Below are 288358 nucleotides of genomic sequence, written 5' to 3'. Positions count from 1 at the left end.
AATGACAGTTAATAATAGGAATAAAATGTCGACAGTAACTATATATATACTTTATAAGCTGTGACATCAAATATGTTTTGGGGGTCCAGACAAATTTTATTTGGTGGAAGCGGGAACAAAATGGCTCTTTTGATTGTAAAGGTTACAGACCCCTGTTATACACCAATTTAAAAGCGTTAGAAAAATCATGTCTTGCCTCGTACACCTACATTCAGGCTATTTTTAGCATGATTCATGCAGTGTGAGGACGTGTGTGTGTGTGTGTGTGTGTGTGTGTGTGTGTGTGTGTGTGTGTGTGTGTGTGTGTGTGTGTGTGTGTGTGTGTGTGTGTGTGTGTGCGTGTGTGCGTGTGTGCGTGTGTGTGTGTGTGTGTGTGTGTGTGAGCCTGCTAGCTATAGGAGGAGGGTCTGGCAGTCAGCTGCCTGGTGGAGAAGCAGAGACAGAGGCACACCAACAGAGCCAAAGCTAACTGATGCGGACGATTCTGCACATTGAATAATTCAGCATGCAGCCTGACTGTGGAGCTCTGGAGGGTGGGGTCATGCTGCTGATTGACTGGTTGTTTGGGGTGTTGTGGTCTGTGTGTGGAAATATTTTGGCTTTTGTCACGCAGGACGTGCTGAGCCACTGTTTTGGCCTGTAGAGTGTGTTGTGTATAGTATTATTGATGGCAGCATAATGAATGTGCTATAGTGTGTAATTAACATCAAGGGCTGGAGGAAGAGTCTGGCTGTGGTATTTTTGCATTTATATCACTTTATTATATCCCTAAAAGGCAAGTAGGGCACATCACAAAGCCCAAAATGCAACCAAATGTCTGTTTTGCTGGAAAGTTCACATATTGAAATAGAAATACAGTACACAAAAGTTATTAGTTCAGTTATCTGTAGTCTGTAAAGCAACAGAGCTGAGGATTGTGTTTCTGAAAAGTCTAAAATGATTTTAGTTACTTTATGTAATTTTACGTTGTTGTAACTTACTGCGGATGCTGTTTAGAATGCTATCGTTATGCCAAAACAGTGATATAAATGCTTTTCAATTTAACTATAAGTGCCAGTTTAGGTAAGACTGACTTGTATCAGTTCAACATATTCTCATTAACGGGCTTTTGATGATATCAAAAATCTTTTAAAAAATGACTCTCTATTTAACTCTATTTTTATAAAACACCGGTCCCCCAGGTGAAAGTCCTGGGACCTGTTTTGGGACCTGTCCACCACCCTGACCTCCTCCCTATGTGGATTGTATTACTCTTATACTCACCTAATTTCCTTCTTTGCTCCAGGCGTAATTTATACAGAAATAAATATGTGTATCACATACGAATTAAATGCATGGCGTTTCATAGCTATATGTATAAACAGTGAATGAGGATAGTCTGTTCAGATACATGAAGGCCTCAGTTGTGCACACTGCAGGCTTGAAAATACAACAGACTGGTGAATAGCACAGGACCTTGTACTTTAAAGCATATTAACTGGGATCACTCACTCTTCATCCTGCAGCCTCTCCTCATCCTCCTGGTTGTGTGACTGGTTGCGTATGGGCGCCAGGCCCTCTGTCTTGGTGTTGTAGTTGTGGAAGCAAACATTGAGCTTCTCGTCAAACTCGTTCACCAGGTCCTCCATCGACTTGAAGCTCATCATCTCAGAGAAGTTCTCCAGCTCAGAGAAGTCCTCACGGGTCATGGAGGCCAAGGGGATGGTGGTGGTGGTGGTGGTAGTGGTTGAGTAAGAGGAGTGATTGAGAGCGTGGTGGTCCATCTCATCTATGCGACAGGGCCGAAGGTCCTCAAACTCCTCATCCAGACACACAAGAGGGGCTTCCATGGTGTCCCCTGTCTGTTGATCTCTGAGCCCTGCACAAACAGACAGGGGGGTCATATAATGTTTAATGCATTGGCTTGATCAGCACGGCTGATTAAACGGAAGTTTCATCAGCATGCCTTTAAAGTGTAATTCCAGCGTGAAATCATCCCAGGGTCTTTTTCAGCAATTGCACTCATCAAATAAGCCAATGAGACAATTTTTTGTGTAAAAACTATTAACGGAGATATTCTGGGGAGTCGCTAACAGTCAAACGTGGCTAACAGTGATTAGCTTGGGGCAGTATGGTGAAGGCATTAAAACAGCTTTTTTAACCACTAATACTGCTCAAAATAACAGCAAACCTCTGCAGGAGCATGAGAAGAGTGAGTGCAGCAACTCTCCAGGATATCTCTGTTAATAGTTCATACACGTTCATACACATAGTTTGTCTCAATGGCTTATTTGATGAGTGTATTTGCCCAAAAAGACCCTGGGATGATTTTATGCTGGAATTTCACTTTAAAGAGGCAGGGCCACTGCTGCATCACATGTAGGAAAGACAAAGCATAAACGTCTGTATCTGTCCTCATCTGTTACATTTACCAATATCTCAGAAGGACTTATCTGGCATCTTCATAATCCTGCCTGTCTCACCTCATGTGGAGTGGCACCATGTTGTCTACACAAAGAGGAGATGGAGGTAGATGTGCCAGAAGGGGACCAGGTCCCAAGGGAACCCAACCAGTTGGCTTTACTGGTAAACCACAGTTAATTAAGTGCATCATCTGGGATTGAACTGATGAGGTTTCCAATATTCTGGGACCTGAAAGTTTAGGAACTGTCACAGTATTTCATGTATTACAGTAAGGTTGGCAGTAAGGGTTACTATAAGGAGTTTCATTGAAATTCTATCCTAATTATTTTCTATATTTATGTACTTCTATAAATTGAGTCAGATTATGATAATACTGATTTAGAGAGATGGACTCATCTACCAATTCCATCAGTATCAGTTATTAGTGATACCCCTCACACTTCTTTGGGGGTTCTAGGACAAACTTCAGAAAATGCCTTCAAAATACATTTGGAAAGGTAAGGAACCTAAATATAGCACCTTACAAAGAGACAAGGAATCAGGAACTCCACGTTGCTTTCAATTTAAGTTTGATAAAACCTTTGTGTATTTGGTTTAACCTGTCAAATAATGCAGATAATACAAACATTGGCACTTAAAATGTGGTACATAAGAATGTTGTTCTGTTCAATAATTACAGTTAAGTAGCTGGTGGGATGCCTTTTTCTTTCCCACAGTGGAGTGAAAAGGAGTTCATACACTCTCAGATAGGTACAGAGATGACCCGGTTATTATTTCTTGTTAAACACAGAGTTTGGAAAAAGATAAATGAGTTGACAGAGTATATTCTTCTCCTCTGATTTTATAACATTGCACCTCCACAGTGTGAGTTATGCTCCAATGGTTCTACTGGGGCATATTATATTATTACTAAGTATGCCAAGAAGACCCATATGGTCAGTAAGAGTATTTTTGTCTTGTTTCTATTCCTACATGCTGATTTGCTTTGCTTCTTCTTCCTTTTGGAATTAATCCAATAACCATTCAAATTCACAGAATGCATTACACTAAGAGAGAACAGTAACTGTATAAAATTACAGTAATAAAATAATGCCTCAGACACTTTCATGGAGCTCCTAAAGGTCTTTTAGTCATTTGGAAAACAGAATCAAAAAACAGTAGACATGAATGGGTTGAAACCAAAAAGAAGCAGGAGTCATTCTTCATGCTACAGTCTTAAAGACTTTTAATTAAAATAGTACGTCGGTCAGGTTCTTTGGTGCAGTGTAATTACAGAAGTGAAGCCTAAATTTCCTCCTTCTAAATTTCTGTACTTTGCTGGACCGTGGCCTGGCCTAAGTGGGTGAGCACAGAGGAGCCCATTTAAAAACAAGCTTGTGCAAGCCACCTCCTCCTCATCACAGCGCTCAAAGTGCTGCTTTGTCAACAACCGGATGGAGAATGTGTTTCAGGATCTTGTGCTATCTCTTTACAGCTCGCTCCTGTCTATGGTGTTTCTTTTTAACCTGCATCTGTTTATGCTTCGTCTTAACATTTCTTTCTAATTCCTCTGCTGAGAAAATGACATCATGTTGAATGAACCCTTGCAGCAGAGAAAAGAATCATCCCTTTGTGTGACAGTGACTGACAACTTGTGTCCGTCAATAGATCCAATTAAGGTGATGTGGTCTGTTCTCATCAGAAGCATTAGGGACTCTTTGCAGGAGGCACTGATGCACTGTTGCTTGAACCTTTTGGCAGGGTGAAAAATCACAAATTGAATTTCCTAACAGCACTTTCCAGTCATGCTGTAGCCTTGCTATTTGCTGCCAGCTCAGTTGACTCTGGAAGAGCAAAAGAGGGGCATGCAATCCCAGCATCCATATTCAAGATGGCAGCAGCATGGATGGTGTGGAGGTGTTTGAGATGTGCAGGTATTGAAAGTCAGCATGGTGTATGTTTAGGATGTGTGTCAGCCTTTTTTCCCCCTTTAGATGTGACCTTCACAGAGAGTGGTGATGGTGGTCTCAGGTGTGTCCGTGCTCCACTAACATGCAGGTGTGGAAAGAGCCAATCACAGGAGCTCGTCAGAGGTCATTTAATGCAATGGAGCCAAATCACTCACCCTTTTACTGTGGGAGGGATGAGCACAACTATGTGAGCAAACAACACCTATTCCACTGCAGATTCTGAATGCTCTGATGACACATCACGCTTCACACGCTTTCATTAATGTCCGATGAGGATATTTTATATACACTAAGAGCAATGCCAACACATGACTAGTGCTGCTTTAATCAATTCGCGTGAGCCCGCTGTGTATCAGGAATATCACACGATTGCTCACATCTATTATGACCCTTTGCCAAAACAAGATATGGCTTCAAGCAGGAACGTAATCATATTTGTAGTGAAAATCATTTGTAAATGTGAATGAAATGGATTCCACTTCAAATCAATATTCAGGCAGCCGTAGCAGAAATGGAAATCAAGCAAGTGCATGTCATCAGCTCATCAGAGGGAGAAAAAAGGAGGAGAGTGGGGGAGGGAGAGAAGAGCGGCGATGAGAGAGAAGAAGGAGAGATGGAGGAAACCATGGTTACAGGGCAGGGATGGAGGGAAGATGATGCACAATGAGGACCTGAGAGAGGTCAGGAGTGGAAGAATGAACAGCGGGACGATAGGTAGAGTAGGAAGACTGATTACCTGCAGTGGACACTGCTGTTGTTACGGCTCGGTGTGTAGGCAGGATCTTCTCACACACGGAGGATCTGTGGCTAAGCCTCCCTCTGCTGAAAAACCAACAGATGAGCAGCAGCAGTTATACTCATTCCAGGGTGAGAGAGAGAAACACAATCAGGGAGGTAAAGATGGCAGCGTGCTCTGCGCTTTGCTCCGTATCCCTTCCGTCACCCGTCAGCCCACAGCCACCCTTATCTGTCCTCCCACAGCCCGTTGTTTTCCAATCAATAGGCAGCCAGCCCAGCTCACACTGAGCCTGCGTACCGCCAGACCTCTGACGACATCAGCTCGCCCCCTCCCTTTCTTCCCTTTCTTCCCTCGCTATCCTCTCTTTCTGCCTTTGTCCCTGCCTCCTCCCTTCACACATTAATTCCCCAATATTCATGAGGACAGGAGGAGGCGGAGCAGGAGGAGGTTTGGGGGAAGGAGATGTTTCTTTAGCAAGGTAGCACATTGTTTATGTGTCTACCTTGTACATTAAATCCTGTTCGTATCACCAGCTCTCCTCCTATTGTCTGCTCCATCGTTCTGCCACACATCAAAGTGTGTTATTTTGAACCTGTAAAACATATGGTGACAAAATGAATGACATCACACTTTACAGTGTCAAAGGCCAGCAAGAAAAATGTATGAATTATTAATTCATTTATTCATTATTTATTTAACATTTTAATATGAAATCAAGCTTGTACAGTGGTATTTGCACCCAATGCCGTTGTTATTTAATTTTCTTTTTTATTGTCAGAAAATGAGTCGACTAACCTTGATCTTAAAACAAAAACATATGAATATAAACAAACAAAAATATATATACATATTTAATACGTATTTATATATACATATATTATATGTATATATATATATATATAAACACAGGTATATATATATATATATATATGTATATATACATACATATATATATATGTGTGTATATATATATATATATATATATATATATATATATATATATATATATATATATATATATATATATATACACACAATCATAAAACATATTTAGCAACAGCAGACATGACCAAAAGTGAATTGCCAAGTCGTTTTTTCAATCATCATATTGCTTTTATTATTACTAGTAACATGCAATGTTTTAATGATCTTATTTTGAGTCATGTTATTTATCTTTGATCTAGTGGTTGTTTTGGCATAATACAAAACTTTTATATTGATAGTATTGAATTTTCTGCCACTTTTATGATACAGAGTTTAGTTCAAATAAATCCTCATTTGTAGGAATATGAAAGAATATTCAAAGGATTATTGTCAATAATAAATATGAATATGAGTCTATACATAAAAATAGATGCTAATGAAAAATGTCAAATGATCATGATCTTGATCATCATGACCCCTCCCTTCTTTACAGCCTTACTTCAAAATCTGCATAATCCCTAGTTACAATCTGGCCTGGGTTTAGACCGCCTGTCTGAAAGCCTCGGCTGTGAGTGTAAACACACACACACACACACACACACACACACGTTATTAACACACTCACACTGGGAAATATTATAATATGGCTGTCTCTGAGGTCTGGAACATCCAGCTCTCACATATGAGCAGATTTGACAGATTACGCTTTTCACAGCCTGATGGGTCTGAGAGAATTTAGAAAATAAGATGTGTGTGTGTGTGTGTGTGTGTGTGTGTGTGTGTGTGTGTGTGTGTGTGTGTGTGTGTGTGTTTGCTTGTGTTAGTGTGTGTGTGTGTGTGTGTGTGTGTGTATTTGCGTGTGTACGTGTGTGTGTGTGTGTGTGTGTGTACGTGTGTACGTGTGTGTGTGTGTGTGTGTGTGTGTGTGTGTGTGTGTGTGTGTGTGTGTGTGTACGTGTGTGTGTGTGTGTGTGTGTGTGTGTGAGGTCTTGTTCATGATGCACACATTTCTTATCAGATTTTAAACAGAGATGGTATCATATATTTTTTCTATTTCTCTGTTTTATTATAATCAGTACTATATGTATGTATTTATATACAGTATGTATACATATAAACAATTTTTATTGTATTTATTTCTTTCTCTATTTTCTATTTTCATTTCTTGAGAACTTGACAGACCTAAGTTCAGGCAGCGATGGGGATTCTAAACGATGGGGACCCCGGAGCCAGGGCTGAGCCAGGAGCTTAAATCTGACTTTACAACCTTTCAAAATACGATTTACTGGTCCAAACACTCAGAACAACAAACAAACAAACAAAACAGACAACAAGGGCTGAACCTGTGAACATTTAAGATCACCAACGATAGGAAAACTGTAAAATAACAATTGCGTTGTTATTTTTTACTCAGATCAGCACTGGAAAACACCACTGTGACAGTTTAGAAATAGGAAGCTTGGACCAGTTTGGGCCAGGACCCGTACAAATTAGAGATGCACCAGTTTTTTTCCAATCAGATACCTGTGCTGAGCGTATGGCTGATACCTGACACCGATCCGATCCTACTGTTGAATGAATGAAGCGTGAACCTGTCCATGTGAGTGAAGGCATCAGGCTTGACATAAACATTTAGCATTGTTAAAATAAAGGGAACTAATTAACACAGATATAAACGCACTTAATACTATTTATTAACAAATTTTCATTTCTAAAATTTATAGAATATTAATACATATGTTACATGATATTTTTACTAATGTATGCACTTTACTTCTATTAATATTTCATACATGTACACATTTTATTCTATGTTGTGCCCCATCTGTGAAGTTCTGACACTTGTTTTTAATGTTACTATTCTTTCTATTATCTGAGGTGTCATCTATTTTTTTTATCCTATTGCTGTTTTTATTTTTTTACTGTATTATTTCAAGATTGCATTGAAGAGGGCGAATTGTAATGACAACACCATGGTGCTTTTACACTGCCCCAAAAGTAATAAAAAGATTATTTTAAAAATCAACACAGATGGGGGATTAGGACATGACTGAAAAAAACGTCGGTGAAAAAAGTGTTTTTGTCCCGACACCATAATCTTATAAATAGTCAAGGAGATAGACCGGGCGAGAAGCTCAAACTGATCGAGTGAACACAGCACGTCAGCACACAGGAGGAGCTCTGCCTACCTGCTCAGTTACACTATAACAAACTCCATCTTACATCACACTAAACTACATACCACAGTATGCTGGAGCACACAGTAAGCAGTACAGGCCATGTGTAAACAACAGTTTTAGAGGCATCGTGACGGAGCAGCCCACAAACACCAATTTCATTAGTCTCTGTGAGCATCTGCTTCTTCCCCACACAAGAGAAAGAAAAGGAGAGAAAGGAGATCTGGCCTGTCAGGGGCCCCCATTACTACGGCAACATACACTCACACAGCCCGGCATTGCAGCGACGCTGGTTGCCATGGTTATAGCGTAATTGCACTGGCAAAGGAATTATTTCACAAGCAACCGGAATAAGTGGCCCTTTGGAACTAGAGAAAACACCACCAGAGTTAGCTGTAAATGTACCTGTTTTATCTGAGGAGGTGGGATTCAGGACATGGCCTGAGTTTTAGGGTTTTGACTTATTGAGAGCAATTAAACATACAGTAAGTTTCATATTTTGATGTTTTGATACTTGAGCTTAGTATTAGGGTTAAATTGGTTGTTGGCATCTATCCAGTATGCACACAAATCATGATGTGGGAGTGCACACCATTAATGGTGTGCACTTCAGCAGCTGATGTCACTGATCTTCAATAAGCCTTAAATAATAATAATAAAAATTACTTTTATTGGAAGGTCAATGGCACAATAAATACAAACATTTAACAATTAATATATATATAATTTATAAAGATAAACGTAAAGATAAAAAGGTAAAAGATGAGTGTCAGTGTCTCCACAGTCAGAAGAGAACTTGACAGATACCTGTGCTGAGCGTATCGGCTGATACCTGACACCGATCCCTGACACCGATCCCTGACACCGATCCGATCCTACTGTTGAATAAATGAAGCGTGAACCTGTCCATATGAGTGAAGGCATCAGGCTTGACATAAACATTTAGCATTGTTAAAATAAAGGGAACTAATTAACACAGATATAAACGCACTTAATACTATTTATTAACAAATAACAGAGTTTACATTAGCAGCAAGAATAAATAAATCACACTTCCATGTAAAGTGCACTGCAAACAGATATTTTCAAATGTGTATGGCATTAATAAAACAGAAATGACTGGATGGGAACGCTGTATCGACCTCATTCATCCGATATCTGATCCGGGTTTCGGATCGGTGCATCTCTAGTACAAAGAAGCTAATTAGTCACCAATCAAAGATGGCGGTGCTTTGGGGGAATTACAAATGCACAGTCAAATCTGGTCTGCAATTGCCATGAGTCGTTTCCTGCCACATGCAATCTCACTGTACAATAACTGTTCTGAACAATACAGTCTCCAAGCACCTTACATAATCCGTTCACTGCAACTTATATTTTATGTTCACTTTGCACTAATTAGACCGCTTATTTATATAAGAATGTATACATTTTCTATGTATCTTTTTATATTGCATTTTATATTACTCTTTTGATGTGTCTGTGTGTTGTTACTCAGAACAATAAAGTATATCTATCCATCTGTCTATGCTCAGTAGGTGGCACACTATCATAGAAAGAGAACAGCACAGCTCCAGTCCCACTGCACGTGTCATACCCCCCCAAAGCCATATGTGATTGGTGTCCATGCCTCCTTCCATAGCCTTGGTTTGGGCCTGGAAATTGTTTTTGAAAGGGATTTACATCACTACTTAACCGCTGGATTGGACTGACACTGGCATCAGTTTGTGTGTCGTACAGTAACTTGTCAAAGGGAGACAAAGAGAACTAAAACTATAGACACTAAAAAGCTTCATAGCAGAGAACTGCTCGCCTGATATCATAAAGAATGGTCCTCTACACTGTGTCAGCTCAGTGGAGTTGGTGAATTCAAAGGTGTGCACTGAGGCAAACACACTGCAGCTGTCAGGAGACATCACCGGGAATTACAGTGAGTTAACTGCACCGGTCAGCATCAGCCGAAGGAAACATTGGTAATAATTAGATTCTGCTGCTCATGTTAATCATTCAATTGTTTTTTCTATGCTGAAAACATAATAAAATATATTGGTGTACTTGATACTTTTGGATAACAAATATCTTTTTATGCATGTTTGTCAGAAATATGCCAGGAGACGGAACGTATTTTTGTCAGGTCTCGTCTGTCTTTATTTTGCTGACATCTAGTGGTGATTACAGGGACATCACGTCAATAACCTTCTCAAGAGGTAATAATAAAAATAATAATATCTCATTTGATATAATATGATGTAATTATCAGAAGGGGCAGGATATAAAGCACTAACGCTTGACCCCTGGGTGCTCGCTTCCACATTGGAACTGTTTCATCTGTTTCTTAAACCTACTGAGACATGAATGTGATCGTAGTCCTAATTTTTGAACAAAGCAAAACAATGAACAAAGGTCATCATTGAGTCAGAGAAGTGCTGGTTTCTGGATCTGGATGTCTAGGTTTTATGAGTTCTAAAGTTACAACATGTGACATTTTGATAAAAATTCTGGTTTGATAAATTCTGGAGTTTAATTCTCTTCTGCTTAGCTACCTTTTGAAACAAAATCTGTACGGGGGCGGCAGTAGCCCAGTCCATAGATAACTCAGCTGGGAACCGGAGGGTTGTCGGTTCGGGTCCCTGTGTTGATCATGAATGGAGCGTGGACTGGTGGCTGAAGAGGTGCCAGTTCATCTCCTGGACACTGCCGAGGTGCTGTTGAGCAAGGCACCGAACCCCCAACTGCTTGAATTTGAATTTCCCATTGCGGGATTAATAAAGTAATTGTTCTTCTTCTTCTACACATCAGACATAACAAAGCCACAACACCTTTCCGGGTTTACATTGTTTCTTTATTGAATCTTCTTAAAGTGCTTTACAAGTCAATCAAAACAAAGACAATGACAAACTTTACATAGGGAGACAACTAAAAACACATAATTGACAGACCTGTCCAACCAGACATGCAAAGGAGGAAGGTTTGACTGAGGGACAACAACAAGCTGTGGGCAGTTGACCCTGTGGTCTGAATTTTAGTGTTTAGGGTCAAATCGAATGAATGGAACCTTTGGACTGCTGTTCTTAGAGAAGGACCATTCAACAAACAACAGATCACACCTACCAGTGGTTAGAGTCACGGTGTCTTTACTCTTTCAGCAGGCTTGCAGCACTTGACTGAGTCAGTATGTGCTTCCTATGATGGCTGCACTCATTTGAGAAAAAAAAAAAAAAATATATATATATATATATATATATATATATATATATATATATATATATATATATATATATATATATATATATATATATATATATATGACCCTGCATTTCGAAAGCCATGTGGAATTTGTTGGGTGGGCTTAGAATTGTTATGGTTAAACTGTATTTCCTGCAGCTGGATGTGTATTTTTACGACTGAAGGATGGCACTGTTTAAAAGATGCCCTTCCAAAGTTCTAAAGCAGTTTAGACCTCGAGGAAAAGGAAGGCTACTTTTCATGAAAGTGATTGATCGGCCCATCCCCCATTTAGAGCCAACCACATGCTTCAGATAATTATTTCTACATTATGTTTGTGTTTGTGTGTCAACTTATTAACTCTTCAATTCAATTTTATTTATAGTGTCGAATCATAACAGAAGTGATCTCAGGACACTTTTCATATAGAGCAGCTTTAGAGGACACTCTTTAATAAACATGATTTAATGGAAGGTTTGCTGTTTCCTTCTTTCTTTGCCTTTCATGTGAGGTAAAGTTACTGTAGTCTACTCAGGATGAGATGAGAGAAAGGGTGAATGACTGATGTCATACTCCAATCTCAAATTGTTCAGAGCTAGAAACAACATAATAGGGGCTTGATGTGGTGCCCAAGATTTACACATTGATTGAAAATATCTCTTAGAAAATTATTTGGTAAAGACTGAAGGCTGAGAGCTGAATGCCAAAAGAGAATTAGCATGGTTAAAATACCACTATTAAAGTCATTATTCAACAGATAATCTACATTGTTATTCAGAAAGGGTGATTAATGGTAAAATGGTTTGAAAACATGTACCTTGATAATGTTAGGTTGAATGACATGATGATTCATTCAAATGATATAGAAGATGTGAGATGCTTCTAACATATTCCCTTCTAAAGGCCATTATCTTCTCACAGGGTTGTCGATCCTGAAGCCTCCTCCAGTGAAGTGAGCTTTACTGCTCAGCTGGGGCAGGACTTCCAGCTGCTCCACCTTGGTCTTGGTCCTCTGCTCACTGGTGAGACACACAGAGCTCCAGGACATCAGAGACTGAACAACACTAGCACTAAATAGTACATTTCCCCTGCTTTCTTGAATTTGGAAAAAATCAATAATACTCTGTGTGCAAATGTCTGGCTAAGCTTGCTGAGATGTAAAACAAAGATCAAGCTCACCTGTAAAGCTTTTTCTGGCTGAGGTACTTCTTCTTAAGGTTTGCTAGCTCATTGGCTAATCTTTGATTCTCACTTTTGTACTCATTCATCTTTGAGTCGAGCATTCTCAGCTCTGCTATCAATGCCTGGAATCAGAGAAAAAACAGCATTTTGTCTCAGAACGTAGAGAAGCAAACAGGTCTTTACTGGACTCAGGTCCTCATGTGTGTAATTTATGAAGTACAAGTTTTAGACAGTATCAACTCGTAGGTCTGTATATCAAAGTACACTCAGATCTGATGAAGCGTGTCACATGTTGTATTCAAGCAGCTTGTTTTAAATATTTAAAATCCTTCCATGAAAAGCCTTCATCAGATCAGAAACATGTAGAGGCTTACATTTTGAAGGAGGCCTTCTCGAACAAAATTTGAAGACGAGACACGACGGGAAAAAACATTTGTTTTGGGGCACCGGTCAACATGGGAAAGAACAACCCTTTATTTGACTACACTTTGTCTGTTTGCATCTGTAAATTTCACCAAACGTTAGCATTAGATATTGCTTCATTTCAATCAGTCAACTTCATTTATATCTATATGATATATTCATATTATATATTATTATTGTCATTATTATTATATTACATATTTATTACTCGTACTTTTGCATATTTCAACATAACATTGTAAACTTGAAATACTAAAAATAAAAGTAATCAGCTAGGGAAGTTTCATGGTGATATATATTCGTTAACATATTTTACCCTATTCACCTGTAATGCCTCAAAATGTACGGATTAAAAAATCCATATCTTAAACGGCTGTTTTCTCAAAATGAGTTTCTCTCACTCTGAGAAAGAAATCTCCATTTTCAGCAGTACTGACCCACTTAAAGAGGACTGAGATTGGCTTGTTTATATATATATATATATATATATATATATATACACATGCAATTATAATAATGATACATAATAATTCATTGTTTTAAATATGATTTTACAGGGTAATTACCGGCATAATTATTAAATGAAATTGAATATCTTGTTTATTGTATATCTTGTGTTAATATCTTCCCCTTTAAACAAGCCAATATATATATAATAATATACATATATATATATATATATGACAAATGTGTTCCACCTTGTACTAGCTGCAACATTAAAGGGTTGAACACATTTATGCATCAATTATTATAATGCAATACTATTCTGAAATGGGCCGGTCTGCATAATGAATCCTTTTACTTTGGTTACATACTTAGTATATATATATATCTGATACGGTTGTACTTTTACATGTCGAATGCAGGTCTTTTAACTACAACAGAGTGTTTATTACACAGTAGTATTGACACTTTTACTGATGTAAAAGATCTGAGTAGCCTGCTTCTTCCACCACTGGTTACTACTGTTGTTATTGATGTATTCTCCACTGCTGTGGGACAATTAACTGATGACGGTCACATCTGTGCTACAGTAGACTAGATGAGTTATGGATTCACAGTGTACAGAAAAATGAACATTTATAACACAGACACCAGTCTTTGTGTACTTACTTATTATAACTAGAGCTAGTTGGCACTCTATTAATGTGATGAATATGGTTTCATCAGTGTTTATCATCGTGCATTAGTGAACCAGTGGCCAACACATATTCTAACTGAAGGACTGGTAGATGATTCTCTGATACGGTGATCATTGTAAAAACCCTGTGTGTAAAGTTTTCCTCCTCAGACCAAACTACTCCTCACCCACTAGTCCTAGAGCGGACGGTTCTGTCTATTTCATTTTTCGAGCGCTCGTCTACGGCAAGCCTAGAGGGCTGAAAGACAACGGTGAAGGGCTGAGTGAACCTGCAGCGCTGTGTGTGAGCACGGTTTGCTTCAGAGGGGTCTGAGATCGTTTGGAGGATTCACACATGTGCAAAAAATGCTGACTCATCCATCCGAGATCGTTTAGAGGGCTGAAAGGGATCAAGTGTGAAAACAACCTTAAAGAGGACTGAATTTGGTTTGTTTAAAGAGGACTATATGTGAAAACACCCTAATATGTCAACCAAATGAAACAAGAATTTTGAATCTGGTTTTATCCAATGTTCACATTTCTGTTCTGGAAATGTATTCCGAAATTTCATATATATCTATACTATATATATATATATATATATTGTTTTTCTAATATATGTTGTCTGTATAATATTTGTTGTTTGTATATCTGGAGTTTTGTAATGAAATTAATGTCCCTCTGGGATTATTAAAGTATTTCTGATTCGGATTCTGATGTATGCAAATTAGTTAATATTTCACAAGATAATACCTCACTTACTAACATTTTAGTAAACTTGTAATCCAAAAAAATCTCTTAAAGTAAGTAATCAACTGGCCAAGTTTCATAGTGATATTAGTTAAAAATGTTACCCTGTTCTTCTGCAGTGTCTCCCCTGGAATGATTATGAGCTAGTGGAACAAGTAAATACTGTACATTTATATAGTGAGTAATTATTTGTCAACACTGTCACGTTTTTAATGAGCACAGAGGATTGTGAGGGAACACATGAAGGGGTGGGATACAACAAGAAACAGAAAATAAAGCGGATGACCTTAAGTTTTTTAGTTCTCTCTCTGATGGTCCACTGGCACTGCTGGAGCTGCTCAGCTGCCTCTGGACCCGGCTGCCGGACTAGGATGTGCTTCAGCTCGACATACAGCTTCTCCTTTTCCTTGATGGGGAAATAGACGGAGAGAAAACTCAACAGGTGAGAGAGAGGCAATGAGTAAGTGAATGAGTGAGTGAGTGAAAGAGTGAGTGAGTGAGCGAGCCTACATGCCATTGTTAGGGTCACCAGGACCGGGTGGGAAATGTGGAGGGGTGTGCATTGTATATGTGCTTTATGTCACAGTGACTTTTTTAATACTACCATCAAACATTGTCAAATCCTACACTTAGTGGCTTTAAATAAGAGAATTACTGCAATACCAAAAAGCAGCCTTCAAAGTTTTTATGAGATCTAAACAGAATAGGACATTTTGATTCAATATTTCTCACCTTGTTGACAGAATTAAAGTATAACTTTGATGATACATTTTCTTACTGTAAACAAACCCCATGTAAAGACCAAAATAAAATAAAAAAACAATTAATGGAGCTGTTATAGTAATACTATTGTACGAAAGGGACGTAGGCCCTTATTGATACTCTGGGCGCGTGATGGGGATCAGAGGTGGATACGCATGGCGCATCAGGAGCGAGTGCATGCAAGCCTGAAGACGGCAGAAAGTGCAGAGAGAAGAGAGAGGAGGCTGCCAGTCAGACACTTATCGTTTCATCTTAATTGTGTGTGTGCGTCCATGAGACCTAACCAGTCACACAAAGCTATGCCCATGTTCTCTACTGTTGCTTGAGCTTATTAAACAGTCAAACCAAGAGAAGTTTTCAGCATCAGTGTTTAGACGAACACAGCTGGAGCGATGCTAGAGATCAGGATCAGCCAAATTATAATTTATACAGTCCTTTATTACCACTCACAGTAACAACTATACCATAGAGCTCCACTGACAGTGAGTCACACTGTCCCCGACATTCTCCCAACATTTCCTCCTGTTTAAGGAAATGACCGAGACTTTTTTCAAGAAAGTACAGATGAATGTTACTTTAGGGGCATGAGCCATTTGCTTGCACTGTTGTATTTATTGTATTGTTACTGTATTGTGGCACAGCATTTTTGTGTGTACTTTGTGATCCATCTTGGTTTTGGTCTTTTCATGGGATTTGTTATCCTTTAAGCACTAATGACAAAATTGATCATATATGGACATAAGAAGACGTGATGATGTTCAAATAACACTTGACTGATGCAATAGCTATGTAAGGAATCAAATCACTCAAACTCCATATTGTTAACAACATAAATCATTTTGTCTAAATAAGTTGATGATAATAATCTATTATTGTTATTAACTTATTGTTCTACAAGAAATGTTTGAGGGTCTGCCTATCGTCTCAAAGTGTTAGTATCTAAGCAGTTGGCTGTTATAGTGCAATAATTACTTTCCCACCTGAATTCAGTGACAAAGAGGTGAGGTAATGGTTTACAAACCAGCTCCTTGTGATTCACATCACTCCCTCACGAGGATAAGACTAGTGTGTACAGTGAGTGTGTGTGCTAGTGTCTACACACTGAGAAGAGAGTGTCAACCTGTAATAGGAGTTCATGTTCCTCCAGCTCTTGGGTCTTGGCGATCAGTCGTTTTTGTAGGGACTGAATCTTCTGGATGAGTTCATATTTGCCTGGGTCACTGCCCTGCAGGGATAGTCATTTAGAAAATGTTAATGGCATCATCTTTTTCTCTTTGAATGTGTGGCATGTGAGGCAAAGAAAAACAAATAGGTCTGTACTGGCTTTAGGCCAATCCACACAGACACTATTAAACATGTTCTTCACCTCCAGCCGCCTCCATCGGTGAAGATTTATGGGCTTCAGCTGCTCCTCGAGGATGCTGTTTCTCATCCTCTCTCTAAGCAGCTCCTTCTGCAGGTGGAACAGCTCTCGCCTGCAACACAATAACTCAATGGTATTTCACACAGTTCTCACATACATTGTCTTAACAATTAAAGCTTTGGTCTACATTCTGAAAATCAGTTGACCCCCCGGCCAAAAAAAAACCAACCAACCTACCCTCAGTGTCCCATGACCCCCCCCCCCCCCCCCCCCCCCCCCCCCCCCGGAGTTATATCCCTTCCCTCGCCTCCTAACGACACGCCCCCTCTGGCAGAGCAAGAAGCGGACGGCTAAAAACACATGGCTAACGAATGCTTACGTGTTGACATGGCCGTTTATCAAACCGGCAACGTTCACAGTCATAAGCCAGTGTTGGCACAGACTAATGAGGGCTATTTACGTAACGTAATCTTCCTGGATGGATGGCTCCCATTGGTTAATTTCTATGCAGGCCTAGGGCTCTTTTTGCTATCCATATTGTGTAGATCAGACTACAGGACCATAATCGCTGTATAAGCAATGTTAATAATAATTAACCAATATTCTAAATCGTAGACCGTAGCTTTAATACACAAAATTTCCCTGGAAGGCAATTCTGGTCAGATGTGAAAAACAGACACATAAGATAATAATAATAAAATCAAGGTAATGAAGGAGTGAAGTGAGAACAGATTGACTGGAATCATAAAGGTATTGCTTAAAGCTTTATGACAGATATAATTGAAAAGAGCTTACTATGGTTTTGGAATCTAGAAGTTAAAAGTAAATCCTTCCTACCTCTGACTCTGGATCTCTCCTTGAATGGTACACTTCTAGTCTGAACAATGCTCTTTGTAGGCCACATTCTTTCTTCATCCTGTCCTCCTTCTCTCCTCCAACTCTTCTCTTAGAGCAATTCAAGCTGGCTTTGTTCAAACTCCTTCATTTTATTTTTATCCTGCTCAGACCCGCCTCTCACTTACCTCAGGTCCTCTGTGTTGGGTACAGTCTTGTCCAGGATGCTCTTCTTGCGCCGGAGCCTCTTGATCTCCAGCTTGAGCAGGCAGATGTCGTCCATCCGCTGGTTGTAGTGGAAGTCCCCCTTACTCAGGATTGATTGCTGGATCCTAATCTTCTCATAGAGCAGAGCACGCTCATCGTTGCGGTGTAGCAACTGTTTGCCCAGGATGTCACGCTCTCTGATCACCTTAAGATAAGTTTTGCCAACAAATAATCAGATACAAGTCTCTGTCATTTTATTTCTCTACATCTTCTTGTATACCTCCTTCTCTTTACCTGTTCCAGTTGTTTCTTTTGTTGGACCTGCTCAACATCAGTGTCGGCTATAATCTTCTGTAGTTTTTGCTGTTCTGCTTTCTGACTGTCAATGCGCTGCTTTGTTTCTTCAAGCTTGACTTTCATCGACTGCAGCTCCCCCTGTAGCAGGACATAGCGATGGGTGCACACATGCATACCAATTAAGCTAAGTTCATGCTGTTGTGGCGGTGAGAAATTACAGGTATGTCACCAAGTTGCTTGTGTCCAGCAAGTAGGCTCCAAAAGGTGTTGCGGCGCTTAGGCATGCCCTGTGCATTTCATTTCAACATTGACAGCTGAGAAGACTGGCCGAGCCTGTACAAACATCTGAATGATTCTTCATGATTCTTCATGTAGAAACCAGGGACAGTGTAATGGTCTTAAATACGTGGTAAGAGAAAAACACCACACTGGGGAAGAAAAGAGACATTTTGCTAGAGATTGCTTCGATTTAATTCCTACTTGAAATTAAGCAACAGTTATGGTAATAATTACAGTAGCCTACACAATTATATTGCAATATTTGGCAAAATCCAACATGGCTGCTCCAAGCACCACCAGTAGTTAAAGCTGTTGTGATATACTGTTCATTAGCACTTCTGTCTTATTTGTGTCTCATTAAAACATACACACAGTCCTGTCCATCTTCTATCCGTGGACATTTTGTTACATTGTTTGTATGTCCACAATACCACATTATGCTTTGTTATCTGAACAGTGGCTAACATGGCTAATCCTTGGACTAGCGAGTCCCCCGTCCTTTAAATAAGCCAATAAAGACAATTTTTTTCGTGTATGAATGATTAACGGAGAAATCTGGTAGAGTCGCTAACACTAATTAGCTCGAGGCAGCCCGGTGAAGGCAATAAAATGGCTTTTTTTAATCACTGATACTGATCCAAATAACACCAAACCTCTGCAGTAGCATGATAAGAGGTTACACATTAACCTAAGCACCAACAACGTAGTTAGTGAACCCAGAGTTTATTAAAAGAGTGTTTTGAAAAACTTACCTGCTGGCCAGTACCAGCTCGTCTCGAAATAAAGTCCATTCAGATCGATTATCAAAGTCAATCCAAAAGGAAGGAGCCCATTGGTTCTTCGTTTTATGTGTAAGGATTCCCATCATGCTACTGAAGAGATTTGGTGTTATTTTGAGCAGTATTAGTGGTTAAAAAAGATGTTTGAATGCCTTCAACGTACTGCCCCGAGCTAATCAGTGTTAGCCACGTTCGGCTGTTAGCGACTCTCCAGGATATCTCCGTTAATAGTTGTTAAACAGAAAAATTTGTCTCAATGGCTTATCTGATGAGTGTATATGCCGAAAAATGGGATGATTTCATGTCGTAATCTCACTTTAATGAGGCAGGGCCACTGCTGCATGACATGTAGGAAAGACAAAGCATAAACGTCTGTATCTGTCCTCATCTGATACATTTACCAATATCTCAGAAGGAGTTATCTGTCGACTTAAGTTTAACTTCTAGCTTTCTTACAGTGCATACACTTTTCTCTCTGCTCTCGTCTCTGCTTACAATTCTTGCTGATATTCTTGCTCAGGCATGAAAAAGGTCAGGGGTGTGTGGGTGTGGTGTGTGTGTGTGTGTGTGGGGGGGGGGGGGGGGGGTGCAATATTATTTAAAAGCATCAATCTCATGCATTTTGAGAGACAGATTAATTAGTATGCGTATGTATTAGAGTCGGAGGGGCCGGAAAAATATGAGCATCACATTAATGGATATTGTTAAACACTACAGCGACAGAGAAGTGCATATATTGACAACAACAACAGAGCGGAGCTTGGCGAGCTGCTGCCAAAAGGTGAAGGAAACCCACGAAGCAGAATGTAGCGGGAGTGTGCAGAGCGTTGTGGCTGCGCGCCTACAGGGTGAACGTGGAGATAAATGGACAATATGTATATGTTTTTTTAAACTACTCTGCCAATAACCCAAAACACTGAAAGGGAGCAGGCTAACAAAAAGCTAACTAGCCCCACCAAGACGCGGCAGGAGCCAAGTGTAAATGGAAGTAAATCAAACAGTCCTCCCTGGAACTCTCCAGCAGAACCCTGCACTCAGAGACTCATCATGACACCGAGTGGCCTGAACTACCATCACAGGAATGTCTCTTCAACCCCAATACCATGGAGAAAGCAGCCACGGACCGAGGCTACAACAAAAACTAAGAGCAAACTGCCCCAAGACACAGGGATTCTACTATAGAACAGATTTGCTCCACTTTCACAAGACCAACAGTTTGGCGAGGAGGTAAGAGATTCAGCAGGCTGATGTGTGTGTGTGTGTGTGTGTGTGTGTGTGTGTGTGTGTGTGTGTGTGTGTGTGTGTGTGTGTGTGTGTGTGTGTGTGTGTGTGTGTGTGTGTGTGTGTGTGTGTGACAATTTCAACATTTTATGTGAATGGGGAGTCTCCCCAAGCCCAAACAGGAGACTCCCAACCTTATGAAAACAGAATGCAGGAAATCAGAGCGTAAATGGGGAAATCTAAACTTGCCATTCATCATGACCTCTACAAATAAAGTCTTTGCAATTTTAACCATGGGTTATTCAAGGCTAGACAGCAACACTTTCAGCTGAACGGAATGGTTCAGGTCCTACTTGGAGGATTGGAGTTATTTTGTGACCGTTGGTAGTTATCAATGATGATCCGAGTGATCCCAGTAGCTATGACATGTGGAGTTCCTCAGGGGTCAGCCCTTGGACCACTTCTGTTCAACTTATATATGCTACTTTTGGTTCAAAGGTTTCTAATGTCTACTATTATAGGAATGCAGATAACACACAGATATATCTTGCACGGCCTCCAGATGACTGCAGTCCAATAGAGTCATTATGTCACTGTTTAGAGCAAGTCAAAAATCGGATGAACCAAAATTTCCTTCAGTTCAATGGGCAAAAAACTGAGATCATTGTTTTTGTCAATAAAGAGAACAGAGTTGCTGTCAGTAAACACCTTGAGTCACTGTCTTTAGAAACTTAAGACCAAGTCCGAAACCTTAGTGTGCTGATAGATTCAATCAGCCTTTTATCAACTTCAGAACATCTCCAGAATTAAGGATTAAGGACTATAGCGGTATTCTGACAGGACACCACCAAAAAGGTATCAAACAGCTCATTCTGAACGCTGCAGCTCTAGTTTGAACCAGAACAAAGCGATCAGATCACATCAGCCCAGTTCTTAAGACCTTACATTGGCTCTCAGTCATCTACAGAATAGATTTTAAAGACATGCTACTGGTTTACAAATCACTGAATGGTTTTGGTCCAGAATACATGAATGACATGTTAGTAGAGTATAAACCCAGTAGATCTCTGAGATCTACAGACTCAGGTCAGATAGTGGAGCACAGAGTTCAAAATATACATGGTGAAGCAGCAATTAGCTGTTACACTGAACACAACTGGAACAAACTACCAGCAGATCTGAAATCAGGCCCCACTGTGAGCACTTTTAAATCCAGGTTAAAAACAGTTCTCTTTCCATGTGCTTACAGCTGAGCTCTTTTTTAATAACTTTAAACTTTCTATTTTTTCTATTTTTATTTATATTACTTTTTTATTCTTCTTTGGTCCTGCTTTTAACTGTGTTTTTTGTTTTAATGCTGTTTTAAAAAAATGTTTTGTCTTTATGTAAAGCACATTGAGTTGCCCTGATATGAAATGCGCTATATAAATAAAGATTATTTGCCTTGCCTTTCATAATCCTGCCTGTCTCACCTCATGTGGAATGGCACCATGTTGTCTAGACAAAGGGGAGATGGAAGTAGATGTGCCAGAAGGGGAACAGGTCCCAAGGGAACCCAACCAGTTGGCTTTACTGGTAAACCATAGTTAATTAATCTTAGCCACATCCGGCTGTTAGCTACCCTGCCGGATTTCTCTGTTATCATTTATACATGAAAGAAAATTGTCTCGATGGCTTATTTGATGACCAAATTTGCCGAAAAAGACCCTGGGATGATTTTAGACCGGAATTACGCTTTAAAACATGCTGCAATACCTTGAGGGTCTCATTATCCTTCTCCAAACGCTTGTGTTCCTGCTGATCCTTGGCAAGGGCAAGCTCCTTCCCTGTGATCTCATCTCTCAGTCGGGTGACCTGGTTGTTCATGGTCTTCATCTTCCTCTTCATCTCAGCAATCTCCTCCTGAGGCAGAGAGACAGACAGTCGAAGGAGAGGAAGGGAAAAATGAAAAAAAGGTGATAATATGCCGTATACAGTAGTATACAGTAGTACAAACAACTGCAACCAGTGGCCAAAAAGTCAACAGACGTGAGAAAGTTGTAAACGTGTGTAAATATACACTGGAGATCAAAATTAGAGAACAAGTTCTTAATACTTGATTCATTCTGCAATACTGTTATTTTTTAGTGTTCATATTTTGATAGAATATCCTCTGTGGCTATACCACAAATGTACTAGCATGACTTGACATAATAACCAAGGCACTGCAGTGAGCAAAAAATAGAGAACACTTTCAGATCCATCCCAGTTATTGGTGTTAATTTGGTGACAACTGACTTAATTGTTGGACACACCCTATTTTTCTGGCAGCTCTCCTGGTTAAGATGGCGAGCTGCTCTAAGGAGACTGAAACCCTGAGACAGCAGGTTGTCCAGATGAAGGCCAAAGGGATGACCCTCTCAGCCATCAAAGACAGGTTGAGCGTTCCAAGTCAGTGATTTCAAGAAAAGGGAAACTTTATAAGGACACAGATTCCTTTAAGTCCTTCAAAAAGGCCGGCCGTCCACGTAAAACAAGTGCACGAGAGGACAGTATTATGTAAAGACTCTCAATGGGGAATCAGTTCAACACTGCAGCTGGAGTTGGTCTCCAGTTCAGTGCTGAACAGGACAAGGATCTGTCTCTGCACACAGTGTCTCATTGTTTAAGACTTTCTGGACTGAAAGCCCATTCTGCAGTGACCAAACCTCTCATCAGCAGAAAGAATAAAAAGGCTAGACGCGCCTTTGCTGAGGAGCTTGTTGTGTGGACAGAGGAGAACTAGTCCAGAGTGACTTCGGTGAGGAGAGGACGTTCACTTTATTTGGCTCTGATGGAAACATTATGTCGGGCGTAGGACTGGGGAAAGACTGAACCCGAAGTGTGTAAAGAAGTCAGTTACATTTGGAGGAGGAGGTGTCATGGTTTGGGGATGTTTTCTGCAGCAGGAGTTGGGCCTCTTGTACGGCTACATGACAGGGTGAATGCAAATGTTTATGTGAACCTCCTTCAGCAACATGCAACACCTTCACTGCAATTGAATCCTGAATGTTCCTCGTGCTGCACGTGGGTGTGTGAATGTGGTGTGAATGTTTAGATTAGATTAGATGGTATGTAGATGTCCACTGCCATCAGTGCAAATGGGTGAATGTGACAAGTAGTGTGAATGCGCCTTGAGTAGTCAGAAGACTAGAAAGGGGCTATATAAGAACAAGTCCACTCAACATTTACCATAACAATAATAATATAAAATAACAATATTTCAGAATAATTAAAGTATTAATAATTTGTTCTCTAATATTATCACCAGTGTAGCATTAACTATATTTTCACCACAATACGGAATGTAAATATAAGGAAATTAAGTTTAGCGAAAGTCCAATCAGGAAGACCCTCTCTACACTCTTATTTATTCACAACCTCTCTCATTCACGCTCTGTGGCTTCTACTCCATCAGCTGACTGTGGGCGTTCACTCAAGTTAAACCAAACAGACTTTTCCACGGCCTCGATATTTAATATATATCATATCATATAATTGCTGCCAAACATTACATCTGTTCTCCTCTCTGCTGTTCTCAGTTGTCATTTCAGTACGATGCAACCCACCTCCACCCCATTTACCTCCAGTCTCCATCACATCCAGTGCCCAGTCATTAATGTACTGCATCACGAAGGCTTTCATCCCCAAAGACTCTTTAGAATTATTTTTATTGTGCACCATGTCATTTTTATTATTCATTTATTCTTCACTCTAAATGAGTCTGTCCTGACTGAATTACAGTTGAATAAAAAATGTTATTGTTAATCCAAGTCTTTAGTGCAATATGTTATTTCAATTAATAAAATAATCTCACAGTCATAACTTTTAAATTTCTTGGAAACTATTGGTGTAATGAAGACTGGCTGTCTGCAGCTGACTCACTGGCTAGCTCAGTCCTTAACTGGAGAGTTAACTAACAAATTAAAGAAAGTCAATGGATTGCACTTCTTTAGTAAAATGACTGCATAATTGTCTACCTTAGCAAACAAACCCCTTTACAATAGGCCTCTCATACACGCATACACATACACTGTTGGGGAACATCTTGGTGTCAGTGTCTTTCCCAAGGACACTTTGACATGTGGACAGGAGGAATCCTGTGATTAGTGGACAACCTGCTCCTGTAAACAGCTGGGCATTCTTACCTGAGCCTCAATGAGGTTCTTGCTGTAGAGGTTCCTTTCAGACACAACAGACTCCAACAAGTTCTCTTGTTGTTTGAGCTTGCACTCTGCCTCAGTGACCTTCTTCTTCCAATCAAATATCTCCATCTCTCTTACTTCTACATCATTCATTTTTTGTTGCACCTATGAAACAGAGCAAAGTTCCCCTCAGACAAACCGAGGTTAATAACAGGTTTCCCAACACTATGATAATAAAAAGCTTAAAATCATTGTGGGATATTAAAATGAATCCAAAAATGAAATGTTAGAAGCTGTATAACCTGCCTTCTGCATGAGGTTGCTGGTCTCGTTGATGTAGCGGTCACGTTCTCTCTCAAGCTGCTGGATGATCTTGCGCTGCTTTTGGGCCTCCAGGCGGTAGCCACTGATCTCATGTTCCAAGGTCTTCTTGTCCTGCTCCAGGAGCTTCACAAGGTTCTGCTGGTTCTCAGTTGAAAGTGCAGCTTTGATCATGTTCTATTAAATGGGATCATACACACAAATACAGGAGCATGAGTAAATGATAAGGAAAACTGTAGATAACAGGATAAATACCCTGTGGGTCACTGCTTTCCTCTTCTTCCTCCAATGTCCACAACGAACAATTTAAAGGACATACTATGTCAGCATGCAGTACATCACACAACAATACATACCTTATTTAAGATGTCTCTCTCTCGGATAAGCTCCTCTATGGCTTTCCTGTCAGTTTCAACTTGCTTTTGGGAAGATTCAAGATCTGCGGAGGGAGAAAGATTGGGACAGTTTGTATTGATAACGTTGGATATTTTCATGTTGACTAGTTCTCTTTCATGAGGACGTCATTTTAAGTAATTTAGCAGGTCAGTGAAGTCTGAATAAATCTTACACTGCAAAGAAGAAGACTGTTTTTGATGTATGAATAAAAATGATTGCAGTTCAGTATAGTATTGCAATTGCTCTAAGACTGCAAGGGAAGCTCAGCTTCCCCTAAAATGTCACCAAAAAAAAAAAAAGTGGTGAAATACTGTATGTACTGCTGTGTGTACATTTCCTTGACTAAATACGCGCTAGAAAGCCTTCATCTTTTGTTCAGAATCAGCTCCTTATCACAGGTAACCGGAGCAACTTCCTTCTCATTCATCCACACAGCTCCACAGCGCTTTACACAGTCGGACGCTCAGCTTCTACTGACTTCAATGAGGAAGCGTAGAGCAGGTTGTTCCACTGCAGCCAAACTAGACACTCATTGGATAAATGCTGGGCTTTGTCCTGCCCATTGAACGCTCCGTGTCTCTGGGGGTCTATGGGACAGTGGGCTGGCCTAGACGCTCGGCTTCTGCATGATGATTGGATGAGATGTCTGAGGCGGGATCCTTTTTTGATTGACAGCTAAATGAGCGAATCAGCGATCTTGAAGAATAAACATCCAGCGGAGCATTTTCCAAGTTTTTCATTCCGTTGTTCTGAACTGATCCGGAGACTTTACTTTGTCTTTGTTAAAAACGACTAGCGTTGTGTTTGGCAACTCTGTTCTGTCACTCTGCGGTTTCTTTCCCCAACGAACAGCAGCAGCTGCGGAGCTTCTCCCCCGTCAGGATCACTCACACTCACAGGCGGTCACACTTCACAGTAGCCTGGTGCAGCAGCTCCAGCTTGGCCAAGGCCATTTAAGCAGACCTGCTGCCATTGAGAGGACACTGGTCAAGTCCCTGGAAAAGACGCCTTGTTGGTACGACAAGGTCACAGATCATTTTCTTAAAAATGAACGAAGGGTAGAATTTACATATAAATAAACAAACACATTTATGATGTAGGCCATAAAAATGAGCTTCCCCTCCTTTTAAAGACCAGCAGCCGCCACTGAGTTATATATAGTACATAATGAAGTACATACAAGAATTGCTGGGTTCGACAGTAACATTTGCCATGTGGCTATTGGCAACCATTTTAAGAAATGTTTGAATGTGGTGTGAAAAGTTTGATTAACTCGACAACATCACAAATTAATGTGCAATTGATTCAACTGAAAGAGAACGCGATGAAGCTGAACCAAAAACAAAAAGGATATGTGTACTTTTTATGGTCTTTTAGGTCGTATTTTTATTATCAGGCTGATGTATAACTGCATAGTATGTTAATTTCTTGATATGTGAGGTGACTTAAAACTGCAAAGATATTTTCAGTTTCTGCAACCAGAAGATGGTGCCTGATTGCCAGCCTGGCAACTACATTTAAAAGGTGGTTTTGAGCCCTGAAGTGGAATAAAAGGAAAAACAAGAAAATGCTGAGAAATATCAGAGACTATAGAACTAAAGTATGACGCGCTATAAATACAAGAAAATCTGAAAAACCGTGGCCGTGTGAAGTGAAGTGAAGCCACATAGACCTTTATTTCAGGCCTCTCAGAAAATGTAAATTATGACCAATGACAATATTAATACATTGAATATATTTTTACATTGTGTTAGGTAAATCAGGTGTAAGTTATTTCGGCTTTCATTTGTCATTTTTAATTTTAAATTGATTTTTTTCCAGTTAGGGACCATTCACTATATGACTTTAATATTGTACACCAAGAGGAGATTTATCATGCCAGGTTGTAGCGGTTTGCTATTTTCCACCCATATTAACAGAAAACCGATTCTACCACCTTTAAAACCATATCTTTTCTAAAACCATTTACCCTAGTGGCAGTGGAGTGGCTGAAGTTCCTTTGCAACTTAGGAGAAATATGGTGAGAGAAAATGCTTTATGAATGGTAAGGGCAGTGTTTTCGTTTTCCAAAGACAAAAAAATACATGTTTTGGAGATTTGGAGGATTTTGTATCAGAAATCTGGTCACCTTGAGTAAAGTCAAAAGTGAAGATCTAAATGTGGCAGTGGTTGGGACAGACTTCTGGGGGCGAGAAGAGGAAAGAGGCAGGGGATGAGGATATCGACAGAGAAACAAAGAACAGAAAATGTAACGGGTCTGACAGGTTGTGGATGGCTTGTGATCGATCACAAATATGTTGTCATGTTTGTCAGGATTGCTGCATGTACGCAAAAGAAAAAACAAAACAAAATGAACAATTTGGTGGTGGGTGCATTCAGTAGTTTCTTTTATTTTCACTGGAAAAAATTGAGCTCGTGGAAATTCTGATTTCAAAAAAGTTCATTTAGAACCCTGATCATGTCTACTGGGATAGGCCCTGATATCACTTTATAATACTGATAATATACTAAAACAAGGTTAATCAAATAGTTATTTTTTTTTTAAGTGAGGTTGCATGTACTACTTTTTCTCAATATGTTCCTACGCATTAGCGCAGCTTTGCAGCACACTGTATTAAAGTGCAAATCAGCTGATTTGGTCAGACTTTTCTCGGTTTATAGAATAAACAAATGTAAGATAATAAAAATTGACAGCATTGACAGTGATTGTTTTTGTGTTATTAGATTGGATTAATATTTAGGTTTCATTATGTCATGACCAAGACAGCACTGAGGGAGAGAAAGACTGGAACATAGAGAGGATGATGTGTGGCCCCCCCACCTTTCTCTAGACCAGCGATCTGAGCTTTCAGTGTCTCTCTCTGCACGTCCACATCAGCTTTCTGATCCTCCATCTGGTGGAACTTCTTCTGGATGGCTTCTCTCATCTTTGTTTGTTTAGCAATCTCCTGCCGCATCTGATTCACCTCCTCTTCTCTCATCTGACAGGTGGGAGGGGAGGGGTTGTATGGAGCATAACAAAGTAGCAAAGAGGGGGGAGGATTTTTAAAAATCAGAGTAAAGAACAGATGTGTGCTAAGTTATAAGTCAAATCTGACCACAGCCGTCATTTAACTGTTTCAAAGTACAAAACATTATTTTTGCTGTCTTTGCTTTCTAGGGGGAGGATACAGTTCAAAACACAGTAGACCTGTTACTTGCTCATTACATGATGTACTTTTGGAACAGTGCCTCCTTGTGGTTCAACAGGACACAATCATATTATTTATTACCAGATATCCACCACTACTGTATATCTGTGACAAAACTGAGAACACTGCTGGTCCCATGACTTACATTTAGAGATAACAAATCAGAGAAAAAATGAAAGGCAGCGAGTAATGCCTTCACAGCTTTACCTCTACTCTGATCGTGTCACTGTATGCTGCTATTAAATAATAACCCTTTTAGGAATGGCCAACTTCATCATTATCCCCACAGTGCAGTCAGCACTGCAGTTTGGTCTACATCTACGAGTTAACATTCTGGTATAAGAGTAAAAATGCTCTAGGTGTCTTTAAACCAATCACAATGGTTTTGGGTGGTGCTGAGCCTCAAATGCAGCAACACTGTCCTTGCAAAACAGAGAGTGGAGATGGAAGGGGCCTGGCATCAAGCTTTATACCTGGACTGTATTGTAAGAGAGACTAAATTCAGGTATACACCATATGTAGCCGATGTAAAATCAACGAGGAGAGGTCAAATTGAGGTTTTTACTAATCACAAATGATAATCTTTGTCATGCTTGGCATGTATGGCATCATAGTAAGAAATATGCGTGTAGTAAAAACTCAGAATTCCAAACTGTAACCACCGTACAAGGTCTTTCAAAAGAAAAGTATCATAACGAAAAAAATATATAAATATTACTGTAACATTTTTTTCTAATAAGGTTTCCCAAGCTGCCTAAGGATGAATGGATCAGTGGAGAAGAAGCTCTGAAATGTTACACTCATATAGCTGTATACTGTATGAGTTACAGTACCAATCTGGGTTTTAGGTACTTCTGTTCTGTTCTGTTTCATTCACATTCAAAATCATGTATGCTCAGGCAATCAGGCATTTACTGCATATTGTATGTATTGTGTGTTAACTTGAGAGGCACAGGTCTGTTGCTTGTGTGTGTGTGTGTGTGTGTGTGTGTGTGTGTGTGTGTGTGTGTGTGTGTGTGTGTGTGTGTCCGTGTCTGTGTGTGCGAGTGTGTGTTTCAATGTGTACCTTGAGCTCATTTCCGTTCTGCTGATTTTCCAGGGAGAGGTGTTCTTTAACTGATGAGAGCTGCTCACACTCCTGCAGCAGCTTGTTGTTCTTCACCTGCATCTGCTCCAGCTCCTTGGTGGATCGCTCATTCAAGATCTGACACAGTCAGGGAAGATAAATGATGTTTATTAAACAATGCAGTACAGTAACAGCATGTTATTAACCACACAAATACAGGTCCATGGTTTAATAATATTATGGTTAACCATCCTGAATAACAAAAGTTTTATATACAAGTTTCATGATGTACCTTTGGTTGTGTTTAATACATATTCTCCCCCTCAACCTTTACATATTTTGTTTGAAGAAAACATTTCATAGCAAAACTATAGATATCCAATAATCATTTCAACTAAGATCATAAATATGAACATAACAGTATAAAAGCATACTGTAAATAGTTTGCGTCCCACTCCATTGCTCACCTTTAGCTCTTTGAGCTGCTGCTCCAGTCTCTGCTGCTCATCTTTGGTCCTTTGGCCCTGCAGATTCAGAGCTTTGATTTCCCCCATCTTGGCCTCCATGTCAACATGTCGCTGTTTCACCTCCTTATCCAGCTTTTCCTTCAACCTCATCTCCCGTGAAATCTCATTCTGTTGTACTTGGAGCTCCTGCTGGAGCTGGGTTTAGACGCACAGAGCAGCAACACGTTGGCATCAGATGATTTTCATTGTATATTCCTTCCCATGAATAAAAGCCTCATGAGATCATTTTGCAGCCAAGGGCAGAGTCCTGAGTCACAGGAATGTCTTGTATCTCTACCACTGATTTGAAAATCTAACATATTCAGTACATGAGAGGTCAGTCGACTTAGCACTTAAGCACTTACCTGAGAAATATTTTCAGAGGCCCTATCTCGTTGGGCCTCTATCTCCTGCTGGGTTACTATGGCTTTGTTTAGTTTTTCTCTCAGACCCTCCACGGTTTTCAACAGGTCATCCCTGTCCTTAGTCAGTTCCTCATTTAATTTTAGTAGATCACTAAAAAAATAGATTACAGTTGGTTCTGTAACAGTGTTAACACAATAAATGATGAGCACAGGGAGGGAGTTAAATGACTCACCTCTGCTCCTGGCCCATGGAGAAACCGCTTTGTTGTTCAGCCACTTCCATTAGGTTGGCAACTTCTTCTTTTAAATTCCTGATGGTCTCTTTGTCCCTCTTCTCTTTATCATGAGCAGCATCAACCATTTTCCAAGCTTTGTCCAGTTCCTAAAGTATAAGCAAAAGAACATTTAGCAGTTGAATGAATCTGAGGAGTACAGAGGGGTAAATGATTCAACTTTCTATACCAAAGACAAACACCACCATCAATTTACATTTCATTTCATAACACATTTCATTACACGATTTGTGTGACATGTGCATAAACAATTGATTTAACTGGGGATCACACTTGAAAAACACTCACAATAACTTAATAGTTGTGAATTTCAATTGTCAGGAGAAGAGTGAATATCCTCAGTGTGACTTGACCAGCAGTTGGACTGCCCTTTAGGTCATTCTTTCCTCCAAACAGTAACATTCAAATAAAAGTTTTACAAAAAAATCAATTTAATGTAGCCTATTTAAATAAGAACTAAGTGAAAGTGTTACATGTACAATTAACATCAATGTGCATTATTTATCAACTAAAACAACACAAATGTAAGTTTGATCATTTGACTTGATTTGACTCTTCTCTGTGAATTCTCTCTCTTTATGATTTTCTATGACATGACTATACTAACTTGTTTATGACATTTTAATAAGGGCGACCTTATTTATGACTGTTTGATTGTTTTTCACAAAAGGCGTGAGTTGCAACCATATTTTGATAATAATCAGGATAATATCCTGAATCTCAATTATTTGGCTGGGATAGTCGTAAAATTGAATCATTCAATTTTCATATAACCCCATGCATACCACCATGTTTAAAATGATGTCAAATCTGGATTATAAACAAACAAAAACTAAGTTGCACATGCCATACTATAACATCTCATGTTCTGCAAATAATATACCCTCTTTAGTGAAGTAATTGTCGTCTCATCTTCCTGGGACAGTTTCAGTGCAGCTGCGACTTTAGTTGAGGTGGACACAACTTCTGCATTCAGCTCCCTGCATTTGGACATCAGCCTCTTCTCATTCTCTCTGGACTTCTTCAGTGCATGGATGAGCTTCTCGTACTCCACCCGGACCTTGTCCATAGTCTTGTCCCCAACCAGCTCATTGAGGACCATGTGAAACTCTTCCAAGGATTCAAACAAGTCCTCTCCATCTGGTCTTGTCTCCTGAAAATACAGCAGAGCCACAGTGGTAATGTGTGAAGGCTGGGAGTCAAAATAATACACTTTGCAGGCTAGACCCAGCTCCTAGTCCTGTTCTGGTGAAGAAGGGCATTCACCAGATATATAAGTTACACCTAAAGTTACTTAACCTACTTAACTCTTAATTTAATTTTCAAGTTCTGACTTTGTATTTGACCCTTAAAGTAGGTTTACGTTAATACAGACAATACAGAATCACTGGTGGACTGTAACTAAGCACAAGGACCACTTATGCTTTACTTTAGTATTTACATTGTATGCTCCTTTATTCTACATCTCAGAGGTAAATATTGTACTTTTTACTCCACTACATCTTCAGAGGACAGTTTCTCATCCTCTTCCTGTTTAGGGAAAACCATATATGTCCCGATGTGTTGATGTTGAATGTTTGTGATAAACTGAGGGATGAAGTGTTCCTTTATGTGTTGAGGAAATTCTCCTACTTCTTAAGATAAATCGTTTTTAAAAAGCCTCCTGGATCAGCTGGAAAATGCATCATCACAAAGCTGAAACCATGCAGATTTGACTTTCTAGAGAAACCTGGTTGGTTCTCACAGGACAGCCACGCTACAGACATGTGGTGCTGCACTGCTGTAGATTAAGCTTTCCAAAAGCATATAAGGTAGTTACAATGAGCACAACGTTAAACATCTATTGTTACAGCACTTAAATGCAACATACACATTACTGCAGCAGGCATAATAATCCAGACACATCAAAGGAAGACACTGACGGGCAACATTTTACTGCACTAATAACGTTACGCTACTTTGACTTTTAATACCTTTAATATTTATATACTTTTACTGAGGGTAAGGTTTTGAATACAGAAACTTTACTTGTAGGCCTAGTGGAGTGCTTCTACAGTGTGGTATTACCACTTTAACTCCAGTAAAGGATATTAATAACCTACTTCTACCCCAAAGTTGGCTAATAAGTAGTATGCTATTACTAATTACTAATAGTTAACGTTAGCAGTTAGTTAGCGGTCTAATAACGCCAGATTATTTGACAACAACTTGCCACATTTGAACCTTCTGTTAAATGTATAATGCTGAGTTTTAAGTTGCCTTGTAAACCTTTAAGACGAAACCCTAAGAAAGAGCACTTACCTCCATTATATGACCTGAAAAGTCAATATATAATTCGTGTTGATGTTAACAGAGCTGTTGGCGTCGGTTGCTGAGCAACCGCAGATCTCGCGAGAGACGGGGTTGCTGCTCCGCGGGTTTGGTTGGAGATGGTCACTGAACAACTGTTACATAGTGACAAGGTGCACCGCCACATAATCAAGTATAAATGACTACTTTCAGAGCTCTTATCCAGCTAAAATAGAATGGACTCTTTCAGCAAGGATATTGTGCAGAACATGATCCTCTCATCAATGCCTTTGGAACCACAAAATAGTTCACAGTTCACACACGTTTTGTGCCAGCCTGCGCGATCAGCATATTTCCAGAAGTCTAAAAGAATAAATGTAAAAATTAAATAAATATAAATGTGATAACGTGAATGAAATGTGTGCTCTAAAATCATGCTAAATGCAAATATATAGCCTTATTGAGGGGTATCTGGATTAGATTATCCCTATTCAGACCAAAAAAAGACATACTGTATGCCTCATGCCATTTGTACTTGGCAGGGTTTCAATACGCTCCACAAAAAGGCAGCTACAGTGCAAGTGTGCTTGGTGAGGCAGCTCATCAACGTAAAGTTGCTTACTTGGTACAGTAAGCTCCTGTCTTTGCAGTCTACAGTGGGCAGCCACATGATGCAACACTTTGTAACATTGTAGCTTACCTGCGACATAAGGACTTTTCTCCAAACAGGTTTGAACAAATGTGATGTACTACTTATCCCTAAACTGCAGAGAGATGAAATTCAGCTACAGAATTATAAAGCTGGCAGGTAACGCTCAAGGACATGGGACATAGGTGTGGACATAATGGACTAAAAGGTAGGGTAGTCAAAGGCATGTTGTCAAAGCACTTTTGCTGCATGCTATGCCATCACTTACTGTATATGTTTTAAAGAGATGCTATTCCTAAAGGCTAGAGTTTCTCCAGGTGATATGCCAGTAGGACTATGTACTCAATGGGGGAATCGTTGGGTCTATGTAAATCATAAATAAGTCATAGAGTGTGGTCTTTACCTACTCCGAAAGTGTCCTGAGATTACTTTTGTTATGATTTGGCACTATAAATAAAATTGATTTGATTTGAATCGAATAGGATTATTTTAGTGAAAGATGGGCAGCCTGGTATATGACTGACTGAACTGTACCAAAAAACGTAATAGGGTATACAATATACACTTCTGAATTATAAATATTATTATTATAAATAATATTTATAATCTTAGTTAGACCCGACCCCGGATAAGCGGATGAAGATGAGATGAGATGAGATGAGATTATTATAAAAACTGATCATGAAATGCATGCCTTTCTTCTTAACTTTTACCTTTGATACCATTCCAATACCACTACAAGATAAAAACAAGTGTTTACAGCCATGTTACTAGCTCTGAGGCTGTAGTTAGTAAGTAGTGTCACTGTTAGTAAAGTAGCTACTTTAAAAGAGACAATATTAACATGATGTTTATCAGGTTTGGCATGCTAACATTTGCTAATTAGCCCTAAACACAAAGTGCAACTAAAGTTGATAGGAACGTCAGTTTTGCTGGTATTTGGACAAATTAGAACAGCACTATAGCCAACAGTACTGACTAACCTTCGTTCTCACCTAATTTCTCACTGATCAAATGTTGATTGACATCGCTTTTAAGGACCATAGCAGTGGTTTTGCATGCTTTATCACATTTGCTATAAACCTTTCCGAAGGAAGTCAACAAGGGCCAAGGCTGTTGACTAGCAATGGAATTGCGCTGAAAAGGTCTATAAATCACATTTATCACACAACTACTTCTCAGATCTTGATTTGTGTTTTAGATACTGAGGGCCTATTTGTATTTTTCCCACTGCACACACATATCTATTGGTTTAATGTGCCATTCCAGTTGAACTTGGACTATGGAATAATAAGGAGCACTTTGCTCAATAACATGAAAAGTCATCTTGGAAAATTTAAACATTTTAATAAATAAAAACTGATGTAATATACACCATTATGAATATACAACTACAACAAGCATACCAAGACATTTGAAATACAAAAAAACTGACATTTTGCTTTAAAAGCTTCAATTTTAGGAAGAGTGAGTGAGCAGGAATTACAATAGCCATACATTCTTGTTAGTGTTAGTGCCAACAAATATAAAAAGCATCATGAGTACTGACCCCTCAGAGATGGTGAACATAAAAAAACAGAAGGTTACATATGTGGACTTAAGATTTCCAAGAAACATTTTGAGGTACTGAGTTGTCTACGCCTGTGACTAACAGTGAACACACTCACACAGTTTGTTATTTTTCAGATGGTCATAATGAACAAAAAAACATTGAAGATGAAATCTGTAACCAAATCCAGTTCTACATATCTAAGGAAGACCAAACAATTAAGAGGAGACAACTTCAATTTGTTCTTCTTCCACTTGTATTGCATTTTGTGATGAAAAACACAACATTTTCATGAAAAGAGGCTCCAAAAAGTTGAGTGTTAACAGGTTCTAAACAGCATCTTTGTAAGACAATATTTCAGTGCTTTCTCCGGTCTTCAAACATAATAACCCTACAGGTCCCTTATAAGCAAAAACCGCCATCTAGTGGTGGGTTTTGGAACAGCTCGGTTGCAGAAGAACTAGTCCTAATGACATGAAAGTGAGTAGAAACCTTGATTTCACTCCCTCCTGTCACCATCATAATGTTGCTTATACTGTACAATGAAGGGTACCTGCAGGGAGAGTTAGTATGTTTACTTGACCTGATGGAAAGACTAGAGAGGGATCTGACTGTCTAAGATGAATACCGTATCAAAAGTCATGGTGAGCATATCTGTTCACTCAGCACCAAACACAATGTGTGGATACTATTTGCAACCACCAAAACATTAGACTTTGAAGCACTGTGAAGTTCAGACAAAAACTTTAGGAAAACAGTAAAGTCGTCCCGAGAAAATCATTATGTATTCAAATGAATGTCCTTTTACATTTCCTTGTTTCAAATTTGCCCCTCAAAATGTTAGTCCTATCTGATCTGTGTATTCCCTGAAACAACAGCAGTCAAAGAAAACCATCTAAACATGCGGCCCAACCAGGTCAAATGATGACTTACTGGCCAAACAGCAACCTACAGTACAGTACAGGATTGGTAGCTACATTTTGTCTGAAGCAAGGAAATATCTAACTTAAAAAAAAAGCACCACAAATGTTTTCAAAATAGCACCAGTTGTCAGAATGTGTATGACGTGTTTTTTTGGCAATGTACAGCACTGATTTGAATGTCAAGAGTAACGTTTAGCTGCTGCTGCAATGCTCGACCTCCACTTCAGAGCAAAAGGCAACAGAACGTTCATATTAACTTGCACATGCTTCTGTTTATAACTAAACACAAACATTTGGATCCCCTTATGTCAGTTCAAAACAGCATCACGTAGCACGGTGTCCGTTACATACATACTATACTACAGTATATGCACTGTGAAACATTTCTATCTGGACAGTTTGTGGATTAGATGATATACATTTACAATTGTGTGCTCTGCTCTGCTGTAATGCAGATTGCAAGGGAGCACCATAGTAGGGGAAAACATTCTCACCATTCTGTCATGCCAAAAAATATTTTAAAAGATGTGTGACTGCAGAAGCCAGCCTGGTGGGGGAAATTAAAGGAGAATTTCATTATTCTATAACCTTAACTCTATTTCCCCATGTATTCCTTTGTAAGTGACTAATTGGCAACAACTTCTTTGAAATTGGTCAAGTATTGAGTGTGAGCGCTGCAGCCTGGCTGTTGTGAATGGGGCTGCAATGTAACCAAATGGGGCACCTGCACATTAACAATATAAAACCATTCCCCAAAGAAATTTAAGTCAAAATCAACTGGACTGGGTTATTTGTCTAGGAAGAAGTTTCACCTCTCATCCAAGAGGCTTCATCAGTTCATGTACGCAACTGACCAGGCTGGGACTGGTCCAACTAACTGGTGTGGATATCCAGGTATTTAACCTGTCACAAGGCCGATGATGTCACTGGAACCCTTTGTGCTCCAAGTGTCGTTAGAGTGACAGTTGTTGGTGGGAAGTTGGTTTTGACTTCGTTAGTGCTCTATTGGGTCTTAACGACAGTCATTGGAGTCACAGGAGGCCATTTGTGAACAGTTGTTCTTTGAGGTTAGATTGTTGAATCTCCTGGGAAGGGATGAAAGGGCAGCATTGTAAATTGGAGATAAGTGTTGTCTCAGACCTCCTGTGACTCTAACGACTGTTGGTATCTGTGGTATCAAAACTATTTTTAATACAAATAACGGTTCATAATTGCACATTTCTGAATTGTGCCAACAATATGTGGAGCTACATTTCACGCAGCTTTTATAGACTAATGTTCTGTTTTGGATAGGAAAGGCAGAAGTTGTGGCTAGTTGTGCTGCAAATGAATCCTAATAACTCTGGATACACTGCACCTAGTTTGACTGGGACACTACTGTCATACAAAGAGTAGAAGACCTCCTACCAAAGCACATTTTTATCAAGAAAAATGCTGTTCCAAGAGTGGAGACACAATGCTACTAGCTAAAGTTACTGGGTTGACCTGCATCAGTAGCTACACACCAAAGAATATCAGCATAACAGCAACATCTTTCAATAATCCAGTCAGACACTTTTCATAACAACCTGAGCCTGTGAGTGGCAAAAACTAATACTTTTAGTTGACATAAACTGTATTGTTGGTGCGCACGTGCCCTGTTTGATTACATTGCAGTCCGGTTCACAGCACTCTCTCTCAGTCCTGGACCAATTTGAAAAAAAGTTGTTCCAATTGGTCACTTAAACAGAAATACATGGAGAAATGGGGTCCAGGTAAAATAAACACAACCCACCAACATTTCCCTTTAAATCAATAATAAAGCAACCAGGAGCTAAATCACTGTCCCCAAAAGCACAAATAGAACATGTGATAAGACGGTGGCCCACAAATAATTCAACAATTACATTTGCTATTCACACCAAATTAACGTTGCTAGATTAACTAGTTTGCTGTATCCTTTTCTGAGAGTCTGTGTATTAGACAGTGAGATATACAGTACAGTGATTCTCGTTTGTTTTGTACACAACTGAAAGCCTCAGACATATTTCTCTACTTTGTGTAAGATTCTGCATTGCTACAGTAAAGAGCAACAAATGGATATAAAAATAATAGAATATAGACTTATACATTCTTGAAAATAAGTACTGTCCCCAAATATAGATACTCATATAACCATTTTGGTTCCATGACGATATATTTATATATTTTTTTATCTATATATATTTTCTGGCTCTATAATATTAAATTCTTAAACTAATTTCTAGCAATTAGAAGATTTCCATCACTCACATATAGACATTGATCTGTTACAGCATGTTATAATGTGTCACTGAAGCAGACCCTATACTACTCAGTTCCCACTCAGTCGTCAATATATTTGAGGTGCATCATATTTTCTTCTACAAAAAATATATATGACAAGGTAAGCTTATTTGAGATATTATTTACACTGTGTAACAAAATGTTTTTGTTGTTTGATCTCAAATCTGTAATGCCATTTACTACGCTCAAGTTAGGACAAACGTTTATGTATTATATCTCAATACTTTCACAATGGAAATGAGCTTGGCTATTCCTCACATTTAGTTTAGATTAAGTTCAGTGCCTCAGTGTATCCTTTCTGCCAGTAAGCGATGAGTCTTTTCAAGTGTAACGATCATGTCATTTATTCATTAATTTAACTGGCCTGTGAGCTGTTATCTCATTTGAGATAGTCATGTTTTTATTATGGATAACATTGCACTATATTATTGTATCAATAAGCAGTTTGATAATTTTGTATATCAGTTCTGACCATGACTCAAAAAGCAATATGTCTATTTATTTACATAAATATCAATTTTCTCAGTGAAATGATCAAAATCAAACAACACGCATTGCTCATTTGGACCCAAAAGTGTGCTCAATTTTCTTTTCTTTTTTTGTTGAGGAAATAATAAAAAATAATATGGTGAGCTGGATATCAAGAGCAACTAAATATGTTTATAATATAGTGGCAACAAAAATGTTGTACTTGTGCAGCATGTTAGCACCAGAGATTCTCCACTCTTTGCGTATGAAATAAAAAGCCTGTTCAACATGTCAAAAGTGTGAATATCTTTGACAACAGCCGGCGACTTGGTCTCCTCAGCTCAAGAGTGTGATACAGTAATGATGATTCTCTTTTAATGTGTGATAAAAAAAATGTCTTTAGACATCACAAAACAACTGTAAGCTTTTTGTCTTGTACAGTGTCATCAAGTGCAAATAATCACTGTTATCTCAACATGAGTAGCACTATGGGCGCTCATGACAGTGAGTTACAGTATATTTATGGGATTTAGAGTTACCCTCATCATGGTTAGCCTGGAAACCAGTAAGATCTGCCCAGCTCTTTTTATTTACTCTGGCAGGTACATCTGGCCCCTCTCCCATTCAGACAGATTTCTAGCTGGCCGGATTCTGGGGAAACCATTTATATCCCGTGGGGAGGGTTTAAGATGATGGCAGAGCAGAGCGGACAGAGCGGCATACAGTAGTTACTAACTTAATTGCTCTTAACCTCACGAAACTCAGATCAAACTGTCAAAACTAGGTGGTGCTGATCAAATATGAACTAAGATTGTGTTGCTCTACTACTTATTTTTTGACTAAATGTTTTCAGAAACGCTTTTTAGTTACGGTCTAGCTTTCATTTGAGAGTTTTTTTCCTGCTATGAAAAGGACCAAGCACCGCCTCTACCTGAATGTGTCGCTCAGCGATACGTTGTTTCATTGCTCCGATGGTTGTAGGTCATGTTTTGGTTCCTCTGATTGGTTGTAGGTCTAATTGCTAAATCCAAAGGCATTTTGCTCTGCACCATTGAGAACGCCTCTTGTGAATTGAAAATGAACACACTCATACGCAATTGTAAATGAGTCTGGTAATGCCAGGCTACATCATCGTACATAATCTGTGATCATTTTGAGCTAGAGTATTTCACAAAGACGTTTACACAGCAATTTGACAACTAGAGCATCAAAATAGACTTTCTTCTTACTCTAGACGACAGTTTGTGAGGTAATGTTCACCTAACATGTACTATAAAAAATATCAATTGATAGAGATCACAGAAGTAGTACAGAGCAAACCTACCTACCCTAGTTACCAAATCGTCTAGAAACAGTCCTCCAAATAAAAAAAAAAGCTCCAAATCCACTGGACTTATGTAACTGCATGGCATGTGCTTTTATTGCATGCCAACGCTACTGCCTTAAGGGTCAAATTTGAAAATTTGAAACATGGGGATTGAACATTAACAGTGTTTTATAGTCATTTTAAAAGCCTTACTGCTCATTTAATACTTTCATTTAAGCAGAGGTGTTTCATTGGCCTTTTCCCAATATTCGGGACTAAACAGACTACTGTTGTCATGCTTTTCTTACACATAACTACAGAATGTTTGCTCTGGTAGTGGCAATTCCCCATTTTGTCAGTAGCATTCAAATGTTTATACCATGCAAATAACAACTTTCACTATACACTATATACACAGACATTTCTCAGTGGCACATTAAGAGGTATACAGTACTTCTTTGTTGAGGCAGATCCGACCTCGGCCCTAAGCCTTATTAAGATGTCTCACCCAACCAGCTCACACTGTCCTCACATCCCATGCGTCTCATTAAAGCCCTTGGTGATGAAATGTACAGCTACAATTTCTCACCACCGGTAGTTTGAAGAGCTGGCTTGAATTTTCAGGATTTTGTTGGTGAAGTCCAGTTTTCATGATATTCAATCTCTCTAAATTCAACCAGAACATATAAAAACTAAATCATACCACTAAACTGTCCCCTATGTAGAGCAAAGTACTGTACATTTCAGTGTTTTAGCTCAGTTATTGTATTAGTTTGGATGTGGTTTCCCCAAAGCATTTGAATTTTCAGTGACATGGACCTCCACTGTGCTCAGAGAGACTGTAGCAGCTACTTAACTATTTTCATATTGGAAAAAACAGGTATATAATTCAGATTATTTCCTGTAACTGCATGCATATTATTGACCAATTTTAATAAAATATGCCACTTCTTATTTTTACATATATAGACTAATTATATCTACAAATTTCAGTGAAGAATTTTAGGTACTTTTCCACATCTGTCAGTGTTTTGGTTTCTTTAAATGTGGAGAAATAACGTGGAACAATATGTGCAGTGTTAAGTTGGCAGAGTGCATCAGTTATGATTTTGTAGATACAATATACGCAATTAATTTTAAAGTTAATTCTTCGACAGAAACAATATAGTGTATGTATATTGGGGCATTGTGTTGGTACAGTACAGTTTGTACATTAAAAGCCCTCTTATTGTTGAGACAGTTTTGTTTTAAATTTTTGATGGACTTCAGATTAAGTTTTTCAACACATATTATCTACTGATCCAATATTCATTCCATTCCAAACTGTTCTCTCATCTGCAGAACATAGTGAGTGCTTTAAAACTATTTGTTAGAATTGCTCTGGAAAAGTCAGATTCCCAAATGCCATGTCTTGCTAGTGTCTCAGGAATTTAAATATAGTCATTATAGTTTTAATTGGGGAGCTGATTGTTAATTGATGGCAATCACACTGTCCCTTTAGTGTGTTTACCTTGTCTTTACATACACAATGTTACATGCAATGGCCTCTGTCCCCTCTATCTTGCAGGCCTGGAAAGAACAATGCTAAAGTCTTTCAACAAAGTGACTTCATTCCTCCAGTGAATTCCCTCCAGAGCTCTTTGAGGACCCACATCAACACAAACATCACAGGGTCTTTAGTGAAACAGTCAATAAACCAAAATATCCTTTTGAAAGAAAACTATGGCACTCTTCTTATACTGGATAAATACCTTTCTCTTAATGGCATTAGAATGATATTCAAAAGCAACCAGCTACAATGACATATTTGTCTTGGAGAACATTGTGCCTGCAGGTTTTGAAGTATCACTGTATATATGCCATAATAAAGGCCTTTATGGAAGAAGAGGACCTTGTTTCTCTTTCAGTGTGATTTTGAATCCAACCGTCACTCCAACAAGTGCCTTCTAGTTACTCCTTCTTTTAAACATTCTCAATTCTTTATATAAAACAATCCTAAAATACAGCAACACAGCAATTACACAGTTGTGAAAATGCAAGTGGCATTTTAATCAATTATATATATACTCATAAGTACAGCATTACTTCATGGTCTGCTTAGCACCGTGGGCTGCATGGACAGCCTCTGTTTGACACCACTGCTCAAGCAATGAGAGGTTTCAGTCATTAAATTAGGTAGTGCCTTACAGAGCATGGAAGAACAATGTTGCTGTCACATGGTCTGCAGTTCTTCAAATACCAGCACATTCACAGAGGTGGGCAGTACTCCTCCTTAACAAAATGTTGCAGTTGGTTGGGGATTCATCAATGATCAATGATCTGGAACCTTTACATGCATTTTCATGCCACTTCATTCTCACTGAAATGACTCATGCTGACTTTGTTATCTTTGGAAGTAGAGATTGTGGTTTCACTTTGTTACAGATGTTAACATTAAATTGTATAAATCGTATTATAAAGTTATTTCCACAATAAGTGCATTATGTTTCTCAGATATGCAACAATTAACTGTAAGCTACCAGATGCTCCAACCTTGGAGACAATTACATCATAAAGGCACTAGCTTCTTTACTAAAATTGCTGCTTTTTAAGGATTAAAGCGGCATTTATCAACTTTATTCCAGTTTGAATATGGTCCTTAGTCAGGACATTTGTCTTTTGTTATTTGTTTTTTTTATTTTTGCTTGTCTATTTATGGATGATCAACCTGTTCTCATCTCAACTCGTTACATACAGCTGTTTTGTCAGGTCGGCACCACTTATCAACACACTGGATACTTCTGTGCATCAAACTATGGTCTCTACTAAAACTATGGTTTTGAACGCGTGGTTAGCGCTGTGAATCTTAGCAAACCTTTGCGGTTAAGTGAAGGCAACAAAACCACATGATGAGGGTTAGGAAAATATTGTGGGAGGGGTTAAAATAAGTGTGTCTGAAACATAACTACAGTAATGCACAGGACACATGGGACACAAATTGGACGAAAGTCCTGTGTTTGTTTGATCTAATTCACCACCCCGACTTCCTCCCTACACTATCCTGGAGCACTTGCTTTGAGCGTCTTATGCTGCGGAAAAGTGTGTTTTAAACAGACGCTCAAGGGTGACTTGTGTGTCCGTATCAAATACAGATGGTCTTGACAAAACGGCGGTATTTGACGCCCTGGGAATGAAAATTGGCTGGTATGATAATTGCTTTCAGGAGACGTAGTAGATCACATAGCATCTCTTCTTCACTCTTCCTGCACTTCACATATCAAATAGGAGAGAAGAGGTCAGTTGTCAGAGTTTTTCAAACCTTGACACTGCTCATATGTCAAGCATTCATTGTGGAAATATCTAAATCAAGCAACCAAATGTAGTCACTTAAATGTGGTTGATTTTAGAAGACTATGTTGGAGTTGGAGTTGTCAGAATCTGCTCAAAATCACAATAAAACAATACATGAATAAAAAAAATGCATAAAAACCACTGAACATACCTATGAGCAATGCCACTCCAGACGCTTCAGCAGAATATGGACACTGCTTTCATTTTGTATCAGGAGCACAAGATATGTTACAGTGACATCTACAAATTAATACAACTTCTGAAGTACTTGAGCACCTTTAGAGCAAAACGGAAAAAAGCAACAAAACTGTAACAGTACACACCCATGCTTTGTTGAATCTAAAATATGACTGTGCTGCAGCATGTGTGAGTGTCTAATGTTATGGCACTTCCATTACTTATCCAATAAAAATATTCTTAGCCCCATAGTGTCCACATTTCCATGTCAGTAAGACAGACAAATTTAATCAACTCAATCACTGGAATCTTTCAAAGTAAAACTGGGCAAGTGCTTATACCAGTGTAGGACACAACAAAAACTGAGAAGAAAGACGGGTACTTACACATGCACGCACACATAAAAAATGTAAATATAAATAAAAATCAGAAAAAAGTGAAGCAGGCAACCAACCAGAAGCTCCATTAAGGCCAAACAAAGTCATTGTTTTTATGCCCTCTAATATGTATCAAGAAAATACTATTATATACTATGGCACAAAATCTTATCCTCCACTATGCATGGTTGTTATTTCTTTTAAAATGTAATTTTTTTGGCATAATAGTTCTTTCTGAATAGGATTTGGAACCCTCTATACTACCTAAAGTAGAAGAACTGGACATGTAAAGAAGCAGACGCAAATCTAAGGAAATGGACAAGATTTTGCTCCAGTGCAAACAATATGAGATATGAGAAGCTAAAGACAGCAGTTAATTGAAGCAATTAAATGACTAAGAATAGAATAAATTAAAGTAATCGAATTACAACTTTTCATTGTGTTAATGGTTTGCTATAAGCGTGTAAAATGCAAATATGCAGTAAGCCTCTGTGTGATTTACTGCTGAATGACATCTATTCAATAAGAAATTAGGTATAGTGAAAGTCATTAGAATTCCTTCAGTAGTCCGGGTAAAGACCTTCAGGGTTGTGTTTCTGTTTGTCAGTCCTGATCATTTCCCACAGTGCAGAAAAGAAGAGTAGAATGTGACAGAATTATAATTTTGCAAGCTAAATAAAGTCAATTAACTCAAAGTATGCACAGCTTACAAACTAGAAGAAGTACATATACGAGATATATAACATAATATATAATAAGAAAACAAGTGGGACACAATAATGACGTGAAAAAGGCTAGTTTGTTCTGCTGGCTGATCCTGGTGGTTTTGTGGTCTCGTGTCCTGTGCTCTGAGGTATACTTGGTAGGAAGTGAGAACACCCATATTTATGAGGCGAGTTTCTCGGCAGATAAGAGACGTTGCTGGCGGAGAGGATCCGGCGGAAGGTGTTGTAAACGGAGACCCACAGGGTTTTTTTGGCTGGGGGAGGGGAGTTGGCTCAGCACAAAAACATGATCTAAGTCTAAAAAAGCCTTTCAAATTAAAATGTTAACACTGAAGTGGGTAAATGTTTACATTTTTTTCTTTTAAAATTGGGATTTGGGACCTGGTAATCATGTATTGCTTCTTTTTGAGTAAATCTTTTTGCACTGGAGTAAAACTTACAATTGTAAAAATTATGGCAGCTATCATTTTGATTTGAATTGTAAATAGTCTAAACACAATTTTTAAAGGGAATACTACTGGATTTAAGCATACACAGATCATCCTTGTGCATTTGGGCATCCCAATCAGTAGTAGCAAAGATAATCAAAACTTTTAAAGAGTGAAAGCCTCTGTGATGTCTTTCCAATATACCAATGTTGCTATGTCACCAACAATAAATTGGGACCAGCATTTCAGACACAATCATTAATCTGCACTTTGTTTGTGGGTTTTTGATCAGATTCCTCCATGCATATTTGTTGTCATCACAGATTGAACAAGGCAGAATGCTTACTAGTGTGGATTGAACTGACCAAGGGTGTAGCTACAGAAAATACGAAGTCTAAATGCAGAAATGTAGTGCTATTCCCCCTTAAAGACAATAAATTGCAAACATCTTTGCTTTTGTTGTTTATCTGGTATGTAGCTAGTGTTATTTTGGAATGAGGGCATATTGCATGGCTGTGACCTTGTCCTCAAGGGATTTCATAGGAGGGTTGCATGGTCAAGCTCTATGTTGTCCATGCTGGCCAAAATAGCCTTCTGGTCCTCCCGGGTTGGGCGGCGGTACAGTAGAGCAGAAAAGCGAGTATATGGGTCATGGAGGATGGGCCGTTTCTTCTTCTTGCGGAGGTAGAGAGCTTCTTCGGGCTGGAGTACCTGAGAGGTGTGGGCCTGCTGGGTCTGAGAGGTGGTGACACCTGGAGGAGGGGAGATGAAAGACAGGTGATAACCACCAAAACTCATGGTGGCAATCTTTACAGGCAATTCTGCACCAAGCCCCCACCACAGCGACTTCCTGGTTGATCCAATACTGAAGTGCCAAAAACTACAGTTCTCTGAGTGTCCAGTAGGAGTAGTTTTCATAATAGCGCAGCCTGTTAAAGATGACCCCCATGTTAAACAGGCCGATTTTCACAGCATAATTAAACCTATTTAGGGCTTGCTTACAAAAAAACCCATTCTAGTCTGTATGTTTAGGTCATATCTCCATGACAACACTTAGGAGGGGGATTTTTTTGTACCAGTCTAGTTTTTATTTTATTGGAGGTTAAAGTTTATGAATAATTAGGGGTGTGGTCTCTTGAGTGACAGTTACTGGCCCTCACTTCTCCTTGGAGGCTAGTTAGGATTAGCATCATTAGCATACTAACTCCGTCATCTCGACCTGGACAGGGGTCCTTCGTGTGGTGGTGTTACCATTAGTGATAAGATGGTTTGCTCTTCGATCAACTGAACCAACAGATGATTTAAGCACACACCGTGTTAACATTAGCTCTGTTATGCTAATTAAATAGTCTCACTTGCACCATGACTTGCAGCCTACTATCTATGACACATACACTAGATCATGGGTGTCAAACTGATCCAGTAAAGGGCCGTGTGGCTGCAGGTTTTCATTCCAACCAAGCAAGAACACACCTGACTCGACTTACTCAATCACCTGAACCATCTTCACACAGTTGATTTGTTGGACCAGAAGTGTTCTTGCTTGGTTGGAATGAAAACCTGCAGCCACACTGCCCTTTACTGGATCAGTTTGACACCCATGCACTAGATGCTAATCTGGAGCACCAGGAGGATTCAGGCCGTGAGGGTCTTTGTTTAACAGTCTATTGGTCTGGTACTGTGTTGAATATCAGTTTAAATCATAAATCATAAATGCTCCCTGCATGGCGGTGTAGTCACAGGAGACACAGGACTCCCACTCCTGTTTATCTAGTAACGTGTTCTGTTAGCCTAGCTCCTAGGCGGTGGAGCTAATGTGGCTCATTCCGTAAACATCAGACGTATCTCCCTCCCCCAAACGACACATCAATGCCCTTTTTTGGTCAGAGGAAATGAGGAGGAGTCAAAGTCCAACAAGATGGCCGCTCCCAGAGGCGAATATGGTTGGATCAAGTTGAGAAAACGGGCCCCGGCGGGGAGGCTATGTCCATTTTTTATATCATGTGAAATCATGAGTCTGCTCCAGTACATCATGTAGTCCACATCAATATCTATTGCCACAGAGAGAGGATTGAGGGAAAAGTTCAGTTTGTCTCTCAGGAGGTATTTTTCTAATGGGAAAATATTCTATGTGAAATATACTTGCTTGAATGCTTTGAATGAGAAAATCGTTCATGTTTGTACGCTAAATACGGGATGAATTTACAGCCAGCACAAGGTTAGTTTAGCATTATAGAGAAGAAAGAGGGGTAAACAGGCTCTGCCCAAATAAAAAAAAATCCACCTACTAGGACCTCTTAGGCTGAGTGTTCATATGGCATTTGTTTCTTAGCGGCAGCAACTTTTTTCAATTGTTCCCAATGAGAAAAGAGGGCATGCAGCCACATTTTTGAAGTCTAGTCACTGTCCCAGCCAAGCAATAGTTCCAGCACACAACTCCCCATAAAACCATGACTAAATGTAAATAATCATTCAAATTTACAGGTGCTGCTCATAGACTGTACATATAAGAGATGGACGTAACTACTGTGACGTCCCCCATTGGTTCGTTTCATTCTCTGCAGTGACACAGACAGTTAAAAATCAGTTTCCTAGCTAACATTAGCTTTGTTAGCAAGGTGAAACCGAAAGCTGAACAGGACATATTTAGGTGACTACAATATTACAATTAACTTGGATGTAGTGAAAACACACTTTAAAAGGTCAAAGTACAGAAGAGACAACACCCAAAAAACAAGTTCACGGCTATTTCAATTTACACCCGCCAATCACAATGTAGCCTACCCTGCTTCATCATCTATTTGACTCTAAATAGGACCATCATTTACACAATTAACATCCTACTGTATGGAGGAAGACTGAAACCAGTGATGGAGACCATAAACTCATTAGGAATCTATTTACATAGGTAATAAATCAATCGGGAATTAGGCTCATTTTGCCATAAACTTCTATACAATCTGACTTTATTGTAACCAGTGGAGTCACCCCCTGCTGGACATTTGAAACGATGCAGGTTTAAGGCACTTCCACATTGGCTTCATTTTTCTAAAGCTACGTTCATTTCTATTATCCATGCTTACAGTCTATATGCTACGCTAACCAAACTAATTGCCTGCTGACCGCAAATAAGAACATTTCATCAAATGTCAAACTATTGCTTTAAGCAGAGGTGAAAACCTTTTTTTTTCATACCATATTGTCACCTTAGCCCATGAAATCACTGGTCGGTGATGCACTGCGGCAACAACTCATAGCATCTGTGCGAAGTCTCGCTGACTTCCTATCTGCGAAACTGCTCACCCAGTGCTAAAGTCAAAGTAAAGAAAGAACAACATTGCTGTGTGTGTCTATGTGTCTATCTGTGCAGTCTGTTATTGTTGAATATACTGTAGATGTAGATATCGCATCCAGCTTGTGTCTGAGCTGCCGCCATTTTGGGACAGGGTTCAGACTCATTCTGACCAAAGACTTTATGTTAAGACTCAAAGACATAGCCAGAGTTTTGTTCTGCTTTTGGATGTTCTAACGAAAGAAATGCCAGAACTAAGCAACAAGGAATAACATTTCACAAATGAGATGTTGGTTTTCAATATTTTACTGTTACAAATGTACTGAATTTGATATATAACAAGGGGTCGGTCCTAATCTTTCTTTAAAGCCAACGTCAAGTGAAGTGAGTGTCCTGATACTAAATTAAGCTAAAACCAACTCATGTTTGGTATTTAGTCATGAGTAATACATCAGTAAGATGCTGAAAATTATGTTCACTGTATGTTATTAAAGCAGCAACCTCTGGGCTGAACTGCAGTTCCTCGGACGGCCACTTGAGGCGTTCTCCAAGCAAATCAATCCCCATAGACCACAATGTTAAAATGCCCAACTTTACAACAGAAATAAACATGTTTACAGCCTGATACAAAATGGTTTGGTCTCTTTAGTTTCCACTTTCATGATAACTGTACTGGGGTGCATTTACTGAACTGTCACTGTCCTGCATATTTCAGGTTTCTCTCTGCTCTAACACACCTGATTCTAATGATGTGCTCATTATCAAGCAGCTGAATCTTGTCACAGGTTTGAAAATCATTAGACGAAAGGATTCAAATCAGCAAAGTGACTTGTAATTTATATGTCAAATCCTGTGCACTGTAGCGCATTGTGTGCTTTTGTTTGGATGGTTTTAATGTAGATGTAAGTCCCAAACAAGTGGATAGGCATTAGGTATGTGTCTTTATATATAATTTATAACCTTCCATGTCTGCAACCTGCAGCGATAAAATGATTGAACATTCACTGCTTTGACAAGTCAAAGTAAGATCATGATAAACTTCGCTGCTTAGCATCTCAAAATCTTAATTACATGTTCTTATTTATTTATCATGAAATTATCTTGTGATAATTTAGGCAAGAGTTCTACATGATTAATAAATAAGAACACAATAATATGAAGCACTAAAAGCAGCAAACTTTCTTAAGACATTGAACTGATGTGGCGGTTTATGGCGGAGTTGACACTTTTGGGTCTTCATATCATAAAAGGCAATGCATACATTTTTATAACTGACATTCTTGTTGAGTTTAAAGGGCAAGTCCACCGACTTTACACGTGACGTTTAGTTTACTGGAGTGTCCTTTTAGAGGTGTAAAGACATTTTACTGTATCACATGCCAAATCACGACTGTCCCCTCTTGTTTAGTTGAATGTGCTTCTTTTAAGTCTACTGATCGACATGAAACTTTGATGTTTTACAAATTGCTTTGGAATCACAATACTAACATAAGATAACATAACATTTTAAATGGTTTGACCGGTTTAGTGTGGACAAACTGCATGCTCTCCATTGCCAAATGACTTATGAAAGGCTATCCACTTACTGTTCTGCCAAATGTTTTGTGCAAATTAATTTCAGTTTTTGTGATATACTGCTTACAGGTACACACACATACATCAGAGGAGGAAATGTAATCTCACTCTTATGGTTTTGATATTATCACAAATTAATGTGATGCATCCTTGGCAGGCAAAAAAAAATACATGAACGTATCTTTAAAAAAAAAAAAAAAGCATTTACCTTTGGTCATTATGATGTAGCAAGTTTAAAAAAAAGAAAACACTGTGTTAAAAAAAAAGACAAGACAAAAACAGGGTTCACACCTGCTTTCTTTCTGGACTTGGAGTTATTGTTGTTCATCATCATCTTCTTGGCCTTTTTTATACGTTGGTATCTCAGTGCATCAATCCTCTCAGACCCCGGAAGGGGACTAGGCGCACCTCGACGTTTTCTGGATAAAGAACAGAGAGAGGGGAAAAGGGGTAACTCCAGGCCAAACATAGTCAGTGGACTGTTTCTGCACTACGGAGTGCAGAAGAACCAGAAATCCACACAAGCTCAAAACAGCACTGCTCGTGCTAAGCAAGAGGTGCAGCACATTGCCAAAGGATCAATATGAGAAACCGAAAGAGTTGTGCTCTGAAATCCAGCAAAAGTTGTTTTGTACAGTACATCATCTGGATTTACTAACAGTAATGTTTAGGTTAATGATGATTATGTTTCACAAAATATGTTAATAAATCCAGATATAGTATATTAAATTGTGCACATTGTATTGCCCTTCAGGGACATCTAAGATGTTTTGCTCAAATTGATCCAAACAATCTTTGTCCAAAGAAAAGCAAATTATTACATGACCCCTAAAACCATCTATTTACCTCATGGTGAAGATTAAAACAGTGAGTAACATTTTTAGGAAATACAACATTTAAAAAAACTTGCACTGTTGGTTTCAGAGGGAAATTATTCAAAAATAATATTTTGAACAATATGTAAGCATTGATTTTCAATTGATATGTTTGCAGATTGTATAATTATTTAAAATATGAATACATCCCACTCTGAAAATAAAATATGCAAATGGATTCCTTGGTGTTGAGTATATATTTCTAGGCTGCTCATGACTGCAGAGACCTCCCTCCAATTCATGGAGGCACTTATGACTTGGCAGCCCACAGATTTCTGCCACAAACACACACTTGGTGCTCTCAGGGCACAGAAAACAATTAGAATTACAGAGGGGCCATCCTCCCACCGTGGCTGCAGAGAGAAACCGAAGGTCGTTAGTAGAGGAGGAGAATCACAGCTGAGCAACAAAGCATCATCAATAAATGTATTCATAGACATGGATACTGTCTACAATGGGCTTCACCATGCTGACAGGGGGAGAGATGGCGGGAGGGGAAAATGACTACTCGGGAACAGTCACATAATGAAAAATAAGCCAAAGAAAAGCGAAGCACTAGGACAACAAATGTAACAAGAATTTATCCATATAATTGTTTATTTTTTTGAACGGAGGAGCAATATTTAGCGATGGCATGCATGGCAGTTTGCACATGGAACACGACTTTAAAGGGGAATACATTCAAAAGCACTAGGGCAGTTCACTCACACATAAGGGGGTCTTCAAGCCCCCCGTGTGTCCCCCCTCTGCAAGCCCATGGCAAAATATTTGTTCCTTAGGATAAAAAGAAGTGCGTAAGCTGTTTTGGCAGGACACTTGATTCACATGATAGTGAGAACTGTTCTGCAGTCCAAACTTACAAGTGCAATTGTATACAGTAGATGGTTTGATTCATGCTCTATACAGATGCTTTATAAGCGGATTAAGGCCATGTGTCCACCAGGAAACTGCTTTTAGTTGGGCTAGTTAGTCGGGCTAGAGATGGTTGCTGGAAGTGCTGGTCATGACTGCTGCTATTGCTATGTTGCTGTTCAAAACCTGCTAAGATCCTGGTGCATTTTTTACAAAAGCTAGGATCATTTTTAGCTTCTTGAAACTACTGCGCTGAGAACTTTACACATGCTAAGCTTTCAGTAACATGCAACAACATTTCTGTTTCAATTAATGCAAAGAAGAGCTGTGAATGATGGCTCCCAGTGGACACACAGCTTAAGTTGACATCATAACCGCCAATGTTACAAAATATTTCTTGGAGATTGGGGTCCAAAATATTTTCAATTGGTGTCATATAATACAAGCATCTGTAAAATATATATGGCAGAGTGTGTCACGCTTGAGGAGAATGCTAAGAGCATTTTCAAAGGTGAACGTCCATATAGACCACCCTTATAATAAATACACAGTATGCAGCATCTTGTAATAATCTATATAGACACAGGAAACCAACATACATTGGTTATCATACCTGCTGATAAAAAAATCTGAATTACCTGGTCATGTTATGGACTTTGCCAAAGGTGCCTTTTCAGGCCTATTGTATGTAGTGCACACGGTCCACTCACAGTTGATATTAAAGACCACATATATCCTGAGAAAGTGTGGGCCTCATTGCAATCCTTGACAATCTCTTTGATAATCAGTTCGGTATTGTAGTGGCAATTGTACAGGATCAAGCAACAATTGATTCCTTCCTGCGGAAGATAGCCAAATAGGAGATGCCTTACCCCTGGGCTCAATAGGGGAAAAGTTATGAAGCATTGACTGCATTCTTGACATGTGCAATTCCTCTGTTTGATTGCCGGGCCTTGACCATGCATTTGGTAGCAGAAGCCATTGCCAAGAGATAAGCAGTAAGCAATGAGTTTAGTTTTTTCTTGGCATAGTGAATAAGGGGGACATATAACTCAGGCCTTATACTTGACGTCTTGAGCCGAGATGGGAGCGGAGCAGAACAAGAAGGTCTCATCCTTGATAATATCTTGCAAGGGTGTCGGATTGTGACAGTCATGTTTGCTTAAGAGTTATTTCTTTTTTTTTTGCATTGATTTAGTGTGAACTGAGATAAACGACCAATATTTCCACTTAATTATGGGTTTCTACTAGAGTACATTGATCAGTCTCAGGGTGCTGAGGTAGAGGCTCACTAGGAAAAAACAATTGAGAACTGAGCTTGTACGAATTATCATCAACGCCGCCAGAAAGTACACTTTCACTATCAAACATTTATTAAGTTATATGAGACCTTAAATAAAAATATTTAAATTGATTTAAGGCTGATCAAAGTATTATAGTCTTACTTATACGCGGACCTGAGATAGATTTATCTGTGAATGTGGTCAGTTAGCAAACCACTCAAGCATGAAAACATGTTGGTGATACATCTCTGACCTAATCTATTAGCTAACAGATGGTATATGCATATCAGAATGCATAATGTACTGAAGACTGCAGAACTTAAAATGCATAGCCACTTTAAGAAAAAGAAAAAGGAAAAAACTAAAAATGAACTACATGTGTTGACTGAAAGAAGGAACAAATCAAACAAAGACTCAAAGTCTTGTATTCCCCTTTAAAGGACGAGGTGATCAAAAAAATCCCACCTGCTAACCCCCCCCTTTCAGACATGGATCCAACCCTTACCTATTGTGGTGTAGAGGACCTGGTCACAACAACGCTGCCCAGATAGCTGAGATCAATCAAAAACAAAGCAGGTAAGACTCCAGGAGTCATCAAGAACCACCATACTGCCCCTAATTCATAATGATGGAGACATTGCAGTACATGAGAAGCGGACAGGCCCTGTGACACACTTTGCCCAACAACCTTTCCTTGGTAGTGGGGGTATCCTGGGGGCAATTAAAGGGGTTGGGAAGAGGAGGGTTACAGAAAGGGAAGGGGAAGTATGGTAGGAGAAAATCTGAGAGGTTGACAGGTAAGGGAGAATTGGTCATGCAGTCAGGTTACTAAGGCCGAGGATGGGCCGCAGGGCCTGCCAAGATGAGCTCTTCTTTAACCAACCCTCTGCATGATAAAGGCATCTTCAAAGGCTTGGATCTAGACATAACACTGGGTGCTTGTTTTGTCTGGGTAATCAATTGGATGAATATTATGGGATTCCTCCTGTTAGGTGAAAGCAGGGTAACGCATGATACAGATGGAAAAACAGGGATCCTATGATTTCAGCAAATTCCCAGGCTTTTAGGGGCTTGTGCCGGAACAAATTACGCAGTGCACTGGCAATATTGTTTTTCATTTGGAAGGACTGTAGCCCCAAAAGGTCTGACAAGTAATCTGTGAAGCAAATGCATTTTTTTTCAATTCAAAAAATAATTGGTTTCATAATGTATACCTTTTGGTTACACTGGAAAATGCAATGTATTTTTCAAGGTGATATTTTTGTAACAATGCTTCACAGATTCAATGGGTGAATACCTCTAACTGGATGTCTGACATGAAATGCAGCATTGACCAAACTGAAACTAAACTGAACTTCCAGAGCTGATCAAATGAATCATCACAATAAAATGGTTTACCTTCAACCACACAGTCTTCATTTTTCATTAACATTAACAAATGGAAAAAGCATCTAAAGCAACTAAACTATCAAAGTAGTTTGCCAGAGATATGATTAAAAAAAGATGGATATTAGAAAGCACTTCGGTAACCAAAATGTCAGAGCAACTTCACACATCAAAGCAATATGGGTTGGGCAGATGACTCAAATGGTATCCCTCTCTGCATGCCTAATGCACCTACCCTGAAGCTGACAACTGGGGCGGAGAAGGCTCGGATGGAAGGATTCCCTCCTCAGTCCTCCTCTGAGATGGCATCTGCCCAAATAGGTTGCTGCTTTCCATGGGGGGTGACGGGGACTGGGAAGCTGGGTAGCTGGTTGCAGAGGTGGCAAAGGCCATGTGGGAACGGTAGCTGGGACTTGCCCTCCTGCTACCCTGGCCTTGGGCAGGTGAGGAGGAGGGGGAAGATCTCCTTGAGAAGCTGGCTGTGGAAGGAGGGAGGAGGGTAATCTCAGACATCTCTGGGGGTATGTGAGGTTGGACAATGCTGGGACGTGGCCTGGGACGTACTACAATCTCTGGGGAGCCCTCATGAGAACTAAAGGGGCTTTGGGTGAGGGGTGAGAGTCGGGAGGGTTGGAGAACCACCTGATGCAAGCCAGAATCCATCCTGCGAGCCTGTCTGGGACTGAAACGAGGGGTGGTTTCAAACCATCGTGTGTCCAGGCTACTGAATGTGCTAGGAACAATATGGGCCATTGGATCGGTGTAAGGCAAAACCGGCACACCCCTACCATGGCTTGTGTGTCTTAGCTGCCCTAAATGTGCCTCTTGCATAGCTAAATGCTTGGCTGGGGAGCCATGAGGCCTGGTCTTGCTGGGAGACTTGCTTGGGCGGCTCTTTGGGGCCTCCAGGGGCAGAACAGCTGGGTAAGTAGGCATTGGAAGGGGGGAGGGCTGGAAAGCACCAAGGGGAAGTACATGAGGTGGAGGAGGATAGGGGGAGTCATGGCGAAGATGCAAAGGGCGATGCGGCGGAAAAATGAACTGGGGCCCCTCCAGACTTGCAAAGGTGAAATCCAGTCCCTGCCAAATCTCCGGTGAACGAGAGGAAGAGGTGAGTGTCAGAGGAAGAGGGAAACCAGGGACAGCATATTGTGGGAAATCACCCTCCCCTATTTCTTCAGGAATCATGGGGTGACCAAAAGGACCCTCAGCAAGGTATGGAGGGGAGGACATGACAGAACTGAGTGGGCTAGTATCAGGCATGTAAAAAGGAGGTGGGGGATCATGATCCCCAGGGTGGCCTAGATAGCCATAGAAAGCCCTGTGGTGCAGAGAACCTCTGATCTGCCCTGTGGCTTGGAGCCGACTGCTCTCCATGATGGTCATACCTTCGAAGGGCCTCTGAAAACGAGGACTGTAGGCTGGAGGTTGCAGGTAGGATTCCTGACTGGAGATTGGGGAAATCTGATGAGGCCGAAGGGGAGCCATAACTGGGGGCAGAGGCCTGGGATCGTCATTTTCTTCATCTGACTGCCGGAATTCAGGATAGAGGTCTGATTCTTCCACAAAGGGGAAGCCCTCAATTCGCCGGGGCTTAACAGACATTTCTGCATCAGTGGGATCTATGACAAAGCGTCCATCTGGGCCTCGGCTGATGAGTTCAATGGGTGTTGTTGCTTCAGCTTCATGCTTGGAGATACTGTATTTCTTGCTTGCTATTGCTCTCTTGGTCTTCTTGTATAAAGACATTTCCTCCCTCTTCCCTGGGCTTGGAGGTGGTTTCTTCCCCTGCTGGTCATGACTATCTTCAGATGTTTCTGACGGGGATGCCTTCGAACGAATGCTCTCTGGGCTCACCTTTCCTGAAGATGACCTACAGAAAAGAATACAGAAGAAGTTAATCTTTAAATATTAAAAAATACATGTTTGATTATGAGCCATTAATGAACAAATGTATCCTGCAAAATATGCTCCTTTTCAGTCAGTACAATTGAGAATAAAGAAATATTATCTAAACAACCTTGGGTTCTCATTGTCTCATTGTATTCAAAAGTTGATTTGAAAATCACAAACCTCAAATGTCTTAAATATAAACATCAAGTTACCAATGGGATAGACATTTCACCTAACACCCATGAGTTTATGCTGCTGCACCATGCAAACCTTTCATTTTACAGTCTTTTGTATACTGGCAGAGCCAAGCATGGGAAAGGACATAACGTGCCTCTATGCCTCACTGTTACGTCACCAACTTGGTCACTTAACATGGACACACTTTGCATGAACATTTAAGTTTAACAAAGCGTAGATGCAGAGTTTGGTGATACAAGATAATTATTTAATTTGTCAAGTAGTCAGGAAGGGGCAGACAAGGAAGGGATATCAAACACTGAACGATACACTCAAGTGTGAACATACAGTATATTTATTTCATGCAATTCCATTACAAAAGAGGCAATGAGAAACACAAACTGGTTTGTTGATACACACAGTGCCTTTCACTCAGGCTTTCACTCAAAAATTATTTGGACAGTTATCCATTTTAAATTGTTTTGACTCTGTACTCCAGCACATTTTATTTGAAATTAAATAATCTCGGACAAATAGTAACTGATTTTTAGCTTTAAAACCCCTGAAAAGGTAGGTTAAAATCATGTATTAGTAAGTAGTATGTTTTTCTGCTAAACATTTAAGGGATTGTTTGGCCATTTTTTAGTTGTATAAGGTACAATAGTCAGTTTATCACCAACAGGAGATGGCACAATAAAACACCACTAATTTTGAGAAGCAGACAAGAGTAGCTCAGTCCATAGGTGACTTGGCTCCTTGGCTTGGAGCATGGACTGGTGGCCATTAGTTGCATGTGTGTGTGTGTGTGTGTGTGTGTGTGTGTGCATAGTATTACACAGATCAATGTAGTAACAGCTGATCGTCAGTTGATGCAATAAACAAGAAGTAGAACGAGTGATTATGTTGGCACTGACAAAATGCTGTTCATTACGGAGAGACTAAAATATGCATTGCTTGCTGCCCCCACAGCTTCTGTATCGGTACTACTGTCTGCTTCTCCAAACTGGCGACGTGCTACTGTTGGTACTGACTATGGATAAGCACCTCTAACAACCACACTGCAAAAAGCTGAACTTTTAAATATTCATGAGTAAAATTGCAACATCAATGGGCAGAAAATAGTGTGTGGTGGTGTAGGAACCCATCACTCACAGTCAAAGCTGATGGAGAAATTTAGTGTTTAGGGACTTTAAGGGTGTTCACATTCATACACGAGTGTAAAACTTGCAGCCTATTTATACATACTGTAGTTCCCCCAACTCTTTGACAATGTATACCAATAAATGGTAAATCTGGATATAATAACCATCAATGTGCACAACTTGATGCTCTCTCTGAATGGCTCGGATGTAAATGGACTGCAGCACTATCTGGAGACAAAATGGGAGTTAAGCTTGGGAGAAACAGCTTGCTCGACCATTTCAGCTCCAAAAAGTGAATATCCATGACTGTCATAAGATGAAAGAGTTGGCCTTTGCACTAGATTTGAACAACACTGGTAATATGATTGAGGTACAGTAGTTATCAACAGCAATGTAATGCTTTGGTATAGCAGACAGGTGTAACTGACAGGTAAGGAAGGAGAGGCTTTATGTCTGTAAGTGCCTCTCCTTCAACTCTTCTGAAAAGTAACAGTATTGCCAGATTCTGATTTTGTGCCAAAATCTATCAAAACCAGGTCAAAGGTCAGTCTTATCATAAAAGCGAGTTTAGAGGGTCCAATTGCAAGAATTCTGAGTACCATCAAAGACAAGTTCAGGCAAAGACAAATATAGGTTATATTGAGTACAAAACACACTTTAAAGTACATGATATGAAACTCTTTTCCTATTTAGGCAGATATATTCTCTATGATTATAGAGCATCTCTTCATATAGGAAGAAGTAAATGGAAACCATGCTTTGTTTTGAAGCCACAATTACTTTATTTAGGGACAAATGAAACAGCCAATCCTCAAAAGAATCACTAAGGCTTGTGCTTATAATTTATATGGGCAGTTGCCAATGAAAAACATAAACGTTACATATGATAGATATTCCAGCTTTGTTTCCAGGGTGCAATGCATACTCAGATATGGTTTCTCTGAAAAAGCTTCAGCAACAAAAGAGATATCAAGTAGATTGTTGTCCAGTGATAATATACTGCACACATAATGTAACAGAAACACATACATCACAACAACTATGCCTGGCATTTCTGTGTTCACATACCTTGTAACAATCAAGTTCAAGTTCATTTAATAATTATTTTTTTATGTTTGTTTATTTGACTGTTATACCTAGTGGTTACAATATTTGAATCAGAAACTATGAAATAGTTTATACATCAAGGTTTGTTTGGTAAACTGTCTAAAATATGGTAAATTGTATAGAATAGTGACTATATATCCTACTAATACTAATATACTGTACTATATATGCTGTACATAATCATAATTTTCTCTTAAGGTGTTTAATACAGATTACAGCAAGAATTACTGCTGGTGCTCTTCAAACTGGCCGTATGTTGACAAAAAATAAATAAATAAGACAACACAGCAATTATCACCTCATTAAATAAATGGAGATTTAATGATTACTGCTGATGGCGTAAAAAAATATAGCTTCTTCAAATTTTCTTGATCATTATACAATTAGATCAAATGAGCACAGACAATGTTTTTCATAAGCTTCCAAATATTACCATAAGCAGCAGTTAGCATTGATGTTGTAAGCTTTACAAGCTAAACATTACAATCAAAACACTTGAATTTAATTTAACAAGACAAATAAACAGGCAGAAGTAAAAGTGTAACTCTGACATAATCTGGGATGAGAAAGGAATAGTGGTGAAGTCTGAAAGGGTTTCGGGATAGAGGTGAAACAGTGATTTAAAGGAGTGAGCAAGTATATCATCACATACAGAAAACAAGGATTATGTTAAAGGAATAGTTCAACATTTTGGGATACTATATAGGCTTGTTTGGAAGATTGCTACCATATCTGTTTGGTAAACATTTAAGTTTTTAGCCAGCTGCTGGTTATTTTAGCCTAGCATAAAGACTGAAGCAGGATGAAACAGCTACCCTAGCTCTGTCCAACGGAGACAGAATCAGCCCACCAGCACTCATTTAACACCTATTGAAGAATTCCTTTAACAAATACACTGAAGTGATGTGGTTGAACTCACATATAAAGAATCACGTAAATACTTTGGAACAAGGTCCCTCAAGGTTAAGACATACATTTCAGAATAGAGCAACTATATACAGTATGCCTTACATTTAAAATAGCAAGAATGTTTCTCAGGCAGGTATGGTCACCATTACAATACAGTGAAGGATGATTATACTGTATGTAGTTGACTAACAGGATCTTTGAGACTGACAGCGGTAGAGTTAGATGAGGATATTGGCACTACTCTGTCTGTGTATATGAAGCAAGGAGCAGGGGAGAGTAAGGTTTGCTTAGCATTAAAGAGATATTCTGCTGATTAAAATCCAGCTCTGTATCATGGGTGTGTGGGCAGTGTGTGCAGATGAACGGGGGTTGGCTTCCCTCTGAGCTCAGAGCATTGTCCGCCAAGATCCGTTGGATCACTGGAAATACATTGGAACTCCGCTGGTATGCTCTGCAGGGATTTTAGACCTGGACGGAAGCCAAAAAACATTAATCTGCACACTATTTAGAGGATGTATGGCGTATGGTCTAAAGTGCATATCGCAAAAGCGTTGAGGACGTGTCCAACTCCACTTTTACTAGTTAGACAGCACATAATCTGGGCACAAAGATGGACTATTTATGTATTTTTAAATCCCAAAAAATCAGGGCTGGACTTGGAATTTTGAAACATCTTCTGGTAATGAAGTTCCTTCATCAATTAAAGACACAGACCAGTATTGTTATTGCCTTGTGGGGACATTTGGTCAGACGCATGCAGCCAGGTCAAGAGTCTGAGGAGCTGGGGTTGAACCAAAGTATAAAGGGGTGTACACAGTGTGCAAGAACGGGGGACAATGGTTGGCGCACTCACTGAGGACTGGAAGGTTGGGGCTTGTACCTGCTTGCATCCAGCCCCTCCCAGTAGGGTTCAACGCTGGGAATGAGGCTAAGTGGACTCCTGTAGAAGTGGGGAGATCAGATGGTAAGTAGTGAGGAGAATATGGAGGTTAACAGGAAGCTAGTCAATAAGAGGAATGTTTGAAACAGCAACAGAAAATGAGAGATAGCTTGACATTATTAAGTGGTTTGGAAAAGAAAGACACTGGAGGAGATATTGGTAAGTCACAGAGAAGATCTGAAAAAAAGACTTGAAGACAAGAAAAAGGCTACCATGGAGCAGCAAGAGAGAGATAAAAGCAAGAGAGGACATAAACGTGAAGGATGTGACCGCACATTGAGACAGTTTTCCATTTATTGATTCAAAAGATATATGTTCAAAATTTCACGTTCTCAAAACCAGAGCACTAGTCAAGTGATTTAAATTCCTCTAGGTGTATGTCATTGATCTTGTGTTTTCCCTCCACAAACATGATAAGGTAGAAGAGGGGCAAGTAATGAGAAATCAAGGAAAAGCACATTTATGAAGTGAGGCGTGCCTTCCACAGCAGGACTTGCTGATCACAACCCCACGTTCTGTCGCATCTCGTTGCCTTGGAGTTGTGTGCCTCTGCATGTTGTCATACAACAAAAGTTGGAAAGCATCCACACAAAGGCCATCATGGGCAATCGAGCACTTTAAAATCAAGTACTTTACGCACTTTATTAATGACATTAAGCTATAGCATTTTGCCCTTTACCGGGCATTCTGCAATAATAGCCAAAGTTTGCATGCGCAATTGCCACTTTATATTAAATGTTATTTTTTATTACAGTGAGCTCTGTCATTGTTAAATTTTGTTGTTGTATTTTTTCTTTCATATTTTTACTTGTTTTGATGTCTTTCTCTTTCTTCTTTACCTGCCAATGGGACAAGGGATGCAAATTAGCTGCCTGGCTACAATCCCACACATATTTACATGTAAATGTTCATTAATATTTTATGTCCCATTTTTAAAATAAATAAAAAATAAAGACAATGTATTGTAAAGTATGGGAAAATGTTGTTTTTAGTGTTTCTTTGTCATTCAAATCTACAAATTAAAGGCTGGTTCCTACTGAAGAAGTCGATACTATATATTGTCTCTCTCTTTTTTGGAGGATGGTGTATGTTGTTTTGATTCAAAACGCCCGATGTCAGCTGGGATCGGCTCCAGCACCCCCACGACCCCGACCCCGGGATAAGCGGTTGAAGATGAATGAATGAATGAATGAATAAGCTACAGTGTGTGTTGATAGCGTAGGTGCAACCAGCATTTCGCGGATAATTGTTCATTTCTGGATTAATGTGAACGTTTTAATCAAGACAAGACGTTAGCCTGGCCAAAAGGGCAATGCCCAAAGCCTTTGTTTCTGATCCTGCGGATCAAACATAGGGAAAATGGCCAGCAGTTAGGCCATCCGCCCACACAGTTCGCACCCAGGTGAGAACTTTCCAAAGGACCCAAACTGTCAGCTACCATTGGTCAAAAGCCTGACCCTGACTGATCACATCACCATAAGGCGTGTTTCCATTAGCCCTGTAGAGTGGCCTCCCGGAAAGTTTCAGGCCACGCCCTCTCAAATGGCCATTTACTCGCCGTGTTTCCATTACAAAAAAAGGCCGGAGAGGGATCTACGAGAGGTGACGTATCACTCTGAATGGGTTTAGATCACGGGTGATCAGCTGATCAGTGATAGAGAGCTGTGCCCCACTTCCTCAAAGTGAGAAATACAGAATAGTTGTAGTTTGATTTAAGGTGGCCCGTATGATTCACAACATCAACTTATGTACAAGTAACTTGAAAGAAAACATTTCACCATAAAGATTTGATGCGCGGTGAAAGTGTTTGTTGGCAATTCAATCCGGAATCCGTGCACAGATCATTTTCTGTGCTGCGTTCTTCTACACCACTGGATAAGTGTCTACTCTACTTAACCGTGTTGTTGTGGCGTCATAAAAGATGTCCTTGCTCTTCGACAGGGCCGTTTTCTACTCGGTCAAACGGCCTCCTGACCCACCTCATTCAGGGTAGTCGACCATAGTGGAAACACAACTCATGTCTATAAAACAAGAGGAAACCTATTCTTCTTTCTCTTCCTTTCGGATTCTCTCTTGCCCTCTCATCATCCAGGGACTAGCTGCCAGCTGTCCGTAGCCTGCCTGGAGTAGGACCACAGGTCAGCCAGTACTGGTGGTTACAAGGACCACCTGAGCAGAACAAAGAGCAATCTTAGGGTGCACTCACACTGTCCTTTCGTCCCGGGCCAAAACCGTTTTTTCAGCTAAAGCCTAGTGCGTTTGAGCAGTGTGAGTGCACCCGCTCCGCGCATAACTGCGGACAGCGGGCCGGAGAGGGAGGGGGGACAAGTACCCCAAAGCCCGGGGCGCGGTGCGGAAGGACAGTGTGAGTGCACCCTTATTCTTCTATTGTTTAAGAGCACACAACCAGGACAAGGACAAACTTTCTTTAACCCGGTAAGAAGGACCTGAAATCTGGAATCACTGCAATGCAACTTCCCTTTCCCCATCCTATGGGTTGGTAACTAAACTGCAACTGGGCATTAATTACATGTTACGAGACTTTACTTGAACGGCTAAGACTATAACTTTGTTATATGACTGATGTGTTAATGATGATGATAAGGTTTTGGCATGCTTACTAACACTCTTTTAACTATAGCTGTATCTAAACAGACTACACACACAACTTGGATTTGGTGTGTGTGAGTGTGTGATTTGACACACACACACACACACACACACACACACACACACACACACACACACACACACACACACACACACACACACACACACACACACACACACACACACACACACACACACACACACACACACACACACACACACACACACACACACACACACACACACACACACACACACACACACACACACACACACACACACACCCCCCTTAGCATTAGTAAGATCTATTGTGTGTTTTGTTCACATTTATTTATTTGTTAATAAATGTTTGTGTTTACTATGTTTATTTAGCATTAAACAAAGATAAATTTGCCAACCTCTTCTGGGAAAGACCTCCCAATTCCTTTAACAGACTATGACTATTACATTAATTGGTGCATAACCCTTAATTAATAGTTTAGTATATTTCATGAGACTTGTATATTAGTTGTCACTTTCTGTACAGCCATATTTAAAATGAAATTTGTGGACGCTAGATGACGTTAGCTTATCTGTTTTGCCAGATCTTGCAATAGTTTGTTGCTGAGAAAGACGGAAAAATGCCATTTAGTGTCAGAATGTTCTGGAGATATGTGGCTTGTGAACCATGGTCCAATATTTACTTCATTGACTATGGGGATTAGGGATCCTTTATAATTTTGTGTTCATGTTCTCTTCCCTCATTGGAATCAATACACTAAGGACCTGTCGCTACTCTATAGAGGCTGTCAGTGGAGAAACATGTGACACAGATACAGGAGATGACTATGAGTCGAACACAGAACACATTTGGCTTTTATTTTTACACATTTGCAATAACTTTAACTAATTGATGTATCAGAAAATAAATAAAATATAGACTGTTAAATTAAAATAATAATAATTAATTATTTGTGAACTCTAGCAGATAAAAAAAACTGCAGTGTTTGTGGTGATTTCATCTCAAAACAGCATTCACTATGCTGAAACTTAAAGGCAGCCAGTGGAGCGAGGGCAGAGAGGGGTGTGTCCTTTCTGAAAAGACTAGGATAATCATAGACTGTATCTCACTCAGGCCTCTCCCCTTTGAGCAGAACAGACCTTTCTCATGGGGGACATTTTCACTTATCTAATACAGGTGTAACATAATGATGGATACTTCCCATTTGTCCGCCAGTGCCAGGGCTCCCGTCTGTGCATGCTGGCTCACTGGCACAGCATACTAGAGCCAGTTAATGTTATTAGTTACACCTGGGCTCTTTCTGCTATGACTTGTCAAAATGTCAGTTGTGAGAAGAGTCTATTAAGGGACCTGAGGCATTGTTCATGGTGGTGGACTGTATTGATTTCAGGGTCACACAAGGACAGAGGAATAAAATGAAAAGACATGAAATAATGGGATAAGATTTTGTCATTACACTCAAAGCAGCCTTCAGACAGACATCTCCATCCTATAGTTTCATGATGGAGGATTATTAGGGATGCACCGACCTGTGTGTGTGTGTGTGTGTGTGTGTGTGTGTGTGTGTGTGTGTGTGTGTGTGTCTGTGTGTGTGTATGTTTAAAATATAAATTTGGCTGTTAGCCGAAACCAAAGTTTTGTTTTTGCTATTCATTTCACCTTCTGTGCCAAAGAAACAAAGAAATCTTAATTATGAAAAAAGAACTGAACTGTTATAGAGTAATTCAGCCCATTACACTATCTTTGAAGGAGCACAGATCCAATCATAAAAACAACCTTTTTTATTTTTTTAATTTCTGCATTGAATTTTTGCAGACAGGCACAGAAAAGTACAACAATTGTATACTGTGTCAGAGCATCTGCTTTAAAGTGGAAAAGGAAAAGAAAAACCCCCATTATGAATCCAAGCATCCCTCCTAAAAACCCATGTCCGACATAGTCAAAGTAAATAACTAGGTAATTAACTAATATAAAACATATAAATAATTAAGGTACAATTAGACAAAATAGAGTAAAAAGCTGTAAATAATAGTAAAAGTAAATAAAGTTTTTTAAGAAAGAAGACAAAGAAAGAACAAAGAAAAAAAAGAGGGGGGGTTATCTCCTTCCAAGTAGTAGGAAACATCCTCAGCATCATCAGGAGTAACAGTAAGACTATCACTAATAAGAGCCAGCAGTGGTAGCAGCATTAATGAAGTTTATTAATGTTGCAGGCAAGTGGAAGTAGTGGCGGAAATTAGGGAGTGCTAGTCCACCTTCGGGTTTAGGGAGTTGAAGAATTTGTTTTTTGATACGGGCTGGTTTATTCTGCCAAATAAAAGTGTTAAATTGTTGGTCCAGATTAGCAAAAACAATTTATTAAGAAAACTTTGGGAAGTGTTGAAAAAAGATATAGAAACTTTGGTAAATTACCAAGTAGATCACCATCTACATTTCTGAATATTCAATTTATACCCAGATAAATGCCCAAACTGATCCAGAATTGATAAAACAGGGGGGAGGGAGGATGTGGGGTTTGAAATAAATAAGAGAAGGTCATCTGCATATAAGGAGAGTTTGTGGACCAGGCCAAAATGAGTGATGCCTTCAAACTCATTCTGGTTTCTAAGCCAGATGGCTAATGGCTCGATGGCTATGTTGAAAAACAAGGGTGAGAGCGGACAGCCCTGTCGGGTCCCACGCCTGAGAGGGAAACATGCTGAATGGACGCCGTTAGCGTTAACAGATGCAGAGGGGATTACGTACGGAAGCTGTGTGCATCTAGCACCACTATGACCTCGGGAGAGTCCGATCCATGTGAGAAAATGATGTTGAGCAGACTTCTAGTATTGAAGAATGGATGTCTGCCTAATGTGAAGCCTGTCTGGTCTAGTGAAATTATTGATGACATCACTCTTTGGAGGCGGAGGGTGAGGACCTTAGCAAGGATCTTACAATCTATGTTTAAAAGTGAGACCGGTCTGTAGCTGCCAGATGAAGTAGGATCCCTGTCTTTCTTCAAGAGCAATGAAACAGATGCCTCATAAAATGTTGCTGGCAGTCTGCCTTCAGTAAAGGAGTCATTGAACATTCTCACGAGGATGGGGGCTAATAGCATAACCCTGCTCCTGGAGAGCCACCGTCTTGCATGTTTTAGGTTTCTCCCTGCTCTAACACACGTGATTCTAATGCTTTGCTCGTTATCAAGCAGCTGAAGCTTGTCAGGGGTTTAATAATAGTTAGACTCAGGTGTAGAGGTGTCAGAGCAGGGAGAAACCTAAAAACATGCAGGACAGTGGGCCTCCAGGATCACGGGTCCCCCCCCCCCCTTCCTTAAAGAACTTGTCTGTAAAACCATCGGGACCAGGGGATTTCCTGTTTTGCAGTAATTGGGCTGCATTCAGATGTATATTGTCAAGACTCGGTTCTGTCAGTATCCTCCTCTCATCCTTTTGTGTGAGCTTTTCTCCCTCTGTCTGTGTTTCCCTGCATGTGTGTGTCCCTCTTGTTTCTGTGGTATAGGTCCGGTAGGCGTTTCCCCCAAGCTGCAGCCTGTTACACTAATAACCTGGATAACTACTTATACCCTGAGCTGACGGGCATGCAGCGCTGGGCCGTTGTATTCCTTCATTGGTAAACTATTCCCCCCGGATTGGCATTCCTTTTTTGTTTGTGGTTATCATGCTCCCCGTCGCTAAGTATATCTAATCGTGTTTGTCTTCTTCGTCTCCTTAGTTTCCCGTGTTCCTGTTTCCTCGTCCGTCTCCCTGATCTTCCGTCATCTCCTCGTTCCTGTTTTTCCCTCGACCGTCAGGTTATTTGTATTACCTGTTATAATGCGGTGTAAAAATCTGAAAAAGACTTGAAGTGAGGCAAGAGTCACATCCTGCACCAAGTTGTAGTCTCCTCCCATGATAATGCGATGACTGTCAGCGTTTGGGATTTTTAAATACAGCCTGGTAAAAAACTGTTCATCGTCCCAGATGGGCGCATAAACCGAAACTGAGACCACTGGTGTATTCTGGAGTGTGCCCGAAACTATGACATAGCGGCCGTCAGTATCTAGGATTACATTTGTTGGCTCAAACAGGACCTTGTTATGAATTATGATAGCTGCCCCTCTAACTCTATTTGTAAATTTCGAGTGGAATGGCTGGCTCATCCACGCCCTCTTAATACATGAGGTGTTTTGAGATGTGTTTCCTGCAGAAACATCACATCCCCCTTAAGGTGTTGTAACTGTGTCAAGACCTTAACGATGTTGATCGCTTTGTTCATTCCCTTAGTATTCCAGGAAATCAGACGCACTCCAGTACCTGTCTTTACAGCATTAGCCATAGGAACAATGATAATAACTCAGAATGACACTGCATGACCTTAACGTAATCTGTAGTAGTGGAGGAAGAGAGTGGGGAGGAAGGAAAAATAAATAAATACTACACCCAAAACAGAACAAAACAACAAAAAGAACCCAATAACTTCTTAGCTTACAGCTAAACTGAGCTTCCGAGGTCTCTTCCCAAACAATAACAGTATTTAACCCTTGAAGTCACAGAGGAAAAAGATCAAACAGCAAAAACCATGTGAAGTAAATTAGCCAGCTGAGGGCACCAAGACGTCTCAAGGCAAAAACAGTGCTGCTGCGTGGAGAGACACAGACCCACAGACTGAACTGTACTCTGAGCCACATGCATGGGAATTAATTAGGCCGACCACAGATTTCTCCCTTTTCCCTGATGCTCTGAATAAAGAGCAAAATTGGTCACTAGTAGCTTTTTATAAATAAATATTATAAATACAAACACAAACGCCTGTGACGGCGTTTGTGTTTGTATTATGATTCTACACAACAGCGGAGCTCCATCTCTTCTTCTCCTTGTTGGTGTATTTCTGTGGCAGTTACAGCGCCACACCCAGGCCTGGCATTTGTATTACAGCGTTTTCAGCTGGTTTCACGTGGACGCAGATATTTCTAGAGCCGAGTCCGTGTGGACGGAAAACTTTAAGAACGGAGGGGGAAAAAAAGGTTGTTTTCGATCGTGTGGCCAGGGCCTAAGACAGAGACACAGTGGCCCTCATTCATCAATCTTGCGTGAAAACGAGCGCAGATCTGAGCGCCGAATTGGTCGCATGGCAGGACCCACGTGTGATTTATGAAACATTCGTATCTGACCAATCTCAGCGTACGAATGAGCGGGCCTTGATAAATGCGGCGGCTGAATTTGATCGTCATTAACATGTTACGCCCCTAAATATTCCTGGTTCGGAGGCCTCGCCCACTGAGGTCAAACATGGAGAGAAGGAACACTGGTTAGAAAAGAAACTTTTCCGACACACAGATCGGCATCCTGACATCCAAGATGGAGCAAAATAAAGATGTGCTTTTTGGCAGTCTTAAGAGTGGAATAAAAGGGGCCCATAAAAACGCTGTATGGAAAAGAATAACGGAGGCAGTCAACCCGAAGCAGCGGTCCACTGTGACCTGTGTGCGCACTGCTGAACCTGCGCTCCTGCTCTGTAGCGGGGTTTGCCAGCGGGGTTATTAGGTATTCCGTTAGGGGATAACCTTTGTCACCTAGAAGAACCATACCAAAATGTTCATCATCTGATACCTTGTTTGATTTAATGCAATTTATCGAGGGTAGCCACGAACCGAGGAGATGACTTTGGCTCTGCAGTGCGCCTTCCTGCAGCCGTGCACCAACACAGCTGTTTTGAAGTATAAAAGAATCGTGTGTACCCCCTGGCCACCACGTTTAAAAGCGATAGCTTGGCATCACAAATCACCTGTACATTTATCGAGTGGTAGTTTTTGCGATTGATGGATGCGTAATCATTCATGGGTGGTGCCTTCAGACGCACATGAGTACAATCAATTGCTCCAACCACATTTGGAAACCCAGCAATCTCATGAAATTGCCATTTAATCACAGATTGCTGGGCATTATTGTATGGGAACCGAATGTACGTTCGGGAGAGAGACTTTATTGCAGCCAACACTGCTGGCATCGTCCTGCTGATGGTTGGCTGGGAGACCCCAGCCCTGTCCCCGTTCTCCCGCTTGAAGGTCCCGGTGGCCAAAAACCCCAGCGTGGCAAGTACCTGAACTGGAGCAGGTAAGGCATTTGACCGCCTGGTTTCCCTCCTCAAACGAGCATCTAAATTATTGCATAAATCAATAAGCACATGCCTTGGGAGCCGAAAGCGACTTATCAGCCAAGCATCACTCTCCATGAAGAGATCCCTGCGGTCTCTGACAACACGCTAACGTCTGACACGCGCGTAGTGTTCCTCCAAAACAAGCAGGTCTGCCATCGTTAAGATTTGATAACTGTTAAAGCATCTTTTTAAATAGGGGAATGAGTAAACATCTGGCCAACCACATCTGGCTAACCATCGTTCCACTGTTGAACAATGGTTATCTCAACGGGTGCTTTCAATTTTTGTTTCAGCTATTTCACACCCATCGAGAAAAAAAAACAATTACACAATTTTGCCATGAGTGAATTTGCAAACACACATTTCTGCTTGTATTAATGATCATTTTAGATTTTAATGTGTAATAATTAGTTGTCATCTTAGGCTATTAAGCCCATCATATTGTTTAACTTCTTAAAAAGTGGTATCAGTAAAAATGTGGGCATTTCAATTTTTTTTTTTTTTTTTAAATTCGTTTTAAGAATCCGTTTTGATCTGTTCTTAATATGTGACTGCTCATGCTTAATGACAGCTGAGGTTTGTTCATTATTTCCAGCACCGCAAATCCACTGGCTCAAATTTGCGTACACGATCTCAGACCTGACGTGAGATTTGATCGTAGCTCCAGCTCACGTCCAAATTGATAAATGACGAAGTTTGCGTGGAAATGGTCGTACGCACGTTTTTCTGCCGTAGGTTCGTTTTATAAATGAGGGCCAGTGTGTGTGTGCTCTTTAAATTCACGGTCCACGGTAGATTGAGACAATGAGCTGCATTCACCCTTCCGCTTAAAGTGGGGGGAAATGGAGTCCTTTGTTGTTAACGGAAAGATCCTTTCTCACATGACCTATAGCACCAGCCTAAATATATATAAATCGAGCAGTGAACAAACACATAAAGTTAACTTTTCTCTAAGTTAATGATCCTGAGGAAATGTTGTCAGTGGCAAAAACATCAACAATAACATATTCATATGTTAAAATAATCATTTGTGGATAGTGACTTAATATATCTTGATAATGTGTTAAAATAACATCTTATATGATAATATACAGTATGATCGTACGAGACATGTATACAGACTGGGATGATCTTAAAAACTTCTTCTTAGTTGATTTCTTAATGTCAGTACTCATGGTACTGTTTAATATCACAACATTTCTGTAACTTTCCTAACTTTTGTCATATTAAAACCAGAGTCATTTCAAACAACACCAAATACTTCACAGATCAATGAAATACACATTATCACAGTTTACACTTCCTATAATAGTTTTCTTCAAGAACAAATAATATATGTTTTTAAAGATATATATATATATATATATATTTATATCCTTTAAAAATGTGAGTTTCTTTTCCATCTTATCAGTTTAGAGGTCTTATGAGCTGTGATCAGAGCCATAAAAGTGTCATGGGTTTTGGCGAGTTGCTGCTTGTCATAAATGTCATGGGTGTTGTGAGAAGGCTTCCCCATGGGCGACAAAGCATGTCTCCCCGGAAACAGAGAGAGAGAGGTCTTTTGTCCATTACTTAACTGGCAAACTTCCTTTTGATAGTGTCCGTCTTTCATAGACCAGCCTTCCTCATTTAATGACCTCGGCGTCGAGAGAGATGAGAGCTAGTTCTGATACGGCATCAGGGATTTATGCTCAGACTGGCATCCGAGGTGTCATCACAAATTGCTTCCCCATTCTTTGATGACAACTTATAAGGGCAACGTTTCTTACACGTATGCCTCCAAGCTGATCAATTCCTGTTTTTGTCACAACTGCACATTGCAAAACAATTACTTCAAACTGATGCGGGAAGACTTACAACAAGAAGGAGTCCTGGCGGAGAGGAAAATCCTCCCCAAGTGTGTTGTTATAATAACATTAGAGCCACACAGGCAGGTTTAGCAGATTTCTTCTTTGAAAAACCTGAAAACCTCAATAAAAACGAATGCTGTAGAAATATTCTCTCATCCCACCTACGCTGTGAGACTCAGATAATAAAATGTCTTTAGAGCAGTTAGCAAACTGTATTCTTAATGTGATGTGTTTGTTGTAGGGTACTGTGCAGTATAGCAGTGTTGTGTGTCATGTAGGGGTCACTTACGGAGTTTCCATGCTTTTTCTGCAGTGGGTTATGGAAAGAGGGGGGTCTGGAAGGGAGAAAGACAGAAAAGAGCATTAAGACCATCTAAGATCATTTTTTAAGTATCTTATGTAAGCAGATGATTTGGTAATCTTTTGCCCATTTAGTGCTGGTTTTTAATAACTTTTGAAGGTTTGTTCTCAATATGGTATGGATTTTGATATTGAATATAATGCACATAAAAGAAATATTATGATTGTTGTAGTAAAGACCGAAAATTTGTATTTCTCAAATAATGTTTATCTGGTACTGCCCTTAAATTGTGTGATGATATTAAATATCTCAGCCGTCATATTGTTAAGGATTTATCATTATAAAGATAAAAAATGTAACAAAGACATCAACAGACAGTGTCAGATATATGCTGAAGCTAATATGCTGAAGCTAATGTGCTTGCACGTAAATTTAGCATGTGTTCTGTTAATGTGAAGGTAGCTTTATTTACCCTGCCCTTCTTACAGAAAAGCATCATGCAGAGACTAAATGTGGCTTATAATGATGGCATGAGGCTGCTTCTGGAACTACCAAGACGGTGTAGTGCTGGTCACACTAGCCCACACTGACCTTAGCTGTGGAGACATTGGTGCTCCTATTTGTATACTACAGGTGAATGTTGCTAAAATCTTATTTTATATGAATTATACGGTATATGTATTACTATCTTCAGGGGTTAAAGCAGGAAACAATTTGTGAGCCTGAAAAGCTGTTGAGGAGGAAATGTTTACATTATATTGAATTAAGTAATATGCCTGTAATCAGGCATGGTGCCTGCGAACTCTAAGCCCTGTATAGTTTTACTGTACATCCAAAATAAAGTCATTATTATTATTATTATTATTATTATTATTATTATTATTATTATCTCAGTGGCTCTCAAACTGTGTGCCTCGGGAGCTGACCAGGTGTACCTTGATATTGGTCTTGTACATGATTATTTATATACACAATCATATGTAAACGTGTGCCTTGTGATCTATATAAATGTACATTTGAAGTATGTTTGTATGATAATTACAGCAGAGTTGTTTGTCTGTCGTTTCAGAAATAATCAAATACAAGAGTGATGAGTAAAACAATAAAGCAGTTAGATGCTGTGTTAATGCAGGCGAGGTCAAAAGACGGAGGCACATTAACTGTTTTCACATTCAGTGATACATTTCAGTTTCAAGCAGGCCTCAAAGTCCCCACACCCCATATTTATAATGAGGAAATGTCTTTTTGGTATTCATGATAAACAACACTGATCCAAGACATTTACATAAAAGGTTTAAAAGAGAAGAGGGCATCAGTATTGCTGCTGCTGAGCCTGGAGCAGAGTTTGAAACAAATGCAAAAGACACTTTAACAAAAACCATAAAATATAATGACTGACTATAACCATGGCTGGTAAGCCACTTTTACTTAACATTCTAACTCAAACAATTAAATTGATGTTTCCTGTTTGAACATGTAGTTAAAGTTGAGAGGACAAAATCAGATAAAGCAGCTCAAGTACATAAATCTGGTAAATAAAAGAAAGGTAATGTGTGGTCAGTTGTGTTTTACATAGTAAATATATCAGTAAATTATTAACTGTATACATAAATGTATACTGTGCAACATGAAAAATGTTCTCATCTAATTCGTTGGGATATCTTAAAATAAAAAGACTAAAAAAAATGGCTTAGGGCACACTCACACTGTGTATCCGTACCGTGCCCAAACAGGTTTTACGGGTAAAGTCTAGTTCGTTTGACCAGTGTGAGTGCAACCAAACCGCGCCTAGCTGCAGCCCGGTTGCCGGCCACGGACTGTTTGGGAGAGGTGGGCTTTTGTAAAGCACGTTTGCACGTGTACGAGCACGAGCGTGCGTACGTGTATGAGCCGTCATTTTATGTGCGCCTGTTGAAAAAAAAAAAAAAAAAGACGGACCATGCGCGGACATCTAAAACAATGGCGGCGAAAGGTTCACGTTGGTGTGATGTGGAGGTGGAGTGTTTACTGCAGATTTGGTCGATGAAAATATTCAAAACAGTCGACAAGACGCACAAAAACTCTGAGGTCTATGGAAAGATTTGTAAACAAAGCGACGCATCGCCATGACGTCATCGATGCGTGTGACGTGTTACGGCGTGATGACGTATAGGCAGCAAGAAGCATTCGCAGAGGCCCAGGTAGTGTGAGTACAAACTGGCCTGGGCCGCGGGGGGAGAGGGAGGGGGGGACAAGTACCCTAAAGCACGGGGCGCGGTACGGACGGACAGTGTGAGTGCACCCTTAGAGATTGTAGAGACAATTCCCCTCACCTCTCTTCCTCTTCAGCTTCCTCCTGCGCTGCTTGTTGACGAAGCAGGCAGCCATCGTACTGAACAGGACAGCTGCTGCCAGGAAACAGATGGTGGCCACAATGCCGGCCACCACAGGCCGTGCCAGTCCACGTTCCTCCACCATCTCTGGAGGAGGAAAGAAGTCTGTGGGGTGAGGAGGGAAGAATCAGGGATTTAAAGCTGGCTGAATTCAAAGAGTAGCAGCAAAATGAAAAGGATGTAAAAAAAGACAGACATGAGAGTTTGCAGTTGGTCAGATGTGACCTACGCAGAGGTGGAGGAAATGTGGAGGAGCATACCAAACAGAATAAAGAGACACATGTAAAACTGTACTTATTCACTAGACGTCTGATATGGCACTGCTCAAGATTATTGCACATGTCAACATTGATTTTCTGGCTCAGAAATTGTGTTGTGATATTTACTGTGAGATTACCATGAAGATGTGAGTCCACTGAAAAAGAGCATGCCTTCCCCTGCAAGAACACACTGTGCTCTGAGTAGGCAGCTACAGTATTTAACTAAACAGTAAGAGAAACTGAATCAGGATGTGATTTGGGGCATATGCATATAAGCTCCTTTGCTTTTTGCCACCCTCCCTAACAAGAAGACGGCTCATGCGATACTTTTTAGGTGCTGCAAATGAGCCTTTGAGAGGCCTACGGAAGGAGAAGTCCAGCCATATCCAATGAGATTCAAATATGCATGGGCCGACCTTTACTACTGCTTGCTCAAAATGAGATTTTCTGCAAGGTATATGCCATGATGACATTGCAGAATGTAAACTTTTCCCTCAAAACTATCTGCAAGCAGACCTTACAGTTTAAAAAGCTGCGGAGGCTACTTGTACACTGTACTGCCTGGTTTCTTAGGTGAGGTTGTTTTGGCATATAAATACTGAGATTATTGTTAGAGATTCCCTCTGGACATGTTTTAAAAACATTACTGTGCTTGGAATAAATTATTGTGTCTACAAAATAGAAAATCTTCTATCGACTATTCTGCTTCACTTCACTTCACTTCACTTAACAAGTCCAGAATCAAAGATGCAAAGATGCAAATATGCAAATATTTTTCATTTAAAAAGTTGAACTGCTGGAGAGACAAGATGGCTATACGCTGAAAAGTCAATTCTCAGCAGTGGTGAAAAGTGACATTTAGTTTGAACTACCACAGAGTAGGTTTTGAGTATTTACAGTCGGAAGTAGGGGGGTAGGCTCCCGCCCTTTACGTCCCTGACCAGAATTAACAATAGCATCACAACCGTGCAAGAGGGAGTCATGAAAGTTGAAATCAACATGAAGGTTCTTGTTCAAAGACGGCCTGAGTAAGGGCACCTGAAGAAGGGAAGGCGTACTTCCATTTTATACTACTTCACACTTCTACTACACTACATTTCAGAAGGAAATATTCTACACTACTACGTATATCTGATAATATAATATGATAATAGTAATTAAAGGTTGAGATAAGACTTTATTGATCCCAGGAGGGAAATTCACAAGCTACCCAGCAGTATGTAAACTAACTAAACATTAATTCATCAATTATTATTATCATCATAATATAAATAAATTCTGCATAATGAATACTTTTACTTGCAGTACTCCAAGTATATTTTGGTACTAAAAATGATCTACATTTATTTAAGTATGATTTTTATGCAGGAGTTTTGTTTGTACCAGATTAAGTTTGTTAGTTTTACTTCAGTGAAAGATCTGAGTATTTCCACCACTGATAATTCTCACGCTCATGCACATTTATGCTGGTACGTCCAGGTAAACTGAGATTTAAGGTGAGCTCAGAGAAACTTCTCTCCTTCAGCAGGTGGATGTAAAGATAAACTCTGTACATCCATCATTTAAACACAGTGAAGGAACTAGAAGCGAAACAAAAAAAGTGAGTGGAGGGGGAGTTTAAGGGAACACACGATACTGTTCTCCTATAACAACTAATACAAATCCTCTGCCTAAACATTATTCTAAATAACACCAGAGGACACCAGTAGTTAAAATGCTTCTCCCTTCAGAAGATTAAAAGAGAGACATTAGCAACTCAGACAGGTTTGCTTAGATACTACAGTGAGTATTACATGGACATGTCTATTTTCTATTTATCACAAATTTTAAAGTTATATATAATTATATCTATGGTGAACTAATTGCTTCATTTCGCTCTGTGAAAACCAATCATCTTCATCCGCTTATCCAGGGTCGGGTCGCGGGGGCAGCAGCTTTAGCAGGGGACCCCAAACTTCCCTTCCCCAGGCCACATTAACCAGCTCTAACTGGGGGATCCTGAGGCGTTCCCAGGCCAGTGTGGAGATATAATCTCTCCACCTGGTCCTGGCTCTTCCCCGAGGCCTCCTCCCAGCTGGACGTGCCTGGAAAACCTCCCTAGGAAGGCGCCATCCTTACTAGATGCCTGAACCACCTCAACTGGCTCTTTTCTATGCCAAAGGAGCAGCGGCTCTACTCCGAGTTCTTCATGGATGACTGAGCTTCCCAACCTATCTCTAAGGAAGTCGCCAGCCATCCTCATGAGAAAATCCATGTATGCTTGTACCCGTTTGTGACTCCTCATTCAGTCAGACAGCTTCCCTGACCATCAGTGTCCACCACAGAGTTAGAGGGTTACCGCCCCTTGAAGCACCTAAGACCTTGAGCTCACCGCCGCAGCTTCAGGAATGGAAACTTTTTAACGTTGCTCACTGAGGTTTAATGCTCCCAACATCCACAGGGAGTCCAAAAAAAGCTCTGCCAGAGGTGTGAGTTGAAGATCTCTCCGACGGGGGCCTCTGCCACAAAATCCCAGTTCACCCGCACTTCCCGCTTGGGATTACCAGGTCTTTCCCAGGTCTGTGAAACCAATCTCGTAAGTCACATTGTTTGTGTGTGTGCTGTGAAATCTCCTGTTTGCAAGTCACGAAACAAGCGTGTGTGCGCCAGTTTGTTGTACCACTAACCTGTAGCGTGAAAAGAGCTGTAAAAATGTTAGAGGGAACTGACATTTCAGCCATATATCTGACAAAAAAGCACCTTAAATCAGCACCATGGGAGCATTGTGGATATCTCCAAAATGACCAGGGAATTGTTGTAAGAGATGGATAATCAGTTTGTAAAGTGTGCTGTCAAAAAGTGACTGCAAAGGGTCCAACACTTGAATATTTTTGAATATACTGGACCAAGCCAGTTTAAACTGGGCTGGAGGAGTTCACAACATGTTACTGTTAACTTTCTGAATCTTTTTAGGATATGTGGTAGTTAGAGGTATGTAAGTCCAGTTCTATGAGGATGCGCTGAATCCTTTTTCCTATATTTTCAGTATATAAATTTGGCTCACATGTTTTATGTGCAAGGCCAAAAGAATGTGTGACTTTTTTCTTCCATAGTGCTGAAAAATAAATTCCCCATTAATAATCATGAAAACTTGGAAACTGTGATATTGTCTCTGGCAATCTCATATTGTGACTGTTATTCTGTATTCTGTCCAAGGATTAGCTTATTCACTCTCCAACATGATTGGCTGCACTCTTGTTACATTCAGAGATGCATCAAAGTCACAATGAACACAACTGGCAGTTATGCATCAACAATATCCTTACGATAATGAAAACCCAGGGAGTGTACTTGAGAGGATGATGTGATGTATAGCTACTTTATATCCTGCTAAAGAGCTACTGACTTTAAGAACTTTAAGTTATTAATACTAAAGTTGTTTTAGTGGCCTACATGCTAATGAATCACCTAGTGAGGACCAGGGGGCGATAATGTGTCAACTTTGTTGTGAACTTGTGTGGTTTATGTGCTGCGATGAAGCATGATACAGCAAAATGCAAAGTATTGTACCTCCAGCAACGCTGGTACTTGAAATGACTACTGATCAGCTAAATACACCTTTGTCATCATTTGGAGGACAGGGCGTATCCATATCATATTTTGAGATGATGATGACTGACAATATATACAGAAAAAGCAGTCGTATCTATGCCAGATTAACAGAGCAAGAGCCTTTGATCACCACATAGAATCTCTCTACACCGTAACCAACAGGGGGCAGCAGAGTACTTCCACAGATACTGGGGTTTCTGATCATATCCTGTCTATAAATGCTACAAACAGCTGCTCTTTCCAAATGATGTGTACCCAGTGACCTCTGAAGGGGAGTGACATCACATCTTGAAGAAGTTTCATTTCAGATTTAAAACAGACTTTCAGTATTGCGACCAAGAAAAGACAGGCTTTAATGAATCTTTTTTTAGCACAAAGCAGCCTGATGCATCCATGGGAGACAAGCAGAACGATGATGTCATACTTTTCAGGACGGTACAAAGGAGTGTGCCTGTAAAGAAAGCTTAAATTAAATAGTGCTGAGTGGGCAAAATGTAAAGTTGGAGTTGCTGCGTGTGCAATACATCTACAGCCCCTCCTCAGTTCAGAGCTGGGAAGACTGCCTGAGGTTAGAGATGCAGGTTGCTGCCATAGGTTGTTGGGTTGAATCCCAGCATTGACAAGCAAATCTCCTTTGAATTCAGGGCGGTGAGCCGAGTTTCAAGAGGACCTGCACTTTCTTCTCTCAGGCCTAGTCCACACGTACACAGGTATTTTTGAAAACTGGGTTTTTACCTCCTTCGTTCTAAAAAAGCATTCGTTCTTGAAGCACTGTCAAGATGATGCCAGACCAATAGACTATGATATAAACCTAACCCTAAAGCCACATTGGCCAATCATACAAAGAAGGAGAACTAGATGCTGGACAATCAGAAGCCTGGAAAAAAAGCCATTTCCAAAAGGCTACCTGCATGCATCAGTTAGAGTTGTTCCAATACCGATACCGGTATCAGAGATGTCTCAGATACTGCGTTAAATGCTGGATCGCGTTTGGCGAGTATGCAAGTCGTTGCATGTTTTGCTAAATAAAAAAAACAACTTTAAAGTAATTTCATCTGGGTAGGGATGTCCGATAATATCGGCCCACCGATATTATCGGCCGATATTGAGTTAAAAATGTAATATCGGGAATTATCGGTATCGGGTTTTTTACAACCGATGTTAGTTCTGTAGGCTTCAGCATTTCCGAGTGTACCTGAATGCAACACGGGCCGTTTACAGGCGCGTGCTTGATGACGTATAACAACAACAACACGCTTCACTCGTAGGTTGCTAACCGTGGCTAACAAGCTTGCTCGCCCGGTGCATGAGATGTCTGTGGTTTGAAAGTATTTCCAAGTGTCACCTCCTAACAGTATATGTGCGCTTTGCAATGACTGCAAGGCGTTTTGGTTATGAGAGGAGGAAACAAGGCGTCTTCCTTTAATACATCACATTTGATCACCCACCTCAAGAAGAATCATGCGGAGTTATACGCTACATCTGTGCAGCAAAGTGATGAAAAGAAGCAACAGCCGACACCGAGAAAAAAACTTTTTCTATCGTTCAAGATGCCGGATTCACCAAACGTGTGGAGTTCCTCGAGCCCCGTTATCTCGTGCCCAGGCGCAAGTGTTTCTCAGACCAGTGCTTACCCGAATTGTACAGCATTGTTTACTGTCACGTCGAGAAGCTAATTTCTGGTGCTGTATCCGTTAGATCCAATACAGGTTAGCATGTTGAGCTTAACTGCTAATTTATTGATTGTATTATTTGCCAAGTTACGGCTCTGTCGTTACTCAGTCTGGAAAAAGAAAACTAAGTTTGATTACTACTCTGGACTGAAGCTATGCATCTTCCTTGTTGTGATGTTGTCTGTAATTTTGTTTGAGGCAAAATATTCTCTCTAAAAACACAAACAAATAAGTGAATGGCACTTTTTTCAATAACTTATTTTGTACAGACTGTGTTTACATTTGAAAAGCCATGTTGCATATATGTTTGCATCCAGTGGGGCATCACAATAGAATTAGGCATAATGTGTTAATTCCATAATAGGTGATATGTGATGAATTTTGGTGTAAAAAGGCTGCATATATTGGTATCGGGTGATATCGGTATCGGAAATTAAGGGTTGGACAATATCGGAATATCGGATATCGGCAGAAAAGCCAATATCGAGCATCCCTACATCTGGGTAAATAAACGTTTTCGTGGAAATCAATTCTTTTTCACTGCTGTCGCCAACATGTTGCGCTGTACTGACAATGGCAACCACCTTCATTAGAAGAACAATTGATTTCCGGTTTGGTCTGCTAGAGTGTAACATTAGTCAGAGCTAATGCTAGCAAAATGTCATCAGTTTTGCAATATTTTACACAGAAAAATTCCACCAGTGAAACAACGATATGTATAGTATGCAAGGTTCAGTTTGGAAAGTTGACAGAAGTGTTGCCAATTTCAGCTGCTTTTGCACTACTGTTTTATACTGTTACTATTTAAACTTTTAATAGTCATTTATTTTTTCCATTATGGCTGACTGAACTACATTAATCTCTGCATTTATTTGTTCATGTTTTAAAAAGATCATACAGCAATGATGGCAATCATATCACATATATCACATCCATACAGGGTCAGTAATATACAGCTGTTATAAAATAATATTTATGTTTGTTTTTTACTCATTGGTATCGGATCAGTACTCTAACGGCCAATCGAAAGTTCAGTTTTGCAAATGGTCTATTTCAGTGACCTTAAATGCAGTTTGCATGTGGTGGCCAAGAGGCCAAAACGCAAAGAAAAAGCTGCATTGTTAAAAATAACTGTACATGTGGACTGGGCCTCAGTCTCTCATTCATTTTACATACATATACTGTATAGTATGTTATGTAGGGTTCACACATATGATAATTGTACTTCTATTTTCAGATTGTGTTAACAATATAACCACAGATGAAATTATAATGCATTATGAGATAGGAGGGCTCACCTGTGCTGGACACTCCTACTACATTACTAGGCTCGCTGATCATGTCATCCATGGTGGCCATGACACGGAACTCGTACCAAGCCTCCTAGGAGCAGGGGAACAGAGAGATCTACATTCAGAAGGTTAATTCATGTCTGGTGTCAGCGAGGTTCCATCAGGCTGTAGGATTCTCTGCACGTCTCCAGAGAGCAGCCAGGCCTGACGGTTACTATTTAATGTTTAACTAAAAACATGTTTCAAGTGTTTTACTTAAACGGCACTCCACTAATTTTACACACAAGGATCCGTTTACCAAACACATTCCGCTCAGCTAATGAAAAAATCTGACGAAAGCACACTTCTGATTTCACAGTGATGATACTGATGTCATCAGGGTTATCTTCGATTGGACTTGACACTTGAAATTTTTGACAGAAAGCCTGTATTATAAACTAGGTGTGGAGCATTTCCCAGGCAGGAAGTGTCTCAGTCGTGCTTTTAAATCCCGCTCCTATCCAAGTCACATGACTCTCTAATTCACCTGCTCACCTGTTTCCACTTTTCCTCACCAGCCTGACTCCACCTGCTCCAGGGGCCATATTCTCAAAACATCTTAAGGCTAAGAGTAGGTGCTAACTTGCTGATTTAGGAGTAACTCTTAGGTATAAAGGGCGTTTCACTCCTAATTTTAGAATTTCTAACTTTTTAAGTGTAATTCACAAAGCATTTTAATAAAAACGTACGAGTGCTCTCGAGGAATCCTGAGTCACTAAGACTCAGTACGGTTTTATAGATTTAGGAGCTATTTTAAGCGCTAAAATGTTTTGTGAATTACACTTATCATAAAAAGTATGGAGTGCTAAAATTAGAAGTGAAATGCCCCTTATTATAAAAGGTACTCCTAAATCAGCAAGTTAGGACCTACTCTTAGCCTTAAGAGGTATTGTGAATACGGCCCCAGGTCTACTAACTCCAAGCTGTCCCTAAAAAGTGTGTTATACCAAACATCACACCAGCACAATCACCACCATCATATTTACATATGTATGCATGGATGTTGCTAAGTAGCTATCTCCCGGACAATGCCCATCCATTGTCCCTGCTAAATAAATCACAAGGTCAAAATAAATATGGATTATCCTCTTAAAAAGCATGTTGTATACATAATTTGTATTGATAGTGTATTACATTGTATCTATCACCATGTTTCAGTTACTATTCTCTCTTCTAGCTTGGTACAAGCAAACAGAAATAAAAGCATGTGTGTGTTCTTTACGTTAGGCACACAATTCATAAGAGTGAGAACAAGGAATACCATGGAGTATAAAACAGAGATGGTCAGAAAGTGAGCCTGGGCAGCGTTTGCACACCTGCTTTGTGACTATGACAACCAAAGTGGATATAGCAGCACATTAATATGTATGCCGAATCTGATCTGGGTAACTTAATGCATGAACAGCACAATTTGAAAAACGAATCAAGTTTGCCTACAGTTTGAACACAGCCTTAGTTTTGAGTTTTGTTCAGGTATAACAAAACCTTTTTTCTGTACTGTGAAACAAAGCCGACCTGTCATTTTTTACTCGTACAGCTTCAGGGGCAAACTGTTGGATCAATACACATGGGAATGAGCCAACAGGAAGAAACTAAATGGAGTCACATTTAATTGAAACCAAATGATTTCTGAAGCCTCCGATAATGACTGTATGAAGTGAAAGCACTTAAATTATCGGTACAATATAAGAAAATTTTGGATATGACAATATAAATATCAGATCAGATCAGTCATATGAACTGTATCTAATATAAAAGATAATGCTTATGATAAATAAACAGATATTTAAGTTGTAATCTGTAAGATTTGATATAATTGTTTCTAATGGTCCCATTGGCAGTAAAACGTAACTGCAGGCGAGCCTCTGGTACCTCATATCCAATGCTGGGTACCAAATTGCGCACTTCCACCCTCAAACTGGCTTTTTTGAGGGTGGAAGTGCATTCACACCGGAAGTCGGTAAAATGCAGTGTACTACATTTATCCAGTCGCACACTAAAAGACGGCAAACCATTGAGTGTGGATTGAGCCATTTTGTCTACGTAGCAGAAGAGGCGGGACTTAATTCAGCACACCTGGAAAATCTAGTCATGTCCACAAAGTGATCTGTGTTGCAGCAGCTCTGATCAACATTGACAGGCTGAAGGCTGTTTATCCTCCTCAAATCAACCTGAACCATTCAGGACATCTTTGTAATATCGGCTTCTGTTGAAGTAGAATCATATCTACTGTATGAAAGTATTAAAACGATAAGTAACATATACTGTATATGATATAACTGCAGATGAATAGTTTACTAACCAAACAGCTTGGTTAGCCAGCATGTTGACTTGATAATAGATCATTCAATAGCTAATCAATAGTCAAATCTTGAATTTGAAATCTGCTTACTTTTGTTTGGTGGAGGTTTTAGGAAGTGCACGCTGCTTGCCCCAATATACATTCTTTTGCTGGATTCACATTGCCCACATTTCTACAACAGATGTAATGAGTGTTAAGATAGTTTGGTGCATAATCAGAATGGACAAAGCAATAAAACTGGGGCTGAAATGAAAATGTCTGACTGGAGACACAAGAAGGTTCAGGATCTTCTTCCATCCTGCATGCTCTACCCAGGCGCTTTCGCTCACCTAAACCAAAGAGTATCTCAGGAAATGGGAACGCATCTGACACGGACTATCTTCTGTTGTGTGCTGCATGTGTAAAAGAGAAAGTCAGTACTCTCTCTGGACCTGATTCGCCTGACATTGTCTGGGGCTTATATGTGAAAAAAAGAATCATCAGGTGATAGTTGGATATACAAATATTTCCCTCTCTCCAGGGGTGGATAACTTTAATTCGGCAAAATTGAAAAGCTACAGTATATTCAACCCAAGCCTTGAATGTAAAAATATAGGTCTTCTACAATAGTGTGTGTAAAGTCTACACTCCGTGTCCTGTCTTTTACCTGGATCAGGTCTCGGGCAAGCAAGTCCGTCTCCCCAGCAGGAATGCTGTCGTCCAAGACCTCCCATCGTTCCCCCAGGCGAAACTCCATGACATAATGCTGGATAGGTGCTGTATGATTGGCAGGTGGGATCCAGGTGAGCAGGACTCCCTGCTGCGTGCGATTGGCTGTGAGGCACCGTGGTGGGGTAAGCAGCACCAATGGTTCAGGGGTACTTATAGGAAATACTGAAAAGGCACATAAGGGTTGATAATGTGTGAGTGACTCAGATATATATTCAGTGAGCAGTTCCACCAGCACGATAGCAGTGAATCAACCCTCTACACTTTGACACTTACATGTAACAGAACTAGACTGTGACTACATGTGATTTGGCTGTTATCCCTAATGCTTCTCACATGCAAACAATTCCCACGGTTCTTTTACTTTTTCATAAACATTTTATTTTGATAGCTCAAAGTCCATCCACAACTATTCTGGCTGATTATTCCTGTTTGATGTTATACAATCCACTCATCTTTCTGCTCAGATGAGATTTGCTCCTTAAGTATTGAAATGATGTATGAGTGACAAAGCCTTTTTCAATACTTTTACACTATGGAGGCAACTATAAGTATCAAAGTTCTGAACCCAGCCCTAACTCTAAAGTGTATTCCCATTTTCATACTCACTGAACCACGCGCACACGCACACGCACACACTTTAATAGATGTGTCATTGTATCTGACTTGCAAATGAATGGTGTCAAAAGGTTTTTAAAGGAGAGAAAGACAACCAGCAGTCCCTGGCTGGATGCTTTGTCTTCTTTATGTCTATTTCTTGCCTAACTTAGAAGGTGATGAAGCCTAAATAGTTATCCCAATTTTCAGCATGTCACTTATCTTTGAGTTATCATTTGTGACAGCTTCATTTATACTTAATAAATGTCCTGACTGCTGTAAGGAATGGTAGGCCAAGAATGTAAAATGATTCAACCAAAAAAGAGAGAGAAATATAAATTATTCTGGCTTTCTGGTCAGTATCATGCCTGTCAAAGCCATTTTATTATTGGATCCCCTTGTTCCAGTCCAGCAGCAGTGAGTATGCTCACCTAGTGTGTTCACAGTGACAACCTCGCTGAAAGGGCCTGTGCCAAGCTTGTTTTGGGCCAGGATGCTGAACTGGTATGTTGTCTCTGGCTCCAAGCCGGGCACCACCACAGAGTCGTGGCCTCCAGGCACGGGTATGGAAAGCCAGTCATGTGGACCTAAGTGCTCCCTCTTCAGCCTGTAGGAGTCAGGATGAGAGGTTAGCGGACAGACAGGAGAGATTTAAAAAAAGGATAATAGGGGTGCTTTCACTTTTTTGTATTAGATTGTGGTAAATGTCAACTTCATGTTGATGATATAAAAATGTTTAAGTCTTCAGAAAAAGTCGAATCAAAGTAAAATGTTAAGTCTTTTCTCTGCATCATCATCGCTCATTACAATGTAACATCATTCCTGCAACATTTTCCTTTTTGATCTAGCATTGCTTGATTGTAAAATTAAATATTTTTTCCATTATTATTCATTTACAACATGATCTTCACTGGATGATAATAAGGCCATGCTGCGCTCAGCTTTGCTGTTTGCCCATGCCATACATTCAGTGATCACTGCACGTGATCACCAGAGAAAGCAGAAGACTGTACACATGCAACAGCTGCACTCCTATTATAAACACCTGGTGTAATAGTTAAGCTCTTCCTTCATTGTTTATTTTAATGCCGGAGGAAATGTTTTTGTCACACAAAAAAAGGCAAAAAGCAGGAGTTATGTATTTATTCACTGCATTGTGATGTTGATTTCAAAGAATTTGACAACGGAGATGAGTCTTAACTAAGTGTGTCAATAACACACACACACTAACACACACTAACACACACTAACACACACTAACACACACACACACACACACACACACACACACACACACACACACACACACACACACACACACACACACACACACACACACACACACACACACACACACACACACACACACACACACACACACACACACACACACACTCTAACTGCAACTTGCCCATGTCCATGTGTGTGTATGTATATATATATATATATATATATATATATAGAGAGAGAGAGAGAGAGAGAGAGAGATAGAGAGAGAGAGAGAGAGAGATGATATATTTCTGTGTAGACCCCTAATCAATATACTGTAAGGGGAAGAGTTTTTTTTGCCCTTAGTCCAGAACTGAGTCCCTCAATATTAGGTATCTGCTGATACAGTCTTATCTGATGTTTATCCAGCTGCACACTGCATACTTAGCCTTAAGTTCAATTTAACGGCATCACTTTTTATTAAGAACATTTATCTCACAGATCTTTTGAATGTTATGCTGCAGTATTTCTATAGTAATATTGTTTGAGTTGCTTTGCATCTGGAAGGTTTTGGACACAAGTGGAAAGCTACTTATTATCCCATGCATGGAGTCTTAGTGTGTTTAAATGCACTTTCTAACCTACAGCAGGACTTGAGGGAGAAATGCCAGTGATGAAAATGCTTCTCTGCTCACTTCACCCACTTATGTTTGTATGAATATTATTAATTAAAGCGGTGTCTGCTTTTCTAGATTTGTGCTGCTTTGCGGTTATATCCGTGTTTTTATTAACCATGATTGGTTTCAATAACCAGCGGTGGGCTAATGATAGTTGATCCTGTGGATTGGTTCAGAAGATCCCAATATACCCTAAAACTATCAAATTAAAAGGTACTATCTACTTACAGCATGTTGATGTACAGCATATTAGGAAGCTTAAGTGAGAGAGGAGGACTAACAATACACAATAATGCATTTCTCTAGCAGGGTCCAGTTGATCGGCCCAACAGAGATATTATCTCATCACAGTGACAGGCCTGCTAAAACTTCACAGGGTCATTGGTGAAATACACTGATTACAACATAGAATGCACTTTTCCTACTAAAAGAAAGAATGCATTAACTGCTGAGTTCAAGAACCAAGCTGAACAAAAGCATTTTACACATAATAACGTGTATTGAATATTGATTTAATTCAAGTAAGAATTACTACATTAGTTGCTGCATCTTCAACTGAGTCACAGCTCTTGTAGAGGACGTTGTGACTATAAAAACAACCAGCATACGCCCACTGAAAATGCATGAGTTGCAGAAATGTAACTGCAGACCTTCACAGTAAATGAGCACTTACTGTAGTTAAATAGCTGACAGTCTCCTACTGTATAAACTGGTTCTGGTTTATTAATTACTGGTGCAGTGCCGTTTTTCGGGTGTGCCTGTTCATATCACGTGCCATTTGGCAACAGGCTGATTGCTAAGCTGCCAGTAATGCTGCTTGCAGCGATGTCGGGGTGTGCTCGTTCTGAGCAGGCCAATTGTTTTGCCCTGTTAGTGCTGCTTGCATCATTCTCAAGAATAGCTTGACCAATCTACTTTACACTCGACACCACAGTCCCTTGCTTCCTTAGCAATACACCTGCCAAGCAAGTCGATTGGACGAGTGGTTCTTGGGATATGCAAAGGACAGTCATACATACATACATACTGTACACACACACAAAGATTCCTTCCTTTATGGTTAGATGATTCTGCTACAGCCCCACCTGTTGGCCAAACGATACAAAATGTGCCATGGCCCCTCACACATCATATCTACACATATCCACCAAATGTGGTTGCAATAGCACAAAGTGCCTTGGACATGAGAGGTGTTTTCTGGGCTCCAGACTGCGACCAAATGGTGGCATTTTGCGACCAAAATTTGAGAGTATGTGACCGGATTTTACGTCTAGTCGTACATGCGTAACTAGATGTCTCGCCATATCAATATGTAAGAGGCTAAACAGTAACATAGTGACAGATAAGACAGGAACAATATGTAAGCAGTGTAAGAAGAAAGTGCCGTTAGCACCGCAATACAAACACGTAACACGTAACACGTGAGCACTGCAGCTAGTCAGTGTCAGGACCTAAAGTCTTTGCATGTGAAGAGCTGTAAACAGACGGCAGAGACCGTCTGTTCCCAAGCAGAGTGACAGTAAAAATGTACTAAACAAAAATTGTTTTCATGTCGGCTCTATGGGAAGAAATCAACAGTGTTTAACAGATTCATTGACTTTGTTTCTGCAAGTGAGGCATTAGTTGACACACAGACTAATCCGATCAGTCAGTGTAGATACAGTTCATATGTTTAAAACACAAATACAGACTGATCTGATCTGTCAGTGTAGATACAGTTCATATGTTTCAAACAAATATAAAGACTGATCTGATCAGTCAGTGTAGATACAGTTCATATGTTTCAAACAAATATAAAGACTGATCTGATCAGTCAGTGTAGATACAGTTCATATGTTTCAAACACATAAACAGACTGATCTGATCAGTCAGTGTAGTACGGTTCATATGTTTAAAACACATATACAGACTGATCTGATCAGTCATTGTAGATATGGTTCATTTGTTTAAAACACATATACAGACTGATCTGATCAGTCATTGTAGATATGGTTCATTTGTTTAAAACACATGTACAACGGGAGAAAATTTGGGTGTGAGTCGATCGACTTAATAAAATTTAAACATTTCTGTTCTGTGAGATGAGCGCTTCTTGTCTCGCTCTCTGTGGAGCAGTGCCATATATTGACAGTCGTGGGACGAGGCTCCTTTAGACGCCGAGGCCCCCCCTCAGTGGCCTGGGTTGGGGGGGTGGGGTCGTTAGGATACACCACGGCTAACACAAGTACTATGCAAAGACACCTGCACCACCACCACAGCTCTCTGCTAAAATCAACCCACTATAAAGAAAATATTGAAATTTTAAAATGGTGTTAAAATATCGTCGCATCTCGTGGACTCTATATTGTGTTTCTTCTCTTCACAACCCTTATCCTGAATGTATTGTATATTTTTTAATATTGTACTGTCATCACAGTGATGGGGCTGCTGGTTTACCTTCTATGTTGCACACTGAATTTGAAACAGCACATTGTAATTTCTGCATCTATTATTGAATTACCATGCGTGCCCCTAAAATTCCTGGTTGCGCCCCTAAAATTTTCAGTTGGGAGCCACTGTGCTACTAGTAAAAAAAAGTTAGTCTGGAGCACTGGTTTTGTTACATAAGCCCTGTCCATCGAATAGGGACAAAGTGAGTCAGCTATAGCAAAACTGTATGGATCATCAACATTTTTCTGGCTTGGTCCACAGATGTACAGATTTCAAAATAGCGGAAAACCAATCTGGATGTAAACAGGTGTGGCTTAAATGGATAGACCCGCAGAAACTAATAATTTTGTTTCCTAGTCTTGTGGTTTAAAAGTTATAGGCCAAAAGGTAAAGTTCTCTGTGATAGCGCCACCATCTGACCAAATTGCAATACATTGGACACTGCACGCCCTTAGGTCCACAGCAATACAATCGCCAAGTGTTAAGTTAATATAAAAGTTAATACTGAAAATCTTAAGTCATCAAATATGAAACGTTTCAACCCAGGCCTTTCCCCCAGTCAAGCAGCAGCAAAGAAGCAGCAGCAGCAGCAGCAGCAGCGGCAGCAGCAGCAGCAGCAGCAGCAGCAGCGGCAGCGGCAGCGGCAGCAGCAGCAGCAGCAGCAGCAGCAGTACAGAGATATTTGGGTCATGTTCAGTTTAGTTGCAACAGTTTGTATGCGGTCCTTCCAAGATTAGAGAGGAAAACTCACTCACACTGGATCTCCATGTTTTTCCATCTCTACGTTTTCACAACTGTTCTGAACACAACCCTGGAAAAAGACATTTTCAGAAATAACAGGGGACATATTGGAAGAAGAAAAAGCAGGAAGCAAAGCATGCTGGGATGACTCACACATGGCCATACCAGACTGAGAATGTCTGCTGGAAGCCTCCGTCATAGGCCGCCTCCCAAGACACATTGGCCCTGGTGGAGAATGGCACCACATGGATGCTGGTGGGGGCGTGGGGGCTTGTGCCTGCAGAGAGGGAAAGCCAAGAGAAAGGTGTTGTTAAAGGGGCAGTCAGTAATGTAGTACATTCATTTTACATGTCTAATACATTTACTGCCAGCTTGACCCAGTGATGTGTTTTTAAGCAGCCATCAACCCAATATATCTTCTAACTATAAAAATATTTTAGGCTGCATGAATAATGTAATCTTGAAAAATGGTGTGCTTTGGTAGTGGTTCACTGTCAAACATAAATAACGTGAGTTAAATTGCTCAGAATAATGTTTTCACCCAAAATTCTCATTTGGCATTTTACTCATTTCCAGTTCCATTGTTTGGTTCTGTGCTGGAGCCAAAGCAAAAGGAAACCAATCAGGAGCCAGTTCAATACAGTCATTGTATTGCTCTGATTTGACTGGCTCATATCCACATGGAAAGTACAATGGTCAGCAAGGACAACGATGAACAGCAGGGCAGACAGGGCCATTGACTGCATTTACCAGAGATAAAACTAACTGGAGCAAGCGGTTTGGCTGAGATGGAGTAAACACGGGTCGCAACTTTTGTTATTTCATGTTTCAGGACCCCGAAAGTCACTACAAATAGTAATATTTGTCTCGTTTGACGGATACACCACCGAAATATGTCGACGCTCACCTCTGGGCAGAGCACCGTACAGCCATCTCCGCCGAGTTCAAAGCCCTCTCTGCCGATATCAAACCTCCATCTCAATGCTCGAAGCAAAACTGAACCACGTCCACACCACAGTGTCTGACCACGCTCAGAAGATAGGCTCCTTGAGATAAAAGTGAATCTACAAGACGAGCGTCTGCTAAAGCGGGAGGCCTCCTGTGCCACGCTTACAGAAAGAAATGCTAAGTTTGCTGGATAAAGTCAGCAAACTGGAGTCCCGCAGCCGGCGGAATAATCTCTGTGAGTGGCGTACCAGAAGCAGTGGAGGGGCCACGGCCGACAGCCTTCTTCGCGGAGCTTTATGGAATCATCGCCGGAATGTGACCGGGCTCACCGCACGCTATCCGAGAAGCCGAAGCCAGGCCAGAGAGCACGGCCAGTCATTATCAGGCTACACAGATACCAAGTCAAGGAGAAAATCATACGTGAAGCCTGCGCCATGAGAGGGATACTGCAGTACAGAGGTTCCCACATTGCCGTCTACGAGGATTATGCACCGGAGGTGGTGGAACATTGCCAGAAATATTGAGAGGTGATGTCGGAGCTTTACAACTGGGGCTTCAAAACCGCGCTGCTCATCCCTGCCAGGTTTGTCATCACAATGTAGGATGGAGGGAGGAAGATACTCTCTTCGCTCACTGAGGAGAAAACCTTCATAACATCCACCCGCACGGAAGAGACCTGATGACTGCGGGAGGCTTTTGATTTCATCACAGACGAGCCACTGTCATGTTATCTGGATAACCGTGAGACGATGTGGTGCTAACTGTATAGCTGCAGCTGATATACCCTAGTCACAGTGACACTTGTTACCGCTGTAAGCAGTCCCCAGCCGACCACGCACACCTGTTCTGGATGTGCCCCAAATCCTCTGACCGCTCTTTTTTGGCTCCCTCCGTCTAAAAATCTGCCCATTACTACACAGCGTGTCGTGGCCTTGCACGCCAGATGTAAGATTTTCCTTAAATGGAAACATGTTTCTCCACCAGCTCACAATAGTTTGATACGTGAAATTTAACAATGTCTAAGGTTGGAGAAGATAAGGTTTTCACAGAGGGGATCTTTGAAAGCATTCCACAAAACCTGGGACCCACTGCTGGCTCTTATTAGTAATAGTCTTACTGTTACTCCTGATGATGCTGAGGATGCTTCCTAGTGCTTTCTCTTTTTTCCTTCTCTTTTTCTTGAATTATCTATCTATCTTATTTATTCTGCTATAAACTATTAATTTTACTCTTTTTGGTTTCATCGTACCCTATGTATCTACTTATGTTATATGTTGTTCATTATTTAGTTGCTTACTGTGACATGGGTTGTTAGGAGGGATAGTGGGATTTATGTTGGGGTTTTAGTTTTTGTTCCTGTTTCTTTACTTTAAGGCAGATGTATTGACACACTGTACAACTGTGGCACTTTTTCTTCTTCGACCATCTACAAATTCAATAAAATTTTTTGAAAAAAAACAAACTAACTGGAGCAAAATTCCTATCCTCCTGGAGAGTAGAGCCGGACCCCAATATTCGACTATTTGGATGTTTATTTGTTATGTAGATGTTTTTTTTTTCAATTTTGAGATTTGGATATTTGTAAAAAATTTTAAAAAATAAAGCCTTTAATTTAACCCAAAGCCATGTGTTGTAGCACAGTGAGACCAAGGTGAGAATATAGGTACTATGCTCATTTTCTGTGGATTAAATGGAGCTGAGGCCAGGAGCCAGGAGTCGATTATCTTAGCTATACATAAAGACTGGAAACGGGGATACAGCCAGCCTGGCTAACACCACCTCTAATGCTCACTAATTTAGTGAGTTTGGGGAGTTATCTGCTGTAACTATTCCTTGGCAACCAGCAACCAGGTGCAGTGACTTTCTAGAGTTTCTGCTGGTTGCCTGGTAACCTTACAGAGATGACAATACTCCAACAAATCACAGAGGGCAGAGGGAAATACACCACATAACACCCAACAACACCACAATGTGTCCTTTTTACCTCTCCCTGTGGTCTGAGTATAAAATAAAACACACAAAATACATCTAGTAGTGTTGTGGCCAGGGCTGATGTTTCCTAATGTGTCTTGTTTTTTTCCCCCTCCCTTGTGTTGCCAGTGCCCCTTGTCTGTCTCTGTTGTCATGTTTGTGTCTGCCATGGGCGTGGCTCTTCCACCCGGCTCAGCTGTTTCCACCTGCAATCAGCTCCTTACTCCAACCAGTCTGCACACCTGCCTCTCATCAACTCATCACCTGCAGTACTTATACCCCGGCTTTACAACTACTCGCCATCGGATTGTTGTTTCACCACAGTGGTATTTACGCTCAAGCCTCCTCGTGTTTTCGTTGCTGGCAGGTAGATATTCTTTCACTTTAGACAGAGACAGGCTACCTTGTTTCCCCTGAATGCATAAACCTAAAAGTGGTATCAACCTTCTCATCTAAATCTTAATCCAAAACGTCAAACTATTCATTAGAAAAAAGCATGTTAACTCAAGCATAAGGGTGATACACATGAGGCCACTTTAAATTGTAAAACCATAAAGGGTTTTGGCAAAGACCATAAAGCATCTTGCATCTTTAAAGCTCAGGTGTGCTTCAGTCAATAAGAGTGTTTACAGGTGTTGGGTAGTACTACTTCAAATGTTAAAAAAAAGTATAAAGCATTTTGTGGTTAGAGAGGGAGCTGTGGAAGAATCGATAACCACAGTTTGAGTTGCAGGTTTCATGTCCCAAGTCATAAGCTGCTACTAACATAAGGTGCCAAGAAGAATGAGTACAATAAAAAAAAAGTAGTGAATAACTTTGCTATGTGAGGCTACTGATCCTCCTCCCCACCTATGTTCTAACTGGGATTATTCACCAATGCACTGCCATCTTTCATGTTGTTGGCCACTAATGACATATTCAGGCCACAAGCGGTGATCCATCCAAAGTGATATTATTTTGCTTACCACTCAAAGCTTTCTTTCTGGAGTGGCTCTCTGAACCAAGGGGGATTCAGAAACAAGCCCAAGAGTCTAAAAAATTTAACTTTGGCCTTGTTATATTACTTCCTGCATAACCTAACCTCCTAATCCTCCTCAGAGTGTTCTTGAGTGGTTCCTTCAGATGTGGTAGGGTCAAGGAGGTTCAGGGGGACAGACTTGCCTCCACAATTCCCTCGCGAAGATAGTCAGCATGAGCCAAGAGTGACCCTCCTAAGGCAATTAACTTGTTAGCAAACAAACACGTGACCTCCCTCATCTTTCTGTGTCCCTATCCCAAACAGCAATTCAGTCCAATCCAGATGAGGGGTGGTGCCTTGGTAGAGCATCCAGGAAGCAGGACATTACACTGATTCCACAGCAGTATCATAGCCGGTTCATAATTTAGTCATAAAAAGCCAAGTCACTTGCCGTTCAGTAAATTTAGCTGATGGTGATTTCGGCAATGGACTATACTGACAGAAATGACCAAGTCTTGTCATCCGCCATCTTAATGAAAAGGGCCAATCCACACCAAGGACTACGGTATAACTTTAATGATATAATGATACGGGGCGGCTGTGCTAATTTAAAAGACGAGTGGGTCTATCTCCGGCTCCTCCGGTCCCCATGTGGAAGTGTCCTTGGGACAGACGTGCTGTGCATGGGTGTGTGAAAGTGGTTTGAATGATTAGATTAGATTATGGGCAGGTAGATTCTGCCATCAATATGAATATCTGTGTGAACGGCTGAATGTGACGTAGTGTAAAAGCACTGTATATAGCGCCTTTTCTAGTCATCCAACCACTAGGTTGGATGACTAGAAAAGGCGCTATATACAGTACGTACATTTACTTGTCCATAATTAAATGATAATGATGTGAGCGCCCACATTGAAGAACAATAAAAAGTTGTGTAAACAGTGTCCTCAAACATGTGCTGCCCCTCGACTTCTGCGTCAGTGTGTTTCATCAATGACATCAATTAAGCTTACATATAAGAAGCAGTCAGAAACGGCAGATACAATATTTATAAAGCACTTGATGTAGCTCTTATTTGTCAATAGTCTTATTATTACTGTTCTTTCAGCACCACAGAGGCAAGAAGAGAGACCGTGTTGATTTCAGTAAGCAACCTACACTTTATTAAATTTTATCTATTATTTGGAATTTGAATGCTGACGCCCTGGGAATTGAGATCAATTCTGTTTGGCTGTCAGTGTTTCTATCATTCATCAAACCATAAAATCAGTTTAGCGGGTAATGTCTAGAAAATTTCGGGATTGCATTACATGTGTAAAGGGGACTATACAGTGCAGTAGTTAACCTAACCCAGCATTAGCTCCATGGGTCATTTCATACTGTATTCATTTGTTGTCTTACACTTAAACATTCCTCAACAGAACACCATTCCCAGTTCTCTGCTGTGTAGAAGCTGGTCCTGGATGAAACTGATAGAAATTAGAGTGTAGGCTAACGTTAGAGGCTCTGGCTGACTCTGTATTAGCTTTAGTGAAGTTTGCACTCCAACAACTCCAGCCAAACTTGTTATCTGACTTAGCATTGTGTTCGCCAAACATATTGGCCGGTCCTAATCCCAAAAGCTTTTTCTCTTGTACTGTAAAAATGACAAAATAATGTTGAAGGAAAAAAAAAACAATTTCACATCTAAGTTACCTCCGTTGTCCAAGTATATAAGCTAAGTAGCCAAACAGGGTTATGTTGGATGGAAATAAGAGAGACAAGAACAATGCTGTTTCCTGAATTTCAATATCTTCTACGTGGATCATCAACTGGGAAGGATGGATGCAGACTTTTGGCTAGGCCATGGAGCTTTAGCCTCAGTCTTTTAGCATGATTTCTCTATGAAGCTTGTTTCTGAATATTTAAGACCTCTAACAGGATTCCTGTTTAAAAACAAGTAAGCTTGAAGCATTAAAAAGTAAGCCAGGGGCCAGTGTTTTCAGCCTATTAGTGAAGCTAACATTAGCTTCATTAGCTTTCTAGCTACAGCTGATAACATCTGCCAGAAACAGTTTTCATTTCAGCAGGTAAAATCGAAAGCTGTTGAATTGAGAAGTTGCTTTTGTCTCTCTTTCTCAAATCAAAATGTTTCATGTTTCAGAAGTGACTGAAAAGTGAATATGAATTGTTACCATTAAATCGGAGGTACAGGATACCACTACTTACTAAGGTTAGACTGAAGCAATCTTTTGTGCACCAGTCGAGCCTCGAACAGACAGTGAACAGACGACTGGACGACTGCAGAAATTCTGATCTTTCTATATGAGGTTTCTATATGTAAATGTGTGTTTGAGAATTTGTGTACATGTCGGGTACCTATGACTTGGACGTGCGTGCTGGCAGTGATGCTCGTGGCAACGTTGGTGGCAACACACTCCCACTCCCCGTGGTCCTCCTTGGTGAGTGACTTGAACTGTAAGCTGCCTCGCGGCAGAACATTGTGCTTGCTTTTACTGGGCTTCCCTACCTGCAGTCCATCCAGCCAAGGAAAGACAGTCAGTCAATGGAAGAGAGACAGAGAGAGGTACACAATAGGTTGGAACATGCAATTCAAAAATTCACACAAAAAATATGCAGGCCAACACCACAAACATCACACATATTGCTCTCAATATCTAACTTAAGTATCAAATTACACAGAATGTTGAATTTCACAAGTGGGAGACAATAGCTAATCACACAGGAGCTAATAAGCAATATTAAACATGATATTGCACACACTCATAATCAAGCAAACAATTGAGAGTCTAATATGTTCCCTTGATTGCATATTTCATAGACACCATTAAAATGTGATTAAAAATGCTAAAATGACAAACAGTAGTTTGAGTAATTAACATCAGAGAACCCACTATAAACACAAGTCACAGAAATGAAGACTTCACAGTTGAAAACACAAGAATCCAGCCCTGATACACAAAATCTAAATTATACACATAGGCAAGTTGTCATACCTTCCTCCATGTGATGTTGGGAAAGGGGTCTCCCTCTGCCTCACAGGGGATAACTAGTTCTCTCCCAGCCTCCTGCCTGTACTCCCCTCCAGGAACCACTGAGAATTTTGGAGGGTCCTGCCCAGGGTCAAGCAGACAAAATGTGCAATAAAAAACTGATGAGTTGAGTAGGTGAACTTGCAGTGCCTCCTGGATGCATCAGAAGTGTATGGGACCATTTAAATGCAAATTGACTATGCGCGTACCTTTAGCACCAGGGGAGCGGGAGGGGACCACCCCATGGAACCCAGGGCATTGTAAGGCATGCAGGTATAGGTGCCGAGAGAGTCCTCCGTCACCTCTGCCACACGGATGCTCCCATCTTCCTTTTGGCTCCAACCAGGGTACTGTGGATGGAGACGTCATGGACAGTGAGTAAGGAGCCATAATATACTATACCAATGACTAAGGTTCCTATCCTATCAATAACTCAGGTTAAGGGTTCAGTAGGTAACTTTTATAGAAAAATAACTGCTTGTCATATATGCTCAAACTGTCTTATTGTATCCTGACAGCACTACATGAGACAGATAATCTGTAAAGAAGTTTTGTTCCTCTTCCTCCACCGAGTGCTCCTACACAGTCTTGCAGAAACAATCAATCAGAGCTGAGGGAACTCTGACGCAGTGTCAGTGACTGCTCATGAATTCTGATCAAACTGTGAATCAAGATTCTGTTCTGTATTACCTCAATTTCTCAAATAGAGTGTTTTCAGAAACAGTGTAACCCTTTAGCTGTAACATTAGAATGATTGCTCTGGCAAGTTGGTTGTGTTCCCAGTCGTGCTGAAATGTAAAGGTGGCTGATGGTATGCCACTAGTGGTACAGGTTAAATAGCTTTGCTGTCATTTCAAAAGAATCACACATATACCAACAATAGAACAGTCAAGAGATTTGCTTGCATTCCTTTTTTTTTCTCAGTTGGCTCTAAAGTTCTGTTATCATTAGTCAGAGTGGCTACGGTGGCTGGGCTAACAATAGTTGTGTTAGCTAAAGCTAGGTCTAGCTGTTTGCCACTAACAGTAGCTATGCAAGCAGCACAAAGGGATTGGTACTGTATATGCCGCTGTACCTTGTGTCTCTCACTCAAATAAGAGACAGAGGAGCACAATGAAAACGAAAGGATGATGTGAAATATTGGAAATACATGAAGCTTCAACTGAAGAGAAGACACACTCGTTTCCAGTCTGAAGTGGGGTAAAGTGAGTAGAACCAAAGCTGCAGGCTGCACCAGCTTACCTTATCTATCCGGAGAGGGAGGCCATCTTTCTTCCACTTAACCACAGTTACAGGCGGGTTGGCCTCTACAGGACAGCGGATGAAGCCGGGCAGCCCGATTGCCACATAGATGACGGATGGCATGTTTACCACACGGGCAGGATCTAAGGAAAAACACAAGAAAAAGATCTCCTCGTTTTAGAAAGTGCCTGATGTTGTAAAGGCTGTTTGGAGAAGATTACAAAATCAGTTTACGGGGAGTGGGCTCATCATTAAATGATAAATGGGTTCATGTGGAGTACAGCTGGTCTCAGAGCAACATTTCTTGGTGTATATTGTTCAACGCTGAACACACATGAATAGTTTTATTTCTGAGCTGAAGCATTGGTACATGATGACATACACACACAGTCAATCAAACAATACTCTAACAAGGATCAGTTATAATTACACCTGCTCTCAGGCGTAATTCAACTTTAAAAATAATGTCAGAAATAAAAAAGAATAAAGCACATTTTTAATTCAACTTTGATTTTTTTTGGTGGTATTTACGGCAGATTGTTATTGAATGGATTATTGGGATGACAAAAAAGTTCACTAAAATTATTCAAGAGTCATAATCTGTGCAGTATTATTATTGTATACACACACACACACACATATATATTTATATGAACACAATTTAACAAATAAAATGACAAGGTGTAAATAATACTGAAGAAAATGCCTACTATATACTACTATAGCACTCCATCTACTTAAGGTTATGTTCACAATTCGAACTCATATCCTGAAAATTCTTAATGTAGAACACATGGGCCAAAAGGGTTTCATAAAAATGAAATATTGTCATCCAATACAAATGATTCCAATCACAGATTATGTGTTTCCTCAGGCAAGCTGTTTACTATTTAATACTATTTATTACTGTATCAATGACACACACATTTACATAACAATAAACACGGGACAGGTCTGCTCTGTGTCCCCAGAGTCAGGACTAAACATGGGACAGGTCTGCTCTGTGTCCCCAGAGTCAGGACTAAACATGGGACAGGTCTGCTCTGTGTCCCCAGAGTCAGGACTAAACATGGGACAGGTCTGCTCTGTGTACCCAGAGTCAGGACTAAACACAGGACAGGTCTGCTCCGTGTCCGCAGAGTCAGGACTAAACACAGGACAGGTCTGCTCTGTGTCCCTAGAGTCAGGACTAAACACGGGACAGGTCTGCTCTGTGTCCCCAGAGTCAGGACTAAACATGGGACATGTCTGCTCTGTGTCCCCAGAGTCAGGACTAAACATGGGACAGGTCTGCTCTGTGTCCCCAGAGTCGGGACTAAACATGGGACATGTCTGCTCCGTGTCCCCAGAGTCAGGGCTAAACATGGGACAGGTCTGCTCTGTGTCCCCAGAGTCAGGGCTAAACATGGGACAGGTCTGCTCTGTGTCCCCAGAGTCAGGACTAAACATGGGACAGGTCTGCTCTGTGTCCCCAGAGTCAGGACTAAACATGGGACAGGTCTGCTCTGTGTCCCCAGAGTCAGGACTAAACATGGGACAGGTCTGCTCTGTGTACCCAGAGTCAGGACTAAACACAGGACAGGTCTGCTCTGTGTCCCTAGAGTCAGGACTAAACATGGGACATGTCTGCTCTGTGTCCCCAGAGTCAGGACTAAACATGGGACAGGTCTGCTCTGTGTCCCCAGAGTCAGGACTTAACATGGGACAGGTCTGCTCCGTGTCCCCAAAGTCAGGGCTAAACATGGGACAGGTCTGCTCTGTGTCCCCAGAGTCAGGACTAAACATGGGACAGGACTGCTCTGTGTCCCCAGAGTCAGGACTAAACATGGGACAGGTCTGCTCTGTGTCCCCAGAGTCAGGACTAAACATGGGACAGGTCTGCTCTGTGTCCCCAGAGTCAGGACTAAACATGGGACATGTCTGCTCTGTGTCCCCAGAGTCAGGAATAAACATGGGACAGGTCTGCTCTGTGTCCCCAGAGTCAGGACTAAACATGGGACGGGTCTGCTCCGTGTCCACAGAGTCAGGACTAAACACGGGACAGGTCTGCTCTGTGTCCCCAGAGTCAGGACTAAACATGGGACATGTCTGCTCTGTGTCCCCAGAGTCAGGACTAAACATGGGACAGGTCTGCTCTGTGTCCCCAGAGTCAGGACTAAACATGGGACAGGTCTGCTCCGTGTCCCCAGAGTCAGGGCTAAACATGGGACAGGTCTGCTCTGTGTCCCCAGAGTCAGGGCTAAACATGGGACAGGTCTGCTCTGTGTCCCCAGAGTCAGGACTAAACATGGGACAGGTCTGCTCTGTGTCCCCAGAGTCAGCACTAAACATGGGACAGGTCTGCTCTGTGTCCCCAGAGTCAGCACTAAACATGGGACAGGTCTGCTCTGTGTCCCCAGAGTCAGGACTAAACATGGGACAGGTCTGCTCTGTGTACCCAGAGTCAGGACTAAACACAGGACAGGTCTGCTCCGTGTCCGCAGAGTCAGGACTAAACACGGGACAGGTCTGCTCTGTGTCCCCAGAGTCAGGACTAAACATGGGACATGTCTGCTCTGTGTCCCCAGAGTCAGGACTAAACATGGGACAGGCCTGCTCTGTGTCCCCAGAGTCAGGACTAAACACGGGACAGGTCTGCTCTGTGTCCCCAGAGTCAGGACTAAACACGGGACAGGTCTGCTCTGTGTCCCCAGAGTCAGGAATAAACATGGGACAGGTCTGCTCTGTGTCCCCAGAGTCAGGACTAAACATGTGACAGGTCTGCTCTGTGTCCCCAGAGTCAGAACTTAACATGAAGAGGCAGCGTTCTTTTTTTTGCACCACACTTCTGAAACAAACTTCCAATCCCAAATGTCATTTTATATGAGTTTCTTTACAATGATTTTGATGTTTTATGTAAAGCACTTTGAATTACCTTGTTGTTGAAAGGTGCTATATAAATACGCTTGCCTATACCTACAAAGTAGTATTGCAGTAAATCTTATCAATATTGTGTCCAAACCTTTGCCTCCATAAGGGTCATATGTTTCTTACTGTATATCCTGTTGAAAAATGGCATTTTTAGACCAAATTAAATTGAGAGAGTTTCTAAAAGCACATAACATCACGCCACACCTGACCTGCCTCACCTCAATAAATCTAATCAGATCAGCTCTTAAATGTTTGATTTATATTACTATACCTTGTCCACATATTCTTTTTACTCTGTGCCCTCTACATTGGAAGTCTTAAATAATTATGATTTGATAGGGAGGAGTTATAGCCTACCCTCAAGGCAATGACAGGCATACAAGAAAAACCAGTCCATTTGGTGGAGGAAAGGGGATAAGAGGAGGGAAAGAAGGGGAAAAAAGAGGAGAAGCTGAAACTTCTCCTTCCTAAACCCTGAATTCTGAAGAGGAGAGAACAGCGTGGTTTCTAAATGAGGTCAAGGAGAAGAGCTTCAAAGTAGACACTGGGAGATAAAGAGGAGAAATGGTGTGAGTGAGAGGAGGGGTGAGGAAAAGGAGTGAGCGCTATCAGCAGAGCGATAAAGGAAGGACCAGCGAGGCAGAGCACGAGCGTGGGAAAGAGGACAGGTGAGAGAGAGAGAGATGTGTCTAGATGACGTAAGGTAGAGAGGAGCTGGTGGAGGAGGGGGGCAGATGAGGGGGTGTGTCTGAACACGATAAAGCAGGCGTTCATCTACCATTACAAAGGAGAGGAGATGAGGGGGTGAGCAAGTGAACGAGTGAGCGAATGACTGTGTGACATGATGAGATAGAGGAATTCGAGAGGTCGTTTGACCGTGCTGTTGCCAGAACAACTTTGCGCTACAGCTGCTGTCCTCCGAAGTCCTAACCGCCAGCCCGCCAGCGCTCTGCCACAAAGAGCCCAGACGGGCACGGCCACCAGCACCACAGACAAGGATATCAGCCAAGTTTCTAAATATAGCCCTCAGACAGTGCTATCGCTCACGACACGCTGGTTCCCACTGCAAGATGCTTTAGGGAAATTATTCACTGGCAAGCGTTTCAGGGAGAAAGACAGAGAGAGGACAGAGAGAAAAGGAGACTGTGGGAGAGATATTTAAACAGAGTGAGGCAGATGAGAGAAAAAGGGCATTGAACAAATGCTGAGGATTTAGAGAAAGGGATAAAGAGAGGAAGAGGGAACAAAAGTAAAATATGAGAATAAGAGGAAAGAATAGGACAGAGGGATAGAGAGAGCACTCTGCAGTCTGACAGAGAGAAGTCCCCGGTTTTACAGCAATGATGTAATCTCACATTTCACTTCTCCCTCCCTCCCGTTCTCCCTCTCACGACTGGTGTTGCCTGCTTCTGTTCGTCACACACACTCATACCACAATCTAATCTACAGCCATCAAAGGAGGCAGGAGAGCGGAGGAATGCAAAATGTCTGTTGCCTTGACTACTGCCAGTGGCCGGTCACCGGTCCATGAGGCTAAAACCTCAGAGCTCGCCCTGCCTCATCCCGTCTGCTTCGAATAAGAGCCAGATGCTTTTCCAAAGTGACAAATTCACAAGGCATCATGACTCTAGAGCTGAAGTGACTGATGGACTAAGTGGGTGTTTTATGGGAGGACAAAATAAGGAGGCGGCAACCCATGATGAAGACGGAGGGAGGGCGAGATAGAGATACGTTGGTGTGCATATGAATATATATACATAAATGAGTACAAATGAGAAATGGAGCCAGAAAGAGAGAGGGGGAGGCAGGGCAGAAAAAGGAGCAGGAGAGAGAGGCAGAAAAGCAAACATTTTAAAAAAAAAGAAGAAAAGTGCATTTAAAAAAGCAAAGGGGTGTTTGGATGGATTGATTAGCTGAGAGGTGGAACAGAGTATGCCTGGAACCCATTCCATAGTGTGGAGGATGCACAGAATAAGATGGCTTCTGGACATGCAGCTCTACAGCAGTGTCAGATTTGACACTGCTGTTACTGACCAAAAACTTCCTATTATGGAAAAGCCTTTGGTAAAACTGGGGTCCTTTCTCAACAATGTATATGGATGAGGATTATTTATCCAACATCTTTTATGAGCTACTACTCTATTAAAGGTATAATTTGTCAAGATGATCATTTTTGTTGTAGAACAGCCAATTTGACATACATACAGAGATGGCCAGGTGGAGGTCGGAGGTGGTGCGGTCTGAACAACTCAACGCCTCAGTAGCACTTGCATTCCGCTCACGTGTCACTTGTGACATTGATTCCCAGTAATAGATGACATTATGTGTTTTAAAGGAGGTAAGATTAGCTATTAGTAGAAAGTATCTATGAAACAAAATACGTTTTGACATTCTTGTTTGGTAAATAAGACAACTGAAATACAGTATCTTGACCTGGTGATTAAATGCAATCAGGCAGGAAGTGTCCATACAACTATTTCTACTAACACGTACATAACCCTTTTGCTGAACATCGTAATTATCCTAAACAAAGTGAACAAAGTTGTATGTTCATTACATCATGATTTACATTGTAGCTACTCTGTAGCTAAACTTGCAGGCATTTGTGTGTAATGATAAAACTAACAAGAACATAATGTCACATCATTAATTAGCTGATTCTAAATCAAAAGTATGAACTTGATGTTCTTGATTGATGATTGAAAGTGGAAGGAGTACGGAGCGGCTGCTGGTAAGTGTGTGTATCAAAGCTGCAGTGGAAACAATCTTTTTTTATTAATGTACTTTCTTAATGTACTTTTTATTATTTTATTAATGTACTTTTTTATTAATGTGCTTTTTATTATTTTATTAATGTACTTTTAAATTAATTCAGTCAATGTACTAAATCAGCTTCTTATTTATTTTTAATTTAATGAAGTCGATGCACTAAATCTGCTTTATATTTATTTATTTTTAAATTAATTTAGTCGAAGTACTAAATCTACTTTTTATTTTAAATTAATTTAGTCAATGTACTAGATCTGCTTTTTGTTTATTTATTGTTAAATTAGTTTGGTCAATGTACTAAATCTGCTTTTGTTCAATTCAATTCAATTTTATTTATAGTGCCAAATCATAACCAAAGTTATCTCAGGACACTTTACAGAGTTGGTAAAGACCACACTCTATGACTTATTTATGATAAACATAGACCCAACAATTCCCCTGTAGAGTACCGTGGCGTTGAAAACCTTCCCTATAACAGACAGGAACGTCAGACAGACCCATCTGTCTGCACCGGTTGGGGAGGAAGAAAAGGAGAGAGAAGGGGAGAAAAGACGGATAGATGGACAGGGAGAGACAAAGACCGACACAAAGACAGAGACAGACACACTTCCAGTAACTATAATAATATCTATAGTAATGTGAATATGACTTATATGTTATGGCAGTTAATACAGCAGAATAGTGGAAACAAGCACAGCTAAGGTTATAGATTATAATAGTAGCAGGAAGCGTCATGCAGGACCATGGCAGCAGAGACCTGAGAGACGACAAAGCACAAACAACTCCGGGGAAGAAGTATTTTTAAATTAATTTAGTCAATGTAATAAATCAGATTTTTATTTATTTTTAAATGAATTTGGTCAATGTACTAAATCTATTTTTTATTTGTTTATTTTTAAATTAACTTAGTCAATGTACTAAATTAGTACATTCATAGAACAAAACCAATAATAAGGTTGCCGTAGTGACGGATAAACAGGAAGAGACTGAGTAACATCAGCTGTCCTCCTGGATGCCTCTATGTTTAGTTTTTCATGATGGTGTCAAACATAACGTTACCTATCTGATCAGTCTTTATAGTTTTGTTTGAGTAAATGTGTCAGTCACGTTCTGTTTGTTGCTTGTTGTTACGGTAACAGGCAGAGAGAGAGTAACCGCTTAACCTTAACATCCACTGGTTCTACTCAAGCACTCAGAGCTCTCCTTCTTTCAGACACTTTCTGGCTAATTCCATAGTGTTAAACGTTACACGCTGTTAGCCACTTTAGCTTAGCAGTTAGCTTCTCGGCTGGTGATGGCTTCCCCCGCTCTCTCTCCTGCTCTCTCTTGCTCGGAGTGTCTTATGTTTAGCTACTCCTCTGCCTCCTTTAGTGATAATGGTAAATGCAATAAATGTAGTGTATTTGTAGCGCTGGAGGCGAGGCTCAGTGAGTTAGAGGCACAGCTCAGCACCATGGAAGCTCAGTCTTGTGCTACGGTAGCTAGCCGGCCACCTATAACTTTAGCCGGTGCAAAGCCACATAGTGTAGCGTTAGCTTCTGCTAACCCTCCCCCGGCAATCCCTGAACAGCCAGGGTGCTCCTGGGTGACAGTCAAAGGAAAGCATAGCTCTAAATCGAAGCCCATGGTTAACCATCCACCCGTTCATGTTTTAAACAAGTTTTCTCCACTCAGTGACACACCTGCAGGAAATAACACCGTTATTGGCAGCTACATTCTGAGAAACATGAACTTAGCGACACCAGGGACCATAGTAAAATGCCTCCCAGGGGCCAGAGCGGGCGACATTGAGTCCTATTTGAAATTGCTGGCTAAGGATAAACGTAAATATGATAAGATCGTTATTCACGTCGGCGGTAATGACACCCGATTACGTCAATCGGAGGTCACGAAAATTAATGTGGAGTCGGAGTGTGCATATGCAAAAACTATGTCGGACTCTGACTGCTACGTAGCTGTAATTAAACCTCTTCTTAAAAAGCCCAGTCTTGATCCTGAGGTATTAGCCAACTAAAGACCTATATCTAACCTTCCTTTTCTCTCTAAGATCCTCGAGAAAATAGTCGCCAATTGTGTGACTTTTACATAATAATGAGTTATTTGAGGACTTCCAGTCAGGATTTAGAATGAATCATAGCACTGGTGAAAATTACTAACGACCTTCTTATAGCTTCAGACAAAGGACTTGTCTCTGTACTTGTTTTACTAGATCTTAGTGCTGCCTTCGACACTATTGACCATCGCATCCTGCTACAGAGACTGGAGCATCTAGTTGGCATTAAAGGAACTGCACTGAGCTGGTTTAAGTCCTATTTATCAGATCGATCTCAGTTTGTACATGTTAATGACAAATCCTCCATTCACAGTTAGTCACAGAGTCCCACAGGGTTCTGTCCTTGGACCAATTCTATTCACCTTATATATGCTTCCCTCCATAAACTTTCATTGTTATGCTGATGATACACAATTATATTTGTCGATCAAACCAGAAGAAACCCATCAGTTAGATAAACTTCAAATGTGCATTAAGGAAATAAAAAGCTGGAATACCTGCAATTTTCTGATGTTAAACTCAGATAAAACTGAAGTCATTGTACTTGGCCGCAAAGGCCTCCGAAACTCAATAGCTAAAGACGTTGTTTCTCTGGATGATGTTGTGTTGTCCTCCAGCACCACACTTAGGAATCTGGGTGTTATTTTTGATCAGGATATGTTCTTCGATTCTCACATAAAACTTCCGACAAGGAATAAATATTTTCACCTGCGTAATATTGCGAAACTTAGGAACATTGTGTCTCAGAAAGATACAGAAAAACTAGTCCATGCATTTTTTACTTCCAGGCTGGACTACTGCAGCTCCTTATGATCAGGCTGCTCCAATAAGTCTTTTAAGAGTCTCCAGTTGATCCAAAATACTGCAGCTCGTGTACTAACTAAAACAAATCAAAGAGAACATATTTCTCCCGTATTAGCTTCTTTGCACTGGCTACCTGTAAAATCTAGAATAGAATTTAAAATCCTTCTTCTTACCTACAAAGCTCTTACTGATCAGGCTACATTGTATCTTAAAGAGCTCATAGTACCGTATTACCCGACTGGATCGCTGCGCTCTGAGAATGCAGGGCTACTCGTCGTTCCTAGAGTCTCCAAAAGTAGAATGGGAGGCAGAGCCTTCAGCTACCAAGCTCCTCTCCTCTGTAAACTTAAAATTTTTCTTTTTGATAGAGCTTACAGCTAAGGCTTACGAGCCCTTAGCAATGTTGTTATTTTTAAGCTGATTTTATTCTGCTTAATTATGCTGCTATGGGCCTAGTCTGCCGGGGGATAATAATTTTCCAGATACTCTGAGCTTCTCTCCTCTCTGTCTGTATCATTCATATCTCATCAATGCATGTTACTAATTCAACTTCTTCCCCGGATTTGTTTGTGCTTTGTCGTCTCGCATGTCTCTGCTGATCATGGTGGTGCCTGCTGCCGTGGTCCTGCATGACGCTTCCTGCTACTATTATAATCTATAACCTTAGCTGTGCTTGTTTCTACTATTCTGCTGTATTAACTGCCATAACATATAAGTCATATTCACATTACTATAGATATCATTATAGTTACTGGAAGTGTGTCTGTCTCTGTCTTTGTGTCTGTCTTTGTCTTTCTTTGTCCATCTGTCCGTCTTTGTCTTTCTCTGTCCATCTGTCGGTCTTTTCTCTCTTTCTCTCTCTCCTTTTTTTCCTCCCCAACCGATGCAGACAAATGTCCGTCCTCCACAGAGCTGGATCTGTCTGAAGTTCCTGCCTGTTATAGGGAATGTTTTTGTTGCCACCGTACTCTACGGGGGAATTGTTGGGTCTATGTTTATCATAAATAAGTCATAGAGTGTGGTCTTTACCTAGTTTGTAAAGTGTCCTGAGGTAACCTTTGTTATGATTTGGCACTATAAATAAAATTGAATTGAATTGAATTCCAGGAATATTTATGTTTCCTATTTAACTGTGTACCTGTGCAATTGTGTATTCATGACTATTGGTTTTAGCATCTTATTTAAGTCACTGCCTGTGTACTGGGTGTGTATGAGCCTAATGAAGCCCTATGTGAAATACACTGCTCAATAAAGATCCTCATTAAGTTCTATTGTGCGGTCATTGTTCTACAGTTGTGTGGTTTATTCACTTAAAATGATGTAAGTTATTCAGTAAATTAATACAGTATCTTCTTAACCAATGGGATCTTATATGAACAAAATAACTTCTAACAAATTTTAAAAAATGAAAGAGATTAACAGACTTTTAGTGTTAACCTCAACTCTTTAAATAATATGTGTTTGATTTTGGGTTCTTAAGTTATTAATATTTCCTATCTATGATTTGAGTTTTCAGGGGCTTTCCATGTTCTTGCTCTAGTGTCTCTTTCTCTACATCCTCTGCCATGTTCCTTTGAACATCTAACATGACCAGTGCTTGGATTTAGGTTGTTCAGCACATTCAGAAAAATAAATCAAAAAAGCAGGACACTCACATTGCACTGTCAGGTAGGCAGAGGCAGTCGGTGGTTGGCCGAGGCTGTTGCTAGGAGCACAGGTGTATATCCCAGCATCCTCCGGCTTGACTTGGGCAATGATGAGGGAACCGTCAATGAGAATACTGACTCTGCGCTTTAGGTCACTGTGGAAATGAAGACAATGGAAGGGGTCAATGTTGGGATCCAAGTGTGTTTTTAGGACATCATGTCACCTGAAGGAACTTAGTGTGCAGAAATACGACCAGAAGTGTGGCAAACATCAAAGCTGTATTTCAAAGTGAGAGTCATATGTACCACATGTATCACACTGTGTAACAACTATCTTCAACACTGAAGCTTTGGTCTTGTGTAACACGTCTTTCTTAGTACTGAACACTATTTCAGCACATCTGGTCACCATGCTGAACCGCATTTACTTGAGAATATTGATGGATAGATGCACATGTATACTGTCACTCATGTATGATGCAAGGCTTCTGTGAAGATGACGACAGTATATTCTTGCTTTTGTGCTCATATCCCAGGGGATGTGTAGCTCGCACTTTCACATAAATTATATTCCAGACAGAGCTTTTTTCATGATTCGCAGGAGAATGGTTGGCTGCAGAGGAACTGTAAGTGTACAGGCTACAAACATACTGAAGCAGACAATTAGGTCTATGTATTAGTCACTGCTTTAAGGCCCACCTCAGTCGAACATACCAGCGTGAGTGAGGTCAATGGATTTATTGATACCAATACCAATGATAACTACGGCAGATGCAGAGTTTTCAGACTTTTAAAATCTCTATAACCGAGCTTGTAGGCTTTGTGGGATCACAGAGATCCTGGTTCACGCTTGAATGGAACTAGCTTCCATTCAATTGGAGACTCTTAACTTGAGCAGCCTGTTAATAGTCTTAATATAATATATAATATATATAATATAATGATATAATATAATAATATCTTTAGACACGATGTTCCTGATGTTGCGCAGGTGAAAAAAGGCAGTCCTTGTCGTTAGTTCTATGTATAGTTATATGAGTCAAACTACATATCCTGACGTCTATATGATGTACCTGGACTGTCAAAATGTCAAAATGATTTGTGATAGGAGCTGATGTTGTCTGTGTGGACAAAATCAGTTCACTGATCACACATCAGGAAAGGTGATGTCCGCGCCACACACACAAACAGACACACACATAAACCGCGGGGCAGTGAATAGCTTATAAGTGAAATTAAACCTTAACACCAGTAATGTTTTTGACATGTGATTAACGGGGGTAGTAAAGTAAGCCGCAACCAGCCGGATCACAGCTCCATGCGGAATTTATTACAAAGACTTTGTTATCTTCTTAAATCGCCTGTTATCTTCTTAAATGCATATACACCAACTATAGCCTACTGTCACATCCACCTACTTCATGTATATAAGGCAACCATCTGCTACATTAAAAAGTCCATATTTATACCCACACCCTTTGCATTCTGCACTGTTTGTCTTGTTTCCAATTCCATTGCCCTGTTTTTTTTTTAAATATATATGTGAATATATATATATATACTGTATATACACATAATTCAAATAAATTACTTAAATAAGGTCAGACTGTGGTAGTGAATGCATTTCATTTTTCAGTGCTGTTTTTCAGGTTCACATTTTCAGGTTGCGACCAAATATTCAAAACGTATTCATACAACAGTAATAAAGGTGTACTCGAGCAGTTTGAGTTCTACTCTGCACTGTACCCAATTAAGCATTTTACCTATCCAACTCCAAAGCACTGGCTTCTATGTATTATTCACAGGAAAAGAGATTGTCAGGTCATTTTACCAGCTACCGGGTAGTACACAAAAAAGAACATATATGACAAAGTATTTAATTTCAAATAAGAAAAAAGCTTTGGCAGTTCTTGGTCCGTTTTAGAAAGAAAAAAAAAGATAGAATTAGATTTTTTTTTTCAGGCTTTGGAAAGCTCCTCCAGAACCACACAGGACATTTAACAACTGTTTTCACATGCTGAGTAGTACTTCTGATGATGAGCAAACTGACCTTTGCATGTAAAATACAATATTACACAAAAGGGCTCACTGTAGATTATTCAGTGCTGTAAATCTGGTATTTTTCAGAACTTGTCATGCACTGTAGTCCAAGATGGTGAATCTATTATTTTATTTTAGTTTGTATTTGAAGAGAGGGAGCTGGGATGAATTTGATGCCAGTCCTTAGATTTGGGTCAACAGACAGCAGGTCTGTTGACCAGCTACTTGCGGTAGCCAAGGCAACAGATATTTTGCATCCCTTAGTCTTGCCCCCTCCACTGCCCATTCCAAAACACACTGTAAGTTAACGAGCAGATGGCGAGTTTATGATCCTTGAGAGAGAAGCGGATGGAGACAACACATTTGTTGTTATTTAACCACTGTTGTGGTTAGTTAACATATAATAACTCATATTCCTCGAGGCAGTGGTCGAGGAGGAGGCGTTGCAGCTATTTATGACTCAGGCCTATTAATAAACCCTAAACCTAAACTAAATTATAATTCATTTGAAAGTCTTGTTCTTAGTCTTTCACATTCAACCTGGAAAACTGTGCAGCCAATTATTTTTGTTATAGTGTACCGTGCTCCTGGTCCATACTCTGAATTTCTGTCTGAATTCTCAGAGTTTCTGTCAAATTTAGTCCTTAAATCTGACAAAGTAATCATTGTAGGTGATTTTAATATTCATGTGGACAGCGGTAATAATAGTCTCAGTATCGCGCTTATCTCTCTATTAGATTCGATTGGTTTTAGTCAGAGTGTACATAAACCTACTCACTGTTTTAATCACACCCTCGACCTTGTTTTGGTTTATGGTGTGGAAATTAATGACTTAATAGTCTTTCCACAGAATCCTATTTTATCAGACCATTATTTAATAACTTTTGAATTCATATTACAGGACTACTCACCTCTGGGTAAAAGTGTCTACACTAGATGTTTATCTGATAGTGCTATAACTAAATTTAAGGAAGCGATTCCATCTGCATTTACTTTAATGCCTTATCCTAACATTCAAGACTCCTGCACTAACGTTAGTTTCTCTGAAATTGATCACATTGTTGACAGTGTTGCAGGCTCTCTAAGAACAACACTCGACTCTGTTGCTCCTTTAAAAAAGAAGATGATAAAACAGAGGAAGTTAGCTCCGTGGTATAACTCACAAACCCGTGAATTAAAACAAATATCACGAAAGTTGGAAAGTAAATGGCGCTCCACTAAACTGGAGGAATCTCACTTAGTTTGGCAAGAAAGTCTTAAAACCGATAGGAAGGCCCTCCGTAATGCCAGAGCAGCATATTACTCATCTTTAATAGAGGAGAATAAGAACAATCCTAGATTTCTTTTCAGCACTGTAGCCAGGCTGACAGAGAGCCACAGCTCTATTGAGCCATGTATTCCTATAACCCTCAGTAGTAACGACTTCATGACCTTCTTTAATGACAAAATTATAACTATTCAAGACAAAATCAACTCGCTTGGCACTAATTTTTCATCAAACCCAGGAACCTTACAAACTGTACAACCTGATATATTCTTGGACTGCTTTTCTACAGTCGACCTTAACAAATTAACCTCTACTATTTCAGCATCAAAACCTTCTACTTGTCTCCTAGACTCTATTCCAACTAGGTTACTTAAAGAAGTGTTACCTTTAATTAGCACTCCTGTATTAGATATGATTAACATGTCTTTATCAGCAGGTTATGTACCACAGTCTTTTAAAGTAGCTGTAATTAAACCTCTTCTTAAAAAGCCCAGTCTTGATCCTGAGGTACTAGCCAACTATAGACCTATATCTAACCTTCCTTTTCTCTCTAAGATCCTCGAGAAATTAGTTGCCAATCAGTTGTGTGAGTTTTTACATAATAATGAGATATTTGAGGATTTCCAGTCAGGATTTAGAGCAAATCATAGCACTGAGACAGCACTGGTGAAAATTACTAACGACCTTCTAATAGCTTCAGACAAAGGACTTGTCTCTGTACTTGTTTTACTAGATCTTAGTGCTGCCTTCGACACTATTGACCATCACATCCTGCTACAGAGACTGGAGCATCTAATTGGCATTAAAGGAACCGCACTGAGATGGTTTAAGTCATATTTATCAGATAGATCTCAGTTTGTACATTTTCATGACAAATCCTCCATGCACACTAAAGTTAGTCACGGAGTCCCACAGGGTTCTGTCCTTGGACCGATTCTTTTCACCTTATATATGCTTCCCTTAGGAAATATTATAAGGAAGCACTCCATAAATTTTCATTGTTATGCTGATGATACACAATTATATTTGTCGATCAAACCAGAAGAAACCCATCAGTTAGATAAACTTCAAATGTGCATTAAGGAAATAAAAAGCTGGATGACCTGCAATTTTCTGATGTTAAACTCAGATAAAACTGAAGTTATTGTACTTGGCCCCAAAGGCCTCCGAAACTCAATAGCTAAAGACATTGTTACTCTGGATGATGTTGTGTTGTCCTCCAGCACCACAGTAAGGAATCTGGGTGTTATTTTTCGATCAGGATATGTCCTTCGATTCTCACATAAAACTAACAACAAGGACTGCATATTTTCACCTGCGTAATATTGCAAAATTAGGAACATTGTGTCTCAGAAAGATGCAGAGAAACTTGTCCATGCATTTGTTACTTCTAGGCTGGACTATTGCAACTCTTTATTATCAGGCTGCTCCAATAAGTCTGTTAAGAGTCTCCAGTTGGTCCAAAATGCTGCAGCTCGTGTACTAACTAAAAGAAGCGAACATATTTCTCCTGTATTAGCTTCTCTGCACTGGCTACCTGTAAAATCTAGAATAGAATTTAAAATCCTTCTCCTTACGTACAAAGCTCTTATTGGTCAGGCTCCGTCGTATCTTAAAGAGCTCATAATACCGCATCACCCAACTAGATCTCTGCGCTCTGAGAATGCAGGGCTACTCGTCGTTCCTAGAGTCTCCAAAAGTAGAAGTGGAGGCAGAGCCTTCAGCTACCAAGCTCCTCTCCTGTGGAACAAACTCCCAAATGTTATTCGGGAGGCAGACACTGTCCCCTTATTTAAAAGTAAACTTAAAACTTTCCTTTTTGATAAAGCTTACAGCTAGGGCTTACGATAAGACTTTATTCTGCTTAATTATGCTGCTATAGGCCTAGTCTGCCGGGGCATAATACTTTTCCTGATACTCTGAGCTTCTCTCCTCTCTGTCTGTATCATTCATGTCTCATCAATGCATGTTACTAATTCAGCTTCTTCCCTGGAGCTTTTTGTGCTTTGTCGTCTCGCAGGTCTCTGCTGATCGTGGTGGTGCCTGCTGCCGTGGTCCTACATGACGCTTCCTGCTGCTATTATCACTGTTACTCATATATACTATCACTAGTTTAATAAACTATAAAATTTGTAGCTGTATCGTAGCTGCTATTGCCACTACTCATCATTGATCATGTTTGCCACCATAATTATTATCATTTTCATATTCTGTCACCTTAGCTGTGCTTGTTTCTACTATTTTGTTGTATTAACTGTCTTAACATATGAGTCATATTCACATTACTATAGATATCATTATAGTTACTGTTAGGCTTTGCTTGCATCTCTGGAAGTGTGTCTGTCTCTCTCTGTCCATCTGTGTGTCTTTTCTCTCTTTCTCTCTCCTTTTCTTCCTCCCCAACCGGTGCAGACAGATGGCCGTCCTCCACAGAGCTGGGTCTGTCTGACGTTCCTGTCTGTTATAGGGAAGGTTTTCGTTGCCACCGTACTCTACAGAGGAATTGTTGGGTCTATGTAAATCATAAATAAGTCGTTGAGTGTGGTCTTTACCTAGTCTGTAAAGTGTCCTGAGATAACTTTTGTTATGATTCGACACTATAAATAAAATTGAATTTAATTGAATTTAATTGAATTGTGCTGTCACTTCCACAGGATGTAATTATTTCTGTGGATTGAACAAACCATATAGAGGACCTTGAAAGCAAAAGAGAGATGATTTGCAAATTGCTCCTGATTGCTGCTTTTCAAAAGATCCTGTGTGAAAAAAAAGCCTCATATTTCATGGAGCTGTTTATTCTGCTCTGACTGAAACATGAAGGAAAGCAGATGTTAAATGTAAGTGATTTGTTGGCAAAAGCAAATATTTATCAAACTGCACAATTCAGTCCTCGGTCATTAAAAAAATAAGCTGCCAAGAGAAACTGAATCTGCACAACTGAGTTTTGTGTGGAATCATTCATTTTTATACCCCAATCTACCCAAAAATTCCAGTTTCCAGTAAAAAATCCATCAAAGCTGTTGTGGCATGAGCCATGGCAGAAAGCTCAGGAAGCGCTGATTCAGGATCTGAGTGATTTAAGAACTCAAAGCCTGTGCCCACGGGTCAAACTGGGACACGCCATGTTGATTGCCAGGCTGATCTACTGTCTCTGCAAGCAATTTGAAACACAATTAGAAGGCATTACTGACTGCTTGAGCCTTGTGTCATATATCTCACAATACGAATGGTGGTGAACTGATGAACCAGCGTAGTTGTTTCTGTTCACCACTGCCACTCACTGAGACTGATGAGCTTCAAGAATGAATTACTCAGCTGTAAGAATATGCATCAGCTAAGTTATTCCACAGGATATAAGCTGGACAGAGTCAGTGGGCAACCGCTTTACTTATGGTGGCACTTTCTACTGATCTTTTCCTTATGGTTTATTATATCATAGCATGTTTTTTGGCTTTAATGCTTATGTTGTTTCTTCCTGACAGACAACCATTCATGCTCACATTCACAACAACAGGCAATTTAGAGTCAACAATTAACCTACTGTGGGAGGAAACCAGAGAACCTGGACATAATTCACACTAACCAGGGGAGAATATGCACACCACCCCACTTCACCTGAAGGTAATGCTAAATGTATCATCCTTGCAGACACATCTGCCATTTATTAAGTTGATATTTGCTGGATGATACAAATAATGTAATAGTAATATTATATATCTTCATGATAATTTGGATATCTACAGACACCAATACTGATTCCGATACCAGAGCTCTTTTGCATAAAATCTGTATGCATTGAAATTTTGCAATAAATGAATAATACATTTTTCATATTTGCTTAAACTGTTACTACAGTGCCTATAGAAAGTCATGGTACCCTTTTGAAATAGTCACTTTTTCTATTTTACAGCTTGAAATGATAATACATAAAACAATATATTTTTTATTATATATTTTATTTTTTATTTTGTTTCTGATTTACACATTTTGCCTTACAACATTCAAGTGAAATAGTTTTTTTCAAAAGTTCTTAAAATTAATAAAGAATGCAAAAATATAACAGTGATGAGTCCTCAGATGTAATACTTTGTGGAGGCACCTTTTGCTTTAATTACAGCCATCATTCTGTTTGGATCTGTCTCTACAAGCTTTGTGCTCCTAGACTGGGAAATATTTCCCCATTTTTCCTGCAGAACTGTTGGAGTTCAGTCAGATTCTGTGGTGAGCGCTGATGGACTACACTCTTCAAGTCCATCCACAGATGGACGTTCTGTGTGCAAATCACTCTGGAATTTTTAGAATTTTTTTATGTATTATCATTTCAGGCTGCAAAACTGTGACTAGGTATCAGGGGTATCATTCCTTTCTATATGCACTGTATATCCTGACAGCACAATAAGCACAATCTGTGAAAAAGTCATGTAGCTCTACCTCTGCCTTCAGTTCCTGTGTTCTCCCAGAGCCCTCTGCCCCTGACCTACAACAACCAATCAGAGTTTAGCAGTCTCTAACGCAGCATCAATAACTGTTTATGAACGCCAATCAAATCAATGAAACTAGGCAGCGCTGATGTGTTTCAAACATTTTAGTATACTGTTTAGCTGTAAAAATTTGGGAAAAAGTAGTAATATAATAGTTTGTGACAAAATCATCCTTTTAAAGGGCTAAAAGGCTGTCACTGTGATAACAGAAACAACAGGCTGCGTCAGTTTATACACACGAGAGTAAGCAATTGAATTAATCTTATTAACTGAGAAAACCGCAAGCAGCAAGTGACTCTCACCATCACTTTAAAGAGCTGAACGATCATCCAATATCCCGATATACTGATATACCGATATTGGATCAGATCAGTCCCATTGCTAGAGCAAAAGGCAAAACAATCAGGACAGGGGTGATGAATGTCACAGAGCAGTGAATAGATTTTAACTAAGAGACAGCATCATTTCCCACCAAACAAACTACCTGAACAGATTTGGTGAGTGTTTTAAATGATTCAGACTTGATGAGCAGGTTCAGAACTGGTCAGGGTTTAGAGCCAAAACACTTCATTCCAGCCTTTGATTTTAAGCCTGACTGTCCATAATTACAGATGACACTTTCAGATATCTAGACAGATATTTATTCTTTCCACAAAGGGTTGTAAGGTGATTCATAAAAAAAACCCACTTCTCCATTTTAAGTAAAAGAACTTCACACCACAAATACTATGTCCTTTAATAGCAGGCCATGTCCATGTAAAGGGTGTTATTTTAAACTTCTTAACCATATATCAATTCTGAAAAATACCAATTTTACCTTTAGGTCCTTATTTTACTTTTTCAAAGGGCAGATATCCTGTTTTTTAAAATGAACTTACACTATATGTCAAGATCATTTGATACTTTGTCAATCTATTCATATTTTCACAGGTATGAAATGGCCATACCAGTAAAAAGAGAAGGCTCCCCCTTTGTTCAGCTATGTTGCAAATATACATGAGAGCTGGGTTCTTCCCTGTCTACTCTGTCTCCATCAAACGCAGTGCACTGAAGCAGATGTTGATGAAATATGATGCATTGTGAATGTGCATCATAAACCTAACTTAACTTCAAGCTTTGGTGGCTGCGGGGCCCTTTATGAGTAAGCAGAATGGACAAGTGCATTGTCTCTGTCCGAGCAGCTTCCAAGCTTCAACAGTGGAAATGTCATCGCTTGTGGCAACGCAGGGAGATGTCTTCTGACTGACGTCTCTACAGATCCATCGTACAAAACTAGTGACATTCTATTACGAAGTTAATTCATTTTATAGTTAATAACACAGATCTTCAGTAGATGTCTGTCTAAAAACTCATCATAGTGAACTGGCTCAGCACAATGTCAGCTCAATCTTTTGACATTTTACACTCCAAAACAGTGAGTCCTAAATGCATATTTAGTCTACTAAATAACTACTAAACCAAAGGCCATATTTCTTTTTGCATGCTGTTCCCCTAATCATCATTGCAAAGATATTTTTATTTAATTACCGTATTTTTTGCACTAAAGGGCACACTGGATTAAAAGGAGCAAAGTCAGTGAGTGGTCTATTTTTGATGTTTTTTTCGTAGATGAAGTGCACCGGACTATAAGGCGCATTAAACGAAGACGTCAGATAAGTCAGTTAAACTTTATTAAACGCATTCACAATAACTCTCAACATTGCGCAAATGTTAATGAGCGTATTCACAATAACTCCCAACCTTGTTCAGTTGTAACACATAAAAAAACAGTCTGATAGCGCTAAATCAAATGTTAGTTGGAAGTCCGCGTTGTACGCGTGTCTTTTAACAGGTGCCACTTTGGAATCCTTATACACACACACTGTAATATTATGGTGAAGCACAGTATGTATTGCTCTGCGACCCTCCTGGCTACAGTAGCCGCAATGCTGCAAGCGGTGCAGCTTTGTTGTTTACCAAAGTCGTAGGAAAACATTTTTACTAAGCGCTGTGAACCACAGGCTTTAAATCCCAGGAATGTATTTGATGCTACGCACAAGTGCCACTGCTTCCCAACCAAGCGTAATAAATTAAGCATAAATACTAGGGGTGGAACGGTTTATTTAAAAAATCAGTCCCGTTCGGTACACGTGTTTACCGTTCGGTTTATGAGTTGCAACATAGTGTAAGTCTTCATGACCGCTGTCCTTTCTCAGCGCTACGTCTCAGCGCGTCAAATCCCAGCATGATGGGAGACTTGCTCCACGCGCTCCCTGTAGGCACGCGGCGACAACGCTACGCACGCTCTATCTACGTATGCTCTCGCTACGCACGCTCCCGAATAGAATAAGGGAATTGGACAGATAAGCAGAATCAATAATATCATTAGTATCAATAAAATCCTAGTCTTTAGTGAATACCCACCACAAAAACAACATGACAACATAGGACTCTTGACAGTGGCTGGTGAACAGTACAGACAGGCGAGGTTATGTGGTGGACAATAATGAAACCGATCATAACTTTACTTCTTGAAGAAGACGTTGTCCTCCTCCCAGTACCAGGTGTAGGTCAGGTTACGAGGGTAGGCCTCCGCCTGGCAGGTGAAGAAGGCGTCCTGCGAGATGTTCACTGTAATGTTCTCTGGTGGTGACACAATGAACGGAGGGCCTGGTGGAGAAAAACACAGAAAAACATATACTGACTAAGGCACTTTGGCTCATGGCATATGCCTGATGCTAAATGTAATGCTGTCAAAAAGGGATTTTTGCAAAGATGGCGATATAATTTTAGCAATATGGCTGTCAATTTCTATTCACAATTCAAACTAATATTCAAATGTGGTGAAATATTCAAAATTCTCAATGTCCAGAATTACCAGAATTATGTGAAAACGACAGACATATGCAGCACATACAGGACAGCTGTTGATCATTTGACTGCCAGGGTTGGGCGACTGGAAGAATATATCCCTAGCTTGAAATTTTATGTTCTATGAATGTTTTGAGAAGTTTCTTCTTTCCCACAACGTTCCCTCATTCTAACGTTCTAAGGTGAAAAGTTCTACCTTTGTTAACACGTCACATTACAGGAATGTTTCCTTTAAAAAAAACATCTCAGACCTCAATAACATCTTTAAAACATTTTTGAAATGTTACCATGAGAACGTTCATCCTTTGTTATCATGAAACATGTGGGAATGCCTCTTAAATGACATAATCATTTTTTATAATCATTTAACCTCAATAACATCCCCAAAACATCCTCCGAATGTTGCAGTTAAAACATGATGTCTTAGTTAGCGTTTAACCTTATAGGAACATTATTTAAGATGATAAACATCCTTAAAATGTTATCTCATAGGCCATGTTAGCCAATGTTTCAGGAATGTCCCCTGCTAGCTGGTTATCAGAATTGAATGAGTGAATTGCTGGTTATAATTTTAGTTATAGTCTCCCTCTGAAGCCGCTCTGCAGACAGCAGAGAAAAATGTTTAAAGTGTTCAGAGCCGTAAAGGTTTTACATCTTACGCTGTGAATTAATGATTTATTTTGAACAAACAAGAATTGGTGATTGTTGGAACAGTGAAAAGAAGATGTTTTAGGCTTAGCCTTCTCTTTACTGATCCTTTGGGATGAACTCCCGCAAGGAAATTAAGTTTCCAGCAGCTTACAAACACACAAGGGAGGTGTAAAAAATACAGTATAAGATAACCAATAAACTATTAGCTAAATAAATGCAGAAAGTATAAAACAATAAACAGTAAGCAATAAAACTCTTCGTCAAATATATATATGAGGTAGAGATATGAATACAGGTCAAGTAAAATTAAATTAGAAAGTTAAATCAGATAACTTAAATGTAGAGGAAATGTACAAGATAAAATATGTATGACTGTATATGACAGAAATGAGCAGTAAGATTAAATTATTGCACTTAAGTGATAAAGTTATTGCACAATTGATGGTGGCCAATTTTACCATATTGCCCAACCTTACTGTCTGCAGCAGGAAACTAATCTATGTGAAGCTCCCTTTTCCTGCAGTGTAAAATGTGAATTCCTTTACTCTCCACATGGAGAGCATGGGCCTGTGTGACATTCACAAGGACGTCCCACAGATATGACCTCTCTCAGTGGGAACTTCCCACTCAACCATGTCACACCCACTACAGACACAACACAGTAATTAGTTAACAGACTAGGCAAGGGTCAGGCGGGGTATTTATGGCCATGTACAACATCCTGTGAAGACACACAGGGATTAACACCGCTATATCCTCCCTGAATTCTGCGTAGTGTTGTGGCAGACCCCAGAGCCATATCACAGACTTATTTTGCACGCAGTTAAGGATTATGAGAATTTATTGAGTGATCCTTGCTGGGCCAGATGGATCATCCTCCTTGCACGCATGGATATATTTATACTGATACTTGATTTGCAGTCATTTCCTAACTGTGACCCTAACTACCATAAACATGCTGAGATTGGTCTGGAAGCTAAGCCTATTCTACCTTCATCTAATTTCAGCTACTTAAAACACACTAGGTGGTTGGATTTATGTGTTAGTGTGTGTAGCAATACAACCCGAAATAGGTTATACTACACATAAGTGCTGCTTAAGAAGACTGTGTGAAAGATCCCATTTCCCATGTGTCAGTTGTGCACGCTTTCTAATGTGTGCATTTAATTATTTCAAACTAAAGATACACATTTCTACATAACAGGGTAAGTGGTGTAAGCTTAAAAGTCCAATAACAACACAATATTTGATAGATATATGTAAAGCAAAGAGACGGATGGTGGACTGTTGGATGGCCTAAGCAAATCTCAGTGAGACTCTACTGGACATAGAGGGAGCAAATATGAGTGGACCAAATGTCAAAGAGGTCTCCTCAACTGGCTGGAAGAGCAGTGAACGAGACAAAACTATAAAAAAAATAATAGAGGCTCAAAAGACCATAAGTACAGTACAGTCTCAGGAAACCACTGGTGATGAAGAGATTGATGAAAGAAATGGCTGCAGTTAGGGACAGGAACGCTTAAGTTTCAATGAGTGTTTTTTTTTTAATTAGATAAAATCATGATACGGTAATCACTCTCACAGTGACACATTCCGCCTTATGCAAGAACATGTTCATACTCTTATCCTGATATGACCTTGTTTTGATTATGTAGCGTCACATGAGGTCCCAGGCTGTGGTTACACTTGTCTCTTCAATGCAACTTTTGTCATCCAATCATCCCTTTCAGCAGTATTGGAGACGTGTTAAGGTTCCTGATTTTCTGCATCACAATAAAAGCTTTTAAATGACAAATTATGAAAATAAACCACTTTTAATGTGAAATGAAGTGTGTTCATTACCGAATTGGCGGAGCTTTGTTAGCGTGGCTGGAGCACAGCTGAGACCTGCTGTCTTCTTTGCTCTCTCCCCAACAAGTAGTAGTAGCAGTAGTTGACAACAAGTGCGTCAACTACTCACTATGTCTTGAACCAAGTGCCATTTTAGATTCACCGCTTTATTGAAAAATATCAATACCTGACCAGGCAGGTTGCAGTGAAGTGTCAAAAGTCGACACATATGTGAACACAAAGCGTCAACAGTGTCCCTCGTGCCTTAAGTAATGTTGTAGGTATGGTAGAACAATGTATTATAAAAATAGAAAGGTCTACAAGAAGGCGTCAGCAGAGAGGTCTCACAGCTATCAAGGAGAATTTATTGAATCAAGGTTTGATACACTCATCACAGAGTTCCAAGATTCACAATACCAAAATTCCTAAATTCCAAGTGTCTCTTAACAGAACTTCCTGCCTTATACCGAGATCTGCGTGCTGACAACATTTACACGCCCCATCAGGTCTTTCCAATACACACTCAGTACATTTACAATCAGTGGCGTCTACTTGGTGTCCAGACGTCTTCATGCCCAAACACAGTTCTATTGTTTTCTAAACAGAATGTGCTTATCAGGCCTATGTCCCCAGTACACGGTGACCTCGGCCTGTTATTCACTTTCTCGATCAGGTTTTCTTCCACATAGGCTACGCTAATGGAAATGTAGGCTATAGAAAATTAAAAGGTATGCCAATCGTTCCTGCTGCAGAAAAAATAATCTTCAATAAGCTTCAACAAATAGTGTCCTCAGTTCCCAAATGCTTATTGAGTATTAAAATGAAAGGTGATGTAACACATTGGTAAACATGCCCGTCGCAGCTGTTTTGGAATGTGTTAAAGGCATTAAATGCAAAATGAGCGAATATTCTATTCTCAGGATTCTGTTTTTATTTACGTTTTACATAATGTCCCAACTTCATTTGAACCCCATTTCTGATGAAGTTCAATTATCATTTAAGATTGAATTTAATCACATCAGTGTTTCTTACATGTCCCAATGACTGCTATGGTTTACAATAATCTCTATTGACAGATTGTGCATATGGATGTAGAATCTGGAGGCGACAGGACACGATCTTGGTAGCGGAATCGGTCTGATTTCCATTTGCAGTCTCTGTAGTATGGACCAATCACGTTTGAGCTACTTTGGTTGCATGCAGTCTGTGATGAGAGCAAACGAGGTGGAACCCATTAGCCTTCATGCAATCAAGGAACCCATAAGCTATTGTCTGACAACGATTTAGCTTTTCATTAGCTTTCTGTTATCATTTATCTGCATTCATACAGATATCTGTTAATAAACAACTCCATTCTCATGCCTCAAGTTGCTAAATGGATCGTAAGCATTGACTGCCACTCAGAAGAGACAGTCTTGACCCGGGTATCTGTTTGTTACAGAGGATAGCCCGAAATATTAGTTGTTGCTCTCAGAGGCTAAATCATAATGAGAGCGATAGCAGATTCAATACTGTAGTGCACATGCTAACACCACCATCAAATTATTTTTTTGTAGCAAAGGAGTTGAGACAGTGACCATTAACTATGACAACCCTGGATCAGGTCAGGCCAGGGAATTTTTGTGGCATGTCATTTTTTATCTCTCTGCATTCATTTTCTGTTAATTCTAGCATTGACTGTTAAGGACATCTAATTATAATGCAAGGAATCTGTCGGTCTGTCTTTTTGTAAATGGACTTGTACTTATACAGCTTTTCTAGTTTTTTGACTACTCACACTACTTTCACACTACTTGTCACATTCACCCATTCACACGGACATTCACATTGGTGGCAGAAGCTACCTGACCACCATCTAATCTAACCATTCAAACCCCATTCACACATCCATGCGCAGCGCGGGGAGAAACTCGGGGTTAACTGTCTTGACCAAGGACACTTCCATATGTGCTGCCTCTACCTCTGAGACACAGCCGCCTTTCTGTGCATGTAAATGGTAAATGGACTTGTACTTATATAGCGCCTTTCTAGTCATCTGACTACTCAAGGCGCTTCACAGTGTTTGTCACATTCACCCATTCACACAGACATTCACGCTGATGGCAGTGGACATCTACATACCATCTAATCTGATCCAACCATTCACACCACATTCACACACCCATGCGCAGCACGGGGAGCAATTTGGGGTTCAGTGTCTTGCTCAAGGACACTGCGACATGTGGAACGGGGGGAGATGGGGATCGAACCACCAATCTCTCGATCAGAGGACGACCGACTCTGCCACCAAGCCACAGCCGTCCCCGCATGTCCATTGCATATCTCAAGAACTGATCACCTAATCTACTATCACACTTGGCAGATGTACTGCTGGGGACGCAAGGGACTGCTTTGTGTCCAATGCGGTGTAATTTGGTCAGATATTGGTGCCCAACAATAAACTTTACGTTTTAGTCTGTAACATTTCAATCATAATTCACAGAAACATAATCTTTTTTTATTGGGACTCTGTGGGTCCGGACAAATCAATCCATAAAATCATGCTCATTTGTGTCTACATCAATTTTGAATTGTGTCCAAATCTGTTGTTTTGCTACTCATCATGGGGCTGCAGCAGCATTATCATCTAATTATGAAGGATCGCATATCTCAAGAACTATTCACGACTTTACTTGGCAGGTGTATTGCTGACGAACCAAGGGATTACTGGTTTTCAAGAACGGTGCAAGTAGCACTTTCAGGACCCAAGCAATTGGGTAGTTCTGAAGGGGCACATGGTCTGAATGAACACTGCAGTGCTAATGCCAAATATTCATCAATGTATCCAAATCTTTCATCTAACATGGCCATATAGCAAGCAGAGTTCTCTTGGATAGTTTTATCCTTTATGTGCAGCATAGTTCCAACAAACAATACAAAAAGCAGAACTTTTTGTCCGCAAAAGAATAGACCTTAAATAAGGCACTGACGGAGAAACACACACTGATACACACATTTAGCTGTGTTGAGCCAGTGTTGCAACTATAAACTCTGAGTCCCATATGTTAGTACTGATCTGTAGCCCACGGCCTGATCCTTTAACAGGCAGAGCATTTCCATCTGCCAGCCCCTTAGCAGGACAACCAGGACTCTGTGCTGGATGACTGTTGATGGCGTTTGAGTCTGTGTGTGTATGTGTTTGTGTGTGTGTGTGTGTGTGTGTGTGTGTGTGTGTGTGTGTGTGTGTGTGTGTGTGTGTGTGTGTGTGTGTGTGTGTGTGTGTGTGTGTGTGTGTGTGTGTGCCAACACGCCCTATTTGGAACCAGCTGAGTGCTGGAGATTTGTTGGCACTGCAGTCTCTTAGCTGATCTGCTGCTCAGTGGCTTTCCAGGAGGGCCTCTGTTAATCTGTCTCTCCCGTAAATTATACAGGAGGGGTCAAACAAGCGCTCTGGCTCAGTCCAGGCTTTGTATTTAGTTGCCAAAGGAAATTTGTGATGTCTGTGAACATGTTCACTGTTCTCTGACAAATGAAAGAAACTGACAACCAGCATATACACAACAGAAACATATTTGTCTAGCATTAATTTGATGAAAGCAAGCTCATATTCACACTTAGGAATGAAACCAGACATCTTCTGCCCTCAGGCTATAAGGCTCATCAATTCAACCACCCCTGTGTTGTAGAATAAATTCACCTTGAGCATTCATACCATTCATACTCACTAATAAGCTGTGGTGTATAAGTCTATAATATTCCTTTTGCAAAGTGACACACAATTGCAACAGTTGTGAGTTTTCTATCCTTCCACCTACCTATGCATGGTTTATGCAAGTGTTTTAGAGTAGGTTTCCACTCCCACTGAATCACTACAACTAAAACATCCACAGAACTGATGATACTCAATGATCAGTCCAGCCAGTTAAAGATAGAGTAAATATGTCATGACTGCTGCTAGACAGAGATCATTTACAAGCCATTTACACAATAGGCCATATTTTATTAATATATAGAGATATGGTTATTGCTCTTGATTAAAAAGTAGATTATAAAAGTAGATTATAAAGATTATAAAGTAGATTCAGTGACCAGGGGATTCTTTGCCAGAGTGTTAAACTCATATGTATTATTAAATGTCATCTAACTCCCTGAAGAGAGCAAGAGACTTAATGCACATAGCATGCACATGTGGGTGAGTGAGAGCAGAAGGGAAGACATGAGACAAAACTTAGTCTACAGCCATGCCAGCCGTACTTATCTGTGTTTTAAGTTAAATGCTAACGTCAACAGTAGGCAAATATGCTCACAGTGACAATGTCAACATGTTTAGTACACTGAAACATGTTCACCATCTTAGTTCAGCATGCTAGCATGCTAACATTTGCTTATTAATTGCAAGTGATGTTTAAAAGCTGATGGGAATGCAATTAGTTTTGCACGTAATTCATTATAAAATGTCATTACAAATGATTCTGAGAGGTACATGAATGTCTGTTGCAATTCTTTGACAATCCTTCCAATAACTGTTTCACTCAAAATCTCAAATGGTAAATGTACTTACATACAGTATATAGCACCTTTCTAGTCTTCTGACTACTCAAGGGGCTTTCACACTACTTGTTACATTCACCCAATCACACAGACATTCACACTGATGACAGTGGACATCTACATAACATCTAATCCAATCCAAACATTCACACACCCATGAGCAGCAAAGGGAGGAATTTAGGGTTCAGTGTCTTGCCCAAGGACACTTCGACACGCAGACTGGAGGAGCCAGGGATTGAACCACCAATATCTCGAATGGAGGACGACCCGCTCTACCTCTGAGCAACAGCCAAATGTCAGCCTCATGGTGGTATGAAGGTAAAAATTAGAGGACCATTCAAATACATCATCTAGACATTTCTGTATATTTTGTATCAATAAAGACGTAGATTTTGAGGTATTCTACAAGAGAAGTATCAACTTTGAACTGCTGGTGACACTAGATAGAAAATCTGGATAACAAAAGTCAGTAGGATTCATTCTCCAGGCAACATGAATGTCTTTACAAAATTGTGTGCCAATCCAACAGACAATTGTTGAGATATTTCAACAAGTGAACATTTAAAGAACCCAACCTGACATGTTTTAGGACATATAAAATGTTGATTGTTTGTTAAAAAAATTAATAATTTCAATTACATTGAAAAATCTGGGATCTATGAATATGTAAATATTGTTACATAACTTAATGACATATTGGACCATGATGACTTTCAAGGAGGTTGTGACTACATGTGTAACTGAACATTATTTTCATTGTTGATAAATGTGTCGACCATTTTTTTTTTACTGAAACAGATTAATTGCTTATCAAAATATTTGGCGATGAATTTAAGAGCCGACAACTAATCGATTAATAGTTGAAGCTCCAATTGTGAATTGTCACTTATTCCTGCTGGTACGTCCAGGTATTAAACTGAGATTTAAAATGAGCTGCTTCAGAAAACTATACCCATGCATCATTCTGCAGCGTGAAGCTCAAACGCCACAGTGAAGGAACTAGAAGCAACAGTTTTTCAGCGTTATTCTCTGGTTTGGCAGTGCATTATATGGCATATACCGGAAAACAATGAAAAATAATAGAAAAAGTTTGAGAAAAAAGTTTGAGCAGCAGAGTTGTGTCTCTGCCGGAGCCTTGCACTGGGCTCTACGGACACAGGACCTAAGCTGCTGGAGGTGTTTCACTATGGCTCCTTTTAAGCGGTGCACCCTCCTTCTCCTGCCCTTAACTCGATGTAGGTAATCTCCTCTTCCCCGCATGTATGGGAGTGAATGGGCCAATGTTCTCCTAAACGCAGGACCACCACTTAAACAGGTGAGTGCTGCAGTACCACGCTTGGCTGCTAAGCCCATGGTGGCATATCACGAGAGAGCCTGTCCTGGGGACCTGAGCGTTTCCCATGAGCGTATCCCGGTCTAATATACAGGAGAGCTGCGCAGCATGTCAGCACCCTCTACAGCTACTGAGGGTAAATCACTGACGGCCTGATCTCACTACAAAAAAAGGGCACACACTTCTTCTGAGAGCTTATTTCTGTTCTTTTAAGCATTCAGATCCCTGGTTAGCACTAGCATAACATCCCATTTAGCACAACAGCAGAGTAGAGCTGCAAGCAGCTAGCCGCAGACTGCTACCTAACTGCATCAACACTCAAAACGCGCGATTAGCGCGATGCTCCAAATATGATCAAGCAGCATGCGGTGTGATCACATGTTGAGAGCTGTCAATGTGTGTTCAGATCACTCAGATCAAATGTTGCTGCTAAATGTAAACAGCCTCTTACTGGTACTTATTATGAAGGAATCAATCAGGTGAAAAGTCAGTGAAAATGAAAAATTCCCTCAGTGCAGATGAGGTCATGACAAATCAGTTTAGTTTAATCTGGGGCAGCAATTGGTATGTCATGTCTGTTGCTTTATCATGTATCCTCTTTGGAAAAGTGTATCGCATCTATGATTGCTGCAGAGGCACACATTTGTGGACTTTCAATTTCTGAATAAAAAAAATACCTTTGATACCAATGTGTGCATAATGTGGCACATTCGAGACAATACATATGCTAAACGCATCTTGAAGCGTGGACAGACAAATTTACAGTTACAGAAGCTGACGTTTCATTTAGAGCTGCAGGCAAAAATCTCTCATCCTTTGATTCATTTTTGTCTGTAGCCTTTTATAAATAATGAACTGCTCAAATGTATGAATAAACTGTTGTGCTCCATCCAGTCTGAAATGTCCCTGTTATAAAATTGAGCAGTTGATTGTCATCACCAAACTATTTTCAGTGTAGTCCCACTCCAAAACATACTATTGCATCATACACTCTTTAGATTCTACTCAGCCTCAGGGGGGGCAGAGTCAGTGACGTGCAGTCAGGGGAGGCAGGTGAGGCTATGCCTCCCCTGTCATCATGAGAGGAAAAAGAAACGAAATAATAAAATAACAAATATTAATATTTGTCCTCTGGACTATGATTTTGGTGTGGTTCTTTATGTATTTTGACCGTTTTTATAGTAAAAATGGCAGAAAATTCTGTATTTCCTGTTTAAATTAACGGAGTCGCTTCGGATGCGAGAGGTGAGGCACGGACAGCCGTGCCTCCCTCCAGATTGCGCAATCACTCACAAACTGTATTGAGCGCGTGCCCTCTGCGCGTGCTTGTTCCCATGTCTGTGTATGTTTCCAATATGATGGTTGAGGACACTTTTATGTAATAAAAGCATACGTCTTCTTTTCCATGGTGTTCAGTAATGTATTTTACGTATATGTGTAATATTTACATCTTATTGATAAGACATAAATCCACACAGAAAATGCTTGGCTTGAGGCAGGCAGTACCTCTGCCTCAAGTTAGGCGGCGATAGTGAGCAGCCTAATAGCCAGCAGGTCACGGTGAACTCTAACCTGTGTGCAAAAAGTAAACACAGAAGTGTGCTGTGTGACGCTGTAGAGCTTAGAGACAAGCTGTCATTTCTCGCCCTGAAAATGGAGGATTTGATTTCTAAACTAAGACATTTTTCAAAGCTGGACTTTCAGTCAAAGCGAGAAGTCATGTACAAGTAAAGGTAAGATATACTGCAATATACAGTGGCTCTGGTGTTTTAAAATGGTTTTCAGCATCCTATTCGCTCCTATTCTCTCATCCTATCCTATTGGCATCCAACTGTATGTTTGTAAATCTGACTTGTGAGTCAGTGCCTCCCCAACCCCAATTCTCACTGCACGTCACTGGGCAGAGTGCAGGTTCCTGGTAAAGTGGTGTGGGGAGAACCACCTGCAGCCGAACGTGGAGAAGACAAGGGAGATGGTGGTCGACTTTAGGAGGAACAAGCCCCTGAAGATGTTCTATCAGTCTGTGATTGCAAGCACCATCTTCTTTGCTGCGGTGTCCTGGGGTGCGGGCATCAAGGAAAAGGACGCCGACAGACTGAACAAACTGATTAGGAAGGCAGAGTCTGTTGTTGGCTCCAAGCTTGTTGCCCTGGAGGTGGTGGTGGAGAACAGGATGCTGGCAAAACTGCTAGAAATCATGGACAATCCCTCTCACCCCCTCCACAAGACACTGGACAAGCTGAAGAGCAGCTTCAGCAGCAGACTGATCCAACCCCGCTGCTCTAAGGGACGTTACAGGAAATCTTTCCTACCCAAGGCAATAAGACTTTTCAATTCATAAACCTCCATCAGAGCCTCAATCACCCACCTTGACTAAAGCAGATCTGTACATTCTTGCACATTGCCTGTCCACATAATCATTGTATAGTCTTTTTTAGTATCAGTATGTATATTATACCCAGACTACATATCCCATACAAATCATATATTATAACATATGTTGCATGTACATACAGATAAACATTAGAATTTTATTTTACCATCATCACTGCACCTTACTATTCATTTATTCATTTATCTTGCTTTATGGCCAAAATCTTCTATGACAATACCTGTACTTAAATATATTGGTATATACCATATACTGTATATATAGCAAGTTCTCTAACAATATTGAATATTTTAACATTTTATTAAGAACTTTAGTGCAAAATATAAACTCAAAATATATCAGGTTGAGGTTATTTCTACATGTATTAAATGAGAAACAGGGTGTAAGTGACACAGATTTTGAACCCATTGTGTCTTATTTTTACATTTCTGTTTGTACCTGTGGAAGCTATCATAACCATTTTACCTTCACTAGGTTAGCATGAGAGAGCTGGTGCCCTGCCCCACCTACAGTTCCACTTCAAATACTATATATGATATATTTAAATACATTTGAATGAAAAAATGTGATAGCGGTGTGTGTATGTGTGTGTGTGTGTGTGTGTGTGTGTGTGTGTGTGTGTGTGTGTGTGTGTGTGTGTGTGTGTGTGTGTGTGTGTGTGTATTCATTTCAGTTGTTACTCTCACATAAATCTTACACAGATCCATGCAATGGCTAATGAAAAACAGCTGCTTCAGTGTTTTTCTGTGTTAGGGGGCATACTTTTCTCTGCCTGATGGCCGCTTGTGTAATATGATGTAATGTAATGTTTGCAATGTTTGGATTTTCCCCGTGAAAATAACTGGATCTGGTTTAGGAAGCTTTAAGTCCAAAAAATGTAAAACACAGACAGTATGATAATAAAATCCAAAAAGCAGATTCACTCTCATTGGTTTCTGTTACGTGAAAAATACGTTTAACTAGAATTCCTGTATGGTGGTTGTAAGCCTCTGCCAAAATGTCAAGTTGCAGTTTGTCCAGAACGACATAATGTATGTAGTAAAGGTATTGAGTTTTCAGTGAAACATTGATTCTTCACACACATCTTCAACCCGGCAGCACAGAAGATCTCCACAATCAGCACAGTCTGAAAATCAGTGTCACCAATTCAGTGTCTGACCAAATGTCTCCCCTTCTGTTCCTGAGTTATGAAACATCATGATGTCACAGTGAAGTTGACCTTTGACTGTTTGGATATGAAAAGGCATCACTCCATCATTGTATCGTGTTAGATACATACGTGTGAAATATTTTTATGAAATTCTTGAGTTAACGTCAAAACTCAGTCAAAAATGTGCTATGGGAGGTCACAGTGACCTTGAACATGACCTTTGAACTCCAAAAATCTTCATCCTTGAGTCCAAGTGGACATTTGTGCCAGATTTGAAGAATATTCCTCCAGGTGTTCCTGAGATATTGCGTTCACAAGATTGGGACGGACGGACAACTCAAAAACATAAGGATACATAAAAATACAACAATGGTCAAAATATACAGAGATAGCTTGGGCCATTGCAAATAACGTCAGAATGCTGAAATGTAGCTAGGTACCAATGTGCTACAGAGCCACTAGCATTGCTTCAGACTCTTAGCCTTCATTAGCGCTTCAGTGTCTTTTTTCCTACACACGTTTGTACTTAGGAACTTGATTAAGAACAACAATGGTTTGGGGCCACATAGTTTCTGTTGCTGCTCTGGATCAATATTGATCATGTTCCGTGTGTGTTTGCTGGTGGTCAGGTCTGGTAGCTTGCTGTGTACTTTATTGATTAGTTTGAAATAAAATTTAAAAAACATTTCTGTTGGATAATAGTAAACCCAGAAATCGATCCATCTTTCTTGATTATAAAAACAATTGTTTTCTATTTTCCCTGTGTAAAGATGAAACAGTGTATCAAACCCAAATTAAGTTAAAAATCACATAGAAGAAAGAATCAAATAAAAACGTCCTCTAGGCACAATTCTCACAAAGCACATTCACTTTCATATTGTGCTTTACCAATAACCTGTATGTTTATGACTGCACATATAATGAAGAATGGCAGCCTCTACAGACATGAACCATTGAATTGAATCGGCCTCCAACAGCAGAAAACTGGCTGCTCAAGTTCAATCAAATATAATATTTTCTTCATCAAAACAAGAGTGTGCCATTAGAACAAGTAGCACCACAATGCGTGCACGCACGCACGCACGCACGCACGCACACACACACACACACACACACACACACACACACACACACACACACACACACACACACACACACACACACACACACACACACACACACACACACACACACACACACACACACACACACACACACACACACACACACACACACACACACACACACACACACACACACACACACACACACGCACACACACACACACACACACACACGCACGCACACACACACACACTCACACACCTTGTACTAGCAGCCGTGTGGTGTGAATGACCTCTCCCTGGGGGCTGAAGGCTCGACACGTGTAGGCCCCACGATCCTCCCGGGTAATGGATAGCACCGTCAAACTCCCATCAGACACCTGAACACACACAGATAAAGATTTGACTATTTAAGGTCTCCTTTTAAGGTGGATCGTCGGTGACTAGAACTTTGGTCTTCCAAACAAAGAACGTTTTATCCAGTGAGTCACTCTGTGGTCACATGCATTTAAACATACACACAGTATAAATACACACACAAACATGTTAAGTTTTAAGTCCAAAGCTTTAAAAAGTAAAACAAAGAGGTATGTGCACATTTCTTATGCTTTATATAAGTTGAAGAAATGCATCAGATCAGCATTTTATTTAAAATCTATATGCATATCTAAAAACTCAAATAATAGACTTCAAACGTATAAATAGTGTTCTTACAGTGCAGTTACAAGATGCCCAACGTGATAAAAAAAAATAGTGCTGTGGAGAATCCAATGATTATAGTCCCAGGAGCTTTTAGGTAGCTAAAGGTACTTTATTACTACAAACTCATTGCTTCTTAAACATGTAACAGATCTACTGTGTTTGTATTTTGAAGCGGAAATGTATTTTGGCCTGAGCAAAACTGGTTTTGGAGAAGGTAAAGAGGGCGGTTTTACTACACAACAACCCTCAGGGCTGAGCCTAAAAGGCAGCAAAACATAGAAAGTGTTTGTGAAGACTATTACTATTGCAGATCTTGGTAGTGATGTGGGGTTGGGAGGTTTTACTTCTTATTGTATTGGGCAGATATATATATATAGCATATTGCCGTGGCTTGTGATTTGGGCAACGTTTGTACCATTTGGGAGGCAACCACTGATTTTACATTGTTGTTTGAAGACAGACATGAAATGTTTCTTGCCTTCTTTTAATGTAGTATCTGTTTTTTGCAGAAGGGTTTAAAGAACAAAACACATCTTTATGTTTAGCACTTCCTGTCAAAGAAACAGCTGAAGTCCAAACAGACTCAAAAGACTCTCCTTCCCCTTCCTTTAACTTCCTTTTTCAATCCACCACATGTGAAAGCATGGTGCAGTAGCTTCCATTGTAGTGTTAGACTGTTATTCTTTTTCAGAAAACAAGAAGTTTATTTGTTGAAACTGAGATCAGAGTGCAGAGTGCAAGTGGTTATTTAGATTAGAGCATCATCTAAATCATCAGTCAGTATGGAGCGTATCTTCATGTTCTGTCATAGTAACTGTAAAGATGCCAACTGCACTGTTTATTCACTATGCTACACGTACAGCAAATCCCACAAGGATCATACTCACTAATAGATTCACAAATTCTCCAGGAGATTCAGCCTCTCCTCTTGTCTCTCTCTTTGTTGTGTGTTTGTGTAGCTTGTCCTCTTCCAGGTCTCCATGGTGAAGAGGAGGGTGTGTGGCTCATGTCCAATCTGTTTGGCGGCACATGAGCAACACACCCTCAACATCTCGACAACCTTCCAGATCCATATTCTTCATTTATGTTAAGAATCGATATACTGTCATCATGATTTTACATATTGTTATTTTGCTATTTTGGTCTAAATCTTTGCATGTATGTTCTCCCTGGGAGAGGGCTCCTCTCCTCCTGAAGTTTATTCCATTTTTCAACCATTAAAGAGCTTTTTTTTATTATCTGAATCAAGGGTCTAAGGACAGAGTACACTGTACAGAGTTATGATATTGGTCTAGATAAATGACACTGACTTGACAAATCAACAATGAAAAAATAATCATTTGAATCATGGTATCCCTCTGTCAACCAGTCTTGTGGTTTACATTCAAACTGTCCAGACCTACATAATTTGTGTATTGAAGACTTTAAAGGAATTTAATAAAAGATATATAGGTGTATTTTTGGTGAAACATGGACACTATAAAACAAATCTTTAGATCTAGTTTGTTTCGCCAATTCAGTATCTGACCAAATATCTCCCCTTCTGTTCCTGAGTTATCAAACATTATGATGTCATGGTGAAGTTGACCTTTGATTTTCTGGATATAAAATGTCATCATTTTATTCTGTAGGACATTTGTTTGAAATGTTGTGAGTGCAAGCATTCTTTAGCATTTAGCCAAGCATCATTGAAATGACAGTGGAATGCAGCCTGACATTGCGTATTGCTCCTCATCAGTCCCGCACTCTTGTTCAAACAAGGTCACGTCTGGTTTCAAAAAACCAAGATGGTAACAGCCAAAATGCAATTTCCTGGCTTCAAACCAATGGGTGACAATATGGTAGCTAAGTCCATCTTTATATTTTTACTACTTACAGTCTATGGTATCAGATGCTACTGTATAGATACAGAAGCAAATGCTGTGACAGCAGTTTTGAAAACGAAACATCATCTATGGTGGAGTGCACAATATAGCAAATGTGTGGCAGCCAAGGCAAATCCACACTAAAAACATTTTTTTATATGTTTAAAAAACGTAAGAACATTTCATTTGCATTTATTTATAACTCTGGGATTAAAAGCAGAATATTTTACTTTGAAGATCTCTGTTGATTTTAATTTAACAGCCGTTGTAGTATATTCTGTATAGGACATGGTCATTATTCACTGTATCGTGATACATATCTTATGGGAGGTTGTTGGCAACAGCCAGCCCTACAGGCTGTCAGTGGCAGGGACGCATAAGAAAAGAGTTACCGAAGCAAGCCTACACAAGTAGAGGAGTTGTCCATAATGTTCAATAAATTCGGACATTTCATGCGATGCTCTCACTGATGGGTATGGTTATGTGTAAGCTCCTTAATTCTCCTGGAAGGTAAAGTCATGGGAGGTTGAGCACAAATAACTTGAGAGTGCTCAGGAGATAAAATGAGTAAAATAATTTCACACATGACTCAAGTGACCAATCTAGGTACCAAACGGGTAACAAGTTTTTACCAGATGTGTGGCAGGATTGGTAAAAAAAGGCCTTTTCCTACTCTGCCCCTTCAACCTGGAACAAACTGCAGCAGGACCAGAGGCTTTCCAGCGTGGTTCCTCTGGTGGATTTTAAATTCATTTTATGAAATCTGGAGAGATCGTCTGTGGGGGTCTGCTCTTGTTTTTCTAGACAGTTTTAAACTACTGCCATGACACTTTGCACTTGTATAGACTGTGTTCTGTTTTCTCTTTGTGTGAATCTCCTGTTCTATGTAACTGTGTGTTGTTTTGCTGTATGTTGTATGTTAATAAGGTCTCTCTTGAAAATGAGACCCTGTGTCTCAATGAGATTATCCGTATGAATAAAGGTTAAATAAAATTTTTAAAACGAACAACCCTGCGTCTTTTTCCCGTGCTTTGCTCATGCAGTAGTTTCATAAAAAGAAATGAGGAGGTTGCCTCTTTCCACATAGCAATACTGTTAGTCAGAATACAACCTAAGAGGAATAATATGATCCATAATCAGAAGAGACATAAAGAAATAATATAGTTACACACCTTATACTTGGCACTGCTGAACATGAGGCTGCCTTCCCGCAGCCAGCTAACCGAGGGTTTGGGGTTGCCGAAGGCCGTGCAGGTCAAAGTAATGCTACCCCCCTCCTTGGCCTCTACATACTGAGGTGGTGTGTCCGTGAACGTGGGGGGAGCTGAGGAGTAAAGAAGGCAGAGAGAAGTTAGAAAAAGAATCCTTTGTTAAACATGTTTTAAAGGGATTAAGCACACGTAGAAAAGGCACAAAGTTTCGGTTGACTTCTCTTGACCCAGTATAAATGTTACATACTGCAGCATTTAATTAGACAATGACAACTAAAATAAACAAATGTTCACTGAGTCCACATTAGGGCTGCAAAAATAATTGAAAATTAATCGCAATCATGATTTTGGCTTCCCACAGTTAAATGAACATGATCAACTGTGATATTGACGTTAAAAATGAGAGCTCCCTTCATAGAAAACTGCTGCATATCAAATCAAGCGCTTCTAAAACTAACGCAGAACTCGAGAAAGACTCAGCCAGCCAGTGCCATTCCAGTAGTGGCATTATAGGCACCCGTTCACTGCGTTTACCTTCATGAAATTGCCTGAAAATGAAATGAAAAAGGCTGCTACTGTATATCCACACTGACCTCTACACACATCATACTGCTGTTATAACGAGTGTCAGCCAGACATTTCTTCGTTATAAGCTGAGATAGATAGCCCAACGTGGCAGTGTTTCAGTGTTGACACTTTCAACTAGCGTAGCAGCTAGAAAACTACTTATTGGTAGTGTGAAATTAGCCGATCAATGCAACATGTTTGTTGAATAAATACCTGAAAAGTCAAATATTTGGGTCCATCCTTACTTATTCTGATACAAAGATTTGTACATTAGCAGGAATGCAGCACAACATGGAAGTGAAAGCAGAGCTCTGTTGGCCTAATAATGATTATGATGATGAATAATAATGTCTCCATTTTACAGCTGGAGATTGACAGGAAATGGGAGAGAGAGGGGGTCTACATTAGCCCTGGATATTATCTAAGTAGCCACGAACATAAAAAAAATCAACTTTCCGACGGTTCTTGAACGCCCCTCCTTTAATGCAACAGGCTACAAGTGACAAACAACTAGTGAAGCTTGTGGTTGGATATGTGTTGGGTGAGATGTTGCCCATCTCCACAGTTGGATGGATCAAGGGCCACATATTTCACTAAAGAGATCATTATAATGAACTCCTATGAGGAGTTCAAGAGTATAATAACAGTAAGGGGCAACACAGTTGCACATATAAGGCTAGGGAGGCGTGTTGGCAAAAAATAGCCGATCATGTAAATTCATAAGTGAAAAGATTCTAAATATTGTCTTAAAATAACTATGCCAAATTCAGAAATGTTGGCCATTAATCCCAATAGATTGATGATGAACCCCGGCCACTCGCATTCAGGTCTTACAGTAATCCGCTACATGTCAATTGTGGAGATGTGCAACACGACTCACCCACCACATTTCCAGCCACAAGCTTCATTAGTTGTTGGTCGCTTGTAGCCTGCTGTCCACAACCACGATTCAAAACCAATTTTGGTTGTTTAGCCACTGAGGGGCTACAGCCACCCTCCGCGGCAGCAGAGGGAGCATTGTTGCAGGGATTTTTTCCAGCAGGTTTTTCTGGAGGTTTGAGGTTGTGTTCTCGCAGTGGAAAGAGTCTTGTCACCCATACACAATTTTCATTTGACCACGATGTTCATGTAATTTTTCTTCTCGACAAAAGCAGAGTTATGAAAGTATTTGCAGCTGTTGAATGGTAACATGTCGTGAAAATAAGTCCAGTGGGGATTTAAAAAAAATAAAAATCCAGCCGGGGATTGCATTGTTTAATTTAAATCAGTAACAAAATGTAACATTTTAACAAGACGTTTTATGGAGGGTAACTGTAATATTATCAGTAATATTTCTTTTAGATATTCGTTACTCTACTTGTTACTGGGAAAAGTAAAATTATTATAGGTATCCGTTACTAGTAACACGTTACTGCCCAACACTGGTGGAATGTGAAGGTTGCCAGGAGACAGGTCAACTGTCATAAGCTTGGCAATGTGGGGGGAAAACAGCCTCCTTCAAGTTGAACACAGTTCCATTAATAGCCTTTTATTACATAATTCTCACGGCTTGTCTCCTGCATGCATAAGGTATTATCTCATCTCGTGCAAGTGATGTGTCTCTGTGGAGAGGGGTCAACAAGTCAACAGGTTTTAAAATGGCTATGGTAGCAACTAATGACCTAACTGTGTCTTGATAGAGAGTTTGATCTTTTAATATTTCAGTATTTATAGAATCATCTTCTACAACACACGTGTATTGTTGTGTTACATACAGGATTATTGGACTGGGATATCATTTGTTTTCCACTGTTTTTCAGACATTTTCTATGAATTCCTAAAGTCAAATATCATGGATTAAGCATGGATGTTCAAGAATTTCATAGCACCATTTCACTCATTCGTTTGCAATGCTTCCAATGACCTAAAAACCTTAAAGTGTATCACTTGAAGAAGACTCAAAGTTTTAAATTCAGTCAAACATAACAGTGATGCAGAGATTTGGTTTTAGGAGACATTGTAGTCTTTAAAGGTATTTTCTAAGGGCATTTTCTGAGCACCAGTATCTTTTTTTATTTGTTCCCAATGAGGAGAGATTATATTCGGTCACCCATGCCTTGAGTGCTTTAGTTGAGAATCTTTGAACTTTTCAAAAAAGCACTGGTGTCATCACTGTCTTTCGTGTTCAGGAAACTATCAGAGAGGGTCTTGTTCTGTCATCTGCATGTACGGATCAGGAGAAAAGTGCGCTCACGCGATAATCTGTACAGTCGTGCATGTATAAGAAGGACAGTAAACAAATAAAAGGTTACTCTTCCTATGGACTTGCTGATCATTTGATCTTTTACCCGTTATTTGTCATTGATTTTTGTGCTTCAACCATGGGTAAGTAGGCTCTGTAGTTGAATGTGTATTTGTTGATATAGTGATTTGATATATAATCAGAAGTGCACAGGGTGTTTTAATTTGAAAGTTCACAGGATGCTCCATGCCTTTCCTATGTTTGACTTCCTGTCTGGCTCAAGTTGCTCTGTGTGGCTTGATGCGAAATTAAGGTAGCTACCTAGATAACATTTATGTTGTTGTCATAAAAACAAAACCCACACTGACAGTGCTTCGAGGCACTGGGATGAAGCACTCCCCAGTTTCCTGCCAGCCTTTTTTGCAAGAGAAAGACAATGCGGACACAGCCCCTAACTTGGTAGCAGAAATCTTCTGTTTCCTCCTCTGGAAGCCAAGTGTACATAAAAGCAGGAGACTGGTCAATCAAGCAGGTTACTAAGAGACCACTCAATAATGGATGTGTGTAAACTTTATGTGGCTTTGCCTTTACTATTTGGTTGGTTGCACATTTCTCAAGGTTCACAATTTTAGCTTTCTACCAGTAAAGAAAATAAAACCATGGATGCTAGGTAGCAATGGAAGGCTTGTCATATAACTGAAGAGCTGAGGGCACATAGAGCTGCACATACACCAACATAGCATGCTTGTGCATTTGTATGGAAAGCACACTCACAACGAGTTACTCAAAGCCTAAATGTGAAATGTGAGCGGAAGGTCTGACATTTACTGCAACAGCACTAGCATTTCTTTGAAAAACAGGAGAACTTGTTCTTCTCCTTCATCGAGGACATGAGTTATTTGAATTTAGAGTTGAACGCTTGAATCAAGTGTGTTTCTTTAGTACTGATGAGCAAGGCATGCTGCGTATTGTAAAACCAGTTTTCAAAATCTTTAGCTCAGAGGCCATCTAGGTTTTGTGGATGGATGATCATACAAGACAGTCGGCATGTCTTCCTACCAAATATACTTAAGCTGTGTTTTCTAACTACCCCACTCCCATTTAACATGAAACAACACCATTCAATGCACACACACACATGTCGATATCATTGTCAGTGATTTGCTGCAGATTGTGTTCAGTCATAACTCCTGTTTTGATATTCTCAATCTAATCACCTTAGGACTGAAGCTGATCTGCTTACATGTGTAATCCTGTAGCCTCCTGATTGCTAACATGCCATTCCATCTGCAACTATAAGCCAGGCCATACAGCTAATTCCATGCCCAACATAGACTGAAAGAATTGTGCATCTCTTGCAACCGCTATTTGCCCTGTCTCAAGGTGTGATTCACGAAAGATCGGATTATAGCACAAACACACCTATAAAGTTTTGCATCTGAATTGCCCTTAAAGCAGGGGTCTCAAGCTGGCGGCCCGCGGGCCAATCGCGTCCCGCAGGCTGATATTTTGCGGTCCCCACCTTGTTATGAAAGTATAATATTAATGCGGCCCGTGAGCGGAGTGGACCTCTGACGGGGCCACTAAGCAAGCTCCCGCCCGCCGTTCCTCGTCGGGGCTGACGGTCGGACTAGGCTAAGCTACACCGGCTATATGCACTCCACACCTGCAACAACAGCACGGCATGCAGATAACAGCCAGATAGCAGTTGCCCTTTTTGCGCTCGCCATCCCGGTACTTTCTACCATCTACAAATGCCATGATCGAGCGCAAAGAGAAAGGCGACTGCTACCGGGCTGTTCATCACACACTGTGTGGGAGACTGTGATAATCAGGGTGGCAGCAGAGTGCCGGGTCAGGGCACTTGTGATGCTCAGGTGAAGAATAAAAACAGTCCAGTCTCAACTGTTTACTTGTGTCTGATTGTGGATGTGTGTGTGTGTGTGTGGGGGGGAATTGTCATAATCATCGCCGAATCACAATGCGTGTAAGTGCTGCGTTCACGGACCTGGTGGCTGTAGGAATTTCCGAAGACATAGTCTTTTGTACACATGCTGTGCTGTTGATATAGGAAGAAGCGGCAATGACGTCATGCGTCAAGACATTCTCGTGCGTCGCTAGCTAATACTTCATTGAAACTTGACAAGAGCGACACTTGGAATTAACTATATTTTGTCACACACCACTCATGTCTTTTTCAAAGCCTGCAGTAAACAGAAAGGTTGGTGATGAGCACAGACAATTTCAGGAAAAGTGGGAGGCGCAGTATTTCTTTGTTGAGCACAGGGGCATTCCGACATGTCTTATTTGCACTGAGAAAGTTGCGGTGCACAAAGAGTACAACCTGAAACGTCATTATTCAACTAAACATGCTGAGGAATATGCAAAATACCAGGGAGATGAGAGAGCCAACCTGGTTGTCAGTCTTAAAACATGTCTACTGAGACAACAAGATTTGCAAGAGAGTTTTGCAGCAGTCGAAGCTAGCTATGTGGTTAGTGAGATGATTGCTAAGGCGGGAAAACCATTCACAGAAGGCGAGTTTGTAAAAAAATGCTTATTGCAGGCTGCAAGTATCTTCTGTCCAGAAAAGAAAGGTCAGTTTAGCAACATCTGCCTTTCTGCCAACACCGTGGCACAACGCATTTCTGACCTGTCAAGTAACATTTATGATCAACTGCGTGAGAAAGCCAAATGTTTTGATGCATACTCAGTCGCTCTTGATGAAAGCACAGACATAACTGACACTGCTCAACTCACAATTTATGTCCGTGGTGTTGATAGCAATTTTGAAGTGACAGAAGAGTTGCTCACAGTAATTCCAATGCATTGCCAGACCACCGCTCCAGAGATTTTTCACCAGCTGTGTGCTGCCATTGAGAATGCCGGTTTGCCATGGAAGAGGCTTGTTGGAATAACAACTGACAGAGTGCCATCGATGACAGGGAGGAAAAATGGACTGGTGGCACTTGTGCAAAGAAAACTGAAGGAGGAGGGTGTGGAGGAGGCCATTGCGCTGCACTGCATTATCCATCAGCAGGCCCTTTGCAGCAAATGCCTGAAGTCTGACGATGTGATGTCAGTTGTTATGAAATGCATCAACCAAATCAGATCCAGGGGCTTAAAGCACAGGAAGTTCCTTGCTTTTTTACAGGAAATGGAGTCAGAATATGAAGATGTGCTATATTTCACCGAGGTACGTTGGCTCAGCAGGGGAAATGTCTTGAAAAGATTTTTTGAGTTGAGATAAGAATTGAAAGCCTTCATGGAGAAGGATGGTGCGGCTGTTGCTATGTTAAGCGATCCGAATGGCTCATGGATTTAGCTTTACTTGTTGACATCACGCATGAGCTGAATGTACTAAACAAGAAGTTACAAGGCCAGGGGCAGCTTGTCATTGCTGCCTATGACAACGTGAGGGCATTCTCCACAAAACTTGAGTTATGGAATGCCCAGCTCTCTCAGACAAACCTTTGCCATTTCCCAGCATGCAAGGCACTTGTGGATGCAGGCACACCATTCAGTGGCGAGAAATTTGTTGATGCCATTTTGAAACTACAGAAGGAATGATCACAGATTTGCAGACTTCAAGATACACAGAGCCACGTTTCAAATTTTTGCAGACCCCTTCACCTTTGTTGTGCAAGATGCCCCTCCTGTGCTTCAAATGGAGCTCATTGACCTGCAATGCAACTCTGACCTCAAAGCCAAGTTCAGGGAGGTGAGTGGAAAATCAGACATGCATGTGCAATTTTCTGAGAGAATTGCCCCCCAGCTTCCCTGAGCTTTCCCAACTGTTCAAGCGGACCATGTGCCTTTTTGGAAGCACATATTTGTGTGAAAGGTTCTTCTCCACCTTGAACTTCAATAAGTCCAAGTACAGGTCTAGACTTACTGATGATCATCTTCAAGCCATACGGGGTGAGGGTCTCTTTAGTGATGAGGGTCTCAACTGCTTCCTCTCTCAAGCCAAATGTGGCTCAGATATCTGAGAAGAAGCGTTGTCAAGTGTCTGGCAGCAAAGAGTAGGCAAGAGAAGCCATGTTCAGAAGAACCATTCATGATCTTCATTCAATGTTCCATTCATGTTCAAGACACTTCATGTTCAGAAGAAATCATTAAAACAGTTAATAATGACGTTTTTTTGTGTAATCCCCTATGCGGCCCAGCCTCACCCATTCTCTGCCTCCAGCGGCCCCCAGGGAACTTGAGTTTGAGACCCCTGCCTTAAAGTATACATGTTGCCTTTGCCTAGAACAAAGGCAGAAAAAAAAGAGGCATTTTCAGACTATAAGCTATGTCTATGCCTTGACTGGCGAGGTGCAATCACTGCTGCGATGATCATTAGAAAGTCTAGACATGACACCCCTGAACTTTGTCAATTGGACTGTTTTTGCAATGAGGCTCATTGTATGTATATTACCTCATTTAAATATGTGCAAATAGTACAGGAGCACTGAGAGGTTATTTGTCTGGCAGTGCAGTTAGGGGTACATTTCACCCTTTGCAGGTGCTTTGAGAATTACACGTTTTTTTGTCTTATTTGTGCAGGTTTAGGAGCAGCAGAAGCTGTGCAATCCTTTTGTGAATTCGCCTGAGAGATGGTGACGATAAAAGCACTCCAACCACGGAACTTGTTAGATATGTTCATCTCTAAATATTCAGGGAATTGTGTTGGACCTTCCAACTTATTTTTGGACTATCTGCAGTTGCTGAATGAGGCAACATGTACTCATACAGAGATAGGTATTAACATCTATATAATCATCATGTCAGATCCTCATGCATTACCTTTTATTGTAATATAACGATATCATTTTAATTGGGTCTTTACGTTTTTTCCCATATTTTGGTGCATTAAGCACTGTGAACACTAAATATTTCAAAACATTCACCTTTACAATTTGCCAAAGTTGCATAATTGTTGTCATGTGAACTGCAGTAGTGAGCCGGTTCTATTTTTATAACTCTCATCTGATGTGCATTCAAGGGCACTTTGACTCCCCATAATTGATAGTCAGCTTCCCAAAGCTTTGCATTCAAAAGCTCTGTTGTCAATTAAGCCAAATCAAAAGACAAATCAACGGCAACAGTGGATGATGTCAAAGCTACTGATTCAGATTCTTTGAACTGTGTAATGGATTACCGTCTTTTTAAGTACAGTACAATGTAATCAATGTAAACCAATGTCTCACATGAAACTTGTTAAAACAAAATGCCAAATACTGGCATATTGTGGTTTGTTACACGTAGTATGACTGTTCTAGTTAAGCGGTTTTCCATGCTTGGTGATACTGTACTGTATACAGGTCATAAGTTATTCTTAACTGCATCCTGTCATTTAAAATATGCAGTTAATGAGATGGGATTCAGAAATCTACCATGGCAGTGATTACCATCATGGGGTCAGGTGTGACAAACAACACATTGTTAGTGCTAACTGTGACCTACTGTAGGCACTGGCATATGGGAAGTTTTGGTTGGGTGTCCACATACTCACATGTCAAACAAAGATGTTTCTATTTCCGCTATGACAACAACAGGCATCATTCTGTAAGTACTGTATATTCCGTTCTTTTCTATTCTAAGAGCGTATTGTTATACTGTTCAGGAACCCATTTATCTGATTGGTCTCTGTTGATACATGAGCAGATGGTAAAATAGTTGCTGGTATTCCCTTTGGCTATTTTTTAATAGGGTGGGGAATATTTGTGTTAAGTTGAGCTGTGACCAACCATTCAAGCCTTGCTGACATGGAGTGCTTTCCACACCACAGCACAGACATTTAAAAAGCATTGATGACTGGTTGAAGGTGTACTGGTTTGAAAAAACCACAGGAGTCTATCCTGCAGCTCTTCATCTCACAGCTCACTGTGTCTTTCTGCTTGTAAAAGTCCTTCCTACAACATTCAAAACGGATCAAATGGGCTATCAAGTTTGGTCATGTATGTAAAGCTGTGATGGATTTGATGAATAGTGTAAGCAGCTAAAAATACTGTTACAGTCTATCTTGTGTAGTGTAGAGACAGGTCAGAATAAAATAGGTACTGTGTAGTCCCCCCTGGGGAATTCAACTCAGGGGGTAAGTGCACATTTCCTCCATGGTGGTGTGCTCCTATGGTGAAGGTTGCTCACAGCTCTGGCCCCTAGAAGAGAGACAGAGACTGTACTCTGTTTCCCAAATAACAAGCCGTGGGTCACCAGAGACATCAAGGTCCTGCTGAATGCGAAGAAGAGGGCCTTCAGAGAGGGGGACAGAGAGCAGATGAGGCAGGTCCAGAGGGAGCTGAAGGAGAGGATCCAACAGGGCAAAGACACCTACAGGAGGAAGCTGGAGCACAAACTCCAGCAGAACAACTTAAAGGACGTGTGGAGCGGCATGAGGAGCATCACTGGCTACAAACCATCTGGTAGCCAGACGGTAGGAGGTGGTACTGAACGTGCCAATGAGCTAAATCTGTTCTTCAACAGATTTGATGAAAGGGCTCTGGACCACCTCCCCACGGCTCCTCTACAACCACCCACCTCCAAACCTCCAACCCTGCTGACACCTCCCCCTCAATTCCTTCCTGATTTTGCCCTACCTGTCCCCTCCCCCCCGCCATCACCTCTCTCCACCCCCACCAACACACACAGCAGACAGACCTTCACTGCAGAGCAGGTGAGGAAGGAGCTGTGCAGACTACGCCCAGGCAAGGCAGCGGGTCCCGACGGTGTCATCCCGAGGGTCCTCAAAACTTGTGCGATCCAGCTGTGTGGAGTCCTGCAGTACATCTACAACCTCAGCCTGAGTCTCGAGAAGGTCCCTGTGCTGTGGAAGACATCCTGCCTGGTACCATTACCAAAGAAGGTGCGTCCCAGCACCTCAGAAGACTACAGACCGGTGGCGATGACGTCGCACATGATGAAGTCCCTGGAGAGGCTGGTTCTTTCACTTCTTCGGCCCCTGGTCAGCTCATCACTGGACCCTCTACAGTTTGCCTACCAGCCGAGACTAGGAGTGGAGGATGCTATCATCTTCCTGCTCAACCGTGCCTGCGCCCACCTGGACAGAGCGGGGACCACAGTGAGAATCTTGTTCATGGACTTCTCAAGTGCGTTCAACACCATCCGGCCTGCTCTGCTGGGACGGAAGCTGACGGCGATGCAGGTGGACCCTCCCCTGGTTTCCTGGATTACGGATTACTTGACGGGTCGACCACAGTATGTCAGACTGCAGGACGGAGTGTCTGACACCGTGGTCTGCAGCACTGGAGCTCCACAGGGTACTGTTCTTTCCCCATTTCTGTTCACCCTGTACACCTCAGACTTTCAGTTCCTCTCTGAGTCCTGCCACCTGCAGAAGTTTGCCAACGATTCTGCAATTGTTGGCTGTGTCAGTGAGGGGAAGGAGGAGGAGTACAGGGGCGTTGTGGACTCCTTTGTCGACTGGTGTGCAGCTAATCACCTGATTCTAAACGCCACCAAGACAAAGGAGCTAGTGGTGGATTTCCGCAGGAGTAAATCTGCCCCCACACCCATCTCCATCAACGGACTGACTGTGGATGTTGTCCAGGATTACAAATATCTTGGAGTATACCTGGACAAAAAACTGGACTTTTCCAAGAACACTGAGGCTGTATACAAGAAGGGCCAGAGTCGTCTCTATTTCCTGAGGAGGCTCCGGTCATTCAATGTTTGTAACACCATGCTGAGGATGTTCTACCAGTCAGTGGTAGCCAGTGCCATCTTCTTTGCTGTTGTGTGCTGGGGCAGCAGACTGAGGGCAGCAGACGCAAAGAGGATCAGTAAGATCATCAGGAAGGCTGGCTCCGTCCTGGGGGTCAAACTGGACTCTTTGGTGGCGGTGTCTGAGAGGAGGATGCTGTCTAAACTGCACAGCATCCTGGACAATAACTCTCACCCTCTCCACCAGCTGCTGACCTCCAGCAGAAGCACATTCAGCCATAGACTCATTCTCCCCCGGTGTAATACTGAACGCCGGAGGAAGTCTTTTCTTCCGGCGGCCATCAAACTTTATAATTCATCTCCCCCAGTCAGGTAAGGAACAGTGGAGACACTGTATCCTGAAAATGTCACTTTGTCACTTTATACCATCACTGCATCACTTTATTCAGTTGTACTTTATTCAGTTGTACTGTCACTTACTTCAGTAAGTAATGCTGCTATACGACACTGTCACTTTATATCACCACTACATCACTTTATTTATTTATTAATGGTTTACTGTAACTATCTGCTGATACACTCACTGTGCTTTAGGACATGCTGCTACATTTCACTGTGGTTTACTGTAACTGACTTAAGTACGAAATGCTGCTACACTCCACTGTGCCATACTGTCACTTAGTTCTGTAGGACATGCTGCTACATTTTTAACATTTTTAACACTTATAACTTATCGCTCCTTCTCACTTATTTAGTTTGTACTTATTTTATTTCAATCTGCTGCTAAACTGCACGCTGCGTATTGTTGTATATTGTATATACCTACGCTTAACCACGACGTCTGTTGCACTCTGTCACACTTGGTTCATTGCTTGATTTATCTGACGTTAGCTTTATTTTGATTTGATTTATGTTTATGCTTATTGTTACTCTGATCCTTTTCCTCCTTTGTATCGAAACTGTTGCACAATAATTTCCCTCGGGATAAATAAAGCTTCTTGAATCTTGAATCTTGAATCTAGAACCCCTTGCCAGGTTCTCGAGATTTCCTGGGCTGTGGACTTAATGCTCACTTCCACCTCTCTCCCTGCATGGAGGGAAAGCTGATAACCTAGGTGGACTTTTATCAGTGGGTCACAAAACTGTGGCCATGTAGGCAACCCAACCAACCCGTCTATGCTTCAAACACGGACATCGCCGCATTTACCATTCTTTGTGGATGTGACATTTTTGCTGTGTCATCACTATATCTATGTTCATGATTACATTTTTTACTAGAGCACGAGTTACAATTGTTTGCAAACTTTTTTCCCAATACAGTGCACCCCTACTTTAAATGGTGCCAATTATCAAAATATAACCAAATAGAGGCTAAAAAAACAGGGCTCCACTTCATGGCATCCCCCAAAAGACCCCGACTGTAGTCCCAAAACTAACAGCATGCTCACAAATAATAAATAGGACATTGTGGGTATGGTGGGAAGGGGTTGTTGGGAGGCCATGGGTGTCTCAATGTTGTCTGAAGAGAGGTCTCGTCATGTCAGACTCTGCAAACCCCTCGTTTAGAGCAAAAAGGGCTTTGGTTTAAGGGAGGAGCCATTTCCTGCTGTGCAGACACAGTGAAAGCTCATGGAAGAAGTCTCATTATAGGCATATACAACCAGAGACCTGTTCTACTAAACAAGGTGATCGTTATTGATGTCACTGAGGCCAACGAAATCTAACAAACGTAGGGCCAATTTTGATTCTGATTCTGAAGCATCTTAAACTAACTGGCAAAATGCTCTCTGAAATAGGTTCTAATGAAAGCTGTATGTAAAATATTCTTATATTTAGAAAATAGGTTCAATAACTTTGTTTCATCAAATCTTGAGGGTGATTATTTGCAGCATGTTGTCTTGGGGGTATAGACACCCCCAGTCAGGGCTATGCTTATTAATCTGACAGTATATGGGATAAGCAGTGCCCAGTGGTCATATCTAAATCTGTTTTTAGACCAGGACAAGCAGGGGGCGTAATGACATTTGTATCTTGCTTTTCCTCAATGACCTTAACTTGTGCTTTGTTTGTATGTGTGTGTTTGCAAGTGCCAAACAGCTCACAAGAGAGAAAAAGAGGGGGGATAAAATGGGTTAAAAGAAAGAGAGACACCAAGAGAGCGAGAGAGAGGGAAAATAGAGAGGAATAAGAGGCTGCTGTGCAGCATGCAGGCACTGCAGAGTTCTGCTGCAGAATACAGGGATGGCGAGCAGGATGATGTGCTGAAGCTATTTTAAGAGGAGCAGTTCACCCTGGGAGATATGAACCTTGCTTCTTTGGCATCACCTCGTGCTGGATTGGGGCCTGCACTGTGAGGGAGAGTGAGGAAAACAGTGGGAGTCTAAATCATTTTAGAGGGGAAAAGGGAGAGCAATGCCCCAAGAAGCCAAACTGGAAAACTGCCTATAGGACTGAATGAAGGCACAGTGATCCTCTTCATCCATCCATAAATCCATATAATTTAATACACCCCTGTGCAAAAAAAATAAATATATGTCAACAACAATAACTTGCATCCAAAAAAAAACTAGTTAAAACTAACTAACTACTAATTCCATGCACTAACTGGTCTGGTATTCCTTTCCTACAAGCAAATGGCTTGCACAAAAATTACATCATTATTACAAACACATCCTCTCTTCCTGCTCATCCTCTTTCCCACTCACACTCTCTCCGGAAAGAGTTTGAGGCTGAGTTCACAGGAACGAAACAAAGGTGTAAATTTGTAGAGGAAAAGCATCAGCCCGATATAGCACTCTCACCCACAATCTATATGCATCTCAGCTGGAATCTATATGCATCACTTACTTCTTCAATGCCAACAAGGCTGACAGCTAAAGTGCTCAAAGTAATCACTGACAACCACTGATGTTTGACAATGATAGGGAAAGGTGGATTGCAAATGGGGGTCTATAAATAGCAGTACTGAAAGCTGGTGCTTCATGCAGTATTAGTAAGTAGCAGGGCCCTGAACCTTAAAGATCAGGCAATACTATTCCTAAAAGTATTTCACACCTGGCTCCTTGGGAGCAGTTGTTCCAAAACCGGGAGCATTTCCCCCAAAATATTGATTTGTCTGGTCATATTTAAACACAGCAATCACACTAAGATGAGAGACAATACAAGCAGGCCGAGATCACTAAACACATCAGAGAGAATCAGCTATAAGGCCTACATCTTTGAAGCATTCAACATACTTTAATAATGCCCTGGTGATGGGAGGCAAATACTCGCCTACATGACGGGAATCACAGGTAGTACAGCTTTACCACAGCGAAGGCCCTATTGTAATTGCAGGATATTTTTTTTGTCTGAATGAATTGCCTTTCCAGAGGCTTTAACATTTTCAAAAACTCACTAAACATCACAAATAATTCAGGAGTGGTGAAAATTGACGTATTTCATTGGTTTCAGAATTGGGCGTGGCAAATTGACTCGATAGCACCCCCTAGAATACAGCCCCTACTCCCAGATTGACTTACATTTATGAAAATCATTAGGCATACAGTATATAACTCTTCCAGATGTAAAAAAAATGCCTCTGGACTGATGAGCTCAGATTGTTATTAGAAGTGAGTAACAAGACTTTATAATTTTGAGGACTGCTGTTGTTAGCCCATGCAGTCTATATTTTTTAACCGTACCCTCACAGTTTCCTGGTCCTTCTGCTTTTGTCAATCTCACCTAGGAAAATTTGGTCTGACTGTAAGGAAAGGCAGTTTTATTTATACAGCACATTTAAAGCTATTAACTCTTATTTCTCTTAAATATTCCTCTTACACTTTGCTGTAAGCAAGGCTCTCCATAAAGTGTAATTCTTAGAAGTTCGATATTTGATATGGACCTGGCCAAAACTAGATTAGAATTGGAAGCTGGCTCTAGTGAATATTTGTTATGCACTATGCTTTGATGAGGCCAAAATCTTCTATTCCAATTTAGGACATTTCATATCTCAATAACAAAACATATCATGATTTAACATTTTTTCTGATAATTCAATAAATAAGTGATACTCGGATCCCGGCTAAGATCCCCTGTAAAAGCTCCCTTTAGGTAATGAACATAACAATACATGCTAGGATCAGAATGTATTGTATTGCATGTATTGCCGTAATACAGTGCAGCCTCTAGTTTTTTGACATTCGCCATAAAAACGATTAAGAAAAATATTTACAAAAGACATTTTTATATCGTTTTGGTTATACATATTGTCATATTGTCCAACTCTACTCCACCATGGCTTCTACAATGACAGACTATCAGATTCTGTACATACATACATACTGTACATCTGCCAGGGTGCAGCACACACCAATGCTGGTATTAAAGACTGGACATCCTGCCCAAACGGCTACTTTCTGCCAGCCAAGCAGTGGAGCTGGGAGTTTTCTTCTATGGAACTGCATGTGGATGACATCACTAACGGTAAAGCGACAGGGACTCCCCAGAGCCACGGCTTCCCTGACCCTGTCTCCACTTCACCGCTGTATGGCTCTCCATCAAAGGACCTTTATTTCACAGAGTATTTCACCAAGCAAACCTCCTGGTCTTCTGCAACCTCTGCTAGCTTGCATTTTATAGCACTCAATACAGCTGCAGTCACACAGGGCGTTCCCATGCATCCTTCTGCCCTCAATGTGAACCTTCATCTCCTCAGAGACACTTCAATTTTGACGATAGAGTAGAATTCTGTGAAAGCTTTTCGGCTTGCATCAAGACTGGCCCGCCGTAACTGTTACACAGCCAGAATGGTGATTTGCTGACTGTTGTGTGGGCACTACCTAAACTAATTGGCTGTCTATATACATGCAAAAATCAACTGCACTGATCAGCAAAGATGAGCCTTTGTCTGCCTAACAGGGTGCAACCACCTTTTTTCAGTGGGCAGTTCCACAACACAAATCCTGTCATAGGCTACAGTTTGTTAACCAAGCTTTCAGTTTTACTGTTATACTTTAAGTTTGTTCTCATATTGACCTTCCACCCACACTGGCTATTTCCTACACCTTCACTGACATCTCACTCTGTCTTGTCTTGTTAGTGAAAAACTGAAAGACAAACAGAAATTCAGCCACAACATCAATAAAGAGTGTCTTTTAATGTCATGATTATCGACTCACTCCTAACACATTTCCTCAGGGAAGACAGTGATTACAGTATGATGTATAGTACATCCAATTTGTGAACCTGCAATTTATGATTCCTTAGTCCCATATGTCCAGAAGCACCGGATAAAGCATTTTGGTCTATTAAGAGTCAATAAAAATCTCTGACCAAAGCTGAGCTCAACTTTTTAGTAGAACTAGCAAACCAGTCAGCTGTGTCCTGTCCACCACTGACTGCTACAACTGATAAAAGTGCTGTGTCTTAAGAGGCAACAAGACACCAAAAGGGCAGCATAGGAGTGACAAACATGACGACAGAAAAATAAAAGAGGCAGAGGAGGGCGCCTGAGGCCTTTAAAGATTTCTGGGATAGAGAGAAGAGGCAAGGTGAAGTCCAGCAGCAACAGTGAGGAAACTGAGACAATAGGAGCGTTTCCGTTGGGGTAAAATGTAGCCTCTGGGAAAGTTTCAGGCCCTCTCAAAAGTCCTCTCACTCACCGAAACCAGAGGCGACGTATCACTCTGAGTGGGTTTCGGCTGTGGGGTGATCAGCGATACAACAGAGCAGTGTCTCTCTGTCTCCAAGTGAGAAATACAGAATAGTTGCAGTTTGAATAATGTGGTTGATATTCAGACAGTTTTATGAGCACTTCAAGATCTGACCATTATTAAAATGTATGTCGTTCAAGAACTACAATGAAAAAGTAAAAAAGTTTGTTATCATTCTGACATTTAAAGGTATGTAGAATCTTTATTAAAAGATACATTTAAAATAATAATAATAATAATACACCCACGGGGCGTTTTGAGGGTAACAGAATGAAAGTTTTGCTTTTCCATGAAACAAAAATATTGAGTCTGAATTAATATTTTAAACATTTTCTTAGTTTGACAATGACTTTCTGTCACGTTCTGTTTCCAGTGAAGCAGCCAATAGCGTTGGGCGTTGCTGGTTGCCAGGGTTGTCTGTTGTTGCTACAGAAACAACAATCATTCTGAGTTGAGAGCTAATGGATTACACAGCACTCACAGAAAGACTTCCAGTTAAAGACTGGCTAACGTTAAATACTGTTGTCAAATTAATTGATAAGTCAAAATTTGGCGCAGACTGATTGCTTGACAGACCGGCAACAAACCTGGCAACCCGACTGCTGGAATTATTTTTTGTTGTTGTGACTACGATCTTGAGACACTAGATGAAGGTGTTCTGCTTATTCTCCATATTTAACCTTTAAGGTGGCCCGTATGATTCACAACGTCAACTCATGTACAAGTAACATGAAAGAAAAACACTCCACCTTAAATTCCGGTCACTGTGAAAGTGTGTGTTAGAGCGTGATCACACTATCCTTTTGGCCGCGGCCAAAACCGGTTTTTCAGCTAAAGTCTAGTACCTTTAAGTAGTGTGAGCGCACCCGCTCCGCGCTCAACTGCGGCCAGCGGACCGTCCACGGCCCGCTTGAAAGAGGTGGGCTTTAGCGGAGCCGTTTGCACATGTACGAGCACGAGCGTGCGCACGTGTACGAGCACGAGCACGAGCCCTACGGCAGTAGCGGTATGTCCGCCTGTTCCTGTAAATAGAAGGACGGACCATGCGCGGACATTTAACAACAACAACAATGGTGGTGAAAGGTTCACGTTGTGTTTACTGCAGATTTGGTCGGATGAAAATATTCAAAAACAGTCGACAAGACGCACAAAAACTCCGAGGTCTACGGAAAGATTTGTAAACAAAGCCACACACACGCGATCAATGCGTGTGACGTGTTACGGCTTGAAGGCGTATGGACAGCAAGAAGCATTGGCCGAGGCCCAGGTAGTGTGAGTACAAACGGGGCTGGGGCGCGGGGGGGAGAGGGAGGGGGGACAAGTACCCTAAAGTCCGGGTCGTGGCACGGGAGGACAGTGTGATCACGCCCTTAGTGACAGTCAGATTTGCACAAATGAGATGCAGGCTTCTTTCAGGGGAGAAAAAAGGCCCTGCTTTTTGACAGGGTAAACAGACGGCCGCTCGAGCGACTCACAGGGGCGTTTCGGCCAGATAGACCCTCTTTGTTCCGGATATTCGACCCTAATGGAAACGCACCTAATGTGCTGTGACCATGTGGGGGAGGGTTAGGGTGTGTAAAAGACTGGGGTGATGTTTCCACAGCAACTAGCCTCATCATATGCTGTCTGATAAAATGAATCAATGAATGCTCGAGCTACCAAGTAAAGGCAAGAACACTGTTAGTTTCTGTGATAGAGTCTTGTGCAAGGGTTACTGATTTTCACTCCCAGAGACAGTATCAGTGACAGAGCACATAGGGGTGTGTAGTGCTTTGCTCAGAGGCAACTTTACCAACCTTGTATTTATGACACAGCCACCATAGGGCCAGTGACATACCAAAGACAATGAGCGATAATCAGGATACTTTGGTCGTCTTACTATAGGACCCTGTGGTTACTGGACAGTTTCTCTATCTCCACAGTATATGACCACTGATAGATTATTTGACATACATGCATCATTGTAAACACAATATAATTGGGATTTGGACTGTTGATTGGACAAAACAAGCAATCTGAAGTCATTCCCTTAGGCTCTCAAAAACTGTGGAGGCTATATTTCATCATGCAACAAAGCCCTCTTCATAAGTCTATGAGTCCACCTTGCTGAAAACCCCAGGTACTCCTGTGAAAAAAGTCAAGAAAGAGCGCTTTGGAGCAGCATTTTTCAGCTGAGTCGCTTCTTTTGCGTCTGGTTTCCATGATATATAATATCTGTGGAAGTAAAAATGTTAGCACAAGGTATAAAGCTTTCTCTGGGCTTTGTGCTGGATTAAGGGAAGGCTGAAGCACATAGGGAGAGAGGACGAACCCGCCTGTCTATGTGGCCAGCAGTATTAATTTCTCGCCCCTCCTTCACTATGATGGCTGGGTAAGAAGTGGCAGTGACGAACTCAGTGCTTTACCCAAAGTTGTTGGTTGGTGGAGTGCAGTCACCGATTCTTTTTCCCATTTTGAACAAGTAGAATTTCAGCGACCAGGATTTTGTTTTGTTGACTACAGCCCTATATGTAATGCACTGGAATAAGGCAGTAGTTACTCAATTGGACATGTTATTTCATACAAATGCTTGGGGTTCTGGTCAAAAAATACTAATAATAATAATATTGTTAACTTAAGCATGATTGTATATGAATGAAAACTGGGTTACACCAAATTCTAAAGAGTCGTTTTGATTTTGGTTCTCTTTGTCGTCATTTTACAAATTTAGCTGTTTTGAATGTCTTTGAAATGGTTTTGCATCTATGTGATTGTTTTACATTTATTTTTAGTAATTTTGCATCTTTTTGTGGTCATTTTACATCTATTTTTAGTAATTTTGCGTGTCTTTGTTGTCATTTTTTATCTCTATCTGGCTGTTGTCTATTTTCGGTCAGTTAACATCTCTTCATGGTTGTTTTGCATATATGGTTGTTTGGCATATGTCATTTTTGAGTGGTAATTGTCGGTCCTTTTGTGTATGCTTGTGGTCATTTAGCATCTCTTGGTGAACATTTTATGAGTCAGTATCACTTTACAGGTTTCTTCTCTTATTCTTACATATTTCAAGAGGAAAAATCCGTCCAGAGATTCAGCTCTTGTTCCATCCACCTCTGCTGCACATCTGGCAGCAGAGTGAAGGTTTGAGGCTCACTTGATCCATCTGACCTTTAAAGACTTACTGCTGTTTATCCAACCACCTGCTCCATACTGTACCAGTGCCATTTACATCGGAATCCGGTCCTGCCCTCAGTTCTTATAGAGATCATTCATATGCAGAGAAAATCAGAAACAGTATAAAGTGTCTGGTGATATTGATGGATGTGTAAAGCCTGCAGCTTCATACACAAGAGGAATCCATGCAGGAATTACTTGCGAAGGTGCTTCAACAGCCTACTGAGTAAAGGGTTCATAAACTTTTGCATGTGATATTTCAGTGGGATTTTTTTTTTTTTTTTTAAATTTGCCAAAATTTCTAACAATCTGTTCTTGTTTTGTCATTATGATGTATTGTGTGTAGATTGAAGAGGAATAAGATGGATTTTATCTATTTTAAATTGAGTCTATAATGTAACAAAGTTTGGAAAAAGTGAAGAGGTTCACATACTTTCAAGCAGCACTAGCATATTAGCATATCTATATCTCCAGCACTGTCTTTCCATCTTCTTAGTCTACTGTTTGTATTAAACAGCATGCTACTAGTACTTACCGTTGACGGTTAGATGAACCCAGCTGCCGTTGTGGAAGGTGTCATACTGCTGCTCCAGCATCAGCACCTTACACTCATACCAGCCCTGGTCGTCTGAACGCACATTCTCTATCCGCAGGGAGGACTTGCCGTGCAGACTGGCCCGGCCTGGTCGGGATAGACAGAGTTGAGGTGTCAGCAGAAAGCGACACAGAGAGGTGAGAAGGATGGGTGGAGTGAATTTAATGAGGGAAATAAAGGGAAGGAAAGAACAGGTGAGAGATGAATGAACAAAGAGAAGAGAAACGCCAGATGAATGTTAAAGAGAAAATCAACCTTTGAACAGTTCAGATATAAATATGCAGAGATCACAGAGTGTGTTAGCGCAGGTATCTCAGGGTAACAGCACAGTGCAGACGTGTTTCTAAAGACAGTCACTGCTGCATTGTTAACGTGCAACACAACATCAAAGTAGGATACTGACTGCAGTCGTTTGTACACAGTGGAATCTGTCACTTAAGCCTTAGTGCGGCTGAGATGTTCTCATCTCCATGTGTGGGGCAGTCTATTTTGGAGATGCACTGAGGCAAGGACGGGTCAGTACTTCCTTTGAGGAGTGGGAAGTGGCCAACATGACAACAGAGAACCCTCAGGGTTACACAGGAGTCACCGTCCGTCAGAACAGATTTGGACTTTTGACTTGGTGAGTACAGAGTCAGGAATAGCCGCATTTTACTTTTACAGATCAAAAGCTGAGAGAGGGGGATTGATGATGTTGCCCTGGGCAATCTGGCAACTGGATCACAACAGATGCCGTCTGGCAATAAAGGCCAAACAAAGGGCTTTAAGGGAGCACACGCCGGCTCAAAACGTCAGCATTATCAAAGCCTGACTATCCCTTATTAATCCCCTCACTCTTTCCTATCCTCTCCACTTTGTGGGTATTCCTGATTTATTTTTATTTTCTTCCTAAATCCCCTCTGCAGCATGACACCCCAGGTAAATGTATCAGCTGCAGTGGCGGCTGCCTCACTGAGTTAAGGTGCGTCGTAGCGATGTTTGTTTCCTAGCCTGAGTCTGTGTGTGTGTGTGTGTGTGTGTGTGTGTGTGTGTGTGTGTGTGTGTGTGTGTGTGTGTGTGTGTGTGTGTGTGTGTGTGTGTGTGTGTGTCCTGGTTAGGCTATTTATATATCAGATTATATTTGTCCAGCTTCCAACCATGTCTGTCTCCTCTCTTGGATGACTGGAAAGAACCGAGAGAGAATGAGACTCCATGTTACTTATTGAGTGTAAACTATGTAATAAATATACTGCATACAGTATCAGTCCACCACTGTGTACCTGCCCTTTGATTCCACCTTCATTTCTCTTTGACTGAGGGTAAACAATCTAAAAGCAGTGGATGTTCTTTTTGGACTTGATGTATTCAAACATAAAAGCTAATGAACAGGAAACCATACATGAGTGTGTCTGTATAAACAGAGTGCAATTCTGACTACTGCTGTTTGAAAGCCTCCGTTACCTACACTGATCTTTGAGTTACACTGTTAATGTAACGTAATGTTTAACAAAAAAGAAAATTTGCAGAAAAGTACATTTCAACCTTGACTAAAGACAATATGGATACATATTTTCATAGAATAATTTGAAGCAGGGGTATAATGAAAAGCTCTTTAGATTCATGCCAGAAGTGAGCAGGTCCTACACTGGACTCTTTAGTTGTCAATAGACTACCTCATTTTATTTGTTAAATTGTTTTCTTCTGCCATTAATACTCTATACTATTAATAATATAGCTTAGCTACAAATATAAATATATAAAATAAATAAAATATATAAAATATATATTTAACCATGTACCTCAATTTATTCAATAATAAATTATGACCTATGTTTAAATCCCACCTTTACCCCATCCAAAACAAAGAAAAAAGACCAAATCTAAGTAAAACTGTAGGAGGGTTAATGGTCCTGAATGAATAATATAAATAGAATGGGTACAGTAAGGCCATATTGCATAATTTCCTTTAAAGGGCCAGCACACCCACGCACGTGTTTGAAGTTGGGCAGATTTATGTTGGTAATTTAATGATGTCACCAAAGCTCTATGGACAATACGAATGACATAGGTGTAGATTTTCCTGCAGATGCAACAAATCTAAGGAGAGTGAGGCAGATGTCAATTACAGTGAGCACAGTTTGTACATGCCCACACAGCATTACAGTGTCTGAGTCCAGATGCCTTCCAGTGCTTGAATTTAAGGATGTCCCATTGTCCAGAGGAAAATAAAAATAGCATCTTAGACACAAAGATTCAGATACATTTCGTATCATTACAGATTAAATGATTACATGAAGTCAAAACAAATTGAACTGAATGTAACCAAACACTTTGAAAACTGTGCTAAATCTAAAAACTTAGTGTTTATAATGACATAGAACTCTGTGTCAAAATGTTTGGGACAATATTTAAATTATAAATAGGAGCAGAATGCGATAATTTGCAAATCATTGGTACCACATATGTAATTGAAATTAGCACACAGGCAACATTTCAAATGTAAGTGTTTGGGAACTGAGGAGACCATCTGCTGCCATTTGAAATTGCCATGTGCCCTAATGCACCCCCATACCATCACAGATGCTGGCTTTTGAACTGTGTGGTGATAGCAAGCTTTAGTAATATTTGCAAATCATCAGCATTTACATTTACATGCTATACAACATCCAAACATTTTGAAAATGGGGTTGAATTTTCAAAGAGTGTATTATCATTTCCATGACTGTATACCAGGTTTGCATTTTTGCACTGCAGTTTTCAGTGATGCATTCATTGTTCAGTTAGAATTAAAAATTAATTCAGATATGATGAAACAATTGCAACCTGTTCTCATTCCCTACTCGTCACACACTAACACTTTTAGATGCTCCACAGTCACAGTTTTAAACACGATTAATGTTGTTTATTCAAACGAAACCTATTAATGTTACTAAGGTTAAGGTATCAGAACTACATAGTTACGTTTAGACATCAAAACTACTTGGTTAGCTTTAGGACAAGTTTCACTTTCACATGGAAGTCTGGTGTATGTTTGACCAACCATCCACATGACCTCCTCCCTAAGCAGAGTTTGAAGCTAGTTTTACTAAGTAACCGGACTTCCAGAGCACTTGCTCTGAAAATGTGATATTAATGTCTATAATTTTGGATTGGCGTAACATACTGAATATGTAAAACGGTACCAAAAATGTTAATGTTTCTGTGGTTTGCAGAAACGCAGCACGCCAACATTTTTTCTCTGCCGAACAGAATATTTCACCTGCATCTCATCTCCTCATCAGATTAGCTTGTATTTAAGTCCTGGGATGAATCCTTTCAGCGGTTTTGCAGTTTCATGCCTTTGCAGACATGCTGTGATGGCAGTGAACAGTCTCTGCACGTACGACTGAAGTCTGTGAGGGCTCAGTTCGTAAGTCCAGAGGGTGGACATTTGGATTCAGCCCTGGATTTCAGATCAGTCCTTGTTGGATCTTCGGTTTTGTTCTGTTATCAGTTTTGCCTTGCTGGCATGAATCCTGAATACTAAGTTATGTCTTCAAGTTCCTGTTAACTGCAGACTCCTGTGTTTGGGTTTACCTGTGAAGGTGGCCCATGGGTGAGAAACGTGAGGTTGTGAAATATAATAGGAGGAAGCCAAGATGGTCCATAACTTCAGCTTATTAGTCTCCTTTCTACTGTCAAGTCACCAAGGATTCAATATGTGATCATGGAGTAAAAAATCACTGCATTACTAATCTAGTGAAAACGGAGGAAAGTGTCGCTAGGTGTCTGATTATTGAATGTTAAACTACCTACAGCTCTGTGTAATCTAGCCTAATGTCTCTTTGTTTATATCTTGGCCAATCTGCATCACTTAAAATCCTGCTGCTTTATCTATAACAGTTCCTATTCACGTTGTACAGATGACCACCGATTACTTTAATATTGAAAAAAAGACTAGTTGCCAAGATGGAGGCGTGGATGTTTATCCTGGGGTACCTGCATTACTGAATTTCTGCACGAAACAAACACTCGTCCTGCCAATGAAATAGTTGACAGATTATAACTTTGAGCAATTTCTGATGTCTAAACAATCCGCTGCAAGATTTGCAGGGATCACCAAATAAAATTAAGGAGCTTTTAATGAGCGCTTAGAATATAAATGAGTCAATGCTTTTCAAAATTCTCAGAGGGCTCAGAATACATACTGCACAGTGACATCATAGGCCCTGTGAGAAGTTAAATACCTGGATCTCCACACCAGTTAGTTGGACCAGTCCCAGCCTGGTCAGATGCGTACATGAACTGATGAAGCCTCTTTGATGAGAGGTGAAACGTCTTCCTAGACTAATAACAAAGTCCAGTTGCTTTTGACTGAAATTGCTTTGGGGATAACGATGACCTGGAAAAATGAGAATATTCACAGGCTTTTTGCATAGTTGCTTCAACAGATTGATGATAGCGCCAAATCAACGCACATCAGCTAATCTCTTTTGGGTACAATTTAATTTTTATTTGTGCTTCTAAAATATGCGCTGAATTTTCTCAAGTCTCATTTTGATACAGATTTTATTTAAATGTTACATTGCAAACAAACATTTAGTTAATGTTGATCAATAATCCTGATCTTGATATTCATCAGCATAATTGTGATTATCATATTGGCCTTAATGGTGCAGGCCTCTCACATAGTAGTAAACATTAATAAACACAATAACTAAAATAAAACAAATGTAAGGACAGTTTTAACAAAAAGTCCAAAAGGCTCTGGCCAGAGAGCAGGACCGGGAGAGAAATCTATCAAGCAAATGCACCATTAACTCTTCCAAGAGTTTAATTCCAACACTCCTGCGAGCAGAAAAATGACACATTTGGAAGGTCAAGTAACAGCTTCTATTAACTGAGATGAGAAGCCACATAATGGTTTTGGTGGCATTTAAAAGAACACTCCACACTTTCTCTGGCCTTGTTTTGTGTTCATTCTTCATTAGCTTTCAGCAGCAATTATGTCATTCCAACAAACAAAATCCAGTGTAAAACAGTAATTAATGATCCAAAACAAACATCCAGTTTTTTGTTTTTTTTTGGAGGAATATGTACCTATCCAGTCTAATAGGGCAACATATGTAAGAGCTCCTTGTACATGTGACTGAAATGAGAGAATCATTCATCAGAATACAGACAGTGATTTACTGAAAGACTAAAGCAGGGCTCCAGACTGCGACCAAACAGTCGCATTTTGTGAACCCAATTTGAGAGTGTGCAACTGAATTTGACATCTGGTCGCGCTGGTCTGTCAACAGCTCCCGAGACAGAAGACAGCATTAATGTACTAAACGAAAATAGTTTTCATGTCCGCTCTATGGTAAGAAAGCAACAGTGTATACCTTCTTTGTTGCATCTTCAAAATAGAAAAAATAGATAAAATGTGACAGTGAATTTGAAACAGCAAACAATTTCTGAAACGACACCGCATGTGCCCCTAAAATTTCTGGTTGTGCCCCTAAAATTTTCAGTCTGGGGCCACAGTGCTCCTGGTGAAGGAAGTTATTCTGGAGCCTTGAAAAGTCAACTTTACAGGTGATGACTCAAGTCTCCACGAGGTCTCACAAGGCTCAAAACTCAATCAAGTCTCACAACTATTGACACATGACAAACACAGCTAGCCTACAGTCTGTGGTGTGACAACACATTTTGCTTTGAACACAAGTGTAGCAACCTACTGCCCTTTCGCCTCGACCTCACCCTCTCTGCTCTCCTACCCTCCCTGTGTGGTGACACCCCCCATGCCAGTCAAGATGTCCACGGCCTCTTTGCTATGGCCCCTGTCTGTTCTCAGTCCCCCGCTCTCAGAAACTCTCTTTTTTAATGCCTTCACCTTTGATCTTTGAGATGGAACTAAGAAGAATAATGCGTGCTTTAACAGCTTTCCTGCAAGACAAATTAAAGGGTTCTTCTAGATCTCTAAATCAGGCTGTTAAAGGTGAAATTAAACAGTTCAGATGAAGTGTGTGTGTGTGTGTGTGTGTGTGTGTGTGTGTGTGTGTGTGTGTGTGTGTGTGTGTGTGTGTGTGTGTGTGTGTGTGTGTGTGTGTGTGTGTGTGTGTGTGTGTGTGTGAATAAATTCATTTCTTATTAAAAATCCAAGAGATGTCCTCGGCCATCTTCCTGCTCAACTCCCATCTTGCTTTTCCTCCTGGTCCGAAGGACGAGGATGCCTTGCCACCTCACCTAAGTCTGTCCAACCATTAAGCCGCTTTGTTGGCCAACTCTCCTACCCAAGGCACCGGTGGCTAGCAGTGGTGGGGGGGACTCGCTGCTCTACTGTGGAACTAGTTCAACGTTCCCCATCCCGGACAGCAACCACCGCTTCCCGCCGCAGGATCCTTAAGGAGGCTGTGCTCAGGTGCTCCCGAGGTCTTCCTCGCACCGTACCAGGGAACTCCTCACCCAAACCCGGGGGCCGAGGGTGTGGCACGTTTCTACACTCAACTGTCCAGCCCCACAGTGCAGGCTCTGACCGTCCTCTCTCCGGCTGAGAGTACCAGCGGCCGTCATTCCCTACACCCCACTTCTCTCCAACCACAGTAATAGTGGGAGACTCCATAATACGAATTACATGTCTCTTCAATGCTGACACTCACTACTTCCCTGGAGCCCCGGTTCCTGAGCAAACTCTAGTGGCTGCTGCACTCACTTCTCTGTTGGGCGAATAATCCACGTGGGGGCGTGCGAAACAGCCTGTCAGCTGTCATAACTGACCAAAAAAGATTTTAACATTCTTTTTAATTTTTTAAGTTTCTGTGCAATGCCCGGTCCAATACCTTCACTGGGACACGGGATAGGGCGTTTTAGCAGACTCCTCAGTCTCCCCGCTTGGCTCCAGTCCACCTCCACAGCTTCAACTTTGGCTTTATTGACAATTTTAATCTGTTTTGGGACCGTCCTTCCCTCTTCTGACCGGACGGTATCTGGTCCTCAACATTCCGGGTAGCCACAACGGCTAACATACAGCACACTGTTCAGGTTAAATCACATCGGCCATCACCTCCACCAACTCAAAGAACTATTCCCCCCACTGGCTCCCCCCGCAGGACACACCCAAGGCTAAGCAAAGAAAAACAACTAATTTTGCAAATTTATCGGATCTAGCATCCATTCCTTGTCAGCCACAGCCAGTCCCAAAAGGCCGGGCAGATAATAACATTAACTCACTGAATCTAGCTTTATTAAATATCAGGTCTTTGGCAGGAAAAACATTTTTTAATCAAAATTTTATCATCAAGCACATCTTGATTGTTTATTCCAATCCAAAAATGTGGTTATATCAAAATAACAGTGCTGCTGTTCTTATTGAATCAGCTCCTCCCAACTTCAGTTTTATAAGTGAAACCAGAGTTCATCAGAAAGGCGGGGGAGGGGCTGTTCTGTTTAATGATTCCCTCCGATGCAAGCAGATATCTTATGGAAACTATGCCTCCTTTGAATATGTGGCTCTTAAGTTAAATTCTTCTTCCAGAGTTATGTTCCTAAATGTCTACAGGTCACCTAAATACTGTGCAGCCTTTTTTGAAGATTATTCTGAACTAATGTCTGTATGGCAATTTCCTGTTATTAACCATAGGACCTTGGAGGGCATTATACAACATCTGAAATCCTCCTCCTGCTGCCTTGATGTTCTGCCACCAGGCCTTTTCATAGATGTGTCAAACTGCATGGCCTCAGATCTACAGATCTACACACAATACAGATTGTCAACACGTCTCTTCTCTGAGTTGTCTTCCCACAGGCCTTGCAAACTGCTGTTATCAAACCTCTCTTGAAAAAGAACAATTTAGACACTTCACTAATGAACGGACTAGGGATGCAAACAATTAATCAATTATCGATAAAATAAAAAAATGAAATAAAAAATGTTTTAAGTTTTGCACCTGTAATTCCCCGCCAGTCCACGTGAGGGCGCACTTGACGCCAGACGTACTTTACGCACACGCGGGAACACAAGCAAAGCAGTTCTCTGACGACAACAACAAAACAAATGAGAAGAGGTACATTGACAGGATGAAGAGGGCAAAAGTGAGCGTCGTATGTTTTATTATTATTATTAAGTTGGTTGATGACGACAAAGACGGCCAATCCACAATATGTGGAAGTATTTTAAAGTACAACAACTCTACAACTTTGTTGAATTAGAACCTAAATACGTCACATGCAGTCGTGCTACAGCGAGTGGTTCTCAGCCAGCAATCACCACAGCGTTGGGACGAAGTGTGTGTAAGGCATGAAAATCACTCACCTTTCAGCGGAATTCACCGTTTTGAAACCAAAATAGGTGGCCTACATGAACCAAGAGTTCCGATGAGAAAATATTTTTGTGGGGTGGGGGTGGGTGGACGGGACATGGTGGTATACCAGAGATTATCAATAAACTACGTGTGAATGAACAATGGAATATTTCCTGGCCCTTTGAGAGGAAGCCTGTGTGAAACAGGAATTAATGGCTGTGGTGGCCGATGTTGACTGCTGTCCTCTCCCAAGTCTCTAAGCGCACCAGTATTTGACACAAAGGGAGACTTGCTCCACCTGCTCCCTGTAGGCGGGCGGCCACAACACTCCGCACGCTCTCGCTACGCTCTCGCTACGCTCTCGCTACGCTCTTCATGGGTTTCTGAATCCTCTTGGCAGCAGCTTGCTCAACTCCGCTCTGTTGCTGTTGTAATCGTTTCTGTTTCCGTTTCTGGATAAATTACCACCGCAATGTCTCTTTTCACTGTGTAAAGAGGATAAGTTGAGAAGGCATTTGCAGAAAAATCATGCTAACTTCAACACTTTCCCAGTGAACTGTAAAAAATACTCTGTATTTACGGTACTTTGTATGTAAATACAGAGTACAATATGTACTTGTAAGCCTGGTAAAGTAACTAGTAACTGAAGTAATAAGATAAATGTAGTGGAGTTAAAAGTAGAATATTTCCACTGATTTGTATTGGAGTAGAAGTATAAAATAGCATGAAAAGAAAATACTCAAGTAAAGGAGAAGAGCCTCAAACCTTTAGTCCTTTAGGTTAACAGGTATGTTAATTTAACAAGGATTGTTTTTTGACAAGGTTGTTGCTTTGAGTCGGCCTATCACTACTTGTTTTGATCAGCTGTTATGCGGTTTCACTTCAAGGCCTATTGCTACTATTTAAATTGATAAAATAAAGACATTATATGCACTCCTATGTCGCTGTAGTGTTTTACAATATATTATACAATACATTAATGTGATGCTTATATTTTCCGGCGAACTGAATAGCCCTGCACTTACTCCACTATATTCATACTAATTTTTCTCTCAAAATGCGTCAGATTGATGCTTTAAGGGGGAGGCAAGCTACGCAAGGAAGAAGGCCAAGTTGAAAACACAACTTGAAAACACAACTTGAAACCACGAATGTTTCCCTCACAACAGACTGTTGGACTTCCTTGACTGCAGAAAGCTACAACACAGTTCCATGCCACTACATTGAACCGGACTGGCTGGTAATGTCAGCAGTCCTACTCACAGAGAGCATGTCTGACATAGCATTGTATTCTTCTATCAGGAAGGATTTTTTTTATGCTGCTGCTATTAATATTCACAGGCTTGCTGCTGTTAATGTTTCCAATGTCACAGATGAGAGAATGCCCTATTTCTTTTCATGTTAAGTAACCTGTGAAATATTTTGAAATTTTCTATTCAGAATGTTTGATATGCTACCAAAACATTATTCCCTGCCCTCAAGTGAGTGATTAAGGAATAGGATTTGCATTTTTTCTTTATACACAGCACCAAGTCTCTGACATCCACTTAAACACGGACAATGGCAGAATGGCAGAAGAAGAGTCTTAGTATAACTGGATCTTAGTGCTGCATTTGACACGGTGGATCACAACATACTACTAGACCATCTGGAAATTTGGGTGGGACTTTCTGGCAAAGTATTGAAATGGTTTGAATCCTACTTGAAGGGCAGGGACTTCTTTGTGTCTATAGGTAAATACACATATGAGCGGGCAAAAATTACATGTGGAGTTTCCCAAGGCTCCATTCTGGGGCCTCTTCTGTTTAATATCTACATGCTTCCACTGGCTCAGATCATGAAAAACAACCAAATATGTTACCACAGCTATGCAGATGACACACAAATCTACCTCATTATATCACCAGGCGACTATAGTCCAATACAAGCACGGAGCAGATGCATCGAGCAAATCCACGATTGGATGGAGCAGAATTTCTCCAATTAAACCAAGAAATAACTGAAATTATTTTTTTTGGAGCCAAGGAAGAACGATCAAAAGTCTGCACCCTGCTTCTAACAGTAATGCTAAAAACCACGAACCAAGCCAGAAACTTAGGTGTAATCATGGACTCAGACCTGAACTTCAACAGCCACATTAATACAATTACAAAGTCAGCCCACTTTCACCTAAAATTTAAAAAAAAGTACTGAATGGTTTATTTCTGATCTTCTGCTCAGCCATGAACCATCCAGACCTCAAAGAGTCAGAACTAAACATGCAGAGGCAGCGTTCAGTTTTGTGCGCCACATATTTGAAACAAACACCCAGAGAATTGCAGGTCTGCTGCAACTCTTAGTTCTTTTAAATCAAGACTAAAGAGTTTTCTGTTTGCCGCTGCCTCTCAGTACACAAAATAATTTTTAACTGCTTGTACTGTACTGTAACTTCTATTACCTGTAACTGACAACTGATAATTCCTTTTCAGAAATCTTTTCTATTTTTTTCTGAGTGTCATTTTATATGTCATTTAAATGTAATTTTATCTGTTTCTTTCCAACGCTTTTAATGTTCCATGTGAAGCATTATGAATTGCCCTGTGGTTGAATTTTTGAATTTGTTGAATTGCTTTTATAAATAAACTTGAATCGACCCCCCCCCCCTCTCTCTCTCTCTCACCCATTTCCTGTCTGTCCTATATACTGTATATATAAGGAGGAAATAGTAGGAAATGCAGAATTCATAATATGTTTAAAATTCTCATTTAAATCCCTGGTTAATTAATGGTGGACATGTACATCCTGAAGTCTGTCCAAAGAATAATGTAATAAGGGAAAAAAAGAGCAAAAGCAGCAGTCAGTGGGACTTCTTTCATTGAAGTCCAGCTGATGCTCCAATCTTCTTCTATTCAGTCAGTCTACTGTAGCCCCACTTCTCTTCTATCAGCTTCCAGCAGTCAACAAATGGCAATCTGTCACAGAGCTCCTCTTTTCATGATTGGCATTTACTGTGATAACACAAGAGGACTCGCCTTGGGTCCACATTTTCAACTTCACATGGGGTTGCCTGATGTCGTGGGTTGACTTGTTAGCGATGCAATGGTGTTCATCAAAAGCAATGGTGCTGATACAGTATGGTATACTGCAGCTTGCACATTTAACTGTCCGTCATGAACCCCACCGAACAATTTGATTCCATTTGTTCTAGGAGATGAGAGCTTAAATCTGACCCCACATATTCTGCATAACTTGGGAAGGGCAAAGTAGATTTATTAGCTTCAGGGAATTTCTGCTGGGGCAAGTCATTTTGAAATGTCACCATTCTTTTGGACCAGCTTGGAGATCTTCCATGATGATAGGGGGCATTCAACAATGTAATCTGGGACTTCCTGCTATTCCTTTTTTTTCTGTCCTTACATTTCCAGTCTCATCTTCGATTTCTATAGCTTTCTGCCTGCCTGGCTATCAATTTATGTCCATCTCTTCCTTCTACGCATTCTCATGGAAATATGTCAGCCTTCTTTATTCTCTTCCTCTCTCTAAAAAAAAATGAGACAATGGGTTGTTTGAAACCAAGGGCACAAGGGTGTCTAGGAAACAGTGCCCCTATGGCTAGCTCCATTCATTAACCCTCAACATCATCCTAATCTAAAGAAGACACAATGTGAGCCTCTATGTATCTCTGCAGCTTTGACTGTGACCTCTGACTTCTTTCCAAGATGCAATATCGTGGTCACACTGAAGCACAGTGGGGGTGTGGTGTTTGCCTGCATCCGACTACAGAACTTGAGATATTTCACTGCTGCACTTTGAAACTACAAGATGAATCGTCGACTTGCTAAAGGCTGAAGACAGTGATGTGTCTCAAAGGACTGAAAAAAGCAAGAAGAATTTGAAACCAGCACACAGACTGAGCAGAGGTTGTGCACATAGTCTGTCAAAACCAGTCAAAAGTAAATTAAATAACTGCAGTCTTAACAGTATATGACAAATAAAATTATTTACTAAAGAATTCAAACTTCAAAAATCTCTTTTCCATCTTCATCACTTACACCAGTTATAATGACAAACGTTGCTGGTGGTAGTGTCATCCCATAACCTTTGTTGCATAACGGCTCAAATGAAGCTTTGGGCTGTTATCTGGGTAATGTGCTCTCAGAAAGCCAGCATCTGTCCTCACCCAAAGATTGTTTGGGAGGGAAAAGAAACATCACTCTGTAACATCACTCTCTGAACATGAGTGGACACTATGTTTTTGTTCTTCAACAGCACCAACACTGTTATAGGGTACAGGGGAATAGAATTAGTTCCTACAATGTGTCATTTGACCAGGGAGAGAGGTTCTGACACTGTTAGACCATAAGTAAGGGTGGACTTAATGTCAACAGAGATGAAAGCATTATGGCTTCAAGCACATATTCCTCATTTGAAGCCCTTATTAGTGGGCTGTTGTAATGGGCCGCCTATTGCAAATTCTGATAACTGAGAAACAACTGAGATATGCTAGATTATGTATGTGATCATGCAAATTAAATATATAGGAGACCTGAACATAAATTGTAAATCGTTATATTGTCTACTTATAAATAAGTTTCTTGCTATCACAGATGTATCTGGATTAAGTAATAACAAAACCAACAACAGTGTGCTTAATAAGGGATGGATGCATAACAGCGACCTGTATAGATCATATATATGCTAACCAAGCAGAACTAGTATGTAACAAAGTAATATCATTACTTGGGGTGTCCCCGACTAAAAATGTTCATAGTGGAATCTGATTTGCCACGTCTTGCCTATAGTCGACTAATGGTCAGTTTTTTTCCTTTTTTTGCTTATGAAAAACCCTCGGATCCGGGGTGGTGAGCCTTGGACATGAAGCAGACAGCGGCAGGTGCACGTGAGTCCAGCGCTGCGCAGTCACACTTGTCAGGCAGAGGGTTACTGAGAGATGTGATTTCTGATTTCTGATAGGAGCATCTTATTAAAAGTATTTGTTGTTGTAACATAAATGTGCTTTGTTTGTATCTTTCTTTGACAATAACTGACGGTATATTTAGAACTGTAGTTTCACTCTCACAGCGCTGTGTCAGACTGAACGTCTTTAATGAAAAACAACAAATGGGCAAATATTCAAAGTAAATGATGCTGATGATTAAACAGGAGCAGACTGTTGTATTTCTGACGCCCAGATAGATTTAAAGCCCAGCCAAGATGAGCTCTGACGGTGCCCGATCCTGGATAGAACATTTTAGTTTAAGAGGGGGAGGGGGTTATTCCTGCACACTAAGGCGATAGATTAAAAGCACAGGAGTTATCTTCACATTTTTAGCAACAGTATTTATTACCAGGCTTATATTTATATCCAAATAGGAGAAAACCAAACATGCATATACAAAATCAGATATTCAGTACCCCCAGAGGCAGAATGGAATAATCCGTTGTTTCATAACCAAATTTTCGAAGATTCGAATGAGTCGTATCAGGCTCCATTTCAGAATGTCTGTAAACAACAGGCGTCAAGACGCTTCCTGGTGGCAGAACACGAGCAGCTTCCACTGACCTTAAGACCAGTGTTACATAGTTAAAAACAAAAATGTGTTGTGTTTGGGGTTAACCCGCCTGATGTACAGCAAATGGTGTAGGGTTTTATCGATTTGCTTCAGAAAATACAAAATGTATCCAGCTGAACCTGTGGATGAGGAGGTTAAAGCGAATGGATGTGGTCAAAAGTACCAGTGCTACAGAGAAGACCGTAAGACAGTGGAGGAGGAGGAGCCTCTTCTAACGGGGCAGAATGGGAACAAACCATCATCATCGTGTTTCTGGAGACATTTTCTCACAGAGAACAGATCTGTGTCCCCAGTCGAACAGTTTCTGGCTAAATTCTATCAAACTTTCTGTTAAACTTTTCAAATATAAATGATGATGTTGTTATGCGCTCCCTCTGCTTGTGTTAGTATTGTATTAACCTGTCTCTCTGCTCAATTAGTACCTCAGGCTGCCTTGCGGTTTCTGAACCCTGATTGGCTGATTGAAGACTCTTGGCCCAAGCTGCACCTTGTTGGCCTAATTGGACCATAAAGAGAGCTGTGGTCTCTCCCTCTCTCTTCACTCAGACTGGTGTATTGGTTTGATTCATTACATTATTTTCTTTATGTAGTTTTTATTTGTCATTTTATTTTACTTAGCTTGGGAAGGATGGACTGGCATTACTGTTTTCGTGGTTTTGTTTCAAGTTTAGGTCATTATTTAGGTAGGTCAGAGTCTCTGGTCCGATGGCCCATTGCTTGGTTGGCCAGAGCACCTGTTACTGTTATTTTTACCAGCCCATCTGACCTTTTTGTTGTTTTGGTTCAGGTTTGGTTCTTTTTGTTAGGCAATAATAAATCGTTTTTGCAATTGAACCTGGTGTTGTTGTTATGTTATTGGCTTTTGTGGCATTTTGTCTTGGTGGCCGTAACAGATGTAATATTTTGAATAAATTTAATGGTGTTAAACTAAAGTACAACAAAAGTTTGTAACCAAATATTTTTAATAGCCTGATTTATCTTTGTGTTTACAAGAGGGATTAAAAGGACGCTAACACTGGTGAATTAGTTGTGCTCCTCTAGTCGGACAAAACGATTCTCCTCACCGTAAACACTAGGAGCTGCTGGTCGTCCACATTAACGCCAATGTTGTTAAAACATCCGGGACCATACTTCAGTCCTTCACAAAAAAAGGAAATACTATAACAGCTCCAAAATAAGCCCGAAAGAACGCTTATAGTTGCTTTGACGTCATGGTGAATTGATCACGACCTAGTGGTCGTAGTGAGTGAAACAAAGCTTGACCCAAAATCATTATTAAGACAGTATACAAACACTATCGTGAAGACATGAGAAATATTTGCTGTGATAGTGTGTTGGTGAAGGATGATCCAGATGACACTGTTGAGGCTTTAAATAAGCTGTTTGTAGAAGTAATCAATGCGCATGCACCTGTGAAAAAGAGAACTGAGAGATCAAGCACAGAAGATGGCAAATAATTCTAATTGTGAATCTGATTTACAAGTCTATCGCAAGATAAGACATTTTTATAAAAGTATGTATTATGCAAATGTGATGAGTAATGCAAAGCATGACAGAAAGCAAACATTTTGAATATTCTTAATGATATGATGGGCAAAAAATCCCAATCTACAACTTCTTCCTTCTTCGATCAGAAGGAACTTTAATTTCTAAGCCTTAAGGCGTTGCTAATCACCTCAGCAACTTTTTTTTAATAACAAAGTGTAAAAACAATATATATATCATACATATCTTGATTAGAGATCAAATTATGACAGGATACGAACTATTAAGCTGTTAGCAAACATGATTACCATTTCAGTCTGTCATGTGTTAGAGCTAAGTTTTGAACACAAAAGCATGGAGAACTGCCAAGCTCATTCCAGTACCTGACAATTCAACTGTATGATTGAGTGGACCTAAAAGCCGACCAGTTAGCTTTCTAGCTGCTCTGAGTAAAATAATGGAGAAAATTGCTTTTGAACAAATACAATGTTTCTTTTCAGTTAATGATTTAAATACAGACTTTCAACATGCCTATAGAGTTGGACACACGCTAGCACAACCCTGACTCAAATGACAGGTGATTGGCACAGAGAAATCAACAATATCAATTTAGTAGGGGCTGTGCTGTTGGATTTCAGCACGGCTTTTGATATAATTGATCAAAATTTGTTATTAAAAAAAATGAAAGGCTTTGGTTTCAATATGACAGCAATACTCTGGCTAGAAAGCCATTTAGCAAATAGGAAACAGACAGTGTACTTTAATGGAAGGTTATCTGAGGTAAATTCATTAAAGTGAAATTCCGGTGTAAAATCATCCCAGGGGCCAGTAGGTAAATCTTTAAAACACTCTTTTAATAAACTCTGGGTTCACTAACTATGTTGTTGGTGCTTCGGTTAATATGTCAGGACTCTTCTCGTGCTACTGCAGAGGTTTGGTGTTATTTGGAGGAGTATTAGTGGTTAAAAAAGACGTTTTAATGCGTCCAACTCGCTAATCAGTGTTAGCTGCGGCAGGCTGTTAGCGACTCTATGGAAAATCTGCGTTAATAGTTGTTACACAAAAAAATTGTCTTATGACCAAATTTGCCTAAAAAGACCCTGGGATGATCAGTTCACAACTGTCAAGTCAAGTCAAGTCAAGTCAGTTTTATTGTCAAAAATTGCAATATGCATGACATACAAAATGCAAAAAATGAAATTACAGTCCTCTCAGACCCAGTGCAATCGGCATATATATATACAACATAATAAATAATAAAAAATATACAAAGAGTAAAAAATGTAAAGTGGCAGTGGATTGTAAAGTGAATAAGATAATAATAATAAATAGACAGTAACAGTGCAATGGCATTTGTTGAATTGAGGTAGAGCGGTATTGTTCATTAAAGTGAGGTAGTGCAGTGAAGTGCAAATAGCAGTTCGAGTCCGAGTTCAGATGTAATGTGTGTGTGTGTGTGTGGGGGGGGGGGGGGGGGGGGGGGGTAGGGGGGGCATGATGTCAGATGAAGGAGGGGAGGGGAGGTGTAAGGGTGGCTGTGGTGCTTACTAGTGTTTTGAACAAGGAAATGCAGTCGGCAATGGAATAAACTGGTTCTTTATGGCTCTAAAACTGAAAGCATTGTATTTGGAACAAAAAATCTATTATTAAATGACCTAAAATAGAATTTGTATGTTAAAGGTATGGCAGTTAAAAAAAGTTCAAAAGACCAAAGTTCTTAGCATTATCGTGGACAGTAAATTATTCTGGTCTCAACATGTTGATAAGGTGGTAATTAAAATGGGCAGAGGACTCTCAGTTATTAGGAAATGTACGAATTTTTCACCTAAAAATGTAATGGGAGACGATTGTCTTATCTGGACTATTGTACAGAGGTTTGGTCAGGTGCTGCCGTATTTAAAAAAAATTCAAATTGCTCAGAATAAGGTTGTTTACTACAGTGCTCATGCAGACCTAACATGAATATAATGCATAACTGCCTATCCTGGTTAAGTGTTAAAAATAGATTTAGATTTTGCCTCATTGCTTAACTTTGCTGTTTAGTAATTGACTTAATTGCAGACAGTATTGTATCAGTATTCTTGTTTTAGTTCTGATGAATATGATTATAATAGATTCATGCCACCTATATTGAAAACAAACGTAGCGAAAAGTACTGTAGTATACAGAGCCATGACTGAATGGAACACCGTGCCTGGACAGATCATTCAAGAAAGTAGAAAAGAAAGTATGTAAATCATAAATAAGTCATAGAGTGTGGTCTTTCCCTACTCTGTAAAGTGTCCTGAGATAACTTTTGTTATGATTTGGCACTATAAATAATAATTCAATTCAAAATATTTCTTTAAAAAAACATCTCCTAGCTGTGGCTATGGCCAATTTGTCACACGTAAAGGTGATAGCTGCTGTCCTCAGGATTACATTCATTTCCTACAGCTCTTTTTGCTGCAGTCAGGATTCTGTAACTCTAACCATTGGTTCTGAAACTCAGCAGGTATTGGTGCTCAGTGATTTAATCAATGAAAACGTGCGAGGATGCAGAAAGATTATACAAAGGTCCTAGCCTGGGAACCAGATGAATCTGCCGAGCTCATGTTTCATTTGCTCTGGCAGGTGCGTCTGTCCCACCCACCCTTCTGACAGATTTCCTGCAGCTTGAGATCTGACCCAACCGTTTATCTCATGTGGCGCTGGTTTAACAGATAGAGAATCACCTTCAGTCTGCAGGTCTGTCCAGCGCAGCTTCCCAGGCTCATGAAACTCAGATTAAACATTTAGACTAGACAGAGCTGTTCAAATATGAATCAAGATTATGTTGCTTTGTTGCCTATTTTCCCCTAAAATGTTTTCTGAAACATCTTTCAAGAAGTTCCATACTCAGTCTTGTAATTGATTGATTTGTGGGACAAATCTGAACATAATTTCTTCTAATCATAGCACACAGACACATGATAAAATAACAATCATTCAGAACAATCACAACAATACTACAACTTAACATAAAATAATCACTCCCCATTTAACCCTGACTGAAGAACCACTTTCACACATTTACACAAATTAATTTAATTGAATTTTATGAAAATCGTGCAAAAACTACAACTTTTGCAATTAAATTCTTCCTGTTTACACTCATGGTAAATGTGTTGTACAAACTTAGACAGGGATCCTCTTAATGGTGATTTTAATCTGGTTTTAGGGAAAATCCTTGTTAATCAGCGAATTAATTGAAACCTATACAGTTATTATTAGCACAGTTCTTCCCAGGTCTAAGTCGTACCTAAATGACGAGTGTTTCTGGAAAGATATTGCGGATGCTAGGTCAGCCACAATGTATTTACACTGTGGGGTGCTTCAGTGCTTTTCGCAGTCCTTTGTCTCCTTTTACATGCTTGCTTCAGGGTCACTTTTTACATCAAGAACACAGATTTACTATAAGCAGTGGCCCTACTTGACGAGTTGCTTTGTAACCAAAACATAGCGTGCTGTTGGGAACAAAGTCCCCTCTGTTAATATTTTTGATTCCTTTCTGGCGAACATTTTGGTCCTCTGCACGCCCAGAGAATAGATGTAGACCGTACGGCCTCAGACAGATTCACTCTTCATGAGGTAAAGGTTTGTGTAGTTCACATTCAGTTTGTTTCCAAATTTACAGTTTCCCACTGCTGTTGGTAGGTTCTTCCCAACTTCCTAGACATCACTGTTAAAAGTAATGCTGCATGAAAAGTACAGGTAAAAGTAGAAAAGGTACACTTATGACAGCTCCCATTCAATCGCGTGCATACTGGAGGGAGATGCCACCACAGTAATGGCGGCGCCGCTAGATGGCGAAACATACAAAAGATTTGTCTATACTTTGGAATGACCGACTTGGGGAGACCCGTACTCATCATCTTCTTTTATATTGTGTTTATTTTTTTTAACAGTTGCTCTTTGGTGATTTACATTATTTATGTAAATCACTCTTCCGGTTCCGGCGCTGTGTAAAGCGGCAGCCAGCAACAGTTGCTCCCTCTCCTTTCCGCACTTTTTGCTATTTTATCTTATTTTACTGTCTTTTTATTAAGTACTTTTTCCTGTAAGTCGTAGTGCTAACCTTAGCCAACTATGTTCGTGAACTTTCTTACGTGTTTTTTGTCCGTTTGTCTCATTCTTGGGACTATTTTTGCCGACCGCGTCTCCGTCTGGACGCAACAATGCGGCGGCTCCATTGTTTACACCCGTGAACAGCTGTTGTCGCTAGCACCAACGGCGCTAATGCGGGAGAGGCCTGAAATCCCCAAAGAACTGAGGAGAAAGTACAGGGGATGTAAGGCTGGACGTAAACAACGGGAAAAGAAGAGGAGATATAAACCATCTCTCCCTTCCATCACCATGGGGAACGTGAGGTCGCTGGCTAACAAGATGGACGAGCTGGCGGGCCTGGTGAAGACTCAGTGGAGGTATCGTGTGAGCAGTGTGCTGTGTTTCACGGAGACGTGGCTCCACGAGGACATCCCGGACTCGAACGTAACTGTGGACGGCTTTCAGACTGTTCGGGCGGACAGGAGTCACCGTGAGAGTGGCAAGAGGAAAGGTGGGGGACTTGCTATTCTTATTAACAACAAGTGGTGTCATCCTGGACACGTTACTGTAAAGGAGCGTGTGTGTAGCCCGGACATTGAGCTGCTTGCCGTGAGTCTGCGGCCATATTATCTGCCGAGGGAGTTTTCACACGTGATCGTTCTGGTTGTTTACGTTCCTCCGACTGCAAACGCGGCGCGCGCGAGTGACGTCATCCACACCGTCGTCGCGGGACTTCAGACACGGCACCCAGACGCATTCATTGCAATATCTGGGGACTTCAACCACATCACTCTGGCTGCAACACTGCCCACTTTCAAGCAGTTTGTGGACTGTCCCACCAGGGAAAACAAGACACTGGACCTGCTGTATGCTAATGTTAAGGAGGCTTACAGCTCCACTGCCCTTCCTCCTCTTGGAAGATCAGATCACAACCTCATCCATCTGCAGCCCCTGTATAAGCCCCAAGTCCAGCGGCTTCCTGTGACCACCAGGACTGTGAGGAGATGGTCACAGGAGACTGACGAAGCTTTACAGGGTTGCTTTGAACTCACAGACTGGGATTTGCTCTGTAATTCACATGGGGAGGACCTTGATGATCTCACGGACTGCATAACAGGGTACATCAATTTCTGTGTGGACAGCGTTGTTCCTACAGAGACTGTACTCTGTTTCCCAAATAACAAGCCGTGGGTCACCAGAGACATCAAGGTCCTGCTGAATGCGAAGAAGAGGGCCTTCAGAGAGGGGGACAGAGAGCAGATGAGGCAGGTCCAGAGGGAGCTGAAGGAGAGGATCCAACAGGGCAAAGACACCTACAGGAGGAAGCTGGAGCACAAACTCCAGCAGAACAACTTAAAGGACGGGTGGAGCGGCATGAGGAGCATCACTGGCTACAAACCATCTGGTAGCCAGACGGTAGGAGGTGGTACTGAACGTGCCAATGAGCTAAATCTGTTCTTCAACAGATTTGATGAAAGGGCTCTGGACCACCTCCCCACGGCTCCTCTACAACCACCCACCTCCAAACCTCCAACCCTGCTGACACCTCCCCCTCAATTCCTTCCTGATTTTGCCCTACCTGTCCCCTCCCCCCCGCCATCACCTCTCTCCACCCCCACCAACACACACAGCAGACAGACCTTCACTGCAGAGCAGGTGAGGAAGGAGCTGTGCAGACTACGCCCAGGCAAGGCAGCGGGTCCCGACGGTGTCATCCCGAGGGTCCTCAAAACTTGTGCGATCCAGCTGTGTGGAGTCCTGCAGTACATCTACAACCTCAGCCTGAGTCTCGAGAAGGTCCCTGTGCTGTGGAAGACATCCTGCCTGGTACCATTACCAAAGAAGGTGCGTCCCAGCACCTCAGAAGACTACAGACCGGTGGCGCTGACGTCGCACCTGATGAAGTCCCTGGAGAGGCTGGTTCTTTCACTTCTTCGGCCCCTGGTCAGCTCATCACTGGACCCTCTACAGTTTGCCTACCAGCCGAGACTAGGAGTGGAGGATGCTATCATCTTCCTGCTCAACCGTGCCTGCGCCCACCTGGACAGAGCGGGGACCACAGTGAGAATCTTGTTCATGGACTTCTCAAGTGCGTTCAACACCATCCGGTCTGCTCTGCTGGGACGGAAGCTGACGGCGATGCAGGTGGACCCTCCCCTGGTTTCCTGGATTACGGATTACTTGACGGGTCGACCACAGTATGTCAGACTGCAGGACGGAGTGTCTGACACCGTGGTCTGCAGCACTGGAGCTCCACAGGGTACTGTTCTTTCCCCATTTCTGTTCACCCTGTACACCTCAGACTTTCAGTTCCTCTCTGAGTCCTGCCACCTGCAGAAGTTTGCCGACGATTCTGCAATTGTTGGCTGTGTCAGTGAGGGGAAGGAGGAGGAGTACAGGGGCGTTGTGGACTCCTTTGTCGACTGGTGTGCAGCTAATCACCTGATTCTAAACGCCACCAAGACTAAGGAGCTAGTGGTGGATTTCCGCAGGAGTAAATCTGCCCCCACACCCATCTCCATCAACGGCGTGACTGTGGATGTTGTCCAGGATTACAAATATCTTGGAGTATACCTGGACAAAAAACTGGACTTTTCCAAGAACACTGAGGCTGTATACAAGAAGGGCCAGAGTCGTCTCTATTTCCTGAGGAGGCTCCGGTCATTCAATGTTTGTAACACCATGCTGAGGATGTTCTACCAGTCAGTGGTAGCCAGTGCCATCTTCTTTGCTGTTGTGTGCTGGGGCAGCAGACTGAGGGCAGCAGACGCAAAGAGGATCAGTAAGATCATCAGGAAGGCTGGCTCCGTCCTGGGGGTCAAACTGGACTCTTTGGTGGCGGTGTCTGAGAGGAGGATGCTGTCTAAACTGCACAGCATCCTGGACAATAACTCTCACCCTCTCCACCAGCTGCTGACCTCCAGCAGAAGCACATTCAGCCATAGACTCATTCTCCCCCGGTGTAATACTGAACGCCGGAGGAAGTCTTTTCTTCCGGCGGCCATCAAACTTTATAATTCATCTCCCCCCAGTCAGGTAAGGAACAGTGGAGACAATGTATCCTGAAAATGTCACTTTGTCACTATATACCATCACTGCATCACTTTATTCAGTTGTACTTTATTCAGTTGTACTGTCACTTACTTCAGTAAGTAATGCTGCTATACTACACTGTCACTTTATATCACCACTACATCACTTTATTTATTTATTAATGGTTTACTGTAACTATCTGCTGATATACTTACTGTGCTTTAGGACATGCTGCTACATTTCACTGTGGTTTACTGTAACTGACTTAAGTACGAAATGCTGCTACACTCCACTGTGCCATACTGTCACTTAGTTCTGTAGGACATGCTGCTACATTTTTAACATTTTTAACACTTATAACTTATCGCTCCTTCTCACTTATTTAGTTTGTACTTATTTTATTTCAATCTGCTGCTAAACTGCACGCTGCGTATTGTTGTATATTGTATATACCTACGCTTAACCACGACGTCTGTTGCACTCTGTCACACTTGGTTCATTGCTTGATTTATCTGACGTTAGCTTTATTTTGATTTGATTTATGTTTATGCTTATTGTTACTCTGATCCTTTTCCGCCTTTGTATCGAAACTGTTGCACAATAATTTCCCTCGGGATAAATAAAGCTTCTTGAATCTTGAATCTTGAATCTTTATATAATTATAAATTTAATTATTTATTATTGTCCTATTGAAAAGCACATTGTCACTTTTTTTTCAGTGATATATGTATGTATGATTATTTTATGTATGTCACAGACTGTATAAAAAATGGACGTTCTCTCAACTTGACTCAATAATATTCGCCTCTGGGAGCCGCCATCTTGTCAGACAAAGGGCATTGATGTGACTTTGGGGCGAGGGAGATACGTCCATCTGGGTGACACAGTTTACAGAATTAGCCACATTAGCTCCATCTTCCGGGAGCTAGGCTAACAGAACACGTTACTAGATAAACGGGAGTGGGAGTCCCATGTCTCTACCGGAGACTACACCCACTATGATATGAAATAAAATTTCGGGAAAAGAACAAAACCACCAGTTCTGCGAGTGGAGAGATGGCAGTCGGGAGATTACACCGGCCAAGGGAGTGAAGTGCAGGCAGCATTTATAATCTATGATTTAAGCTGATATTCAATACAGTTCCATGCTCATAGAACTCACACCGACCCTCACGGCCCGAATCCTCCTGGTGGTCCAGATTAGCATCTAGTGTATGTGTCATAGAAAGCAGGCTGTATTCATGGTGTCATGGTGCAAGTGCTGCTATTTAATTAGCATAACAGAGCTAACGTTAACACGGTGTGTTCCTAAACCATCTGTTGGTTCAGTCGATTGAAGAGCAAACCATCTTGTCACTTATGGTAACACCACCACACGAATGACCACAGGCCAGGTCGAGATGACGGAGTTATCATGCTAATGATGCTAATCCTGACAATTAGCCTCCGAGAAGAAGTGAGGGCCAGAGGCTAGCTGTCACTCAAGAGGTCACGCCCCTAATTATTCATCATAATTTAACCTCCATGAAAATAAAAACTAGCCCAGTACAGTGTTGTCATGGAGATATGACCCAAACATACAGACTAGAATGTTTTTTTGTAAAAAAGTAGGTTTTATTATGCTGTGAAAATAGGTCTGTTTAACATGCGAGTCAATGAGAAACTGCTCCTAGTGGAAACTCGGAGAACTGCAGTTTTTGGCACTTCAGTATTGGATCAACCAGGAAGCCGCTGTGGGGAGGCTTGGTGTATGTTTTATCAGTAGTACCTAATTTATCAGCATTTGTGTGGAGTTTTGTATTTCATCATTTTCTGTTGACCACTGAAATATCAAGTGAATATCTGCATGGACTGTATGTCTGAAGCTACAGTATATATGTGCGTTGGCTATCACACAGGATTCAAATAAAATTGTATCATCTCTGGTAATCATGTAATTGTTATTATCTAAAATGCATATCCTCATCCTCCGCACACAGGGAATCACATCACATTTAATTTGTTATGACATACATGAATGCATGAAAAAAAGCTATTTGAATCACACACATACCAGAAGGGGGGATTATTTTTCAAAATGTAATGATCAGAGAGGAGGAAATCAAAAGCAGACAAGGGGAAAATCCCTCTCACCTCTCTGGCAAACTTCACCTTGAGCACAACGCATAAATAATCTGAGGTTCAAGGACCTGCTGCCAAAAAAGGAAAAAGTAATCTCATCAAAGCTGTCTACAGAAATTAGTAAACATATTTATTACAGTCTACACTGGTAAGCACACCTCTGTCAAAAAGGTGTTGGTTTAATGTCTTTGTTTAAAGCCCTTTACCTTCACAGAGAGCGGAAGAAAAGCCAATCTCTGAATTGAGATGTATTAACAGCAACAGACTTTGAGCATATTTTCACTAACTTCACAAGACAAGTGATGACTGAGGGAGTGGTGGTGGGGTGTGAGTATGGTCAATTCACACTCTTCAATGTGGTGATCAGCGTGTGTGTGTATGTGTGTGTGTGTCTGTGTGTGTGTGTGTGTGTGTGTGTGTGTGTGTGTGTGTGTGTGTGTGTGTGTGTGTGTGTGTGTGTGTGTGTGTGTGTGTGTGTGTGTGTGTGTGTGTGTGTGTGTGTGTGTGTGTGTGTGTGTGTGTGTAGGACTTCACCATCTTACCAGCGTATTCCGGGTCCACATGAGGAGGGTAGAAGCGAAAGTTGATGAAGAAGGGGATGGGCATTCCATACTTGAACCACTCCACCACATAGGGCTGGCCGTTCAGGGGGTGGGACACGTCGCATCCCAGGATGACGTTCTCTCCTGCGCGTGATGTCACAAACTGGGGGTCCTCTCGCACTCCGTGGGCACCTGAGGTAACAGCATTCACATGTTAGCCCGGTCAACAATCAGAGGTGCTCAAAATAAAAAAATAACCCGAAGAAGGTCTGTGCCCCGAAACGTCAGTATTAAATATCTCTGACTGCAACTGAAGAGGACAGTGTGCGGGGAGTCTTTTGTTCTGTATTGTCGCCCCATGGTTTTCTCATACGTACCTACAGTGATTGTGTCACCAGTCTACGCTGTAAAACTTTCTGTTAAACCTAGAAATGTAAGGATTCAACAAATTACACCAGCCTGGCTGTGTGATCATTAAAGGAATCAATCAATGGTTTAATGTTTTGAGTTAACTTAATGTTGTAAAGTGGTGTTAGTCTAACTTCTAACAAAATATAATGTTAAACTTTGTGTTTACAAGAGTCGTCAAAAGGACCCTAACACTGCCCTGTTCTACCCTTGGCACTACATGCACACCCTGATCTCTTTGCCGTAAACACTGAGAGCTGCTGGCCGTCCAAATTAACATCAATGCTGTCAACACATCCAGGACTGTGCTTCAGTGTTTCACAATAAAATAAAAACATGCTTCAACAACCCCAAAATATACTGTGAACTTCTCTTAATTTACATTTTTAATGTAAACCACTTTCTCTCATCAAAGTCACTTTCGTTTAATAATGAGCTGTATAAATGTCCATGTAAAAATATTAAATATATCACTTGTAGATTCTTCGAAGTGTATAAATGACTTCTACATGCACTTTGGTAGCCATAAGCCAGTAAGAGCAGCACAAAAAGAACGTAAACTGCGTAAGTGGATAATGGCAATACAAGCAACAGTGTCCAACTGGTCACGCAGAGACGCTACAGGTGTGTAAAAGATCTGCTCTTTAATTCAAATGTGCTTTTCAGCATTAAACATCATTACATTTAAATGTTAACTTTGACATATTTAGTGCTCCCCTGTACAATAATCCTGTAACCACAGAACAAACAGTAGAAAAAAGGGGGAACTGTTCACCTCCAGCTTTAAGTTTGTTTAAGCCAGGGCTAGCAATCCTTTCCTTACTTTTCACAGACAAGCACGCATCTCTAATCTTTAGGCTATCGTGACATCAGTCAATTTGAAGTGAACAAGGTAGGAGCGGTAATCTGATTCCACTAGTTTAACAGAAATGACACTGTGCACATTAGAGATGGTCCAGATTAGAAAGAAATATAGCAATAGGGTCACTAGAAAGCAACAGAGGTTCACCCAGGAAGTGAGTGTTTGTGTGTGATAACACAAACATGTGCTAAGATACAAGTTCTATCACTCAGGATAGAAAAGACTGCCAGTGACAAATCCAATACCAAGCCAAGGCCAATGGGTTGGGAAAGATTAACGGCACTTGCAGACACATGAATGTGATTTATCTACACAGGACCTTTTTCCTCTTATTTGTCAGACAGAATGGGGGCAGACAAAAACATGGAAGAGGTAATGTGACCGTAATGTACACCTGATGTTCAATAATACTTGGACCTTTAGCCTTTTACATTCTGTCAGCCAAGTGATGGAGCTATCCAAGTGGAACTGTGTGTCTGTGGGCTAGCTGCTGGACGGCCACATCGATCCCAGGCTAATTACTATGTAGCTTGGCTTTATGAGCGGAAATCCGACGTGGTAGCATTTTACCAGTTGATACGGCTAATCAGATGTACTCACTGCTCCTCCCTCTGTGGCTTGTAAGGAAGCCAGGCAGGCAGCTATCTTCTCCTGCACACAGATGATGGCATACTGCCTGCATTACCTTTCATTAGTGGAAGTAAACAGTGTAAGGTGTTGTGTGAAACCAGGGGTAGGCAATTCCGGTCCTGGAGGGCCACTGTCCTGCCTTTTTTAGGTTTCTCTCTGCTCTAATGCACCTGATTCTAATGATGTGCTCTTTATCAAGCAGCTGATGCTTGTCACAGTTTGATTATTGTTAGACTCAGGTGTGTTAGGGTAGGGAGAAACATAAAACATGCAGGACAGTGGCTCTCTAGGACCGGAATTTCCTACCCCTGTGTTAAAGGAACCAACAGGACTTCATCTATTACATCTATATATAACCAAGGCAAGAGTGAATCCCTTGCCTTTGTGTTATGCTCTGCCATTAGTGAGCTGTAGTCAGCATCATGTTGCTCACACCCACATGTTCGCACACACCGTAGCCACGAGCGAGTACTGGCCCAAACAGTGATACTGAATAGAATTGACCACCACAATTTTGGTATAATGCTGTAAAATAAATTACAATCATATAACGCTAGCGCTGCTCTCGAATCACTCCAACAGCCAGCACCATGAACCAACCAAAGGCAGATTCATGCTGCGCAGCTGAGACTCAGCAGCTTAGGTTTCAGTGAGCTAACATTATCAAGCAAGCTAACAACTGGCTGTAGGCGAGCTGAAGAGAGGCAAGGGACTCGGGAGTAAAATGTCACATCTTTTGGAGTTTCCTGGAAAATTTGTCCCGAGTCCTTTACATAGAAGTCAGTCCAATGGCTGTTATAGGCAACTCAGGAAGTCAGGAAGTTCTTAAATTTTAAGGTGTGTTGTGGAAATGGATTCTTCAATAAAGATCAAGAAACAGGATCAGCTTTTTCTCCGTGGTTTATTTTGCCAAAGCATTTACCTCTGCAGACAAAAATACGTTCATCCCTGCGTCCTAACAAAGAGTCTAGCAGGAATGAGGATGAGCCAAATCTTGCACAGTCTTTTAGAGGAAGGGACAGGACGTGCTAAGCCTTGGTTGGGTGCCGTCTTTAGACCAAACAAAAAACATGCCCTAGACATTACAATACTGAACATTCTGAACCTCTCTCATCACAAGGTCTCTCACACAGGGTGCAGATGCACAAATATGCCAATATATCATCATGAGTTAGTTATTTGCATTATCCATTAAGAAGGTGAGACAGAGGAGACACTGAACTGTGTCTGACCTGACAAAACTATGATTATGAATTACAAATATCCAAAATTCCCACAACAGGTGCATAACAACTTCCACTGGCAATACAAAACTATTAATCCAGGCAAAATGTTACACACAAGACCTTTAAAATCAGCTCAAACTCTTGACATTCAAGTGAAGATGACTTATATATAAAAAACTTTTTTTTAATATTTAAAAAACCTGTGTTGTGGAAAATAATTAGCAATAGTGTAAAGCTGCATTTATTTTTCAACCCGGTCCCCATTTTTTCATGTATTTGTGTTTAAGTGACTAATGAGAACAACCATTTTTAAAATGTAGCCAGTGTTAAGTGACTCAGATTGGTGAAGTCTCGTTCTGAAATACCATGAGGTGACTTGTTGCCTGAAGACAGCAGTGTGGAATGTTAGCAAAAGTTGGCGAGGAGTTACTTTGCTGTGTTGGAGTACAGAACGTGTAGCTTTGTGTTATTTAAAATAACAACAATGGTATGTGTTGTACAAAATGTGGAGCTACACATCACACAGATTTCATAGACTGGGAGCAGCGTATGTAGGCGGGGCACAGCAGGGATTATTACCTGCTACACAGACACATTAAGTAGCATGTGGCTGCGAGCTTCACTGTGTGCATATTGAGTTTTGCCAAGTGATAATGCAGTTGGTTATGCAGGTTTGAAAGTAGGCTGTTTTAACTGGTACCAAATTAATTACCTGGATCCTTTTAACTACAAGATCATGGAACACATTTATTTGATTTATTTATTTTAATGTGAAATGTAAAAGCTGTTGCTTGGCTGCATCACATTGCCCTTTGGTTCAATAAGGTATGTGTTTTTATTATTTCTAATCAGATCGTACTCAGGGTTTTTTTTTTACAAAGCTTTGCGTATTTTTTAACGTGTTGGAGGGATGCATAGAGACTTTTTAACAAGCCAAGTAAAAACAGAGTTTACTTGTGTGGTACATGCAGCTTCAGTGGCCCATGTAGCAGCTTCAATTGGATATAATGGACGCACTCTGCTGCAGGCATGTCACGGCAGCCGTGTGGTGTGGGATGACTTCTACCAGCCAAAGAGGAGAAGAAATCCTACCCAAGCACATTTTCCTGGAGAGATTGCTGTTCCAAAAGTGGAGACACCTGCTGCAGACAGAGGCTAAGGTAGGCCAATGTCACTGTGTTGACCTGCCATCGGTACACACGAAAGCAAGACAGCATAACAGCAACCTTTCCATATTTAAGTCACAGGTACATTAACGGTCCCTATTGCCCAGCTTGATTGCATTAGAGCCTGTTTCGCAGCTGCCGGCTGCAGGGCTCTCGCTCAGTACTGGACCAAGAAATGGTTGTTCCCATTAGCCACCAGTTTAAATATTTCAGTAACAATAAGCATTGATAATATTTACTTAAACATAAACACATAACATAACTTTGATACAGATCCCTATGCTGATTATGGAGATACTACTGTACATGAAGACCACAAGAACTGTGATTGGTCAACTTGGGCTGCTTGTGAAGTCAAGTTGAATAAAGGCTCTGTTATCTTCCCCACAGAGCCCTCCGCTCACTGATCGCCGGTCTCTGTCATACTAAATGGCAGAACATACATGCAGTAACAGCATGCAATACTCACAATTACTGTGAGCATTGAGGAATTTAATTAAAGCATGATATGGCCTGATCATGTACCATATTGTACATCCATCTAGAGCTGTAGTGGAGTCTCTCCAAACAATCAATTGGTAGTCTCAATCTGCCCGAATAATTTGCATTGCTCTCCCTAAATACTGATAAACTAATAAAAATCAGGATTTAAAATTTTTAAAATTTAAAAAACAATTACAGATGAGAGCAGACTAATCAAACTTCTTCATCTGAGTGTTTGGGATTATCAGAGAAAGAGGATTTAGTATTGTATTACAACTGCTTCAAAGTGGCTTATACTGGGAGACAATGGCAGACAACTAACATTATTCAAACATGAACAGGAACAATGGAGGCATGGGTGCAGATCCCGGGGGGAGGGGGGGATGAGATATGCCCCCCTTTTCTGAAAAGCATGAATTGCCCCCTAAATTATTCAAAATTGAACAAATGTATTTTCAGACTTCACATTCTTCACATTTTAGATTCACATCGAAAAAGAAATAATTGAAATGGTGGAACAAATAATTTTTAACAAATATCTTTGAATGACTCCACATCCATCTCTGCTCTGCTCCACTACAACCCAAATGAACGGGGAGTTTCTTGCAAAGACACAGATGATTTAAAAAAAAGGGCTTCATATTTTCATATTAATCCATATCAATGAATCATGCATAAAGTAGTCCCATTCACTGGGAGAAAAGGAAGATGGTGAGAAGAATTGATCGTGAGTAGACATTACATGCCTGAGACCTTTAAAATTATGATTTACTAATATACTGTATGTCCACACATGACTGCTGAAACCGGACTTTTCCAAAAAGTTCTACCTGGACTCCAGTTACAAAGAACTCCGGTATCGGGAGCCAACAACTGTGGTCACGTGTGGATGAAAGGCCAAACCGTGCAGAGAAACACACGGTTTCAAAAAATACCCACGTTCGTGTGGACGGTCCCCTCAATCTACATGTCTTTCAGTAGAGGTTCTGTGTATAACTTCATGAAAAAGGTAAGGAAGAACAGCTTGCTAAAAGCAACGAATACTCAAAGGATGATATTCAGCTGAGCTTCAATCCCCTCATTGGATGTCTCTCCATTTTGCAATTACCAGAATGGGCTTGGTGTGGAACAGACTAAACATATCACATCACTGTTCTAATTGAATATCCATTCAAGGCCAGCCATAAAGTGTAAACCCATCTGATCTGTCTTGACTTGACAGTTTGAGCTTTCTAATGCATATTAAGGCTGCATGAATAGTCACCTTGAACCAAGGTCAATATGAGGAGCAACTAATTGTATAGGTTTTGCACTAAACTGAAGATGTTCTTATAGGCCTTACTGTGAATGTCAGACAAATAGGATCAAAACACTAGCAGAATCAAAGTGAAATGTAAATCAACAAATACCAGCAGAGCTTAGTTTCCGGGCTGAGAGGTACAGCACATATTAACTATTTCAATGGTGCACTGCAATAACATTGTGAAATACAACGCACAGCATGGCATATCTCTGAATACATCATTACCATCATAGGCCTATCATTCCACACAGCATACAGTATAAAGCACTATTATGTAACATATATAGAGTATATTACATCACTGAGAGGCTGTGTGGATCAGAAGAAGCCTGTGGAGTCGTGATTTGATGTGCATGTGTGCTCTCATGCTTGCCGGCAGGACCAGATAATAACTGCGCTTTTTCCCAGTGGTGAGCCCCCCCTTCACTACCCCACCCCCTCACTCACACACCACCTCAAGCGGGGCTACGTGTTGATTGGCTGCTGGTGACATCATGGCACAAAAACAGGCCCCTTGGAAGGTATGACTTCACTGTTTATAACTGATGAGACGGAGAGGGAGCGAGAGAGCAGAGCACAGAGAGGAGAGGCAGGGCTGATTTGCACCATCCGTACCCATAAGGGTTTAGCTCATTTACAATCAAAGACCCAGGGGAGGGCACCATCACTAGGTAAAACCACTGAGGTACACAATACAACACACACACACACACACGCGCACACGCACACGCACACACACACCTACCTAAGAGTGTAAGCAAGGTGTAAGAGGGGAGGGGAGGGTATGTTTGCTGGGTATTTGTCATTGTTGCCAGGAGTACTGTCACACAAGTGCAATCATGCTTCTCTGAAGCCACCATCAGAATAAAATAGCACTGTGCTGCACAATTATTTAAATGAGGGGAGATGTTACAAGTGAGCAAAATGCAGATGTTTACTTGGGCTTTGTAGTACAGTCAAACCTCAAATAGATTAAAAAAAAAAAAAAACATGTAGAAAATGTGATAGAATATGAAATTTATGTTTGTTTCATGTAATTATTTGAGGAAAGATACAGTATCCTCATCAGCCCACACATATTTGATCTTTCATCTGCCTCTATTGTCATCTCTTCAGTGGATGCATGCATGTCATGATCTACTTGCCAAGATACTGTACATCAACATTTCCACCTCAGCCAAGAGTAAACCCCTTTTTGCGATATTTAATTTTTTGAGTTTCTACACAGGTTTTTCAATGTGCAAATTGAAATGTGCCTATAAGCCAGTTGATAAAAACCTGCACATAAAAGAAATCTTGACACTGTTGGCAGTAGAGTTGCAAGGAGACGTTTTGAATCCCTCAAGGCGTTCCAGAGATATCACATTCACAAAAATGGGATGGATGGCCGGACAACCCGAAAACATAATGCCTCGGGCCACAGCTGTCGCCAGCGTGGATCATCATCTGGACTACCCTAGTTTTTCAGAACACAGTGCTCCTGCCTTTACTGGCCATTGTAGTTTGCTTTGCCACAAAGAAGCAGCTATGTAGTGGTCAAGCAGAGACTGAGCAGTCACAGCCTATTTCTAATCCAAACTGTGCCACAGTCCATCTCTGTTCTGTTCTGTGCACATTTTCAAAAGTTCTGGTATTTCAAAAGGATTTTAAGCATCTGCGCTCAAAAGAATCACAACATGTAGCTTATGCCAAAGTAGATTCATTCTGCCTTTGAATCATTCCAGTTCTGAACTTTTAACAACCAACTTCTTCATATTAAAGACATTTTTAAGAGCATTTAATTACAAAACAATATATATTTTTCAAATTAAGTTGCAAGAATCCTTCAGTTAGGATTATAACAGGTTGTCAGAAAGTTTTCTGACCTTAGCCCAGAAGATCACAGAACTTAAAATCACTAAAAGACAAAAACGAAAAAAACACTGTTTGTTTTTCTTCATATTCTCTGACCGGAAGTTTCCATTTCCCCAGTAAAGCAGCTGTGAGGACAGTGCTGTGTCACAGACGGATTTCTGCTTCTTCTCTGATATTTGAACTTGTGACAACACATGGTTACGGTCCTGAGGAGTTTGAGTGTTGGGAGTTATTCGGTGTATAGTTTTGTTCAAAAGTGTCGAATTCTATCTTTAAGGCTTATTCTGGATGAAACGCTAGCGTGTTGTTGTTGCCATAGCTACGGTAAACATTCAGGTAACGTCAGAGGACAGAGTACCATTATTATTATATGGATAAAATACAGAACAACAACCCATAATCATTTTTTGATATACTAAGAGATACTGTATTATAAAAATTACAAGTAATAAGGTATATCTATAATAGATATAAGGCCACAGAAGCTGTATTGTTGCCTTAGCTTATATTAGCTTAGCTTTAATCTACCAAACAACAATAAGCCATGAAATCCAGCATTTCTGAAAAAAAGCTACTACAAATAGCAAAAGTCACACCAGTTAGTAACCGATGTGTTGTTCTAAGTTATTTTGTCAAAGTTATTACAGCTATTTCTACTTATCTACAGTACGTCACTTTATCACTATTTCCCTATCCGAACACATCTCGTCTGGAGCAGTTTCCGGTCTTTTCTTGGTGCTTTTAGTTCATGCTTTTAATTCATTTCACCATGGTAAGAATCTACAAGTGATAATTCATGTTTGGACATGGACATTTATACGTCTAATTAGTAAAGAAAGTGATTTTGATGAGAGGAAGCAGTAAGAACACTGTGCGACGCTCAGACTGAGCGGCTCAGGTGGTGGTTTACATTAAAAATGGAAATGAACGTTGTATTTTAGAGCCGTTAAAGCTAAATTGGGCGGTTAAAATAATATATGATTACAAAAGTAAGAAGTTATACTTTAGTTTAACACTATTAAATAAATGTAAAACATTACACAGTCATTCATATTTGTAGGTTAAACAGAAGGTTTGAATTTAAAACCCTTCTATCATAATAGCAAATGTAATGCTTAGGTGACATTTACCCACACAGGTGAAATAACATCAAAATTTCTCCAACTTTGACAAAACAACTTATCATAACACATCGGTAACTGTTCTAACTGGTGTGACTATTGCTATTGTAGAAGGTTTTGTTAAGAAAAGCCGGATTTCATGGCTTATTGTTGTTTGGAAGATTAAAGCTAAGCTAATATAAGCTAAATGATACAGCTAATGTGGCCTTAAATCTAACATTAATTATAGCTCTTAGTTTATCAATTAAGTATTTGGGTTTTGGTTCTGTATTTTATCCATATAATGATGACACTCAGTCACTGACTTTACCTGAATGTTTACCGTAACTATGGCAACAACAACAGGCTAGCGTTTCAACAACAATAAGCCATAAAGATAGAATTCAGCACTTTTGAACAAAACCAGTCCCAAGTCCCAACAGTCAAACCCCTCAGGACCGTAACCATGTGTCGTCACACGTTCAAATTTCAGAGAAGAAGCAGAAATCCGTCTGTGACACAGCACCGTCCTCACAGCTGCTTTACTGGGGAAATGGATACTTCTGGTTTGGAAAAACACTGGTTTTGTGTTCTAGTGATTTTAATTTAAAACACTTGAGGAGAAAAATCCTATTGTTAATCCATTATTTTTCTGACATTGAATTTAATACATTTTCGACTTTTTTCTAGTAGATTTGCTAGTTTTTAAACTCCTAAATCTGTTAAATCTTTTCTCCAAATATAACCCCTCTACCCGGGGTCCGTATTTTATTTTTTTCTCATACTTGGCCATAATACGCCATCGCACTTGAGTGATTTTCATATTAAAAATATTTTAAATACATTCTCTTGTTAACCCCTTACATTCTCTACTTGTAGATGTTAAAACTATGTATATATGTATGTTAATACATGGACGTAGCATACCCGTCGAGGTATGTTCTCTCAACTTAATCCAATCGTCCTCGCCTACGGGAGTCGCTGTGGTTGGAGCTTGGTTAAAAATTACTTTACAAAGAAGACATTCTGATTCTAATATTTCTCCAGTACACTGCACTTCTAAGATCTTGTGATTTACGAGTCATATTTGATTGCGGGTATACATGCATATGTATAGTCATTACATGACATTATATAACATTATAATACTATGTGACAGTACAGAAAGTCAGAAAACTGAATATTTATTCAAAGTGACAAACGTGCAACAAATAAACAGTACAAATATCATGCCTTAGCACAAAGCGTATTATTTCAGCTGAGACTCTGTTGGCACTTTCCCTGTCCCTGTCTCAGCTGGTCCCCTGGCTTCATCCTGAAAATGTCTAGCAGTGACGACTGTCCCTCTCTGCTAAGTGCCAACAAAAATGAAAAATAAATGAGATTTTTACACAATACAAAATGAATTATTAATGACTATAGAAAGGTCAAAACATTATTATACAGCTTATTCTTGCACCTGCATAAAGTCTTCCTGTATCTTATTCTAAAGTTGACTTCGGAGGTGGTGAAAATAAAACGGCAGCACTGTGAAATGAATGGAAGCATTAATAACGTTGCCAGCAAGCCAACTAATCCATCTGGAAGTACAGTGGGGGCATTAAATGACACTTGTTCTTTAGGCTACATCCTCCCTGCACATGTGCTTTATCTGTCACTGCTCCACACAGGAGAGGTCAGCCTGTTTGCAGCAAGGTCACCTTGAAAACTAGTAAAAGTTTGTGTATAAGAGCTGAGTAATTCACAGGGACTTTGCACTGTAGTAGAACATTCCCTGTCTTACTGTCACTTGGCCTTTAAATTCCATCACCATCTGCTACCAAAATCTGGAGGCTTAAATATTGTGGCTCAAAGTTATGCAGTGGCTATGAGTGCAGCCATAAGCCAGCACAAGCTGCAAATGTGTCACTCATTGTTTCACCAGATTTTACACTTGCCTCTGTACACAAAAAACTGGCATTTACAAATGAATGTGCAGCAGCAGAATACAATCCACTGTTACTATATAATAAAACATATCCTCCCCTAAATGCAGTGGCACTCAACCACTACCAAGAAAAGTACATTGAGTACAATGAACATATCTCTGCAGTCCAATAGAGGGAATTTTAAAAAACAGCATCAAAATAGCATCCTAAGGCAAAAGCATTAAAAGAGGCCATTAAAAGCTTCTATTCCCATGTGGGGGATCAAAGACAAGTACGGTTTTAGATCAATAAAGCAACATGTGCAAGACAATGTGAACTAAAGTGTATTCGTTGTGAAAATACTAGAAGTAATAGTCCATTTGGGAAGAGCAGTGAGAGTGAGAATGAGTTGTGGAAACTGGTGTCTGAAGCTCTGGTTCAGAAATCAGCACCCAGAAAGTCCAAAAGATTTTTGCCTATAAGCTCAGGGAAACTGCATTGCTCATCTGTGTTTGCAGCTTGTGCTACAACCCTTAGATATATCAGGATGGCTTAAAACACTAATGCTACACCAAAGGATGGGAGACTTGACCTAATTCTGGTCTCCTACTCTCAAGCAAACATCATTTGGGATTCACAGGAGATCTGTCAAGGGTGCAGATGCATCTCTGCAAGGGGTAATGCAAAGAAAAGCTATGAGTTATGTTGGTCACAGCCTTTATATTATAATACTGCAAACATTTGTGAATAGTCTGGACAGCATCACAACAGGGCTGACTCCCAAATGCATTTAATCCTTGATGCAATTTCCATTTGTTGTTAGTCCATGCAAATAGCCGGAGCCACCGGTCAAGGTGACTCTCTCTAGTTTCTGTCAACAACTACTTTTAAACACAGACTTCAGGTCAGCCAGTTCTATTACTGTGTTGCTGTCAACAAAATGTCCACTTAATATTTTGTCCATTAATCCTGTCCTTCTCCATGACCTACTTTTCCCGTTGCTGATGCTTATCATCTGTGTCCCGCCAAATTCCTGAATGAAATTCAGATTTTAGTCAGGTCCCTTTGTTCCAAAAATCCTGGAAGTAGCCAAATTCACAGTGCACTCGAGCACTTCTGTCTTACAGATATTGCTGCTGGTAACTGTTTTAATGGCTTCTCCATGGCCCTTTGCCCTCTAGGTTTACCCTGCAGTATCATCTGCCTGCGACCTTTACCCACCAGAGATGTCCTACTATTACAATGCATTGCCTGTGACATTCTTTGTCGCAGCAGAAAATCTAGACAGAGCAGATGGTGAAAACAAACTGAAACACTCTAAAATGTCTAGTGACCACTAAAGAGGAAATATATGTGCACTTCTCTGAGCTCTAAGATTCAAATGTATCTCATCTTTAGATGGATCGTCACAAATCTTAAACCAAATGTTGCCTATTGTGTGGAATACTATTCGGCGGGGGAACAACTTTGACACAACACCGGCAAAGAAACTTGCAACCTCCAGCTCAGAGCAGACTGTCAATACAGAGAGAGCTGCCAGAGCTGTCCGACACTGACTGTTACAAGCTAACAAATAGCTAACTAGCTATCTACACTTACTATTCTAATACATTAGCTTGTTGATGTTTTTAATGCACATGTTCCTCATCTGAGTCTGGGTCTGAGTGACACCAGGTTCAGGACATAGAAACTACAGCGGGCAGCTCAGGCTCCGTGAGAAGACCATCTTGCTAACTCACCACCTCCTGCCTGAAGTCGGCTCAATCGTTGTGAGGGTTTTTTTTAACTTTCTATGTTAAACTAAATATTAATCATAGCTGAGTAGTTTGAATATACCTCAAATATGTGTCTGGAGTGGGACTTTAATTGATTCAATTGGGTAAAAAAACACTTAATAAATGAGAAAAAACCTTGATGTCATAATTTAGTAATCTATGCACACAATACTCAAGTGTGAAGTGTTTGAGGACAGTAAACCATATAGCACTAGGTAACGAGCCAAGAAATCTACCAACACTGATAAGGTAGAAAAAGAAAACATGTCTTATGAGACAGGGAGTATATTTAACTCCTCTAGTAGGCCTCGGGAATAAACAGTGAGGTTTAGTGAGAAAAAGGGAATGACAACATTATGGTGTGGGCTATATGAATGGTGCACATAATAGACAATCAGCGAGTCAGAAAAATGTTTCAAATAGGCTTTGTGTCATTCCTTTTGACTGCTGACACACACATTATGGGTGAGGATAAAGTACAGGCGAGCAGGGGTACAGTGACTGTGTGTTAACATTTAAAGAGCCGTCTTATTTAAACATTGCTCCATATATGCAGCAACAGAGTATATGCAGGGATCCTGAAGTAACATTTAATACCTTTGAAGACCTTATTAAAGCCCCATTTCTATACACTTTAATTCATCATCGGACTTTACATTTACTCTACACTGATTGTCAGATAGCACACCTAAACAGTCATAGTTTGTGATAATCCTTGGACTGCTGTATCAGTGCAACATAATTCAGATAGTCGGGTTGGAACAAAGCACAAGTGTGTTTGAGGTTTCTACATCCAATCAAAGCTACCTTTGGGAGTGAAAATTGGGGCCCCTCAACCACAATGATTGAGATATGTAAAAAGGAATCAGGTGTATGCATGTCTTTGTGCGTACACACAGTTGTATGAATCTGGTTCCTGCTCTCTGCGTCCCTTAGTGGATTTGTGGCAGCACTTAGCATATTGGACCGCCACGACTGGACAGCAGTGCCTTCACACAGTGCAGTAATGTTAAGCATTATTTCCAGAAAGTTCTCAGCCACAGTACAAACTCCTTTTCCTCCAACTATCTGTCTAAACAGACAATAAAATGCTTTAGTGCGGGCCTACCCTACTGATCGACTGGTCGCTACCACAGTGTTTTCCGGTTGAACTTTGACCCTCTCACAGTATGTTTTTAACCTCATGATAATTAATTGTTTGGTCGCCCACAATGTTCAGTTGTACAAAAGATGACGAGAGGAGTCGGCTATTCACTTTTGCACCTTGCTAACCAAGCTAGCTAGCATGCCCTAGCACTATATGAATAACTTAGCTCCACCCTCTTATCCTGATATGGTGCATTCTGGCTACAAAAAAAACCCAAGATGGCAACGGCTAAAGTGCCAATCTCGAGGCTTGAAAAACGTCAGTCCACAAATCAATGGTGGTTACGTTCCCCTCTTGCATAAAGTTTGAATGGGTGAAAATGTCCACACCAATTTTATTTTTTGGCATATGATGAACTTTTGCCAGGAGTTTTTAAAATCTGAATATTAGAAAGTACAATACTTTGATTCTTGTCTGTTTTAGAAATACATGTATAACTCAAGCAAAGACATCGCAAGTATTTATTTAAATTAGTTTGGAAAAGTGGTGCTTCAACTTTTGAATCTGCTGTAGGTTTCTACCTAAGCCATGTGTTTGAGGACACGTAGGTGTTTTTGAGCCTCTTACCTCCTGTTGACTGGTGGTAATTAAGGGCAGATGGCTGAGGGAGGATCAGCAGACACTCAAGTTCAGGAATGCTCACAAATAAGATAAGGCAACTCAGTGTCTGAAATAAAACCAATACTTGACTCTGTGAGTGTTTCACCAACAAGCCATCTTGATGACTTTCAGTGGCATTCAACAATCAACAAAAACAAGAAATCAATTACTATAATGAATCTGAATGATATTGAATAATATATTTTGTATTACAGCTGCATTGTTCAGCACTGTTGTTGCTGTTTCCAGCTTTAATTGACACTCTCGCTGCTGTTTAGATGAAGGTTCTGTGTTCTCTTCAGGCGTTTTCACACCTGCTGTGCCGCAATTGAATCAAACTCTGGCACATCTACACCCTTGGTACAATTCGTTTGGAAAGGTGAGAGCGCCCCAATCCAAGTGAAGCCTGGGAAATTATTTGAGGGGAAACTAATGGGAAAAAATGCTGAACATTATGGGCTGACTTTTGTAGTGATGCATTCTTGTCAGGAATGGCGCACACAGACATTTGACATCTGTACAGCTGTCAGCATGCATGACAACCTTCAGCCTGCCTCACTTGGTTTTCTATAATAATTCCTGTATTCCTTGTGCATTCTGGTGTGTGATAGCAGCATATATATTTTAAAGGAGCTGTACACAATATTCAGAACATTAATATAGCAGCAAATTTATATCTGATATGTAAAGATTTAGTGGAGTAATTATATCCTAAACAGAGAATAGAGTCACTCTCCCTCTCCATGTGTTTTTATCTGAGTTTCTCTGTTGTTGCTTTAAAAGACAGTCCATCCACATATGCATGTGGCCATAAAAAACATTGGTATTTCACATAAAAGGGAACTGTCTGTGAGAGCAGAGTGGAGGTTATCCTGGCCAAGCTCTGCAAAATACTTTTTTTCATTATATCGCGTACTGCACCATTAAAACAAAGGTAAAAACACATACAGAGCATTACAACACAACACAGAGAAATCTGGTGATTCTGTCTGCTCTGAGCGCCTCCTAGTGGTGTGAATCTCTAGGGTAGGATGTGATTTTAAAACAACAATCAATGCATCTTGATGCATCAAAAATTTTGATGTCTTGCTACTTTTAAAACCATTATCTTGTGTGAATACAATATCTATATTAAGTGGAATAGATGTTACAATTGCAAAGTTACATTTCGTAACACTGCAAAGAACCAACAAGAATAGAAAAAAAGTGAGTTTTATTTTGCGAGGTCACTTTTGAATACTAATTAAGAGTTGTAAATGCACATGTAAATATATGAAAATTCACCTGCACCATGGCAATCGCCCAGGGTGTGTCCGGATAGGGCCAATAACAGTGAACGGTGTACGTTACATCAAATTCATACATAATGATTCCATGTGGAATATTTTCTTATTGGATTGTTGACATTTTATTCTTCCGACATATGATTAGACTCTCTTTCTTTTGAAAAATGTGCTTAAATCGTAAAACACAAAATTTTGGAAAAAATTGAACAGAATTTCAACGGATTTCAAAGGGCCCAAAAATATTGTTAAAGGCTTTTCGTTACTTTCTAAGGGTCTTAACTTTCACAAAATTGACTTTTGACTGAATCAACTTTGAATACATGATAAGACCCCTTCTTCTGTCTACCATGTCCACAAAATGTACAAGTTGATTATCTTTTGATGAAAAAGCTACTCAAACTGTGTAATCCTCCTGCTTCTATTTCTCTGGCTCCTTGTGTGGAGTTTTGAATACATTTCTGACTTTTCCCCTTTATGATTTATTAATAATATTATCACCTCCACAATGGCCTGTGATACCCCATCAGTTATTTGTTTACATTTAATGCAACAATTTACTAAAAATTATATTGGACCCTGTACCCCTCTGTTTGCACTATGCTCCATATGCTCGCAGACATAGGGACATTATCCTACCTAGCTTTCTTTCTATTATGAATGGGTCTCTGATCTCTGGCTTTTTACATCCCAAATTTTTTCTCTCTGAAACTTACAGGGTAATCTCTAAGGTGTCCTTTTCTTCACAGGTCTTTGTAAAATTGTTGCATTTAAACTGAGAATAGCGTGCTACAGCAATAAGTTCTAAAACCAGGAAATGAGTCAGCATTTTTACACTCCCGGTTCCCTCATCTCATTGGTAGGTTTTCTGAATGGATTTTTGGTTAGATGCCTTAAATAAGGTCAGTGGTTCACTAAACTGAAGGTATTTAAAAGTTTTGTTCTAGGATAAAAAATATGTCAGTCAAAATGCAACTTGTGATTTTTAAGGCTGCATGTCACTCTAGAAATGTCATTCCACCATGCAAGAGAAATCAGCTAACGGGTGTTGTAGTCCATTTATATATTTGAATGACTTCAGCACATCTGCACCCACAGGACATCACTAGTTTCTCACACTGCTCTGCTTTGATCTGCGTCCATTCTGACTCAGTCTCTTCCACAGTTCAATAACTGTAGTGGGTTTCTAACACATTACTTTGTTGCCAAGGATTTTCCAGAGATTCTCTATGAGGTTTAGATCTGGACTCTGGGCTGGCCATTCCATTGTTTCAGCATTCTTAGCTTCAAGGAACTGCTTCACCGGTTTTCCAGTGTGACAGGGGACATTGTCTTAAGAAGTGCAGCTGATTGGGAGACAGTTGAAGTGAAGGTGTTGAATGTTGCTGAAGGAGGTTCACATAAACATTTGCATTCACCTGCCATGTAGCTGTACAAGAGGCCCAACTCCTGCTGCAGAAAACATCCCCAAACCATGACACTTCCTCCTCCAAATGTAACTGACTTCTTTACACACTTTGGGTTCAGTCTTTCCCCAGTCCTACGCTGAACATAATGTTTCCATCAGACCCAAATAAACTGAACGTCCTCTCATCACTGAAGTCACTCTGGACCAGTTCTCCTCTGTCCACACAACATGCTCCTCAGCAAAGGCAAGTCTAGCCTTTTTATTCTTTCTGCTGATGAGAGGTTGGGTCACTGCAGAGTGGGCTTTCAGTCCAAATTGTCTTAAACGATGAGACACTGTGTGCAGAGATAGATCCTTGTCCTGTTCAGCACTGAACTGGAGACCAACTCCAGCTGCAGAGTTGAACTGATTCCCCATTGAGAGTCTTCTCATCATCCTGTCCTCTCGTGCACATGTTTTACGTGGACGACCGGCCTTTTTGAGGGACTCAAATCTGTGTTATCTGTGTCCTTGTAAAGTTTCAGTATTCTTGAAATCACAGACTGTGAACGCCCAACCTCTCTCTGATGGCTGAGAGGGTCATCCCTTTGGCCTTCATCTGGTTTCAGTCTCAGAGCAGCTCGCCATCTTCAAATTAACCAGGAGAACTGCAGATAAATAGGGTGTGTCTAACAATTAAGTCAACTGTCACCAGGTGCAGATTACCACCAATAACTGGGAGGGATCTGAAAGTGTTCTCTAATTTTGCTCAGTTTTTTTTTTTGCCTCTACACTTCCTGTTAATTTTTTAATCCTATGGCCCTAAGAAAACCTTGTTGAAATCTTCTCTTCTGACACAATGTTTACTGTTCTGTAATTTTGTTCACTGCTTTTTTCACTTAATAAAGGTTTTTGTTGAAGTGCCAGCAGTGGGATAGCCACAGCTATTCTAGCTGATATTCTATCAAATTCTGAACAATAAAGAATGACAGTATTTCAGAATAATTCAAGTATTAATACTAACTTAGTAACATATAAGCAGGACCAAAGTCAGTATCAGCAGGTAAATACTTGCAGAACATATGTAGGTTTATAAACAGACTTAAATGACAGCAGTGATTATTTATTTGTTTTTTAAAACCTCACATTATGACCCCATACACATCCTGATGCTTGTAATACATCTTTGATGAACCGTTTAATTAAAATATTGCTCAGACCAAATAAATGATATCCAATCTAAATCACATGAAATACAGGCACAGTTGATTTACAGCTACTAACATTCCAAAACGTCTGCCATTGAACCTAAAGCTTAGCAGCGGTTGCCTTCAAAAGACACATTTAAATAACCCAGGTCATTCAGCCTGTGGTGAGAAGTTGACATCTGGCAGAAACCAGAGGGAACACTTGCTTTGAAATGAATCTCTCTGGTTCTACAAGCTATCACTCCAATTAGTCACCATCTGTCTCCACAGACATGACTTGCGTTTGCCAACCACAATCAATAAACAAATGTCCAATCCAGATTCGACAAAGGAAAAAGGCTCAGGGGCCACCTGCCATCTTGAAGCCCCAGGCTGTTTGAGGGATCCTCACATGTATGGCTTCTTAATGTGTGGCTGACATTGCTTTGACAAGGTCACGGCCTCAGGTCACACTAGATAAGGGGACACCATGAAACCACAGCACAGGGACCAATATAAATTGGTAACAAATAATCCCTAGGTTATTTATTTTTCTCTATTCTGTCTTGGTACAAACTGATCCACTTTAAGTCCTGCAGCTTCACTCACAAAAACATGAATGGATGTATCATGATTTAAGAAAAGGGGCCAAAAGAGTAAAGAGATGAAGTGCATACAAACTGTAGCAGATACTCAACGGCATACCTTCATGAGATTATAAAATAGGATTCATGGCAGATATGTAGGACATAAATCCTGTATTGTTTGCAAAATGCTGTCATCCAATCTTCACAGTAGGCAAATTTTACTGGAGGTAGAGGAGATGCAATCCAGCCAGCTCCCCTAATATGTCTCTATTTAGACATGACAGCTATTCTCTGCTCAACTCATGTCCACAGTGTACTCTACTTGCTCTGAACACATTTTCCTCACATAGAAAACCACACGCTGTTCCTTTACATTCACCGTCTCCTCTGGTAATTCACTAAAATATAAGAAATATGAGTTATTTATTGATGCCTCATGTGTCTGTATTGTATTAGCTGGACAATAGGGATCTGACCTTTTGATGGAAAGATTATAAACAGTTCATGTCAGCAATACGCTAAGTAAGTTGTTACCTGACACCTTAGAACCAGCCGTAGAGGCTAGCAGGCTGATGGACCTGTCTTACCCTTTAGGGCTGATGGAGAGCCATGGATACTGCCGTGGATACAGGACTGAAACTACTGCACATACAGCGGCTTTTCTGAGGGAATACAGCTGCTTTAAAAACAGATTGTGTGTGTGTGTGTGTGTGTGTGTGTGTGTGTGTGTGTGTGTGTGTGTGTGTGTGTGTGTGTGTGTGTGTGTGTGTGTGTGTGTGTGTGTGTGTGTGTGTGTCATAGCACAATGTTGTCCTGACGGTACCTACTGCAGGAACTACCACAGAGGAGGTTTGGAGTACCAGGTGTGTGTGTGCGTGTGTGTGTGTGTGTGTGCGTGTGTGTCTGTGTGTGTGTGTCTGTGTGTGTGTGTCCGTCTGTTTGTCGGTCTGTCTGTGGACAGATTTTGCCACCATAATACAGTCATGAAATGTTACAGGTTTCTAGTCTAGATCAAAATAAAGGTTGAGTTTAAAGATGGATGCGGACCAAGAATGGGAAATGGAAGTATGGTGGTAGAAAGTAGGGCTGCAACTAATTGATTAATGATTCATCTGCTGATTTCTTCTCGATTAAGCTTATGATCTATAAAATGCCAGAAAAATTTGGGGAAAATGTTGATCCCAGTTAGCAACACTTTTGTTGATTCTGCTACAAAACGTTAAACCTCTGTAGCGCCAGTGCTGTGTAACACAAGTTAACATACATATATAGACACCTTTTTTTTTTTAATCACATAAAGAAAAACCCCTCTGTGCTTTAGACACCTGAGACATACATGATGGACAAAAAAAGTGTTCTAACTACTGTTCTAGCTACAGTGATGAGATAACAAAGACAGACTAGTAATAATAAAAAGATGAACAACACAATTCATTTTTACATACAGCAGTGTAGTTCATGCCAATGATTACAGTTTGAACTGATTTACTTTGCTCTGTACATGTACATGTTGGTGGTTGGATATGTTTTACGTGTTCTCTTACCTCCTCCAAAAGTACAGATGAATGAAAAAGGAACATCCTTTCATTAGCTGCTCTTTATATCTTGGGCATAATTACTGTTTCCAACGTTTCAACGGTCATTTGTCTGTGGTATCAATCCATGTACTCTACTGCTGCCACACAGATCTTGTGTCATTTATCGTGCCATAACAACATCATCAATCAGTTTATCTATTGCTTGCATTTTCTGCTGCTTCTCTCAAAGGGGTCCATACGCAGCTGTGCCTATAGAATTCTCCTCTTGGTCTGCAGTACCATGGTTAGGGGGTGAAGCTCAGATCTTGGGCTGAATTTAGAGTAGCAGTGCTGTGGCTATGGTGAGGTATCTTATGGCCCTATCCAATGAATGTTTAATGGGTCTCGAGTTGTCTGCATGGAGGAAGCTGACTGTGCTGCATCAGTAGGCCGGGCTGTAAAATGAGACGGGGCAGGAAGCCAGCCAGCTCAGAATGATGGGAGGAGAGGGGAGGGAGCATGGAGTGCAGTATTCATAGAAAGTATACAGAACAGGACACCAACCATAATGCATGTTAGCAGGAACCCAAAAAAAACACACACTGCAAATGAAGATGCTATGAGTATGAATCATACTTTTCAGAAAAACTCTATTCAAAACTTGCACTGAAATCAGGCTTATTTTAGGAGACTGACTACACACAATATTAACTTCAACTTTACACTGCCAGCTGAATGTGAGCCACATTCAACCTTGACTTCCATACTGGTTTCTGTATGATACTTTTTTCAATACCAATATTATGAAATCCATTTTAACAAAACAAACTACAACATTACAGGACAAACCTTTATTTTTTTTATTGTTCAGCTCCTTTTCACCTGTGACGCGACTGTAGTCAAGCCTCTCAAAAAACAACACACACGTAAACCAGTCTCTGTGCTTAAAATAGTGTTTTTCCTGCAAGCCTCTACGAAGTGTAATGTTAGATAGCCATCATCCATCATCTTCAATCACTTCCCCAACAGGGTTGCAGGGGGCTGGAGCCGATCCCAGCTGACATCGGGTGTGAGGCGGGGTCCACACTGGACAGGATGCCAAACAGAGACAGACAATCATTCACACACACTCACACCTACGGGCAATTTAGAGTCATCAATGAACCTAACACCTGCCTATACCTACCCATGTCTTTGGACTGTGGGTGGAAGCCGGAGAACCCAGAGAATACCCACACAGACACGGGGAGAACATGCAAATTCCACACAGAAGCTAGTAATCAGTTCTTGGAGGGGCATTATGCCACAGCTGAAGTGAATAATGAGCACTCTTATGAACAATCCTATTGAATAATAACAACACAATATTCAGTAAGAAATCTACATGATTAAGGGACGTTATTTCAACTGAAAATATGAAGTTTCCTTGATTTCTATGTAACTTGTCTAATATCATGTGCATTGTGTTTATATGAAGAGGCCCACACCATCTGACAAGTAGGCAAACAACAAAAGTCAGTCATGTACTTTTGAGCTCCTGCACAAATTAAATGAGGAACAGGAATATTAGCATACTACACAAGTTTAAGATAGAAGTTAAGTATAGTTTGAAAGAGGGTAAAACACCACAATGATGCTTACCTCACCCATGGAGTACATTAGCAAAAAGGAGGAGGTAAAGGCGGGAGACATGGTAAGAGATGTAGAGGCACAGTAACAGAGTCTCAAATGTTCCACATATTGACTCTGGGGGCCTAACATGTCAGGATAGAACTATTAAACAAAGATTTTGTGTAATTATTAAACTATACGTTGCTAATGTATATTTGACTCTGTTTCCCGTATTAATACCATATAATTGACTTTGTTACATCTATATTTATATTTTTTAAAAATCAATAATTCCTGGTCTATCAGAGGGGGGCAGGCCGCTGCCAATATAATGTGATAACACTTGGTTCGTCTAACTGCTTCCTGTGCCTGACAGTGCCAGTATCCATGAGTCCATGTGTGTGTAAAACTGGTAGCAGGAAAGAAGCGCTGTAGTGTGGACACTGGGATGTCTAGGCAGGAATACATTGTCAAGACAAGGGAAGGCTTCCATTTGAACACTTTGGTTGAATTTGACTGTAGACACAAACTGGAGGCAGGATGCATTACCATTGTCTATAAACAATGTCAGGATCATTTCAAAGGTTTATCGCAATGTCATAATAGTAAAATAACAAGACCGAAGGATATGACAAGCCTCGGGGGGACCAAGATCTGCAATACGCAATGGCAGGTTGACTGCAAGATCTCAGGATAGTTGACAGTCACAGTCGGCCCCCATGGTAATGCAAGGAGTCAGGCCGTAAGACCAGAGGGGCATCATGAAACTTGAACTGTGTCCTTCACAGTTCCTCTCTACTCACTGAATGGGATAAAGCTTCCTCTATTTACCAGGGAAAGTAGGGATGTGGCCTAGTTTTACAGTGTAGGCCCAACGTAGCTGTGAACACACGCTTGTGTTCTAGACTCTACAGGACAAACCAGGAAAATGTGCTTCACCTCACAAAAATATTACTTTTCCTTCCAACAACTTCAAAAAAGAAAAGTCATCTAAAATAGCCTTTAACAAGAATGCATATTTCAAAAAAGGGATACCAAGAAACACCACTTATTTAATTTGGTTGGGTAGGCCAGTGAATTGGGTTTTAAAGGATCTGGCTGCAAAAATTCACTGTGATTGGTAGGTGCACAAGTAGTAATTTCCCCTACTTCCCAATAATAATGTCAAAACATTTGCACATTTATCATTAAAAAGAAAGTCTGAAAACAAATCAATCCACTGGACGGATTAATGTTTCGCTAAGCCCTCCGCCTTAGTGCCTGCATCATTTCTGCTGGCAGGTGTTGAAATCCAAAAAGCAATCTTCCTTTGACAAAAATTGTGTGTACCCACATCAGATTTTGTCCACACAATTAAATGGACCAAACCAAGTCATTTTTTTCACTTGGAAAAATGTATTTCCCATTTGTGATACTAAGCACACAGTTGAAATTATCATTTTCTTAAAAAAAAAAAATACATATATCTGATTTTCTGATATATATATTGCTTACTGTGGGTTATCAATACAGGTAAATTGCAAAATATGTTTTCCAAGTACGTTCTTGGACTATTTATTATTTTTTATTGCACTGTGAACATTAACTCTCTAATTCTGGGCGGTGAGCGCCTGACACAGGACTGCGGCGGGTGCACGTGAGTCCAGTGCTGTGATCTGATTTCTTATACAGGCATCTTACTAAGTATTTGTATTATAACATACGTGCGTTTTTGTTTGTCTTTCTTTGCCAGTAATTGACTATATATTCAGAATCTTAGTTTCACTTTCACGGCGCTGTTTCACACTGTCAGTCTGACAGTCTGCTTTAAGTTTGATTTGAAGTTATCAAGTCAGTCTGCTTTAAGTTTGATTTGAAGTTATCAAGTCAGTCTGCTTTAAGTTTGATTCTGAAGTTATCAAGTCAGTCTGCTTTAAGTTTGATTTGAAGTTATCAAGTCAGTCTGCTTTAAGTTTGATTCTGAAGTTATCAAATCAGTCTGCTTTAAGTTTGATTCTGAAGTTATCAAGTCAGTCTGCTTTAAGTTTGATTCTGAAGTTATCAAGTCAGTCTGCTTTAAGTTTGATTCTGAAGTTATCAAGTCAGTCTGCTTTAAGTTTGATTTGAAGTTATCAAGTCAGTCTGCTTTAAGTTTGATTGTGAAGTTATCAAGTCAGTCTGCTTTAAGTTTGATTGTGAAGTTATCAAGTCAGTCTGCTTTAAGTTTGATTCTGAAGTTATCAAGTCAGTCTGCTTTAAGTTTGATTCTGAAGTTATCAAGTCAGTCTGCTTTAAGTTATCAAGTCAGTCTGCTTTAAGTTTGATTTGAAGTTATCAAGTCAGTCTGCTTTAAGTTTGATTCTGAAGTTATCAAGTCAGTCTGCTTTAAGTTTGATTCTGCAGTTATCAAGTCAGTCTGCTTTAAGTTATCAAGTCAGTCTGCTTTAAGTTATCAAGTCAGTCTGCTTTAAGTTTGATTTGAAGTTATCAAGTCAGTCTGCTTTAAGTTTGATTCTGAAGTTATCAAGTCAGTCTGCTTTAAGTTTGATTCTGAAGTTATCAAGTCAGTCTGCTTTAAGTTTGATTCTGAAGTTATGAAGTCAGTCTGCTTTAAGTTATCAAGTCAGTCTGCTTTAAGTTATCAAGTCAGTCTGCTTTAAGTTTGATTTGAAGTTATCAAGTCAGTCTGCTTTAGGTTTGATTCTTAAGTTATCAAGTCAGTCTGCTTTAAGTTTGATTCTGAAGTTATCAAGTCAGTCTGCTTTAAGTTATCAAGTCAGTCTGCTTTAAGTTTGATCTGAAGTTATCAAGTCAGTCTGCTTTAAGTTTGATTCGGAAGTTATCAAGTCAGTCTGCTTTAAGTTTGATTTGAAGTTATCAAGTCAGTCTGCTTTAAGTTTGATTCTGAAGTTATCAAGTCAGTCTGCTTTAAGTTTGATTCTGAAGTTATCAAGTCAGTCTGCTTTAAGTTTGATTCTGAAGTTATCAAGTCAGTCTGCTTTAAGTTATCAAGTCAGTCTGCTTTAAGTTTGATTTGAAGTTATCAAGTCAGTCTGCTTTAAGTTTGATTCTGAAGTTATCAAGTCAGTCTGCTTTAAGTTATCAAGTCAGTCTGCTTTAAGTTTGATTCGGAAGTTATCAAGTCAGTCTGCTTTAAGTTTGATTTGAAGTTATCAAGTCAGTCTGCTTTAAGTTTGATTCTGAAGTTATCAAGTCAGTCTGCTTTAAGTTTGATTCCGAAGTTATCAAGTCAGTCTGCTTTAAGTTTGATTCGGAAGTTATCAAGTCAGTCTGCTTTAAGTTTGATTTGAAGTTATCAAGTCAGTCTGCTTTAAGTTTGATTCTGAAGTTATCAAGTCAGTCTACTTTAAGTTTGATTCTGAAGTTATCAAGTCAGTCTGCTTTAAGTTTGATTGTGAAGTTATGAAGTCAGTCTGCTTTAAGTTTGATTCTGAGGTTATCAAGTCAGTCTGCTTTAAGTTTGATTCTGAAGTTATCAAGTCAGTCTGCTTTAAGTTTGATTCTGAAGTTATCAAGTCAATCTGCTTTAAGTGTGATTCGGAAGTTATCAAGTCAGTCTGCTTTAAGTTTGATTCTGAAGTTATCAAGTCAGTCTGCTTTAAGTTTGATTCGGAAGTTATCAAGTCAGTCTGCTTTAAGTTTGATTCGGAAGTTATCTCTTGTCAGTGTGGATACGTCAGAATTTTGTGGGTTTTTTCTGCTACAATGTTGCATCTGTGGCTGCTGCTAATGCAACCACATAAAAGTCTACTGCATGGGCTATTTTCATCATCCTTGTGTTTTTGTTTTTTTTAAGGCACAGAGGTCCGGGGCTATAGCCCCGAATGCCCAGGTCTAATGACAGATAGTCACTTAAATGTCCTAAACGGGATACTCAATTTACAGTAGGCGTACATGACATAAAGATCACACACACAAATGGAAACAAGATGTACAGAAGCTTCAATACCCAACACTACGTCTCAACGCGTCATATCTTAGCATGCTGGGAGACTGCGTAGCATTGTATTGCATAACGCTATGCACACTCCCGCTACGCACACTCCTGCTACGCACACTCCCGCTACGCACACTCCCGCTACGCACACTCTCGCTAATCTCTTCTTCGTGGGTTTCTGAATCCTCTTGGCAACAGCTCACTAAGCTCCGCTCTGTTTGTTCATGTCTGTCTGGTCAAATCTGTGGTTAAATCACCACACCAATGTCTCTTTCTACTCTGAAAAAAAGAAAAGTAGTCTCAGAAAACCGTCAGTTCACCAGAGAACGGACGGAGAAGTTTTTGTTTCTGTCTCTGTTAAGCCTGTGTTTACTCGGCAGCCATATCTGAGTGGAAAGAGGAGAAGTTAATAAAAATCATGCTACTCTGCATTTATGTTACGTTCATTTGTCTTTACCGTTTTTGATGAATAAACTAATGTTTCACATGTGCTTGTAAGCCTGGTAAAGTAACTAGTAACTGAAGTAATCAGATAAATGTAGTGCAGTAAAAAGTAGAGTATTTCCACTGATTTGTAGTGGAATAGAAGTATAAAGTAGCATGTAAATAAAATACTCACGTAAATGAGAAGAGCTTCAAACTTTACTTTAGTCCAATAATGGAGTGAAAACCTCTGGTTAAGAGGTATGTTCGTTTAACAAGGATTGTTTTTGACAAGCTTGTTGCACTTTGAGGCCTATGACTAATATTTACATTGATAAAATAAAGACAATATACTGTATGCACTCCTATGTAACTGTATTTTTTACAATATCCATTATTGTGATGCTCATATTTTTACAGCCCCTCATTTTGGATCATTTTCGACAACCGGCCTCAATTCCAAATTACTTGACTAGCCCTGATGTAGCCTATTTCAGTCAGTTCAGTGATTGCTGCTTGTGTGTATTTTAGTGAAAGAAAACCTATTTTCTTCATATTTTCTAAGATTTGATCATGTACAAGTGTTTATATTCTTACCTAGAAGGCAAACAATTGTTTACCTTTTTGCCAAATAAATATATAAATGCGTAAATGCAGCAATGTTTCTCCTACTGTTTCAAAATCTCACTTCACTTTCATTTAAGAGCGTACTCACACTGTCCTTCCGTACCGCCACCCGGACTTTAGGGTACTTGTCCCCCCTCCCTCTCCCCCCCGTGCCCCAGCCCCGTTTGTACTCACACTGCCAGGGCCGGCCAATGCTTCTTGCTGTCCATACGCCATCACACCGTAACACGTCACACGCATTGATTGCGTTTGTGTGGCTTTGTTTACAAATCTTTCCACAGACCTCGGAGTTTTTGTGCGTCTTGTCGACTGTTTTTGAATATTTTCATCCGACCAAATCTGCAGTAAACACTCCACCTCCGCATCACACCAACGTGAACCTTTCACCGCCATTGTTGTTGTTGTTAAATGTCTGCGCATGGTCCGTCCTTCTATTTACATGTCCGAACAGGCGGACATAACGCTACTGCCGTAGGGCTCGTGCTCGTGCTCGTACACGTGGACGGCCCGCTGGCCGCAGTTGTGCGCGGAGCGGGTGCACTCACACTGCTTAAAGGTACTAGGCTTTAGCTGAAAAAACGGTTTTGGCCCCGGCCAGAAGGACAGTGTGAGTACGCCCTAAGATTGTTACACTAATCCTTAAACAAGCTGCCTTATTTTTTTCAGTTTTTGCATGATTGCTTGACATGTCCTTAAGAATATCTGATTACATTTTTTTATTATTATTAGGCTACAGATCTAATACATGGTATTATTAGAATCTAAAAGAAATAGAAAAAACAACCGAACCGAACAACCGTGACCCCAAAACCGTGATATGAACCAAACAGTGGATTTTGTGAACCGTTCCACCCCTACTGGATAGGGTTAAATACTGATGAAAAGTCTGCAAATGAAAGTCTGGCATGGTTAGCAGGATCTTCATAGTGCTGATTCAGGACGTTTAGTAGTGTGATTGAAGTATCTTCTACACCCACCCCTGCTCTGTATCCAAACTGCACGGGATCCAGAGCCTCTCCCACAATATCCAACAGTTTCCTTTTAACCAGCCGTTTTTAGCCATTTTAGCCACTGGAACAACAATGGACTCCTTCCATAACATTGGAACGCTTTTCCAGAGACATCCTAAATATGAAACGAAACACTTCACAGAGCTGCTCAATGCAAGTAGCCTTCCTGTGATACAGTCTGACCCTGGGCTCGTATTTGTCTTAGTTTTCTGAAACACTGCCTTAACATCATGAGCATCAAACATATAGTTTGAATTTGTAGGAGGGGGAGACTCTTTACATATTTCCCTAGGTTCATCTGTGAAGTCATGGATATCATCAAGTCTTAAATAAAAAGTCTTAAGTGCTTCAGCTAGGTCTCTGTCTCTATCATAGCCTGCGATACGAACTGGCTTGTTATTAATTGTATGCTGTCCTGTTCTTTACCTCATTTCAACCGCAACGCTGACTTCAAATCGTTGCTGCCTAGATTTTCTTCAAGCTCATTCTTATATTGCACTTGGCCTTCCTAATTTGCGCTCTGACCTCTCGCCTTGCCTCACTTTTCTCTGTCTCATCACCTTTAATAAAGGCCCTGTTTGCTATTTAGTGAGTTTTCAAGGCCTTGGTGACCCATGGCTTTTTATTTGGGTACATCTTAACATTCTTTTTAAAAATAATCATATAGTCACGTAATGCAATCTAACTACATACAGTGTCATCTATATCCATGGCAGAGTCCTCAAACATAGTCCAATCTGTACAATGAAATTCCTGTAATGTAGAGACCGCATCTTGACTTCTCTTGTGTCTTCACCTTCTTACTCTTGAACATTGGCCTACACACAGGGCGGACGTAAATGGTGCTGTGGTAAAAAAGGAACCAAGCGGGGACCTAGGGGATGCCTTATATGCTCCTTCCATGGAACCATAACACAAATCTAGAGTCTTATTTTTCCTAGTTGGACATGTAAAGTATTGGTGAAGATTCAGGGATTTGGTCAGTCTGCAGTTATTAAAATCTCCCTTTAACAAACATGGGATATCAGGCGAGATGGAAGAGTCTTTGTGTTACACTGTGGATAGAATCAGCTGCAATTTGGACATTTGCTTTTGGGTGTATATACACTACTGTCACAAATAACAGGTGGAACTCCCAAGGCCGGAAAGAGACGGACAATAATTTGATGTTGGGTGTGCATTAGGAGTCTCGAATTGTGACATTATTACACCACTGCTGATTAATATATTTACACAGACACCACCTACTTAGGATTTCCCCATAGCATTCATTTCCCTGTCCAACCTGACAGGCGCTCCAGAGCCGCTGATTGACATTTCCTGGTCTGTGTCAGCAGATGTGAGCTACGTCTCACTAAAGGCCATGATGCAGGCATCTCTGTACTCCTGGTAATGGTTTGTGTTTGCCTACATCTCGTCAGTCGTGTTCCTGAGCGACTGAACATTTGCAAGGATGATAGTGGGGAGCAGAATGCACCCCTTTGTGGGGTTTTAATGTCTGACCAACGCTTCCTCTTTGACTCTCGTCTCCTCACTTTAGCGGAATCTTTTTTGTCCTGATGATTGGTCTTGTGACTGTAGATCTCTATATTTAAATCTTGAAGTAGAAGTAGATCCATATACATGTCCCCTCGGTTTGAACGTCCCATTATATTAAGAACTCCCAAGAACATTGCTTTAACGGGCAATGTGGTTGTGGTTGGAAACTCTGAGCTTGATAGATCCATAAAGTCCATAGTATTACCACATAGAAAATATCCATAATGACTGCTTACATAAACCGTTGCAGATGGTCAAGTAAACCTGGTCAAATTATGATGCTGGACAACTTTAAAAGACAAACGTACTGACAACCACCTACAGGTCGTAGGTAGGTAGGTCGCCTCAAGAGCAGCGTCCGAAAAGAATACGTCTTTCTTTGACAGTTTCTGAGTTTATTTTGCTTATTTATTAGGGCAACTCATCACTAAAATACAGTGATGAGTTCCGTACCAATTGCCGGTTGGGGCTGACAGTGGCCGGTTGGAAAGTTTTAATATATCGCCCATCCCTACTACTTATGACGTGAATTTTAAAGTCAACAGCTGTACTATAATCTCAACACCTCTACAAGCACATGAAATGGAAGCATCCCTCTCAGGTTGAAACAACTTGAAGAAAGCAGTGAAAGCTAAGCTATAAACAGCCCATCTTCAACATGACAGCATTAATAATCATGTTTCAAATATAAATCAGGTGTGTTTCTGGTTTAACTGGGCTGAAATAGCAACACAACAATCTAAAACTACACAAGGCTTCTCTTGTCGATAATCTTTTCCATCAGTTCATCCGGCCAAGCAATCCCAGCAGCCTCCATTTGGTTCAGTGAACCAGTCTGCTGGGAGCTCTGGGGCCTAACAGCAGCCACCAGTCACTGCTCCATGGCCCAAATACCAAGTTGATTGCCATCCAAAGGCTGGTGACTTTTATGAAGTGTGCCATTTGCCCCTGGCAACAGGGGTGCTACTTTTCATTAAGCTCAGTGAACATGCAAGCTTCTGTACATTGTGCAGCCATACACCATCCATGAATACCAAGATAAACTGATTCACAGCTTCTCCAGTGTGAGTATTTTCTACTTTTCTCTGTTGTCCATCATCGTAAACTGAATCTCTTGGGAATTTAGAGTTTCTTCTAGTCAGACAAGTTATATGGTAAGGATGTCCTCTTACCTTTTCTTAGCTGACAGCTAATTCCTCAGAGCGTATTGAAGTGTATTTGTTGTGTGCAACCAATGTTAACTTTGTATCCTATTATTTTGGTAATTTACATAAACTTAAAGTGTGATAAATAGTATCCTAAATATATTAATGTGTTGGTTACTGGCAAATTTTGAGTATGCTCAAAGTGCAATTGTAATAGTATTGTTGTATTCCAAAAGTGTGTTTTATTGTCAATGCTAGTATGAGTCTGAAAATGCATTGTAGTAGTATGTTTATAGTGTAAGTATACCTCTTATATATAGCTTTTATACAACTTCTGTACAATTTAAGTATAGTACAAAAATAGTTATTCCATCCTCAACCGCTTGTCCCTGTCGGGGTTGCGGGGGCTGGAGCCAATCCAGGGCGCCAGTCTATCGCAGGCCACGTAGAGACGAACAGAGACAGACAACCATTCACAACTAAGGGCAATTTTTAGAGTTAACAATTTGCCTAACACTTGTATGTTTTTGGGAGGAACCCGGAGAAAACCCTCGCAGACTCGGGGAGAACATGCAAACCCCACACAGAAAGGCCCCCAGTCGGGATGCGAACCTGGAACCTTCTCACAAAAATAGTTGTTCCATATTAACAATCGAATTATGAGTCTGTCTGCTCATGTACTTTAGTGTTAAGTAGCATACTAATATTTAGTATATTTTAGTATACTTTTTTTCCACTAGGGATAAGTTGGAGTTTTTCCTCACTAATCCTATGTTTCTGTACCCAGAGGAAAACGGGAGCTTCTTCTCATCAAATCAGAACTTTCTTATTGCAGACCAAATAAATAACAGATTTGAGAAACAAATAAGCACTGCTGCGTCTTCCATGTCTGTAAACAAGTGGGAAGATTAAGTCTCAAAATAACCAACTAGAATTGCTGTCTTATGGTTGTATGGCTCTGCTGACCAGTCAAGTTGCAGTTTACATCCATGTTTATCCACATAACAAATGTAGTGAAGACTCTGAAATGATTTATTAAAAAGAAACAAACGATGACGCTTCATATTTATACAATCAGCAGTTTTAAGTCACCAATTCAGTATCCTAACAATCATGTCTCCGCACAGTGAAGTTGACCTTTGACCTTCATCATGTTATCATATTAGACATTTGTGTGAAAGGTTCCCTGACATTAAACAGCTTAGGCGCACAGACTAAGTGTTTAGATGTCAAAACAATTAGGAAAACATCTGGAGAAGCTGACACACAAGACATGCACAGTTCACGCACACAGCCACATGGACAGTGTTACAGACACACAGACATTACAGGCATGTTGCGCACACTGACACTAGGTTTTCATAGCCAGGTTTGATAACAGCAAAGAAGAGCACTTCAATTCACTCTCTATGAAAACAGCAGTATAAGTGAAGTCTCCTTGCAGCAGAGGCAGCGAGTTGAAGAGAGAGAGAGAAAGAAAGAGAGAGGGAGGTGAGTGTGTCGGAGAGTATGAAGTCAGCACTAACGTTAGAGCTGTGACTGTAGCAGTGCAGTGTGTGTAGTTTGTTTGTCTGTGAATAAATTCTACAAGTCCTCAAGACCCAAGCCTAATTACCATGTCTTGCTTACTCACTCTATATTTTAAACACTTCTCACAAACTGGACAGCTGAAAGGTGTGACATCCCTGGTCGCTCACAGGGACTTTGTTTGGTTTCAGAGCTGAGTCACGGTGGACCGGCTGTTCTCATTATAGTGACAAGGTGATTTCACCCGCACTGCAACCGACAACATCTAAGCTTTATTAGCATAGCAGTTATTGAATTGTGGCCAAAAATGAATTTTGTGAGGTCACAATGAACTCCAAAATCAGTTCTTCCTCAAGTCCAAGTGGACATCTGTGCCAAATCTGAAGACACTGTGTCTAGGGTCGGGTTTCTCAACGGGGGTGGTACGGTCACAACTAGGGAAGTTGAAAGGCTTTTTTTTTTTTTTTTTTACATTTTAAACTTTAAAGCCCCTGAACACCCACACAGGTGTTTTCGGTTACCCTGGTTGATTAAACCTCTTCTTAGGACTGTGTGGGTGTGTCTACTGTGATTGACTGACATCTTGTTGAGTCTCCTGTAAGCTTTGTTTCACCTGTTAAGGCGGGACAAAGTACACCTTTATAATTCTTAGTGATAGATGGACATTTCTGAACTCATAAATTCCCATCTAATTCTCATCAAAGCCCCACCCACCTTCAACCCAAGCAAAAATAGGCTAGGGTCGGGTTTCTCAACGGGGGTTTATAGGCTAATTAAAGAGCCTATTTTCATTTATGGGTTTCTAACCCCTCTGTCTCAGCTGCATTCTATCTCTTCTCAGTGTAACAGTGGTCATACAGCGCAGTACGGTCCTGCAAACGCCCGGACTCACGCTACATCAGCTATCGTCATATTTTATTTTTATTAACCTTTATTTATACAGGTAAAATCTCATTGAGACCCAGGGTCTCATTTGCAAGAGAGACCTGTTCAGGTCAGCAGCAGCAAAACACAAAGTTACAGACTAACTGAACACACAGGAGACACAAAACAGAGAAAAAAACAGTAAAACAGTAAAATAATACAGTGCAAAGGGCAGAGAACAAGATAAGTTCAAGTTAAATTATGTACAAGTGCAGACCCCCCACAGACAGCCTTCCTACAAGCAGTTTGAAGTCCCCTAAAGATATAAAGCTGGACAGCTTCAGCCTCTGCTGGAGCTGGTTCCAGGTCGCAGGCGCAGCATAAAGCATAAACATCTCATCGGAAATAAAAGCTTTTAACTGGCAAAACGTTAGTTAACTTTTATTTTGAAGCAGACCTGCAGCGTCATTCTATGGTCACGGTCAGCGTGTCCTAGTGTGGGCTTTCTACACCGTAAAAGAAGAAGACAGAAAATTTGCAATTTGCAAAACTTGCGAGGCAAAAATAAGCTGCGGCAGAACAACGCCGAAAACACACAATACACACTCACCAGCTGTATGTTTAGGTCAAAGGGTGTTTAGGTACATCCTTTGACCTGGGACAAGCGGATCCCACAATGGCGGTAAACAGAAACTGGTAGAGAGGAAAAAGAGTCGCCTGTCAGGTGACAGAGATGCTTCTCTTTGTAAAAAAAACTGCTACCATTATAGTTCAAGTGACTACATTTAGCTTCTGAGGTTGGTAATGGATGAAGCCAAAACATTTTTTTTTATTGTTGGGGATCAATCAGTGGATCAAAAAAGGTTGAGAATCACTGCTCCAGGGCATTCCTGGGATATCGCGTTCACAAGAAAGGGAGGGACATGAGGTCACCTGCTAAATGTAATCAGTTTTTCTTTGAATCCAAGAGGACTTTTGTGGCACATTTGAAGAAAATCCCTTCATGTGTTGATATGAGATATCACTACCTGAGATATCAAGTAATGAAACACAGTCAGTAATTAACAGCAGTGATTGGTGTCACATCAATAAATTGCTAAATCAAAGCATTCATAATGAAAACCGTATGTCTCTAAGCTAAACAGAACACTGAACACTAGGGGGTGTCACCATTCTCCAAAACAAGGATTCAAATAGACTTTAAATTTTAAGGTCATGATTCAGTTCAATTTTCAATTTCAACGTTTTTTTTCCAGCACTGATGGCAAAACTGTCGTAAAGATCAACAGAGCATTGGTTTTACGCCTTGAAAAGTGTAATTTTTTCAAATTTTTCTTTAAATAGACACTACACAGATCAGGCCTATTTAATTTGCAGCCCACGGGCTACCGGGGCGGCTCTGGCTCAGTGGAGGGAGGGTCATCCTCCATTTGAGAGATCGGCATTTCGATCCCCAGCTCCCCCGTTGCACATGTCAAAGTGTCCTTGGGCAAGACACTGAACCCTGAATTGCTCCCCGTGCTGTGCATGGGTGTGTGACTGTGGTGTGAATGGTTAGATTAGATGGTCTGTAGATGTCCACTGCCATCAGTGTGAATGCCTGTGTGAATGGATGAATGTGACAAGTAGTGTAAAAGCACCTTGAGTAGTCAGAAGACTAGAAAGGCGCTATACAAGTACAAGTCCATTTACGGACTAAAGACTATATCGATAAGCTCTGACCATTACCACATAATTTATTGGTCCTTTTTAACTATATGGTGTAATTTATTATCATCCTGCAGCATCTGCTGGCTGAGCCCTCCTCCCTCTTTTAGCGGGACCTGCACATGGCTAATATGCATGTCAATGATGTCATTGGACTGTGATCTGTACCTGATTCACATCAGAGGGAGGACAGAGGACAGGATGGATGACTGATACTGACTGATGTCTCTGTGTTCATCATTCCTGATAACCTTCACTCACTTCACACTTGTGATGTCAGGAATAGGATTTTATTGACATTTTAGATTGGTTTCCAGTGAGATATTATTGAGTTTGCATATAATTACATATTTGCTGTCAACTTTACTGTTGCGGCTGTAGAAACATTTAATTATCTAAACTATTCAAACTTAATCCTATTCTGAGTTATTTATTTTTTTAATTCATCTACTTTTTTAAAAGCAATTATCTCCTAAATAAAAAGAAGCGATAAGAGTATTGATAAAATTAGTAGTAGCTCATCAATAGAATCCTAACAATACTCATCCTTGATGAATCATCATCACTGAAAATGTGGTGATGTGTTGTGTCAAGTGTACATTCATAACGAGAATAACAGCCCAGGGAAAAATGTCCGGCCCCCGGGCCCTCAGCTTTCTGAACATATGACCTGAACAATATAACTGAAGAGCCCTGGGCTACATTGTATCAAGTGTGATATCATATTTCCTTATAATAATATACAAATCTAAGACCATGTGGCCATTTTTAAACAATTCTTTTAAATTGGTGATGATTTAAATTGAAAGCTCATTTCAATTGTTGTTCAATTTAAAATTGAAATTGTGACAGCCCTACTCAACACACAAGTCCTTCAGTGAGTAAATGCAGAACACCCACAGGATTGAAACCCATGCTGTGAACGAGACTCCCTTCTCGGTTTGCAGCTTTGTTTTCGCCAAGCAGCCACCCACTTACCGGGAGAACATACATTAAGTGATCATACTTTATGGATCATCAAAAAACAGGATACCAGGGAAGTTTCTGCGAATAAAATTAATTAGGCACCTGCACTTCTTGCCAGCTCCATTTACACACACAGTTTACATAAAAATACACTAAAAATACATCACTGAATCACAAACACGAGTTCAAAGGATTTCTAAGAGCTTCAGAGCTCCATATGAATCTCATTTAACTCAAGCAAACACACACACACACACACACACACACACACACACACACACACACAGCATTAACAATATGCACCATGAAGGATCACATTGTAATCAGAATAGAAACATATCCAGGTATAACTACAGCCGAGAAAAATTCAAGATCCAATCTTTCTTCTGCAGAGGTGGTCAGAGGTGCAAATGCAATACTTTCTCTGTCAGCTTAGAGGATCAACACAAATACAAACTGGATTGCTGTTTTTATCACCTGGATGAGAAGAGGAAGAGGAAGACATGGAAAGTGTATGTGTGACAGTTGTCTGGTTCTGGTCTTGATTATAACAGCAAAATTTAAATAGCACTAACAAATATTTAAAGAAATATGTATTTCAGGGTAGACATGTTGCTGTTGGATGTCCCTATGTCGTATATGTTAAAAGGCTGCTAAGGATTAATCAAAAGAATATTTATCTCAATGAATCACTTGATCTATAAAATGTCAGAAATAGTTTATTTAACAAAGCTCAGGGTGCTATTATCTGATGTCTTCAAAAAGTAATTAATCAGACAGTTTCAACCTTCATCCTGCATCATCAGCTCTACATGGAGCTAGTCTCGTGAGACCACCCTGGTCTCTCAGCTCCATTGTTTTTTACTCGCATATCAGTCTAATAACGTCCGACGGAGAAAATTTGGAGCTAGTTGCCAAGCAAATGTCCAATCAGCATTGGTTTTGAGGCGAGTTTAAGTGAGACGCAACGAAAGCAAATCTGACCTGATCTAGACACATTTTCAGACAGCGGTAGCCCTAATTCTGTTAGCTTCTTGATAACGCTTTTTTCTCTTGGATCCTTCTGTTGGAATATGGACCGGGCACCTGAAATTGTGCCTTTTATCCATAAATTTGCGTTACACTTATAACAAATATCCTTTACCGACATGTTGTATACTTTCTCAGCTTTGCCTGAAGCTCTGTTAGTACGTCATACACTTTGTTGATCTGATACATTGATTTGGCCTGATAAACCATCTGTCTATCACCACCTATGTTGGTTTACCCAATCAGCAACCAGTATTTTCACCCCTCCCAAATGATGACTCAATCCATGTGGCGGAGTCAGGTTTACATTGAGCCACATCAAATCAGATTCTGGAGACTGGCAGCAGGTCATGCAGCACTGTACTGTGCATTATGGGTTTATTTATTACCAAGAAACTGATTCACATTTAAAATCACTGGGTTCAAACTTGACACAGTGTGGAGTCGATATAGACCTTTAAATTGAATTCCATTGCTAGGCAACAGCCTTGGTCCTACTAAGTAACATTTAGAATTATGATGTTTACAGCTGTTAAATCGTCTATAGAACCAACGCAATGCTAAAGATATATCTGCTTTCACTCACGTTGGTTTGTTTTGCTCCCACATGACAAACTGAGCCAACCAGCGGGTTGTAGTTCGCACCAGGGCTTAAGTTACAGCTTTCATACCAACTCAAATGGGCCTTAATAGTGGGCAAACACCAGAGTTCAACTGAACCAAACCAAACAGGATAGACACAACTGTATGGCAAAGACATTAGAGAGCTATTAAACGTTAAAAAATAAATGCTCTTATTGTTTTTCCCATTGTTACTGTCCATTATACTACACCATCACCATCGAACCCTGTCCTCCTTTACCCATCGGTCTCCAGCCCTCTGGACATGTTGTGTCATATGTATTTATTGAGCAACAGAGTGGCATTTATCTCACAGCTTAATCATAATTACTCTAACTTAGTCCAGGGCAGACAGCCTGTTAGTGGGCATATGTTCAGATTCTGGTTAAAGACACACTGCTCCCTCAGGGGGTTCCTGCATGTTGAAATGTGTGTGTATGTTTTGTGTATGTGCGTGGGCAGGAGTAACAAGTGCGTATGGCAGCAGACGGTTGCTGTGGAGCGTGCCCTGAGCCTCCATTAACACAGCCCACCATGTTCCTTTCCCTCGGCTACCCAGCCATGCTGAGAGGCCACTTGAAACCTGGAGGGAAACAAGTTCACCCGAGTGTACGGAAGAGGAAGGCGACAGGACAGAGAAGGAGAGGAGAGAGACGGGAAGAGGATGGTAGGGCGACGGCGATCTGAGTTAGAAAGGAAAAGTGAGAGGAGGAAGGGAGGGAGGAAACAAGGTGAGGTGGAGAGGAAACCGGAGAGGAGGGGAGAACAGAGAGAGAGAGACGGTCTGGCTCAGGTCCAGGGTTATCACTGGCAAAAGTCGAGGCATTTGCCAGCTGGAGAAAGCAGCACTCAGCCAGAAGGATGCTGCCCTGCGCAGCTTCTGACGGCTAGTGTGCTGGTTTTTGTTTGTGTGTCAGTGAGCGCAGCATGGATTCTGCAGAGCACTGAGAGCTCTGTAGATGTGTTAAAGCAAGGGACAAGGGACATATGCATAACCAATTACGCTGACTGAAGGGACAGTATTCACAAAACACAAACAAGACCAGTCACAGCTCCTCCTCAGAAGTTAGTGCCGCCAAGTTGCCAGCTCTCCCAACTGTGAAAGAGACGAGGGAAGCCGCTTAAAAACGTCTCCCTCTTTTGGCAGACGATGCTTTAGTGTATCCTCTTTAGACAAGACATTACATAACTGTTTGTCGTGTAGCCAGCCGAGCCCAGTTGCATGCCAGAAGGATGTCAACAAAAATAAACATACAAAAACCTGCCAGGTTAGGTGTCAGAAGTTGAGCCGTCAAGCGCTCCTTTTTAATTCATCATCTAATCAGTGATGCTAAAGCACAGACGCTGTCCCAATTTCCTCCACCTCTACTCTCACTTGAAAATGAGTGTCGGGAGGAGGGGGAGGGCGTCAGGGATTCCTTTTTATAAGGGACTGGTGTGATGCTGCTGCAGCTTTACTTGCGAACCATGTGTGTCCTTGTCGTCATCGATGAGACAAGCTCACGTGCACATAATACACACCATCAGACCACACACCAATTACACGTGGGTCCACCCACTGGAGGATGATGTCATTTATGATTAGAGATTGGGGTGAAGAACCAGTTCCAGCTGAAAACCAGTAAAAAATTGGAATCGGAACCAGAATAGCATAGCCTAGTAAAGTCTTTTCAATTCCCACCCCTATCTAATTTGATCTATTTTACAGCTATGATTCGTTGATTAATAAATATTCCATCATCAGTAAATTAAGTTTCAATTTTTAAGATTTATTGCCATTTTTACAAAGCACCATTATATAATCTATTAGTTTTAACTGCTCAAATGTGAATATGCCCTGTATTCTCTGGTACAAATCTGAAAGTTTGGGTTTTGGTTGGACAGAAAAGGCAATATGCAATGAGTCTTTTTAATTCTATAACCATTTTTTTCTCACTCATTTTACTGTTTGGCTCTTATTTTAGCTATTTTATCATGTGAAGCACTTTGTGACTGTCTGTAAGAGGTGCTAAATCCAATAAACGTATTACTATTATTACTGAGGTGGCCCCCATCAGTGTGGCACAACAATAAACCCTCTCTTCCAGCCCTCTACAGGTGGGTCAGAGGTCAGCTGCAGGTGGCTTGACTGGAGGATCTCAGGCCCATGAAGCCATCAAACAAGACCTAGCTGCTCTTTTCTACATGAAAGCACATTTAGATTTGGAAAAGAAAAAAGTTCAAAGCTCGCATTAAGTCATCATATATGTGATCAAGGGTGCATCACGCTGACTGTGAAGCAGCGCGGGTGTGCTGGGAACTATTGAAATGAAATCCCCCTCACCTTAATGCGGTGCTGGCTCAGAAAGCGCTCCCTCTAACGGACAAACCTGGGGAAATGTAGTGGGGACAGCTCCCCATGAAGAGGTTAACCCACTCATAGCATTTTAATGACATCTACATACAGTCCATGCATCGACACCGGCTCACCGTGCTAATCACATTTCACAGTGCCTGGGTGCAGCTCAGTGTAGCCGGCTGCTGCAGTCCAGAGGCTGCCCGCACAATGTCACGGAGCTCCAGAGAAACAAACTCACACGTCTTTGGAGGAATATGTCAACCCCAACACACTGCAAAATCTATCAGTGAAGCCCAGCACGTCACAACTCGTAGTGCCGCTTCACATGCATGTCCCTGATGTGTGACAGTAGAAAGAAGCAGGTTGTCCTCGTTTAAAACAGGTGCAACCAAAGGAGGTCCGAGGTGAACCTCCGTTACATTCATTTAACGGCTAACCGCTCCGTTTGCCGGCCCGGGCTCCACTCAGGTGCGGTGATGAACACACGTATGAACTTCATGACGTAAAGTGTGGCATTTACTATCACACGAGACACATATTCAAAGTTAGCTAACAGACAGGCGGGTAACCGTGAAGAGAGAAAAGGAGCCAGGTACAAACTTAATGCCGGTGGATACAGATAGTGCACTTCGACTCACCTTGAGCGGCCGTTCCTCGGGTGCTGAATACACTTGCTATCAAAGTGGCCACATACCAAATCATAGTACTATTGCCGGCCAGAAATAAACCTCATCATATCTCAAAGTGCCCCTTTCGGTGAATCTCTCATCGCCGAGTGTCCCAGGACGAAGTGAAGCGGGCCGGTATCCTGTTTTCTTGTTAACCGAGCCCTGGACACTTTTCCATCGGCGCTTTCCCCTCTCTCTTCCCCTCTCCTCCGCTCTCCTCTCGCATCCTGAGACAGATCACCTGCGCCAATGGGACGAGAGCACACGATGCAGTGAAACCAAGCGCGAGCTCCCAGATAACCGCGGTCCCGCCTCCGCAGTCCTTTCATTGATGGGCGTGGGGAGGATTTCGGCCGTTGATTGGTCACCTGCCCTGTCGGTTCACCAGCTGGAATGTTGCGTTCAAGGAATATGTGCTCAGTGTGGTCATAGCAGCTAGAAAGAGAGCCTGCTTTTTCTTGTTATTTGCCTTTTCACCCTAAACGCACTTGTAGCATTACAGCAAGGAGTGAGACAAAAATACGTATCATTTAACAGCCAAGACAAAAATATCAGATAGTCTAGTAACTTTTAACATATACTATAAGAAGTCTAGACTCAGGATTACCGAAGCTTCTCCCCGGGCAAATTAAAGCTGCATGTTTCTTTGTAGTGAAGCTCAAAATATTTGAGTTGGTATCACATCAAATCATTTGTTAAAATGAAAAACTGTATAATAAGAAACCAAAGTATATCAGAATGTTATTTTGTCACTCTTGATCTGTTTCATCTAGCCTTGCTCTAAGAGCATAACAGAATTCCTGAAATTCAGTTATGGCCAGGTGCGTCACTAGCTAGTGAAAACATTCGGGACTGTAGTCCAGAAGTTAGAGTCCTCTTTTCAGACGGGGGTTGGGCTGTTCTCCCCTGAGAATTTTGTAAACTGGGCAGATGAACATGCAACTGTGACGTGGTTTGAGAAGGAAAGGAAAGACCTATGGTGGTGTGTGACTCCTGTCAGGGCAGGCCGACTGAGTAAACTGTTTAACGTTATGTTAATGATAGGAAAGGTCGGAACAGCCTACAGCCCTTAGAAACACTGACATGCACCGACCTGATGGCAAGTGGACCGGGCTGAATCCACTGCAGGTCTCCTGAAACTGTGCAAACTACAAGACATCACTGCTCTGACGGACAATTTCTCTCCTGACCGGTGTTTGAATTTAACATATACAAACAGTACACTTCCAGCTGAAGAAGTCCACGGTTGTCGTAGTGATGGCAGTTGTTATAAAACAGGAAGAGAATGCGTAGCTGTCCTCATGAATGCCTCTACGTTGAGTTTTTCATGAATGTTAAACATAAGGTCACCTCCCTGATCAGTCTTTATAGTTTTGTTTGAGTAAATGTGTCAGTGGAGTTTTGTGCGTTGCTTGTTGTTATGGTAAACAGGAGCAGAGCGAGTTCTTCCTAATACTTTCTATCACTAATTAATTTTCTAAATTAATTTGTCTTTGAAACCTGCTTGTGTAAACATGTGTGCGTAGAATTTTTTTGCAGTCATGCCGTTGTGGGAAAATTAAGTTAAGAGATTAACTTGGTGCACTACCATCCAGTACCTGTCTCCCTGGTGTAGTAAAACAGATCTCACAGTATCTCCTTTTCAAACATAATCCTGTTTTCATCATCTGCAGTCACTATATATATATATATATATATATATATGTATATATATATATATATATATATATATATATATATATATATATATATATATATATATATATTATAATAATATGAAGAATAATATAATATTTCATTAAGATATATATCTTTGTAATAGAAGTATGCTTTGTTAGATATAGAACAAGGATAATTGGAGAATGGCAAATGGAAGTTATCATTATTATTATTACTAGATAGATAGAAGGCAAAATATTTCAGTACGCGTTGTTGCAGTAATATTTATTAAAAAGGGGTGGAATTAAATAAGTTTATACTTCTTCCCATTCCTTTTCGGATATGTAAACATTATTGTACATTTATTTTTCTCTCTGTTTGTTTTTTCCTTTTCTTTATGACTGCCCATTAATGTATGATAATTTTGATATTTTCAGTCTGCTTTAAGTTTGATTGTGAAGTTATCAAGTCAGTCTGCTTTAAGTTTGATTGTGAAGTTATCAAGTCAGTCTGCTTTAAGTTTGATTCTGAAGTTATCAAGTCAGTCTGCTTTAAGTTTGATTCTGAAGTTATCAAGTCAGTCTGCTTTAAGTTTGATTCTGAAGTTATCAAGTCAGTCTGCTTTAAGTTTGATTCTGAAGTTATCAAGTCAGTCTGCTTTAAGTTTGATTGTGAAGTTATCAAGTCAGTCTGCTTTAAGTTTGATTCTGAAGTTATCAAGTCAGTCTGCTTTAAGTTATCAAGTCAGTCTGCTTTAAGTTTGATTCTGAAGTTATCAAGTCAGTCTGCTTTAAGTTATCAAGTCAGTCTGCTTTAAGTTTGATTCTGAAGTTATCAAGTCAGTCTGCTTTAAGTTATCAAGTCAGTCTGCTTTAAGTTTGATTCTGAAGTTATCAAGTCAGTCTGCTTTAAGTGTGATTCTGAAGTTATCAAGTCAGTCTGCTTTAAGTTTGATTCTGAAGTCATCAAGTTAGTCTGCTTTAAGTTTGATTCTGAAGTCATCAAGTCAGTCTGCTTTAAGTTTGATTCTGAAGTCATCAAGTTAGTCTGCTTTAAGTTTGATTTTGAAGTTATCAAGTCAGTCTGCTTTAAGTTTGATTCTGAAGTTATCAAGTCAGTCTGCTTTAAGTTGGATTCTGAAGTTATCGCTTGTCAGTGTTGCAGCTGTGGCTGCTGCTAACCCAACCACTTAAAAGTCTACTGTACTGGGTTATTTTCATCATCATCATGTTGTTTTCTTCATTAGACGGCACAGAGTTCTGGGGCTATTCCCAAGAGATCTGGGGCTATAGCCCCGAATGCCCAGGTCTAACGACGTGCCTGGTTATGGCTTTTGATTTTGGTGTGCATCCCTAAGATTTTTAATGGCCCCATCTAACCACGCCTACAAAGAATTTCTCGGGACATCACTGTGTTTTACAGGTGGGGGGGCTCCACTCTCTTATCCAAATATTGACACATCTGGTTTCAAAAAACCAAGATGGTGATGGCAAAAATGCTAAACTCCTGGCTTTACACCCCTATTGTATTTATAATAAGCTATAACTATGTTTTAAAGGCACTTAAGTCGATATTCTGAGCATCAATACAGTTAAAAACAAATATTCTATGTAATGTTTCCATGTGAAGATACATAGGGGAGTAATGTCATTCTGAGAAGAGAAGGAAGTCACACTCCCTCTGGGTGTGCGTTAATCCAAGTTTCTCTGTTTGTTGTGGGTCCAGCTCCGCATGCATGTTAGTTCATCTGGCTGTGAAAAAAAGCGTTGTTTCATGTACTGGGGTAAGACCCACGAGAAGGCAATGCCAGCGCACTTTTTCCAGTATTTTGAGTAGAGCACCTTTCACAAGATCACAATCACAACCAAAGATGGCAAAATACAACAGGTGGCTACCCTGTATAGTAGCCTAAATGCAATGAAAATCCAGGAAAAGACAGTAATACTACTACTATTGCCTGACTGGAAGTGTTTATTCATGACACAAAAATGAATGTGAGTCTGAGGAATCAGAATCTATGGTCAGCACCACAAGTTTATGACTTCTGTGTCATAAAAGGATTTTGCTTCTTCCCATTTTTCAGGCAGGGCCTGAATGCAGCACTAGAGGGAACTGTTTTAAGGTGGGTTGGAGTGTGAAGTCATAGCCCAGCTGCGGTATCATCCTGCGCAATTAGAGGAGAGGAATCCTCCAGCCTTTGCATCACCACATTACTGCCATCCATACATTCAAATGAAAAATATATCATATGCATGAAATAATTGTGGTCTAGTTGCTATAGAAGACAATCCCAGAGGGGAAATTTTTTCACACACATGCAAACAGGACTTATACACATGGGGCTGCCTGTGGAAATGTGCTCCAAGTAGTTGGGGGGTTGGTGCCTTGCTCAAGGGCACATCCTTAGTGCTCCCATTAAAGTCCCTACAGACTGAGCAACTGCTGCCCCATAGAAAGTGTAAATAGTTGCCATGAAGACGGAACACTTAATAAAATAATTTGCAACAGATAACTTTGAATTCCGCATGATTCATCTTCATTGATACAGTGATTCAGTCAAGGACAGTATCAAATCCAACTGACTCAGTCCACGTTGCTCATAGAGCGTCCATTATGCCTCCGGGTTTATTCACCTCCACCTCCAAGTCGAAGGACCCCTACTGCTCCTTCAGAGTAGGTTCCTGGTAAAGGCCTCCAGAAATGTGACATATCATTTTAACATTATCTTAAGTTATTGTCGCTCCGTTTCACATGCTAGTGTTGTTCCCAATATTTGCTATTCTTATTCCAAATTTTCTCAGCTTGCTTATTTAGAGTCAACCATACATTTTTCCGATAGAAATCAACCAACCTTTTCCTGCTTATGTCTTCTACAGTTCAAGATTATAAATAAGGTGAATAAATCTTTCAAAACCGGCTAAATAATGGCAAATGTAAGATGCTCCTCTTGCAACGTCATATTATTATTTCTTTTCATCTTCTCCACAACTGAAGATATATCGGGACTGCTTCTTTTGTTTTTTTTACCTTGTCTGACATTCGTCTCGAAAGCCCTGCACAAATTGCAATGTTTGATGTACAACATTTATGCCATTTTACTAAAGAGAAAGGTAAAGGTAAAGGTTTTCGTTTTTAGATCCCTTAAGGTGAAATTCTGGTGTAAAATCATCCCAGGGTCTTTTTAGGAAAATTCAGTCACCAAATAAGTCATCAAGACAATTTTTTTCATGTATGAACTATTAACGTAGATTTTCCAGAGAGTCGCTTACAGCCTGTCGCGGCTAACATGGATTAGCTTGTGTCGGCGAGTTGGACGCATTTAAATGTTATTGTTTTTTAACCACTAATACTTCTCCAAATAACACCAAACCTCTGCAATAGCATGAGAAGAGTCCTGAAAAAATAACCGAAGCACCAACAACATAGTTTATCACAGAGTTTATTAAAAGAGTGTTTTGAAAGACTTACCTACTACTTCACTCCTGGCAAAAGTCAGTTAAAATCAGTTAAAAATTAAAATTGTTAAAATAATTGCTGTCTGTGGTTCTACATGGGTTGTGGCAATAATTAAAAAAAAATAATAGCTTGCAGCAACATATTTAAAAAAATAATCATGAACTTAGTTCAAAATTTTGAATTGTGAGCTATTTAACTAGTTCATGCATATAATGAACTTTCCCATCACTGATCACAGCACCCACCTCCTCAAGCTGGAGGAGACACCGCCTCTTCACCCCATGCCCTCAGGAAGACCTTACAGGACACTGAGCGCCCACACAACGAGAGTGAAAAACAGCTTCTACCATAGAGCTGTGACACAACTGACCTCTACCTCCCTCCCACACTGACTGTTGAGTCACCGGTACCTTTTTAAAAGTATCGTTTTAGCACTGGTATTGAAAAAAACCCTAAACGATACCCAACCCTATGTGCCAACCACCTGAAAGGCAAAAATCTCTTTTTTAATAATCCCAGGGTGGTGAGGATGGCAACACTGACTCTACCGCGAGTAGAGTCAGTGGAGAAGCTCTCCTGCACTTGGTCAAGTACAGAAAAGAGCCCAAGTGTTCATTCTTATGCATTTTTGTACATATAACAACGAAAAGTAATTTCTACATATTCCGTGTGTAAGACAGGGAATATCTGTGTAAGGATGAAGGCGGGGGTGGCAGATGGGTCGCAAAACACAGGACGTTCACCCGGGCTAAAGGGCTATGAAAGTATATATGTGCCATCCGATTTTAAAATTAAAAAGCTATTGAATTTCTAGCACAATAATTATGCATTGGAAATTCGTATTTGAATGTTTTGACTCTGAATTTAACTCTTCATTTTTCAATGTTCAATGTTAAACATTTCATTATATACCATATTCAGATGCAAAATACAATGTATACTTTTCAATGTAATGTAAATTCAAAGTTAAAAAATCAAAACATTCAACAGGCCAAATTCAGATGCAAAATTCAATTGTTGATATCCATAACCATACTGGATCAGGTCACATACACCTGATCCAGTATCTAGAATTGATACTGGATCGAGCAAGGGGAGCTGTGACAAGAGTGGCTGGCCAGGTAGCTAAGTCCACCACATACTAAGGATATATAAACGTAATAATCTATGATCCTTCATGCTTTCGTGCTACACTGGTTAGTTTCTGCTCACAGTGAAGTTTAAAGTCAGAGTCAGTCAATCTCTCTGTCTCGAGCAAGTGACTGTCCGCCACTCGAACTCACACAGTGATCACTGCCAGTCACATATGAATACGTCAGCATCCAGGTAACATTTTGTATTAAGTTAATCTGAAACAACTGGTTACCTTGATCTCATTTTAGAAAATAAGCGAAGCCTTTATCAAGTGGGTTATGTGACCGACTGACTTTAAACTTCACTTTGATAATAATAAAATGTAGTATGCACTTGTACAAAATCATTGATAAGATAAATCTGACGACAGAGGCTGAGCAAAGCTGCTGCTGTGAGTATGGGTGAAACAGCTCCCAGTGAGTACCCAGAGCTGCGAGTGTCAGGGTTCAGTGTGGTTCTTCCTCTGCCGACCCGCTTACCCTGAACCGACAGTCTGCTTCTAGAGGCAGGGTTCAGTCTGACTGACTCTGTCTTTAACCTTCATTTTGAATCAGAAACTAACGAGTATAGCACAAAAGCATGGTGGATCACAGATTATTATGTTTATACATCCATAGTATGTGGTGGAATTAGCCAACTAGCAGCCACTCTTGTAGTAGAGTAGTATCTAGAATCGATTGCTCTTCCTTGGTTCCCCGTACGTCAACACTGAATTTTGTACAATGAATTTTGCAGCTGAATTTGGCCTGTTGAATTTTTAATGAATTAAAAAAAATGATTTACTTTGAACTTATAACATTTAATCGAATACATCGTATATTCTATCGCTTAATATTTTTGTATACATTAAGAAATATTAAGTGCTAGAAATTCAATGGCTTTTTCATTTCAAAATCTGATGGCACAGATTTTGTCATGTGTGATGACGGAGAATACACGAAGGAGGGGACCCAAATGCAGACACGGAACTCAGGTATTAACAAATTTAATAAAACTTATTTACAAAAGGTGGACTGAACACAAAGGAAAAACACGAAGAGAACTGATACAAACTGATACGATGAATGGACACAAGAGGACAGGTACACAGGGAGACATCAGGGTATGTAGAGGGTATGATCTGGCACCGAGTGAGGCTCAGTACTGGCTTAATATACAGAGTGGCAGGTGATTAGTGCCAACAAGGATCACCTGCCAGGAAAACAAACTCAAACCAGCAAACAGAAAGAAAGCACATACAGAAAGACACTAACAGAGGGAGACAAAAACAATGATTAAAAAGGAGAGAGAAACTGTCCAGAACCAATCACGACAGATTTACTTCCATAGTAGGGTTTCCTTTCCCGTTGCCGTTCATGTCCTGGACGTACAAATCCAAATCACACACTATCACACACTAGTCCTAACCAAGTCATTGTGACACCGAACCCACCGAACCCCGTCTGTAGGGCTAAAACTGGTCTGTAATAGTAGTTTTGATGGATAAACCTAACTGACAACAAAAGCAACCATCGCAGCCCTCTGCCAGTCCGTCACCATGTCGCGGTCGTCCTGTGTTCTACATTTCATTTTAAGATATGATAAGATATAAGATATAATACAATTTTTGTGCAGAACTTTCTGAACATTATCCTACGAACCTGTTGATGAGAAAACGTTGATATAATAGCTGATGTTTGCATTTAGTTGAAAGCATGACACTAAGTGAGCCAATAGCATGGCTGTAAACTCTCAGTCTTGTTTAAAATAAAGTCTCAACATGTTGATGTATAATCATATTGTATTTATTGATGTATACTTGTATTGTCTCCGGTCTTTGATATCTTGTAATCTTATTTTAAAGATGGAATTGATCATGAAACACTCTCGCAGTTCAAATATTGGTACTTTTCCATTTTGTAGACCTTTGAGGGGAACTCAAAAATAATTCCTATTTATCCTCTCTTCTTTTTTCTAATGACTGATGAGATGTTAATAGGAAGTAGCATTTTGAGGCAAACATCCAGGTAAAAAATATCTGCTCTCACACCCCGCCTCTCTTCTCTACCTTGATCCCCCTCTCTCCTCTGTCTCACAAAGCCTGTGGGGCCTCAGTTACACGTGTTGGCTCTTCGACAAGAAACAGCCAGGAGAGTAAAGCATGTCAAGCCCCAGCATGTCAACATCTCTGTCTGAGACATCACTGGCTACAGATGCAGCTGAAGGCCCTTTTCCTGATGCTCGACAGCCATTCCAGCCACTGTTGTGATGGAAGTACAGCCATGTCTTACAGCTAACTGTCAGACCGAGCAGTGCGCTTTAAAAGAGGTGTGTGAAGTGCAAACAGTATATTCAAATTCAGCTTTCATCTTGTTCTGTGATCTACTCTAATCAATCAGGGCTTTCTTCCTCCCTGGTGACTAATGATCCAGGTGTGCCTCTTTAACTGTTGGTCGTAGTTACTGACCGTAATATGTGGTAATAATGAAACTCAACTAGTGTCATATCTTTTTATAGGATAAAATTCAGTCTCTCACATGTGGCAACCTCCAGATCTGAGAAACAAAGCCAATGCGCAAGTGCCAAAAACTGCAGTTCATCTGGTGGCTGCTTGAGGCTGGCTCCAAATCAGAACAAATCCCTATAGAGCCCCATGGAAATGTTTGTGGAATTATTCCTCCAAATATCAGACTAATAATACTGCTTGCTTGTTTGCTATGTATTAACTGCAGCGTTTCCCACATAATTAGACAGATTATATTTGTGTTGGTAACTGACCAGGGGGAGACCTTCAGTTCAAATTCCGGCAGTGCAAACCGCAGTGCAGGGTCGATCTCAGACTACTCCAACTCTGGTTAGACCCAGCACTGCTGCTGGACTCCAGCCTGTGACCCACGGTGCTGCGGTTTGTGTTACAGCCACTAATAAGTGGTATTTGAATTCAACCCCAAAACAAATTCACCCCTCTCATCGGTGCTCCTTCACAACGTCAGTATGTACCAACAGATTAGTGTTGTGTGGCTCTTTGTTTGTTTTCCATTTACAGAGCCAGGGCAGCACATGCACCGAACTGACAGCTTGTGACTATTATACACGGTGCATTTGCCGCTGTTTTTTGGTTCACTTCCTGTATTTGGTCCAGTTGCTTCCCCACATCAAATGAATCGCACCAGGATCCACTTCCAAGCGAATTGAGACCCATGTTTTCAGGAGGACCAGAGTTCAATTGTTTGATCCGAACCAGAGTTCGATTGATTTCAGTTGACCTAAGACAATTCTTTTTTGTATTACAGTTTTCTTAAATGTTATGTTTAAAGATGAAAATTAGGAATTATCTATTGCTTACTTTTGGTTTATTTAAGATAAATCTACATACACAAATAGACACATTGAATAATCACCTAAATATCTATTTTGTTTTTTTACTCCCCACTAGTCTGAAGGAACACATGTTATGGTGTAACTAATGACATAATCAATGCCTCGGTTCTATTCAAGTGTCCCATAAGCCATGAGTGTGTGACAGTGAACCAACATGAAAAATATCTGCTTAATGACTTAAAACAAGACACTGTACCATCATTCCATTACTCTGAGTCAGTATCTGTTGCAAAATCTGCAAAATCATATACGCACAATATTGCTCCGTTTAAAATGTGAAATTATCATGCAGTACATGTGCAATATCGCTTCAAGTGCAGTAATATTTATATTTATCATAACTATTAATATACCTAATATATTAGTAATAATTATTAGGTATACCTAATATAATACATTAGGTATACCTAATAATACCTCTCCGGGAACCATCACCATCTGGTGGCTAGGTTTGCCACGGAGCCCGGCGGGGCACAGCCCGAAAAAGTGACGTGGTATCTCCCTCCTCTCCATCCTGTGGGCCCACCACTCGCAGGAGGAACCACTTGGGTCGGGTGCGCTGCTGCATGGGTGGCAGTGAAGGTGAGGGGCCTCGACGGACCAGACACGGGCAGCAGAAGCTGGCTCTTGGGACGTGGAATGTCACCTCTCTGTCGGGGAAGGAGTCGAAGCTTGTGCGGGAGGTGGAGCGTTACAATTCGATGATGCCAAAGGTCGATGATGAATTTTGTGATCTTATCATCTGATCTGAGGCCGTATGTTTTGGACACTTGAGTGAAGAGAGGGACAGAGCTTTACTGTCGTTATTTGCTGCTCTGTGTGCCCTGAATTGCCCCCCGGGGACAAATAAAGTTTTTTGAATTGAATTGAATTGAGAGCTGTCAACTGATCACCATCTGGTGATGAGTTGGGTCAGAGGATGGGGGAAGATTCTGGACAGACAAGTAAGCCCAAAACGAGTAGTGCGGGTGAACTGGGAACGTCTGGAGGAGGCCCCTGTCTGTGAGATCTTCAACTCACAACACGGCGGAGCTTTTCTGGCATCCCTGTGGAGGTTGGGGGCATTGAACCGGAGTGGGCAATGTTCAAAACTTCCATTGCTGAAGCTGCAGCGGTGAGCTGTGGCCTCAAGGTCTTAGGTGCCTCAAGGGGCGGTAACCCTCGAGCACCGTGGTGGACACCAGTGGTCAGGGAAGCTGTCCGACTGAAGAAGGAGACCTTCCGGGATATGTTATCTCACAAGACTCCGGAGGCAGTTGCAAGGTACCAACAGCCCAGAAGGGCTGCAGCCTCTGCTGTGTCAGAGGCAAAGCAGCGGGTGTGGGAGGGATTGAGATTCGTCCATAAATGCTGAAAGCTTTGGGTTTGGAGGGGCTGTCTTGGTTGACACGTCTCTTCAACATTGCATGGAAGTCTGGGGCAGTGCCAAGCGAGTGGCAGACTGGGGTAGTGGTTCCTCTGTTTAAAAAGGGGGACCAGAGGGTGTGTACCAATTACAGGGGTATCACACTACTCAGCCTCCCTGGTAAAGTCTACTCCAAGGTGTTGGAAAGGAGGGTTTGTCCTATAGTCGAACCTCAGATTGAAGAGGAACAATGCGGATTCCGTCCTGGACGTGGAACAACGGAGCAGCTCTTCACTCTCGCTAGGATCCTGGAGGGGGCCTGGGAGTATGCCCATCCAGTCTACATGTGTTTTGTGGATCTGGAGAAGGTATATGACCGGGTTACCGAGATACTGTGGGAGGTGCTGCGGGAGTATTGGGTGAGGGGGTCACTGTGGGCCATCCAATCTCTGTACACCCAAAGCGAGAGGGGTGCGCTTTGTCACCAATCCTGTTCGTGATTTTCATGGACAGGTTGCAGTTCGCTGGGCTGAGGATCTTGTCTCTGCTTTTTGCAGATGATGTGGTCCTGATTGCATTGTCAGTCAGTGACCTTCAGCACTCACTGGATCGGTTTCGCCGCCGAGTGTGAAACGGCTGGAATGAGGATCAGCACCTCTAAATCTGAGGCTATGGCTCTCAGCAGGAAACCGGTGGATTGCTTACTCTAGGTAGGGAATGAGTCCTTACCCCAAGTGAAGGAGTTCAAGTACCTCAGGATCATGTTCACGAGTCAGGAGACGATGGAGCGTGAGTTTGGCCGGAGAATTGGAGCAGCTGGGGCAGTGTTGCAGTCGCTCTACCGCACCGTTGTGATGAAGAGAGAGCTGAGCCGGAGGGCAAAGCTCTCGATCTACTGATCAATCTTCGTTCCTACCCTCCCCTATGATCTTTGAAAGCTGGGTCATGACCGAAAGAACGAGGTTGCGGGGACAAGCGGCCGAAATTGGTTTTCTTAGGAGGGTGGCTGGAGTCTCCCTTAGAGATAGGGTGAGAAGTTCAGCCATCTGTGAGGAACTCGGAGTAGAGCCGCTGCTCCTTTGCGTTGAAAGGAGCCAGTTGAGGTGGTTCTGGCATCTAGTAAGAATGCCCCCTGGACCCCTCCCTAGGGAGGTGTTCCAGGCACGTCCAGCTGAGAGGAGGCCTCGGGGAAGACCCAGGACTAGGTGGACAGATTATATCTCTACATTGGCCTGGGCCCCCTGCTAAAGCTGCTGCCCCCACGACCCGACCCAGGATAAGCGGTTGAAGATGAGATGAAGATGAGATGAGATAACTACTAATACCGAAAATTTAACCACTAAACTACAGATTCTCTTTTTCCTTGAATATAGCTTCTCTTCATTCCCACTCCGTTTCCATGTATATAGCTATTGATTCTTGTGTTGTAATATTTTGTGTATTTGTTTTTTATATTGCTGTTTTTAATTGTACTCATACTTTCTTTGTATGCACCAAAGAAGTTGCACTCTAATTTTGTTGTATGCGTTACAAGGATTATAAATGCTATTCTATTCTAAATGGAATTGTGACTTCATACTGACAAAACCCACTAAGGGGTGTGACGAGACACTCAGCTCACAAGACAAGAGGAGCGGTACACGATATTGTAATCACGAGAACGAGACAAGACAAGATTTTAATTTCAGCAGAGAGCTGTGGTGGTGCTGCAGGTGTCTTTGCATAGTGCTTGTATTAGCCGCGGTGTAGCCCATGGTACTCACGCTGTTAAAGTATAACCCCCCTCCACCAGTGAGGTTTGTGTGTGTGTGTGTGGGGGGGGGCTCACTGTCCAGAAGGGTTACAGTCACTGTCTGCTCCACACAGCATGTTCAGAAGTGTTTTGAAGACCACCACTCGCTCATCTCACAGGCCACATACATTTCCATTATCAACCCACACTCGCATTTTCCCCCACCGTAGGCCTATAGGAGCTGCCGACAGACGGCTGAGAGCGACACGTTCTCTCTACTCATCTCATTCAGAGGCTTCAGGTCCATCAGGTCCTGTGACAATAACTTGTAGCCTGATGTTAAAGAAGCTGCGGGGGCTGACGTGTTACGTATTTGTGTTACGGTGCTGACGGCACTCTCTTCTTCCAGTGCTCACTGCTTACATATTGTTTGTGTCTGACAAACAAGACAACGCAAGACAACTTTTTACCTCAACGAAAAATAATGTCACATTTTAAGTGTCAGGATCCCATTTCTGGCAGCCTCTCCTTTTCCTTTTTGCTTGTGTTTGTCTCCCTCTGTCTTTGTTTCCCTGTATGTGTCTCCCCTCTGTGTTTGTCTGTTTGGAGATGGGAGGCATGGTTCTGGACCAGCTGTATCGCATTCCACTAATCACATCCCCAATAGTATAAGAAGCCAGATGTTGGACACGTCCGGCACCAGATCATCTCATCGTCTACGTGGTACCGTGTTTCGTTCGTTGGCTCCATTTTGTGCGTGAAGAAGAAGTCTGTTTGTTTAATGTTGTCGGTTGTCATTGTTTCTTTTTGTTTTAGCTACCCGTGATCCTGTTTCCCTGCCTGCATCCCAGTCTGGACACATTAGTATTTAGCCACTTGATTAAATAGTTATTTAACCTGATTCTGACTGCATTTGGGTCCAGTTCTCTGAGTTATCAGTACCGTTCATGACAGCAAGATATTGTTGGACGATATATTGTCACACCCCTACAACCCAATAAACAAAATCATATCAATAAGAAGTAAAAAATAATCTGAAGCAGGAACCACTCGTCAGTATTCATAACAGAAGGACTAAACTAAAAGGAGCACAAATAACCTCAGAGACCACTCACATACTAAACAGCCAACACAGTCTTCTGCCCTCAGGCCAGAGATACAGTCACTCACATTCAGGACTTCCTACATCCATCAGACTCAGGAATAGTTGAAATATTTATTTATTTATTCATTCATTTATTTATACATACTTTTTTAAACATTATTGTTAACATTTTCATTGATTGTTCTTCATGTGTTGTGCTTTGCAAGTTGGTATGTGATGTGTATGTGGTGTGTGTGGTATATTGTGATCAATTGTTGAATATGTGAACTGTACAGGCTCTGTTCTGCACAAATGACAGTCCTAACTGATAAATACTGTTTATTCAATTGAAGGAGTTTGCTCATAAAATGCAAAATTGTCAAAATGAGTCTTCCATTTTCAATGTCAATGAAAAAAAGGAACCTCCATATTCATAAAACATCATAAAAAACAAACAAACCACCAAAATATTTAATTCACCATTAACAAAACTGGCAATCTCCATCCATCCATCTTCAACCGCTTGTCCCTATCAGGGTCGCAGGGGGCTGGAGCCGATCCCAGCTGACATCGGACTTGGTCCACCCTGGTCAGGACGCCAGTCTATCACAGGGCACATAGAGACAAACAGAGACAGACAACCATTCATACTCACGTTCACACCTACGGGCAATTTGGAGTCATCAATTAACCTAATACCTGCACGTCTTTGGACTGTGGGAGGAAGCCAGAGAACCGGGGGAACCCTCGCAGACATGGGGATAACATGCAAACTCAGACAGAAGGGCCCCAGCCGGGGTTCATACCAGAAACCCTCTTGCTGTGAGGCGACAGTGCTAATCCCCACACCACCGTGTCCCCCAAAACTGTCAAACGGAGAGGATAAACTTAATTAGATATCCAGCATAACATATTCAGCATATGAAGTATGACTATAACTATAATCTAATTACCTTTTTCAAATGGAATTTAGGCTGAGTCTAGGGACTTGTTTTTTGTTATTTGATTACACGTTATTAGTTACTACCCAGCCATTACATTGTTACTGTGGAGAACAATGGGGAAATCAGTGATACAGCCAAACTACAGGGAACAGACGTGCAGCCTGTGTTAGGAAGGCAGAAACATTCCATGTTGTCAGTGGGCTCCATATACAGGCTTTCTACAAGTATCCTGCTGAGGGAGCTGGCTAATGTGGAAACAGGATTATCATGCGCCTGGGAGCACTCAGTCTGGACAGGGGAAGGGATCAATGCCCCCACCACCCCCCTTGTAGCCATTTGTCAATATGGCTCCCAATTGGTAACAATCCTGCACAGCGAGGATTTGAAAGTCTGATGATGATCTCCATGTTTTTCTGTTGGATTTGCAATGAAGAAGCCATTTTAAAATTAAAGGCACTGTACTTCACATTCAGAGCATAAATATTAACAGCAAATATCTTCTATGTAAAGATCCTCCTTTCTGCGTTGGTATTTGATGACCTGGGAAGGAGAACGGGTTGTTGAACCTGTTGGCTCGTCTCTTCATGTTTATATCCCACTGGCTGGTTGGTTACTGGCCACTCGCGACCGCTCTGCACTACGCAGTGCCCACGCCGGGCTTCTAGGGGAGATAGGTGCTCAAATGGCAATTACCCCGTGATAACACATTTTATGTGTGCGTAAGTCACTTAGGATAAAAGTCTCAGCTAAATGGATGTAATGTCATGTAAAATAACAACTACTAATGATATTATCCTAAAAGTCTGCAATTGCTTTTCAGCCATGCTAGTGTTGCACCCATAGAGGGCCAGCTGACACAATGGGGTGACATATTTTAAATTAATTATTCAAATATATTCTGCATAAATATATGACAAAAATCAATCAGTTTGCTGATCTTCAGCGGCAGTTTTACTCAGGCTATTCGATTAAGAGATTTTTCGCCTTGAATCATTGAATACCACAACACACTGTGTGACTCCCCAGCCCTCATCAAACGCACTGTACTGGAAACTTTTTTCCATATCCCCAGAATAAATTGGAAGGGGCGACCGTAATAAATCATCAATGGGATCCTTCCTTTGGGATTGCATTTGGTAATTGACTTGAATGGACTTTACTATGAGAGGAGCTGGTACAGGGGCCAGCAGGTAAGTCTTTCACACTTTCACTCTCTCCAGGTTCTCTAACTACGTTGTTGGTGCTTCTCTTTATGTGCAGGGACTCTTATCATGCAACTGCAGAGGTTTGGTGTTATTTTGAGCAGTTAGTGGTTAAAAAAAGCCGCTTTTATCAATGTTAGAAATGTCTAGCTGTTAGTGACTGTTAGCATATCTAGATCTCTCCGGTAATAGTTTATACACAAAAAAAACTGTCACGATTGCTTATTTGATGTATGTAAGTGCCGAAAAAGACCATGGGATGATTTTACGCCAGACTTACACGATAGAAGGTCAAACTTGCAACATATCCTACTTTGAATTTATGACCAAAGCAATGTGACTGAAGGGAGGGACAGAGAGGGAGACTGGGAAAATGGCTATCGAACGTAACAGAAGCATTGCAAAAGATGTGAATGAATATGTTGGACTCAAATCCAGAACAGTCTACAATGAGAGCTTGACAGCAAGTGGTAGGATAACGTGTAGAGCCTGATTCAGAGGATGGACGTGGATCTATTTCCAGTAATTGATGACGAAACAACCCTGAGGCTTGATATTGCCCCAAACTAGGTGAAAATATGATTCCATCCCCCAAAAAAGTCTTCCAGCTGTTTTTGTTTTTTACACTAGAGCTTCAAATGGTCTCAAATGATTGTTCCTGTCAACTCGGAGGCACAGCAGCTTTATGAAGCAGAAGAGCTGTAGGGGGTTGCTGGAGAGGGTGTGAGCTCACCACGTCCATGGTGCTGAGGTGATGGAGAAAAAAAAACTGTCTTCCACTTTCTGATAAACCATTCATTATATGAAGTTACTAACAGCTTTGTTGGTCGATAATAAATTGTTAGTATATTGTAGTAAAGTATATTGACTGAAATACAATGTCAAGGTACTGGTACTGACAATGTGTGTCTGTACCTTTTACTTCACCAAATTCATTTGACAGCTTCAGTTACTTGTTGCTGTTCAGCGGATTATTTTATATTTTAAAAAGCATTTGACAAGAATATCAAATATAAATTATAACTAAAGTTTTAACCAGTAGTTCAAAACCCAACTGTATTGGTCTGTATTGGTCTGTATTGTATCGCATTGTATTGCAGTTTCTACACTAGATGTTTAGTGCTGTAACTAGATTTAAGGAAGCAATTCCATCTGCATTTAATTTAATGCCTTATCCTAATATTCTAGATTTCTAGAGTCATTTTCTCTGAAACTGATCACCTTGTTGACAGTCTTGCAGGCTCACTACGAACAACACTAGACTCTGTTGCTCCGTTAAAAAAGAAAATAATGAAACAGAGGAAGTTAGCTCCGTGGTATAACTCACAAACCTGTGAATTAAAAAAAATATCACGAAAATTGGAAAGTAAGTAGCGTTCTATTAAATTTGAGGAATCTCGCTTAATTTGGGATGAAAGTCTAAAAACATAAAGGAAGGACCTCCGTAATGCCAGAGCAGCATATTACTCATCTTTAATAGAGGAGAATAAGAACAATCCTAGATTTCTTTTCAGCACTCTAGCCAGGCTGACAGAGAGCCACAGCTCTATTGAGCAATGTATTCCTATAACCCTCAGTAGTAACGACTTCATGACCTTCTTTAATGACAAAATTATAACTATTAGAGACAAAATCAACTCGCTTGGCGCCAATTTTTCTTCAAACCCAGGAACCTTAGAAAAAACTGTACGACCTGATATATTCTTGGATTGCTTTCCTACAGTTGACCTTAACAAAGTAACCTCTACTATTTCAGCATCAAAGCCTTCTACTTGTCTCCTAAACTCTATTCCAACCAAGTTACTTAAAGAGGTGTTACCTTTAGTTAGCACTCCTGTATTAGATATGGTTAACATGTCTTTATTAGCAGGTTATGTACCACAGTCTTTTAAAGGACCTGTAATTAAACCTCTTCTTAAAAAGCCCAGTCTGGATCCTGAGGTACTAGCCAACTATAGACCTATATCTAACCTTCCTTTTCTCTCTAAGATCCTCGAGAAATTAGTCGCCAATTAGCTGTGTGACTTTTTACATAATAATGAGTTATTTGAGGACTTCCGGTCAGGATTTAGAATAAATCGTAGCACTGAGACAGCACTGGTGAAAATTACTAACGACCTTCGTATAGCTTCAGACAAAGGACTTGTCTCTGTACTTGTTTTACTAGATCTTAGTGCTGCCTTCGACACTATTGACCATCGCATCCTGCTACAGAGACGAGAGCATCCAATTGACATTAATGGAACCGCATTAAGCTGGTTTAAGTCTTATTGATCCGATAGATCTCAGTTTGTACATGTTAATGACAAATCCTCCCTACACACTAAAGTCAGTCACGGAGGCCCACAGGGTTCTGTCCTGGACCGATTCTATTCACCTTATATAGCTAAAGATATTGTTACTCTGGATGATGTTGTGTTGTCCTCCAGCACCACAGTAAGGAATCTGGGTGTTATTATTGATCAGAATATGTCCTTCGATTCTCACATAAAATTAACGACAAGGACTGCATATTTTCACCTGCGTAATATTGCAAAAATTAGGAACATTGTGTCTCAGAAAGATGCAGAAAAACTAGTCCATGCATTTGTTACTTCTAGGCTGGACTATTGCAACTCCTTATTATCAGGCTGCTCCATTAAGTCTGTAAAGAGTCTCCAGTTGGTCCAAAATGCTGCAGCTGGTTTACTAACAAAAACAAATAGAAGAGAACATATTTCTCCTGTATTAGCTTCTTTGCACTGGCTACCTGTAAAATCAAGAATAGAATTTAAAATCCTTCTCCTTACCTACACAAAGCTCTTATTGGTCAGGCTCCGTCGTATCTTAAAGAGCTCATAGTACCGTATTACCCGACTAGATTGCTGCACTCTGAGAATGCAGGGCTACTTGTCGTTCCTAGAGTCTCCAAAAGTAGACAGGGAGGCAGAGCCTTCAGCTACCAAGCTCCTCTCCTCTGGAACTAACTCCCAAGTGTTATTCAGGAGGCAGACACTGTCCTTACGATCCCTAAGCAATGTTGTTATTTTTAAGCTGATTTTGTTCTGCTTAATGATGGTGCTATAGATATAGAGCTTCTTCCTCTCTGTCTGTATCATTCATGTCTCAGCAATGCATGTTACTTATTCAACTTCTTCCCCGGAGATGTTTGTGCTTTGTCGTCTCGCAGGTCTCTGCTGATTGTGGTGGTGCCTTCTGCATGATGCTTCCTGCTACTATTATTACTATTATTCATATATACTATCACTAGTCTTATAAACTATGGAATTTGTAGCCATAAAAACACCATCTGTCATGAACGGTACAGGGATAACACAAAGGTGGACACTGGATGCAGACACGGACAAAAAGAAAGTTACAAATTAAACGTTTAATAATACAAACGGAAACAAACTACAGATAATCAAACAACAGACTAACTAAACAAACACGGAAATACAAGAACGGGGAGATGTCGGGAGATCGGGAGACGGACGGGAAAATGGGAACATGAGAAACTACGGAGAGAAAACAGAACACAAAACACCGAACACAACGTGCTGGTGGTGACGGGCTTGATCTGAGAAACATGGAATGTCGGGTGGATCTTGAGGGACGCAGGGAGCTTGAGACGAACAGAACTGGGGTTCAGGATGGCCTCGACCTCAAAAGGACCAATGAACCGGGGAGCCAGCTTTTTAGAAGAGATACTCAGTGGAATGTCTCGAGAGTTCAACCAAACCTTTTGTCCAGGTCAGTACTTGGGTGCGGGGATGCGATAACGATCCGCCATCCTCCGATTCTGCTCTGCCGTACGGAGTAGCGCCCTGCGGGTCTCCCTCCAAATCCGACGCACTCTGCGGAGATGGTGCTGGACGGATGGCACGGCTATCTCTTTCCTGGGTCGGAAACAGAGGAGGTAAGTAACCCAAAGACGCCTCGAAGGGGGACATACCTATAGCGGTACTGGTTAGGGAGTTGTGGGAGTACTCGACCCAGGAAAGCTGCGAAGACCACGAAGAAGGGTTGCGTGTACAGATGCAACGAAGGGCAGTTTCTAAATCCTGGTTCGCCCGCTCCGTCTGATCATTTGACTGGGGGTGGAAACCAGAGGATAAGCTGACCTTGGCCCCTAATGCTTGGCAGAAAGCCTTCCAGACCCGGGAGGTGAATTGAGGACCACGGTCGGAGACGATGTCTGCAGGTATTCCATGGAGGCGGAATACGTGGTCCACGAGGATCATGGCAGTCTCCATGGCAGATGGCAGCTTAGGTAGGGGAACAAAATGCACCATTTTGGAAAAGCGATCCACAATCGTCACAATGGTGTCTTTACCTTGAGACATGGGAAGTCCGGTGACAAAATCCAGGGCGATGTGTGACCATGGTCGACCAGGAACCGGGAGAGGTTGCAGAAGGCCAGCAGGAGGTTGATGGGAAGCCTTCCCTCAAGCGCAGACGGTGCAGGCCAAAACAAACTGCTTGGTATCTGGTACCAAAGAGTTCCACCAGAAGTGGCGACGAAGAAGATTCAGAGTTCTGGTGATTCCGGGATGACAGGAGAGCCTTGACGAGTGTCCCCACTGGAGTACCTGAGAGCGAACACTGGAAGGAACAAACAGGCGTCCCGGTGGTCCACCACCAGGATCAGGATGTGAGCCATAACACAAGACGAAGGGACGATGTTCTCTACGGCGCACTCCTCCTCCTCGGCAGGTCCAAACTGCCGCAAGAGTGCGTCAGGCTTGATATTCTTGCTCCCTGGAATGTAGGTCAAGGTAAAGTTAAATCTTCCGAAAAACAGGGCCCACCTGGCTTGACGTGAGTTGAGTCTTTTGGCTGTCTGTATGTAGGCCAAATTCTTATGGTCAGTCCAGACCACGAATGGAACCTCCGCCCTCTCCAGCCAATGACGCCAATCCTCCAGTGCTAGTTTGACGGCTAATAGCTCACGGTTTCCGACATCGTAGTTTCTCTCTGCCGGGGATAGTTTCTTGGAGAAAAAGGCACAAGGGTGAATCTTATTGTCAGAAACCGGTCGCTGGGACAAGACTGCCCCCACCCCAAGGTCAGAAGCGTCCACCTCAACGATGAATTGGAGACCAGTGTCTGGTTGCACGAGAACAGGGGCGGAAGAAAAGGGCCAACAATGCACTGTTAGCAGCAGGGGACCAGAAAAATGGAGTGGAGGGAGAGGTTAATCTGGTCATGGGGGAAACTACCTGACTGTAGTTGCGAATGAACCGGCGGTAGAAGTTGGCGAAACCCAGAAACCTCTGAAGTTGTTTGCGAGAGGTAGGTGTGGGCCACTCTGTCACAGCCGTGACCTTGGCAGGGTCAGCCCTAACCTGTCCGCTCTCGACAATGTACCCCAAGAAAGCCATGGACGAAACATGAAATTCAAATTTCTCTGCATTTACGAACAAACGGTTCTCCTGAAGACGCTAAACGGTTCCGGAAACGCCGTTCGCGTTCCGCGGGGGTCAGATGGCTACGGCTGAGCTGCATGGGTTCCTCTTGGTCAGGGACGGAGGATAAGGGAACCCGGCGGCTCACAGGTGTCACAGGGATCCGCTCGGGAAAGCTAACGGAGGGAACAGGAGTCAAGGGAAACTCAGACCGTCTGTCGCGGCGTCTCTCACGCATACGGTTATCAATCTTAATGGCGAGGTTAATGAGTTCCTGAAGGTTAGCAGTTTCAGATCTACCCACTAAACTGTCTTTAACCTCCTCATTAAGACCCTTAACAAAAATACACTGAAGTGCCCGATCATCCCACCCTAATTCTGCCGCTAACGTGCGAAACTCAACGGAGTAATCCGCAGCGCTAGCGGAGCCCTGACGTAAATCCAGCAACTGGTTGCTGGAATCGCTATTAGCGACGGGATGATCGAACACAGACATGATTTCACTGGAGAACTGTTGGAACAAAGCCTGCCGAGTCAGGGGATTGTTCCAAAACGCAGCTCCCCAGGCTCGAGCCCTACCAGACAACAACCCCAGCACATATGCTATCTTGGTGCAGTCGTTATCATATGTGCGGGGCTGCTGACCGAACACCAGAGAGCACTGGAAAAGGAAAATTCCACACTCACCCAGCGTTCCACAGTAACGCTCTGGTGCCGGTACATAAGGCTCACGAGGTAAGAGAGTACTCACAGCAGTAGCGGGTGACTCAGCATTCACGGGAGCAGCAAGGACAGGTCTCACCTGGCTCGACTCCAGACGAGAGACGCAGGCAGTCAACTGACTGAGAGTCTCCAGAATTCCTTGCAGCGTCTGAGAATGTTAACCGAGGAGTAAACCCTGAGAAGAAACCGTGTGACGCACGGAAAAACCCGGGGGTTCGGTTTCAATGCCCGCGGAGTCCATGTTATGGCCGGACCGTTCTGTCATGAACGGTACAGGGATAACACAAAGGTGGACTCAATGCAGACACGGACAAAAAGAAAGTTACAAATTAAACGTTTAATAATACAAACGGAAACAAACTACAGATAATCAAACAACAGACTAACTAAACAAACACGGAAATACAAGAACGAGGAGACGTCGGGAGATCGGGAGACGGACGGGAAAACGGGAACAGGAGAAACTACGGGGAGAAAACAGAACACAAAACACGATTAGTATGCTTACAACGGGGAGCGTGAAAATCACTACGAGAAAGGGGATGCCAGTCCGGGGGGAATAGTTTTACCAAGGTTGGGTCGACGACGGTCCGGCGCTGCATACCTGCCAGCTTAAGGCTATTAAGGTGTTGGTGTAATTAGCTAACAGGTTGCAGCTTTGGATGCACGCCTACCGGACCTACTGACAGACAGGGAGAAGCACATGCAGGGAAACGCAGACAGAGGGAGACAAACACACACAAGACAAAGGAGAGGAGGGCACTGACAGAACCAGATCTTGACACCATCAGTGGTATGTCTCGCTGTATCGTAGCTGCTATTGCCGCTACTCATCATTGATCATGTTTGCCACCATAATTATTATCATTTTCATATTCTATCACCTTAGCTGTGCTTGTTTCTACTATTCTGCTGTATTAACTGTCTTAACATATGAGTCATATTCACATTAATATGGTTATTATTATAGTTACTGTTACTCTTTGGTTGCTTGCATCTCTGGAAGTGTGCCTGTCTCTCTTTCTTTGTGTCTGTCTTTGTCTCTCTCTGTACATCTGTCCATCTTTTATCTCTTACTCTCTCATTTTCTTCCTCCCCAACCGGTCAAGACACATGGCCATCCTCCACAGAGCTGGGTCTGTCCGGCGTTCCTGCCTGTTATAGGGAAGGTTTTTTGTTGTCACCACACTCTACAGGGTAATTGTGTGAGTGTGGGGCGGTAGTAGCTCAGTCCATAGGTGACTGGGCTGGGAACAGGAGGGTTGCTGGTTTGAGTCCCTGTGTGGACCATGTGTGGACTGGTGGCTGGAGAGGTGCCAGTTCATCTCCTGGGCACTGCCGAGGTGCTGTTGAGTAAGGCAACGGACCACCAACTGCTCGGAGCGCCGGTCACTGGCAGCCCCCTCGCTCTAACATCTCTCCATTGGTTGCATGTATATAGGTCCTGCATGTGTGGGTATTTCGGGCCTGTGTGTGTGTAAAATGAAAAATAATAGAGTGAAAATTGAATTTACCCATTTGCGGGACTAATTAAGGAATTCTTCTTCTTTACCTACTTTGTAAAGTGTCCTGTGATAACTTTTGTTATGATTTGGCACTATAAATAAAATTGATTTGTAATTTAATGGAACTTGGATGATTGTGACCCTTTAAATCAAAGCAGGGTCTACTGGGGGTCCCTTTTCATGTTTCACAATCATTAGCAGAGCCATTTCCCCTCTAAACTTTTAATTTGAATAATCGCTTCTGGCTGAAAATGTTGAATTATTTCACCCTTTGACCCTGTGGAGGGGCCTGACTTTCAGTTTGGGAACCACTGGACTAAACTACCTAACTAGGTATTTAAAACTTGCTAAAAAAGTATAAACAGTAGAATGCTACTTTTGCATTGATGCATTAGTATTAATAATCTGATAGTATCATTTATAATTAGTCAGGTACTGATATGGACATGAAACCAGTGAACCTAAAGCTATCGCACAGGCAGATCCTCCTGACTGAGACTGAGAAGCAACAACAGAAAGAGTGGTTGGGCGTTGGGGAGCCTTGATTGTGTTTGTGGTGCTGCCGGATGTTTTTGTGTTCCCCTGAGGCGTGGTAGAGTGCAGACCCATGAGAGCTATGATAGGGAAACTGGAGAGTCGCAGCTTCAGAACAGAGGCAACAGAGCAGGGTGAGGCTATGAGACTGAGGGAGTCATTTATTTTTCAAATCGACATGCACCAAAAGGTGCCAAGCCCGTAACATAACAAACAAGAGGATAACATAATGAATAATAAACACCTCTTTGCATGTCAGACTATGTCAGAGCATATATAACACTATCCTACTCCCTTGACACTACAGCTATAAAACATGACTTAGGGGGAGCCCTCTAGAGCAGTTTTTGTCAAGCTTTTTTGGGCCAAGATACAATTTTTCCTTGAAAACATCACGAGGCACATCACCGGCCGAAAATGTTAAAAAATGTAACTCTGTAGCCCATATTAACAATATCAAGTCATTCTTGTCAAAGTGACTTGAATAGGAATCAAATAAACACAAAGAAAAATATTTCTACTCACTCAGTGTAAAACCTGGGCCTGTTTGGATGAACACAGAGCTGATATCCTGGCGGAAATCGAAGAAAAACACACACAGGCTCTTTCTCAACAGCTCTCAGTCTCTCTCTGTTTTTAGGTTTTATAGCAGTCAGGCTTGAAAAGCTCACCTCATACAGATATGTCATGGAAAATGGAGCAATGTCAAAATAGCTTTGTTTGCCAGAATGGGGAACTCCTTGGCAGTAGCCAAGCAAAAACTGTCCAAAGGTAGATCAGCAAAGCTTAGCTTTAAACCACGATTTTGTCTCAGTTCAGTTAGTTCCTCCTGCTCCTGTAAAGTCATGTCCTTTCCAACAACTGATGCTGAGCTATATGGGTCCCCAACCCAGTCAAGGCATTCAGTGAAGGCTGAAGGGAAATAAAATAACATCTTCTCCTCAAGAGTTTTCAAATGTTTAACTATTATCTCAAACAATGCAGCAGTGTTAACATCTTGCCATTTCTTGGTGAGGGGGAACATTTCAACATGTTGTTGCCAGACGTGCATCTTTGTACAGAATCCATTTATATTATCTGTACTTGTAAGCAGGTTTTCATTTCGGCCTTGCATTTATGTGTTCAGTTCATTCATATGATGAAAAATATCTGCCAGGTATGCCAGCCCTGCACACCACTCATCAATTGCAAGCAGCTTTGCATAATCGGAACTCTCATTTGTCAGAAACACTACACAAGTTCCCTCCGCAGCTGATACACAGGGGCCAGCACCTTGCTGCACGACAACCATTGGACCTCTGTATGAAACAGCAAGGCAAACAGCATTTCCTCACACAAAGATGCAAATATGCGACTTTTCACAGGTCAGGACTTTACAAAGTTTACCATGTGCCACACATCATCCAACTCAGGAGCTACGTCTGCTGGCAAAGTCTTGGTTACAAGAGCCTCACGGTGTAAAAAACATTGTGTACCAATCATATCTGGGTTTCTTTACTTCACTCGGCTCACAAAGCCTTTGGTGCACCCAACCATGGCTGCTGCTCCATCAGTTCTTTCTTCTGACGTAAAATTCCTCTCCTGTTGTTCTTTCTGGCAATGCCTTGCAAAATAGGAAGTTCTCTACATCCACAAAATGCACATTGGCCAAAAGTTGAGCATGTCCACTAATATCAGTAGACTCATCAAGTTGCAACGCAAAATTCTTACTGTTACACTTTGGTTGCTTGCATCTCTGGAAGTGTGTATGTTTGTCTCTCTCTGTCCATCTGTCCGTCTTTTCTCTTTCTCTCTCCTTTTTTTCCTCCCCAACCGGTGCAGACAGATGTCCGTCCTCCACTGAGCTGGGTCTGTCTGACGTTCCTGCCTGTTATAGGGAAGGTTTTTGTTGCCACCGTACTCTACGGAGGAATTGTTGGGTCTATGTAAATCATAAATAAGTCACAGAGTGTGGTCTTTACCTACTCTGTAAAGTTTCCTGAGATAACTTTTGTTATGATTTGACACTATAAATAAAATTGAATTGAATTGAATTGAATTAGAGACTCGTCCTGGAGCAGCTAAGGCCTATGGACACGCCATTCACTGATCGACTACAGTTCGCCTACCAGCCCCGCCTGGGAGTGGAGGACTGCATCACCTACTAGCTGAACAGAGTCTACAGTCATCTGGACAAGCCTGCGAGCACTGTGATAGTCATGTCCTTTGACTTCTCCAGTGCATCAACACCATCTGTCTGGCTCTACTGGGTGAGAATATGGCTGTGATGCAGGTGGAGGCCCCCATCGTGTCCTGGATTGTGGATTACCTTCTGGGCAGACCACAGTATGTACGCCCACAGAACTGTGTCTGACAGACTGGTCAGCAACACTCGGCCCACACAGGGGACTGTCCTCTCTCCCTTCCTCTTCACCTTTCTGCCCCCTTCATAAGTTTTCTGAGGACTCTGCAATAGTTGGCTGAATTGGAAAGGGAGATGAAATGAATACAGGACTGTAGTGGGCAACTTTGTCACTTGGAGTTAGCGGAGTCATTTGCAGCGCAACATCACTAAGACGAAGTAGTTCATAGTGCATTTGTTTTTCAATCTCTCCAACATCACACATTTGACACTTTCTGTTCTCATCTGCAATTGAATGATGCTGTCTGGTTTCCATCGCCGGAGGCAAGATAGTACATCTCACCCGAGCACAGACCTCTGTGCTCTGCTCAGGTGAAGGGTGGCAGTGCTCTATAAATATCTATCTATCCAAAAAATAATATTGTTTTAATTTGACTAACACTACTATATCATGTATTTCTACATATTGACGACTTCCCTTGCCCTAAAATAATTACTTGAGAAATCCAAATAGAAAATGGATTTGGTACATCTATCGCAACATGTCCCCCCTTATGCCACACTAAAGCCATGGCGTATCTATAATAGCACAGACACATGATTTATACAACTGCGTATAGGTTTTATAACCAAGAACCCTACATTAGCCTTATTAGGAACATCTCCCAGATGCATTATCATTTTACACAGTGCACATGTTTGCATGTTTCTGGGATCTCATCTAGTGTTTTGGACCATTTTATATTTAAAAGTAAATAAGTCTTTTCTTGTGCCATTAAAGGCATGCAAGAATGTAGACTCAAAAGCTGGGACACACTGATTTGAAAGAGGCTCTCACAGAGGTGAATCTCACAGAGGCTGAGTCATGCAAATGTTGATGAGCTTGAGGATATGCATTACCTTGGACACCTTAATGACTTCACCACTGAAAGCCATAATTTGCACCTGGGATTAGGCTGCTACCTAACTGCCTCGACGCTCCAAATGTGAATCACAAAAGCATGTTGGACTACTTAATTGATAAGACTGACTGACATGGGTGTCTTTGTCATCGTTTCCAATAGTCTCAGTTTCTGCCCGACTGAAACGCAACCCAAGAGTTCTCAAATTAATACAGTCTTTTCAGCGTTTCCAAAGGCCTCTTTTAGGGGTTCAGAAATGCCAGAGTAGTGTGGAGACGCAAGCATTGCAATATGCATTTTTAAACGAAATCGTAGTAGTGTGGGTGTAGCCTGAAAACATTAGCTCAAGTTACATCCCAGCAGGGGATTGTTCTTACCATAATTACTTCAACTTTAAGTCTTAGCAGTTTAAAACAATACTGGAATGCTTTGTCAAGTACCAAATTAATTAACTCTGCCACCATTCTAGGCATTCATTACATTTCATAACTCAGGTTTTTTTTCATCGCTTGAATACATCGCATTCTCGGTCCTCTGGGTCTTCCGTGCACATGACTGGGATAAAGTGGGCACTGGGGTGGAGGAGATCAATTAGGGTTGTCTGCTATCCTTCCCCTCTCTCTCCCTTTCTCCCTTTCTTCCTTTCTCTCTCTCTCTCTCTCTCTCTCTCTCTCTCTCTCTCTCTCTATCTCTCTCTCCTTCTCTCTTTCTCTCACACACCCACATTGTTTCTCTTCCTCACCCAACCTTTCCCTTTAACCCAGGAGAGCTGAAGGTCCAGCTGGCATGCAGCCCAGGCCATACCCCCTCCCCATCACACCACCACCATGGGGAGTGAACCAAAAAACACAAACACAATGATATCCAGGTCACCAAACAACTGTGGCAAGATATGAAAGAAGCACACTGATGCATATACTGAAAGTATACTTAAATTCGAAATTTGGACTATATTTAGGATATATACAGGCAAGGATAGTGCTAAAATCATCTTTTGTTTCATTAAAACCTGTCTATACTCATGGAACAGATAAGATACAGTAACATTAGTCAAAGAAAAAGGGATAATCAGACCAAAAACAGGAACTATATCACAAATAACTCTGGGAGATGTATGTATGGAAAAAGAAAAAAATAAGGACCGAGGATATATCCTTGAAGAACCCCATAAGTACAATTTGCATCAAACTGCAAAATCAGATAAAGAAATGCAAAATTGTCCATCAGAGATATATTCATTCAGTACACATTTGTTGTTAAAAAATGCTCATTTGGAAGCCCTGGTAAAGTTGTTACCTAGGTTTTGGATAGAAAGCGAACTATTTTTAACATTCATTACAGTTTGTCTGTCATTATCATATTGAACTGAAGCCAAATCCCTATTCGGACGGGATTAGTTTTATGTGGGGACGTAGGGTAAGGTAATTTTTACCATAGGTTTTACTTCCGTCTGAATACGCCATGTCAGTAATTGTTCCGAAAAATGTCAGTAAAAATTAAGGTGATCTTTACCTTCTGTAAAATGGTCCGGAAAAAACATACCTCAGGTAATACTAATCCCATTCCAATATGACCCTCTGTGAAATGTATGTAGATATTCCATCAAAGTGTTTACAATCTTTGAGATTCTGAGGCCATGCAGTCTGATACATCTTTGAAAAGGCCTGTGGGGAGAATATCGAGGCAGCAGGAGGAGGATTTCAAATGTTGTATAATGTCCTCCAAGGTCCTATGGTTAATCACACGAAATTGTGCCATGGTATTTGAGTTAGTGTTAGGTGGGCACATGGACAGCACATGTTCTGCCCCTGATGTGGAGGCACTGGTTGTTCGCCCAATTTTTTTTATTCTGTCATTGAAAAAGGAGGCAAATTCATTGCAGGCCCTGGTGGAAAGCAGTTCAGGTGCCACTGACACAGAAGGGTTTGTTAGCCTGTCGACAGTAGAAAACAAGGCATGGGAATTATTACTGTTTTTGGCAATGATGTCTGAGAAGGATTGTCTTGCATTTCTCAGTTTCAAGATGTAGATTTGAAGTTTTTCTTTATAGACGTCATAGTGAACCTGGAGATTTGTTTTTCTCCAACTGCGTTCAGCTTTTCAACACTCTCTTTTCTTATTCTTACCAATGTGGAATTTCTCCATGGAGACTTTTTTTTGCCAGAGACCACTTTCACCTTAGTGGGTGCAATAGTATCAATAATATTTGTAATTTACACACTGCTTTATCAACAAGCTCATTTACTGGGGCCCAGGGGAGGGTTGGTGTGGAGGAGAAAGCCTGAATAAATTATCCACGGGTGTGTTCTGGGATATTGCATTTTGTGGTGACTTTTCTTTGAACATCACTCTGCACAGAGACAGCACTCTCAAAGAAAACACAGGAATGATCAGAAAGAGCAACATCCATCACAGCAACCTTAGAAATGCTCAAACCCTTGGACATGACTAAGTCCAGAGTGTGACCTTTGCATTAATAAGACACACGTGGTTCAATTTGTGAGGAGTGGGTTTTAGAATTAGTGGGGGGAAGAGAGGTGTGGTCTTGTTCCTGAACCTCAGTTATAATAACTACATTTAACTAACAAGACTACACTATTGTTCAGTTCAGTTCAGTTCAGTTTATTTTCAGACATTTCAGACAAAGACATTTCGTAACAAACACAAAAAAAGAAATGTATAAGGTCTGAAAAAAGGGGAATAGGCAGAAGCTAAAGCTTATAACGCCTACCCTTTAAAATACATAAACTTAGGTAACAGCTACACACAGGTCAAAAAGAAAATATCTAATAATTAATTTATTGCTGCTGTCAGCGAAACACAATCAACATATGTTTGAATAATGTTCCTCTTGAGAACAGTTTTAAAGTAAATTAATGTTCTGCAGTCTTTTAAATCTATGGCCAAATCATTCCAAACATTCACTCCAACAACAGAAATACAATGCATTTTTGCATTTGTTCTAACACTGGGCTTTTTCAGCACGTCTCGCCCTCTCAGCAGATAGGTACTTTCCCTTTCCTGAAACAGGTTCTGAATCCGAATGGGGAATTGATTATTCTTTATTTTAAACATAAATTGTGCCGTTCGAAAGTAAACCAAGTCCTTGAATTTCAAGGCTTTTTTTCGGATGTAAAGTGTATTTGTGTGTTCCCTATATCCAGCTTTATTTATAAGTCGCATTGCCCTTTTTTGGATCAAACTGATTGGTTTTGTGTTAGTTTGGTATGTGTTTCCCCACACCTCCAGACCATAGGTCATGTAGGGAAGCACCAAGGAACAATACAATACATATAGCGTTTGATCATTTAAATATTCTTTAACCTTACTAATGACTGCTAATGATTTGCAGACTTTTGCCTTTATATAATTTATGTGATTTCTCCAACTTAGCTTATTTTGCAATATTATTCCTAAAAACTTAATTTCATTTACTTGTTCAATCTCTGTATCGTTTATAATTAAGTTTGTTTCCACATTGATTGGACGATTTGCAAATATTATAAATTTAGTTTTCTTTAAGTTCAGAGTTAATTTATTTGAGTCGAACCAATGCTTCAATATTTTCAGTTCATTTTCTACAGCTTCAAATAATGCCTTTAAATCTCTACCACAACAAAGTATGTTTGTATCATCTGCAAATAATATAAAGTGCATTGTTTTTGAAACCGAACATAAATCATTAATGTAAATTATGAACAACAAAGGACTCAACACTGACCCCTGGGGGAGTCCACAGGTCACTGACATGGTCTCTGAGTCGGTGCCATCAAAGTGGACGTATTGGGATCTGTTGCTCAAATAACTTTGGATCCAGGAAAGGGCCACACCCCTGATCCCATATCTATTAAGTTTTTTCAGCAAGAGATCATGGTTCACGGTGTCGAAAGCTTTGGTAAGATCCAAGAATAAACCAACAACATATTGCTTATGTTCTATTGCATTTGTTATATTTTCAACTAGGTCCACCAAAGCTAAGGTTGTGGTTCGATCAGGTCTAAAGCCATATTGCTGCTCACAGAGTATGTCATATTTTTCTAAATAATTATATAATCTTAAATGGAAAAGCTTCTCCAATATTTTAGAAAATTGGGATAGTATGGAGATAGGTCTATAATTTGTGAATGTGTGTTTATCACCCGACTTGTAAATCGGAATTACTTTTGCCATCTTCATTCTTTCTGGGAATATTCCTGTTTGCAGGGACAGGTTAAATAAAAAGGTGATAGGAGTTATTACAAAATCAATTATTTCTTTTAATATTGACATGTCCAATCCATCAGAGTCTGATGACTTTTTACTTTTTAACTTTTTCACAATTGAAAGAATTTCATTTTCATCTGTAGGATGTAGGAATATACTGTTTTCCTGCTTTGGAAGTTTGCTGAGGATATCCTCCTTATTATGGTAGTTTGGTATTTCTTTTTCTAAGTTAGAACCTATTTTACTAAAGTAGTTATTAAATTCATTAGCAATTTCGTTTGGCTGGGTGATCAGATGTCCATAATTTATTTCAAAGTGAGAAGGGAAGTGGGACTCCTTATTTCTTCTTTTAATTAATTTGTTCAAAATGCTCCATGTATTTTTTATGTCGTTTTTGCTTCTTTCCAAAATATCACTATAATAATCTGTTTTACATGCTCTCATGATGTTTGTTAGTCTGTTCTTATATGTTTTGTAGGTTCTCTCTGCTTCTTCAGTCCTTTTTTTAAGGAATTCTTTATACAGTTTGTTCTTTTTCTTACATGCCTTTTGAATACCCTTTGTTAACCATGGTTTTCCAGAAAATTTGTCAGTGATTACTTTACTAATTAGGGGACAATGTGTGTTATATAGAGTAAAGTTATAAGTTATTGTAAAGTATAAAATAAGTTTAATTTGGAATAACCAGAGGATACAGGAAAGATGGAGTGAGGGTTGCGTAAGGTGGGATGATAGGGGTTGAGGGGAGGCATGAAAAAAAGGGGTTGGTTATTGGGGATGAATAGGGGAGATCATGGGTCGAGGTATTGATAGCCGTCTAGGGCACGGCTCAGGGTCGGGGTATGCCTTGATAGGTCGTTGCTTCATCATCCTCCAAAGAGACGTTGTCGGATGAGGTGAGAATGGACTGTTTGGATGTTGCTCAGAAGGCTGTAGATGTAGCTTAGGTAAGCTTGGGATGAGCAGAGGATATCTGGGGAATGGATAGAAATGTTGTTGAGGCTTGCATGCTTCAATGGGTTGTAGGTAAAGGGAGAAGTGGTAAAAGGCTAAGAGGAACATTGATTCGAGGGTTGAGTCGACAGAGGGAGAAAAGTATTCAGCACGGAGGGTCTGAATGCAGCAGATGAGGAGCTCAGCTGTCAGGGGTGAGTTTTTGGAGGTAGATGAGGTTCTGTATTATATAGGCCTTTTATTAACATATTGACAAGGAGTAAGAAATAAAAGGGGCTGGAGCTACGTTGAGCAGTTTGATAAAGAAGTTTATGAGGTATACTTGATGGTAGAAGTTCTTATTTTTAGAATTGAGTGGCCATGAGTGATAAAGCTAGTCAGTGATACGATGTCAGTAGAAGGAAGTTGTGTGTGGTGTGGAAAGATTTAAAATGGCAATGGGGATAAGACTGTTGAGGATCGCTTGTTGAGATGCAGTGACCAGGTGGAGAAGCTGGGGGTTCTGTTGTAAATGGTGGCTGAAAATGGAGAGAGTGACGGGAGAGGGAGACAGCGATGGAGTTTTTGTAGCCTGGATAATGAATTGGTGTTGTGCGTTCAGGTAAGTCTGTGTCATCTAAGATGAACTTCCTGATGTTGGGTGATTGGGAGCGGCTTTTGTTTATGATGTTGACGGCGGTTTGGCTGTCTGAATGGATGAGAAGGACTTTTTTCGACGTTCGAAAGAACGTTCACAATGACGATAGGGTACAATTCAAAAGCGCGTAGCAAGGAGAGAGAGAGAAAAGTTCCAGAGGCTCGGTGGAGGCGAACCATCTCGCCATGGTAACAACTGAAGCTGGTGGACAGAGCTGCATCTGTGTAGAGCTGGATGTCTTCAGGAGATTTGAGTGTGGTGGTCAATCCCTGCTTCGTATTTTTCCATTCAGTTTCAGACAAGACTGTTGCCACTTCCATTCATTCACATGCATACATTCACATGTACTTAGTGGTAAAAAGACATGCTCCTTATGTTCCCACTGGTTTTTTGACATCTCCTTCTTCAAACCAATTGTCACCCCAACCTAAACAGTTTGAATAGAGGTGTTAGTAAATGGAAAATCAAAATGTAAATATATTTCTGATGACACGTGTTTACTATTTAAAAGAGCATGTAAATCAATGGTTAAGATTATGCTCTATTGTGTGCAAAAATATGCACAGACAAAAAAATAAAGAAATGCACACACTGCCACACACCTTAGGTATTTCCCTTACTAGCACTTGTTTGGAAAATGTCATGTATTGACAGAAGCATGGTACCTGTCGTCGTGTCTCTGTGGTTTTCAGCTGCCAAGTCAAGCTCTTATTTTTGGTCCGTGTTGTTTCTGGTTAAATGCAAGGCTAATGTTCTACCCTATTATAGGAGGGTTGTGGGAGACGCTAATCTTTCCAAATGTCTATAAGCACAACTCATCCTCCAAATAGCTCTATTTAACTCTAGTTTCTAACTATAAGAAGGCGTTCTGTTTTCACACAGCTCTGACTCAAAGTGCTCAGAATGACGTCACAGCTCCTTTAGTTTCCTGTTTACAGCATCTATTAAAGTTGAGGTACAAACAACTGCCTGGACTGCTGTATGTGATGAATGTGGTGAGATGTGAATTCCAATAATATGTCTGGTACATGCTTATTTTAAATCAGCATTTTATAATCCAGTAGATGGTGTTTATTTGAGGGTTTGTAGTACAAATATACTCACAGAGAGTGGAGAACGGAGCTTTGACTGCCTCTGCATGACCGAGGCAGTCAAACCCGATGACGATGTGCTGTTAAAATTCAAAATTAATTTCTGAGGGGTTACACTAAGAAAAGATCTGAGGAGAGAAGATCTCACACGCCTCAGTCATCTTAGAGTAACATGAACCCTGGAGTTCTATATGTTCAAGTTTCTTCATAGGAGCAGTTTGTGCCTCAACGAAAGTCTCTTTATTTTTTATAAAGCTCATGTATTTATTAACAGGATAGCATTATACGCTGCTTTAAAGTACTCCTTTGACAGCATAAGTAGAGGAGAACAACCATCTCTCCTATCCTTTAAATGACAATTGCATTTAACATGTGTATTATTTATTGGCTGCCAAAGTCCATCTCAATCTTGGTAAAGAGCAAGGGTGGTCAGACCTGGGAAACAACACCCACATTCATAAATACTGTGAGGAAAACATATTTTATTCATATAGGCCAACTACAATAAGTGCTCCTCTGTCATTATGTCCTCATTAATCATCATGACAATAATCCCCTTTATTATCAGTTATTTTTAACATCTGTGTATGTGTATAATTTGTTAAAATACAGAGCTTTATATTTTGTATCTTTGATTAAATAGAGGAAAGAAGATTTGAATTCCAAATATCACACAGCTGGGGCAGTATATGTTTGTGCCACGGCCTGCTGAGCCACCAGGACACCTTTATGTCTGGTGTTCATGATAAAAGTGATAAACAGGAGACTGCAGAGAACGTCCCTGTGAGAGATCAGAGGAGAAACAGTTTGAGGGTGGTAGTGTGAAGTTTGCAAAGCGAGCTGCCATTTCATGAGTTGCTTAGAAACACAACGTATCTGCTTCTGCTTTTCAACCAGTACAAAGATCAACCAAGTGTAGTTATTACTTCAATTAAACATTAGTTAAATATATATCCAAAGACAGAAAACATGTACATATACATGTAATAATTTTCTTTTACAGAGTGGTGTTGAATGCCATTATCTACCCTTTGTCACACCTGAATGCTCTGGCTTGTTTGCATTTATATAAACCAATCACAATCTTCTTGGGTGGTGTTAAACTTTGGTTGCAGTGACAGTCTCGTCTCATCTCATCTTCATCCGCTTATACGGGGTCGGGTCGCGGGGCAGCAGCTTTAGTAGGGGACCCCAAACTTCCCTTTCCCGGGCCACATTAACCAGCTCTAACTGGGGGATCCTGAGGCGTTCCCAGGCCAGTGTGGAGATATAATCTCTCCACCTAGTCCTGGGTCTTCCCCGAGGCCTCCACCCAGCTGGACGTGCCTGGAACACCTCCCTATGGAGGCGCCCAGGGTTCATCCTTACCAGATGCCCAAACCACCTCAACTGGCTCCTTTCAACACAAAGGAGCAGCGGCTCTACTCCGAGTTCCTCACGGATGGCTGAACTTCTCACTATCTCTAAGGGAGACTCCAGCCCCCCTCCTGAGAAAACCCATTTCGGCCGCTTGTCCCTGCGACCTCTTTCTTTCTGTCATAACCCAGCTTTCATGACCATGAACGAAGATTGGCCGGTAGATCCAGAGCTTTGCCTTCCTCTCTTTTCGTCACAACGGTGCAGAAGAGCGACTGCAGCACCGCTGCTCCAATTCTCCGGCCAAACTCACCCTCCATCGTCTCCTGACTCGTGAACATGATCCTGAGGTACTTGAACTCCTTCACTTGGGGTAAGGAGTGACAAAAATAAAGGGAATTTGTTTTGTTGGAACATGTGCACATAGGGAGGTGAGCCCTGGCACTACCATGGCTGATTTCCCAAAACAGAAAACACAACAAAAAATATTTTAAAGATGTACGTTGATTGTGTAGTGACTTTTTACTGAAAGAAAAGACAACTATAATTTGACGGTCGGCAACCTGGAGGTGAAGCCAGCCAATACTTTAGCTCTGGAGGAGCTAGCTAGCTATATGTCACTCATGCAGAAATGCTAAAGCGTTATCATAGAAGCTTGTGTGAAGTGGAACATATAAATGCACTCAATGTCACTGGTGCATGTGGCTGCCAGAGTTAAAAGATGTGGCAAATCAACTTCTACTGATGATGACTATGTCAGAAAACAGATCAACATCGGGCATGAGAGTCCTGCAAGACAAAGTTTTTTCCCAGGTGTGTTTACTACTTTTTGAAGGGAAAGACTTTGAGAACAGTAACATGCAGATAGTGGAAAGGGAGCAAGGGGAGGAACAAAGCCTGAAATCCGGCCATGCACTACATGTCAGAATTTATCCCAGCACTGTACATCCATTGAGCAAGACTTGTTTTGATCAATAAGTTTAAAGTTAAGGTGGTAGAATAATAGCCCATAGCTCTGGGCCTGTTTTTTCAAACCTCTAAAAATTGCAGGTAAAATTAGCCAACTGAGGAGTAGAAAGAGTAAAAGTGACTCATTGTGAGAGCAGATTGTCTCATTTGAAATTAATGAACTGCCACTGGAGAGCAATGCAATCAAGGCATGAAGTGTCATCCTGGTGTACAATCCACTCCAGTCCTCCAAAGGGACCACAGGCTTTCCATGTTGAACCGTATATCTCTTAGCACTTAGGAGGAACAGTGTCATAAACCTACAGCAGCTATTAATTAGCTTTCATTCTACTGCATGGCCTCATTCCATATGTATCCATACATGTTTAATCTATAACTTCTGAAAGAACTGAAGGCTTTACTCATGGACGGATTATCGTGGCCACAGGCCCATGGTTTGGTTGCACAACACCAACCACAAACACACAGCTGCTATTTGCCTTGGATTATTATCATTATTATATTTATTTTTGACGGTTTAAATGACTGCTATTTTAGGTCTGTTTTGTTCTATATGTGCCACTTACAGCACAGTATATACATCTTTAGGAGTCAAAACACATCTTAATTTAACTAAAAATCCGACAAAAAAGTGTGCACTGTGCACATAGCGACACAAAAACAACAGCATGAACAACAGCATTGCGTAAAGACGCATGCAGCTTGCAAATGCGCAAAAAAAAACAGCAACAGCGGCAGCACAAACACGGTAAACAACAACATGAACTTTGTAGCTGTATCGTAGCTGCTATTGCCACTACTCATCATTGATCATGTTTGCCACCATAATTATTATCATTTTCATATTCTGTCACCTTAGCTGTGCTTGTTTCTACTATTCTGTTGTATTAACTGCCTTAACATATACGTCATATTCACATTACTATAAATATTATAGTTACTGTTAGGCTTTGCTTGCATCTCTGGAAGTGTGTCTGTCTCCCTCTGTCCATCTGTGTGTCTTTTCTCTCTTTCTCTCTCCTTTTCTTCCTCCCCAACCGGTCAAGACAGATGGCCGTCCTCCACAGAGCTGGGTCTGTCTGACGTTCCTGCCTGTTATAGGGAAGGTTTTCGTTGCCACTGTACTCTACAGAGGAATTGTTGGGTCTATGTAAATCATAAATAAGTCATTGAGTGTGGTCTTTACCTACTCTGTAAAGTGTCCTGAGATAACTTTTGTTATGATTTGACACTATAAATAAAATTGAATTGAATTGAATTGAATTGAATGATCTAAACCATTGCATAAAAGCACAATTCAGACCAAAACAGCTTTGCTAAGGTCCTATACTTGGCCAACCACTGACCACAGCAAACAAAATCCCACAATGCAATGCAAGGTTTGGGGCCCTGTCTCATAGACGTGAAGCATTCAAAGAACCCCTTACCATATGCAATTACTTATGCATTTTATATTTTATTTGTATCTCTATCAACATGAAGGACCAGAGTTTTTTTACTGCTAAAATAATCACAGTATATATAAATAACTATGTAAAGTGCAAAACAACTTCGATACAACACAAATCCCAACAGAACACTACAATGAATGGAACTGGCCATAAAGACAACACTGTGTGCAATTACAAGACTTCAAAGGTTCAATTAGCAATACATTAAAAGTAATAAATAACAAGTCAAACTGACACATTGAATGGTAGCTAGATCTACCCCTTTCTCTGTGTTTTATTTGTGCCTCAGAAAGTGGCCCAGTTGATGTTGATCTTATAGAATATGATGCGTTGCTGTAGATATAACAATCCAACAGTATATGAAGGAGTGAGAAATGAGCATGAGCAAGCATAAACATCTACGTCTCATTATATGAATGATATAAAGTACTTTATTAAAATAAGGTGTTGGTAGGTAGTGGAGTATTTTCACAGTGTGGTATTGGCACTTTTACTTCAGTAAAGGATCTGGATATTTCTGCCACATCTGCATATTGGTTACTAACCTGAAACATTAACTGCTGTGATATATATATACAGTACATACATATTACTACTATTCAAAGGGGAAGCAGTGTTACATTTACACTTCCCCACTGCTTTCATCATCTCTGGTGTCAGCATCATCATCAAGCACTCATCCCCACAGAAATACTTCATTATTACTCCTGAGAAAGACAGTCAATGTTTTTGTGAGCAGAAAATACAGTGTAAATGAATGAATATCCAAGAGGAAATTACTTTATTCATCTTTACAGCTTTAAAATAAATAGTTTAGTATGGAATTGTTTCATTTGCTAATATAATTTTAGGGTTGGTATTTAATGTTACATGAACACAATGAATTAAAAAAAAACAAGCATGGGATTTGTCAATAAACATTTGTCATCTGCTAAATATTACGGTACCTTCGCGTGTTGTCTTTTCTCTTCATCCACCTTCTTCTTCTTTCTTTTTTTCTGCCCCAGCTTGATATTATTTATCCACTGCCTTGTTCGTCAGACAGGTCCTGAGCCTGCATTTGAAATTTGTCAGAGAAGTGGAGTGAGCTGCAATTTCAATAAAGCTGCTCCATATATGAACCCCCTTGTATCTAATTGAGAATTTACAGATCTCAGTATGTAACTTTGGGAGGTGTGGTCTTGTATTATACCCCTGTACATCACTACTGAGCTGGAAAACTGCTTTACAGGGCACAAGAGATGAAGAATGCTGATATCAAATTTTGCAAATTAATAAAAAGTGAAGTATTTATTCAAAACCAAAAGAATTTTAAGCTCCTTGAAAAGATGAGCTGAATGTTCTCGTCTGGTGCTAAATGTGCAATTCTACATTCCTTTTTTTTTCTTCATAAAGCTTCCGAAGGTGACCACCCCAGATGATATTACAATCTATGAGATAGGGATACATTAAGCTATAATAAAGAGTTAATAGACAGTCTGATGAGCCAAAGTTGGAATTTGCTTATGATACCAGTGGATTTAGATATTTTGTAGCAAATAGCCTGATTCTTCCAGCTTAGGGTTTCATCAATGAGGACTCCAGGGAATCTTGTGGATGAGACCTGAGTCATTGGGTTATTTCTTATTCCAAGACAAGGTTCAGATTTACAATATTTTTTTATTTTTTGATGTAAATAATATAAAATGCAATTTTTGAAATGTTGACAGAGTTCGTTTAATTTGAGCGATGCAGAAATTATTCCTAAGTCAGCATTAGCTTTGGAAACGAGTACAGACAAATTAGTATAATCGGCATTAAATACTGCGAACATGCATGATAAAGTTGCAGCCAGGTCATTAATATAGAAGAAATAAAAGCAGCCCTAACATAGACCCCTATGGGACCATAGAAGTTATAATGACCTTGTCAGATTTTCATCCATTTATCAATCAATCCATTGGCGATTATGAATATGACTATACAACCATTTATAAATGATTCCAGTAAAACTATAGTTTAATAATTTCTGCACTGACATTTCACGATTCACAGTATCCAAAGCTTTGGATAAATGAAAGAAAACTCCTGGCATATTCAGGATTATTCACAGTATGAATTGTATAAATCAGTTGCAACACGACCATATCTGTCGAACAGTTTTAAATCCATACTGATGTAGCTACAGTATGTCCCAAGAAGCATGGAAGGAGAAGAAATAGGCTGTTAGTTATTACATATTTACATAATATAATTATCGATATTCAGAGAAGATGGATTTTAATGAAATTTTTTTATACAGGATATGCTTAGTATTTTTCAGTGGCAAAGGAAAACAATTATTAAATGCAGAGTAAAATGAGTCTGTAAATGACTGATATGCAAGTTCTTCATTATCATGAGAATATATATTAACCCCTTTTTACATCACCACTCCGACCCTTAAATTGGTCAATGTTTCTTTCATTGAACACTCTAAACCTTGAATCTGTCTGAGTTTCCTGCTGCTCAACTGTGGAGGTTATGATGAAAATAAATATAGGAAAATGATGTAATATATCACAATGAAGGAAACCAAACTTGTCCAGGTTATTAAGACAGTTTGTAAATATATTATTGATAAGGGCAGATGAAGATTCTGGAATTAAAGAAATGGAAAAATTTGAGTGAGGATCAAAAAGACCCATAAATTTAGTTTCACAAAGTTCGGATCAAAGGGATTAAAGGTCATATAGTCTGAAGCAGTTGTTTTTTTATCATCAAAATTAACATCAGCAACCAAATCATCATCATTAATGCAATGAAACATGGAGACACACCCAGAGCAAGCCCAAGAGTCCCATGTATTCCTATCATATTCAGTGATTTATATCTCAAGTGATAACCTTTTTAAGAGTACATTATTGCAGTGATACCAGAGAATGCTGTAGTCCATCATGTATATAAAGGAGCTCATCGATACACGAGTAACTTAAATACATTATGGAAGTAACGGTTATAAAACTGTGTGTAAAAGCATATGTACTATATGTGAATGAACGTGCACAAATCTAATATTCAGATATCTAAGGCTTAGCATAGGTTCTTCAAGCCCTTGTGGCAGCTTTCCGGGATGGTGGGTGTATAATGAGTTTGTCATATCATCCTCATTAATAAAGATGTCTGAGCCATTCAGGGCTTTGGCTTTGCTGAGCACCTCTAGTTTGTCCTTGTATCACAGGAACTTGACAACAATAGGCCTGGGCCTGGTGGAGGATGGAGAAGGCCTTCCAGTCCTGAGGGCACGCTCCAACTCAATTTTTTGATGGTCAATCTGTAGCTTATCAGACAGCAGCGTCTACCCTTTTTCCTCAGAACCAGACCATTTTTCACTGACTGACTCAATAATGCCATCAATCCCAATATTGTTGAATCTCGATTATCCTTCTACGTACTCAAACTTGTCATTGAGTGAGATAAGACTTTTGCAGACTATTTCATTATCATTCTTGGTCTCTTTACAGCTATCCTGCCATGTCTTACAGTCTTTAAAGTCATGAAATTAATTTAGAGTGAATTCTAGATTAACCCTGAGGTCATGGAGTTGTATCAGTGGTTCCCTCTCTCTTTTGTTGGAGGTATCAATACGCATTTCAACAAAAGGTCTAAATTTGTCTCATGTTGTTCTAAAAGTGTTTTAGAGAAGCCCTTTTGCTTCTCAAGTAAATCACGCACATGGGCCATGGACATCTCCTTCAAATTGTTGTTAAAGTTTCCTTTAGGTGGCATGGCAAGGTGAACTTTGAAACTAGAGAACTTTGAAACTAGAGAACAGGGTTTGCATTCTGAGGACTACTTACATTTGTGTTCTTACATTTGGTTAACAAAAGCAATTGCTGAAGGTTAGGGAAAGGCTGTGATTTCAGTCAAATGTTAATAAAGAAACTGTTATGTACCATGCTTTAAGTGTTAACAATATTAAGCAATACCATCACAATACGAGTGTCTAAACTAGGGTTTTAAAAATGTGTTAGTTTTTAATAACATTTATAGAAAAAATAACACTTAGAACACAAAATAAAATAATGCAGATTAATCACATTCTATGATGCCCCTTGATCCTATACTGTACATCACTGAACATATAATAGTTACAGTAGTTTCCGGAAGCAGTTGACAAAACCTTGCTTGGTGCAGTGAATGAGGCAGCATAGTCTCACATCGCCAGACCACCACAGCGCCGGGAGAAGCAACATGTCACAGGGGGACTAACCAGCCAGTGCCGCATTGGAGCATAGTGGTATTACACACTAGGCTCGTTTTGTCCAAAACAACCAGTGAAAATGACATCAGACTGCTACAGTATAAGGGCCCATCTAGTATCGATTTGGCTGACCATCCACACGCAGCCGGCTTTATCAGAGCCTTAAAACTTTTGAAACCAGGTCCCAGAGAGAGAAGATTTGAAAGCGCCACCCGTGGCGTTGTCGTCTGGATGGCGAAACCGCATACTTTGTTAAACTATACCGTCATCGCCCCACCTCTGGCTTTAACCCCCGCAGCGTCACATAACAACAACAGTGCTGCTGCATGAGAGGAGAGAGACGGACCCATAGACTGTTTACTGAACTGGACTCTGAGCGGCTGAATGTGAATGAATTAGGACGACATCAGGTTTCTCCCTTTTCCATGATGCTCTGAATGAGGAGCTAAATTAGTCGCTAGTAGCTTTTTATGAATGAAGTTGCTAAATCTAGTGAGAATGTGCTTTGTTACAGGGAAGGGGCTCCCAGCAGCACCCTCTGCTCGTTGAGGACACTAACTGCAGAGTGATTGATGCATCAGAGTCTAAAACAGAACAAAAGTCTCCACTAACACCAGAAACAGTGACACATTTCTCTCTAGGATGGAGGAGGATTTGGGAAGTCTTGCGTTTGTTTTTTTAATGCACAGCCTCTACCGGTCTCTTCTTCTCCTTGTTGGTGTATTGCTGTGGCAGTTACAGCGCCACATCCACTAGATGGACGGCACAATGCCACAGCATTTCTTCTGTTCACACTGTATAAATTAGCCTAGCAGCTAGCAGACTTCATAGCTCAATCTAGACAAAACACTGCAACGAATTTTAGCCTGCAAGCACGTTTTTTCAGCCTCACATTGTTAAAGCAGAGCAACTCATACTTGTAGTGAGAGCAACAAGTTAGTGGACTGTTGTGCACTGTGTGTGTGTGTGTGTGTGTGTGTGTGTGTGTGTGTGTGTGTGTTTGTGTGTGTGTGTGTGTGTGTGTGTGTGTGTGTGTGTGTGCTTGCGTGCATGTGCTAGTTTGTGCCCATTACTCCACTATATCTTTATATACCAAATATTTATTTGCTGTTATATTAATGTTCTGAATATCAAGTACCGTGCCTTTAAGAGGCAGCACAGGGGCTGCTCTTCCTTACTTGCAGTGTAGTTTCCCTGTGAAGTGATGTCTTCACATAGGAGGAATGACCAATGATTCTCTTAACATATATATGGCATGACTTGATGTGAACCTATTCTTTAAAGCAATGGTTTGACATTTTAGGAAATTATCTTATTTGAGTTAGATGGGAAGATTGTTACCACTCCCACCGATGGTTAGCTTAGACTGGAAGCAGAGGAAAACAGCTAGCCTTGCTCCATTAGCAGGTAACAAAATCCACCTACCAGCACCTCTAACCCTCACCTATTAACACGCTATATCTCGTCTGTTTAATCTGTACAAAATCCCACATTGAGGTTTTATGGTTTCACACATGTACCAGTATTTCTGGTGTTTATCTCACTGAATCTGCTCAGTTCACCCTCCAGTGGTTGCAGCGAGCAGCCAAGGTCAAGGACAAATGTTCTAACATACTATACATTATCTAGTTGTTAAAAAAGTATGTATCAAGGTAAATATGAAATATTTCTTTCTCTTCCTGTTTCAGCAGCAAACTTGGCTCATGCTTTGTTCTTCATGGCCACTGCCTTGCATTTTGGAGCTCAGAAAAGAACCTGTCATGGTGAGATTAGGGAGACCTTAGCTATAACTTCTTAAAAAGAAATATGTATGGCTTTAGAGTGAATGAGAAAAGGACCTGAATAAGCAGAATTGGAGACAGACGTGGAACCTTGGTGGAAAAGATTTATTTCTCCCCTTTTTTATGCTCAGATAACTTGTCTTTGAAGACACCATGCTCATCTTAGGATGCTTCAGGATACCAAGCACAAATATCCCCAGAGTGCTTTAACAATGACACACTCAATCACATCCTGATGAGCCTGGCTGACTAAGAAAAATAGCTGCTATGTGGAGTCAAATAGGGTGCAGGGCAGATATCCTTCAGTGATAGTACTTTAGACAATGTCCACAGGAGCAGGCATTTTCTTGTGGCATGACATTGGTAGAAGTAATCATCCACCTTTAGGGAATAAGCTTCAGAAAAATCCTCTATAATCCAAGGGGACTGGCCCAACCTGTCCTCTGACTTAGCAGAACACGCAAACCTGGATGCATGTCAGAAAAGCCTGAGTTGTGCCAATGATGTACAAAAACTGTATTCAGAGGAACATTGATTGCTTTGCTGTTAATAAAGGAGACAGAGGAAACACATCCAATACAAATGACGATATTTTTAATTTAAAGATATTTGGCATCTGAAGTCTTTAGACCATTAGGTCAACAAGTATCCTTACAGTACATTCATAGCCACAGAGAATTTACTGGGGTCATCCCTATGTTCCCAGGGTCCTTTGTCTCTTGTTATAAACTAACATTGTAGGATTTGGGTAAGGGTTAGCCTCGCAGGTCAGATTGCAAAAGAACGAAGGGATATCGAGATTTCAAATGCAGTTAAAATGGTAAGGCGTATAGGTTCAGGGGAGTTTCTAGTCAGAGACCCGCAGAGACGTCTGTAAACTGTAACAGGCTCTAGCTTCAAGTTTGGGGTGAAAACAAGCAGTTTTTCTGTAGTACAAATTTATTATTTCAGCCTATTCTAAAATGGTGTATTTGAATATTTCTGCATGCTGGGGTCCATAAAATGTCATAAATTGGGTCTGACTGGAAAGCTGATACTTTTATGGATTCGATTAGTCCTATATAATACATGTATAATGATGTTAGTCCCCATAGGAGCCATTTCACTGTAGTGGGAGCATTTTTTTAACCTTGCGTTCACTGTATAAAAGGAGCTGTTGTGATCTCTAGAATAATCACAGCCTCATGAAACTTTACATCCGCAAACTAGAGGCCTAGAGCATTCAACATCAACATCAAACATTTTCACTCTAAATGTACAACTAAGCTCACTACAGCTTCTGTAAGATGAATAGTTGATGGGCCAGTTGGAACGTTAAGAGGTCAATGTAGTTCCCACGTGTGCGCACGCACATACTACCTGGCGACAGAAACAGGTCTTCTTGGTAGTGATGGTGTTTCTTGCCTCCCTCAGTTTAAAGGTAACGCTCTATTGTTATTTTTTTCACGCTGTTTTCGGCGCCGTTGCTTCCTGGTTTATTCTATTTCTGGGTCAAAAGCCACCGCTGCGGTGTGGGGAGTAGGGAATTCTAACCCTGGCAAATGCGCAGAGACGAAACCTGATAATACTCCGGGTAATGCTTTTACATGCAAGATAACTCCAGTTACTAAAGAAGTTCTCTAGGTCTGTAAACCAGGGTAAGAGAACTCGGATTTTACCGAGTTTAAATGGTGTTTGAGAAACCGGAGTATGCCCTTAACCCGAATACAATCAGGTTTTTAAACTGCATGTAAACGCACTGATTGAACATTTGACCTGAAAAAACATTAAGAACACTAAGCGCTTTGAAAGGTCTCTTTTAAGATAAATATTGAGAGAATATTGAGCTGGGGAACATAGACACACTCCAAGTGGTCACTTTTTAAGGTACATGTGCAATCTAATCCAATCCAATACAACAGCTCTACCACAATATTCATGTAGCATAAACGATTATGGCCAACTACATATATATAATACATATTAGAAACACCTTTCACTAGACTGTAATCCAGTACAACAGCATCACTAATTATGACCTAAATGCTAAAACACAGAATAACATTTACACCCCCATGGCAGTGTCAAAAAAACATTGACATAGGCATGAAAAAAGTAACCTTTATGGTGTCAGTAAATAAAGTTGAGTTGAGTATAAGATTGGATCAGGTGTATCTAATAAAGTCATCCTGAGCTGCATGTTGCTAGACTACCAAAGTAAACCCGAGCAATGAAAGGAAATGTGCAAACTTCCCAAAAAAGGACCAGAAAGAAGACTGAGGAAGCACTGCTATATGCAGTACAGTGGTTCTGGAGATAGGTACGTTTTCAGTTAGGTCAAATGTGGCCTCTGAGAAATTTTCCGGGCACGCCCTCTCAAAAGTCCTCTTACTCTGGTGACGTATCACTCTGAATGGGTTTCGATCCTTGGAAACGGCAGTCTGGCTTTTCTTTGTCCTAGTGAGAAATACAGAATAGTTGCTGTTTGACCAGGGTTCCTGGTTCGAATCCTGCCTGGGGCATGCTCTGGTTCTCTCCGGGTTCTCCGGCTTCCTCCCACAGTCCAAAGACATGCAGGTTTTAGGTTCATGGATGACTCTAAATTGCCCGTACGTGTGAATGGTTGTCTGTCTCTGTCTGTCTCTATGTGTCCTGTGATAGACTGGCGTCCTGTCAAGGGTGGACCCCGCCTCACGCCCGATGTCAGCTGGGATCGGCTCCAGCGACCCCGATAGGGACAAGCGTTTGAAGATGGATGGATGGATATTCCGACAGTTTTCTGAGAACTTGAAGGTCCGACCATTATTAAAATGTATGTTGTTCATCCTTTTGCTATTTAAGGTGGCCTGTATGATTCATGACATCAACTTATGTACAAGTAACTTATAAGAAACAAGCAGAGACGCACATGCACAGATCATTCTCTGTGCTCCGGTAGTAAAGAAAAAAGCACTACACCACTGGATAAAAGTGTCTACTCTACTTCGCTGGATTTAAAAAAATGGTGCATGTTGTTGTGGGGTTGAGTACTTCCTATGTGACATCCCACTTGGAGTTATATGATATCCAATCAGAAACCAGACTTTTTTTCAAGGGAGAAAAAAAACCCTACACCTTGGCAGGGCCAACAAAAGCCCCATCAAACGGCTGCTAGGGACAGCTCACAAACAATTTACTGGCCTGTCAGTGAGGGAGACCAGCCTTATACCGGGTATTCCACTGTAACGAAAACACCACTAATGTGATACTATTCAGCAGCAAAAACAATTTTAGTACTTTCCATGGACATTCGTTTACCGTCCTGAAAGATTACATTAAAGCCTGTTGAAGGGCTCTTGCTCAATATTTTAACATTTTTTGTCTCCATTTGTCACTTAGACACAAATGCATGGGTAATTATGGTCCAGGTTAGAGAATACTGAAGTTTCCCATAAACCAGCGGTCTTACTGAGGAGCACAATTTATATAGGGAAGAACAGTTAGGGATGCTAGGTAAATACCATCACATTTTTGGAACACTCATCACTCTTCCTCAACCGCTTATCTGGGATCGGGTCGGGGGGCCAGCAGTTCTAGCAGGGGGCCCCAAGCTTCCCTTTCCCGAGCCACATTAATCAGCTCCAACTGGGGGTATTCCGAGGCGTTCCCAGGCCACTGTGGAGATATAATCACCACCTCAACTGGCTCCTTTCAACCCAAAGGAGCAGCGGCTCTACTCCGAGTTCCTCACGGATGCTGAACTTCTCCCCCTCTCTCTAAGGGAGACTCCAGCCAGCCTCCTGAGAAAACCCATTATGGCCGCTTGAACCTGCGACCTCGTTCTTTCGGTCATGACCAAGACAAGGTGAGGGTAGGAACGATTATTGATTGTATAATTGTAGATCAAGAGCTTTGCCTTCTGGCTCAGCTTTCTTATCCTTACAACAGTGTGGTTGTTTTGGAACAATAATTATTATTTATTATTTTCTTCCCATTGTAACACTGTCTCCTACATTTAAACTACTAATTTGTTTTGCCTAATACTTTCAAGGTGGTATTTTTTTTTGTACAATACCACACCAATTTAAGTGTCAATAAACATTTCACACATACATTTTAACAAATAAGTTCAGTGTAAATATTTTGTGACTTGGCAAATAAATGTTTCCAAATTACAGTATGTTGCTATTAAATGTAAAGCTGGTGGCATTTAATCTCTTCCTGAATTTATTTTCTATAATTCATTTTTAGGAGACTGTCACTAGTTTAATGTTAAATGCCAAAGGTGCTCAGTATTGACAGAACAGTACAGATCTTAAAATAATAATAATAATAATAAACTGTATTTGTTGGCGCCTTTCAAACACCCAAGGTCACCTTACATGTTAAAAGAAAAAACAAAGCAAAAAACATTAAATACACTAGCACATACAAAGACATACACAAAGAAAAGACAGAGTTTGCAGATAAATGAATAAGAAGGATAAAACGGTATGGGGGAAAGAGGATTATACAGAGTAGGACCATTTAAAAAGGTGTGTTTTGAGGTGGGACTTGAAGGTGTTAATGGATTCCAGAGCACGTATATGTGGTATATGTGAGTTCCAGAGTCCAGGTGCAGAACAGTTAAAAGCTCAAGCGCCAATTGAGGTGGGTGAGAATGAAGGGGTGGAAAACAGGGCGGCAGATGAGGAACTGAGTGAACGGGGTGGGATATAAGGGTGTAGCATCTTATATTGACAGAATCCTAAAGATGGTAAACAGATCTTTCCTGGGACAGTGCTTTTTATGTGAAAGAGGCATAAAGAACAGAAGTGTTCATGTATACTGTATATGCTGCCTCTGCTGTCTGGATATAGTTGCATGACTACTGTATGCTCTTGACATGACATGCTCTGCTCATGCCCATCTGTCAGTGACATCCACTATACTCAAAGTGCTACAGCTTCTCCGGTGTCATGAGATTCAAGATGCTCCCACATGTATGTTGTATGTGTTTTTACGATGTTGCTGCTAACATGCAAACTCACTGTCACAGAAGCAGCAGCACACCTCAACAGGAGCAGATTGGATGAAGAGAAGGTTCTTCCACTAAAAACAAACTTGGCGACCCTGGAAGAACAGAGGCACATACTGCATAAGTTAAAGTGATGCTTGTACGTGTTCTGTATCATTTAATCTAATCAACCACAGAGATCATTAACGAGGAAGACTCTCCAAAACCCTGGATTACATTTGTTATGCCATAACTTTATTGTGTATTACTTTTAGATGGAGGTGATGGTGTGGTTGGACAGGCAGTTGGAGGCAGGGTCAGCACTGACATCACACTGAGGATGGAGGCTTTCACTCATTAGCCATTATCAGCGGCACCTGTGTAAGGAGTTGGGGGGCTTCTGGAGCTTGAACTGACACTCTACGAGGAAGACCCTGGAGACGAGACATTTTAAGACAAAAAAACCTGACTTTCATTTAAACCGAAAAACAAGCTATCATGCTTTCTTTTATTGTACATCACTTTTTCAACTGTAATTGGTTTTAAATGTGCTTTATGAAGAAATCTGGATTGGATTGGAACAACCTTGAAGAGTGGGCGGGCCACCCTTATCAACAAAAGCTGTACACAGAAGTGTTCAGAGGAGTCGCCCGGTCCGAGCAAGAAGGTCACTACAGCAAGGGCTGTGTACTGGCAGTGACTCAACCATCACCATCACCATCACACACACACACACACACACACACACGCACACACACGCACACACACGCACACACACACACGCACACACTAGCTAGGAGAAAGGTTACATTCACTCATGGAAGTCCAAGTCATATATTTCCCGTCTAATGCCACAGGTAAGTAGATGCACTAGGTTAAAGGCTTCCTAGCCATTGATGAGCTATTAGGAGCCTGATTAGTATAGCAGCTAAAACATATACAGTATAAAATATGGACCTAGTCTCTGTGACATCACCTATAAAATGAAGCTCAAAGTAGGTGGCTCTGGCATCTCAGCAGTTCCTGACGCAGCCTGTTCCCATATAATCCAAGAATGTGCGGTAGAGGTGAAGCTTGGATGGAGCTGAGGCAGGCCTGAATGAGGCCTGCAGTTTATGCTAATCGCCTGTGACGGCCTGTCACTCAAGTTGGCACCCCCCGTACAGTTGTCATGAACAGGGGCATGACCTATAGAGACCAAAACAGTTTTTTCTTATTGTACCAGGCTGTAAACATGTTTATTTCTGCTGTAAAGCTGGGCATTTTAACATGGGTCTCTATGGGGATTTGCTCTGTTTTTGAGACAGCGTCAAGTGGGCACTCAAGGAACTGCAGTTTTTGGCACTTCAATATTGGCATCATTAGGTTGCGGCTTGAGAATGCATCAACATTAACTATAAATCCTAAAATTCTCATTTTCTACAATATCTTCACATGGCACTATATAGTAAGGGTGAGGTAATTCTAATTACCACAGTCTCACTTTACTCCGATCCTTTACCTCAAGTAAAATGATCAATATCACAATGTGAAAATACTGCAATACGAGTAAAAGTCGGCTGCAGTCAGCTAAATGTACTTTAAATAACTGGACTGGTTCTGCATAACTGATGTTATTATCTATGCACGTTACCAAAGTGAGGTGGGAAGTGGGATCAATTTCATCAAGTAGATATAAACCATGTAACTTCATGGAGTGGCATTTTTAACTAAAAATGGCATCAAGCTCTGACACAAACACACTCAGAGAAAACAGGCAGCCAGGTGGCAGCAGTCCTTTGTCACTTGCATTTGCAGAGCTGCATCGTCTCATTCTTCTTCTGGAAGCACAACTTTGCATATCAACAAGAGAGCAGAAAAAACTGCGGTGTCCCCCTGTAGAGTAGGAAGAGCTGGATGATGAGGTGTAGAGATGAGTGAAGAGAGGAACATATAGTAGAGCCAGTCTATCAGATCAGGAAAAGTGACAGATGATCTGAAAAACGACCATACTACTGTAAAAAAAGGAGAAGGAAGACATGTTCAATGTACCGTGACCTTCTGGCTTTGTGATGGAGCACAGAGAGAACAATGATGTGGATAGTATTTTTAATTTGTGTGGAAAAAAAATGTTGTGTTCCAAATAATGGAGATGATTTACTAATAATATCTGATAGTATTTTGTGCATCTCCATCATGTTTTTTCTCAGTTCAAACAATGTGGATGCACTTATATGTCTAACTAGTACTGTGCAGGTGCTGAATATACACTGAGTATAACAAGTATTTACTGTTCTTGGAATTTTGTATGTTTTAACTCCAAGTTCGTGTTTGTGTGTTATTTGCTGGCTTGCTAATTTTAGTCACTGGTAATACATTCATGAATCATCTGGTTTTGTACAGAGATGGAGGATGTGTGACGAGACTTTCAGCTGTCAGTTTGCCTCCAAACTGTTTGTATGCACTGATGAGATTAACTAATCTGAGCCTCTAAAGTTCCCCCCTTGTAGCCATCCCTGGGTGGATTAACAGTGCCAATGTCTTCCCAGTGCAGGCTTTTCCACATAACTGACTGGAGAAGCATAAAGATGTGAATCTTTCAAGCAAAATAACTTTCTAGCATCTTAATCACTTCTTAACAATCAATGTTAATATTTTCAAAGTCAGAATTTATGTTGGTTGAATTCCCCTTTTTTTCAGTGGTTAATTTTATACTCTGCAACTTTATAATTTTTTACGTATTTCATATTTGTAATGGATTTCACTATCACTATCTCTCACTTTGTACATATCTGTTTTCACTTTGACATTTAAGATTTTCTGTTTATTAGTGTCAGAAAAGCACCAATAAATCCCCTTTGATTCAATATTATGCAACCAGTAGATCGGAACAGGAAATCTGATTGGCCAACTGAAGATTTAGAACGTGTCACACTGTGCTCATCACTAAAAATATAACTCCACCATTTCCATGGCAACATTGTAACTTTCAGAGTTGAATCAAAAACCAGTAGGCTACAATACTGAAACAAAATGGATTGTTTTGTTGATCGAAAAGTAATGCGCTTTAATTTGTGTGTATGCTGCATATTTTACTTGTGTGTATTCCACGTATTAAAATCAGGTGACAGACCCTAATATCCGCTGTTTTTGTGGGTTTGTCGGATGTGTTTCCCAATAAGCAGCCACATTTGGACCAGTGTTCGAGTCCCTGGAGTACTAATATATAAACCAAACCACAACCTTTTTTCCTAACCGAGTGGTTTTGATGCCTAACCCCTTACCATGATCTTTTGTTGCCTGAAATGTATCCGTCACTTAACGGTAGATTTGAGTGGTCACATAGTAGATCAATTTGTCCATGAAAAAAATATTTTTCATTATTTTCAGCCAATAGCTTAATACAAGATTGAGCTAGCAAAGCATTTTTGTGTTTATATGTTTGGTATTTATTCTGTTTGGGAAACCCCACAATCTCTATAAAGCTGTGGCTTTTTTTACATTTTGATTACATATATTATTTTTGTTGGTAACCGTAACCGTAAAAATTACACTTGAGGGTGAGCTTAACTGCCAATGGCAATTTTAGGGGGTGGGGCCACCCCAGATCTGAGTTCATCAACACACATTTGGGACAACTGCTGCTCAATCAATGATGACAGCTTATCTCCTGATACAGGACCAGCTTGTAATCGTCTCGAAAACAGCATACATGCGCACTCCGTCCCAGCATCTTCGAACCTGTCGCTGACATCTTCAGGACTCCGGTCATAACAGCAATGGAAAGATAACAAGTATCCTTTGAGAGTTATGGTCATTTATTGTTTAATTTATGTCGACTTCTCTGCTCTTCTCTGAGTGTGTGAAAACTTCATTTAGCACGGCGAAGCAGTTCAAAGTACAAACTACATTACTAGCTTGTTAACCCGACCAGAAACCAACCAGCAGTTAGCATTAGCTTATCTGTCAGCCAACTACAGTTGTATATTCTCCCGTGGCTCACTCTCATAGGAAGTTAACCCGCGGACAGGCTTCACAGCATCTCAGACCACAACATGTTTACATCACTGACCTGTAGGACATTTCACTGTTGCACTCTGAACAGTGACTCTCTAAACATTTAAACATGAACATGAACTTTTACCACAGTCCGTTACAGTATTTGACAACAAAGACACACCTTTGCTATTACCATGGATATAAAGTTATTATTTGCACATTATGACTGTTTGATTAGAAAAAAAGCAGCTGTGGACGTATATAAAGTGGGTGATACAGCTTTACTGGCTGTGAACGCTCCTGTAGATGTAGATTGTCATGATTCTGTCTTGTTTCTGTGTTTTGTCTCCCTCTGTCTGTGTTTCCCTGTATGTGTCTCCCCTCTCTGTGTTTCTGTTGTTAGCTGGGGACGTGGTTTTCCGGGCAGGCCGATCCAGGTGGATCTCATTGGCACTAATCACCACCCTTCCTGTATATTAAGACGGACCTAAGACTCATCCGTCGCCAGATCGTTTCATCAGCAAGAGCAATAGTGTGCTGTAGACCAAGGCTACTGTTTGTACTTTAGTTTCTGCAAGTCATCGTGAATAGTTTTGTAACTGCTCCTGTGCTCTTTTGCTTCAGTCACCTGTTAACCTGCTAATCTGCTTGCTTGCCTGCCTGCTCATCCGCATGTGCTTCCCCTGTGGCCTTCGCCTCTACCACGTAAATTGCTTGCTTCCCCGGATGACGGCATTACATCGTGGAGAGATGACCCATCTGGAAAGGGAGATTCCTTAGTGACACGGGACACGCTCAGGAGAGTAATTCACCACGCACAAGCCCTCACTCCTTTACCCCTCGTGTATGGAGCAAATTGTTAATAATTACTTCACTTATTAAAACTCTTAAACCTGACTCTGAGTTTGTGTCTGCATTTGGGTCCCAGTCCTCTGTGTTTCCCAGTTACCGTTTGTGACATAGTATGGTAAGTAACCCATAAACAGAACCCATGGGCCAGCAGCTATAACACAGGGCGTGTACACCGAAGCCAGATGGCAACTGCTGGTTAATTGCTAAATAATCTTCCCAAACACGGCATTGTGTTTTTTTAAGGTGTGAGCCAGTATTTCCAGACTGCATGCTGGGAGATCAGAATTTAAGTCTTCTCTGCAGGGGAAATTCCTCAGTGGGGCCTCTACTATTTTAAAGCAGATTATAGCTGTTTCAGTCAATCTGGTGGAGTGTATCATTTACAATAGAGAGATATGTATGAAACAGTGGTGGAAAGTACTCAAGTCATTTTCATTTATACTTTTAGTTCACATTTGAGACATAAATAATTTTAACTCCACTACTTTTTTTAACTACAGCTATTAGAGCCTGACCAATATGGGAATTTTTAGGCCGATACCGATTATAGTGTAGAAGAAAAAATGTACTGATGACTGATGTGGTTTTTGAGCTGAAATTATGTCTATGTTCAATATCAGTCCATTTTTAACCATTTAAGTAATGAAAAAAATAGAAATACATTAAATACATATATGACACCATTTCTAAATCGCCCTAAGCATAATTTTCTGCATTTTATGTTCTGTAAAAAGGTTTTCATATCGGCACAGAAAACATACCCGCTGATAGATATCGATATGACTCTGATATGGGCCGCCAATATGGGTCTACTAATGACTTTGATTTTATATATAAAATATATGATCATCATGTAAAATATGGCGTGTTATTAAAGGCCCTGCCTCCCCACACAGGTGGTTGCAGTTATTTTGGCTGATGAGACTTGGTCAGGTTGGAGTTGTGCACTGCTGTGGTTTACGTGAGGTCATCCAAGTCTACATGATAAAGTTGTGCCTTGTTTTGCAACAAAACTATAACAGGAGAGTGAAAGAGATATTAATCAAGCTCAGTCTGTGCACACCCACACAGTCCTGAGAAAAGGTCAAATCAGGCAAAATACGTGAAAATACTTGTGGGGGTGGGCCATGAGTGTGCAGCTTTAAACTAACCAACCAATAATAATAAACCACCAATACCCCAAAGGTACAGAAAAAAATGAAATTTTGTGCACACAAGATAACAAGACTTTACAGCCATGCCACCTGCTCTGTGAGTCTGTATGTACAGTACTGGACGTCTGTGTGTGTGCTGCCCGCACCGACACAGAGCCGTTGGTTGAAGTTCCTGTCATCTCTCCCTCATCTCAATGAGTGTGTGGACCTGACAGTCCTTTGCCCTCTGAAGCTCCATGCTAAACTTGAAGCATGACCATTTTTATCAGACCAATCAAATGCCTAGGATTTGATTTAAATCCCTCTTGTTACTGTTTATCACTCAAATATTCTGTTTCCCTGGGCAAAGTTTCACTGTGCAGACGCTTAAGACTCTCCAACTTCCATTTTCTTTTAAATATGGATGACAGTCATAGTGAGATAGTTGCTACAGCTGCATTTCTAGTAGTGATGAAACTGCAAAAGAACGTTTTATTTCTCTTATTTACTGCTTTATTCTCGATAACGGTGCTCCCTCTCCTAATTTATTCTCTTGCTCGCTCGGCTTTCTCTCTGTCTCTCTCTTTTGCACGCTCATTGAGCCTCCATTCAAAACTGCCATTCGGACCAGCTGACAGTTTGTAAATTTTTGGACCAGTGTACTTTGCTACAAGCTGACTCACAGGCCAGTTTCAGTCAAGATTAGATGGGCCAGTTTACGCCGCTGCAACTTTACTTGCAACGTTCTATATTGGCTTTGTCTCACCACAAATCTTTGGTCTGAACTGGGCTTAAGCCCTTTTACAATCTTAAGCCCCGGCCCGATCAGACAGAGTGAGTTTTGCAGGTTGCAAACGTAAGGCGCACCACACTGCCTTTTTTGTTGTAGAAGGTCCAATCAAAGTGTAGTAAGTTGTGCCTTTTTGTTATTCTTGCTATAGGTAACCAATGACTCACCAGTCCTCAGATGTAATTTTGCTGCATAGTTAGATGGTGGGCACTTTTCTGCTTTGAGTTATTTTTCCAACACAAAGAGCACAAAACGTGAGGCAAAACGTGAGGCAAAACGTGAGGCGCTCAGCAAGGCAAAAGCAGAGAGCAAAGCGCTTTGCTCATTTATATTTTAAAATAAATCGGCCCCAGGCTGCTAAAACTTGCTCTGTGACTTGGGCCTAAAGCTCGAAACTCTGAAAAGGTGTCTCTCCAAAACACAATGTTTAAAAAAAAATATATATATATATATATATATATATATATATATATAAAACAATATAATAAAAATTGCATTTGCAAATGATTGCTGCTGACTTCCCTTCAGGATGCTTGAATGATTGTGATTCATTTTGTCACCTGAAATAGATAAAACACTTTGACCACCATTTGAACACCTCACCATTCAGTTTGTTTGTGAGCCTGATATGAAGGACAAGTACCCCAAAAAGCAGATGCAATTTCACTCACTAGTTCCTCTCTGCCCCCCCTTGAATGTTAATGATCCCAGCTGGATTGGATCTTGAAGGACACTGATGAGTAGCAAGCTGGGTGGGAGAAATACGTCAACATGACCCACAACCACCCAGCACTGTGACTCACTACTATGACTGTAATCCTCCCATTCATTTAGGCCTGCGTAAGAGAGCTGCTCATTCACTGTATTCCTGATAACCTTGCTGAGTAATAGAGAGGTTAACAAGTGATGAATGGTGTTGGTAAGTGGTAGATCCGGATGCAGGTTGAGGAGTTTCCTTAACTCTTTTTATTTTACAGAAATATGTTCTCTATAATTTTCAGTTTACAATAGTCTTTACATTTAGAGATACTGTTTAGGATTTAATTTAGGATTCAGAATCTCTTTTCCATGGTAGTCCTGGCCAAGACAGGCATTAATTATGATACATATGCCATAGTCTGTCTCACCTCGCTGAAATTAGGGCTTTTTCTTTTGGAATGAATTAATGATCTCCACAAGCTAAAGCAATTTGGCTTATACTACAGCAGTCTGCAACTGTAATATAGACAATGTGTAAAATCAATGCATCAACTGGTCAACAGGCAAGGAACAGAATGGAAAAAGGTTATATATGAAGACAAGTCACAGCTGGATTGAGCAGAAAACAGGAAAACAGAGGGTCACACTAATTGGGTGACGAGACAAGGGCAGGTAACATGAGGCATGCTAATGTGGGAAGATAAAAAAAACAGTCGTACAAGGGAAGACCAGCAGAGCTAAGGAAACACATACAGGAAGTAAAACAAGACATGGCTCAGGAGCATAGACTGTATAAAAATTGGACGTAGCGTCTCCTCCTCATTTCCTCTTACCAAAAAAGGGCATTGATGTGACGATAGGGGGAGGGAGATACGTCCATCTGGCTGACGTAAACTGGATTAGCCACATTAGCATCACCGCCCAGGAGCTAGGCTAATAGAGCACGTCACTAGATTGACGGGAGAGTTGAGATTCAGAGAGTCAGACAGAACCGGGAGGGAAATGGAGTCTTTTTTTTGTGACAGGAACAAGAATTTTAGGCTAGAGACTGACACGCCACTCTGTGTCTCTAGCGGAGATTACACCCGCTGAGTGAGTCAAGTACAGACACTTCTGTGTCAGTCTGGTGCAAAACACATTGGCTCTGGTAGTGAAGTGCAGGCAGCATTTATGATCTATGATTTAAACTGATATTCAACACAGTACCAGGCCCATAGACTGTTAAACATAGTCCCTCATGGCCTGAATCCTCCTGGTGCTCTAGATTAGCATCTAGTGTATGTGCCATCGATAATAGGCTGCACTGCAAGTCATGTGCTGTGTCCCAAATCACGCACTTCCACCCTCAAACTGGCTATTTTGAGGGTGGAAGTGCGTTCACGCCAGGAGTCAGTAAAATGCAGTGTGCTGCATTTATCCGGTCACGCACTAAAAAACGGCCAAACCGTTGAGTGTGGATCTATGTCTATGTGGCAGAAGAGGCGGGACTTAATTCATACTGGAAAATAGCGGAACAACAGCAAAACCGAGCGGAAACAACTAGTTTCACTTTAGAAATGTAAAAAGGGAATCACAGGGATTGTTGGTGGTTTGCTGAGTCAGAAGAGTTGGTCGAAAAGCTTTTGGAAAAATAAATAGAAGTCGAAAAACGATCGTCATTTTCGGTAAGTGCAAAGAATTGAGTGGAGTGGAGTGCGCAATTTAGGACACAGCAATGGCTATTTAATTAGCATAACAGAGATAACACGTTCTGTTCCTAAACCATCTGTTTGTACAGTCTATCGAAAAGCAAACCATCTTGTCACTTATGGAAGCACCACCACACGAATGACCGCAGTCCAGGTCGAGATGACGTAGTTAGCATGGTAATGATGCTAATCCTGACAACTAGCCTCCGAGGAGAAGTGGCGGTCAGAGGCTAGCTGTCACTCAAGAGCCTCTAATTATTCATAAACTTTAACCTCCAATAAAATAAAAACTAACCTGTTACCACCCCCCTCAGTGTTGTCATGGAGATATGACCTAAACACACAGACAAGAATGTTTTTTTGTACCAGTCCTTTAACAGGTTTAATGATGCTGTGAAAACAGCCTGTTTAACATGGGGGTCAATGAGAAACTGCTCTATTGTGCAATCTACTCTCACTCGGAGGACTGCAGTTTTTGGCACTTCTGTATTGGATCAACCAGAAAGTCGCTGTGCTGGGGGCTTGTTGAAGAGGAGAGAACTACTAAATAAAAGAGGAAACAAACTAAGACAATGGCAGTGTTGGTATTTAAAATGTGTTTATAAAAAGTGTCTATACACAAGCTTCAGATAGCTTGCCAGGGTGTCCCATTTCACATATCTGCATCATGTCTTATGATTCTACTTGTCTTTAAACTAAACTGTTTCTTTTTTTTTGCCTTCCCATACAAGAGGGGGTCAGATATATATATATAATGCAGTCCAGTACGACACCTTCATTAACTAATAGTTGAATGAGCTGCAGTAAAACCTATTCTCATTCCAACTCGTCACATACAGCGGCTTTGTCAGGACCCTTTGGCCTCACTTGTCAATGTATGGATAGCCCTGCATGTCCAACTATAACACTCCACGACGGTTGTTTTTTAAAGTGAGGAACAGAACTTTGTGGTTAGGTTTAGGCAACAAAACCACTTATTTCTGGTTAGGAAAAGATAGTGGGCAGGGTTTATATAATATAATTTGTACCTGACATGAACTGGACGCAAACCGTGGTCGCCTGGGTCAAAGTCTTGTTTGTTTGATGGGGTTTAAATAAGTGCATTTAAAATGTAATGTGATGCACAGAACACAGTAGACATGAACAAGATGTTGCACGAACCTCAGTCTCCCACTGAACACCAAGGGCTGTGACATTTGACGTCCTTGGAATTAGGCCAGGCTGTTTACAAGCTCATCTTTGATAGTGTGAACAAATGTGAACATTATAGGACGCATAAAAGTAGACTTTTTGTTTTCATACTGAAATAAATCCAAAGGCTGCCAGTGAATATGACTGCAATAAAGCAAATCAAATCAGGCAATTAAAGTAATAAAAGTAAATAGTAATACAGAAATTGCACGGAAGATAATAGATGCAGATATTATACCCTTTGGTAATATAAGATTATAACAATAATATAACAATAATAAACAAATAAGACATATTGAAAAATAAATCAGTGTGGTAAAATGAAATGTTCTGGTTTTGAGAAGTGATTCAAAAGGCTTTTGTACAAGCCTCTGACCCTCGGGGAGTGTGGTCCAGTTCCAATTCTAAAAGTGACCAACCAGTGAAGAGAGGCGAAAACAGGGCTGATATGATCATGCAAGGCTGCTTTTCAAACCCTAATGAGTCACAATAATCTAATGGAGAAGAAGTCAAAGCATAGATAACCTTCTTGAGAGGCCGAGAGAGAAAACATCTGATCTTTGAGATGTTCCTTGGTATGTTATGGTCGTTTCATGGCCAAGAAGAATATTCCATTCTAGCAAATGTGATCCTACAAGATTTAAACTGTAAAAATGAAAAGACATCTTTAGAAACAGGTTATATGTAAATGCAGCATGAGTAAAATGTCCCTCTAAAGTTTGGATTAAAAGAGCCTTCTTGTGCTTCCACCTTTATGCCTTTAGTCTATAACTTCACAGGATGTCCAGGACACATACTTCCAGCCTCCATGCTGACTTGTAGCCAGCATGAAGCTAACATGAGTCAGTGGCTGATATTTCCATGAGTGGGCTCTGACTATGAATAATCATGACTAATGTTAATGACCTTTCTGGTCTAGCAAACACCACGTACCGTACGGCCTGAGCAGGCATTGTTCACTCTGACATCATGTGTTGGGCTGCCACCCACCAACACCTGATGCAAGCGGCCTGTCCTTCGAGCATTGTCATCAAGATATCAAGATATTCCCTCTTATCAGCTGCTTACATGCCTTTTTCAGTGTGTCCACCATGTGTGGCCAACAGAGGAGGACACGAATGAGTCATCCACTCCTCTCTCCCCCTCATCTGCTCCTACATCATTTTTTTTTTTTTTACCTGTCATTGATGGTGTAAAGTAATGGAGCTGGGTTTTCTTTGGGTGACTCAGTGAAACTCCAGGTGCAGATTCCCACTGGGCCTGATCAGCATTTGTGTCCATTAACCATCATCATTTAAGTTCACAGAAGGCCACTTCACACATATGAAATATGTTGATTCAATTATCAGCCATTCAAACATATGTTAAAAAGTTATGTTCACAAAAATGTACGTAAAACACATTTGCAATCCTATATAATGTGCCTATTTTACTTTTCTTTTTTTATTGCACATAATAGTATATTTTTGCTATTTTTCGCCTGTGTTGCTATGGTTTCCTGCCTTATCATGGTGATGTTAGGACTCCCAAATTTCTTTGCTGCTGTGAATTGCAACATTATTACACTAGTTTTATTGTTTTGTGCAAATTTTTGAAACAAGTACATTGCCCATAGAAAGCAAATATTCCTATGGAAAAGTTGTAGCCTGTCTTTGAAAGTGGGACACAGGAAGAGGTGTAGGCAGTATCACAGTCACTCACAGACATACCACACTGTGAAAGACACGGACACACATGAAGACACACAAACACGGTGAAGTAATGTGTCACATGGTCGTATCTGGATCATATTTGGATCATTGCTCCAAATGTGTCGCTCCAAATGCATGAATGAGGATGATGATGCAATCCCCTTATTTCCCCGTAGCTAGCGTACAGCAGCTCGGAGTACCAAGGCAAGACTAGAAAAAGACTAGCTGCTCTGATTAGGTGCAGCAGCTAGCACCCCCCCAGTGTGGCCTCTGTGGCAGCTAGCAGCCCCGCTAGCGAGGCCTCGGTCTCACTAGAGTCTGCAGCTGGCAGCTGAATCTTGTTGACATGTAACAGTAAAAAAACGTAAGGTCTGAATGAACCCATGTAGTTTACCCATGAGCGTTAATAAATGGAGGCAGGAATAAGGACTTTTACTGTTATATGTTAACAAGATTCAACCAGACATATTCTCCTGGCTATACCCAGTGTTTAGATCCGTTGTGATATTTGTGAAAATAAGCACATATGTAATTAGATTATGCCCCATTTGCCCATGTAAACAACAATGTAAAAAAAACGGGTCATACATTTTTGTAGTAGTAATTAAAAATTTTAATGGGGATATCTGAAGGTTATTTTTCCCCCTATCCCTGACTAAATACTGAATAGGTGAATGCATCGGGTGTGTTTGGGTCTTTTCAGAAACTTTCCCCTATTGGGATTCTTCTGGGCTTTTTTTTCACTTACTCAGGACATATTGAGGATACAAAATTAGTTGAGTTTGCGTGTGTGTGTGTGTGTGTGTGTGTGTGTGTGTGTGTGTGTGTGTGTGTGTGGTGTTTTTGGGTCCCCCTCTGCTCTGTTTGCCTTGTGGGTTCCATGTTAGTCAGTTAGCCTGTTTGGTTATTGTCACAGCTCATCTCTGCCTCACACTCTGCACCTGCTTCAATCTGTCAATCAGACACACACCCCTCATCAAGCAAACTCCACTCACCTGTGCCCTCTGCTCTGGCTGCATTTAAGCCCCAACTCCACACTCACTCATTGCCAGATTGTTCTCGATGCTTGCACCAGACTCTCCAGCGTAACTCTGCCTGATCTCCCGGTTTCGACCAAGCCTACCTCTGACTATCCTGCCTGAACGATCTCCTGGAAACCACCTCAGCCTTCCTTCCCTGACCACGATCCTCGCCTGTCCCCTTCTGGATTCTGCCTGTCGGCTCCTGTGGCTAACTGGCGGTTACCTGGTTCAGCTCTTCAGAGTGAGTGTAAATCAAGTCTCCTCTGTGGCTACCTGCAGCAGCGTGACTCTGATTATTCCCTGCATCAAGCCAATAAAGTTTGTTACCAACGATACCTGCCTGTATTTGTGCTGCTATTGGGTCCCAACCATACCCGTTACAGTACAATCTGGCCATGAGTGTGGACCCAGCGCACAACCCGGATCCACTGGCTCGCCTAGACCGGGTGGAGACCCAGCTTCAGCACCAAGAGGTAATGTTAGCCTCCACCATGGCTAACATTCAGGTAGCAGCAGCTAACCAAGAGCAAGCGCTAGCCACGCTATCCGCCCAGGTTCAACAACTCACCGTTGCACTCGCCCAGTCCATCCCTCTGCCAGCTCCCGCGAGTCATCCTCCTCCACCAGCTCCGGTATATCCTGGTCCCGTCCTTGAGCCTCGAGTGGGAGTCCCAGAACGCTACACCGGGGATCCAGAGGGGTGCAATCCATTCATCAAACTGTTCAATCCTCTTTGCTCTGCAACCTCACACCTTCGCCTCCGAGGAAGCAAGGGTGGCGTTCACGATAAATAACCTGACTGGTCTCGCTCGGCTGTGGGGAACAGCCGAGTGGAAACGCCACACACCTGCTTGCCTATCCTTCAACGCCTTCTCCACCGAGCTCCGCAAGGTGTTTGGTGTAGCATCCAGAGGTCCCGACGCTTCTGGGGGTCTTCTGGGTCTCAGACAGGGAGGCTGCTCGGTGACTGACTATGCCATTGACTTCCGCATCCGGGCTCGGCGGAGCGAGTGGAACCAGGCGGCTCAGGTGGACGCTTTCCTGCTTGGACTGGCCGACTACATCAAAGATGAGCTGGTGTCCTACAACCTTCCTGCCTCTCTCGACAATATCATCGAGCTGGCTTCCCGTATGGACAGACGGATTCAAGCCAGACACCGAGAGAGATGTCAGGGACGAGGGGAGGGGCTTCCGACTCCTCGTTCTCTAGCTCCTGCCAGATCACTAACTCCGCTCCCCAGCACACTGGGGAGGGATTCTGAACCCATGCAGATTGGCCGGGCCAGCCAAACCCCACAAGAGAGAGAGGCGCCGCATAGGAAACCTCTGCCTCTACTGTGGGCAGCCCGGACACTTCGTTTCCAGCTGTCCAGTAAAAGGTCAGGCTCACCAGTGAGGAAGGAGGTCCTGGTGAGTCACACTTCTAGACCCTCCTTCGCTTCACGTCCCCTGTGCCAGGTTCAACTGCTGCTACCCCAAGGCTCTCAGACTCTTGCCACACTCATAGACTCTGGTTCAGACGCCAACATCATCGATAACAACCTAGCACTTCAGCTAGGCGTTGGTCGAATTCGCCTGCCAGTCCCTGCTCCCGCCAATGCCCTTGACGGTCACCTCCTGGGAACTGTCACCCACCAGACAGTGCCCATCCACATGCTCCTGTCTGGCAACCACCATGAGACTATCCAGTTCCATATCCTGCCCTCTCCTCGTCATCCACTCCTCCTGGGATTTCCTTGGCTCCGGCGTCATAATCCACACATTGACTGGACCACGGGGGCGATCCTAGGTTGGAGTTCTACGTGTCATCAAGTCTGCCTTAAACAAGCCACCGCTCCTCAGTCATCTACCTGCTCCAGCCCTGCTCCAGATATGTCGGGGGTCCCCGCTGAATACCTAGACTTCCGAGAGGTCTTCAGCAAAGCAAAGGCAACCTCTCTTCCCCCGCATAGACCCTAGGACTGCGGCATCGACCTCCAGCCTGGTTCTGTTCCACCCAGGGGTCGCCTGTACTCTATATCCGCCTCTGAGAGAGAAGCCATGGACACTTGCATCAATGACTCCTTGGCCGCAGGCATCATCCGACCCTCATCATCTCCAGCAGGGGCGGGTTTCTTCTTTGTGGCTAAGAAGGACAAGACGCTCCGCCCCTGTATTGATTATCGAGGACTAAATGACATTACGGTGAAGAACCGTTATCCCCTGTCCCTCATCGCCTCAGCGTTCGAGCTCCTGGAGGGAGCCACCATCTTCACTAAGCTTGACCTACGCAATGCCTACCACCTGGTCCGGGTCCGAGAGGGAGATGAATGGAAGACAGCATTCAACACCCCTACCGGCCACTACAAGTACCTGGTGATGCCTTTTGGCCTCACAAATGCTCCTGCTGTCTTCCAGGCCCTGGTGAATGACGTACTCAGGGACATGCTCAATAAGTTTGTCTTCGTCCACCTCGACGACATCCTGATCTTCTCCCGTTCCATAGACGAACACATCCACCATGTCCAGAGGGTTCTCCAACGCCTTCTGGAGAATTCTCTCTTTGTAAAGGCTGAGAAGTGTGAATTCCATGCTACGTCCGTCTCCTTCCTGGGGTACGTCATAGGGAGGGGGACCATCCAGATGGACTCTGCCAAGGTCTCTGCTGTCACCTCCTGGCCCACTCCAGACTCCCGTAAGCAGCTTCAGCGATTTCTGGGCTTTGCCAACTTTTACCGGAGGTTCATCAGAGGGTACAGCATGGTGGCAGCCCCTCTCACAGCCCTCACCTCCTCCAAGGTGCCCTTCCAGTGGTCTTCGGCCGCCAATGAGGCTTTCCGGTCCCTGAAGACACGTTTTACAACAGCCCCCCCTCGTAATGCCTGACACCGAACGACAATTCGTGGTTGAGGTGGACGCCTCCGACATGGGAGTAGGGGCTGTCCTGTCTCAGAAGGCCGCCATCGACCAGAAGCTTCACCCCTGTGCCTTCTTCTCCAGGCGGTTGACCCCGGCCAAAAGAAACTATGATATTGGTAACAGGGAGCTACTAGCAGTGAAGTTGGCTCTGGAGGAGTGGCGTCATTGGTTAGAGGGGACCAAACTGCCGTTCCTCGTGTGGACGGACCACAAGAACCTGGAGTACATCCAGTCAGCCAAGAGACTGAACTCCCGCCAGGCCCGGTGGTCTCTCTTCCTCACCAGATTGAACTTCTCCCTCTCATATCAGCCGGGGTCCCGCAATGTCAAACCTGATGCCTTGTCTCTGCAGTTTCAGGAGGAGGAGAAGGAGGCTCGAGAGCCTGAAACCATTCTCCCAGCTTCACGCCTCATCGCCACACTTACCTGGGAGGTGGAAGAGAGGGTCAGAGCTGCCATCCAGGACCAGCCTGGACCCAGTTCCTGTCCACCAGGACGTCTGTATGTTCCACCTGACCTCCGGTCCGAGGTCCTCCAGTGGGCTCACAGCTCCAACCTCACCTGTCACCCTGGGATCCAGCGGACGAAGGAAGTTGTGCAGCGTCGCTTCTGGTGGTCCACTCTGGCTGAAGATACATGGAGCTTCGTCAACGCCTGCCCCACCTGCAACCAACACAAACCCACACTCCAAGCTCCTGCTGGTCTTCTGCACCCACTACCGATACCTCATCGTCCATGGTCACACATCTCCGTGGACTTTGTCACCGGTCTACCGGTGCCCCTGCCCAAACTCCCTTCTGCCAAAGGGACTGCAAGACTGTTGCTTAAACATGTTGTCTGCCTCCATGGCATCCCAGTAGACGTGGTTTCTGATCGGGGCCCCCAGTTCGCCTCTGTTTTCTGGAGAGAATTCTGCTCACTCCTGGGGGCCACGGCCAGTCTCATCAGGATACCATCCCCAGTCTAACGGTCAGACGGAACGCAAAAATCAGGAGATGGAGACGGCACTCCGCTGCATGTCATCCCAATCCCCCTCATCTTTGTCCGAACAGCTCCTGTGGGTGGAATACTCGCACAACACCCTGACCAGTTCCGCCACAGGCCTCTCTCCCTTCCAGTGCGTCTATGGCTACCAACCACCTCTGTTCCCGACCCTGGAGAGAGAGACTTCTTGTCCGTCCGTCCAGGCCTTCATCCACCGCTGCCGCAGGACCTGGATCCGAGCTCGAGCTGCCCTCCTCAAAGCCGCTGGACGCTATGCCTCTGCCTCTAACCGCCACTGCTCCCAGGCTCCAGAATATCAGCTTGGTCAAAGGGTTTGGCTCTCCACCCGTGACCTTCCCCTGAGGGTGGAGTCAAAGAAGCTGGCTCCTCGCTTCATTGGTCCCTTCGAGGTGATCAAGATCATCAATCCCGCAGCGGTGAGACTCAAACTCCCCAGATCTATGCGTGTTCATCCCACTTTCCGCGTCTCCAGAATCAAACCAGTCCGAGAGCGTGCCCTGGTCCCCCATCCCACATCCTCCACCTCCTCGTTTCATTGACGGAGGCCTCACCTACACGGTCCGTCGTCTCCTGCAGTCCCGCCGACGTGGGAGGGGCCTCCAATACCTGGTGGATTTGGGGGGATACGGCCCCGAGGAGAGATCCTGGGTTCCTGCCAGACACATATTGGATCGCCACCTTGTCAGGGACTTTCATCAGCGTCACCCCGATCAACCCGCCAGAACCAGTTACATCCCCAGACCACGGACTCCATCGATCTGAAAAATTGGATGATGAGTCCGATAACCCACCCTCGGATGCAGATGACGCATTCCCTACAGTCAGGGATGAGGGGATGGAGATGGACGTCTCTGACGAATATTAACCCTCCTCCGGACCCCCTCCACCCACCCGGCTCTGCATTGGTTTGTTTGGGTCGCCAGGAGTCGCCCCTTAAGGGGGGGGGGGGGGGTTCTGTCACAGCTCATCTCTGCCTCACACTCTGCACCTGCTTCAATCTGTCAATCAGACACACCCCCCTCATCAATCAAACTCCACTCACCTGTGCTCTCTGCTCTGGCTGCATTTAAGCCCCAACTCCACACTCACTTTGCCAGATTGTTCTCGATGCTTGCACCAGACTCTCCAGCGTTACTCTGCCTGATCTCCCGGTTTCGACCCAGCCTGCCTCTGACTATCCTGCCTGAACGATCTCCTGGAAACCACCTCAGCCTTCCGTCCCTGACCACGATCCTCGCCTGTCCCCTTCTGGATTCTGCCTGTCGGCTCCTGTGGCCAACTGGCGGTTACCTGGTTCAGCTCTTCAGAGTGAGTGTAACTCAAGTCTCCTCTGTGGCTACCTGCAGCGGCGTGACTCTGATTATTCCCTGCATCAAGCCAATAAAGTTTGTTACCAACGATACCTGCCTGTATTTGTGCTGCTATTGGGTCCCAACCATACCCGTTACAGTTATTGCCGTTTTGCTTTTTCTAAGTGTGTGACCAAACCAGCTCTACTTTCTCCTTATCAGCTGTACCTCTTTTGGCTCTTGTGTGGTGCGTTCCCACAGGTTGGTGTTGCTGATACGGTCTGCCGAGAAAATCCTGAGGATGTGTAAAGGTTTCTCTAGGTTTCTGATCCATACAGCAGTACCGATTGATGTTGCAGTTGAAGAGTTTGAGCTTGGTATTGAGTGAAATGTTTTTGGTTTTCCAGATCTGATTTAATATGTTGAATATTGTTCTTGCTTTC

At 41.0% G+C, this 288358-nt stretch overlaps 3 protein-coding genes across 5 annotated transcripts in view; all 3 read right to left on the bottom strand.

The window, feature by feature from the left end:
* fez1 (fasciculation and elongation protein zeta 1 (zygin I)) overlaps positions 1-5268 on the bottom strand; it is a gene marked incomplete at its 3' end in the record, with an annotated part of 17956 nt that extends 12688 nt beyond the window's left edge. For 2 of the 3 annotated variants that reach the window (XM_083926948.1, XM_083926949.1), the window contains exons 1-2: positions 5089-5268; positions 1492-1858 (exon numbers count right to left, since the gene is read on the bottom strand). In XM_083926948.1, the coding sequence (XP_083783074.1) occupies positions 1492-1829 (338 nt within the window). In that variant the 5' untranslated portion in view covers positions 1830-1858; positions 5089-5268. Of the gene's footprint in view, positions 1-1487; positions 1859-5088 lie in introns of those variants that run through there. The other variant, XM_083926951.1, reaches the window with a different exon arrangement.
* Positions 5269-12324: 7056 nt separating this feature from the next.
* cfap58 (cilia and flagella associated protein 58) lies at positions 12325-32004 on the bottom strand (the record flags this gene model as incomplete). The annotated part of the gene is made up of 17 exons (XM_083926445.1): positions 12325-12436; positions 12597-12721; positions 15179-15298; positions 16775-16879; positions 17021-17129; positions 18040-18263; positions 18353-18493; positions 22390-22536; positions 24801-24962; positions 25104-25295; positions 25475-25557; positions 28336-28495; positions 29772-29909; positions 30239-30433; positions 30643-30793; positions 30876-31024; positions 31819-32004. 17 exons carry the CDS (start codon positions 32002-32004, stop codon positions 12325-12327), a joined length of 2499 nt encoding a protein of 832 aa, XP_083782571.1.
* Positions 32005-45997: 13993 nt separating this feature from the next.
* On the bottom strand, positions 45998-220787 carry igsf9bb (immunoglobulin superfamily, member 9Bb; the record flags this gene model as incomplete). The annotated part of the gene is made up of 21 exons (XM_083926342.1): positions 45998-46212; positions 50619-50746; positions 54959-56596; positions 60805-60891; positions 71780-71825; positions 74104-74268; positions 80986-81070; positions 83967-84193; positions 85057-85232; positions 89848-89959; positions 95918-96068; positions 96556-96672; positions 96801-96941; positions 97834-97976; positions 108025-108170; positions 118311-118452; positions 131866-131983; positions 135343-135494; positions 155219-155365; positions 180320-180511; positions 220724-220787. 21 exons carry the CDS (start codon positions 220785-220787, stop codon positions 45998-46000), a joined length of 4392 nt encoding a protein of 1463 aa, XP_083782468.1.
* Between the last annotated feature and the right edge of the window lie 67571 nt (positions 220788-288358).

This window comes from Echiichthys vipera, assembly GCF_963691815.1.
Source record: "Echiichthys vipera genome assembly, chromosome: 14".
Lineage (NCBI taxonomy): Eukaryota > Metazoa > Chordata > Actinopteri > Perciformes > Trachinidae > Echiichthys > Echiichthys vipera.
This window is presented reverse-complemented; position numbering and strand designations above follow the sequence as displayed.